Raw genomic sequence first — 272,167 nt, 5'->3', positions numbered from 1 at the left:
GGATTGCTCGCTTAGCCAAAATGGCCAACCGAATGGCCCTAACGAAAGGTGCAGGTGTGCTGGCCAAAAAAGAGATTTCCACCAAAATGTTTTTCTCTCTTCGGGGTGTTGATTTGCCAAAGATTAGGGGCGGTCGGTCGACCGCTCGCCTAATCCCCAAAAAGGAGACTCCAGTCCGGAATCCTCGCTCCCCAGAAAAAAAAATAAATCTATATAAGAAGGAAAAAAACACACTCAGGCCCAGGATCAACTGACGAATGGTTGACGACGGTGCGGTGAGGGGTGCTTAAAAGTTCAGCTGGAAAGTAGGCAATATATTTTTTATATATATTTTTTGAACAAAAGCTGCAATAGCCAGCCGGCCCGGAACAATGTTTATGGCTCTATGGCTATATAAACACCTACAGCAGTCATATAATTTACCGCTTTTTGCCGAGTTAATAAAGCTACGTTTCATGGCCAAAGAGCTTGGGATTTTGGAATGGTGATTTGGCCAAGAGTACGCAACAAAATTTTAATTATCAAATGGACAAGAAAGTGAAAGAGTTTTTTTCAGAGGTTTATTTGCCTTTTTCTTTTTAGAATTTGAAACAAAACAATTGGTTTTCTTGGAAAGTTGATTTCAGCCCTAAGTACTTGACAGATTAGAAAGACTTCTTAGCTGTTAAGGTTTTTTTAATATAAGGGGAAAATATAATTTATCAAAGAAAGAGTTCTTTTACAGAGAAATTGTAAACAATTTTATCTTATCAATCTTACTCCTTTTTTCATGAAAGTCCATGAGAACCAGTTTATCCTTTATACATATTTTATTAATTTTGCAAAGCTTTCAAAGCTGCACTATAATATCTCTTATGACAAACCCTTATAAATAAAGATCATAATATTTTTGTAAACACTAAACCAAACATTATAGCTATACCCCAAAATAGGTAGTTTATTATTCCTTGAAGAAATATTTGCATCAACAAAAAAGGCTTCAAACTAAGAAAGGATAAGCACCCACCAGTTTTGCCGAAACTTCCACTTATTATTAACCCCACAAAGCCGCAACACAGCAGCAGTGGCAGTGTTTTTCTGCCTTGAAGGCAAAATGCCACTTGCTTATCTCATTTCATGCAAATCCCAAGCCCAAAAAGCTACGAACTTTCGGCGCAAATAAATTTACATTAGCGACAATCGAGTTTCGCCCGAAACAGGAGACGGGGGCCTAGAAAACGGTTAGCGTTTTTCGCCAAAATATATAAAGTTGCAGAGTCAAAAGTGAACGTCGCATCGTCAACGGGAACGCACTTGCTGGGGATTAGCGCAAGGATTGACTTTAAGACGTCAGTCCCCCGGATACTTGAGCACTTGGGCCGGCAATAAAGAAACAAAAAAAAAAGAGACGAAGGAACCACCACCGTTGAGCAGAAAGAGCTAGCTTAGTCCTGGCAAAAAATCAGCAAAGGATCGGATTGGGGGGAGGAGGGACAGGATGTCTACTACTGCTGCTGCGTCTGTGCCGACGAAATGGCATAAATTTCAAAGTTTATTGCATAAATTGTCGTATTTTGAAAATCTTATTGCCTTTATAATGCCCCGGCCAGGCACTGGGCCCACCTGTCTGCCCTGCGCGAGTCCTGCATCCTGGCTGGCAGTCAGGATTCCGACTAGGGCGTATCATTTACTTGTTTGCGGCAAAGGCAAAGGCAAAGGCAAAGGCACAGCGCCTAGGCGCCTGTTGGCTGAAGCTTCCGAGTTTTTATTGCGATAATAATCATAAAACATGCACTTAACAAGCAGCTTGAAATATGAGACCCAGCCGTATAGCTCTGGCAACTTAAATTTCTGCACATTCTATTGGGTCTGATTTATTTACCCGCGCCCAGGGACTGAGAGAGAGTTGTAGAATCACAAAGTCTTCCTTCGAATTAAGACTGCAAGTTGGGAATCAGCAGCGACTTAATTGACGCCAAGCTGGGGATGTTGGCTAATTCGTTTGTAGGCACAAACAAATTTGTTAACAAATTTGCGTTAATGCCATAAGAAATATTTACACAGTTTTGCCCTTGCCCCCAAAATGTACATGTGCTGCCATAAATTCAATTGCGGGGAGTGTATCTGGGAGTAAGCCTTTCGACCTTCAATGAGGCATGTGCCGGCAGCAACTCATTAAGCCATTGGATACGATGGCAGCACCATGTCCTGCGGGTAGGGGGAAAAATACCAGACCAAGGCAAGCCGAGCCAAGCCAAGGGTTGGGTTGGGTTGGTTGGAAGCCTTGCTGCTGCTGCTTCTGCTGCTGCGGTTTATTTTCGGCTGTTATTATTTGTTTAATGAAATAAACGCACGACTTTCATCTTCATAAAACGGCATTATGGCATTAGCGCCGCAAATTTATGAGGTTCACCCCGCTCCCCCAACTTCACACCCTTCCGGCCACGCTCTCGTCACGCAGGAATCGGAGAAAACAGATGGGAAGAGCTAAAGGAGGGAAGGAGAATAGTAAATACTCTTTATTACTAAATCTATATAGTACTTCATATTCATATATTTAATTGAAAATATATTTAATGCTTGGTTATTGGTGAAAATAAAATATTTTGTTGTTTATTTTTTAGCTATTCCTTAAGTAAGCTTTAAGGATTTTTTAATATTCTTTAAGAAGATTAAATGTATGTATTAATTCTCTGCCTAATGTATAGTTTAGTTTTCTTTCCCTGATTCTATACAAATAATTTTTAAATATATATATCAAGCACTGTTTCTTAACGTTCGATAAATATGTAAGAATTATTTTTAGTAGAGTGTTTTATCAGAAATCCATAGATTTGATAGATATCTTTATAAAACACCTACTTAATTTATTAATATCTTCCTCAAGTCCCACCTAAAATCATTACTTTCTAAGTGTTTAATTCAACTACCATTTTTAATATTATTTACTTAGTTACTCCTTACTTTGTTTAAGCATTTGTTCACTAATTACTCAAATAATCATACCCAAAAAAGAGGAAATGTGGCATTTAAACCCCCCTCCCCTGTGTAATTACTCGGCATGAGTTGGTGTTCATGCCTCATGAGGAGTGCATAATTCTCGTTTATTCCATTTAGTTGTGTTTTCGGGTTTGGGTTGATTTTTATGAACTGCGCTGAGCTTTAAACTTTCTGTGGCACACTTTCCGGCGTGCGTGGGGTCACAAGCGCTACGTGGGGTCAGGGAATCGTTATGGTGCGAGTGCGATAACCGAGTGTGGGATGCTAAATGTGTCACTGCTGCTACTCCAGATGCTTAGTGTTACACAAGCAAAAATATTATTTAATAAATATATAAATTAGTTTACTATATCTAGTATAAGTAACAATTTCAGGAGCAGTGACATTAAACGCTTCTTACAACCTTAAATGATATTGTTTTCCTAGTAACCCCTTTAAATCAAGTAAAGAGAATATAAAGCATGTATTTTCCAATTTGACCTTATATATTTCCTTATAAGAAAATATTACCAGATTTCATCTCCCTCGAAGAAAACTCCATTTTATTTCCTCTCTCAAATATATCCTGTAGCCTGACGCCAAAAAGTAGGCAACGCTTTCTGCAGACTCCCAGTCGGATACGTTTCCGGTTTGTTTGGATTCTTTTTATTTTTTCCCGATTTTCTCTGTGCATTTTTTTGCCCAACTGCAACTGCTAACCCAATTCCCGAGGGAAATGTCATGGCCAAAACGCTCCGTCATGCTGGCCCGTTTGCGCAATCATTGGGCGCAATCAGCGCACACGCTTTGCATGCACCATTTGCAGGGCTCATTTGCCCCGAAAGCAGCCACAAACCATAGGGTCCCCACCCCACCCTTTTCCGGCACTCCGACGCCTCTGACCCTCCCTCTTCTCCCTCCACCCAACCCCCCTTGGGTAACATATAGAAAATGTAATTTTCATATTTCTTGCCAAAAGTTCTGGCAAGCCAACGACAGTGGCGGAAAGAAAGTTTGCCCGTGATGCATGGCTGGCCTCTTACCAAGTTCACAAGGCGCTGAAATGTCTACTATAAAGAATGGAGTAGCACTTCTCCTTCGTGGATGGAAAAAACCGGAATGCCAGAGCAGATACATCCACATGGCATTAACAATTGATCAGCATGGGCTAAAAAAACCAAAAGCAACGAAGAAAAAAGTGTTATCAAGTATATGGTACAAGTAGACAACAACGGAAAATTGAAAAGAAATAATAGCAGGTGCCGAATTACATGAAAAATCACTTAGGAAAATTAAATTTCACATATTTTTCACTTCAACACCGAGACACGCGGCCATGTCTTTGAAGTGTAACCTTGCTCTCACCCGCTTTTCCATCGCTTTTCCTGCCAGCTGTGTGTGTGTGTGTTTTTCTTCTTTACTTTTTTGTGCCACCACAAAACATGAGTAATGCGTTGTTCGCTGCTGCTAGAAAACCAGGTGCTCACTCGGCTCAAAATTCCACTTAATGCATTGTCTCAAAATAGAAAAGTTTTGCGCAAAAATTCATTTAAAGTCATCTAAATCAATTACATTATTCAGCACTCTGCTGTCAAAGGCAAAACTCTATTCTGATAAGAGAAGAACTGGGTAAAAACTACCAAAAAGCTAAACAAATCAAAATGTAAATCCAAGAGAAGTGGAAACAGATGTACGGGGGCCAGGAAACAGGGGACAGACTCCTCAACCGAAATGCTTCCAGAATTGCACAAATAAAATATAAATACGCACACAGACCATAGAATTTGAAAATCGTTTTTGTCGTTGTGCAGATTAGCAAATAATGCAGGGGAGACGCAGACAGAAACAGAAATAGAAAATACGAATCGGGACACTCAGCCTGGGATATATACGCACACAATCCTTGCGGCTGCAAGAGCTTCTCCCATCAACTTGATCCTTTTTTAGATTTTACAGATGGAGAAATCAATGCAAAATGTACTACTTTTACTTTTTTAATCAATTTCAATCAAGGAAATACAAAAAAAATAAGTAAATATAGTAACTTAAGAACCTTAATATAAACTTTAAGTGCTTTTTCTTTGATATTTTCTTACAGTGCTCCTCTCTCTCCATATCCATCTGCTGGATGTGGCCAATGATGCTTGACGTTTGGCACTGCCAAGTCTTCCTCGACGTCGTCATCTTTGGCATCCCTCGGCACCTACACACTGAATGGTTGGGGGCAGCCAGCCAGCCAGCCAAGACAAAGACGAAAAACAAACAAACAGACAAATAAAAACACTCAAATCCGTTGGCCAAAGCCAAACAGGAGTCATCGTTGTCGGGCTCGTTGAGAGTTTCCACTCGACTGCGTTTGAAACGCATTTTCCGTAGCCGAAATCTTGTAGGGAAATTTTTGTTGAGAACGCGGGATGGACTTAAGCTTCAGCCACACGCACATCAATCAATCTGCCGCCCACCCAGGAAGCGCCAAGGAAACCCCAAGAAAACACCCCAAAACCGGGGGGGAGGAGGCCCAACTTAATTTCTCATGTTACCTGCCCACAAAACTTAAGCAACATTTGATTGAAATCATTTTCAACAAGTCAAGTGATTGATGGGCCACCAACATGTCGGGGGATTAGAATAATGACGATGGGAATCGACATTTGATTCGCCTTGGCCGCAAATATTTGCTTAACTTCTAATTGTTGTCCATGAATCTTGGCATAAATATATTATTATTTCCCCTAACTCTTGTTACTTTTCACTTGAATTAATCTTTTTGTGGCAAGTTGCAACTTCATTTTCCGCGTCTGAATCGCAATGGTAGAGCCAGCAGAAAAAAACCGGAGCTTTGCAGCTTTATTCCATAAATTTCTTTTGCGAAAAAGTTTTTTTTCGTAGCAGCAGCAACTTCTGGGCCAAGTTTTATGAGTGCTGTAAAAGTTTATTAAAAAACGGCTGCAAACAAAATATTATTCCTTAAAATGTTAAATAAGTAAAGTACTTTTGACGCAGGAGAAACAGTTTCAATAATCTGTGTGGGCTGCTGACCTTTTGAACTGTTGTTAGCTCTTTAGTATTTAGTTTAATATTTCAAGGTCGCAAAACACATTGTTTTATATATATTCCATATATATGTTGATGTAACGCAATCTGTTACGGGCTTCAATTAAACGAGACACACACAAACACAGGCCAGAGTGAAAATTGAATTTTAATGAATCAACGTTTGCACAGAGGAAAACGAGAGGCCATCGCACATGTCAACAAATGGCGGCCATTTATTTTGCAAAAAAAGAAATAAAATTGAAAAATAATTTTATACAAAAAAAAGGAAAGAAAATACGGATTGTCTGTCCTCCATTTTTAACGCCAGAGATTTGCCAATCGACATTGATTGATGAAAATTGATAAATTGTGAGCCTTGCGGCGACCACGCGGCGTGTGAGCAACGAAACTAATTGTTCGCGTATTGCGTATACGCCATGTGTACACTTTACTTAAAGTTGAGACATTTCTCTAGCAAAGCAACAACAAAATGTCAACCAGAGTTTTTGGCACATAAATCTAGAGTTTTATTTTTTTTCGTGTGTGTCAACACAACACACCTGTTCCTTTGCCCGGGTTTTTCTGTGCAGTTTCACAAAATGCGTGACGCATTTTTACGAGCATTTTTTGTGTATTTCTTCCCTTTTTTTGGTGGGTCAACATGAAAAGCAAACATTTTGCACAGCATACCGCCTTAAAGCATCCACAATGTCTGGCCAAATAACTTTTTGATATCAAAATACAAAATACTTACAGCTATACAGCCAAGTTTTTTTTTTTGTTGCCAAGAGTTCCGAATAAAAGTTGAAGTTGAGTTTTGAAAGGTGATGTTGAATTTGATGGAGAATTTAATACCTCACTCCACAAAATGGTTGCAATAATTTCTTATTAAATTTTTGAACGGAAAACGGCCCGGGGGCTCGATTGGAAATTCATGAAACTTTGCCAAGAAAATGTTGTTTTTTTTATGTTGAATTTTGTGTGCCGCCCGCTCCTCCTATTTTCCTTTGTCCAGGAGTAATTTGCACGGCAAGGAAAACAAGCAGAAGGCCAAAACAAACAATTTGAGATCGTGAAATATTTTTGATTGATTTCAGGTAATTGGACAGCTCTGCCTGCTGCTGCTGCTGCTCTTGTTAGCCCAAAAAATGCAAATGCAAAAACGAGCTGCAGCGCTTAAGTGGCCAGACCGACGGCCAGCCGTCCAACCATCCAATTTCATATTATAAGTCAGCTGCGTTTTTGCTTTATTATTATGCAAATTTCTCTCGCAGCCACCGAACTAACAATGTCATTTCCGCATAAAAACGCCATGAACGCGCCACATTTCCGTCGCAATTGCCGCCATTTATAAAGCCGTCCGTAATTTGGACAACAACACCGGGGACCAAGGACCGAGGACTGAGAACGGCAGGCTTTCGGCATGAGCCAGCAAATTGTTTGCGTTAGTTTTTCGCAATTGACAATGGTCCCCGAATGAAGCTGCCCGCCACCTAATTGACCACCTAAGTAATGGACGTGCGACAAATTACAGCCATGGCGAAAGTAGAGTGAATTATAAGGGAAGAAAGTCAAAGGAGAGTAGAGTAGTGTTCCTTTGATTGGATCTATTTATTAGCAAACAAATCGATAAATATAGGTAATAGGAAAATATGTAAAAGAAATAGAGATATTCTGTATGTATTTAACTTCAGTGTACTCTTTGAACTCCATGTACTTCATGTACTCTATGTACTCTATGTACTCTATGTACTCTATGTATTCTATGTACTCTATGTCCTCTATGTACTCTATGTACTCTATGTACTCTATGCACTCTGTGTACTCTATGTACTCTATGTACTCTATGTACTCTATGTACTCTATGTACTCTATGTACTCTATGTACTCTATGTACTCTATGTACTCTATGTACTCTATGTACTCTATGTACTCTATGTACTCTATGTACTCTATGTACTCTATGTACTCTATGTACTCTATGTACTCTATGTACTCTATGTACTCTATGTACTCTATGTACTCTATGCACTCTGTGTACTCTATGTACTCTATGTACTCTATGTACTCTATGTACTCTATGTACTCTATGTACTCTATGTACTCTATGTACTCTATGTACTCTATGTACTCTATGTACTCTATGTACTCTATGTACTCTATGTACTCTATGTACTCTATGTACTCTATGTACTCTATGTACTCTATGTACTCTATGTACTCTATGTACTCTATGTACTATATGTACTCTATGTACTCTATGTACTCTATGTACTCTATGTACTCTATGTACTCTATGTACTCTATGTACTCTATGTACTCTATGTACTCTATGTACTCTATGTACTCTATGTACTCTATGTACTCTATGTACTCTATGTACTCTATGTACTCTGTGTACTCTATGTACTCTATGTACTCTATGTACTCTATGTACTCTATGTACTCTATGTACTCTATGAACTCTATGTACTCTATGTACTATATGTACTCTATGTACTCTGTGTACTCTATGTACTCTATGTATTCTATGTACTCTATGTACTCTATGTACTCTATGTACTCTATATAATCTTTATAATCTATATCATATTTATAAACCACAATCATTATAAAAAGACTGGCATTGTAGACTTAAAACATACCTTAAAACTACTATTGTATAACTACAACTTTACCATAAGTCTTCCATATCTTTGCCTCTTGTTTCTTGTTCCAAAGAAACCATTATAATTAATTCGGTATTTTTTTCTTTCCCATACACTAACCAGACAAATGAGAGCAACAGCAAAAAGAACAATTTTTTGACAAATTCGACAAACGATCGTAAATCATTGGCACCTTTTCGGGCACTCTGACCACCGGCCACTGACTGGCATTCCATTTCCCACGAGGACGACTTCGCCGGGATTGAAGTGGGGCTTTTGAAGGGGGGAGCCTTTGTTGCCGCCCTTTTCCCAAATGCCAGTCGTCGATGTTGCCGTCGTTTTTGGCTGCTACTCTTGTTGCCGGATTGCAGCCGTGCTAATTGTTACGCTTGACAGGTGCGTTTGACAGTTGAATTTGACAAGTTTATACACACAGCAAACCAGCGAAGCCTGGTGAAAACCAGCCAAAAACTCTTGGGGCTTAGGAGCTAGAGAAAGGGAAAATCACGAACACGCAGACTGGGTAAAATTCTGCAGAAGGAAAACCAAAAAAAAAAATAACAGGGAAAAATTATGCCAACAACTTTTGCAAAGATTTTGGCATGTACACGTAGGCAAGTTATGGCAAAGGGAAAAAAAGAAAAATCAAGGGGATTAGAAAGAGGTTTTAAAACCCTAAAGATGTTTAAAAATTCTGGAATTCCTTGGATGTAAAATATTTTAAAAAATAATAAGAATTAGTAATAAGAATGATATCTCAAATATGAAGTCCAATTCAGAGTCATTTTTAGAATATAGCTTGAAATATCATCAAATTTCAAACTTCAAATTTCAAAATGGGACACAGAAACCTAACAAAATAAAGTCTTTATAACTCAAAACAAAATGTCAAAGAATCCTGTGGTTTTATACTTAAGAATCATATATACAATAGAAATGATTTTATAAAATTTGATCAAGCTTAGAGGCTTTTACAAGTACTTTTCAAAGATTTACAAAAATTCAAATTTTTAGTTACTTAAAATAGGAAACTTCTTTTAAAATGTATATTAAACATTGATACAATAACCACTCATTAAACCCATTCTTTCAACACAAAGTATTCAACTATTTTCTGCACAATAATAGCCTTTTATTATTTTTGGCTTACCGCACTAAATGTTTGCATTTTAAAAATGGCCAAATTAGCTAAGTGCCTGCAATATAAACTCATTCATAATCAATAGAGCAAATGCTCAGCCTGAAATAAATCCCTCAATATCTGACGGCAACTGCACATATTTCGATTGATTCCCCATTTTTGGGGGGAGCTGGTGGTATGCAATCCTGGTATGCAATCCTCTCCAGAGTGCAGTCAATGAATTCCCTAAAACCGAACCCTCTCCGAGCGGAATACAAAATTTCACTAATTAGAGCTGGAAATTCGCTTTTGTGCAGCGGGTGCGATAATTAAATTGAAAGCAACGCCGCAAGTATGCAGCGTTTAATTATAATTTTGGGTAGGTTTCCGCCCTTCTTGGCATCGTGGGAAATATCGTAGGGAAATCAGGAAAATGGCAATCAAATACTCAGGCCTGAATTGAGGCACACAGTCACACCAAAAATCGCAGCACAACAATAGTCCACATGATCAGCATCAGACTCACGTTTGCATCGCGTAAATTTTGGTTACTATTATTATTCTTTTTTTGTGTTGTGCCTTTAGAGGGTTGAAAGAGTGGGTGAGATTTTCCGGCAACTTGTTTATGCAAATTCCGTGACTCTCTCTGACTCTCTCTCTCTGTTCACTTTGGGGAATCCCAGTTTTCATTTCCATTCCCCGTCTGTGGCAGCCATAAAAATTATACAACATTTTTGGGGACGCTTGCTTCCCTAAATGAAATGTAAGTTTACCATTAATATCAGTTAGCATTTATTAGAGCCCGATTAAAGTTGGCCCAAGTATGCTTTTGCGGGGGAGGGTGGGGTGTTGTGTTTTGGCTGCAAACTTTATCAAATTGTTTGCATGTTTGCCCCACCCCGTCGCTCTATCTCTCGTTTATCAGCAAACAAACACCCCCAAACAGAGTGACACCCCACAGGACATTCACTCTATCAGTCTCTCTTTCTCTAGCCGCAGCAGAGTGATAAAAATGTAAGCCACAAAAGCGTGGCCCACACACACTCTCACACACATTTTGGCCCTCTGAGTTTTTTTCTTTTTTTTTTGGCTCGTTTGACTAACAAGCAAAAGACAGTGACAAATTAGTTTTGGTGAGCTGCTTATGTGAATTTTCATGCAATTTGCATAATGAGCACTGGCCCCTGCATGTGTGCTTATTAGTGATGCCAGTTAAATGTGTTTTTATATTCGAGATAATGATAAGTTTTTATATACTAAGCATGCTGTTTTAGAACTTTTTTTCTTTGAAATTGTTGTGAAAAATTAATTATTTTAGCTTATATTCGAATAAATGGTTTATTTCTATGTAAAATACTATTAAAATATTATAAGGAATTCACCTCAAACATTTAATATTCTTAAAGAGTAGCGGCACATCAGTTTACTATGTTTATATTTTTACTTACTATAATTCCATTTTATTATAATTAATATCTATATATTTATAACTTTTAAATTTCGAAACAATGCAGTGTTTTACAATGCAGAAACTCCTTTAAACATTGTTCAATTTCAAATTCTAGTTTGAAATTCATAAACTAATTCCATACCTTTTATATATAAATTTATATTTATACATCAATAATTTAAGTTTTCAGTAATATTTGGTTTTATTTTAAGATCTAACCTGCACGTTTATTTTCTTTAATATGAAATATAATAATTGTCTCTAATATTCTAATAGATAACGTTTTTATAATACCTTTGAAAGAAATCCTTCTTCTCTTTGTAAATTTCAACCCTTTTCAAACTATATTTTTAATAGTTTTATATCGTTTAGCATCACTGCAGTTGTTTCTATACGTTTTTGGTGACATAAAAATGGAATAAAATTAAATCATTGCTGACACATTTTGAGTAGTGCCCGCCACTCTGGCATATATATGTTTATAGGTAGGTAGGTTGCAGTGGTGAGGCCCAAGGCTGGGGCCTCCAATTAGAGCTTAGCTCCTTTTTGATCCACACCCTCTGTTTCTTTTTTGTTGTAATACACTATCAGTACCATCCAGAGTCAGCAAGGAAACCTAGGATTGCCGAAACTTTCAGCTTTCCTATGTTTCTCAGTGACTCCATCTGGTAGGCACCGAAGTGGCGAAATCTGATGTGGTTTAGCTCTGGGCAGAAGCATAGCAGATGTTCCGGAGTCTCTTGCTCTGTAGGTTGCTTACAGCTTCTACAGATTGCGTTGTATGGCAGTCCCAGCTTCATTGCGTGCGAACCGATCGCCCAATGTCCCGTGGTGAGTGCCGTGAACCTACTGATATCCCGCTTGCTGTTGGATAGCAGTTCCCTGGTTCGTTTTTCGTCGTACCTCGGCCAGCATTCCCTTGACCTTCTGTGATCACTCTTGCTTTGCCATTCTTTATTGGCTATCTGCCTAAAGTGGTCATGGATCCTCGTCTGGATCGCGTTTAGGGAGATCGGTAATTCGAAGTCAGAACTTAGCCCTGCCGAGCCTGCACGGGCTAGTTCGTCCGCCTTCTCATTTCCTGGGATCTCGTTGTGTCCCGGTACCCAAGTTACTTGTACCTTATTTTTGTCGGCAAGTCTATTAAGGGCCTTCTTGCATTCTGCCACAAGTCGTGAATTCGTTTTCACGGCAGATAGGGATTTTATAGCCGCTTGGCTATCCGAGTAGATTCGAACTCTATTGCCCCTGAGGTCCTGCCTTAAGGAAAGTTCGACTGCTTCCCTTATGGCTAGTAACTCAGCCTGAAAGACCGTCGCTGAGTTAGAGAGATTGAAGGCCTGTTCAATTCTCCAATTTTCAGCGAAGATCCCAGCCCCTACGCCGCAGCTCATTTTTGAGCCATCGGTGTAGAGGGACACCTCGTTCTCCTCTACCACTCTGCCCCTACTCCAGTCTTCCCTTGATGGGTATGATGTCGAGAATGCATTCCCGAATTTCATTTCCGCGATCATGTAGTCGGTCTTAACGTCTGTGTTAATGCCACTGTTTGCAAGGATCTTGCCGTGCCCGGCGCCGTAGTCCCTCCAGCAATTGCTCGCCTTTAGTCTTACTGCGCTCTGTGCCGCAGTGTCCTTCACGAACAGCTCTATCGGCATTATATGCAGGATGGCGTTGAGAGCAGCCGCGGGGCATGAGCGCATTGCACCCACTGCCCCCGCACTCGCTGCCCGTTGCATCCGTGTCAGCTTCGTTCTGTTGTAAGCCCTAGTTAGTGCCGGCCACCATACTAGGGCTCCGTATGTAAGAATTGGTCTTACCACTGCAGTGTAGAGCCATAAAATTATCTTTGGGTGCAGTCCCCATTTATTTCCAAACATTTTCCTGCAGGAGTAGAATGCGATGCTTGCTTTCCTTACTCTTTCTGCAATGTTATCTTTCCATAAGAGCTTTTTATCCAGGATAACTCCTAGATACTTCGCTCGCTCCGATAGTTTCAGCTCCATGCCATTAATACTGGGCATGTTGAAGGGTGGTATCTTAGTTCTTCGCGTGAAGAGCATAAGTTCCGTTTTAGTGGGGTTGATACCTAGTCCGCAGGTTTTTGCCCATTTGTTTAGTCGACCTAGCGCACCCGTCATTATTTCGCTAATAACGTCAGGGTATGGTCCTGAAACGAGCAGTACTACGTCGTCCGCGTAGGCAACTGCTTTGACTCCACCCGTATTGAGGTCTGTCAATATGGCGTTCATATTTGTGAGCCAGAGTAGGGGCGATAGTACCCCGCCCTGAGGTGTGCCTCTCTTCACAGTCCGTGTGAGGTGAGTGCCACTCAGTTCGGCTGTGATCGTCCTGCTCTTTAGCATGACTCCGATCCACTCTCTGATGCCTCTCTCAATACCTAGCAAGTTGAGGGAGTCCAGGATAGAGTCGGGGTTCACGTTATTGAACGCGCCTTCTATGTCTAGGAAGGCTGCCATCGTATATTGTTTGTGTTGTAATGTCTTCTCGACATGATGTACAACTACGTGTAGCGCTGTTTCCGTTGATTTTCCTCTGCGGTACGCATGCTGCGCGTCCGAGAGTTGATGTCCTTCTAGAGATTCTCGGATGTGGACGTCCAGCAGTCTCTCTAGTGTCTTCAGGGCGAAGGAGGTGAGACTTATCGGTCTATAATCCTTTGCTAGGATATGCCCCCTTCTGCCCGGTTTGGGTATGAAAATGACTTTAGCCTCTCTCCACAACAGTGGGATGTGCGTCAGTCTTAAACATGCTTCGTAAATGGCTTTTAGCCATTTGCAGATGCTATCCTTGGCTGATTGTAGCATTGCCGGTATTAAGCCGTCTGGGCCCGGGCTTTTAAATTTATCGAAAGAATCTATTGCCCACTGAATTCGCTCCGTGGTAATGATGTCTTTCGTAGGTGTATCCATTTGAGAGTTCGTTCCCCCCTCGGGTTCCGAGATCACTCTTAGGTTTCCTGGGAAGTGGGTGTCAACTAGTAGCTCTAGTGACTCCTCAATTGTCGACGTAGCAGAGCCGTCTGCTCTGTTGATCAAGGTAGGGCTTATGTGCCCCTTGGCGAGGATTTTGCTTACTCTCGCCGTGTCCTTTATGCCTTCCAGTGACTCGCAGTATTTCTGCCAGGACTCTTTCTTGGCCTTGTATACTGCCTTCTTGTAAATTTTTTGTGCTTCTTTGTATGTTCCCCAGTCCCGGGTTACATAGCTGTGGTTAAAGGCCTTTCTCGCGCTCTTCCTGAGCTCGCTTAATTCCTTTGTCCACCACGGTGGGTATTGCCTCTTCGAGAATGTTAGCTTACAAGTCTCTTTGAAGGCGTTGTTCAGAATGTTAGTTAGGCCCTCGACTTCCTTGTCGAGTGCCTTTGCAGTGGATATGGTCTTGATCCTTCTGCCGTTAACTTTAGATCGGACAATCTCGCTGAAATTGTTCCAATCCGTCTTATGGGGGTTCCTTCTTGGCACCTGTTTCTTAACTGGTGTCGTTAATTCAAAGAAAATATACCTATGGTCTGAGAAGGAGTGTTCTGTCGATACCCTCCAGTTCTCGACCCTGTAATTGTCCTGCTCTATATGTAATGTGAGGTCTAACACCTCTTCCCAACCTTGAAAATTTTCCGTACTCGGAAAGATGAAGGTCGGCGTATTGCCCTTATTACATATTGTTACGTCTCTACAGATAATATTGTCAAAGAGTGACTCACCTCTTTCGTTAGTCTCCGAACTCCCCCAGAGCGTGTGTCTTGCGTTCGCATCACACCCGAGCACCAGGGTCGTCTTCGTCACTTCCGCCCATTGCAGCAGCTTGACTACCGGCTCAGGCGGGGCCGGCTCGTCATGGGCCATGTACGCCGATGTTACGATGACTCCGCTCCCATCCGCCGCCACGAATCTGGCCACTGCTAGGTCAGGTGTGCTGAGGTTGGGACAGAGAAAAGCATTAAAGTGATTCTTAATTACAATGCAAGCTCTCGACCTACCATTCGAGTTTGCGCACAGTAGTGTGTATCCTTGGATTCTCAGTCCAGCGACTTGCCCGTCCCTGGTCCAAGGCTCCTGTATCAGACCGATGTCGATATCCTTCTCCCTTAGAAGGATCGTGAGATTAGCTGAAGCGTGCGAGCTGCGCTTCAGGTTAATCTGCACGATTCTCGACATCGATGTTGGTGGGGGTGGCGTCGGGAGATTTGTCGTCGATGACCATGTCGTCCAACAATTTGTTGGTGTCATCGACCTCCTCCAGAATCTCGTCCGGCTCGGCCAAGAAGACCTTGATCTTGGCCTTCCTGATGCCGTACCTGACCTTGTGGTCCATTGCCTCCAGCTGGGGCAGACAGCGTTGGTTGATCAGCAGGAGGAAAGGCTGACTCGCCTTCATCTCCTGCTCTGCTCTGAGGATGGTCCAGTCCTCTGTATGGATATCTGGGTTCTGGGCCTTCAGACAGGCGATCACCCTTGCATGGTCAGTTTGGCCCTTAGGTAACCAGATGCGAGCTCTGGGTCTCCTTGGGATCTCCCTGGCGTGGACTAGCCTAATCTTAAGGCCAGCCCATGTGTCGCTAATCTTTGCCACACACTCCGCCAGGAAGCTTCGGGAGAACCCGTCGTCGCACCTGATGACCCGGTGCCCTCTGACCACGTCTGAGGAGTCGAAGGAGGGGATGGGGCCGGTCGGCATGCTGACCAACCTGTCGGTCACCATGTCGGCCAACTTGGCCTCAATCTCCTCCCACTTCTCCGACAGCAGGCGACCGTCGTCATGAAGCTCGTCCACCAGTGCCATAGCCAGACTGTCTCTGGCCACCTCGCTGAACTTCTTTGCCTGGCTGACAAAGTTCGTCGCACGCGGCTTGCCCTGTGGGTCCTTCGCTCTCTTAGGCGCGCTTTCGCTCACTTCCTGTGAGCGAATTCGCTTCGCCTTCGAGGGCTGGAACGCCGCCGGGTTTGCCGCTTTGTAGTTCTCGTATTCCGCGATCTCCGCAAGGAATTTGGCTTTGTCCTCGGCATCCCGAGGGTCGGTTTTGCCCTCAGCCTCGTTCTTGGCTATCTTGCCGAGAACGAAGCGGGCTCTGTTAACCCTCGCTCGTCTCTGATGGTGAGACAATTTCGTAATCTCTGAGGTGGTGCTCAGCTGAGCCCCACCTGTGTGTTTCGGTTGGGGAGTGCTACTCGCTCTCCCCTCGGATTGCGACGCTTCTTCGTCGGTCTCCGATACAATGTGAGATGCAGCGACCAGTCTCGGCCTCTGCATCTCCTTCTCGTCCTTCGTTGACAGTTTTTGGGGTTTATCCTCTCCCAGGAGTTCCGAAGCTCGGTTTGTAGAAGTCATAGCATGTCATGATCGCCCGCTTTGCTCGACCTGGCAAGCGCAGCGGGCCAGAGGGGGTTTGGGGCTTTGAAAAGAGGTCGACCGCAGCTTCGCCCCAAAACTGCGGCAAGGCCACTTACGACCCAGGGTTGCCTGGCCCTGAGAAGGCTCCGTGCAGACACAGCTTGGAATTACCCCTCAGCTGCGAACCTGGAAGTCAGTGTGCACGGGTCGCATCACACACCTGACTTGAGGGGAGGCTTGATTAAAGACTGCCTAAGTCCGCCCGACTACAATTGGTCAGCATCCCCGGTCGAGCCTCGACTGGGGACCTGCTTCCAGCCGCCCTCGCTTGGAGAGTATAGTCGCACTACCGATGGTGTACACAGTTACGGCAGATGACACAGTCATCCGTTGATCCCCCTGTGCACCCTATCGGCTGACGGCCATATATATGTTTATATAGTATATATATATATATATATAAGAACCCAACTTGAGGTTGCCTTATTTTTATTTTCTTGGCAACTTGATGAATTACTGGTTGGCTGGATAGAAGCGAGTGCCTAAGCAGCCATGAAATTCCCACCCGAACTCGATTATTTATTACTTTGACGGCGGACAGAGTTCCTTTCGGATGGTAAGGTGAAATCAAGCCGGCAGATAATGATTTGAGGAACTGGGGCTCGTTTAATAGGTCCCATCGTTTGTTGCTGTTGCTTTCGGGCTGCTAATTTAAATTTTATTTCTGGCAATTTGCCAAATTTGTTGCCATTTGTGATGACACGCTCGTTTTATGACAATGATACGGCCGGAATGCCATTGCCCTCCGGCGGAATGCGATGTCCTGGCGGAATGGAATGGATGAATGACATCGGGCTGCGGGGAAAACTGTTCGGTTTTGTTCGTTCATTCGACTGACATTCATTGAAATTCATGTCGCGTGGCCGTTCAATAATAAAACGCAAATACATAAATAAAAAATAAAGGTAAATAAACGCAAAAGGGTTTGCTAATGGCCAGCCAGCCGAAGAAGACAAAAAAAAAATGGGGCACAGACATCCTTCAGGAATGAGGTCGTAAAATGCTGTCTTGATGGTTGTGATGTGCTTGTTGCACTGGAAAAAAATTAAATCAAAAATTATAATGTGGATTTTCTTAAAGTTGAAAAAGTCAAACAGTTGAGTCAAACAAAATACAGGAAATATGATTTATAATGAAACTTGCATAGGTCTAATAAATGTGCATTACGCATGTTATAAGTTCTATATTTCTTACTAAAATTAATTAAAACACAATATTATTAAGAGACTCGAAATAATTAAAATTATATTACAATTCATGCGATTATTTTTAAAGCGTTTTGTAAAACTATTTAAATAAAAAAGTATTATCAAGAGATTTTAAATAAAGTTAAACATGATATTTATGTTATATTCCAGTACATTTTTTCAAAAATGCTATAAAATATACAAACTAAATCCCTTTAAAAATAGTATCCCTTATCGAACCAATATTTATCAGTGTATCGAAACATTAAAGATAGGCCTTAAAGCAGAAGTCAAACGGGGCATAGGTACAGATTCCTCGGCTACGTCCTCCCGCCTGCATGCATTTCAATTAGACGAGGCAGCCGGCAAAATGTGCAACAAAATTAAAATGCGCATTTATGCAGATTTGCACATTGAAACTGTCACGGCAACGAACTGCCAGTGGCAGGCCAGGAGCAGTGTTTGTGAGCAGGAACGGGAACAGGAGCCGGAGCAGGAGCAGGAGCAGGAGCAGGAGCAGGAGCTGGAGCAACGCCGTAGTAGCTGGTAAACAATACCCCGGACTCGCCTTTTCCCCGCACCGAATTTTCACCCCGACCCTAGCCCCTTTTGTGTCCCAGAGTCCTGGGCACAATGCGTGCCCACCTGGCAGGCTCTAATTATTTTTCTGCCGCTGCTGCAGCGACTCACCTGGATCTGGCTCTGCACCCCTTCTGCTCGAACTCCTGGCTCCTGTTCCGTGCCCCTCATATCCTGGCGCTTTGTGCTCCTGTCTGCCTTCTGCCAGTGCACAATAAACAGGCAAAACTGAGAGAGCGGCATAAAGCAGGATCCAGCCGCCAGGATCCACCAACGAACCAAGTTTCATGTTGCATTTGCATAATGAACTGTTTGCTTATGTTTCGCATCATGGACAGGGGACACGGGACACAGGACACGATGCCTGGGCCTAACATTTTAACCAAATTGTGTGCGCTCTATTATGCAATCCCAGAGCTCCATTCCAGGCGAACTAATTTTAAAATGATTCGCCAAAGCCATTGGCATGTAAGTGAGCTCAATTCGCACTTGAATCGAATGGTTGCGAATTGGGGAGAGAATTTTGAAAGGATTTCAATAGAATCGAACAAAAAGGTATTCAAAAGAGGTCGAATTTTTGGGAGAGAAGAAAATGTACTCTAATATATATCAAGAATATCAGGAAGTAATATATGTAAAAATGTTATAGATTCAAAAGAAAAGTAGATCTATTTATGTTAGAAATAAAGTTCTGAAAGCGTTTTCAGCAAACTCAGGACACCACCCACCTCGAAGGACCAAAGAAGAGAACTCCAATTTTCAAATAAAGTACTCAAAATGTAATGATGTTATGAATGATTCATAAATCACTTTATTTCCCAAAAAATTACGTGTTTTTTGTGAATAAATACATGTTTGGTAATCGAAATTTTCATATTCATTTTCTTGCAATAATTTTTCTCAAAAAACAACCTTAATTGACGACAGGTGTAATTGAAAGCGAAGAAGAATAAAAAGTCATCAAATCATGCATAATGGATATGTCTTTCCATTTCACGAGATTCTCCACTCAGGCACACGTAATATATTAAAATATCGCGCTGACATGCGAACCCAACTCATTTGCAACTTTTGCACTCTCGCAGAGCCAAAACTAACAGCCTGACAATAATATAGGAAAACTATATAGATGGATATTATGAAGGAGAGCGCGAGATCAAGCTGCCATTGCGTGCAATTCCCATTTGCCATTTTCAATATTTATTCTCGCCATTACAACAAAAGAAAGAAAAGCAGCAACGAAGTTTGTAAAAAATCATTGGTAATGGGAGCGAGAAGTTTATGAACTATAGAGTACCTAAGGATAACTTTAAGATATGTTTTGAGATTACTAAAAATTGTATATACTTTAAACTAAAAGAAAGAATAAACTGTATGGTAAGTAATACAACATGATGACAGAATATTAAGCAAAGGCATATACTTGTAATATTAATTTCAAAACTAATATCCTTACCTTTACTACACCCCACAGATAGTAACTGATCCTTTTTAGAAATACATACTTATCCCAATCATTTGTGAATCGTATATACCCTTTGGCTACTAATGGACCAAGTGTGCTCTGGCAACGCAGATGAGAAAGACACAGCAAGGCAGCTACAACATATAATAAAAGTAATATGCTCGGCACCAATGCATTTGCTGCCAAGAATATCAATTTCAATAAAATACAAGAGACTTTCCCACACACACACACACACACACCGGCAGGAGTCTCCTGTTTTTCCAGCAATTTCGAAAGTGCCGCTCATATCGTTTTCCTTTTCCTTTGCTTTACACTCTCGACATCCTTCTGTGCCATTCCTCTCTCCAACATTCTTTTTTTTTGCCATAGTTTTTTGTCGAAACTGTCAATGGTGCCAAGGGACCTCAAGGAAGAGAAAGAGACAGAGAAATAGCCAGAGAAAGAGATGGAGTTGCATCCCGCTGCGCTTTTGGGACTCATCGTCTTGTGCAATATTTGCTTTGTATTTTTAAGAAATTATAAAAACGATTCCCAGGCAAGAACATCCCAATCGCAATCAGGACGAAGAGGAAACCAATGCAAAACCAAAGCAATCCAAACCTAAGCCCAATCGATGATTTCAATTCGAATCGCTTTTGGTAATGATATCCTAGTGAGTTTCCCGCCGAAGGAGAAATAGAACCATCCCTCCCCCAATAGTGGGCGTGGCTGGGTCCATAGTGCAACTCAAGTGTCGCCGGCACACAGCCTTCAATCTGTTGAAGCAAACAGAATTTTCGGACAGAGTCCAACTTCCTTGCAATATTGGAAAAGGCAAGAAGGAGAAGAAGTCGAATCCTTAATACTCTCGCTGTAGCCAAAAAAATAAAGTAATTTTTAACATACTTTAAAATCTTCATCAATAAATTTATAAGAATTCTTCCATATATCCTTTTATCCAAATAAATCATTTATTTAAACTCTTTGAAATTGATAGAGAAAATTCATAGTTGTCCTGCAAAAATAGGAAGGCATCCCGAAGGAGGGAATATTTAATAGAGAATCCTAGAGATTGTTTGTCGCCAGCATCGTTTGTCTTTTCCAGGAACTGCAGTTGTCCTGTAGATATTCCTTTTTAGGTTCCTCCCTGCCCTATTCTCAATCCCATCGCCTGCTGCGTTTTATTGCAAATAGAAATTGAATTTCCATTGCTGTTCCCTTACTTTTTCGTCAGGTGCACTGCTTAGCAGGCGGCATAATGGCAAGGATGCGGCCATCGAAGGACTGTTGATTGCATTTGATTTATGTGGCACAGGGACATGCCGCAAATCATAAACGCATTCCCAGGATCTCCGCAAAAGCACCTGCCGTCGCCGTATTTGTTATAAATGTAAGCTGCGGCCGGCCAAACGAGCAGGTGAAAATTGCCAACATGAGTTGACAACAACATACGAGACACGACAGGACAGCCCCAAAGGGCCAGTCGAGGGGGGATCAGAGGTCAGAGGATCAGAAAATGAGCAGCCAGGACAGGAGCAGGTATAAAAACTATTTTCTCTGTCATCCTGCCAGCCAGAGCAAGGCACTTGTGAGTCCTGACCGCGTCTGCATTTTTTCCTTCCCAGAGTCACGTCCTGTGGCAACAACAATATGTTTTATACAGACACTGAAGGAAATATAAAGGTATTTTTAAGTAAAATTTAATAAGAGGTAAAGCTTATGCAAAAATAAAAAGAAAGACATTCTTAAAAATACATTTATTAATATGAATATCGAACTTATTCAATCGAAATCAAATTAATAAAGTATATGGTCAAACTCCGGAGCATGAATTTATATAATTTACACAATTTAAAAATATTTCTTTAGTCATTTAAACTATTTTTACTGTGTCCTTTTCTAATATTTCCTATAAAATACTTCTAGATTTCTTTTACTTAAATTGGATATATAAAAACATATAACACTTTTTGCCACAGACTTTCTTTCACTGCTTTGCTCTACCTTCGCTATAGAATTTATATATAGAATTTATTTTCGTGTGTTTCGGCATGATAGCCTCAAATATGACAACTAAAAACGGACAACAACGGGGCGTGCCAAGTGGGTTTGAGCCACTTTATTATTATTATGGCCAAAATCGAGTGCTAAAGCTTGTGGTTGAAAATTATGCCGCCCACATTAGCATTCCTGTGTGCAAAGAAAGCAATTTGTCATGTCATGATACATATTTTTCGGTTTCGCCCGGTGAACAGAATTATATATTCGATTGGGGCAAGCGATAAACTTAATTAGCGTTAATTAACTCTTTATAATACCCCATAAAGTGGCACCCACACGAGCACCCTCGCGCGCTCTTCGCTGGAATTTAAATACGATACAATGGTAATTAATCAAGCGAACGCCTAAAGTCAATTTCGACAAATTGATTCAAATTTGTTGGGCAAACGCGTAGCTTAAACGGCCCAAAGAGTCAAACAGTCAGCAGGACGTTGTGTAAGCCTGCTATTTGAGTTTGGCAACACGCAAAAGGCTGCCGCAGTTGGCAACACGTACACTCGCACACACACACACACACACACATACATACATACAAGCATACACATACACCTGTACGGCACACACGGTCGCATACGAGGGCAAACATTTATTGCATCAATTAAGTTGGACATGTTAATTGCGTTAAGTTGAAACATCACGCACAGGCAACGCTACCTGTACCAGGTAGCTATACACTTGAAAAAATTATATTTTTTAATGCCTTTATTAAAGCAGAAAAAGCCGGCTGGGATAAAGAGATATCTTATCTTTATTGATAAGACAGTTTACATTAAACTAGACATATTAACAATCATATCATAAATTTGATAATATAGTTCCTGGTCAAGTTTTCCCCCAGTGCTTTCCCGACCAGGTGTTTTCCCGGCTATACCGGCTTCCTGCTGGGCATGTGAGTGTGTTACATTGACAATGGAGGCGGATTCCAAAGCTTTTGGCCAAAAGCGTAAGCGTCAAAGGCACCAAAGCTATTTACGCATTGCGTGCTAATTAGAAATTTGGTTTGGGTCCCCGGTTCCAGGCCCCTTTAGGCCTGGGGCATTGGCACTGGCACTACAGCTGCGTGCATTTGAAATGTGACTTAAATTCAATTAAATTGCTAATTATAGCCAAGGCAAAGCGGAAAAAATGAGAGCAGGCAAAACTTTGATTAATTACCAAGTGCGAACGGCGAACTGCGAATGCGAATGCGAATGCTATTGAATGGCTGCCCTGAAAAGTATGCTATTAAATGGCGAAGCCCAGTTGGAAATGCAAATGCCATTACTCAGGGAGGAAACCAAAGGACTGCATCTAGGACCAGGGAATGCATGCATCAACAGTTGTCGGCAAACTGCCTTAACCCATCGCAACTTTGGCCACCTTATTATAAACTCACTGTTCCGCTTTTCCACAGGTCCTGGCTATCCACTTGGAGTTACATAAATCACCCGCGGAAAACCGAAACGTGAAAAACTTTCTTGCTCAAAATGTCTGCGCCAAATGTTACATTTTCGTTAAACAGCAAAACGACGAAAATTTATGGCAACCTTTGGCCAACCTGAAAAAAATACAGAAAAAGAAGAGTAAATACAGCCGCACAACACGAAGAAAAAGTGCAAATTAAAGCGAGACTTTACAGAGTTTTTTTTTTTCTTAAGAGTTAAAAATAAAGCAAATTTTATTGAACTTTTAATCCGTATATTTTTGAAAGCAGTTCAAATTTAAGCAACACTTTATGCCGCTTTTAATCTAAAATAATTAGCAAAGAGTTATAATTTAAGCGACAGTTTATGAGGTTTTATTTTTAGAGTTTTGACCAAAAATATCGATGCATTCTAAATTGCCATAATTTTTGCCGCACAATTGAGTCCATGAATATTGTCTCGATATCCGCAAATTAATTCGTTGACAGTGAATAAAATAAAACAAGCATAAATTCGGCAACAATGAGGACAATTATACATATACATTTTTTAACTAAAACAAATATGCAATTCGCGTCAAAGGCACCACAAAATTGCATTGGCTTTTTCGAAAGATATTAATTAATTTGCAATGAGCACTGAAACTTGGATAATATTCATCATTATTATAATCATAATCAACCGAATGCGACCCGTTGGCATTTTTAGTTGGCGCATTTATTTGCACCTGTTCGCCAGAGAATGGGAAAGTGTGTTTTTCTACACCGTGTTTATCTGTAATCATACATAACATAGTATAAACATATATATATATCATATATGCGGTTATTTATGGCCGATTTGTTGAATTTGATGTTGTTCTTGTTGATTGTTATTGCTGACCCCGGGCAATGGTTAAATGAAATTTTGATAAACACAAATGTTTGACATGACTTTGAGACTGCAAACAAAAAAGCATTTCCTTTTTTTCCAGCCACTGGACTTAATTAAATTGAATTAATACAAGTATGTGTGTGTGTTTTTGCAAATAGTTATTTAAATTATAGAAATTACATTATGCTTAATTGTCAATTAAATAGAGCAAAAATGAGTGAACTGCAGAGTGACATTGCCCACGTGCCACAGGTTGCACCGCCCGGTTACACCTGGCCGATTGTGCCGCCTCATCAATCACCTGGCGCGACTCGCTGCCACGCCCTCGAAAAAGGGCTGCTAATGATTTATGATCTCCGGTACAGAGGGAGAGTAGGTGGTAAAAGGAGGAGCACAAGGCTAAATGCGAAAATTCAATCATTTAATTAGGGCAACAACACAACAAAAGAAAATTAATTAAACTTTGAACTCGGCGACGGTGAACTTCGATGTGAATTTAATTCAATTTTGGTCACGCCCTAAAGGGGGTTCACCTTTGGGTACCTGTAACGGGATTTAAGGCGGTATTAATGGTGTTATATGGACTAAAAAAACAATCAGTGCTGACTACAATTTTCTCAAAAAAAAGGTCAGAATCAAAGAAATAAAGAAAAAGTGCATAAAAAAGCATACACTTTTTTCAGGGAAATTATGAATTAATTTGTGTTTTTTTAATATAAAATGTGTAATTTTATGTCAATTATTGATCTCAGCTTAGTATAATTATTTTTTCTTATTACAGAAATGATTGCTTTAACTAAAAAACAAACCTTTAGATGGGATTACCTTAAAACATATTTATTGTATGAACAAATATAATAAATAAATATACTTAAAAAGTAAAAATTAAGCTTAATATATTTTTAACAATTTATGGCGTTTTAAAAACCCATTTAAGCTAAACATTTGAACCCAACTGAGACCGCTTAGAGAAATATATATCGCCAGCACTGCTTGGGGATTATTTAAAAGGGAATTTGGATGGATGGGGGTATGGTTTTTTAAGGAGGTAAAGGAGCCATAAGACAACTGCCCTCGCTTGACATTTGCATTATAAATTGTCCCCAGCTCGATTTCCATGCACGCTGACATTTCGTGATGGGAACACGTAAAAAATTGCACATCCAGCGACTTTGTCAGCGGAGTACATGAAAATTCATGACCCTCCGCCAGCTGCCTGACACTTGGAGCATTAGATGGGCGTTGCCGTGGGCGGTGGGTGGTGGAGGGGGTTGGGTCAGGACATGAACTCCCCCTCTCTCATATCCTCCATCCCATATCCTGTATCCCATAACCACCTCCTTCGTCAGCTGAATTTTCGTGTGCTTCTCTCTCTCTCTCTCCGGCTAACGGGAAAAATCTGCGTTGCGGCATTTTAAAGCCAAATTTGATTTACATTTCAATGCGCGAAAGTGAATTTTTGGCGTTCCAGTTAGACGACCAGACGCCATTTTGTTTTTGTCACCGAAACTTTGAGCGTATGTGTATGTGTGTGTGTCAATTTGAATTTTTATATATTTCGGTTGACTTTTGCATAACTGCACTAAATTAAATTACTCAGCAAGAAACTAAATACAAAGTTGGGTTGAACAAACGAAGATAAAATGCTCTTACTTTTTAGAGAATAAATATAATACTTTCTCAAAAAACGTTAAAAAAAAAATTAAAGTAATTATTTAAGGAAAATGTGACAAAACAAATGGAATTATAACTTTCTTTGTCTAAAATTTAATATTTCCATAGCAACATTTAAGCAAACAACCTTTTAACCAAGGAATTATAAAGTTTATAGACTTTCTACTAAAGAATTAAAATGGTTTACAATCTTAAAATGATATTTTTATCTTAATTATAATATAAAGAATTATAATAATATACAAATAAATCTAAAATAGAACCGAACAAGCGCAGAGGAAATGCCATATTGTTAAGTAAAAAATAAGGTTGTCTTTACAAAAACCCTTTTTAAATATCAAAAGATCTATTAAAATGAGTGTTTTAGGATAATGTAAAAAAAAACAATTCAAACGTTATAATCATTACCTTAAAACTAATATTTCAATGACAACATTAAAGTAAATAAACTCTTCCACAAAATATTTAAAAGTTCAAGACCCTTCTTCCACTATTAGATGTATTAAATGTATTTTTGTTTCCTATCTTTCATTTATTTAATGACCATAAGCAAATAAAAGTCAACATAAATAATCATATTTACCAAGAACCACATACAAATTCTCTTTAAAAATAATATTCCTCAAAAGCAACTTCCACCCATTCCCCTTGAAGCCTCACTTTCATTCAACCAAAATAGAGTACAAACTTTGTCCCATAAAGAAAGCTGCTTCAAAACGCTCACAATTTGTCATAACTTTCACAAAACTGTCGCAGCAAACATTGGCCAAAAACAACAATAAAAATAATAATAATAATAACAACAACCCATAACTGACTCGCAATGCAGAAAGTAAAAAATATGTATATTTACTAAAAACGAAAACGAAAATGAAAACTGCCAAAAATTGCAACCAACTGCACCGAGTGAGGAAAGAGCGAGTACAAAATAAAAAATTTGCATTTTTATTGAATTGCAAAAGTTTTTTTTCGGTCACTGCTGTCACTGCTGACTGCCAGAGATCCCAGAAAATAAAGAAAAAAAATGATAAAAATAATAAAAGAAAATACAGCCGAAAGTCCGAGAGTTCGAATTGAAACCGGAACAGCATTCGCGGCATGCGAGCAAGTGGAAAATTGCAATAATATTGAATTTGGCTATTAAGTCGTTATGGCCTGATTGTTGTGAGAGACGAGAAGTCATAAACTTGGCCTGAAATATCCTACGACACCTCCAATAAATCCAATAAACAGACTATAAACATATTCTTGAGGAAACTATGCGATAAACCTTTTATTATGACGGCCATTGATTACCAAAAACGTGACTTAAGTTTGGGCCAACAAAAAGTATGAGTAGACTAGACCAGGCTAAGTGAGCGTAAAAATTAAGAGGTCCATGGACTACCCACTCTTCTTTATCACAAACTTTTAAGCCATTTAACCGATTTAACCGATTTGCCGACACTAAAACAAGCGACGACACATTACCATTAAATTGATTCATAAAAAAGTGGTCCCAACAAAATAAATTCGATATGTGATGCGATTGCCATTGTTTGGTTTTTAAGTGAATTTTAAAAGCCTTTTTACCAGTTTTTCGCTTCATTTGCTGTTTTATGTTAGCCAAGCCGCCCCAGACAAAGTCTCTCTGGGAAACAGGGGAAGGCCTCAAACATACAGGATGCAGAGGTCGCCGTCTAGTAAATGGTTTTATTTATTGACACATGTTTACTTATCAGCCAGCCTGGCTGGATAGATGGATGCCTGGGATGGGGGAGAAGAAGCTGAAGATGCTGGGGTGTGGGGATAAAGGTTGTCATGCTTCATTTAATGCAATCGAAAATCCCCCAGCTCCACGTCAAAGACAGCAGCACGTGCCCGTCTCATTACGTCTTCGATGTGCAAAAGAATACACTTTGAGAAATTAATTTAGATGCTTCTGAAAGCTTCAAGATTTATTTTACAAGGAGTTCACAAGGTCTAGATGGTAATTGATAAATATAGTAATATATATTTAAGTAAATTGTGAAGGATATTCAAATTATTTAGGTTGGAAATTCATTTGGCACTTTTTAAGTAGTTTAATGATGAACTCTATGAAATCCCCTAAATCAAAATACTTTCCATAAAGTTAAATGTTATATATTACTATAGAGTGAATCAAGGTTTGCTAAGTAATTTTTAAAAACATAAAAATATATGTGTTGAAGTAATAAGTAAATTTAAGATATTTGGAAACAATTTGCAGTGGATTATACTTAAGTCTTAGTTTAGAAAGTTTCCTTAAAAATTTTAATCTTTTCTCTTTCCTTAAGAGCTTAAGTTAATATTTAACAAGAAGTTCTTAAGGCGTGTTTAGTATTAATTAAATATTTAATGATTAATTTATATATTATTTACTAAACAGTAAACTATATCCTCATTACTTACCTAAAGAACTCAATTTAATTACTTTTTCATTAACTTATAAACTTATTCCTTAGTTCAAAGACGTTTCTTACTTATATTAACTCAATTTCTTCCAAATGTTATATCATAAACATTTTCCCCTGTGTATGTAATTGTATCTGGAGCTGTGTATCTGAAAGATTTGCTGATAGATGCGCTCATTCTGCAGCTTAAATGTGGTAATTTTTAATGCATGAGCTTGCTAGCAGCTCGTCAAAAACAAATGTAATGATTAATTGTGCGAGTCGGCAGGCTGGAATGGATTGCCATCGTTGTTTCAGGATATATGTATAAAATATTAAATGAAAGGCATCTCTTATAGACTTCTTCGAGGTCTTCTTCCATATACTATAATTCCTGGTTAATATTCTGAAATTATAAATGAGCAATGCGAATGTAGTTGCAGTCAAATGTGAGCTTAAATCTGGCATTACCCACGGCGGAATGCCCAAATACTTAATTACTGTTATGGAGCTTTGCCAACTTGTATCGCTGCACATGCATACATACATATGTACATAGTTTGGGCCAGAAATAGCCGACCTAAATGCACATTATGCCGGCATATTAATGATAATATCTCTGCACATGAGTATTACGCATACATACATATACATACATACATATATGCATTTAACCAGGTGAGCTATTTAATAAACGTATGCAGCAGGCCAAGTAGCAAGTCCAGTCCAGTAACGGAAATAGCTGAGGAGGGGAGCTACCTGAGAGCCTGCAAACTTGGCCAAACAAACTTCAGTTTCAATCACAGGGGCTCGGGGCTCTGACATGTTAATTGAACGGTTCCGGGAAAAGGTCAAAGGTCCCCTCAATACACACACACACATCCATATAGTAATCGTAGAAAGTTTCTTCATCTACTTTTAATTAAACACATATAAGTTTCGCTTAGATTTCCATCCTCTTGCCTCCTCGAGTTTTAACTTTCAAATTAAAGACACATTTAGCTCGCAAATCACAGTCAGTTTTGGATGGGGGAAAACCAGCAGAAAAAGGAGAAGAAAAGATGGGGAAAAGCAAACGGAAAACAGAGGAAAACCGTTCTGCACCATTAATTCTAATGTTAATACCAAGTCCGAGTCCGAGTCCGAGAACCTCGAGGACCAATGTCACAACAAAGACGCATCATCGATTTTATTCGACCTTCGATGGGCCGCCAAGCGAAATAATGACGGGTCTCCTTGGCCCAAACTTCAACCCGAGGCAGTGTAAAAAAACAGAGCACTAAAAAAAAAGTATATAGTATTATTTACAAAAAAAAATCTAGGTTAAAATAAGTCACATAAAAGGGATCTTAAGAGGATTTAATTTATGTATTGTTGTATTGTATTGTATTGCCTTATCAAGTATTGCATTTATTTATGCGATTTTATTTATTTATTTATGTGATTTGTAAATCATTATATAGATATAATAAATAAGTTAAGTATGAACTTCAATCTTCCTTAAACTCTTAAGTTTAATCATTTTAAAAGCTGTAGCTTAGCTATTATTGGACTTTAACTATCTACAGAACTTCAGAAAGTTAAATAAGGATATCATAATGAAATATATATATATATATGATAGATGACAAATGTAACATCCAAATTTCATCTCAGCTTCAAGTAAAAATGAGAAATTATTTTCAGTGTGATTTCAAAACACTGGACAAAAGGCCACCGACATAGACATGAGTTCTCCAGAGTCCGGACACATGTCAATTAAATTTGGGCCACGGCTCGCTGGCTTTCTCGCTCCTTCGCTCGCCGCGACAAGGTCAAAGGGGCGTGGCCAGGACAGTGGAAATGCGGTGTCAGCATTTTTGCAACATTAAGAGCATTTTAAATGGCGCATAATTATATTGGACTGGCACATTTAGCGGTCACCCCGAGGCGAAAAACACACACTGCATTCTGTCTAATAAACTGCACAAAAGCCGGCAACAAATGGCGCTGTGCAAAAACAATGACAGCAAGCGGCTGTGGAGAAGGGGAGTCTGGGTGTTCTGGACCTGGACCTGGTCCTGGGAACAGGTCCTCGCCACCAGGAGAAGGAGAGCGAAAAGCAAACGAACTTTGGCCGCAGGACATGTAAATGCAATTAAAACGCTGCTCGCCTCACAAAGGCTGTTGACTGATGCAGTCAACGTTGCAATCGCAATTGCATCGATTGCGGCCAGTGTACTAATTAACTTAATGGTTATTTTTAGCCCCGTCAGCCGCCGGCGAAAGATAATAATTTTCCTGAAATTTTCGCTAATGTTTTCCTTGTATTTTTTTGTTCTATTCTATATATATAATTTTTGGGCCCTTCTAAATAGTTGTGGAACTCAGGGCACTTGATTTTTATGGCCATTTTCGTTGCCTAATTGAGTTTTCTGTCGGCACTTTGGGCAACGTGGCAACGCTAATAAAGTCAACACTAAAAGCCTCGTTCAATATTCAATTAGACACATACACACACACCCCACGCACACCCACTAAACTCCCAGACACACACACACAGGCATAGACAAAGGCACGCACATTGTGTTTTCACCGACATTGTCACCATTTTTGAGCTGCCATTGACATTTCCGTTTCCGTCGCGCGCTCTGATTCAATTAGCAGAAACCTGCGTTGCTCGCCCCTCCATTTTTTGGTGCTGAAGTCGGGGGAGGCCATTGTCGTGGGGTTTGCATGTGGGCCCCGCTAATAGGCGACTCATATGTACATATGTGTATAGTGTAGTTAAGGGGGGATCTCTCTCTCTCAGTCCCTAACTTCAGGTAAACTTCCTGCAAAGTGACACGTGTTTAAGCCGCAACGTCTGCTGGATTTTGCAGCGCCAACAACTTCAAATTAAACAATTATTATTTCACAGAATATGACACAATTTTGGCATTAGAAAGTTATTAAGTTTGAGAGGCTCATGGGATTTGTGGGTTCTAAACTTTTTAAATTTAATTATCAATTGTTGAAGAAGTTTAAGCTTAAAAAATACATAAAATATTAAAGCTTTAAAAAGATATATTAACATGTATTTCATCAATAAATTTTAGGTCAAATCAAAATAACATTTATTCATATATAGATAAAAATGCATATAGCTTTCTCTTTTTTTATATCTGATACAAAATTTAAGCAATCTATGTTAAGAAAATGAGTTGTATAAACAATTTAAACCTTTGAAATGGGCGTATTTTAATTACGAAATGCATTTAAACTCTATTTATTTCTAATTTATAATAAGTTTACAATCAAAGCGTAATTTTAGTTGCTTTTAATCATATTTTGTAAATGTATTAAACATTGCTGTTTTAAATGATTAATGCATAGCTTGTATTACAAACAAATAAAGAAGTTTTCAGCAATTAGTCATTAATTTGAATAACAACAAGGCTTACCATTTCCCAAAATAAAAACAATTGATGCATTTTCTATTATTATTAATAAAGTTAATCAGTTTATGCACTTAAAAGTTCATATTTACATTTCGTTAATGTTATATTTCTCCTTTTAACTTTATGCTTTTGTGGCAAAACAAACTCCCCACATATAAAGGGATTTGAACTTCAAATTAAACAATTAATATTTCATAGACCATTTAATAATTTCCGCATTATACAGTCATTATATTTGCAAGTTGCCTATAGAAACTTTAGTTTTAGTTGCACATATCACGGAACCGCCACGCGTCCAAGTCGTAAAACAATTCGTGCCCAATATAGTTGGTTGGGTGATATATATATCTACTATATGTTTATATGGTTCAGTATAGTATGTGATGGTAGGGGGACCCCTTTGGGGCTGGTCATTTGACAAGTGCCAAAGTTGCCACTCGTAAAGTTGGCGCAATAAAAGGCAACAAAGGCACTCGCTGAGGCGCCAATGCCTGGCCTATCTTCCAGGATAGAAAACGGGCCTAAGGACCTGGCCCCTGGTCATAAATATTATGTCCATTGTGGTCATAAAACCCGAAAGACATTCGGCAGGCGAAAACAAACCCACGAAATAAAACAGGAGGAAAATACCAAGTAAAAGAAAGAGACAAGCAGAGCAGGCAACAAATTTAATTTATGTAAATTAAACTGGCAAATAATTGGCCCACAGGCCGGGCCTTAAGGACAGAGGAAGCGGAAGGGAAGGCCCTGCAATGGCAATTACTTAGACGATAAGACGAAACGAAGATGCTGCCTTCAGTAAAGTAAAAATGTTGAATGTACGCTAGAATTTCCCTAAGAAATCGCTGCAATCAATCAACGTGCAATGGCAACAAGCAAAATCAATTGAAATTGAAAGATGATTTCCCTGCCCTGGTCTCATGGCCTCTCGCCGGCAGTCGTCCAAGATCGGGCGGAAGGAGCCACGGGTTGTCTTCAGTTAAACTCGGTTTGGGGTTGGGTTTGGGTTTGAGATTGGGGAGCGGAAAAGCCCGGGAAACGAGCGCCCGCAAGAAAAATCACTTACATTAATGAGTTCAAGTTGTTTTTGCCTTGCGGCTGCTTCTTGCTGCTTGGTAATTTATAATGTCAGCAGCCAAAGGAACCTAACCGAACCGAATCCAACCGGCTCCTATGCACCTGAAGAAAATCTATAAAAAGTACTATACAAAGTGCTGAAATTGTTAAACTTCATTTTTAATTGTTGTATGAACTTTTATCTATAAACTACAATATATATGATAAGAATTAGTTTTTAAATCATTTGAGATGGTTCTTTACATCCCGGAAAATGTTGTATTCTAACTCTGAAAAAGTAACATTAATTCTGTGCTGATTTAAGAAAAATAACAATGCTTTAGACATATTTTTCAAAGGTTTAAACTCTGTAAATTAATGAATTTAGTTATGAAATAAAAATAATAATACGTAAGCAACATAATAACTAATGATATATACAAATTCTTTGAAATACCATGATTTACTTTAAAAAATTCCTGATAATCAAGGGTTAAATTGTGCTTAGAACAAAGTTTAATCATTATTAAACCCTTGATTCTCTGGTATTCTTATTATTCATTTATTTTCTTTTCATATTTGATATCTTTATATTGATATATTCAATATATTGATATATTCAATATAATTGATCCTTTTAAGCCTAACTAGTTTTCCAAAACCCGAGTCTTACAAAACCCTTTAAATTGTGTTCAAAGCTAAGCAGTAATGTATTTCATTCCCCAAATTTAATGCTACATTTTTCACAGTTTACAGTTAGGCACAAATTTAATTGATTTCAAATCACACAGAGTTCCAAAACACCCCGGAAAACCAATAAAAAGCAGAAAAAAAAAGTTCAGCGCGTGTCGTTTTTTTTTTTTGACACAAACAAGGGAAAGTCCTATTTTCCCATCACTTTTTTGTTCGGTGTGCAGTTTCCCGAAGCAGAAGTTACATTTCCATGCACAATTTACACCAATCCGCAAGATACAACTACACACACACTCACACACGAAGGACGAGAGGGAAAAATATATCGAGGAAAGCAAAGCAAAGCTTGCGGCTGAGCTAATCAATCTCGTGGCATGTCAGCCAGTCAATTTGTGAGCATGTGTGAGTGCATCACTGCGGCGTGTGTGTGTGTGTGTGTCTCCTATTGTAGCGCTTGTAAGAAGTTAGTCTAATTAAATAAATAAGTGCATGTGATTTATTTGCCAGACGCACAAAAACGAACTGAAAGGCCAAAAATAACAGATAGAAGACGGGAGCTTATTGATGTTTACATTTTTGCCAGAAGAACCCACTCCTCCCTAAGGAATGCCCATAAATCTGTCTCTGTCCCTTGCCTAATTGAATGATAGGCTAAAGCCAGATGAAAATGTCATGACAACCCAATTGAAATAGGTTACCATGACGAAATATATGTATATATATGTATGCTTGGGTTCTCTGCGAAAATAATTAGCGAGAGGCATAAGTTATGGTCGTGTTTTGCGATTGAATGCCACTAATTACGAATTGTTGAATCTGTTTTACAGTACCAATCAATCTAACCATCTGTCACAACAATATATTTTTGTTGCATTCCTCGATGAGTATTCTGTTTGCGTTTTCATTTCAAATGATTTATTTTTTTCCGCTCTCTTTTTTTTTAAATATATAAATAATGATTTATTTTGTGTGCCACTTTAGCCAATTAATACTTATCACTTTACAAATTTCAATTAACACAATTAATGTCATTTAATAAAAGCCCTGCTTTTGTTTGTAAATTCCTCAAGTGCATTAGAGCCGAATAGAGTTTATCGCATCACTTATTCCTGCAGATTGTATGCATTTCTTATACAAATCGCATTAAATACTTTGTATTCTTGAGTTGGAGTAAATACCTTTATTTTGAGCCGATTAGGATTAAGTTTTGAGTTAAATTTCAGCCAAACAATAATTCAATTAACCTAGGTAATTGGATATTCATTGGAATACTGAGACGTCAAACTTGGAGGTAATTTTCGTGTATTGTATTTTCTTTCTGAGCTTAATTTACTTGTCATTTTGTGTACTATTTAATGAGCTGATTTTAAGAATATATTACAAATTAATCAATTTTAAATGAACTTCTTTGACACTATTAAATCTCATTAAAAACTATGAAATGCTGCAGGATTATTAAATACCAAGGCTGCTTTAATAATTTAACTCATCTTACAACTAATTCCTTTTGACTTAAACTTATGTAATCTTCATAATTTTCAGCACTTTAACTCAAACGTTTAAGCCAACAAATGGCTTAGCTATTTAAACATGTTTAAATACCTTTCAATTTAATTAAAAGCCTCCTGATAAACCGAAAATCGAAAGTTAAGTTCGACAATGTTAATCCAATTTAAAAATCGTATAACTTTATCGTTGCTGCAGCATTTTGTGCCCTTGGTCTCGGATTAAATTTCTTAAACCGAACTGTAATATTAAGGCCAGCAAATGGCTATATTACTTTGCCACTTGCCACCCCTACCCTCTTTTGGCCACTTTGGACTGGGGCATTTAATTTGCCAACCGTGCCACACCCCCGAGCAAAAAAGAACAAAAACAAAAATATATAAAGGACGGCCGGCCACAGGACAGACGGGAGACCAACCCACATGCTGCACAAAGGATTTAATGAATTTTGTAAATTTATTAAAGCCGCACGCATTGCAACCATGGGCAACGGCAACGTTTTCGCTGCTTTTCGCCTTCCAGTCCTTGCGACAGACGGGCGAAAAATTTAATTAATTGCAGTCAGGCAGCAGGAAAATGGCAGTAGCAGCAGCAGCAACAGCATCAGCAGAAGGAGCAGCAGTAGCAACATCAGGAACCAGATCCTGGCGGATCCTGGTAGCTACTGGCATTCCATCGCAACCTCTTGCCCTCTCGGCAATCAGTGGGTCTGGGGCCAAATCGGCATGGCCTAATGATTTTCCTGTTATCCCAGCTAGAGCCAAAGAAAACATAATGAAGCCCCACCAGACAGTGTTCGGTGCTGAGAGGAGCTGCACAAAATCGGAGAACAAGGATAACGACAGCGACAAGGACTTCATTACCAAATTGAGCGGCGACTGGCGATGCTGCTAGTGCTGTGCTGTAGACTCCGTCGTTTCCGTTTCCGGCTGCACTGACTGACCAAGGATGAACATCGAAGAAGCTGCAGGAGCCGGGCTTCCTTATCCTGCCGATATATAAAGATATATAAACGTGGCCGAAGCAATCAAGCGTCGATGGCGACGATTTCCTTTGGATTTTTCCCTCATCCTGCTTTCCTCTTTGCAGCCTCGAGGCCAAAATATCGCGTGGAAAAAAATCCATCAAAATCTTTTGCCGACTTTTGAGGCCATAAACTTGTGATTGATACCGAATTTAATCAACTCGAGCGCATTTCGCTTGGCTTTCGACTGACTCCCATTCTCATTTTCGGTGTTTGGTATTCCTTCCTGCTTTTTTTTAAGGTTCTTGGGTACTACGCTTTCCTGCCGGCCGTTTCTTATATTTTTAATTTACGCCTCGCAGCACGATTCTGCATGGCTTATCACAGAGATTGGCAAACGGTTCTGCTTCAGTGCACTTCAATTAGTTGGTCTTGGCCAAGAATACGACATGGATCATCCGGCCATGGCGTCCATTTTTTGGGGCCATTTCCACAGACATGGTACATATTTATTTCTATGATTACTTGGTTTTACACAAGGAAAAATTTGGATATATTTTATTTAATATTATAATACATAATAACTTTACTACTTTATAGTTTTGTTGAAAACATTAAAGACGCTGATAGTTCCCTTTAAAAAATATTATCCAAGGAGAGTAGAAAGATTTACAATGGCTCTAAAAATACATAATAATAGTAATAGTACATATATTTATTCCCTGTGCACTCCATGTCCTTTTCACTCACTGCCCTTGTTGTGGCTTTCATTTTCAATATGTACAGAAAAAAGGCGCCGAGAATTCCGGATGTTCATCAGCCAAATGAGGGGCCAAGCTGGCCAAGGAGAAGACCCAGAATGCCAGTGCGGAAAATGCTTTCACTACCATCTCCCGTCCGCTGCGGTGGACGTACGGGGTTTCCAGGGTTCAGGGCTGTGCTTACAAATTTCAATTTGACTAAAATTGGTTGACACACATTGCTGCAACTGCTGCAGTGCACTCACATCCTGTTGTTGTTTTTGTTGCACCTTTTTTTTATTTTTTTGCTTTCTCCGAATGTGCGCCCCGCCAAAATATTCATGCAAATGCACTTAAAACATTTTAAAAGCGTTTCTGCGGTTCAATTTGCATAATTCCAGCCACACTCACACTGTAAAAATGCACAACATTTTACCACTAATGGTGCATGCACACACACACAACACGCACACACACTGAGAGAGGGATGAGTGTGTTTCTGTGGCACACACATGTGCATGCATTTAATTATCGAAATGGCAAGCATCGTCCTTGCAACATCGCTTCCCATCAGTTGCCTCGACTTGGGCCACATTTCAGTGAAATTGACCAGAAGCAGACATTAAATTGCACGTGGCCAGTAAGCGGAGCAGGCGCCTTCATGTCCTGGTGTCCTAGTTGCCAGGCTTTGCGACAAAGGACGTCGCATCCTGATGATGGAATCAGGCAACTTGTTTACAGTTTATGCGAAATTCAATTAGGCATATCACAAAATTATCAAACATTACCCCAAAATGTAAAATCAAATTGAATTAGTTGTCCCGGCAATCGGGCTGGAAATGTTCAATGGGATGCGGCAAAGGATTAATAAAATGATCCCACAGAATCCTTAGAGTTCCTTGGAAAATTACAGACTTTAACATTGTTACAGAAATTGCTTACTGTCTTTTTGCAAAATAACATTTCTGTTATTTTACGTTACTAACATTGCTGTAAAATTAATAGGGTCCAGCCCACCTTTTCTTACATTATGAATTTAAATACAACTGTAAATTTATGTAAGGTGTTACATATTCTTTGTAAGCATAACAGCAGAGTAGGCCTTTAGGATGTCTGTTACAAATCATTACATTGCCATTAACCACCACTCTGTATATGTGGGGCAAAAGATATCTCAACAGAAATTCATACCAGTTCCAGTTATGTTAAGCATCAAATAATTTTGTAAGCATGGCATTTGAGAAACCTATAGGAATGTCTGTAAAAAATCATAACATTGGCTATAGGCTGCCATAAACCACCCCTAAGTACTTGTGGATCGAATGATATAACATAATATCTCACAGGAAATCAAAACATAACAGAACAATTCAATCCTTGTAACTGCAAAATTTAAACATAACCATAAACTACCCCTGCTAACTTTGTGGATGATAAGTATTTAACATATCAGTACATTACAAACCCTCGTCTGTAACTCCAATAATCCTTATAACATCTATGCTTAAAGGACCTTTACCTACCCTTACTCTGCTCTATTCTGTGAATGTTATAACAGAACATATCAACCTCTAGCCAATTACATTACTGTTACTGTATCATTCCTTATCATTTTTATGTTTAAGCAACCATAAACCTACCCCTACTTTATACTGTAAATGAACCTAACAGAAATGTTGAACTCCCATCTATTAACATCAATGTTACTGTATCAATCCTCTTTACTGCTTCTGTTCAACACAACCCTCTTACTTTGTGGATGGAAAGTACTTAACATAACAGAACATTTCTACCCCTAGTTATTAACATAATAGTTTTAGTAACATTTCCATAAATTTAACACTCTTACTGCAGATGTGGAACGCATGCGTAGCTTAAACTGTTCTCACTGTTAACGTAGGGGTTGAAACCGCTTTTATTAACATGCAGATGTTAATGCATACTACAAATAATTAAGCAAAATCCAGAATATGTAAACATATAAATATATTTACATTTACATTAAAGCATTTAAAAATGTGTATATATATTATTAACGTGACTCTTAGTTAGGAATTAAGCTTCTTTATCTGTTTAAAAGTCTCGGAAGTATTTCTATAATATAAAACCTTGGGAAACTTCTTACGAATTGGTTAAGAATCAGGAATTAAAAGTTCTCTTCTAAAATCATTGAAAGTCATTAAAGAATATAAGCATCTAGCTAACCAAAAGTCACGCACTCAGTCGGCAAGTGCTTGCGATAATTGTAAGAAGGGCTTGGCTTGCTTTACAGTAGAATTTTACTTCGACACGGAGTGCATTTGGAAAACATTTGCTTAAATGCCGCAAACCAAAACTCAGATAGTTGAAGAATGAAATACGCACACACTATTCCCTCGCTCTCGTCTCTCCCTGGAGTGTGTGTGTGAGTGCAGCTGGGTTCAGTGCAAGGATATGCCACGTATATGTGTGTGTGTGTGTGGAACACCCAATGCCACCCACTGGCGCGCTTGAACTCAATGGTGCACCACAAAACGCGCAGCCAATACGCCCGCGGGTCCTTGGCAACTCGGAATTGTCGAGGGTGTTGGGCTGTTGGGATATGGGAATTGTTACCGGTATCGGCAAGGATACAGAGGAAAAATAGGACTAAGTATTCCTATAAGAAAGTAAAAACTAAATTTACTGGTACATAATATACTTATTTATCATTTTATAAAGCAATTCCACAGAGAAAGAGTTTTCTGTACTTCTAGTAAAGCATATTAAATCATAATCTGATTTATCTGTGTTAACATTTATTTATTTCATAAAATTCAAGAAAATCCAAACCCAACCTTGAATTTTCCTCGTTTTTTTCTTGACTTCTGCTAGATTTTTCTTTATAGAAAAGAGAATCTAAGGCTCAGCTAGTAGAATTTCTATTCATTAAATAATTTTCTACGTACAATTTTAATTAATAAAATTAGTAATCAAACCTAGAGCTAACCTTAACCTCTACTAAACCTTTATCATAATTTTTCGCAGTGTTTTCCCCCGTATTGATACTAGAATGGCTGCCAACTAGCACGCGAGATATTGATGTGCACAAAATATGCCAAATATCAGCGAGGAGGCGGCCGGTCCATACATAATACATATGTATGTACATTCACTGTGTATAGTTTGTACATTGCCATGGAGTGTGAGCTGCCAAATCAAGCGCAAGCCCAAAAGTAGCAACAAATAAAATTTTATGCGCTGTGCGAAAAGTTTTTCCTTTTGCATAACGCCCAGCAAATCCAGCAATAGCAACAACACCAATACCAATTTACATGTACAATGCAAAAGTTTCGATTTTATTGTATGGGTTGGGTTTTTCGCTCCGGTTCGTTTCGGTACGGTGATGGGGCGGCGTTGGTTGAGATGTCTGATTCTGTTTGTTTTCCCTCTGACAGCCATAGGAGATCGAAATGTTCCCCGCTCAACGTTTCACGATAAACACAAAGGGCAGCAGCAGCAGCAGCAGCAACAATAGCAACAGCAGCAGCAGCAACATCAGACACAGCAGCAACATCAAGCGATTGCCGCTAGCGGCGATGGCCAAAAAGTCAAAAATAGTTTCGAAACGCCATTTGTTGTACTTATTTTGGGGAATGCCAGTTAAGTGGCAGGACGACTTCATTTGCCATTACATGCTGAGCGAACTTTTCGGTTTCAGTTTTAAATTGGTTACCCAATTTAAACCAATTTTCGGTGAAACAATTTCACCAAATTGCCAGCCATTTTAAGCTATTTTATTTCATTAATTTATGGCCAGCAGTTGGGCAGCTAAATGTATACCTTAAAAACAATTGTTTGCTCATTTATTCATAAAGATTTATATTAATTTCAATAAATAGAATAAATATTTACTATTAATATTTATTTATGCATTTCTGTTAGATTATAAGCCTGAAGCTGATGCATGTCCTTGAAGGTCTTTACTATTTTGAAATGGAACGCACTGCCATCAACTTGTGCACATTCACTCAAGCTGAACAATGGCCGAGATGGATGTACATTGCCCATTCCATTTATATGCTATATGTGTGCTCTATGATGCAGTTTATACCCACAATTTAACATTGCCTGCAGCGGCAGTTGCAGTTGCATCGGAGTGAATGGCCATAACTAATTTGCATATTGTCTGGCTTCAATTCCATTACAGCCGCTGCATTCCGGGTCAACCTTAATCAATCGGATTGCAGTGGTTACATCAAGACAATATCAAGGGTAGTCAATATGGGAGTATAATCTTTGCTTCTTTATTAATTAAAATTCGAAAAATCAAAAGTTTCCAGGACTATGTAATAAATTAAAGTTACTCCAAAACTGTTCCAACTATAAAAGGACCCACTGGGCTTTATAATCCCTATGGAAATGCAGTTTTCCAACTGCAAGATTTCAAATAGTTATAGCACCTGATTAGCCATTCTAATTAAAATAACGAAAGAGTGTCACAGGGCCTCCAATGTATTAAGCAGACCCGTGACAGTTTAAAATTCCACCGAGCTATTATCCTTTTTTCTTCACATTTTTATTTTCGTCCAGCTTTTTTGTTGCATATTTCAGGGCGCCGCGGCCAGGAAACACAACGAACTGCCAAATGGCTGGCGCAAAGCGGAAGAAAAACTAAAACAAATGTCAGCCGTAGTTGACGCGTTGCCACCGACCACCACCGACCAACACCACCAGAGAGCGGTTCCATGGTCCACATCCCCTCCGGATCCCCTCCGCTGAGCGCAGAGTAAAGCAGCGAAATGCAAATGTCATTTGCAGTTGACACTTGACTCAGCACTTCGCACTGTCCTAGGGCACTTTGGGGTTTTCACCTGCGCGCGAAGACGCCCGCTTTCCCTGCTAAACCGCCACCCCATTTGCTGCATTTGGTGGCACAATGGCTGCAGAGACACTCGCACTCACACCTCGCACACAGACACCGGCAAATAAAAGAAAGTAAAATAAAACAAAAGTTCTTGGGCCAGCTAAAAAAAAGCAGTATAAAAAAATATAGAGGTTGAGTTAGAGGGTTAGAGAGAGAGATGAGGAGGGGCTACGACTAATGCCAACTGAACATGAATAAAGTCGTGGCCCTCGGGAAGCTGGTGAAGCTGCCATGTCGTCGTCGTCGCCGTCGCCGTCGTCGTTATTCTCGTGGTCGTCATTAGGAGGGCAGACGTCAAAGTATGCGCTTTGTTTTTGCTGCGTGCCATGCAGCGTGTTAATAGCCAGCCACCAGGCAGCAGAGCACCAGCTTATACACTATACAAAAATATATATCACCAAGAGATTGAAAAGAGAATATACATGAAACTTTACAATGCCAAAAAGAACATTTATAATGACCAGAAACTGCTTACAAGCTAAATATAATTTTACTTAATTATCATTTAATTATATAGAGCTATCTCTGAGTGTAATTTCCATAGACTTACACTCAATTTCTCTCTCTGCTGGAGCCATGAGCCATGTAACCACTCACCCCGCTTAAAAGCCAGGAGCCCAAGCTGACACAGTCTGAGGGATGGGCAATCCACGTGGACCAGGAGTCAAGTGCTGCAGTTGCCGTCGTGTGGCGAAAGTGAAGCTTGCACAGCGTTCAGCGGGTGGCTGACATCTCGTGTGGCTGCTGGATGGGCGGTGAGCACATTAAATTGATGCCCCCGAAGCGGATAGCAAAGGATAAGGTGGCTTCAAAATGAGCAAGTAACTGAAAATAAGACGAAAATAATCAGAATTGAAGGAAAAATTACTTGCAGTCATTTTAAATTAATTATTTTAATTAATTTTACCTTATATTAATCGCAAATTATAGTTCTTTATGCATTTAATTAAAAATAATATACAAATTGGCAGCCAATGGTGCGTATGCGTAATATACGTATGAGTAATATGCGCCACCAGGCAACAGCGGCTGTTTTGAGAACTTTTCCAAAAAGCTTTCTACGGAAATTAACCTGTCACACCTAACACTAGATGACGCCACTTGCTGATTTCAATATTTTAAATAAGGAACATTAATTTTTTAATGCCTTACTTCAATAAAAATCTAAAATCGTTAAAGTCATTTTTCTTATAAGCTACAAAGTTATTCCATAAATATTCCTCTCCATCTAAAGTTCTATGCAAATTAGGCTAGTCATAGTCGCGTAATTAAATATCGAAAACTGCATGATTAACGAAATAAATTTCCCCGCTTCAACTGATCTTCGCAGGCCCAAAACAATAACAATACAAGCTAGAGAGAGAGCAGATTTAAAATTGATATCCACTGCACCGAGAGGAGAGGACTCGCACTCCGAATGCGTTTTTTTATTTTTATTTTTCAGCTTCATCCACTCCAGCGAGACTGCAACTCAAAGCAGTCGTCGTTCGGTTGTGGCACGCGAAGCCTCGCACTCCGGAAACAGTCTGGGGTTTTTTCGAACTCGATCACTTTAGCACTGAAAAAAAAAAGACGAGAAAATTGGTTGGAGCTTCCCCAGAAAATTTCAAATTTATTGGTAATTTTTAAATATTTTTTAGTGGATAGTTAAAAAGTTGCATAATTTAAATAGAACTAAGAAACCAATGTTATATATGGTTGAAAGATCTTTTATCGATTCATTTCAAAATAAAAGATTTTATTTTCATTGCAAATAGTTAACAAAAATTAAAATCTTCAAATTTATTTCTGTTTTTCTGTGTGTATTTTGATAGTAATAGTACAAAAAAATAAACGTAACTTATTCAAATTCAAAGCACATAACTCTTAATGTTTATATTTTTGTTGTATTTGTAAGATACACTTCCTTGAGTTATCTTTAATATTTACTTGGATATTATCTTAATTTCCCCCCAATTTTTTTAATGTAAATATTTGTACAATACATTTATTATAAATTTCTCTTAATTTAGTCTCTTTAAGAGTCCGCAATGACCGAGGAAAATGATCATCCCACAGCAAATAATGCCTTGTGGTCCCTACAGGGCCGGGAAAGGCCTAGTCCAGCCCAGCGACTGCACAATCTCACCTCGGCTGGGGCTGCTACCACCACCTCCTCCACATCTTCTTCAATTTTTACCAATCCCGCCGTTCCACCATCCAGCGTGATCAACCTGTCGCACTCCACCGATGTGGTCATTGGTCCTATGACCCAATATCAGGGACCGGTATCTATATACTATATGGACTATATGGAGGCACACGCCATGCAAACGGCGGCAGGTGAGTCCCCCGATCCTAACTACTGTGGAAAACTATGAATGCAATGGAAAATCAGGTAAAGAGAGTTTCCATTCTGGTTTATTTTGCACCTTAACCTGTTAGGTTTTGAGAACTTTCGAGAAAACTGAACAAAGTTCGAACTTAAAGCTGCGAACGCCTTTATTTACGTTTCTTTTCTTCAAAATAATAATAATAATAATAATAATAATATAATATAATTTAAGCTTAGATAATAATTTGCTACAATGCAACAATTTAATAATATAGCAGGAGTGTTTTGCTTTTAAAATTAAAAACAGTGCTGGAATTCGTGAGACGAAATACCCTAACTTCTCTTTAGTCAGTTGTTTCAGTTTTATTTTGAATTATAAAAATAGATCTAGTATTATTAATGTTATCTACAAATAATTATTAAAAATGGGATGATTATTTTCAAATAATGTTGTCATTCTTTTAAAACTCATATAAAAGTTAGACTACAAAATCAATGATTGAAATGGTAATTAAATTTCCAAAGCGCTCGAGAATTGTGTTATATGTATAATATTATTATTAACTTTTTCAATGTTTTAAATTTAATACCGACAATCTATAGGGATCACTATAGCCCTTTTTTATAAATAATAAATGTAATAATTGGTGTTGTAATTATTTAAACAAATTGATTGTAAACTTTAGATAAAACATGAGCTTAAGGGGAAAAACTGATCAGCAACTAATCCGAGATAATTCCAACTCAAATAGTGCAGTGGGATTCCTAGAAACCCATCTGAGCATATTTATATTTATATATACATATATACGATATAAGCTCAAAGCAAACGCTTGCTTCGGTGCACTCACAGATACGTTTATCGTGTGTTTGTGGATCAGTCTTTTAAAGCATTGCGATGCAAGGCACGGCACACATTGCTCATACGTCACGTAGTACCCAAGAGAGAGAGAGGGAGAGAAAGAGCGACACAGAGGGAGGTAGATGGGGTGAGAAGGAGAGAGAGAGCGATCGGGAAACGCGAGAAATAAGAGACCAAAGCGAGAGTGTGTAAAATATGATATGCCAAAACACCAACAAAGGCCGGCACCCGCACACACCCTCCATAACACCTCTTTAACCCTACAAATGTGAGATGCAAGTCGATAAGAGAAATCGTGACATAATATATCGGTGTAAATATTATCAAAAATATTTATGAATATTTTTTAAAGAAATTTTATAAAAATTTTATTTTTAAAAGAACTATTTGTAGATCTTTATTGCTTAAAAATATCGATAAAGCTTTAAACCCATTACAAAATGATAGAATTAAATACTTAATGATCATGATTTATGAATTATTCGAAACGTGTGAGCTAAATTGATTAAATATATCGAATTCAATTCAATTTCGTTATGATATTAAGCAAAATCGATCACTTTTACCATCCCTAACTTGAACACAAAACATGTCAACCAAGGGCAGAGCGAGATGGCTGCTTTCAACGATTGCCTTTTGCTTCCAGCTTTTGCTTTTGGTTGCCTTTTGATTTTTGCTTTGTGCGATTTCTGTTGCTGTTTCTCTTTCTGTTTTCTGTTATGCCGACAGCTGCACAGCGTTTCAGTTGTTTAAGTGACGGGTTCAGGTGCGGTGGCGGTACTGGTATCGGTCAAAGCAATTACACATTTCATTTAAAATTGTTGTTAAATATATCGAGCCTGCCTTCTGTTCGTTGCGTATTTATTATTATGATAATTTCGATGATTCAGCGGGGCAATTACTCATAAAGGCTGTAGCCTATAATGCCCCGTCGCGTTGCGAGTGCCTAAGAGTTGTGATAAGCGAGGGGAGTGATTGCCACCGTGATACGGCAGTGCCATGAAATTGCTGCTGAAAGTTCACTCGGAACGCACGGCACGAAGGAGAAGGACTCCGGAGCCAAGTTTAGCCCCATCCAGGGATTCCTCAAGTATATATAAAACTAACATATATACATATATTGCTTTTATTTCCTGTTAAATTACGAGGAAATGATAGCGATAAGATCAATGGATTGATATATAACCAGAAGGGGTGCCAGACCCTTTGCTATTGATCAAGATTTGTGTTCCCAATAATATGACGTAGATACTTAACCAAATTTGATAGGTTTTCTAAATATAATTTTATTAGTCATTAACTTTTACAAAATTTGGTTAAAAGGTAATTCATACCTTAAACAAAATAAAACTAAAGTGTCTGTAGGATAGATATTAATTCCTTTTTTATTCTTATTATTATTTATAAGACTTGAATATTAGACTTCCCATGCATAAAGTAACTTCTTAATTAGAACAAGTTAAAATTAGAATATTAAATGTTATATACAATAAACCTATTTTCTTTTTAAAATTAAATTTTTATTATATGAGCAGATAGATTTCATAAACCCTTAAAGATCTTAGTCTTCAGCTAACAACCCTTACCATATTTTTAATTAATTAAAACAAAGTCTTGAAACTTAATGCTTAACTTTATGCCTACAAATTGTATAAGCAATTAAATATGTTAATTTAGCTATTACAAATTATATATATACATTATCATAATAAACTTTCCCTAATTTAGGAATCAACAGCAACCATGGAAATGGTAGTGGCAGCGCAAATCGTGGACGCGAAAAGTCATCATCAGAGCTTATGACCCGGAATACCATCCTACTGATCACACTGATCCTGCTGGTTTTGGCCACCGGAGTGGTGGTGCTCTACGTGGAGCTCAATCGTTCGCAGCAGCTCAGCTTACGGCCCAGCAACAAGGCAATATTCTTTGGCAATAACTACGATCACGATACGTGTAAGTGAACCAACCCGAGAGTGTTCTTATAGCCAATTCACCAATTCCACAGTTCCGAATCTAGGAAACGGACACCTGGTCATCGATCGGGAGCAGTGGGGAGCGGCCAAGACCACTCCAGCTTTAATTATACCTCTCCAAAGGCCCATTCCCTATGTGGTAATCACGCATGTCGGTGTCCAATCCCTGCCCTGTGAGAATATCTACAAGTGTTCCATTAAGATGCGCACCATTCAGGACTCGGCCATTGCGGAGAAGGGTCTGCCGGATATTCAGTCTAATTTTTATGTGAGTAAAGCTTGAAAAATCATTTTCCAGATATTAAAAGTAAAGGATAAATGTGTAACTTTAACCTTATTAAACTCTCTACAGTTACCATTGAATATAACATTTTCTTCAGTGTATTTTTTAAAAGAAATCCCTTCTGTAAATTTGTCTTCCCTGCACGTTTACCTGCCATTTCGGGCATTTCGCTTTCCGCTTACGCAAATTGATAAATTTTCGAATTTCCGAATTTGTATTGACCAGGTCTCTGACGAGGGCAACATCTATGTGGGCCGCGGCTGGGACTGGGCCAACACGTATGCGAATCAGACACTGGCTGTTACATTTATGGGAGATTACGGACGCTTTAGGCCCTCTGTCAAGCAACTGGAAGGTGTCCAATTTCTGTTGGCCCATGCAGTGGCCAACAACTATCTAGAGGTGGACTACAAGCTGGTGGGGCAAAATCAGGTGCGTAAAACTATATACTATAGATTGAGAGTATCTTATAAATGTTGAAAATGTTGTACATAATTCTATTTATACTTCCTGTAATTTTTTAAATAGTATTCTTGTCCTTAAAAAATATTTATATTACTATAATTCGATTTCTTCCTCTAGTCTATAAATCATTTTCACCTTCTTGTATTTTCCAGACCAAGACAACAAAAAGTCCAGGTGTTAATGTCTACCGGGAGATCCGTAAGTGGCCGCACTTTTACGGCTGCGGTTTGGACGACGAGGCCCCGGCGTGTGGCATCGAGCTGGGAATGAAACCGGAATCGTGGATGGGCAAACAGTAGAGCCAACAGCGTCACAGACTTTTTACCACCTAAGTTAAGCCAAGCACAAATTATATATTTAATACGTATACTAAGGCGAAACGGGCTTTCTTTTAATCGGTTATGCTGGGACACTGGGGGATTGGGTTTGGAACCCAGAAAACAGGTTGAGAGCGGGCGGTTTTTTATTTATTTATAGAGCAGAGCAAGCCGCGCTCTCTGACTGTCTCTGAGAGTTGTTTTTTTTATATCAACTGTCGCTCAAAAAAGCTGGAAATTCCCAAGCCACTCATGGCAGAGCTATCAGTACCAGTACAGCCATATAGACTGGATTTAACACTCATCATAAAAACAGCAGAGGTGGAAATAATAGTATTTTTACAAGCCTAAATAACTACCTATAATGTAAAAAAGAATTTTAATATGTTTATATGATTTTCATGGTCAGAAATTTATATTTTTCAATACTATTTTCTTGACCCTTACTGTCTGTATATCAATCTGTGAGCAAGTACAACATCATTATAGATGGATTCACTTCACTTGTATTGTCGAGCGTCTGCCTTTGTCATTTATCTGGTTTTCAAGTAAATTAATATACAATATACATTAATGAAAATATATATAGTTTGAAAGTTAAGTACTTTCCATCACAGAGATTTGCTAGAAATTGTTCTCAGATGTATGTTTAGTAACATGATATCATATCAAATAGCTATTGCTTGGACCTTTCCCAAGATAAATAAACAATTGTAAAGGTCGTTGGTAAATCCCCTCTTAAAATGGAATAAAAACAAAACAAAAAACCTTTTTAAATTAGTACTCTCATTCATTAATTAAAGAAAGAATAAATAATACTTACTCTGCGGAACGAACTTGGCCAAAAACTCAGGCACGTGTAACAAACAAATGCGAATTGAAGGAGGAACCAGGCAAGGTCAAATAATTAATAATAATTAAAGAAAGAAGGAAAATGTGTGTAAAGGTATGTAGCATAAAAATAAACTTAATGATTGTATTTTGTTGCTTATGCAAAGATATTTCGTCGAAAATGATTTGCCACAATTAGTAGAGTATTTTCTGCATTAAAAAATAGGTCAACAATGAATTTATTGCCAGGTTAGGATCATTAAAAGACACTTAAGCTTGAACTTGAGCTTTGGTCAAATAATTTATGGCATTTTAAATAATGCTGCTTATCAGAAGTAAATAATGCTTCAAAGAACATCTGTTTAGAACTTATAAAATTGGTAAATGATAAGGGAAAAGCATATAAAATTTAAATTAATTAAATTAAATTATTTCAAACTTTCGTTTTATATTTCCCGATTAGAAAAATCTTTCTTTGTAAGCATATATGGAATTCGTTCCGCTAATTTATTGCTCGTTATAATACTCCATCCAGTAAGGTTTCCCGGGCGTTTTTTTGTATCTTTTTCGGTAGACTATCACCGATCGTCGAACTATAATAATTACATTAAATATTTGTTGTAACCCAACTACAATGGGTCAAACCAAAGTTTGGCCGAAGCTCGGATAATGAAAAAGCGTGTGTACAACAATGTGAAATGGCCAAAAACCGATTTCTGGCCACAAACAAAACAATTCTCGGAAATGGTAGCGCAATTTAAAATGTTCAACAATTTTTGCCCACACTGCCAGAGCCTGTACCGGTAGAGAGAGAGCCAGAGATTTTTGTGTTGTTTATTGGTTGAACAAATAAAAAAAATAATAACTAAATATATATGTATGTATATACAACTATGTGTCTGTCGGTGTCGGACGACTAAACAAAAACAAACAGTCATCGTCAGGTGGTCCGGAGGCGGTCGACGAGAACTTGAAGCACCTGAGAGAGAGAAAGATATCTCCAGACGCGGGGTGTGTTAGCTAGAAAGATCATTATTAATTTGACTAATATCTGGAAGATATATATATATAAATAAAAAACCCGAATTTGAGAACAGGTTCGTAAGGTTAGTGACGCACGGAAAAACCGAAAGGCGGGCTCACCAAATTAATGCAGGTCTGAAAATGCAGGAATCTTTAATGGAATACTTCGATATTCTTGGTATCAGAGTCACCGTTACAAACCGGTTCAAAGTAAAGGAAAAGTTGTTCTTTTTAACAAGAAATAAAAGCTTGTGATTAAGGCTTAATTTTCAGAAATGTCTAAAACAGTTTACTTTGCAATATTTTGCTTGTTATTTATACTATTTAATAGGTTTAGCTTTTTGTATTTTTTAACAATGTGAATAACATATGTATCTTTGCTTCTAAACTAAAAGCTAACTTATTAATACAATATTAATTTTATTAGTATTAAAACCAAATTTTATGTTTATTTGTAACTTTGATTAATTTATAGAAACATAAACTCATCTTTCATGATTCTGTGACTTTGTATTTAGCACCTGTTTTATTGCCCTTCCTTATAAAACACATGATCACATGATAAATACAAAAATTCTGGGGATTAAAAAAAATATAAGTTTTAAACGTTTAATAACAAAATTAGAATTTTTATTACAAGTTTTGATTTATCATGTAAAAATTTATCATATGAAAATGTATAGCTATTCGGGATTGTCTAGTTTTTTAATAAACTATTTTCTGGGAGGTAAATGATTACTTACAATTGTGATTTTTATATTTTCTTGTATATTTTGTTATTAAAAATATGGTTTTAAAAAATTATAAGAGTTTTTTCTGGTAAATTTTCTAAAAAATTATGTTTTTTAACCACATTTTGGTCAAATAATTTGTTATGACTGCCAGTAACGGTTACTTTATTTTTCTAAGCAATTAGTATTTACATATATTAACAAATAATACAATATATATTCTAAACGACTAAAAATTAATTTTTAAAAATTAAAAAAGTCACGTTCTTGATTTTTAAAACTATGAAATCATAGTTATTATTAACATGTATTACTATAAATCTTTCTTAGGCTTATAAATCTATATTAAAATTGATAAGAATGTGATTGTTTCACCTGATTTTCGTATCAGATTTGAGGGCAAGGTTTTCCAGCCGCATGATGAAAATCATTTAATGTTAAAATGCAAATCTAAAACAAGTTCGACTGCACTAGGATCGATCGGACTCGAATCGGGCAGCTTTGGTTAAATACATAGTAATAAAAAACAAACCGCTCGCTAAATGCTCTCCGTTCTCCACTCTCTTCGATCTCCAATCTCTGTCTCTCGAGAGAGCTCCCACGCTGCCATCGCTTTGGGGACGCTCCGGGTTTTCGGACCGCTTCGATCTGATCGCCGCTCAGTTGATCAGAGACACTCGAACGCGCCGCTGCTCAGCGATTTCGAATTGGCGCGAAAGCAAGCAATAAAAAAAATATACACAATACAAATTTGCAAGTTTCTCACATATAGTATACGGGCTCAAATATTTACGTGCTGCAACGGGTTCGTCGGCAAATGGAAGTGCGTAAAAAATAAAGAGCAATTAAGCAAAGTAACCATAAAATGCAACACACCTTAAAATATCATTGTGATTTATAAACTAACAATTTAAACAGTGCCCAATTAATCTTTACAAATTGCTGTTTAAGCTGTGGAATGTTAATTGAGAGTGTTACCAATTTTAAAACCCGTTAAGTGTGAAAAATTCCCTAATGGAAATGAAACGAAAATCGCAAACAATATTTCCTGGAAACAAAATCAAGAGCAATCGAAACACACTCGGAAATCAATTAATTTGCACATAGGCACATCTCATATTAAATGATAATTTTGAAAACACGTAAAACACAAGACCTGGTAATAATTATCTCTCGCGAAGCTCTGTTAACAAAGACTCGCGCTCCCATCTCTGCATCTGTGTCTTTATGTGTGTTTGTATGTGTGTGGGGATGACAATGGCCGCCCTGTTTGAGCATGTATTGGTGCGCTCAGCGAACTCCGAGTGCCATTCAAGTGGGTTCCGTACCTCATTTGTAGCCATTGTCGTTGTTCTGTGCTCGGACTGTGTGTGTGTGTTATCTCAGAGCGACAGAGCGAGAGCGCTCAGTGCCAACTCCAGCACATCGATATAGTACTAAATATATACTATATAGAAAGTCAGAACCTCGTACCCCTTTGATATTGTTTTGGGTACACACAACTGGGTTTTATCAGGGTTCTGCGAATTCCATGAAAGAGAGTTACTGTCTTTGGCAACTTTGGAAACTTTAAACAAGAAGTCATACTTGAAAAAATCATAATGGAAAAGTTTTTAATATCTAATAATGACTTGAAAGAAGTAAAGAACATAATAGTTAAATTAGTCAAGTCAAGTCAATAACATATGCTAGATGTTTATACGCTAGAGGTTTTTGAGAGAAAATAATTTAAAGACTATAAAAAAGGAAGCATTTCAAATTGGAATGTTTAAATCTGACGGACAAATAAGCCCAGTTTTTTAGGGAATAAAATATAGAGGTCATATTATAATTTACAAATAATTTATAACATAGTAATTTAGCTATAAATAATTTTCTGATACTAAAATTTAAAAAACCTTGAAATTGTAAAATAGTAAACTTTAGTAGTTTATCTCTGAATAATGTTCCTTAACGTTTAAGTTACCGTGCTATCATGTAAATATATATTTTTGAGATTATAGGATCAAAACATGACAAGTGATAAGATATTTCATATAATTCAACTTTTTTTACCTTCAATTAAAAAACTTAAATCACAATTAAATTAATAAAATAACAATTTCAATCCAAACATCATACTATTTGTATACGTCAAAGTTATCAAGTTTACCAAAAGAGAATTCCAAAAGAAAAAGCCCTAACCAAATATGTTTTGAACTTTCAACTACATAATCGAAAACCAAATAAATAAATAAATACCCTACAACTAGTGGCAAGTGTGTGTATTGTGTTTCTCGGAATCCACTTAAGGCAATTTACTACGTCAATGATTGTGGCTAATTTGCATAAGCCTCGCTTTCGTGAGAGTCTCGCCGCTTATTGACCAACTTTATGAATCGAATTGAGGGGTATACAAAATGTGGTGTTCAAAACTCGTATAGCTTAATTATACGAACGACAGTAGCTCTTGATACGCTTTTGAAAACTAAAAAACTGAACTCTATAGACGGGCCCTCCCTTAGGCAATCGAGAGCTAGCTTATCAAGCATCATGTATACATGAACTAAAAGCGTTGATTATACGTATAAATCACAATGAGACTGGCAACTCTAATGGACTGCGAGAGCAATAAAAAGATTATGAACAACATTTGTAATTAGTGAGGTGATAAAGCAAGTGATATATAATATAGAAACTTGGATTGGTTTATCTCCCAAGTAAAATCAGTGATAAAAAGACTTCTGTTCGTCAAACATGTACAATACTTAAAAAGAAATCATATATACTTGGAGAAAGACTCAGTCTTCTTTATCAAGAATTTAATTATCAAAACGGTATTTGCAGATGTGCACATGATGTGATATTTGCCAGAGCTGCGCCCAGTGAGCCGATCTGCCATAAATAGTGCTTATCCCGGCGAAAATGTTATATCCAACCTGCTAAGTGGGAAGGCCAACACAAAAGTTATCTAAAATAATCATAGGAAGATCCAGAGATCGGGCTTACGTGACGGATTCAACAATGCATTTGATCGGCAATGAAAAGGAAATGAATGAATGTCCCAGCAGTAGAACCATCGATCTGTCCGCCTCCAAAAATTGCAGCACCTCGTCCACGGACTCTGGGGTTATACTAATTGATAATGTGGCATCATTCCGACCCGATAAGAAGACCAAAGAGGCGGCTGAGCCACACAGCCAATCAAAGGCGGAAGAGAAGACGGATGCGGCGGATACGACGGATTCCAAGCGTATCAGCATCGAACATACTGTGAATATAACCAAGGCAGGAGGAAAGTCATCGTCCTCGCCGACGGTCTCCATACGGAGCACCACCATATCGGTGGTATCCATCGATGAGAATGCCATCGATTCCAGTTGTATTGACAGTGATTCGGAGGCCGATCCGGAGGACTTTACGGTCCAGAAGCTGGGTCACCAGGTCACCTACCCGCCCCACAGTTCCCACCTGCGCGACCTCAATCAGGGTCTCACGGTGCTAAGTCGCCAGGTGACGACGCCCAGTCAGTCGGAGGTGCCACCTCCCAAGCCCTTGGAGGCCGGCGTGGTGGCCAAACAGATCCTCAATGGTAATTTGGCCCTGCCCACGCCCACAACACCGGGCGGAGGAGGAGCCACCCAAGGAATTGGTAGCATCGCATTGACCAACTCCACGGATGTGACCTTTGGTGATAAACATTTCTACGAGGGACCCGTCACGATACAGCAGTTTCTCATCGATAACCGGGAAAAGTGGAAATCGGGAGAGGGTCCAGGAGGTGGCCAGGATAATCCCGCCTTCAACGGAGAACCGACAGCCAATGGCAATGCACCGGGTAAGTGGAACTATTTTGTATACCTTATTAAATAAAAGGGGATGGAATATCAAAAACTATTGTTAAACTATTGTTAATGCAAGAAAATAAGGAAATCCCTGAGAACTAATATCAAAAACGGGGTTATACTTTATAGTGTTTTGATTCTTATAATCAATTTATGGATTTATGGATATATAAAGTCGATTTTGAAGAACCTTTGTTTAAGGTAAAACCCTGTTAAGTTGCAATTTCTGAGCAACAACAAACCAAAGAGAAATAACTTAAGCTAAATCTCTAAATAAAATTAAAAAGCTAAACAATAATTAAAACTTGTTTTTATTTCAAAACAACATTTTTTCATATTTTAGAGAGTATATTTTAAAACAATCAAGAAAACAATAGTTTATGACATTCTTAAATAGGTAAATGATGTGTTACCCATCCAACATCAAATCTTATCGCAGTCCGGTCGTTGTGTAATCTTTATATTTATTTAATATATCTTCCCTTACAAAGTTCATAAAATGAATTATAAATATGATCGGATAACCTTTGTTTAAAGTATATATAAAATCATAGTTCTGAGAAATAAATGATACATACATACATATGATATGATATTCTCTATAACTCTCCTAGTTTATATTATATTAGTACCAAGTACTTACTTGTTATATATATTGTTTCGCTGATATTTCCTGCTGCCTTAGCTTTGTTAATCTCTTGTTTACATTCCTGCACCGTCTTTACCTTGGCTCCATTTTGTTTGCTTTATTGGGCGATTCTGAGCGTGTGTGTCGATTTGTTTACCCAACCCGATCAGGCAGTTTCAGTCCCAACAGTTGGCCGCTTCTAACGACCGTGCTGTGAATGTTGGATAAGCAGATGGCCCCAGAGCTCTTAAATCTATGAGATACGCATAGAACAAATACGTATCTAATACAAAAATGTGTTGGAATAATAAAACAAAATGCATTGCAGGGAGGAGGCAAGCCCATCCGAAAACTCCTTGAAATACAATTTTGATATATAAAACCGAACTAAAATAATAGATAATAGCTTAATAAGAAAATGTTGGATTAATTAAATCAAGCTAAAAGCCAGAAACCTCCAAATAATTGTGATATAAAAAAATTATTAGGTAATTAACTGGAAGATTATACAAAACTATGAATTTTATATGTCTTATTTATATAAATTGCATGCTAGCTTCTAAATGAACTAAATAATCAAAGAAACAAATAGTTATTCTCTTTGGCTTGATATTTATTTTATATTTATTTAGATATTTCAGAAAAATAATCCATAAAAAAAAGAATTAAGTACATTAGCATTTGGGGAACCCCCACAGTATTTACGTGATATTTACTTCCGTGATTAACATAAATAGGTCGACATATTCGTAAGGGGAGCTCTAGCTCCAAAATTATGGGGGATTTTTTTCAGTTTAATGTCATTTTTATTGCACAAATGATAAAATCGACAGCAGTTCAACCAGTTCTTTTATGTTAAAGCCATACGATTTATTACGATCTATATTCCCAACAAGAGAATTTTCATTCACGAATAAGAAAATTTGTTCAAGGTTTCTCTGATCGTAAATCAAACTGGTGAAAACTTTGGGTAAATACTAGAAAACAAAAAAAAAGAAAACAGCAGCAGCTGCCTCCGCATGCAATTGTTTACTTGAATTATTTTCACAATTACCATAATTAATCTGCCGACTAGCGAAATGCGAATCCAATTGTAGTTTAACTAAGTGTAAATTTAGTTACTCGCTGTAGTTAGTCGCTGTTATTACATAAACCTCTACCTTAAACAAGGTGCTTCCCCGAGAACCGAAAAAAATATATTCCGCTAGCTACACACTGGGTGGGGGATTTTTTTTTCTTTGTGTAGTAAATTACTTGCTAAATGGAAACGTTAAACAGGAACGTATATTGATGTACATATATAAAGTACGCACTGGTAGGAAAAAGTACCCAATTCACGTATCGCCGATTGGCTTCAGTTGTTCATATAGAGCGTTCGCGAAATGTCGATGATCGCGCTTGAATTCTGCCTAAAATGTCACGATTTAATCGTGGACACCTCGTCCCGAATCGAGTGTGATAGTGGGCTATGCCGTCGTGTTTGCCATCGAAAATGCACGGATTTAAATGAAGATCACCTTAAAATCTTGGATACAGTGCCAAATTTGAGATGGAAATGTGACATTTGTCTGGGAAAGTGCAAAGATGTCGCGAAAGCGAGCCACTGGCTGGAGAAGTGTTTGCGTGAGCACGAAAAGCGTTTGGAGGTCCTTGAACAGGGTTTTCAGAACCGTAAGAGAAAATACTATAATATAAAGATATTAAGGTATTAAAGTCTGTTATATAATTAATATTGTTCACGAACTCTCCTTAGAAAAAGCTATCAATATTAAAATCTTCCCAAATATACAATTTATTATAACGCATAAATATAATTAATTCTCTTTACTTTAAAGATATTTTTTAAACAAAAGGTTTTCGATCATAAGTTAGTTTTAAAGCTATTCATTCTTTTGTATAAAAAATAAAAAACAGAAATAAATAAAGCTAAATCTCCATATATTCCAGCCGAAAGTAAAAATCAAAACCGGACCCAAGGAATAATTAAAACTTATTGTTATAGGATTAAATAAATTTTAAGCCAGATTTTGTTGAATATATATTTAGCATAATACATTAAAGTTTCCATTAATTAGTGTCATTTACTTACCCCAAATTTTTCACATCCAATTTTTCAGGCTCAAAGCATGATGATCCTGCACAGACGCCACCCTTCTGCCCGTTCCTGCCCAACACTGTTGGGCGCAAGGCCTTCACAATAGCGGTGGCATTCGTGTTGCTGACCACACTTCTGGTCATTGTGCTGGGCACCACCACAAACCTCTTCGGCAAAACGTTGAACCAAAGTAAGCTCAGCGATGTCGACGATTCCAGACAAAATATTCCAATCAATTCAACAATAGGTACAGTTTTGTCCCCCACTTAGTAGTGTGCGAAAATGCTTCCGACTAACCATAAATCGAATTGGCGATCGTGCTATAACCCATCCTTCTCATCTCCTCGCCAATACTGCATGTATGTTATATATAACCCATTTATAATCTCATCCTGTATATAACCAAACATTTATTTGTATTTTGTGTGTCGGTACATTAATCATCTGCTCGAATTACGCGTTTCTGATCACTGTCGTTCAGTGTTGTGAAGTGAAACATGAAACAAAAGTGTGGCCTAAAGTTCAATTGAATGGAATATGCGTTTAAAATAATGGTAGTGTTAAAATATTTAGACAACAAATTCCGTTACAGTTTTTTAAATACTCTTAAGAATTTGTAATACCCCTTTTTGTGCTCTTTGCGTCTCAGTATAATTTAAATTCTGCATTAAGTTCCTTACGTGGAAATCATATACAATCCATAATACATATATTTAAACAGTTCTTTGTAAACAATACACTATATAAACAGGAACAGCCTTAATTTTATAGTCTTTCTTTATTCGTTAATTAAATATTAATTAGAGTATTATCCAATTCTGTAGAAATTACTTTCTTTAAAAACGTACGTAAACTTTATTATCTTATTTTTGACACTACCATTGTTTTGTGAGCTTTTGCGCTATGCTAACCCAAAAACTCTTCATGTAGACGAGGATGTCATCAATAATGGCTCCCTGGTTATCGTTAAGGTCGCCGAGTGGGGCGGCAGACCGCCAAAGAAAAAGCTCGATCCGCTGGAGCTGCCAGCACATCGAGTGATTATCTCCCACACCGTTGCCTATGGCTGCGATTCATTGGTGAGTATGGAACTTCTTCACTCTCACACAGTACATTCATTGGGTTCACTAAGTGAACAAGAAAACATTGGTTCACCTTGTGAACCCCTACTTTCCCTCAGAGAACAAATGAACATGAACGAAATACAGTTTCTCTCTCAGTGAACCCTTTCACCAATGAACATGTAATCATCTTGTTGATCACTCCTTTATGATTCTTGGTAATTACAATAATCAATCTCCCTTCCCCATCAAAAGAAAATATGTTCGGATCGGGCTCAGGTGGTCCAATCCTTTCACATGGACAGCTGGGGCTGGGATCACGTAGGCTACAACTTCATGGTGGGCGGAGATGGGCGTGTGTACGAGGGTCGTGGCTGGGACTACATTGGAGCCCACACCAAGGGCTACAATCACGGCAGCATAGGAATCTCCTTCATTGGAACCTTCACTAAGGAGAAACCTGAGGACCGGCAGCTAAAAGCATGTCAACTACTGATGGAGGAGGGTGTCCGTCTCAAGAAGTTGGATCCCAACTACAAACTCTTCGGACATCGGCAACTGAGTGCCACCGAGAGTCCCGGGGAGATGCTCTACAAGATAATCCAGACTTGGCCTCACTGGTCCAATGAGATTAATTAAGTCATTTGTATTATATTATATATATATTATAATCTAGTAAAGAGAGTCTGTAGAATAATGATCAAGAAATGCAATTTATTCGATTTCATTACACTCACTTTTTCCCATATCATACCCGTGGCTTTCAGTTTTCAAAAAGAAGCAAGAAAGTGTTCCAGGTTGTTCCTAAGTTGAGTTGAATGGAATATCGAGCTAAAACGCAAAAGTATGTATGAACAAAAAATATCTCTTGAAAAGGGAATGCAAAAACGAATATATAATTTTAAAGAATATTAATTTCAGAAATGGTTTGCATTCTTTCTCTTATAAAGTTATTCATGTTTTTAGTAACTCACTGAGCTCTTCTTAATCTAGCTGATGACTCCGATGTCCGTGTCGATGGAAAGCTGGTGATAATTGGGATAAAAAGCTGGGGTGGGATGCCCACCAGAGGGACTCTAACTCCCCTGAATCTACCAGTTTCCAGGGTAATCATCTCCGATACTCCGCCGGATGTTTGTGAGACGAGGGTGAGTCCTTATATTATATACTTCCGAGGACCCCCCAAGAATCCTACGTTCCAATTGCCCAGGCATCCTGTTCATATTGGGCCAGAGTAACCCAGAGCCGGCACATGGACACCTTCAACTGGCCTCAGATGGGTTACAATTTCCTGGTGGGCGGCGATGGACGGATTTACGAGGGTCGGGGATGGAACATCGAGGGCGCCCACACGCGGGACAATAATAATAACAGTATCGGTATTAGCTTTATGGGTAACTTCCGCCGGATTGTGCCATCGCCGAAATCCCTGGAGGCTTGTCAACTCCTCATTGAGCAGGGAGTGCGCCTAAAGAAATTAAGCCCGGATTATCAGCTCCTTGGGCATCGTCAGCTGACGGGAACTTTAATGCCAGGCGAGGAGCTATACCGGAGCATACAGACATGGCCGCACTGGTACAACTTTACCAGGACAGGACCTAGACTTCATATGACACAATAAATATTTATGAAATAATTAATTTAAGATTGAATAAAGGTGCCAAAAGTTAAAGACAATAAAACAAATTATTGTAGTTTAAATACATAGTATAAGCTTACACTTAACTAACAAAGTAGTTCCATATTCAAAGTTAAAAAAACGGAAAGCATTAACGTTAACTATATTTCATATTTGTTAAAAAATCTTAGTACAAGAAAACTGGTTAACAAAATATATGTTTGTAGTTTTGCATGCTTAAAATATAATATATTCTTATTTTAAAACTCAATTAACTTTTCAACCCATTATACTAAACCTATGCCGCCTAAACCCAGACCCATGTTAATACGATTTAATACTTTTAGATCATTTTTACAACTAAAAATCCTCTTTAACAATCCACAGATCGGGACAACATAGGCGGTGGCTTGGTCCTGCGCTTCGTGGACCGCCAGGCGTGGCTTGCCCAGCCGCCGCAGAAGAAGATTCCGGATCTGGAGCAACCCGTGGGATTGGTGATTGTGATGCCCACCAATTCGGATAATTGCACCACGCAGGCGGCATGCGTTTTCCGGGTGCGTCTCCGCCAGAGTTATGACATTGAGTCGGTGCAGGAGGACGACATCGTGTTCAACTTCCTCATTGGCGGCGATGGCAACGTCTATGTGGGACGGGGTTGGGATCAGGTGGGGGCCCACATGGCCGGCTACAATTCGCGGAGCCTGAGTCTGGCCTTTATTGGATCCTTTCAAACACGAAAGCCATCCCCCAAGCAGCTCAGCGTGACCCGTCTCCTGCTGGAGAAGGGCGTGGCTCTGGGCAAGATTTCCCCTAGTTACCGGCTAACGGCGGCCAGCACCCTGGAGCCCACTCTCACCACGTACAAGGCGGATGCCCTCTACCAAAGCTTTGGCAACTGGACTCATTGGTCGTGAATAGTTTGTAAGATCTGAATCGATGAGATCGACTTGATATTTTAGCTTAGCTTCTTATTCTCCTTCCCTTTTAATGTGTGGCATATTCAATTTAGCTAGAATTACGATTTGTTTGAAAAAAATGTGATATTAAATAAATCAAAATGATGAACTTGATGGATTTCAATCGTGTCAGGGGGTCAAAATCTAGCTGATAGCTGTAAACGGGGATTTCTTTTCAGTTTCAGCTGCTTGGAAACCGGAAAAGAAGACTTACGTACCCACAAATCTTCATTTGTAACAGAATGTGCTAAGAAGATTTTGTGCTCTTCATTTCTTCTTTGTGAATTCAGGGGAAGTCCCACTTCACAAGTTCTACAGTTTTGTAAACAACAATTAAAAAAAATATCGGTTATCTCGGCACCGGCTTAATGAACAAATAAGTAAACACATTTTAAATGCCTGCGTTTTAATCTTTGAAAAGCAAATTAATAAAAACCAAACTTAGTCACAAAAAATATTGTTGTGGGACTTAAAGATGCTTAAAATTATTATTATGGATATTCATAATATTTTTTTAATGTAAACACATTTATCACATACTTAGGAAGCCCGTTTCATTTCTTTTAAATTAAAATTATTATTTTCTTTAATTTTAAGATATTTCTGAGAAACAATTCTGCAATACTGTGACTTATAAATCAATTTCAATAATACTTCCAGTGTCTCAACTTTTGTAAGCTTTGTATTCCTTTGCATAACCCCAAAATCTCCATGTAAATTTAAAATAGAACTTATTTTTATGGGATAAAATACATATTAAGTTATGTATATAGCAATTTACAATAACCAGGTTTTACATCCTCTTATCGAAAAATTTTAACACTCCATTTTTGGTCCTTAAAACTTAATGATCCTGCTCAAAGCCTTTACAATAACGGTGGTATTCGTGATGCTGGTCCTTCTTATCATCGTGCTGCTCACCACCACAAACTTCTTCGGCAAAAAGTTGAACCCAAGTAAGATCAGTCAAATAGACGATTTCACACAAAATATTAGAATCAATTCAACAATGTTGTTTTATTTTAGGTGCTTAATATAGTTTTGTAGATAATGTAAGAAATGTAAAGAATGTGTGATCTAAAGTTCAATCTGAATGGAATTTGCCAGTAAATAATAATAGTGTCAATATAGTTAAAATAAAAAATACATACAATTTGTCAGAATTTAAAAAATAATTCTAGTCATGTACTTATCGAGTATGATCTACTTCTTTGGAATTGATTTCCTTGACAAACGTTATCATATCATAGTCATTATATCAATACTACCACTGTTTTGTGTGCTTTTGTGCTATGCTAATTCCAAAAATCTCTAATATATTTAGACGACGTTTTATTCAAAAACTTCCTTGCCATCGTCAAAGTCTCCCAGTGGGGCGGCAGACCACCCAAGATAGAGCTCGATCCTCTAGAACTCCCGGCACATCGAGTAATCATATCCCACACAGCCACCGATGGCTGCGATTCACTGGTGAGTATTGCACTGTTTCACATTTATACATCATACAGACATTGGGTTTACTCTTTGAACATCCTACTCTCTCGAATAGAATATATGATCCCTTGTTTTGTTGATCTACCTCTAATCAAATGAAATATTCTTTCAATTCAGTCAACCTCTTTACAAATGAACATGTAATCACTTCTAATCCTTGGTAATTACAACATTTAATTTCCCTTCCCCATTAAGGAAATCTGTTCAGAACGGGCGAGGGAGATCCAGACATTCCACATGGGCAGCTTTGGCTGGGACCAAGTTGGTTACAACTTCATGGTGGGCGGAGATGGGCGTGTGTACGAAGGTCGTGGCTGGGACTGCATTGGAGCCCACACCAAGGGCTACAATCACTATAGCATAGGAATCTCCTTCATTGGAACCTTCAATAAGGAGAAACCGGAGGGTCTGCAGTTAAAAGCATGTCAACTACTGATGGAGGAGGGTGTCCATCTCAAGAAGTTGGATCCCAACTACAAACTCTTCGGACATCGGCAACTGAGCGACACCAAGAGTCCCGGTGAGATGCTCTACAAGATAATCCAGAAATGGCCCCACTGGTCGACTGATATTTCAGGTAGGTAGGTTAATTAATTAGTTAGCTTAAAACTAAAAATTCTTTTGAATAACCACAGGCCAAGAGAATATTGGCAACGGTTTGATCCTGCGCATTGTGGACCGTCAGGTGTGGCTTGCCCAGCCACCGGAGAAAAAGATTCCACATCTGAAGGTACCTGTGAGTTTGGTAATTGTGATGCCCACCGATTCGGATAGCTGCAGCACGCAGGCGACATGCGCCTTCCGGGTGAGACACCGGCAGACCTACGACATTGAGTCGGTGCACGAGGTCGACATCGTGTTCAACTTCCTCATTGGCGGCGATGGCAACGTCTATGTGGGACGGGGTTGGGATCAGGTGGGTGCCCATATGTCCAGCTACAACTCGCGAAGCCTGAGCCTGGCCTTCATAGGATCCTTTCACACGGAAAAGCCATCGTCCAAGCAGCTCAGTGTGACCCGTCTCCTGCTGGAGAGGGGCGTGGCTCTGGGAAAGATCGCCCCCAACTACCGGCTGACGGGGGCCAGCATCCTGGATCCCACTGTCACTGCATACCAGGCTGATGCTCTCTACAAAAGCTTTAGTAACTGGCCTAATTGGTCAAATTAGTATAGGACCTGAATGGATCCATCTTTCAATAAATGGAATATTGAGGGAAAAAAAGGAGAGAGTGAGATTATACAAAAGGAATTATACGACAAATAACTGCACAGTTAGCAAGGTTAACTTCTAAAATCTCTATTCCACTATAACGGACAATGGTTATAATTTTGAATGTTGAATAATTTCTTTTGTATAATTTTATTCTCTTCTCTTTTTTCATTCATTTACTATAATAACTGGTTAATTTGTTTCACATTATTTAAAAAAAATATGCATAGGAATTTATAAAGATAGTTTTATTAGTAGTTCTTTAGTAGTTATTTCTTGTTATTATTTAAAACGAATCATGAAACAAATTAAATTCCTTGCAATATTTTGTTGAAATTAAATCATCTAAGCCATACAAAAAGCTTTTTAGTGGCAGAATAAAAGTACATAATCTAATTAAACATACAAAAATGGAATATTTATTATTCCATACACCCATAGAAATTTCACATACAAATTATAAATGCGATAACAATTTAAATAAATAGCCTAGAATTAAATATATTAATTTTATATTATGTTCAAGAGCTCCCAACAGTCAGAATTCAGCAGTCGTTCCGAGTAGTTTGGATTTCAAATGGAATATCAGGAGATAAGGGACCCTACGGAAAATCCAGGAAATAAAAATAAAAAATGGCTCTACTGTTGGCTAGTAGTGCTTATAATATGGGTTATACTGCCACTCGGATATTCCATATATAAGTCGTACAAATACGTGTATCTGGACAACTCAGAAGCATAAAAATTAATAGATTTTTGCTTTTGAAAACCAAAGCAATCGGCTTAAAGTTGAAGCATATTTTTTAAATCTTGAGCCTTTCTTTTTACGTCAAACAGTAATCTCTATTTGTAAGGAAAATTATATTATTCAAAAACAAATCATATATTTTATTTTGTATTTTCTGGGAAAAACGAATATAAAATGATAACGCTAGACCCTCAAAGCCTTCAGTGCTCATTCAGCTGTATTGTTGACAAAGCTGCAATAATTAAATACCACAAAATGCCCATCGACGAGGTGCAAGTGCTTGAAAGTGATCAATATAAGAAGGCTTCAAGAAAATGGCTTTATTGTCTGGTTATTCTAGAGATCTTATTGCTCCTGACAGCAGGTTACCTTATATGTGAGTTTTGTGCTAATTAAATATAACAAACACTTATTATGTTTTATTGAAGATAATTCAACCAAGTTTCGCATGATCAACCGCAAAGAGTGGGGAGCTTTGGAGCCCGTTTACAGTCGTCTTCTTGTTTTGCCAGTCCAAAAAGTATTTATTGATGAGAATCCCTTTGAATGCAACACAACGGTATATATATTTAAACAATTTATTTTGTATTACATTTATTTATTTATTTTATCACAGGAAACCTGCATTTTTTATATGAAAGAACTACAGCGTTATCGTATTGAATCCAAAATATTTGCCGACACCGACAGTAATTTTTTTATTGGTGGCGATGGTTTGATCTATGAAGGAACTGGCTGGCATATAAATCCTATGCCAATGGGTGTTGTTTACCATAACGTTTCCTATTTATCTATTTGTGTTTTGGGTAAATTAAACAAAATGGAGAAGGTACAAGGACAATGGAATGCCATTCAGCGCCTGCTGGGCGAAGGAGTGCGTCTGGAATACGTTAAACCCGATTATAATCTATATAGCCGTCATCAGATTGTTAAATATGGAAATTCTGGCACAATGTTATACGACCTAGTACAGAAGTCGAAACATTATTCAACTGATATCAGTTGGCTCTACCCAAAATTTGAGAACATCAAGTTTTAAAGTTTAACAAATTCTCTGATTAAAAATGAAAGCGATATAAAACATAAAATTTAAAATAAATCAGAGAACGTATTCCCTAATTGAAACATATGTTGGAATTATAAGAGCTTACTAAAATTGTGCTCTATAAAAAAGAGTTTAATACAAGACATCCAAAAGGAAACCCGCTTTAAAACCTCGTAATTCATTTAATAGTATCTTTGGTAAATTTATAACAAATCTTATTGATTTCCAAGTACTGCTTTCTATTTTTCTCTAATTGTTAAAGGCAAAACCATCTATTAGTTGGCCAAAAAAATTGTTTCTGGTTAAAAGAGCTGAACAATAATACTGTTGATGAGTTTCATTTCTTATGCCAATGGGATCCAACAGTAATTGGAGATTTCTTTTTATTGTAAGGCCGTCGGAGTTCTGTATATTAAAACCAAAACAACCTCCTGACTTGGATCCATCCATCGACTAACAACTCTGAACTCTACGCTGCGCTGCTCTAGTATAACAAGTATACGCCCCCTTGGCCAGCCAGGGGGTTCCCATTTCTAAGGCTCAAACGATGACGTAGGCAGTGGGGCGGCGTTTGAAGATCGTACACCCAGCTGCCAAAAAAAAGGTAAGACACTATATAAGACAAGCTTTTAAAGCTCTTACATATATCTGTTTATAGGTATGACTATATGTCTTATCGCAAAAGCTCGTCGGAACTGCGCTGCCACTGCGCAGTTTAGAGATCGGGGGATTTTTTCGAAGCGCCAACGGAAATAAACAACCGTCAAGTTACGTTGCTAATGGGACCGGCTCAGCGCTCAGTTGGTATTGGGCTTTCGTCTGGAGAGGGTTGGCTCATCCATAACACACATCCCAAGATGCAGAAACCCGTGCCAAGGGCTCTCCCAGAAGAGCAGGAAACCAATGTGAAACGTTTACCTCGCGAACTCATCTATCTGTGTTCTACTCTCCTCATGCTGGTCGCTCTCGTGGCGGGCTATTCCCTGTGGATGATGTGTGAGTTAACACCCGGATCCGGAATTATTTGAAAGTTAATTCTTAATTGTTAACCTGGTTTTTTAGCCCACTCTGCGGGTGCGTTTAACAAAGGCCTGCACATACTCGATCGCAGCGAATGGCAGGGGGAACCACCGAGCGGAAAGTACCCGCACCTTCAATTGCCTGTCTCCAATGTGATTATCCACCATACAGCCACCGAGGGTTGTGACCGGGAGGTGAGTTCCACCCGAAAGGGGTTTTAAGTGATTCCAAATTCCAGTTAAAACAAGTTAGAAGCTTCTTTAGAACTTCGTATTTATCTAATATCCAAATAACTTATTAAACTATTTAATTTCCTTTCAGGACGTATGCATCTATCGAATGCAAATTATTCAAACCTTTCACATGAAATCCCTGGGCTGGCCCGACATTGGTTACAATTTCCTTGTGGGCGGTGATGGTCAGATCTATGTGGGTCGAGGATGGCATATCCAGGGTCAGCATGTCAAGGGCTATGGTGCCATATCCATTAGTATAGCCTTTATAGGCACCTTTGTCAATATGGAGCCGCCAGCTCGCCAAGTTGAAGCTGCCAGGAGATTGATGGAGGAGGGAGTGCGACTGCACAAACTTCATCCGGATTATCACATCTATGCTCATCGACAGGTCAGTCCCACTGAGAGTCCTGGCCAGAAACTATTTGAAATGATGCAGCGGTGGCCGCGCTATACACCAGATATAACTTCGTGTAAGAACAAGCCAGAACATTGAAGGAAAAAAAACTTAAATTAATAATTTTCATCTTCCTCTAGTCCGCCGCCTTAGCAATGCCACGCTTAAGTTTGTGACTCGACCTTATTGGCTCGCCCAGCCTCCAAGTCATCCTCTGGATCCTTTAAGGCCACCTGTGCAGGCGGTAAAATTCGAGAGAACCAACATCCCAGCTTGTACCACCCAAGCCGAGTGTACCTTCCGCGTGAGGATGCTGCAAACGCTTCACATAGAGGCCTCTGGATATACAGATATTAACTTTAACTTCGTGGTGGCCGGCGATGGCAATATCTATGAGGGCAGGGGCTGGGATCATAGCTGTCAGTCCTTTGCAAGTGAGGGTCCACTCTCCAATGATCTAATAATAGGCTTTGTCGGTTACTCACCCAGCAATAAGAAGCTGGCCTTGGAACTACTACAACAGGGCATAAAACTGGGACACATAAGCAATAATTATACTCTAATAGATCAGGAATCAGACTCCCACTTGGAGAAGTCGTAGAAGGAGGGGAGTGCCAACGCAAGTGCCATCTCTTTAAGTGATACTAGCCTTAAGGATAACCATAAGATATCGAATTTCTCATCTAAATTTTAACTAGGAATGTATATATAGAGGAAACGTTTTATATCATTTAGCCACTCATTATTAAATTTTAAATATTCTTTTACATTTCGAATTTTGAGTCAAATTTCATTTAAGTATTGATTGTTTGCCCCTTCTTTGAACACTCTGCCGTATTTATAGAAATAAACATGCCTTTATTAAGTTTTAACAACTTGTTGCTCTTTTTTTTTTTTATATCTCAATCGAACGAGGACTACTGCTAATATATTTTTGAAAAACAGATTGCAATGTACGGTGTTTTGATTTCAACTTAACGATATATACAGACTACAGACACACTTTGTGCTTACAACAATTGACTAAATGAAATTAGTAAGTTGGAGATTTTGGAACGCGACTACATAAAACTTAGAAAATTAGGCTACGGTTAGTGAGACAATCCTGCAGTTAAAAACGACACAGGATTAGTGATCCAAGATGCGCATATTGCCGGAAACAATCTTGTTCTCCAGAATGGCACCGGCGGGTATATCAATACGATCGCCATGGTTGGCAATGATAATCACAGTGCCCTGAAAAATATTAATACATTTTTATATTAAAACCATAAGACACTAGCATTTAATAAACAAAACTTACGCGTAGGGAAACGCCACGTCCAAAGGTCACATCACCACTCACGGTCAAGTGATCCAGCTCAATGATATCCGGGATGTTTGCGAATCGTCCCAGGAACTCCTTCACCTTGGAGAAGTGATTCTCGCCCAGCTTAACCAGCGGCGTAGTGGGGAACATACGCTGTGGCGACATCACCAGGCTGCCATTCTTCAACGTGTACAGATTTGACATGACCAGCAGCAAATCCGACGACTTCTTTACGGGCAAGAAACGGGAACGGGGCACATTGATGCCGATGGCGCCATCGAAGCACTTCATGGCGGCACCCACGGCAGTCTCCAGCTGAATGACACGAGTTCCATTCTCCAGCGTTTTGTTATTCACAATGATCTCCATGTTCAAGGTGCGCTCACGCAAAACGCGATCAATGGCTAAGAAAAAACAAATCAGCATTTTAGAACTCTGCTTGAAATAATTGATTTTAAAGTAAGTTATGTACCTGCCAGATTGGCCCAGATATTGTTGGTGTTGAAGAACTTGAAGGTTTTCACAGACTTGAAGTCATCCACATGCTCTGGCGGCACCTGAGCGATTTCCAGCAGTCGCAGCTTGTTCTCCATTTGGATGAGGGTGCCACCCTGCAAGATGAAGAGGAAAACAATTAATTTTTAAAGAAGAAAAAATAAGATAATCAAAAAAATTATTCTGTATTTTATATCAATTTAAATGGTGCCTTAAAGTAAGATACAGAATGTTAAAACTTGAAGAATATCAACATTTTCTACGAATTTCAAACATATAAGCTTGAATTCTTTGTACATCATTTTAAATTCCAGCGATAAAGGTTATTTATTGTTTACATTACTTTACCTTAACGTCAGCACGGGTCTTATCAGTGACCTCCATAACAAACTCCACGGGAGTGGTGGCCCGCTCCTCTCCCACCAGCTTGTTAAGTATGTTCAGATCAACGGTGGCGCCCAGGTTATCGATGTTGGACAAGAAGCAATACTCGCGGCCCTCCTCGATGAACTTCTTCAGCAGGCCAGAGTTGCGGAAAGTGTCGTAGAAGTCACCGTGACCAGGGGGATACCAACTGAAAGCAATAAATATATTAGAGCTAATTACCCCAAGGCTCTCTATAATCAAATTTACGCTTCCATATCCTTTTCGACATCACAGTCCTTGGCCACCGGCAGAAAGTGTTCGCGACTAATGCGAGGGAAGCAGCTCTGGTTGAAGGTATGGATCTGCACCCGGAAGCCCTTGTATTTACGCACAATCTTCTCGGTGTCCTCGTCGGTGTTGAAGGAGTTCATCAGGACCAGCGGCACATTGGCATCGTACGTCTTGTTCAAATGCTCAATCTGCTGCACCGTCAAATCGAGGAAAGTCAAATCCGATCGGACGGGTATAACGCTCTTGGGACCATGGCAACCCATCGAGGTGCCGAGACCACCGTTCAGCTTGATGACCACCAACTTGTCCAGCATGTTCCGGATCTGAATGCAAACCAAATAAATTACTAACAGCTCTAGACATATCAATATCATTAGGATTTAAGGTGTTAGAGAGCAGCAGAGGAGTTGGTTGTTTGAGCTGCAGTTAGGATTTTTAGTACTACAGCAGAGTATTTTAAAAACTTAAGCCAAAACTAAAACAACAATACTACGTTCCAAACAATCTAAACAAGAAGCGTCCAAAGCCCAATTTAGTTTAGATTTCTCCAGAGGATAGAGCGACAGTTTAATAGTTTAAAGCGGTGATAAGAGATCCGCGAAGCATAGAAGTTTTTAGGTAAGGGAAAAACGCTTTACCTCATTCTAGGTGCGATACACACACGATTATGTATATATAGTATTTATATAGGCAGACATATAGCCATTATTCAGTGTATTCAAATCAAAGAACATGAAAATATGCAAAGTTTGTAAAAAAAAAAATAAACAAAATTAAGATAGTTTAAATATATATCATCAGGTGGGGAAGGGGATTTGGTATCGGTGTTGGATTCGAGATGTTTCTGTGGCAGGATGAAGATATTAATGGCTGATGGACAAGCCCTGTCTGCATTACCTGCTCATTTTTGGGCGACTTGAGATTCGAGTAGTTCATCACAGCATTCTCGGGCAGTTTCTGGATTTTGTTCCAATCCAATGCGGGACCCTCTGTAAAAAAAGGATATACGTATGTTAATTAACTCAATGAATTATTCAAAAAATTTAAGCTTAAGCTTACCCTCCTGCAAGAAGCGTCCAAAGAGATCCGCAAAGCGTCCCATCTCCGCCTTGAGCGCCGGCTGGCGTGCCGTCTCCGCGGTCTGCAGCAGACGATCCACATCGTTCTCCAGCAGACGCAGGGCATCCCGCTTGGTCACCTCATGGAACTCCTTTGAATCGGACGGGGCTCGCTGATGGCCGCGTACCTGCAATGAAATAAACATAAAAATATCATTAAATCAGTGCCATGAGTTACACTTGGCGAAACTTTCAAGCCAGATCGATTAGCGTGGCTAGCAAAGCGCATCTGCGAATGCACTCAAGTGACAAAATTAGTGGAGGAAACGCTGACAAAATTGTTGTTATTGCTGGGAGCTAGAGCTGGAGCAGTTGCTGTCGTAAGCCCAATTACAGGCTTGGCTTGCCACTTAGACGAGGGCGTTGCCAAAGACTCGGGAACGGCGACAGTTTTCTTTCAAGCCTGGTAATGACAAGTCGCTGGCTGCTACTGACGTTGCTCCTCTATTTGGGCGCCCAAGAGGCCTCCTCGGGTGTAATGGATAACTTTGGCGATGGCCTCAAGATGGCCGGTCAAATGTTTGGCATTAACACAGTCTCCGATGTGGCTAATCTGGTGGCCAAAGCCTTTTCGGGTAATTCCCCAGTGCCCGTGGCCAGCCTAATGGGTTTCCTGCAGAATGGCTTCCAACCGCCGCAGAAAAACAATGCTGATGGGGAATCAGAGAGGGCGGAGGAGGATCAATCGGAGCAGCAATCGGACACGGAAAATGCCCAAGAGGAACCGCCAACGGAAAACAGCACGCGTAGACCACCGTCGCCTCTGCCTGGTTTCGATTCCGGACAAATTTTCACAAATATGCTAAGGATGGTGGGTTTCGATACCCGGAAATTGGGAGCTCTAGCCTTGAATGCCATCATTATGATTGCTCAGGCGGTAAGATTACTCTTCTATGGTTAGAATTTTCTTTAAAAGAAGTTTTCTCTTTCAGATTGGCAGCACCCTGATGCAGGTCACCCGTGGAGGTGGCGGCACCTCAATTGATGCCCCGGACGCTCTGTTCGAGCCCAACGAACATCGCCCACGATCTTTGTCCATGGGTTCACCCATCGATTGGTTCCTCCAGAGACCCGACCGGTATAGCAAGCGATTGCTTAAGGACATCATGGATCGGGATCTACCAGAGCACATCGTGGATATGATTGAGGCAAAGGAAGAAAAGGGAAATGGCCAGAAGGCTGGCTGCCTGAAGCTTTTGATGTGCAAAAGCCAACCCATTATCTGGGGCATGCAGGATTCACTAAAGAAAAGGCTGGCTGGAGAGGCCGAGGAGGACGAGGATACTGATAGTTACTTCAACAAGCAAATCTTCTTCAAGTATCTGCCCAAAATTGAGGATTTCAGAGAGCACGGTGCCAGCTGTGAGAAGAAATACCACGAGGAGTGTCCCAAGAATGCAACAAATGGGGAGTTTTTATAGGTTTTCTAAGGAGGTTAAGTTTTAATTATTTAGTTTTTGATTAATGTTTAAATTGTAATTTAGTTTCTCAGCAAATTTTACAAAATTTTATATAAATGTAGATTTATATGGTTAAACCACTAAATATTTGTATTTTTAATGAAACCATCATTAGCTAAAGATATCATTCATAAATTTTGAAATAAACCTTTTAAATACTAACTAACCTTTAGAACTTGTAATTTTGTAATAAACCATTTGGCTTTACAGTTCCTGTATCGATCATTTTATGGATCTAATTAGAAAGATACAGAACCAAACAATGTGCCATAAAGTAAACACCATTGATATAAACTTTTTTAATTTGTTTAGCAATTTTTAAAAGCTTATCAAACCACTTAACTCGTAAATATTATGGCTAATTAAAGAACATAATTTAAAATATAAATTCCTTTAGCTAGATTTCCTTGCAAAAATCCACAATATGTTGCAAAAGCATTTACGTAAATACAAAAAAGAACTGAACGTAAACAAATTGGCAATTATTATAATCTAAGCAACCAGCAAAGCCTGAATTTTTAACTGTTTAATGATGAGTTCGACATTTCGATCTAGTCAAGGATGATTGCAGAGATAAGTGACAACCATCCGGGATTATAATCCCAGCCTAATGTACCATGAAACGACCTCTAAAACTGTGCAACCAAAGGGGGAGAATTGTGTAATAATAATATGCAAGGTCGCGGCTTTTTGTCAACTACATTCGCCATTATCGCCGGGGTGATAGCTAATCTCTCGGGAGCATTATAAAATTTAATACGTAGTAACTTTACTGTTTCACCCCTCAGATCTAATCGCCTAATCTAGGCGTTCCTCCGGTCATGCAGAGTCGGTACTTCGACGTCACGTTTAAATATCTCGAAATCGTGGTCAAATAATCAAATTTAACATTGAAATTAAAAAATATGAAATCGAATTTCGCAATGACAAAACATAATCTAATAATGATAAGAACTACCTTATCATTGCCGGAATTTCGTGCTACGTTCTTGGACCTTTCATAATATTTGTATTTGGAGGCAATCCCCTCGGTTCTTATCGAGTTTAATAGCTTAGTAATAATGACTCGTGGCTCATACCATTATTAAACAGTTTTTAATTGTTCGGTAAATATTTACAATTTATCTTTGGATCGAATGGATCGCCATTGACATTGCTTCAAGGTTGTCAGCCAATAGCTTTTGAAGATGACAAACTTGGTTTTTTTGAACTGAAAACCAAACATATTGATGGACATAGGGACAACTCTTAGCAACAGTTGGCGCCTTTAAGCCTTGTCAATCAATGCAATGCGACGTCTTATGCAAAATAATTGCCGTAATCACTTTTAGTTTGCTGTTTACTTTTCGAAATCATTACGCAAAGGGGCGGCTTGTCACGCCCACGGCGCCCACAGACGATTGCATGCGAGTTATTTATAAATTTATAATTTTTGCTTTTTTTTTGTAAGGCAACCGCACTTACTGCCTGACGCCGCCGCCACAGCCGATGAGCAATCTGAGCGATAAGCCAAAGTCAGAGGGCAGGTGTTTGAACTTCAGCAAGGTCAGCAGCATGCTCAAGATAATTTGCCAACTTTACTGCTTCATTGATGGCTTCATCTTTGGTGGCATTTATAAATTTTATTTTATATCTTTGGGCTTATGCATTCCATCATCACGCTAAAGACAGATGTTGGGAATGCGAATAACAGTTAATAATTAATTTAATGAGACAAGAACTGAAAGATTCAATGTTTTTTATACGTTTCATACACTTAAACTCTATATTTACAAACATATTATCTGTTCAAAGAAGGCTTTATGATTAATTTAAATGCATATATTTTATGCTTTATGCTAAAGCACAAAACGATTGATAAAATATATAAAAATGCATATATTCCCATTCCTTGACGACATTTTTAAATATTTTTATATGACAACTTTTTCAACAATTCAAATTTTAAATAACTTATAACTTAGCAAAAGAAAAAACATTAATTTTAATTCGGAAAGCTTTGCTATATTAGTTTTTATTGGGTGAAAATCTGCTTTGTCAATCTGCTTTAACAATGAAAAATATAATTTTGCAAATTTTTGTCAAATTTGATGATGTAACCCCTTATAAATTTCTGACAAAATTTCGCAAATTTGTTTTCCTGCGAAAATACCTAGATCGACTCGGCTGTTGATGCTGATCAAGAATTTATATGAATTATAGGGTCGGAAATAACTCCCACTTCTGAATTAAATTAAAATTCATTGCAAGGGTATACAAAATTTTTGCATTTTGCACTCTCAAGATATATATGGTATACCTAAACTGAACAAAGAGAAATGTCTAACAAACATAGATATTTTATCTTATCGCGCTCAAAACTAGAGAATTTTTTTGCTCTATAGAGATACATGTTTTTGAAGAAAGGTCTATCAAACATTTATCTATTTTTGTGCTACAAAAATTTATACTTCTCTGTGCCACGCGCCACATTACATGATTTTAACTTCTGTTTTAGTACTTTTTTTTTAGATAAGATACCAAATGAGGAAGTTATTTGCCGGTTACATTTATAAAACATTTTCTAAGAAAACCGATTCAATTTAAATGGAAATTCTGTATAAAACGAAGCTCCAAAAGGGGTTTTAGGTTTATAATTTTAAAAATATTTATATTTCTTATACTTAATTTCTGTTTCAAATTATTTTAGGTCACTCGAACGTGAAATTACGATTTGACTTTGACTAAAACTGATAACATATGAATATATACGCTTTATATTATTTTGGTGATAAGACATTATTATTGAAAGAGGTGTGTGTGTCTCGTAGTGTTTGCGTTTCTTTTATATTGCCAATCAAAATATTTAACAATTCAAAATTAGCTTTTAGGTGGTTTTAAAGCAACTGTATAATCATTAAATATCAAGGAAGTGTATTTAAATTACCTATCCAAAACCTTTTTTTTTAACTTTAAAATCATTAAAAAATCACACTTATACGGCAAGCTAATTGATATAAACATTTTCCATAGGTTTCACCCACATTTGCCCGATTTTGTTTATGGTTTTCAGAAGGTAACACCTCCCGAACTTGGCCCAAATATCGTATTACGAAGGTTTTAAGTTATTTATTTATTTCTTTTATTTAACTTACGCCGGCGCGCTGCAGCAGTACATCTATGGGTCTTATGCCGGAAGTCATTTTATGAAGCTACGAAACACTAAAGTATCTCAAAGCGAGAATCTCAACTTTTAGTTGTAAGTTTTTGGTGTTGTTTTTGCTTTTCCTTTGCACTCGCGTGGCTGAGCAAGAGGGCAGATCGCCGAGAAGAAAACAGAACGAGAACGAAGACGAAAACGGAACGGAGGAGGCAAGCGAGGCGATGAGAAGTTCGCTGGTCGAGTGTGCAATTGAAAATAAAGCTAAGTTCCGAACGAAATTTGAATTTCAATACGAAATTTTTCCAACACGCGGCGCGACGTCGAAGTCGACGCCGGCAGCGATGACAAGTGAAGCCAGCAACAAGTGATAGCGCAAAAAAAACGGTGCATGTGTGCGGTATGTGTAAGTGTTGAGCAAAACAAAAGGAAGAAGTGGAAAACAACAAGCCGGCACTTGAAGAGCGTAAGGGTGATGGATAGATTCCAGTAGGTTAAGGGGCAGAGTAATAGGGAGAGAGAGTGAGAGCGAGGGAGAATGGAGCTGCAGGAAAGAAGCAAAATAGCCGCTGGCGCTCTTATCAGCAAGAGAAAAAAAGCAATCACTACAAATAACAGCTCATCGTTATTTGGCTTCGTTACCAATTTTTGGGGGCACGCACCCACTGATAAGAAATACATGTCTTTAACCGATATTATTCTGTGATTTAATAATCGCGACAAATACAAAGAAGACATTTGCCCCCCCCCCCAAAAAAACAGACACACGCACACCCCCTCCCTCACATACACACATAAACTCACAGCACTGAAGGCGACACATGCCAGTACTTGGAGGTCACTTGAAGGTTAGCGCTATACAATTGCACGCCATACACATGTATATAAAAACTAAAGGAAAAACCAGTCAAGTCAATAGGGCAATTATAACAGCAGAAATGGGCCCATAACTGCAGGCCAACTGGAACCGGCAAAATTGCATGCACTGGAATATGCAAGCTGCACTCACACACACACACAGAAAGAGAGACTTGGAGCGGGAGAGAGAGAGAAGAACTGGAAACTTCCCTAGCAATTTAACTGTAAATTACCTTGGCTTCATGGGGAATATCCAACATTTTGTCGATTTGTTTTTTATTAATTAATCACTTGAACTCAACTAATTAAGTTGCTTCTGCAGAGCAGCACACACAAACACTCACGACGAAAAGAAAATAAAGAGCGCGAAGCGGCACGTAAATGTTTGAGATTAAAATGTTTTTTTTTTTTGTTGCAAAATTTGTTGGGCTCTGCTGAGCGGTTCAAAGATACCAACAACAAGAACTGGCGCTACGATATTAAATTAATTGGGGAATTTCGAAAGATCTCTTGGCGTTCTCGGCTGCTTCTTCTTCGTCTTCAGCACAGCTGTTGCGCGCAACAGCACGGATGGCCAGCTTAACGGCACGCTGTGAAGCTTAACAGCAGCAACAGCTGTCAAAGCAAAACAAAGGGTGAAAGAGAGACGAAAACTTGCAATACTTTTAAGAAAAGAAAAGAAGCCTTATTTTTGTTTTGAGGAAAAGTAAAAGTTCATTAGACTTGGTCAACATGGGCGCCTGTTTTTCCTGCTGCGGCCAGAGCGCCGAGGAGACAAATCTGATGCCCTCGCCTGTGAGTCGGAAGAGATGTGATGACAAAGCCATCTAAAAACATATGTTAAACTATGGCTACTTTCTAGGAGGAGCGCCGGCAGCAGCAACTGGACGCAGCGGAGAAGCGTCGCCAGGAGAACGAGCAGCGAGGCATCAAGAATCCGGATAGCGTGCGTCGCCAGCAACAGAGAGCAGAGGAGCTGCAACGGCGGGAAGAGGAAGCCGCCCGTCAGGGTCAGGGACAGGCCAACCTAAGGGTGATTCACCTATCTTTATTTGCTCAAAAATTTGCCCCAATTAACCCCTCTTCTCTTTCCAGTGGCAAACGAGCTAAGATCCAAGGAACTAAGCCAAGCAGCCTTAAACTCCTCCGTTTTTTGTACTTGACTCCAACCTGTTTCCGGCTCTTTTTGTACTTGTAACTTGTCTTTGTAACGGTCATCCTTGATGCACGGTCTCAGGATTTTTTAGCCAGCGACCAAAAACGTTCAACCAAAAATAAAAACACACCAAATTGTTATCAGTGAATAATGATTCGTGACGGGATTAGTCCAACTAATTCCGAGAATCTAAAATCTACATATCTCGGTATTCGTTAATTACTTGTAATTCCCGTTATTAATTAAAAATTCTTTTGTGCTGTACATAGCAATTACTTTGGATAATAAAGACCGTCTTTAAATCTAAAATTAAATAACAATTAACATTGATTATATTGAATTTAGAATATAATCGGTTTCATTAAATTCTACTTATTAATAACTGTAATCTCAGAACTGCCATTCTATTATCCCTATCTATGCTTGTGGTAGGATCACCTCCAATATTTAAATTATTTTAAATAATTTTGAAATCAAAGTTAAACTTTCAAAAAACCCTCCTAGTGTGCTTTCGCTTTATTTTGTCTTGGCTTTCGTCGCGCCACCTGGCCACACTGTTCCGTGGGGGCGGGTGATGCTAAAAGGGGGGTGGTAACTGTTGATTGCATTTAATGGCTGTTCAAGGTTTTCAGATTATTAAAACTCACAAATTTCCCGACAGTCTCTTATACGTAAACAACGGCTTATAAATCCTCAATCCGCGCACTGTTTACACCCGCATTATCAACCGTTATCAGCTGTTATTCCCGGTCCCGTCGTCTCTGATAACATGGTTATCTCTCCGTGTTGCTCGTCGTAGGCCCAGCAGGCAGCTTCGTTCACTCATTGATTTGCGGTCATTCGTCGCGGTTACTTCAGTTCCTCCTCCCACACGAAAACGCAGAGAAGATGTCCAGTTCAGGTTCCAATGTGAAGCGGGTTCTGTCCATCCAGAGCCATGTGGTCCATGGCTATGTGGGCAACAAGGTGGCCACCTATCCCCTGCAGGTATGATGTTTATCTCACATTGAGTTCCAAATTACACCTTTGCGTGTCTTATTTTACATCCATTAGCTGCTGGGCTTCGATGTGGACCCTCTGAACTCGGTGCAGTTTTCCAATCACACCGGCTACAAGACCTTCAAGGGACCCGTTTCCAACGAGAAGGAATTGGGTAAGGTCCAACAAGTACCTGATAAATGTTATCAATAATCATTATTTATAGTATAGCCTAAATACTAGAACTTTTCACCCATTGCAGCCACAATTTTCGAGGGCCTGGAAGAGAACGAGCTGCTGCCCCAGTACTCGCACCTTCTGACTGGTTACATCGGAAATCCTCTGTTCCTACGCCAGGTAGGCGTCATTTTGAAGAAGTTGCGCCAGGCTAATCCCAAACTGGTCTATGTCTGCGATCCCGTGATGGGCGACAACGGTCAGCTGTACGTACCGAAAGAGCTGCTGCCCGTGTATCGTGACGAAATTATTCCCCTGGCGGACATCATCACGCCGAACCAGTACGAGGTGGAGCTACTCACCGAGAAGGAAGTTCGCAGCGAGGCAGCCGTTTGGGAGGCAATGGATTGGTTCCACAAGCGCGGCATCAAGACGGTTGTTATCTCTAGCAGTGATCTCGGCCAGCCGGGCGTTCTGCGCGCCTTCCTCAGTCAGTTGAACGGTCCCCGTCTCGCCATCGACATACCCAAGCAGGGCGGCAAGGATCTGGTCTTTACCGGCACCGGTGATCTGTTCGCATCGCTCTTCCTGGCCCACAGTCATGAAAGCAGCGATGTGGCTGCCGTCTTTGAGAAGACCATTGCCAGTCTCCAAGCAGTGATTAAACGCACAGTGGCAGCTCTGCCCAATGGAGGAAATGGTCCAGTGAAGGCCTCCGAAAGGGAACTGAAGCTAGTGCAGTCCAAGACGGAGATTGAACAGCCCCAAGTGGTGCTCAAGGCGCAGCGACTTAACTAGGAAGGAAGAGCATATGCCCAGGTCAACGGTTACCTTAATTATAGTACATATTATACTTGTTCACGGACAATAATCTTTTGATACCTTGAGATCAGCATTGTTATAGGAAAATATATTACCATTATAAATCAACAAATCAAATGTAAACATATATATGATCAGACAAGCTTGATACCTTAAGTTCAACATTTTATACGCATTATTATAACAATTACTTATACAAATATACACACAAATAAATAAATATGGCAAATCAAAGTGTCAGCCATTAATTTTGAGTACATTTCCCCCGTTTGGAAATCCACACAACGACAGCAGCCTGTTGACAACTCAAAAGAGGCACTCATCGTCGACACGGTTCTTGCCCTTGGCAGCCACCAACCCGGCAGGTGCGTCTGCCTATAAAAAGACTCCCAACAAACCCCAGAAATAGCAAACAGTTAAGATACTACTATGTGGCTGCTTGAGGTTATCTTTATTGCCTGTCTGGTGGCCTCCGTGAGTGGATCCGCGGGGGAAGTTAAGCTGCCCGTGGAGCAGGCATTTGTTCCTCGCTATACCCTCGAAAGCAAACGTCAGGATCTGGACTTACCCGCTCCAGAGCAGAATCAGGAAGAACAGCAGCATCAGCAGCAGAGACTCCCTGCTACCAGCGACAAGAAGCCCTGGCGGCGACGCGTGGACTTTGGCTACGATGGTGTTTCTACGGCTGCCTGGTCTGCTGCTCCCTCACCACCGGCCGCCATCCTGTCCATCCTAAATCCCCTGCTAGCTCCTGGACTTCTCCTGCTTGGCGTTAACTTGGGCGCTCTGCTCTACATGCTGCTGGGACTACTGGGACTAGCTCCGCATCGGAGTAGCAGCAGGGCTGGCAGCATTTCACAGGCCTGGCCAACGCACGACGAGATCCTCTACAGACACAATCTGGGTGAGGGGGGCAAGGAAACGGCTGTATATTTTTAAATAAAGAGCGTAAAACGCTCAAATTTTTCTTTGAACTTATCAGAAAAAGAACTTCAGGAAAAACATACAAAAATAAAATCAAATGATAAGGTTTCGGGTCAAAAATGAACGAAAAGAGAGAACTGGTGCATGGTTCGGTTGGGGCTAGTGTACTATCTATCTTAGTCTATATGGTTATAGCTATGGTTAATTTAATCTGATTCATCTGCCTGACTGGATCGATCTATTTCTTCAGCCGAAACGAGGCTGCACGATTGAATTTCACCAATGGCGCCTCCTTACTCGCCGATCCCAGGGGTTTTCGTGTCAGCTTGGCGGTGCCAGCAACAGCTGTGTATAAAAATCGGAATTATAATTGGGTATTTAAGAACTCTGTTTATAGATCTCACCCTTGGCTACAAGCACTCGCGGACTTTTGCGCACATGATTAGCGTTATATTTAACGTTCTCCTTCGCTAGCGAAGCCGCCGCCAGTGTTCGCTTCAGGCCCTGGGCGGTGAAGTGATTAGAGTTGAGGAGAACTGCAAAAAAATAATAAATTCAATAACAATTCTTAATATAATTTTCTGCTACAAAATCCTACCCTTTTTAATCTTTTCGCTGTCGCCGCGAACGTTTTGATCTGTCATCATTTCGCAGAAGGTTAGCTGGTGGGCATTTCTTGGCTTGGTGACCGTCGACGTTAGAGGCTTCTTGGTGACTGTGCTGACGGGGGCTATGACCTGTGTTTCATTGAGATTGCGCGGCCTCTTAAATGTCGTATGCAGATCTTCGTTCTCCGATTCCATTATCTGACTATCGAATTCCTCCATGCTCAGGTGGAGATCATCATCATCGCTCTGGACAGGCTGGCGCAGTCGCTTCCTGGCGCTCGACGTTAAGCTGCAGGAGGTGGCTGCCTCTTCCTCCTCTTCCTTCACCGCTAGGCCGCTATGCAGCCGTTCGTTCACCGCCAGGGAGTCCATCTCTGCCATCTTGGCGTTGGCCTCGAATTCAGCAAAGCGCATCTTACGTTGCAGTCGATCGTATACCGCCTGAATATCCGGTGTTAGCTTACTGCCATCCTCCAGGCGGTCATACATCTGGTTGATCACCTCGCAGGCGGCACGGAAGGATTTGCGCAGAAGGTCAGAGTTCTCCACCAGCTCTTGGTTAATAGCACTGACGTGGCTGTTGAACTGATTCTGCTTGGCCAGCTGGAGCTCGAGATCCTTGTACTTAACGTACACGATGAGGACCTGGTAGGCCTTTGACTTGTTTACCTCACGTTTCAAGCTCTCGAGATCCTGATAGGCGCTCTCCATCTTGGAACGCCAGACAGGCAGCTCCTCCTTGTATTTGTCGTTCTGGCTGGTAAGGAGGCTCATGTAGTTTGCAAAGCGACGGAAGTCCTGGAAAATAATTTTATTTATTATTAAAACTTGAAAATCTTATTCGCTTTGTTATGATAAATTTTCAAAAAGTCCGCCCAAAAAAGCACTTTTGTCATTTTGTTTCTGCAACGAGTTGGCAGCTCCTTTCGTTAACAGCTGAAGCGCTGCCCAACTCAGCCGCATTTAATAAACAAAATAATTTAAAATAGAATAAATCGTGCATAATGCTACGAAATACGTTGCATTTAGCCTCCCTGGGAGTGCGTCAAGCCAAAGTGGCCAATTCCCTGCCAGGATTAACCCAGTTACTCCAGCAGGACCCACAAAAGGCCGTAAGCCAACAAATAGCGCGCGATTATGCAAAAAGCAAGGACAAAAAAAAGGAAAAGGGAGGCAAAGGCGGTGGAGGAAAGACCGCCAAGGTGGAAATTAACGAGCAGCAGCTCCGCGAGATCCTCAACTTTGATGGCCTCAACTCCCAGATGCAGAAGAATGTGCTGCAAATGAAGGAGGACTTTGTGAAGCACCTGTCCCTGCGCTCCACCAGCGGCGCCATCGATACGCTGCGCATCAAGGTCGATGGCCAGGAGCATGAGCTCCAGGAACTCGCACAGATTTCACGAAAAAATCCCAAAACCATCATTGTGAACATGATCGGCTTCCCGCAGACCATACCCGATGTCCTCAAGGCCATCGAGAAGAGCGGCATGAACCTAAATCCGCAACAGGACGGCACCACACTGTTCATACCCATCCCTAAGGTGACGAAGGAGCATCGTGAGAACCTGTCCAAGAACGCCAAGGCTCTGTTTGTCAAGTACCGCGACGCAATTCGTGGGGTTCAGAACGAGCATATCCGCAAGCTAAAAAACAAGCCAGAGCTGGGCAAGGACGATGCTTTCGCCGCCCAGGCTCAGGTCACTGCCATTGCTGATCGCTTCATTTCGGAGGCGGACAAACTGCTGGCCAGCAAGCAGAAGGAGCTGCTGGGCGACTAGAACTAAAACTGAGACTGATACCGAAAGCTGCACCCTAAATCTTCCTCCAAATCTTTTTAAATTGTTAATAAATCATGAGATATCTTTTCCCAAAAGTAAAATATTGAATAGGGATCACTCACCTCTTGGCACACTCGCTGATCGAGGGACATTAGCTTCCTCAACTCCTCCAGTTCCTTTTTGAGCGTCTGCCGGTAATTAATGTTCTTGATCTTGCTGCGCATGGCAAGGACATGCTCTTGCAGCTGGCGGGCTGTCGCATATACAGCATCTATCCTTCTGTACCACGACTTGAGCTCCTGCGGATCGAATCCACTGTTACCAGCACGCTCCAGCTGGGTGGCCTTGGTTTCCAACGCCTTGTTGCGCTCCTTCAGACGCTCATTCTCGGCCACCACCTCGTCGATCTTCTTCACATAGAACTCTGTGGGCATCTTTGACTTCAGCACGTTCTGCTTGAGCGTGGTGCGGATCTTCTTGGCCCGACTCGCGTACTTTAACGTGTTGTAGGTGTCCTCGTAGGTGAGCGAGCTCATCGAGACATTGGCCACCATTAGAGTGCGGCAGTTTCCTCCAAGCGAGTCTTTCAGGATGCGTGTCAGGTTCGAGTCGCGGTAAGGTATGTGCTTAAGGCCATCGGCCAGCTTGTTAATGCAATTGCCCAGCGAAAGGAGGCTCTTGTTGATGCTGGCGCCCTCCTTGAATCGCACCCCAATGCCCTTGGTGCTGGCCGCTCGCTCGCTGCCTGCCAGATCGATCATAGATAGCTTTACGGTCCGTTTGGTGTCCGTCTTGCGCTCCGTGATCCGTATGTGCACCTGGAAGATGGCATGCGAGCGGGAGCTCTCCGCATTTGCGTCAGTGGGATGCTGGGTGCGATGTGAGTTTCCCAGCGCCAGCATACGCAGCAGCTCCTCGGCACTGTAGATGGGTGTAAGGCAAAGGCCGCTGACCACCACGCCGTTGGTGTCCTCGCGCAGCTTGAGAGGCCCGGACTTGGTCAACAGGTTCATCACCTGCTCGTTGTATACCTCCAAGTAGGAGACGCCCACATCGAACTTTCGCACATCGCTCTGCGTCTGGATTTTCTCGAAGAGATCGCGCATGGTGAGAAAGGTCAACCCCGGATGCTCCTCGCTGCCCAGCATGGTGAAGGTCTTGCCGGCGCCAGTGGCTCCATAAACAAACACCGAGCAGTTGTAGCTGTGAATTAAGATTAAGAATCGGTTAATGGACTCTCAATATAGAATTGATTGCCTTGCTTACCCAGCCAGCACCGCGTCGACCAGCGGCGCCGTGCACTCCTCGAAGAGATCCTGATTGGTGTTGTCAATGTCAAAGACACGATCAAACTCCATGGTCAGCTTCTTGTTCATCCGCTTGGTTATGTCGCGGTACTGCTGCTTGGCGCCCTGGAAGAAGAACTCGTCATCCTCCTCGTCCGGATCGAAGAGGAGCGCCGACCTGTCCATCACCTTGACAATGCTCCTTTGCTTCTGCTCCAACTCCCGGGCATTGTACGGCCGGACGCGTACCGCCACTTTTATGTTTGTATGCTGTTCCACCGGCATTTCCACTGCTTCACTTCACTCGGTCTCCTTAATTTTTCCCCTTCTATTTGGATTCTTTTCGTTTTTTTCCTTTGCGAAATAGATCGTCGCTTTCGCGGCACATATAATTTTTTCGTACAGCCTGAAGTGAACGTTGTTGTTTGAATCGAGGCTATCGGCGCGTTCGCTTTGGGGGCATCTTTATCCAATTCGCTTTTGTGCGCTGGTTCCAAACTGTATTTTCAGGGCTGCTACGGGTGATCGATAGTTTGTCCAGGGGTGCAAATACAAGTTGTAAAAAGTAACGGACATATGAGATTTGTTTCTATGTTTCTCAAACAAATTATGAATAGAAATTGTCATTTTCCTTTAGATTTTAAAATCAAATGTATTTTTCTTGACTGTAATTTACAAAGTACACAAATGAATTGGTCGTTTAATACACAAACTAGGAAAAGCGCGGTCATCGCCAATCTTTGTCTTCAACCATTAATCGATACACTTTCGATCTGGCACCGATAGTAAACTTTTAAAAATTACCCCTTTATTTTACAAATTTTGAACTTACAATTTAAATGTATTCATATATACATATATTATTATACTGGTGCACATTGTGGTATATAAATATTATTGACTTAAACATATAACATGTTCATATCCATTTACGTATAGCATTACGTTTTTGATCACAATCGATTTCGCTATTGCTTAGCAAAGTTTTCAACCCCGCGGCAATTTGACAAAGTAGCCTTTTCCAGATTTCTCTTTTGCACTTTTGGTGTTTTCTTGCAATCTCCACGGTCACTCTCAAAAGAACCATTTTATTTAAAGTTTTTTTGTAAGGACCAGCACAAAAGCCAACAAAACGCGACACACAAATAACAGACCACAGAATGAGTGCTAAAGTATTATTCGCCTGCTCCAAGTGTTTCTCGCGCCATCCGTACGAGGAGCTCTCCTCCGGTCAGCAGCTATGCAAGGTGAAAAGGCAGCAGCAAAAAATGCGAAAGCGAAAAAACCACTTGAAACGATAAAAGAACGCCGACAAACAAAACTCAATATCTCTGCTCGTTGGCTGGCTGTTTGTGTGTGTTTGTTTGTTTGTACAATTCCCTGACGAACGAAATACATATCTAAATGACGCGGCGCTGCTGCTGTGCGAAAAACTTGCTGCGCAAATCGGGTGAAAATGCACGGTTGCAAGAAGAAGAAGCAGGGCAGTGGCGGCAGCCGTCGCGTCGCGTCTTTTGGAACCTTTAAACAAAAACAAACGCACAGCAAACAAGCTAGAAGAAATAAACAAGAACAGAAGATCTAACCATGATTAATTTCCCCAGCTCTGCCGTGGATCTACCTCAGTTGTTAAATGTACTTACTGCCGCTCGGAGTTCCAACCCGCCACGTAAGTAAAAGCCGAACATATAGCCTCTATATATATATGAACTATACCGTGTTCCACAGCAACAGCAACAGCAACAAATCACAGAGTGCCTGCAAGAAGTGCGAACACTATCTGGGGAAGTACGGCAAGCCCAGTCCCTGCGAGTGCTGCAAGATTGTGGCCGCCTTTGGCAGCTCCAAGTGCATGCGGTAAGTTCAAACCAAGAGCAAGACCATGACCAATACCAAGATCTCGTTTAGTAGAGCGTGTAACTTGAATGCACAATATGCGCAGGAGCTTCTAAGGAACCTATGTATATGTATTACCTTTATATTACCCGTAATTGTGCCTTCAAAGTACTTGGCCCCCTTTAAGTCCTTGCTCCCTCCCCCAAAAAAAAACCTAACCATTTTCCAGGAAATCAACAACAACGTCTCTTATGAACGCAAAACATTTTTCTTCTTCTCTTTTTTTGTGCCTGGCAAAACCAAAACCCCGAAAACCGATTACGAATACCCCACAAAACTCGCACTGTGTCTTACTTGCCGATCCGTATGTAGATGCGCCAGCTACGAGGCGAAGTATGGACCGCCGGTGCAGTGCGATGAATGCAAGCTGCGATCGGCCTTTGACAGGCGGGATGAGAACAAAAAGGTCAGCTTCAAAAGTATACACGCAAAGAGCAGCCGCCGAAGGAAGCGCACAACCAGCATGCCAGCCACCCTTAATGTTAAATAGCTTGAAAGAAAAAACCCTAAAATTAAGTCGAATAAATGTAGAAACTTGTTGTGGGTTGGTCAACTGTACCCCTGCAGATACACCCTACGATATAGATCGCGTGAGATTCCCAGAATCATGTACTTGCGTTCATAAGAGACCAGATTACCACCTAAGCCTTTTTCTGTGTAACCCAAACTAACCATACAATGTATTTTCTACCTTCTTTTCTCTCCTGAAGGTCAATGGCAAACTGCTTTGCTGGCTGTGTACCTGCGCCTACAAGCGTGCCCTGCTGAAGGCCCAACAGGATGGCCGAATACCGATGTCGAAAAAGCGACCGCACGAGAAAACCTCATCCTCGCACAGAGACAACAGCTCAGCGGCCAAGAAGCCGTCGCGCAGCGAGCTGGGCAAGAGCGGCAGCGGCAACAGTGGCTCCGGTGTGAATGCAGTTAGCGGTGCCGGCTTGGATTTGCCCGACAAGATATCACGCGGTAATGGTGGAAATGGTACCATCGCAGCACCCGCTGCCATCACCGTGGACACCAATTCGTCGGATCATGTGGTGGCAATCACATACCTAAAGGAACGCATTGCCAGTCTGGAGAAGCGTTTGAATCAAAAAGACAAGGAACTGCTGGAGAAGGACAAGCAGGTGGGTGACCATAAACATGTTCAATCATGTTGGCAATTGTTTAATCTAACTCTTCTTCCAGCTAACCGAATTGAAGGGGAAGAACTTTGAGAAGGAGAACGATATGCGCAACCGCCTGAAGGAGGTGGAGCGTCTACATGACATGAAGGTGGATAACCTGAACCGAAAGATCTCCAGTCTGCTCAAGGACCTAGCCACGCTGAAGAAGAGCAGCAAAGGCAAGGGCAGCGGCAGCACAGGGCTCAGCAAGGCGGAGAAGGAGGCCATCAAGCGGGAGAATCTTTCACCCAAGGAGGAGTTACTGGCGGCGGTACCAGTACCGGCAGAGAAGCAGCAGATCAAGCAGTCACCTTCGGAGCCGGCCGACCTGGATAAGGATGAGAAGAGTCGCGATCGCGACGAGGAGCGCAGTGAGCCAGAGGATCGGGCCAGTGTACGTTCGCGTTCCGCCTCCAGCAGCCCCACGCCGTCGTCCAACTGAGAGGGGCTGTTTCTGCTCCGCCTAGTTTTTCGCTACACAAATTTATATTTTTGTACTTTTGCTTTAACTGTAATATAGTTTATAATATTGTTTCATATCACTCTTTATGTCACTCCCTCCTCCTCCTTCCTTTATCCTTCTTCCAAATGTCATCAGTTTAGAAAATGTAATTTGATAGGCTCAACTTAACGAATTCTTCTTTAGTTTAATTCAACGATGGAGAACAACATAGAAACCAAGAACAAGCATTGTTTACATCTTAAGAAATATATAAGAGTTGGGAAAGATAAAAATCAAACTGTAGTTGGTATTTCAACAGTCGTATATATTTACTACTACTAAGGGTGTAACAATAATGACTTGCGAGCTCAGCTAGTGCGGCTTGGGCTTGTGCCCGTCCACGTAAAAGTTCCTGGTGGCCTTGGGCAGCTCCAGTTCCATGCCCTCCATGCTCTTGTCGAGCAGTATCTGGCAGCCGAGGCGGGAGTTTTCGCGCAGGAACGGTGCCATGTCCAGCAGATCGTCTTCCTTCTCCTCGGCCTCGTTCAGCTTTTGCAGGAAGTCATGATGCACATACACATGGCAGGTGGTGCAGGCCAATGAGGCCTCGCAGGCGCCCTCCATCTCGATACCGTGGCGATGGGCCAAGTACAAGACATTGTCGCCCACCTTGCCCTGGACCTTGGTGCGTTTTCCGTCCTTGTCCACATAAGTGATGTTTACACTGGGTTTTAGGGGATTCTTTAGTTACTTGTTGAGTATTTTGGTGGCTCTTAGGTAACTCACATTTCCTCGGGAGACTTGGGATCCTGCCACTCGTACTCGCCATGCCGCCGCGCTGTGAATTTCATAATATCAATGGGTATTTTCCGCTTAGAACAATAATCACCAGTGATTCCACTATTCCGCCGGCTCATCCCATCCCATACTCACGTATGCTGGTATGCAGCAGGTGTGCATTGATAGCAGGTGTGTTTAACGCGGGCTTGGCAATCTGTTTACTAATTAATTTGCAGGAATTAAGAAATCCGGACCGCCGTAGAAGTAAACAAATCATGTTTTTGAGGTTACAGAGTGTCTTTATAGAGATGGAACATATGGGTCACGAGTTATCACTGATTACAGTCAAATTATAAATTATAAAGCAGGAAAAAGTTTAAATTATCTATTGCCATTAAATTATAGTTTCGTTTTTATTGTTTTTTTATGTTATTTTATTCATTCAAAAGTTTAACTTTGTTGTGTTTTTTTGGAGACAGTGACTGAAAGCTATCGATATCAAAATTCTTCAGGTGCAATATCCCAGCCCTTAAAAAAGCTATCGAAAGCTATGCTTCTGGCGGGCTTTCATTTAAATTTCAAAAAGTTGGTTTTTTTCCTCTGAGAAAAGGCTAAAGCTAAGCTCTCCTAAGTATGATTGACATCTGGGGACCTTTTAAATATGCAAAGCTTGGGATGCCCGGATAATTGAATACAGGGAAGCAACAGTATTAAACATATGTCATGTACCATTTTAGAAAGAAATTTTAACATTTTAGACTGAAATTTGTGATGTTATCTAACGTATTAGGAAAGTGTATAAATGAAATCATTTTAGTTAAACAAAACATAATAGTTTAATCCTTCAAATAGCCATTAAATCTTCCCCTTAATTAAATCATATACCCTTAAACTTACTGAGACATTCATATTCCTTTATTAATACTTGATTTCGATAAGTCTTAAAATTGAATTGGACATTTAAAATTTTAATTAATTAGGCTAATAAATAAATGAATAAATATATTGTACGATGTTGTGCGTAATTTCGTGACTTTTTTTAGTGCAACGATAAACGAGAGTCTTGGGGAATCACTGGGCTGCAAATTCTGCATATTTGGGATGTCTAGGATACTTTTTAATTTAAGATTCACTTGGCCTCCGAAGCGGCAGCTGATGCTGAAGCGGAAGCTGGTGAAGCTCCTGACTCCTTGTGCCCGTTGCCGTTCTGGAAGAGATCCGAAGGACCCACATGCTTAATGGGAATCAGCCGCTCCTTTGGCTCCTCCTTGGCGGCCAGTGGAGGCACCGTTATATTGAGCACTCCATCATCCGTCAAGGTGGAGGCAATGGCATCCGCATCAAACTCCTTGGGCAGCGGATACCGACGGATAAAGTGTCGAGACACATGACCATGCTCATCCTCCCGCTCCTCATGCTTGCCCTCGACCACGATGAAATCGTTGACCAGCTTAACGGTTAGCTCTTCCGGCTGGAACAAACCCACATCCAGGTGGACCTCAAAGTTGCCCTGCTTGTCCCGGGCACCACTCCCGCCCAGAGTGGCTAGCTCCCCGCTCCGTTTCTTGGCGACCAAATGATGGGCATGGGCACCCATCCGGGCAATCAGTCCCAGCGTGTGCAGATCCAGGTCATGATGCTGCCGCGAATGGAGCCGCCGGTACAGACGATTGGGGAACATGTCGTGCCCATAGTACATGGAGTCCGGGGAGTCCAGGTTCAAGACGAACGGAATATCTGGCATTTTTCCCGAGCCTTCTTTCTGTATTCTGTATCTGGCGGAAGTTCGATGAACCGACGACCTGCTTTCCTTTTCAAAAAAACCTTAGTCCAGGGGTTGATTTGCCAGCGAGGAGGATGGAGGAGGTTTCACTGTCTTAACTGCACTTTCACCTTGACTTTTCCAAACTCGAATGTGGAGTTCCACTGACTGGCTTCACCCTTTTATAGACCACTGACTCCGTTCTGAGAGAGCTTTCCCCCACGAAGTAAGCTTTTCTGGAGCAGCAAAGTGGAATGGGGACAACTGGGTTGGATGGATGATTCTGGGGCGACATTTGGGAACCTTCTGGTGGCGAAGCTTTGGAAGATGTGCGCCGCTGGTTAAACCGCAGACAACATTCGAATTTGATCTGTTTTGCGAAGACAGTGGAGAGTCTTATATATAAAACTTAATTGTTATTTGTAAACTGGAAAAATATATGTCTTTCTTATTTACAAAACATTTTAATCGATTATTTTATAAGTTATATAGTTATATATTAAATATTGAACCGTATAGAAATCTTTTCGTTTTAGATGCTTAGAAGTATATTTTAATTTACATATTTTAAATGGTTTTTAAAACATTTGTACATAGGTTTATTAAAAAGGCTTCGTTCCAAAAATGTATTTAAATCGTAAAACAAGAAGATTAGGTTTTTTTAAATTAAATAAATAAGTTAGATCTTGAAGTATTTTAAACTCATGTTAGGATTGCCCACCTGTGGAGCATATAGCAAGCTTTGTCTGGCAATTCTTATTTAAAATTCAAAGTGAAATCTGATCGGAGGGCTCCTCTCTCCCGCCTCAACCTGGCGCCTCATCCAGCGGACAATTAGCGGATTCTCCAGCGCCGGCGTCGAGGAAACTGACAGAGCAAACAAGGCGACACCACAAAAATCAGAATGCGATAAGCCGCCGGAGGTGGAGGAGCAAACAAACCCGAAAACCCGAGCCACATAAATGTATCTGCTGGAACCGGCCGGCAAGTCAGTTGTGATTTGGCTTTCGAATCAGGTTAACGTCGTTTTATAACATATCGACATCCACAATGGCCACCTACGAGCAGGTTAAGGATGTGCCCAACCATCCTGAAGTCTATCTGATCGATGTCCGGCGACCGGATGAGCTGAGGCAGACGGGCCAGATTCCAGCCAGCATTAATATACCCCGTAAATACCCATTTATTTATATTCAATAAATTAATTTAGTAACATTTCGTTTTCTTTTTTTTTAAGTGGATGAACTGGAGAAGGCTTTGAACTTGGATGGAGCTGCCTTCAAGAGTAAATATGGAAGAACTAAGCCCGAAAAAGGATCAAAGATCATATTCTCCTGTAAGTCGGGAAATCGTGTCTTGGAGGCAGAGAAAATTGCCAAGGGTCAGGGATTTTCCAAGTGAGTTTTTCACTAAATATTATGATTGATATTATAAATTAAATTAATTATTAATAATTAATAGCGTGGTGATCTACAAGGGCTCTTGGAACGAATGGGCCCAAAAGCAGGGTCTATAAAAGTTCAATTTGGAATTATAATATGATCATCAATAATCAAATACGAAATGTGTAATGGAAAAAATAAATACTTTTAAACTTACTTTAAAGCTTTCTTCATTTATTTTCTATTTAAACCCCTTAAGTACGCCTCTGGTTAACAATACAGAGACATTAACACACACACACTTATCGCAGCCAGACACTCTCCCCACTAGCTCTAGCTTTCTCGCTTCCCCTCACAAGCTTTCTTATCTAAAGCGCTCTCTTCGTCGCCATAAAAAATACTGACCTGCCCGAAGGTGCTAAAGAGAAAGAGAAAACGTAACTGAACAAGCAAACAAAAAATGTAAATAAAACAAACTGAGAGTGCGCGAAAGTTCTACCAATTTCTATACATATTCTATAAAAGCCAGATATAGTTATACCCGCAACCCCAAGATAAATGCCATTGCCCGATTTCAGACGAAGTGGAAAATTGCATCAGCTAAGGGCAAAGAAAGTTCGAGAGAGAGCCAGTTGCTTCTCTCTCTGTACGGAACGGTATAAATAGCGGGCAACCAAGCGCCGCTCTCTCAATTCAAAAAATTCAAAACAGCAGACAAGTCGCTAAAAGCAAACCAATTAAGCTACAATTTCATCAATCTAATACAAAATTTTAAAGAATAAAAATATTAAATATTGCAACAGAAAAACAGAATATTGCAAAGTCAAACTAAACCTAAGAAAAAAGGGAAAAAGGTTAAATATATATTAAAAACTAAAAGGTAAGTCAAAATAACTATTTCTTTTCAGTTTAAATCAGACTTTTAATATTATAATATATGTATTTTATCCAACAGGTATATATAACTAAAATCACCATGCGTTCCCTGCCAATGCTTTTCCGCATGGCCGAGGAGATGTCCCGGATGCCCCGCCTCACCTCGCCCTTCCATGCCTTCTTCCACGAGCCGCCCGTATGGAGCGTGGCCCTGCCTCGAAACTGGCAGCAAATCGCCCGCTGGCAGGAGCAGGAGTTTGCTCCGCCGGCCACTGTCACCAAGGATGGGTACAAAGTCACCCTGGACGTCAAGGATTACGGCGAACTGAACGTCAAGGTGCTGGACGAGAGCGTGGTTCTGGTGGAGGGCAAGTCGGAGCAGCAAGAGGGCGAACATGGAGGCTACAGTTCCAGGCACTTCCTCCGACGCTTCGTTCTCCCGGAGGGTTACGAGGCCGACAAGGTTACGTCCAGCTTGAGCAGCGATGGAGTCCTAACCATCAATGTGCCCAATCCGCCGGCGGTGCAGGAGGCACTCAAGGAGCGTGTGGTCCCCATTGAGAAGACTGGAGAACCGGCCCAGACAAACACTGGAAAAGCCGAAGAGGCCATTGAGAAGTGAGCTGGAGCTGGAGGTTGTGTTTTGACTGACTTGTAACCATTGCTAGTGAACCCTATTGTGCTAATTTATTCCAAATTCATCGAAGATATACGAATAGATTTAAAATTAAAATTCTAAGTACTACAAAAAGATTTGCAAAGTATCTATTTTTAAATGTATCCTTAAAGACAGCTTAATTTTGGGTAGCTCAAAAATTGTTTTGAAAATATTTAGCTTGTTTTGTGTAATCCCTGATACAATGAACTCAAGTTAAATAATTATTTTATTTTAAAATATATTTTCTTTTAAAACAAATTGATCTTTTTAGAACAGTTAACTCTTATTATGTAGTTTATAAATAGAAACAATAAATTATTATATAATAACTATTCCTGAACAGAATATTTGGATTAATTACTGAACTCGGGAAACCGTAAAATCCTTATCCTACCCAAAAATCCTATCCTAATAAAATAAAAAATATTGAGGTCTCGATAAAGTGTTCTACCAATATCTCTAAAAAAGACTATAAATTAAATTGTGTACAAAATACAATTACCAAAAATATGAGAAAGTAAAGCGAACAGCAGGTTTTTCAACCTGGGAAAATACTCATAATAAAAACAAATTAAATATGCACTTTCGTTTTTATGCATTTTCAAATGGCACCTTGGCCCCAGCTGCTACCTCTTCCGCTTCCTTCCTTGGACGCCGTGACGTAGCCACTTGACGCGAGTCCAACTACCCATACAATATCGTCGTTGGCCTCGCCTTTGCCACTGCACTTGACCGATCCGTTGATTCGTTTCGATTCCGCCCCGATGCACCTCGTCCGGATGAGTCATCCTCGTCGTCTGTGCCATCCGCATCGCCGCCGTCCGAGGGCAGTTGGTCATCTATAAAAGAGCTGACAGCGGCGGCGACAAATTTTATAAGAATTTCGGACTCGCTAGCAAACGAATCGCAGCCTTAATCCCGGCCAGAAATGTCACTAGTGCCCACCACATATCGCGATCTATCGCGCGAATTAGACCGTCCCCGTCCACTCTATCAGCCACCATACGACTTCCAGCTGTATCCCTATCTGTGGGACGATCCACGGGTCTGGTGGCCAGCCAGTCACAGCAGCCGGAGTGACCTGCTCCGGCCCCTGGATGAGCTAGTGTCGCGGCGGGTGCGCAACCAGTTGATCCAGTCGACGCCCTACGAGTGGTCCTATCCCATGCGGTGGGACAATTACTACTCCGGTGAGCGAGTGCATGTGGACGAGAAGGGTTTCCGGATTGACATCGATGTGCGGCAGTTCCATCCCCACGAAATCGTGGTGAAGACCAACGATGACTACATCATTGTCCAGGGCAATCACAATCGAAGGAACGAAGGCTCCAATGGTATGGTGGAGCGGCACTTTGTGCGCAAGTATCTCCTGCCACGCGGCTACAATGCCAATGAGGTGATCTCGGACATATCCAGTGATGGAATCCTTACCATTAAGGCACCGCCACCACCACCGGCCAAGTACTATTCCCCCGGGGAACGCCTGGTCCGTGTCCATGAGACCGGTAAGCTGGCCCTGCCCTGGAAGTAGATCGTTGGATCGATCCCCGCAAGAAACGGCGTCCCAAGGTTAACTATTTTCGGACAGCAGCCGAACATTTGAATTGGATTCAAACATAAATAAAAATACAAAATGTACAAGTACGAGTGTAGGTAAAATATAGTATAAAATGCGCAATAAATATTTGGTATAAACAGGGAGGATCGGCCCGTTGGGTTCCTATGTGAATATATCTCGTCGCGCCCAAATGCAGGCGTCAATGTTATAAGTGGGAAAAATATTTACATATCTCCTCATTAGATAAATTATAATTAATGGAACGAAATGGGGCATATCGTTATTTATGGTTCATCAAAGTAAATCTGCTAGAAACTATAAATGGATTGAATCAACATTACCTTTAATACAAGGTTAACATTGAATTTAAACAAGAAACAATTCAAGATTAAAGTACGTTTACAAAAGTTCATAAATATATCAATTTACTCCTGAAGTCTTTAAAAATAATAAAGAAAATTAAATTAATATAAAGAAAGAAATAACTCCCTACTTATCAACAAGACAACATAATAGGAACCTCTACTTTTTTGGGCTAAACTCCCTTAATTTTAAAGATTAAAAACACAACTATCAATTTACATTTGCCACGCCAGGTGAACAATATATTTAAATAAATTAATTCTCAAGTCTTTAGCTCATTAGGGCATGCCAGGCAATAAATTAGGAACAGATACAGTTTGATGGGGAATGATGGGGGTAACTTCTGCTGGGAATCAAATATTTGTGATGGTGTCAACAATGATCTCCTTTACTTGGCGTTGCCATTGGCTGAGCCGTTCTCCTTGCCCTTCTCCTCGGTGGTGTTAGCCTTGATGTTAAGATGAGCCGGTCCCACCTGCTGGATCTGGATGACACGCTCCTTGGTCTTATCCTCGATGGCCTGCGGCTTGGGGATGCTGACGGTGAGGACGCCATCCGAAGAGAGCTGCGACACGACCTGCTCCGGCTTATAGCCCTCGGGCACCTTGTAGCGGCGCACAAAGTGGCGCATGATGTGGCCATGGTCATCCTGGCGCTCCTCGTGCTTGCCCTCGACCAGAATGGAGTTGTCCACGACCTTGACGTTGAGCTCACTGGGCTTGAACTGGGCCACGTCCATGCACACCTGGAAGCCGTCCTTGCCCACCTGAGGGGCGGCCGGCCACTGGATGTCGTTGCCCTTGGCCATCTCGCGGCGCAGAGCCATCACCTGGCCGGCGGGCGAAGCGGGACATATGGGCGAGGCACAGGGACAGCCGTTGATCATGCGGCGATTAGGAGTCACGCTTGAGAATGGCTGGAGGAGGCGAGAGTGCGGGTTCATGCCCACGCCAAATTCGTAGATGGGGATGCGTGGCTCCTGGAGTTCATCCACCAGCGAAAGAAGTGTCGAAAGCGCCATTTTCTTCTCTAGTTTTCTTCTTTTTAGGTTAGGTTGAAGTGAGTTTTTATTCTTCTTTGGTTTTCCCTTTCCTTTTTTCTGAGGTTAGGTTGATTGAACTTTGTTGGCTTGCTGTTTCACTTCCTGAATGTTTTTTAAATTGGAAGCTGGCTAAGTTGCCTCGTTGCTTGTAAACGTTTGGAGTTGATAACGCTTTGGTTTTCGAAAATTGAATACGTGCTCTTCGAAGCTTGCGGCTGCCTTTTATACCCGCTGGCCCATGATACAATTATACAAGGTAGTCTCGTCGGCTGCCTAACCGTTCGGCTTATTTTCAGTGCGTTCGTGTTTGTCAAACAGAAAGGTTGTGTGCGGACGATTTTTTTTGTTACTTTTAACCCTTGTGTGCGATGTCGTTCTGCTAAGAACATAAACATTAATTTAGATATAAAAAAATTTTACTTTAAGATTCGGATATATTTTAAAATTAAGAATTTAAACAAAAAAATAGCTTTACAAAAACAAAAACAAAGATTAATGTCAAATTCCAAACTATTAAAAATTAAGTTATAAAACACTTCAACTCTTTTTACTATGTATGAACAATTTAACCCCCATGGACCATCTAAGGGCTAAACTAAAAGCTCTTTTGTCGTTTCACTCGCACTTACTACGCAGACTCCTCTCACTCGCACTTGTTGTGAGTAATGAATAGGGGAGTGCTTTTGCCGACGAGACTACCTTGTATAATTGTATCATGCGCTGGCCGGTCTTCTAGAAGCTTCCAGCAAGTGCCAAAGTGTGCGTCTGAAAGAGAAGTCATATCTAGAAAGAGAAGGTGCGAGAGAGCCAAAAAGCGTATGTGTGTGAGAAGAGCGGAATCAAGAGAGCGAGAGCGACCAAAGAGAGGGAGAGCAAAACCTCAAATTGAAAAGTCTGTGTGTGTGTGAGCAAGAGAGCGCTTGCCGGCAAAACAAAAACAACACAAGTTTTCTTTATTTTATCCTCTTTATTGTTAAGTACATGTATTTTCTGTTTCTGTCATTAGATTTTACTGGAATACTTGTAGTTGTTGTCACATATGTTTTTAGGAAATCATACTTTTTCGTCTTCTCAAGATCAATTACTAATTGAGTTCCTCTTTACCGTTATTTCTAGTCTGCTTCGTGTGTGTGTGTGAAAATAAAAAACATGAAACATTTATGGAGTAAAACGCACGCATACTCGTGCAGGTTATTATTTTCTTATATCATTATTTTCGTTTTCTTTTTTATTTATTTCAGTCTTCACTTGGCCAATTCCTCGGCTTTGGCTGCAGTGGCTCCGTTCTCGCCCTGGTTCTTCGCCTGCAGGATGGCAGCATCCACGGCGGCCAGTTCCTCGCCACCGACGAGGGCTACCTTAGCGGTGGTCTTCTCCTCCTTGTCCGTCTTCTCCTCGTCAACTGGTGCTTCCGGCGGCATCTCTACGTCTTCGGCGGTATCTGCAACGGGTGCTGCTCCATTGCCGTTATTTGAGGCCACGGCCACATCGTTGGCATTAGCGTCCTCGGCCTTGGTTGGCTCTTCGCCGCCCCCGCCGCTGCTGCTCACCACGGGAGCGGGGGTAGGAGTGGGTGCCGGTATCGGTTCCTCCTCTTTGACGGCCTCTTCCTCCTCCTTCTTGCCGGCCACTTCCATGGCCTCCGGTTCGTCAACGCCATTGTTGCCAGTGGAATCAGTACTGGAATTAGAAGTGCTTTCCACTGCAGCGACGGTAGCAGCAGCCTCAGAAGAGAGCGAGGGAGAGGGAGCTGCAGTTGCCTCCGCCGACTCTGTCTCCGTCTCTGTCTCCTCCGGACCGTTGCCGTTGCTCTCGGCGAGAGAGACCGAGAGCGAGGGAGTGGGTGTGGGAGCTGGAGCACTAGCTGCTCCTGCTGCCTGCACTTGCTGCTGCTGCGCATCCCTCGGCTGCTGCTGATGGGAAATCTGCTGGATGTCGACCATGCGCTCTAGCCGTTCCACGCCCGGCCTGGGGACGGGTGGCGGTGGCGGAGGCGCCTTTACCGTTAGTATGCCATCCGTGGACAGCGTGGAGTGGACCTCGGCGGGATCGTAGCCCCGTGGCAGCATGTACTTGCGGATGAAGTGGCGCGAGATCACGCCGTGTCCATCCTCCTTCTCGTCGTGCTGGCCCTCCACCACGATGCAGTCATTGATGGTTTTCACGGTCAGCTCACGAGCGGTGAACTGCTTGACGTTCATGCTCACCTGGAAGCCATTACGGTTCAGCACGGAGTAGGCGGAGTTGGTCGGCTTCGGCTGCATGCCGATTCCAACATTCATTCCAGCACCGCTTCCAGTTCCAGTTCCGACGTTCATTCCAGCCCCAGCGCTCTTCTCCGCGAGTTCCTTTTCCAGGTCCAGCAGGGACCGATTGCAGCAGATGGTCTTGGCACCGGCCACCCGGTACGGATGGTGGCGCTGCGTCGCCGCCTGATGCTGCTGTTGCGTCGGCTGCTGCTGGTGCTGCTGCTGGCCCTTGACGGGCACCCACATCATGGCCCCACCCGTAATGCCGCCGACGGCCCCGCCTCGTCGGCTAATATGTGGATGCGGCTGCATGTGTGCCGCCGGCGAAGCGTCCATTGGATACACTCCGAAGCCCTCGTCCACGTCCATGGACATGCTGCGATTGAAGTCGTGCAGCTCCTCGGCCAAATCGAGTATAAAAGGTATTAGAGACATGATTTTTTTTTTTTTTGCACAGTCTTTTCACTTTTTTCACTTGTGTTTTTTTCTATTTTTTCAGCTGGAACTACAGGGGATTGCGATTAGTAGTGGTTGTGTATCTGACAACCGGCGGACGATCCGTTCTGGCCTCCAACTGGACGTCGTTTGAGCCCTTATGGCTGAATGCCAACGCTTTTAAGCTGCTGTGCAGCGCTGAATGGAAATCGGACGTCGGCTGGAAGTCGCAGTTTCGCCACCTTCCAGGCCAGCGGCGACAGCAGCTCCCAGACGAAGCTCACAGCCTGCAAAAATAATATAAAACCTTGGAAACTCCTCACCGAAGGAGTCTGAGGAGTATACTCCCGGATGCGAAAAGTGCCTCCTCCCAGGTAAGTACTACTTGCTCCTGCTTTTCTTTTATCGGAGACTCGCTTAGAACAAAGAAAGTACTCGTTTTCGTACTCTTATTCCAGAAAACCAGACAAACTTCAGGGTAAACCGGCTTGGAACCGGAGGATATACATATGTATGTACATATGCATGTACGAAAAAAAGACCCCAATCCCCTCCCTAACCGGCAAAGATGGCATCTCCCAGCCCAGTATATATAGATATATGTATATACATATATGCAACATGGAGTGCCGTATGTAAAGTGGTCGTGTTGCAGCTGAATTCCCATTGCCGGCGAGCGAACAGCTGAGAGTCTCGTGCCGGTTGCCGAGTCGCCGGCGCGTAGCAACTACAACAACAGCTGGCTGGAAGCTATCACCCGATAACTGGAGCCCCATCGAGACACCACCACACACACATACACACACACTGCCGGCGTCGCGTAAACATGCGCAGTGTCAGCGTCTGGGCTGGGAGGCAGAGGCAGAGCAGGCACAAATACATGGCTGGGATGATGGTTATACATGGGAGCACTTACATAGCCCCCGCTGCAGCTGATGGCTGCAGGCAGAGACGAAGTAACCGGCTGAAAAGCTCAACAACATCCAGACGAGGGCCAGACAGTGGTGTGGAGTGGCATGGAGACTGGATTTAATGGGAGCAGCAGCAGCAGCACCAGCAGAAGACCCCCCTCCAGCTCGCTCCTTGCTGCAGTTGCTCAGCTTTTTGTGGGATAGAGACCCAAGACCAAAAGAGATGGCTGCGTATATATATGTGCAATTCCTCACAGTGGCAAAGCATGTAGCGATACCTAAGAGGGAGAGATCCCATCGAGCAGTCCCCGTCCATATTATGTGTCCACCTTTCTGAATAGACAACTTCCATTGCGTTGGCGTTGAATTGTGTAAACTTTGGGGTACTTTCATACATGGACTGGCTAAGCAGGGGAGGGAAGACGAAAAAAATAGGGCCATAAATAAAAAGTTTGATTATATAATGGCCACGAATCGAGTTCTATAAACAATATACTGTCATTCGAGCTCTTTGATGGGAAAATTCCTATTCATCTGTTTATAGGAATATCATTGAAAATGTTATAAACAAGATTTTCGTTTATTTCTTACTGCTATGATAGGAGAAGGAGTAACAGGATAATTATTGATTTAGTTAATATTTAAACTTGCATTTCTTTTCTTTTAAGAATGAAAGTATTTAATACTAATTGTGATCATTATCATTATTTTTGTTTAAATACTTGTATTCCCTAAGCCTCCCAATTTTTAGGATCGTAGTTCGTTTATTCTTAGCATCTAAATTACAAATACTTTTTATTATTTATCAGAATTGTTTAAATATGCTAATTTGTTCCAAGAACTGTTATTTATTTCACTTTATATTAGTATTTTCCAGGAAATACATGATTTTTTCTTTTTATACCCTTTCAATATATTAAAATTTTAGTAAACTATGATATATTTTACATTCAGTAGGAGTATACACTATTTGCCACCTAAATAAGATTTTAAAAGAATCAATTTTTTGAAATTTTGGTTTTATTTCTAATTTTTTATTTTCTTTAATGTCTTTAGTAAACTAAGATTCATTTACAAGTGTGTATAAATCAAAATACATATTAAAAAGTATTTATTTTAACAAAATATAGGCAAAACTTTCTTAAACTCTCTGAGAAAATGCCAGAAAGTTATAGAATTTCTATATTTGCTTTAACTTTAATGAAAGAAGCAGATCCTTAAAATTTTGGTTTTATTTATTATTTTGTTCTGTCTTTAAGCAAGAAGCTGTGCTCTAAAAAGTGTTATAAATCTAACAAACTATTAAATAGTTATTTTAAAACAAAAATTAGACTTAAACTCGCTAAGAAAATGCCAGAAAATTCTAGATTTTCTCTATTTGCTTTGACTTTAATTATAGCTTAATCCATCTTTAGTACTTTCCCCTCATTAATTTCGTAGATCTTAATTAAAGTTGATTGCATTGAATGTCAGACCGTAAAAATAGCAATATAATCATTTCTCCCAATGCCCGAAGCTTCGCGAATGTTCTCCATCCGCCAGTGTCAGTTTCCTTTCAGATAACTCCCTATTTGTGGTATATAAACATCATGTTTATCACTCCACCAGCCTACGTTGCTTCATCAGCCCAATCCCCTAAAGATTCTACCCATTTCCCGCAAGCGATACTCTCGCTTTCAATGGCAGATAATGCGTAATTCCTGCAAATTCGAGAACTTTTCACAAAATATACACTTTTCAGCCACCGAGAAGTTTCGCGACCCTTCTTGTAGATACACAGATACCCCGCTCGCAGCTCACACAGATACACACACAGAGGCAGGGTGTCGCACACAGCAACAGCTGGCGGTGGTATAAATAGATGGCGCTCCCGTTCAGCCGGCATCAGTTGAATTCAAAAACTCAAAGCGATAACAGCTAGCAAGAGCGAGGAGAAAGTAACCAACCAAACAAAAGATTACCAGCAATAATCTTTAAAGAGAAAAATTAAACAATTTTAAAGAGTATTAAAGTAGAAAGAGCCTTACAAGATAATTCTGCAAGACAAACTTGAACGAGTTTCAAAGAAAACTTGAGCTACAAACCCACAGATACCTACCAAAGGAGCATTGCCAGATAATCTTCAAAGCCAGAAACGTAAAAAAACTATCTGAGATGGCCAACATTCCACTGCTATTGAGCCTTGCCGACGATCTGGGTCGCATGTCGATGGTGCCCTTCTATGAGCCCTACTACTGCCAGCGCCAGAGGAGTCCCTACTTCAGTCTGGTCGGTCCCATGGAACAGCAGCTGCGCCAGCTGGAGAAACAGGTGGCCTCGTCGTCGGGCGCTCAGGGAGCCGTGTCCAAGATAGGCAAGGATGGATTCCAGGTCTGCATGGATGTGTCGCACTTCAAGCCCAGCGAACTGGTCGTCAAGGTGCAGGATAACTCCGTTTTGGTCGAGGGCAAGCACGAGGAGCGTGAGGATGACCATGGCCACATTACCAGGCACTTTGTGCGCCGCTATGCTTTGCCTGAGGGCTATGATGCCGACAAGGTGGCCTCCACTCTGTCCTCGGATGGAGTGCTCACCGTGAGCGTTCCCAAGCCACCGGCCATCGAGGACAAGGGAACGGAGCGCGTCGTCCAGATCCAGCAGGTGGGTCCAGCTCACCTCAACGTCAAGACCAATCCCAAGGAGCAGGTGGAGCAGGACAATGGCAACGAGAAGTAATCTCTATCATTACTGCATTTAAACATTGTCAAAGTCAAAGTCATTAATCTGTTTTATAAGCTATAGTTACGGGACACTCCAACTCACTCATTAGCCATTGGGGAGTGTCCCAGCGTAATCTTAACCTTTCGGACTATATAATACCGTAATTGGATTCTAGAATCTAGAATATCAACAATACCAATAAATTATAAATACATATTTATGTATCTTACAAATATATATTCCGTGGTGTTTTTATTTATTGGTGGGTAATCGGTTAAAGATAACTTTCGCAACTCTTTTAAAATGTTGTCTAACTTTAGGAATGACTAGGATTTTACAATCTCTAAACTAAAAACCTTGTTAAATATTTTAAAAAAATTTTAATTAGGGAAATATGTATGTACATACATATGTACACATTTATTTTTTAGGAAGGTTTTTATCCTTTAAAATGCTTATTTTTATAAATTAAAATTTAACCTTATTTTTATTATTAGGTGCTTTCAATATTCCTAATAACTCTCGATAAAAATCAGTTATAATCACATTATAACAAAAACATTAGTGATATTAAAACATATTTTAAATTTTATTGAAGATATTTAGAAAATGTTATAAACAAATTTAGAGTTAAAAAACAGTGTATACAAGAGATTTTTGAAAAAGTACTGAAAAAAATTATAGGACTAAATAATGACATTAATATTTATTAATTTTCTGAATAAGATTTAGTTATTTATCTTGGACAATTATATATGTATTTCTTCTTTCGGAAGTTCTTAAACTTTTTCTATAATTTTTTGTAACAAAAAACTCTTCTTAGGAGTAATAGAATTTTATAGAAACTTCTAGATCGAAGACAAAAACTCTTTTATGGAGTTATAGAATTTTAAATAGAAAATTCTATATGAAAAAAATCTTTTTGTGCTATGGAACTTTATAGAAAATTCTAGACCAAAAACAAAAACTCTTTTTTTGAGGTTAGACTTTTATAGAAAATTCGGGAGGGTTTTATTTGTACATATTAAGATTAAAATGTTTTTTGTGTAAAGAAAATAAAGCTAGCTGCGACCGACTGCAAATATACATATGTATGTGTATGTACATAGATACATACATATGTATATTTCGCCAAACCTTGACTCCACGAAGCAGCCGCAAAGGAAAACGCAAAAATGTTTGCAGCAAACAAAAGAAGGGCACACATGAGGGGGCAAGTCGACGGGAAAGTTCAATGCACCTTTTCTTGTCCCATGAAAATATCAGTGACTGCTGCAGGCTTCGTTGCACTCTGAACAGACAACAATTAAACAATTCGATAAGAGAGAAACTCGCTTTAAATAAATATTATGTACTAGGGCATTTACTGTTCCTTATTTATTTATTATATTTTTTGCAAAAGAGAAAATGCCAGAAAATGCAAGAACTTTCCTCTCTCTTTCGCAAAGCGACGCCGGCTGTGCCAGAAAGAGCCAGAAGCAACCAGAGAGCGTGAGAGAGGACAAAAAGCTGAATCCCTTTGTGTTAGTGAGCGACAACTCCAAACATGGGCGTAGCAAAGGGGTGTCTAAGCGCTCTCAATATTTAGTATATTTGAAATAAGTTTATAACTATTTTATTTTATTTAAATAGGGAATTTAGTTCTAATTGTTTTAATGCAAGGAATTAACTTTTTTGTTCAACTCTAAGTTTAATTTCACTGATAAAAAGAGTTATCACATATCAAAGCTCATTACCTCTTTAAACCCCTTTGAAAAGTAATTGAACTGCGCCTCTGTGCCACGGCGTCAGTATAAAAGGCCGGCGTCGAAGCCGACCGCTCGCATTCGCAAAAAAAATTTAAGCTCTCGCCGAAGGAAACTTTAAAAGAGGAAAGAAAAAAAGAGAAAAAGTCTTTATTGTCTAGACAGAAGAATACATTAAGAAAATCAAGGAAAAATGTCGATTCTTCCACTGCTGAACTTGGCTGCTCGCGAATTGGAGCACGAGTACCGCACCGACTGGGAGCACTTGCTGGAGGATGACTTCGGGTTCGGCGTCCACGCCCACGATCTCTTCCACCGCCCGCGTCTGCAGCATCAGCTGCACGGCTCCCTGGGCCGCCGCCGCTTCTTGCCGTACGAGAAAATGCTCCATGGTCATGGCCACCACGGCCTGGGCCAGAACCACCAGTTGGTGCCACGTCGCCGGCTGTCCCAGGGCGGCGGACCGAACGCTTTGCTGCCCGCGGTGGGCAAAGATGGCTTCCAGGTGTGCATGGATGTGTCGCAGTTCAAGCCCAACGAGCTGTCCGTCAAGGTGGTCGACAAGACGGTGGTGGTCGAGGGCAGGCACGAGGAGCGCGAGGATGGGCATGGCCTGATCCAGCGTCACTTTGTGCGTAAATATACGCTGCCCAAGGACTTTGACCCCAACGATGTGGTGTCCACCGTCTCGTCCGATGGCGTGCTCACCCTTAAGGCCCCACCGCCGCCCAGCAAGGAGCAGTCCAAGCCCGAGCGCATCGTCCAGATCCAGCAGACAGGTCCGGCCCATCTCAGTGTCAAGGCTCCGGAGGTGGCCGCTCCAGCTGATGGAAAAGCGGCCGATGGAAAAACTGAAAATGGCGCCGGCGAAAAGATGGAGACAGGCAAATAAGAGAAAAAAGAAGATGGAGACTCGGAATTTCGCTGGCGAAGAGGAGGAGGAGGAGAAACTCGGAGGAGTGTTGCTGCGCTGCTCGGAGAGTGCAAGACTAAAAACATAATATTAATAATATTACACACATCAATTCATCACATTTGTAGTAGTAAGCGATTTTTAAACATCAATTATCATAAACGAATCTAAAAACAACACATTAGTCTGTACAATTAGGCTAACGGGAAAATTCAATTTTCCACATTCATAACTATCAATTCTTTTGTTTGTTTGTAACAAGAACAGGCACAACACTCGGGAGAATTTTGCATTTCATTTTTTGTAACCGAATAAAATAAAAAACGATCAAGAAAAAGTCAGCTGTGTGTTGTCTTTTGTTCGGATTCTTCCCCTTTTTAGCAGTCTTCGCACATCTGCATCTGCATTGCAGACAAAACCGGTCTTCAATCTGGGTTTTATTCAAGTTTCTGGAAGTATTTCCAGCTGTAGGATTCGATTCAAGTTTATTACGATTTATTAAAAAATAAAAGATTTTTGTTTCTTTCAAAAATACTAAGAAACTAATATTTCAGAATAATCCCCTTTTATAATAAACCTATATTTTCAAATGAAATTAAATTATAAACTGGAAAAAACAGCGCAAATATGGTAATGTAGTTTGATTTCTTATGCATTAATTTAAACCTAATACTCAAATGCATGGGCATAAATAAAAAAATTAATGTATATTAATGTATTAATATAATATATTAGTAGCTTTGGAATTATAAGGATTAAGAAAATTACATATATTTTACGCAATTTCCGCCTAAAAGATGCCCCATTATTTAGACTATCTTGACTTTTTAATTGCATACTTTTAGGGTGTAGTAAATATTGGAGATTAATTCCTCCAACTGCTGCCTTCTCTGCGCCTGGTGTTTGAATAGGAGCAGTTGAGCATTTTAAATAAAACTATAAAACCCTGAAAAGCCATTTGAATTAAAACATTTTTTTAATTTAGTTTTGCACATATTTATTTAAATATTTAGTACATATTAAAAAATTTAGTTGTCCTTTTTTTGAATTTTGTTTCTCATTTGGTTTTTATTTTTATGCTCGTAACTCTGGTAGCGATCATAAGTATTTACTGTTTTTATGCTATGTGTCTATGTCTAAAAAACGGCTTCCATTCATATATATTTTTTCAGCTAGAGATTTTTTTAAAGAATTAAATCCCTATTTCTCAGCTCCCAGGGGAGCGAAAAGCTTTTAGTGGTTGTCATGTTGCTGTTGTTGGTTTCTTCTTCATATCTATATTGTTATTTAAGTAAAAATTGTTTGTTTCTTTACTACTGCTGCGGCTGACTGTCAATATATATGTATATGTTAATGCTTGCATTTTTATGTTGTATGTATGTTATGTATGTTTATTCAATGACGCTTAATCACAGATCAATTTTTTAAAATTTCATTTGACTTAGAAGTTAAGAAAACAAAACATACACACATCCCGTACGCGGACTAAATAATTACTGTCTCTGGTTAATTTTTGTAGGCTTTCTTTTGGCTTGGACAACAACTCAGGTGTGTGGACACATATGGGAGGATTGGACATCGGAGGCTAGATGATGATGCGATTAGCAGATAAATTATACATCAGTTGGTTTAGCGCCTAAATCTAGAGATACACACACTGCTTGCTTGCTTGCTTACTTGATTTTAAACGATACAATAATCAATACTCCACTCTGTCAAGTGTTTTGCTTTGTTTTTCCCTTCCTTTTTTTTAATCATTGCAGTCTCAAAAATTGTTTATGGGCTCTTTGCTATATGAAAACGTTAAACACAACGAGAAGAACTTAGAGGATTGGGCTGGCCGCTGGTCACGCGATCTGTCTGGCTTTTAAAGCCCCATTGGTGTGTGTGCGGTATAAAAAATAGTATTTCCTTTGGATGATCTCGGGGATCTGTCCGTCGACCAGCGGTGAATACTTGAGAGCAGAGGGTTACAGGGGGGGAGAGAGCACAGGATGAGCCGGATCCACATTTGACAATCACTTTTGGATGAGACTCTCGCAGCTGCTGCTGAGATTTGGCAACGACTTGAAACTGAGCCGCGATCGATCCATCTGGGCAGTGTCCGAGGGGCAGTGTCCCTGCCGGCTCCTGTTCACGCCCCTGTCAAAGGAGGAGGAGATGATGAGCGGCGGCGCCAGCGGCCGCTTCTGCTGGTTGCTGCTGGCATAGGCGGCAGGTGGCGATAGCGGCGATGTAGGCAAGTCAATATCCAGCACGGTATCTGCATCGCTGGGCTTCAGTTTTGGATCCGAGTAGCGACGAAGCTCCGCCTTCCTGGTCTGCATTGGGTGGCCATCCATGCAGTCGGCAGTGCAACAGCCCGAGTGCCCGATGCCCGAATGACGATAGTCGATCTTTGGCGGCGTACAGTAATCGTATGGCGGATGCACTGCCGTGTCCGGACCAACGCTGGTCTGGTCGCTTAGCACATCGCGGTTCTCCAGGAAAATGGACGAGTTGGAGTAGCGCTTAGTCTGGTGCGGCTTGTACACAAAACCACCGAGTCCATTGGCCACCGCATGCGACACTCCCGAGCTGATCGAGGGCGCTTTGTGCTCGCCACTGCCTGCAAGACGGAATGATGTGGGTTAGTATTCATCTTTAGTAGAAGTAATGTTGCTTACCACTAAAGCTGCTTAGCTGGAGGGCATGCTCGCGGCCCGTGTCCGTGGATATGCCGCTGGCACTGAGATCTTGCCGGGAACCGGCACAGAGATCCGTGGCTGAGCCGCGACTAGAACCCTCCGAATGCTCCAGCACATTGTGAATGGAGTCGTGGAAGGGCGTCATGCTGCCCGAACCCTGCGGACAGGGTCGGAATGAGGAGATCTGTGAGACGACGTCGTCGAGCGCCCAGTCGCGGTCATAGTTGTGCTGCGACTGTGAACACTCAATGTTAGCGGCCACCGCCACCTGGCCCAGTTGCTGCTGTCCGTCCTGTTGCATCTGCATTTGCATATGGTGCCGCTGATGGTTATGTCCTCCGTCTTCCGTCTGTGTGCAGGCGCTGCTGCTGCTGTGCGGCACCTCTAGTTCCGCGGCCAGCTGGAGCATGTGATGTGGCGAGGAGTTGAGCAGTCGCTGCTGTTGCATTTGTTGCTGATGCAGGCCTAGTCCTCCGCCAACGCCGTTCTCCAGAGTCGCCCCACAATTACCATCGTGGGCAGCCGCACCGCTGGCATTAATCTCTACTGCTCCGCCACTGGTTGAACCCGCATGAGCCAGCGGCTCACTAAAGTGATGGTGATGGGCGGCCACCGGCGAAGGCGGAGCCAATGGATGGATCTTCTCTGGGGCGTTTTGAATTAGAAGGATTCTGTGGGAAAAAGCAGAAAGTTTGTTGTAAATTTTGTTTAAGCAAATAAATAATACAATAAATAAATCATATAAGTCATATAACTCAATCTAATCAGTAAATCTGCCTTATAAGTGCGGTTTACCTAAGCATTTAAAATATCTACTGTATTAAACAATTTGAATAATTTAACTCAACCATAACCTAACCTACTAATGAACTATTAAAATAATTAAACCCATGACAACATCAACTTGTATTTATAAATGACACAATGTTTATTCAAATGACTAACAAGTAAATGTAGGAAAAATCAATTAATTATTATAAACTCTTCTGATAAATTCAACATCTTATGACTTACTTGTCACATAATAAACCCGTATCAAATGTGTCATTAATTATTTAAATTTTCTTTTTTCTATAATCGCAAAGTGCTTTGAGACAAGATTGATTTACAACTTTGGCGAATGACAGTATAAATTAAATGTTTAGAAGGCTAATCTAAATAAACAGTGGATTAAATAAATAAGGCAAGCTTAATGGGTTATGGGATTGCAATTAAGCCTTCAGAGGCTTCAGTCTTATAGGGTCTCTAAAGTAATGTATAAACAAGGTAATAGAGTTCAAAACGAATCCCACTTTTAGCTTACAGCTTGTGAGCAATTAAATGTAAAAACCTTAACAAACGAAACTTTTGAAACAATGGGCTTTAATTCGATAGATAATTTCAGATAATAAAATACTGATCTATGATTGTGTGTCTTCCCGTTGAGTAGAAATGGGATTTTTCTTTATTTTTTTTACAGATAATACACTACCTCCGTATGTATGGGATAGTTCTGACTCTAACAATAGGTTATTATTGTGATTTGAATTGATATTGATTAAGAGAGATGCTTATACCATATACAAGGTGTTAAATGCCTAGTAAACCTTCTATTTTCTTTCAAGTTATATAGTTTTTTAGTTGATGATTAAACCTTAATTTACAATCAAACTCTAGCATACATCTACTTATATTTTGCCTTATAACTATTCACAAACTATCCTTAATCACTATCTAATAATATATAGTATATCCCCTCACCTATTGCGTGCCTTCCAGCGATGGCAGAGATGCAAATAGGCCTTGCACTGGATGTACATAAAGACAATGCCGCCGGTGAGACCCACGGTGACAACCGCCAGCTTCGTCCAAAAGGGCCAGTCTAGAAAATGGCAAGAGAACAGGTTGGTTTGGTAATTAGAATCCGTTAAGAGCGAACACCGAACAGAGTACAATAATGACAGCAACAGTCCCCCAGTTCAGGAAGGTCAGGTAATTACACAATTACGGATATTTCGCTGTGCAGTTAGTCGACCTGGCCGAACCGTAGGACCGGGTCTCGCACCTATTAGGCCACGTTGGACATCATCGGCGGCCCGCTCGATGAGCACACACAGCGACCAGATGACGCACAAAGCGGCGGCACAGTGGAACAGTACGGAGCAGCACAATCGCCGTCTCTCAATGCCGGAGATGTCAAGGCTGCGCCACTGCAATTCCAACAACGCAATCCATTCAATCGATTCCAATTCCGATTCCGCAGAAGCCGCACAATGTAAAGAAGACAAGATACAATAAATTAGATTGCTTTCGCCAAATGGGGAACCCAGAGCGACTTACCTCGTTGAAGGGTTTGATCTTGGTGTGCATGATGAAGGGGAACTTGCAGAGCTCGCAGGAGTTGGTCTCGGAGGCGGTGAGCCATTGCTGCAGGCATGCCTGGTGCACATACTTCAGGCTTCCGGAGCAGTAGCAGGGCGTCAGGAGTGGATTCTGCGGATCGCTCTCACAGTGGCAGATGCGGCAAATGTCGCCGCTGTTCTGCGAGGCTTGGCTGCTGCCGGAACCGAATCTGGAAGAGATTAGAATTAGAGATTAGATTTTAATTTGATTAGTAACTATTTTAGGTTCAATTGATTAAAGTTAAAGTTCAAGTTAAGTTAATATCAGTTTGAATTCCCCTCGGATTGTTTATAAAATTAACTAGGTTCACCCATAAGTCTGTTTCTAATTACCAAGGGGCAACAAATAATAAAGATAGCTATTTTTCCTGGAAAACGTCATTGGAAATGTAGGTCATTGGGTTTTTCGCCCCTTTCAGACAACTTTAAGTGAAATATGAGACATTTTAAAGCGATTTATTTTCAGCATTTGAGTATAAATGCAAATCTTTCATATTTTTCTATAATATAATTCATTTTGTTGTTATGAATCGCTTTCAAAGTGAAATTAGAATTATTATTTGCAAACACAAAGCATGTTTATGCTTTCCCTTATCGAAAAAGTTGTAAAGCCATGGGAAAATATATCGAAATATATAATTTTCTAAGCTTGTTCTAAGACAATCAATAACTGGAGAGATCAGATCTAACAAGCGTACTCAATGAATATTTATTAGATTTCGCGTCGTATGAGCAATGCAATCATTTAAAGTATGCCCGGTGTAATTAAAACTTCAATTAAAATATATAATCAAATTAAGCAAGTGATTAAATGTGTGTTAATAGTGTAATTAAATGGGAATTGCATAGATTAGCTTACGACACTTTTCAGTATTTGTATTCGTCATATCTTATGATGATGTTTATTTCTCATTTATTATGGAGCATAATAATAAATTTAAATTAATGATGAAGCCCTGGCATAAAATTGATAAGAAGTCGATGACCCTTGTCCGGATGGTACGAATGGGAAATGTCAAGCGTGAATGGGTGGGATCTGTGAATGATTCACACAACAATGGTTGTTATCATCATTCTCACAGAATCATTCACCGTCACGTTCGCATATAGTATATAGTTTTTTTAATTATACTACATGTATTTGCATTTAAACGAATTGTTGACAGAGGCGATAGAACCCCCTAATAAATAATAATAAGAAGTAATAAAGATCAAATTGGGTATTCTATATTTTAATGCTACTGACAGTACGTCGAATTTCCTTAAGTATCATTATTTAAAAGAAACTTTAAAGAATATAAATCTAAAATAACGCGGACATGGCTATTGCATTTGATTTATAGGTTTGCAGCGGATGTTTCATCCATTTTGAGCATTCCCTGAACTTGTTTTCTATTCATTCCATATATTAAGATTTTGAAAACTTGACCTAAAACATTTAAATTTTGAATTAAACCGACACTTCCCTGGAAATGGAAATATAGGATCACTAATATGACATCAACGTGAAGTCTAATTAATGAGAAATGTTATATTCCAATGAAATATGAATTGTATTAGAAATCGTACGGCTTTGGATTGAAAAAATCTGCGATAGATAGATTAAGGGAAAACTGATTGTATTTGTATGCGATTTGGTTATTTTTCATATATATCCAAATATAAGCAAATGCATTTTTGTAATGAATTACTTGCGATGAGTGATTAGCCTGAAAGCCCGTTCGAGCACAAGGGAGCACTCACATTTGCACCCCTTCCCCAGAGAGGACTCGACTAGCACAGATGTGTGTACATATTAGATAGGTTCCGAGTGGATGTGCTTCCCTTATGGACTATAGCAATCTGGTGCTGGTTTATGGCCATAGCAATTAGCTCTGTTGGCCGCCCTATCATTATGGCCAGCAAAACGCCCACTCAGCACCTGCGAAGAGGAACTCGGGGACTAGGTGCGGGTACAGAGCAGTTCGCTCTAGAGGCTAGGGATCCGGTTTGGGGTACAGGGGGAGTCGACGAGTGCTATATCTAATCTAACTAACGGCCAGAGCAACTTTTACTTTCTACTACACAGAGGGAAAAGATAGATGTTTTCTAATAAACTTAAAATACACTTAAAAGAAATTGTTAAAGATGTTAAAAGAGCAAACAACAGTTGACTATAACTGCTCTGTTCAAAGCTATGTAAAAGTTCTTTCCCATATTTACTTTTCAGTGTAACTTTTCCACATATATCAAGTACAACCGCTGCTACGTGTGTCTGTATCCTTTTTCAGAGTTCAGGCGGCCAGTGCGTGATTGAGGCGAAGGACAGGACAGGACAGGCAAGGGAAAGGCTCTGCCAGCGCATATTGGTCATGGACATGGGAAGTGGAGCTGGACACGACGATGTCCTTTAGTGCTCATACCCCTGCCAGAAGTTTGTCCTTGGATCGATGGAACGTAGCAGAGTAAGCGGTTCCTAAAGTACCGCCCAACCAAACCGCAACTACCACCCATGTTTGTCGCTCCACAGAATGGAATAGTTATCCTTTCGGGCTACCTCCTTCTTAAGTTGGAGGTTAAGGACATGCGTAAGTCGCAAGTTTTACGACTTCATCAGACGAATCGACTTGAGGAGGCTTTTGGGGCTCCAGACAGTCGCAATGACAAGACAAGACACACCAAAAAAAACCCCTCTTTGGAGCCACTCAACTGAAGCAGCCTCATGACTTGGCATCTATTGGTCTTTTTTTGGGGGAAAAGGTAAAGGGAACGAAACGGGGTGGCGATTCAAATTGTCTGTTCGACATTGAAACAGAAAAAATTTCAACTCAATTAGAACGGAAATGTCGATTCAAATCCGTAAACACATACTAATGGTACACATGTACGTATGTACATTTGTAAATTCCTGTCGATCATACGAAACCAGAAATATACTAATCGACAAAAATCAATACAACAAAAAAATAATATTAAAAGAGCACTTCTCGGAAAGATTTCTCACATTATTGACCGCCGGTTTTTATATTGTTTTTATTTGGTTTGCTTGCGTTTCTTTTTTTTTGCCTCTCACAATTTGATTAAGCGATATCAAAGGGTACACATACACCTGCAAAGTGCTATCGCATTACCAGGTAAAAAACAACAGCGAAAGAGAGACACAGGTGCTTTAAGAAAAAAAATATATATATAAACTTTTTGCTCACGGGCTTAGGGTTTCAATTGCACCTGCAATTGATCTTTTTCCGTGCAAAATATTTAATGCCCTTGACAAAATGTTTAGGTTGAATGTGTATTCGTAAATATTTAAAATTTATTTAATATATAATTATATTTTTAGAAAAAAAATACTGTTTGAAATGTGGCAAATCCTTATCTCAGTAACTTGAAATCCATTCACTTGGTTCATTGAAAAATCCCTAATCAAAACAGACCTTAATCTTTCAAAAGAAAAGAGTTTATAACGAGGCAGTTTAACGCTATAATGTGTGGAAAAAATAAACAAGATACAGTTTGAGATTTAAACTATATTTAAACATTTAAATATGTTAATTCATTGTTTTATTAAATGCATTAAATAAGCCGTTGTCAAGATACATGCCAAAAATATAGTAATTAGGCGACAGCTTGTATAACAAAGGGTATTTTCGTGACTTTTCCTAATTATAAGGTAAAAATAAATTATTTTTAAAGATCGTGTCATATCTTGTTTTGCTAGCTCTAGCAAAATATAATTTAAATATATATTATATTATTTTTGTAATCGAATTAAAATCCACAGATATAATATTCCTTAACTCCTTAATTATCAACAATGCAATTTTTTGCTGTGTTTGAACTTAATCAAGCTGTTGCTTTCTCAAATAAGTTAATAAATGTAAAACAAAGATTATTACACATTGTAAAAGCTAAAGTTATTATACAACTCGTGTTCCTTTTTAAGGGCTAATTAATATTGAAATAAGTTGGGATTCGCTACTGATGATGATTCAGAACTATGATTTTTTTTTTGACCCGTAAAGCTTTTTGACATTCTATTTATTTAAGGGGTCGGTCGCTGAATCCGATCTAAAAAGTTTTATTTCAGGGGTTTCCATGTTTTTCTTTTTTATTTATCGAGAGTCAAAAGACTCGCCATGCTTACGTTTTTAATTACAACGAAATTAGCGCATTTTATAAAATTCCACACCAGGGCACGCCCTCCTCCAGTGGACCACCAGATAAAACCAGTGTAATCTTCACATGGCGCAAAAGCAGGATGGGATCGAGTCCACTTCAAACTGTATTTTGCTTTGTTTTCCACTGCTCCACTGCTTTGTTTCAAGAGCTTTGATATTTTGCGCGTTATTTTTTGTGTGCCGCGTAAACTTATTTTTAAGTCCCAACTGGTTTAAGTTCGAGGCAAGGGCGGCGGCTGCGGGCCAAGTCAGGGCAATTAATGCAAAAGTTATACCCATGCGGGGCGACGCCAAAATAAAACAATTTACATATTTCGTCTTTGTATTTAGTTATAAATCGAGCAACTCCCACTGCGGGCTGTAATGGTTGGCGGAAAAGCCGGTTCTTATCAGTAATTGAGTTCGTTCCATTTTACATTTTCATCATACTTGGTAAATATTTGATCGTAATTGCCCAGGCCAGGTCTCTCGTCTCTCGCATAAACACCAACAATTGCCAATGTTTATTCAACAGCGACGACACCTGAGACAATAACAACAACAACAACACCAACAAGTGAAACCACAACACCATGATAATATATATACCTTTACACACCCCAACGACAGATTAGATTTGCAATTGTCTGGTGATAAGCCACAACCCCGACGACATTCGAGAGGGTGTTGCTCCGTTTTCCTATTAATAAATTAAAAACTCACTCGGGGAGCAGGAATATTTATGAACTGAACTAAAGATATCATAGATAACTTGGATATATTTCATGGGAAATAATTCTTTTTATAAACAGATGATATATATAAATATAGTAAAATAAACAAACGTAGGGTTCTTCTGAGATATTCAAAGTTATTGGAAAGGTGTCAGAAAATTAAGTTGTATTCAAAATCAATAGAGTGAATTTATCGTTTAAGTTGGTTTTGGAGAAGTAGAATTTATTGTAAATTTTGATATATTGATATTCATAGATTTAAACTCAACTTTCCAAGCATAAAATCTTAACTTAAAACAATAGAACATTAATGATAAGCTAACCAGGAGCTAACTATATTTAGCATTAACCCTTAACATCTGTTAAATTAATAATTAACACATGTTATTTCAAATTATTCACCCCAACCTTTTTCAATACTGAAACTCAAAACATAAAGGCTTTGTTTAATCTACAGTCCAGAGGTTATAATTAATTAATTAATGTTTTTTGTTTATTTAACGATCACACACACACACACCACACATTATCTGTAAATTTCGTGGGAATCAAGTACAAACAAGAAAGGAAGCTAACTTCGGCACGCCGAAGTTTATATACCCTTGCAGATAAAACTTCTATGAATAGGAATCCATACAATATAAATTATATATATTTGTGTTAAAAAACAATGAAGTAATACCTGCTTTCATTTCATTCACCTATACATATTATATTTGCAGTTTTACATTCACAGATTTTCATTTTTCCTCTACATCAAACGATCGTTTGTATGGCACCTATATGATATAGTCGTCCGATTTTTACGGAATTTGCCACAAAATTTAAGACTTATATAAAATGGCTATACCTCAAATTTGATGAAAATCAGCTGAAAACTAAAAAAGTTATAAATTTAATTGTATTAATTTCTCGATCGTTCCTATGGGAGCTATATGATATAGTAGTCCGATTTTCATAAAATTTTACACAAAATTTTAGAATAATATGAAATGGCTATATTTCAAATTTGATTAAATTCTGTTGAAAACTAAAAATGTTATCGCCACCGCGATTGTCAGTCTTCCGACAACAGCCACCGCCATTCTCATTCCTCTCAAATTTCTCGATCGTTCCTATGGGAGCTATATGATATATTAGTCCGATTTTCATAAAATTTTACACAAAATTGTAGAATAATATGAAACGGCTATATCTCAAATTTGATGAAAATCTGTTGAAAACTGAAACTGTTATACTTATAAATTGAATTAATTTCTCGATCGTTCCTATGGGAGCTATATGATATAGTCGTCCGATTTTCATAAAATTTTACACAAAATTGTAGAATAATATGAAATGGCTATATCTCAAATTTGATCAAATTCTGTTGAAAACTAAAAATTTTATAATTTTTTTTGTAAAACTTTTCCGATCATTCCTATGACAGCTATATGATATAGTCGTCCGATCCGGCCCGTTCCGACATATATACGAGTGAGAGTATATAGAAGACTAACTGCAAAGTTTCATTCAGATAGCTTCAAAACTGAGAGACTAGTTTGCGTAGAAACGGACAGACGGACAGACGGACAGACGGACAGACGGACAGACGGACAGACGGACATGGCTAGATCGACTCGGCTGTTGATCCTGATCAAGAATATATATACTTTATATAGTCGGAGGTGCCTCCTTCACTGCGTTGCAAACTTCTGACTGAAATTATAATACCCTGCAAGGGTATAAAAATCAAAGCCATTGCCCCGCCACACGAGCATTTTAATTCTATGTTTTTATTATAGAATCTCGGGTCAATTAGTTCATTTGTCGACAGATTGCTTTGGCGCCTCGTGTCAAGTACCATTTTCACCTCTTCCCAGCATCGGTAATCCGCCGATTGATTTGCATTTCAATCGAACCGCTTGGAGCAGGTATGGTAAGTGTGTGCGGATTAATCTTAAACAATGTTATTACGCTAGCTGTCCGGTTGTCCAATGATTGTCATTGACCGGCGCTAACTATAGATTAGAGTGATAAAGATTCCTATTGCATACAATTTGCAATTTAAACCAACCCAAGCCCAGTTACCTGGGAAAAGTGATATCATCTTTGGGCCAGAAAGATGAATCATTTTCTGCTTAAATGTGGCTCACTTTGGATTTCATTTAGGGGGTTTGTCTTGTCTGCTTTTCAATTTATTTAATTTCACCGCAGAGTGTTACGATCAGCCTGGTATATTGACAGCTGGAACTTGGTGAACACATTTCAAATTTAGCATTTGTAATTGCATGTCAGGGAAATAAACTCAATTATTTCGATTCCCCCAAAGAGCGGACAATCAAAATCAAACATTTAAATCATGTCCGTTTCCTGGCTATAAATAAACAATGGACAATGCCAAGAAGAAATGTCACCCGTGGCCGCAAAGTCCCCTGTCGTCTACCCACGATTTCACTTGCGTGCTTGCACTTATTTTTTCCTTTTTATTTTATTTTCTTTGCAATGTTGTACTTGAATGTTTTATACGCAGAATAATTTACAGTGAGCGGTCGAAAGAAAGCGAATACTCTGGCTTAAAGTTTCATAAGGTTTAAATAAGTTGAACTGGCACGAAAAGGCCAGCAGAATTTGAAACTCTATCGCCAGGTGCCCGTTTTTGGCAGAATGTAAGTTTTGTTTTTGTGCTTCTGAAAGCATGGTTTTTCCCAAGTATGTCTTGTTAAAACGTGTATTTAATTAGCATTATAATTACGATCCCTTCCATTGATTTGTTCCCCATATCCACCTGGCTCCTTCACTACTTTTTTCGACCCGTGTCAAGGGCACGCAACGGGGAGAGGGGGAAAAGGAGAGTGCCAAACTCACCTGACATTTGCATAGTGCTGGCCGGAGTTCCAGTCCACATGCTCAATATCCGACGAGGTTTTGGCGTTGTCGCAAGGCATTATGTTTGACTTTTAGATCCCGGGGTATTGCATAGTCGGTATTCCTGCTCTCCTGGTCCAACCCCAAAAAAGAGGGGACTCGCACAACCCCCCGCAGCCTCGACGCCTTTGTCTTTGTCTTTTACGCTGCTGCTGGTGCTCCTCTTTGTTATGATTCTGCTGCGCTGGGGTTATTTTTATTGCTATTTGTTTATACTCAACGTCGAAACGGAACCTGTCGTCGCACTGGCAGGCTACTTCGATTTTTTGCACAATCCCAAAACCGTATCTATTGCACTTTTGTTTTCTTTATTTCACTTTCTTGCCCGTTTTCTCGCTTGCGCCGCCCGTGTCTTTGTTTGTGTTGGTTGGTCTATTATTATATATTTTTGTCTTATTTAATTATATTTATTATTTTTTTCTTGCGCGAAGAAACGAACTGGCCACTGTTTTTTTGTTTTTGTTTTATTTTTTGTCGAAAATATCAAAATAATATCGAGAAGTTCAGATTTTTTTTAGCGATTTTTTGATGTTTTGTTTTGGTCACTCTGAAATCAAAAGCTGTTAACATTTTACATTTCACACGTCTTCAACGTAATTTTACACGTTGACAGATACATGGGGTAGTTCTAATGTACGATGTTAAAATCATAATCTGATTTTTTTGCTTTTTTTTCCAAGTTACAATCATTGCGGAAAAGTGTACCACCAGTGTACCAGTGTACCAAGCTAGATCCAGCATTGCATGTATAAAAGCTTATAGGCTTACAAATAGCTTCTTTTAACATTCATTTTACATTTTCTTGCAATTATTGCCAGTGTTAAGTGTTTATCCTTTTTTTTATATCTGGCACGAATTTAAAATAATAATGAAAATAATTTTAGGTCAAGACTTTAATTTTCTTAAGTTTTTTGCAATATTTTTAACTTTTATTTAGTAGATTTTCACATTAAATAATAATAAATATCCCCGTGTTTACATTGTATAAGTTAACATTTTCTTTTTTACAAATTGTGCTGGATTTGGTGCGAATCTGTTTAATGATAACTTTTTAAAAATTGTAAATTTTGAGGTGTTAACTTTATCTTGTTTTATTAATTTAAATTTGTTTTAATTTTAGCCTATTTAAGTTTAGTTTTGCTCAGAATCTAGCTCGGACAAACACAGCACGGAAACGGGGTGTGTTTAACACAGGAAAACATACATATAAAAAACGTAACGAAAGAGGAAGAGAAATGGTTTAATATTTTATAATGAAATATTCAGTCTACATTATTGCGTTAACTTTAATATCCACAGAGCTCTTTAAAAATATGTTATTCCCGCCATAAATTGTGCCCAACTGGGCGCACTGGACTGGACAGTCCGGCAATGCTGGTGGCTCGAGACCGAGAAGTCTGGCAACGGCGGTAGCTCGAAATTCAAAAATCTGGCAGCATCACCTTTGTTTGCAAGACTTCAATATCTACATATTGATACTTTATTATTAAATTATTATTATTAAATAAAAACTAGAGCCTGATCATCAACCTTAATGCAGATTAAAATATATTATAGCATATACATAATATTGTCTATAACGGTAAATCAAAATTTTAAACGATTAATCCATGAAAGTATCTGCAAAAATAAATGAATCCGTCAAATCTATTTTTTGGAATCCATACGGTTTATCCGCAGAAACCGCATTTAGAAGATATTATTAAAACAAGATACTTTTTTAACTCATATTCACGTATTCAAAAGTCTTTTGATATCCGGTCTTGGTGAACTTTTCTTTTATTATAATTATGATTATTATTATTATATTCCGTTTAATCCATTATCGAAAGTGACTACAAAAAAGCGGATCCATTTTTATAATTGCCGAAATTTTTTTTATAACAAATGGTCTCATTTTGGGCTCGGGTTCGGGTTCGGGTTCGGGAAGCGGGTCTTAGACACGAGTGCTGTTGTTTATAACCATATATAGAGGCAAAAACACAAAACTAACTAAACTCAGCAGGATCGGTTGGCGGGCGTGGCCCGTCAGCCTACAAAGTGTAAATTGATTTGACATTGGAGCCCTGCTTGACCATCGTGTCCTTGTGCAGCTGATACTGCAGTGAGTTCTGCCGTCCCAGACGTAGGGCATCGCGCAGCTTGTGGCCAATCTCCAAGGCGGCCTCCTCGTTGTTTCCGTTGGCAGTCCAGATGGCTGAATAAACAAAATTCACATTAATCAAATTGCAACGGCAGCAATTGAGCGCGAGTGTTTACTTACAAATCTTGTTGCTCTTGGCGCGAATATTGACAACAGCTCCGCAAATCTGATCCGAGTGATCGAAGGCCTCGCCAATTAGGCAAAGCAGCTGCAAGACAATAGTCAGATGGATTTCAGTCAAGTCGAATTTTCATTAGAAAAGAAAGATATGCAACATATACAAATTGAGTCATAGGAATGCGGCTATTAATATACAAACAATTTTGAAATCATTAGAGTAATAACTCCTACAGATACATCCGAAACTATGCGATTGATTACACAACTCTACTCTACTCACCACATCTAGCCAGAGGTTATCCAAATCGCTCTTGGAGCTCTTGTTAAGGGTGATCACCCAGCGACCACCCTGCTTGTTGGCAGCATCCTCCCACATGGGACTGTAAGCCAAGAGAATCATTTAGATTACATACAAAAACCAATCCAAGATGGACACCCACCGAATTCCCTTCTTGAAGAGCGAGTAGTCACTGCCTAATTTGATCTCTGATGGTGGCTTGATGTGGTTGTATAGACTCCAAAAGTCCTCGACGGTGTCAAAGCTGGTGATTTCGTTTTGCATGTCCTCCCATGACTTGGTCCGATCGTTCTCAAGATACCACAGGGTCCATGTGTTCTGAAGCGGGTGTTTGAACAGATGCTCGGTGCGCACAACCTCATCGCCGCCAGCGGTGGTAGCAGCTGGGGCAGAGCCATCGGTTGCAGCCGTGGCCGTGGCCTTGGCCTGTTCCTGGTCCTTCTCCTTGGCGGGAGCAGCAGCGGGTGCCTGAGCAGTTGGCGGTGTGGGGTCTGGGCGACCGGGGGCCACCGTGTTGGCCGTCTGCTCGCTGCTGGCGGCAGTCGTCTGTGTGAAAAGGGATAGATAGAAGGAACATATTAAAATGGGCGAATCTCGGCGGAGAACAGCGATCGAGTGTTTACTTTGAACATAGACTTGGGATTGGCAAAGTTCTTCATTCTGTGAAAGTCGCTCTGCATGTTGGAGGCCGTGTTTGTAGGATGCGATTTGATGGTTTTTCCGGAGAGATCTTGCTCGATCGTCGCTGATTCACTTGACGCGCTCTCGGGTTCTCTCTGTGTGTGAGTGTGTGTGTGAGAGAGTTGGGTTGAGTTGAGTTGAGTGGGTGAGCGTGTGTGTGTGTGCGTGTGTGCGATACGAGAGCGAAGCTTTTGATTTCGGTTCGTGTGTGCGAGTATGCGGATTACTTCTTGATTTCTCACTGCAGTCTCCTTTTCACTTTGAGTATTATTAACCAAAAAATAGTAAAAACGTTAAACTGGTTGTGGGTGAGTGTTAAACTATTACTTTAGACGGATATGACTAGATTAAATACATTTATAGGTTTAAAGCAACTGTTTCTGACCAACTCCGAATCGAAAGTAGCAATGAATTACAGCACACACAGACACACACACGCGCACGTATTTGACATAAAAACACAGATTGCCTGTTGAGAGAATTGAGGTTTTATTGAATTAAAGAATTTTCACTTTTGCTTCCAACTGGAACAAAGAATTGTGGCTGAAATTCGCGACCCGACAACTGGGTGGGTGTGCGAGTTCAAGGCAGTGGTGAACTGAAAAGTACAAAACGTACATACAAGAAGAAAAAAGGAGTGCAGAGAGCAGGTGAGCAAAGGAAAACTAACGGTTCACTTGGGTCTATGCAAGTCGCTGCGGCCAAAAATATAAATCTTAACTGTAGTTCGTCGCGACTGCTTATTGCAGTAATTTACTCTTTCTTTTTGTCTCTCTGCTTCGCCTATTTATGCTGTATATAAATCCGCACACACCAGCACGCGGGCGTATAAAACACACATGCACTCACACACTCGCGTGCGACTTCATAAAAAAAATTATTCCAGCAACAACGAGAGAGCAGCGGTGAAAAACGTGTGGGTATGCAAATGCGAGAGCGGTTGGCCGCGAAAGAGAGATATAGTAGTAGAGACAGAGAGAGAGAACAATGACGTAGACAACGGCGTGCAAATAACAAGTAACAATTAGCGGTGAATATGGTTAATTGTGCGCGAAATTACAAATCTTCGATTGCGGGTGCTGAGCAATGAGAGATGATGCCACGCCACTGTACTGCTGCTGCTTCTGAATCGACGACCTCCCCCTCTTGTGCAACAACCCTGTTCTGTTTTGCCTCTGCTGCCACGGCTCAACCTCGGCCGACGGAATTGAGAGACCGAATCGGAAACCATGCGGCGTAGCCTTTTTTCCTCACCTTTTCCGTCTCCGACACTACCATGGTTGTCGCGATGTCGCGCTGTGTGGGCTAAGGACTTGGTTACGCACTGGCACTACGCAAGAGGGCCACAATTAATTTAGAGTTATTAAATCTTTGAATAATTTTTTAGTTTTTTGACGAACACACTGAGTGTGACCGAAGCCAAGACGATAGTGTGTACCAAAATAAGCCGAAACTGGTGGTGGTAGTTTGTGAAGAGGTATCGCATGTATCGGTGATGCAGCCCTGATCGGGTGATGCAGCCCTGATCGGGCTAGAGTTGCCGTTCACTGGCTGACAGCTACGAAACTTCGTTGGGCGTTAAATTTAAATTTTGTCGTATTAAGAGAGGAGAAATATGTTTTTTTTAAAGTATTTTCAAGTAATTTACTTATTATAAATGGTATTAAGACAAACTTACAGTTGATATTCAATATACATATGAAATAGCATCATTTTGGTTAAATAATTCATTAATATCTATGAGGTGAATCAGTAACCAGAAACCAAGACGCTCAAAGTGCTTTTTGTTTAGTGATATTTTATTCATTTGAAAATAATGAGGAAGTGGCTTTTGGCAATTATGAAGCGTTTTGGAAGTAAGTAGCACCTTCAATCTCATTGTTCGCACTTGATCCGTGTTTACGTGGGAACTCTTTGAATAATTTATTTAAAAAACTCGAGGAAGTCAAACCTAGCAAAATTGAAATCTTAGAACGTTTATCAAAAATAAACATTCATGCAAATTTAATTGACATTTCATCTGTTTCCCACAGCAGCAGCACGACGTATCGTTCGGCATCAAAAACAAGAAAACAACGTCAGCGTATTCATTTATCATACGAAATTATTTTATATAATAAAGGCAATATATTATAAATAATTATCAACAGCCGAAAATTTAAGACGGAGAGGCCCAGAAAACCAGCTTTTTGCTGGAAATTAGGTCTTCGTTTTTATTTAGACATTGGCATCATCCATCGGAATTCGATAACAAAATAACGACATTTAAGAATGAATCAATGAGTTTTCCATATAATAATACGATTCTACTCGTAGTTTGTTTATTCATTTATATAGCGGATTCCCAAAATTGCCAGAATAACAAAAAAATAACTCTGAATGTATCTGAATGGGACGTCAGGAGGTTAGGCCATGTTGTTGTCACATAAATGCGAGTCCAACCTGTTGGTGAATCATAAATTAACCCAGAACCTTAGTTGTTACCAAAGTTGTTGTTTTTAGTTATTTGAAACCAACTTAATTCTATGGCTTAGAACATCGAAAGTCTCGGACTCGGCTCGCCTTTGTCTGCCAGCTTGAAACAAATAATAATAATAATGTGTTTAAAAATAGATAAAAGACCCCAAAAAACAGTGGGAAACACTCGGCAACCGTAGATGCTGATGAGGATGATGATACCTACTTGGGAGCAGGATGATGATGTGGCGCTTTGGCTACGCTTGACTTTCAAAATAGACGACGACGACGACTACGACTGCAACTGTAGAATCGGAATTCGAATCGATGATTGAAGAAGAACGTGAAGCGTGTTTATTATTTAAATAGTTAAGTCATTTTGTGTAATCGAACAACTGCGCAGTTTTGCCCTTTGTAAGCAGCGCCTAATAAGCGCCTTTCAAGAGTTTGCACGATATCGAAACCCGAGACCCGAAACCCTTCTCCAAGCCGGAGGTCCATTGAGCTCTAATTACACTTGAGCTTCGAGGCTTTTTGAACTGACATTTAAAACCCGGCATCTAATTATGCAGCCATCTCCAAGCGGACTTCAAGTGCTTGGCAGCGCATGTCTAAACACAAAAAACTTCCGCCGATCGGACAGGAAACCCGGGGAGTCATAGTCAAAGCCCCACCAATCTATAAAGCAGTAAAACTTTGCATTAATTAAAAGTAAAAAGTGATTGAGAAGCTTAAAAAAGGCTTAATTGTAAATAAATCATATAGCAAGCTGTTAAGTGAAAAATATGGTTTTCATAAGAATCATGCGACTAGGAAATACCTTTTTATGGGATTATAGCTGATAAAAGAAAGGTTTTGGAAATAGTTCTAATCATGTAATCGATTATAAATCGATTTTAAATCGATGTTTTTCTATAATATGCAGATTACTAGTTACCCAACTAGATAGAAACCACCTTTGCCATCAAGATAAGCTAAATCCAAACCAGATTTTAGGCATACCCGAAATACCTCTAAAGAAACCACATGAATCTCGAGTGGCATACAAAAAAGTATCTATAAGCTACTCGAACACTCGACAGGCAATGTGAGCTCGAAATGCCACTTGAAGCTAGCTCGAAAAGGGTTCTGAAAAGAAGCAACAATTTATGATGGGTAAGACCCACAGAGCTATTAGATAACTAATTGAGCATTGCGGCAAACATACAACTAATGATGTCTCCGCATATATTCTCCCCTGTATCGCAGAGAAGTGCGAATTTGAGCGACGCGTCGATAATGAACTTTATATTGCCGCCACTGGCTGTACGATTCTGAAGCTGAGTAAGAAACCGGACAGGTGAATCCGAGCACGAAGCGCACATCTTCATTCAGTTCGTAGTTCGCTGAGAGATGTTTATGCAAAAACGTAAAAAAGCCGAGCCAAGAGTTAGTATATAAGCCAGGGAGTCTGAGATATTCATTTATTAGTAGCGCGCCAACGGAACAGAAGAGTAAAAACTTTGTGATACATCTGGATATACAAATATAAACCACAATGAAGTGCTTCATATTGGCTGCCACCTTGTTGCTGGTAAAATCAGAGACTACTTTGCATAATTAAGCTCAAATTTACGATCACTGAAGATCACTGTGAATAGAGATCTTATTCAATTAAAATCCGGGTTGTGACTCCATAAAATGTCAACTGTGATGCTGATTAGTGCAAATATACAAAAGTTATACAATGTGAACAAATATTAAGCAAACCTCAGCTGGGCATTACATGCGAGATGCGAGACTTAATCAATAACTAAAAATGACATCATCTCTCTTATTTTGCGTGTGTGATCATTAGAATTGTGTGCCATATTTTTGAGGCTTGTCTTACCTTTTGGGATTGTTAATAATTTGGCTAATCCATTTCACGCTTCGCTTCCATTTACAGGCCACCCTAGCCAGCGGCGAGAACATCTTCAAGATCAACATCACACCCGAGGAGGCCCAGCAGTTCCTCAATAGCGCCCAGTTGCGTGGCATTGGTGACATCGAGTATGCCCCGAAAACTGGTGAGAATCCGCTGCCCGAGGCCCGGAATGAGAAGGGAGAGTTTGTGTACATGGGCCGTGTGATTGAGCATCCGGAGGATTATGTGGAGGAGCATTACGACGCCCACCAGTACCATGGTCAGGATGGACTCGGTCAGTTCGCCTATGGCTACAGGGACTGGAATCAGGGCAAGAACGAGAAACGTGACGAGACCGGCAAGGTAACCGGATCGTACAAGTATGTGCAGCCACATGGCCGTGACTTTGTGGCCAACTATTATGCCGATAAGACCGGTTTCCATGTGGAGGACAACCGTCCCGCTCATCTGAAGCTGCCAGCCACCAAGACGCCGGCCGTGCTCAAGGCCGAGGAGGAGCACTTCAAGCTGTGGGGCGAGCTGGCCGCCGCTGCCGGTCACAATCCGGATCCCTATGCCGCCGAATACCAGACTGCCGAGGGTCGCTACCAGCCCACCGAGCAGGAGCAGCAGCCCTATGTCCACGAGGAGCCTCCGTATGTTCCCGGACCCGAGGAGACCGGTGAGCCCAAGGGCTTCTTCTATGCCTTCGATTACAATGTGCCGCTGTTGCGCAACAAGGAGGAGCGCGCCGAACTGGAGCGTCTGCGTGCCGTCAACAACCATGACGAATGAGGGGACTCAGGGATCCCTACAGATCCTGGTGATCTATTGTATAGGTTGTTCTGTAGAAAGTAGCACACACAAACACACATCCCAGTAATCCACATATTTATTAAATCCTTATTCGCAAAATAAATAGATGATTTTAATCAAGTTCTATCAAGTGTGATGTTTTAATTATCCTGGAAATCGGTTGTATAGTATTATATTAATATATATATATAATATTATTAGGCTTATAAAAGGAGATCCTTTAAGATCCTTCTTTCTCACAATAAATCCTTGGATCTATATTCTTCTATTTATGAAGTTCTACAGCTTTGCAACTTCTACTTGAGTTTTCTTTTATTACTTACTGATCCTCACAGATCCTGCAGATTTATTTAGTTTTATAAGTATAAAACATTGAATTCTTAAATAAAACACCACTGTACACTTTTGTCAAATACGTTCTTTTTATTATTACATACATATACAATATAAAAATGTGAGTTCTTGTGTGTTGGGTTTCCTCCCTTGCTAGTGTTTGTTGTGTAGAATTCTTCTGGGCTGTTCTCCAAATCTCTAGATCTCTTTTTTTAATGTTTCATGCTGTTGATCTTACAAAACCTCATTCCACTGGCAAATTTTTAATTTATAGTTAAAGGTTAAGTGAATTTAGGTAAATATTCAACTTCCTTTCAACAGATGTTTGATTTCAAGTTAATATTAAACAAGTGTGGTTTATCTATTATAGCTCTTTAAAAACTTATATGACACCTTTATAAGAAAAGAATTTAACTCAAAAATACTAAACAAAAAGTATACAAAAAGTGTCAAAATGTAGTGTCATAACTTCTTAAAAAAAGATACTTCAAAATTTAGAATTTGTAGCAAAAATATATTTAAAAAAACAAACAATTTTACATTTTTGTGGTGAATAAATTGTTGTTTAGTCTAACTAATTTATACAAAAAATAAGACATCGTTGGCTAAAAGTGTAACTTGCCAATGAAATCAGGTCAGCCGTAAACCAAAGTCACTACCAAATCTCTTTATTCATTATTTGCAAAACATGTTTTTGTAATTAGTTTTAAAGAAATTCCCAGAGATTTTGAAAAACAGCCCACACTTTACTATTCGGCACGCATTTCATTATAATTTCCTTGCCTCGCCTTTTTCTTTTCAAGTAAAATTATTGCTTTTTTCTGCTCTTCGCTTAGAAGACTTGAATCTTAAACTAGCTTTTAATTTGTAATTATATAGTGTGATTCTGTTGATGTTTCATGATGTTTTTGTTGTGTTTTTGTTGGGTTGGTGGTGCTATAATTTAATACTAATTTTACACGAGCATTTCTCTCATTTACAACCAGTTAAAAACTAGCATATACTTTAGGGTTCTTCTCATACATCGCCCACGATCCGTGGATCCTTCAACGATTCGGGGACTCGTTCCAACTCACAAATAAGGAAATTTTGATTAATTCTCATACATCTTTACTTGTATGGCACCTAAACGAGAAAACTAATAATGAAACCGAAAACAAAAAATAACACAAAAACCAAAAAGGAAAAAGTGTTTTGGTGTTGCGTGTTTTTTTGGAGCCTAATTGGTGTTTTTGTTTTGTTTTGTTTTGCCTAGCAAACAAAATTATATTTTATACGATATTCTGTATACGTAGTGTATGTGTTTTGTGTAGTTTTGGTTTCTTCCAAAAAGTGTTTTCGATGTGGAAACAAAATTAGATTTTCGAATTGAATCACAATTGAAATTTCGTTCATTTATGGAAATTGCAATATATTTGCATATAGATGTTAATTCTATATATATTTTTTATATGGCAGCATTGTTCAGTCCGATATTGCAGTTGAAACTGTTTTTAGTATTATTTTTTTGTTTCTGTTTTTTTGTTTTCCCCATTTTAAGTTGGGTTCCCCAATTTTGTATTATTCGAATTCTTGTGGTTTACTCTCTCTACACTCTATCTATGTTTATGATTCGTGAATGGTTTCGTTTGAAGTTGAGGGTTCTCGGGTATTAGCACAAAACAATAAATACATTGTAAAGGGGGCTCAGGTTGAGGACATTCCATCAATAGTTTCAATTACAACACAGTAAACACGCACGGCAAATAAATATAAATACGGGGAAACACACTCATTGGGAAGGGGTACAAGTTAAAAGTTAAACTTTAAACACAAATAAAACATAATAATAGCGACATGGCGGATCTGTGTATACGAGTTCTCGTGTCGGCATCCTGGTATACTTTTAGGTACATAAGTTAGTTGTTGCTACACATTTTATAGAGCCGTCTCTAAAACCGCGCCCATTCTACAGCCCTCAACTTCAAAGCGTGGAGATCAATCGATCGAGGAGGAGGAGAAGGAGTAGGAGTAGGGATCTGCGAGGATTATTCGTAATACTTTTGTGTGGTCATGGATGTGAAATCAGGAATGGAGCTAGCTGCTAGCTCAAGATGTGTTGATGAGTGGTGAGTTCTGTGTGTGCTTGGGACGTTTGGCGCATGAGTTTCTTGATTACAACTTGATTATTGTTAAATATACTTGAATTCTGGCTCTTCTTGCTGCTAGGTTCTTGGGTCGCTCTCTCTCTCTCTCTTTTTTTAGGGTCTTGTTGTATATAAGGCAAACTCTGTGTATGCGAATCTCATACATTTGTATGTATGTATGTATATTGAACTATGTAAATACGTTAATCATTTTGTCAGTTATGTAAATGCCGGGGGAAGATCCTTGGGAGAAGCGCTGTCTATATGAGCTGGTGAGCATGGCACAACTGTCTCTGATCTCTGTTCTGTGGCTATCCAAAAAATGCGTGTGTGATTGAGTGAGTGTGTTGTGTTGTGTTCTGTATATTGTATATATAAATCTTGTATATGCTACACGACTCCCTCTCTAGCTCTCTCTCTATTCACGACTCTAAGCCCTAAGGGACGCTCGGCAGATCCTTGCACTGGCGAGTTCCTAGCTCTCCCACTTACCTACGAGATTTGTGTTCAGGATTCAGGGTCCCACTACTTTGCCGCCGCTGCCGCTGCTGTGGCATTGGACGCCGGCGACACTTTCAGCTTGATAAACATACTATTGTTATCGCCATTGCTGCCGCTGTTCAGGTCCAGCTTCTGCACCTCACACTCCAGATTATTGATGCAGTTCTTCTCGTACTGCGTGGTGGTGCCATTGTCCGAGGCGACGGCAGCCTTCTCCACCGGCGGCTGCTCGCTGGGCGCCACCTTCTTCTCCTTGCTGCTCTTCTTGAGGGCGTTCAGCAGGGTCTTCTCTTTGCTCTTGCCTTCCTTGTGACTGCTGTCCTTGTCCTTGTGCTTGTTGTTCTTGAAGCGCGGGAAGATGCAGCCATTGGGCAAGAAGCCCCCGAGCTTTTCCTTCTTGACGGGAGCAGCGGCAGCAGCTGGTGGTGGTGTTGGTGTAACAACTGGAGCAGGAGCAGGTGCTGGCACTGGAACTGGAGCTGAAGCTGGTGCCGGATTGGGTGTGACTGTTTGCGAGGGCGTACTGCCACCATTTGCGGTAACTGGAGCAGCCGCCTTTACTTCTGTTTCGGTCTCCACACTTGGTTGATTGTCCAGCACTGTAGTTGCTCCATTCAGCGAGTTGCCCGCATCCGTTTGATCCACACAAGCCTCCTCCAATAGTGCCGATTGTTGTTGTTCCTGCTGTTGCTGCTCTGCCTGCTCACTGGCCACTTTGTTGTCCAGCTGTTGGGCAAAAACTGCCAATGTGATGCCATTGCCATTACCGTTGCCATTGCCATTGCCGTGCTCTGCCAGCAGCGACTCTGGATGAGCCGGTGGCGAGCCGGCCTCGTTGTTCATCGCACTGGCACCAGCACTGGCCGCACGCGCTGCATCTGGTGATTTGGGAAACATTTGTTGCGTGGTGATGTTCTGGTAGTGCTGCTGCTGGCGTTGCTGCATCATTTGCTCCTCCCGTTCGCGATCTCGCTGCGCCTGCACTGCATTCCACACGTCCTTCAGTTCGCCCGAGATGTCGCGATCCTTAAGTATTACGGCGTTTCTAAGGGGGAAATGATTTTTGATTAGTTTTTTAGGTAATCTTCTTTATTGGGCTAGTTATTACCTGACTAATTTCACGCCTGGATTCATAGCCTCCACAAAGTCGCACATTAGCTCCACCATGGCACGTCGCTCTTCGGGGTCTTTGCTATGGCGTCCAGAGTCCTTGAGCACCTCTGGGTTTGCCATGACGGCAAAGACGATGGGAGGACTGCGTGGACTGCCAGGTGGTACCTAAAAGGATATGATTGTTGAGCTTATTATATTGCATTTTGGTAACTTTCAAAGATTGTAATATTTATTTCTTAATAAAAAACTTACACGCATGCCACCGTAAAGAGGAATGGGATCACTGGGCTCCTGCGGTATCACAATGCGTGTCCAGCTGAGGACATTGATGAAGAGCTCTTCGCCGGCTTCCGTTGTGGTGCGGATGCACATGTGCGGTTGCGGCGGATTCTTGAAGTGGCGATAGGCCCGCGAGTGCCGGTAGCTGTGCGGCGGCGGGGAGGAGTTCATCAGGCCAATTCCCAGACCCGGAATTCCGCCGTTGTTGCTATTACCCTCCAGCTGCATCTGGTTGTGATCCAAGGTGGTCATCTGCAGATGTGTCTCCATGTCGATGTTGTTGTTGAAGCTGTTGTTGGATGTCGCGGATGAATTTTCATCGATGGCAGTAGTGTTGTTGGTTTCCTCGCTGGGCGGCGGTTGCTGTTGTTGTGGCTGCTGCTCTTGGGCGGCAGCTTCCGCCTCAAGTTCCGCCGCAGACATGGCTCTTGGATTGTATATCTTGGCAGTCTTTAGTTTAATTAGTTTCAATAGAAATCCGTAGAATCCTTGTTTTCCTTTAGTTTTTTTTTTTTTTTTTATTTTGGTACAAAACACCAATTCGTCGTGCGGCGAATTCGCGGCCAGCCGTGTTTTTCGTCCTCTTTGTTCTACCACGCACTCACACCTGCACAGTAGCTCGCCCTCTCTCTCGCTCCCTCCTTCTTTCTCTATAGCTCGCTCTCTCCCTCGCTGCCTCCTTACAACATTATTATTGCGGGGCTCCTTGGGTCCTAACTTTTGACCTTTCGCGTAATTAATGAACGTGCCTGCATATTAGGGGCGCTGGCGAACGAACTATTCCCTCCGGTTGACACCAAATATCCTTCCGGAACAGAAACTTGAAGCGTAGAGTCTTTATCTGGCACGCACACCACTGCAAACACAAACACCCCTGCTTCACTGCGCACCCCGCACACGTACAAGTGGGAGTTGGTTGCCGTCGTCTGCTGGTGCGCCAAAGGCAGGCGAGCGGGAGATGAAAGGATGAGGTGAAAACACGTAAATGCGAAAGTTCACAGCCTTTTCGGTGGCACACTTACACATTTCTCAGCTTTTCATTTATAATAATCACTTTTCCATTGCACCGTGCACAAACACAAACACAACCGCTAACGCATACGCAGGCACGGGCGCAGTTACATATTTATGTACACACACAAGATGCGTTTTCCATTCCGTCTCTCCGCATTCACATATTTCCCGTGTTCCGAACGTAAGTTTGGCCGCGCGCTGCGCTGATTTTTATATTTAGCTTTTTAGCAGCTTTTCATGGCACAGCGGACGCACGGGAAAACAGCCGATTTTTCCGACGACGTCCCAACATAAACAAAAAACCAATGGAGCGGTGGTGCCAGATAGCGGGCGAATGAAACGCAAAGCGCTGCCAGATGTCCCAGGCGGCCAAAGTGTGGCAGCGCCAATGTTCTAAATAAATTAAGGTGTGACCAGAGACCAGAGAGTTCTGTTAATTAACATCCACCCGACAGCACCCGAGAAAGAAGAGAGAGGATATGTTAATGCATTTTACATGAGAATTCGACACCAAAAGTGAGAATTCGACCTCATGCATCTGTAAACGTGTAGAACGGCTTTTTAGACGCGTAGGATGTAAAATGTTAAACAACAGCTCCTGATTTCAGAGTGACCAAAGCAAAAAAATCAACAAATAAAAAAAACCCGAAAAATCGCCGGCGTGAAATTTTTTTTGCAATATTGCTGGAAAGAAAAACTCTAAGAAATCGCCTGAAGTTAATGCTAAACTATCAAAAGCCTTTGTAAATATAAGCCAAAGCTAGTCCAGAAGCGGGGAGAGTTGTCTCCAGTTCCAAACTTGAAGAGCAGTTTTCATACGCGGACCCGGACCGGACTCGCGGTGTGTGTATAACAAAATGGCGTCCTCGCAAGTCTCAAACAAATCGGGCTCCGGCTGGCCGCGCCGCGGAAGCCAAGGCCAGGCGGACGCCGTCAACAGCAACAACAATGGCACGCAAAAGTATGCCAACCAGGCGCTGACCATCAATCGCACCATCAACCTGTGAGTTACATCGGGAATCCTGAAATGAGCCCCCTTTGATAATAATGCATCATTTGGCAGATACCCGCTGACCAACTACACATTCGGAACCAAGGAGCCGCTCTTCGAGAAGGATCCGTCGGTGCCATCGCGCTTTCAGCGGATGCGAGAAGAGTTCGATAGAATTGGGATGCGCCGGTCCGTGGAGGGAGTACTGCTGGTCCACGAGCACGGGCTGCCCCATGTCCTGCTCCTGCAACTGGGCACCACATTCTTCAAGCTGCCGGGCGGCGAGCTTAATGCCGGAGAGGACGAGGTCGAGGGTCTGAAGCGATTGCTGTCCGAGGTGAGCTGTGAACACATGAATATAATGAATATCATGAATGTCACGAATGTTAGCAGTATCAGAATAATAAATACTAAATTCAGGGACTTGATCTTTTTCTGCTCTTCTTTAAAATATGCTATTTTTTGCAGACGCTGGGTCGTCAGGATGGCGTTAAGCAGGAATGGATAGTCGAGGACACCATTGGCAATTGGTGGCGGCCTAACTTTGAGCCACCGCAATATCCATACATTCCGCCGCACATCACCAAGCCGAAGGAGCACAAGCGGCTCTTCCTCGTCCAGCTCCATGAAAAGGGTAAATATCTGCCGACATCTCGCTCGATACGCCCGTACGCGTAGGCATATCCGAGCAACGTATATCAAAGATATCCATTTCTCCATGTTCTTCTTATATATAACCTATAGCTGTTCTTTTGTTTGCCAAAACCGAATACGCTAACAAACCTCATGTCATATCTTTTCAATGCTGTTTAGATACGGACGGGAACGCCAGTTACGATGTACCCTGAGCTGTTCCATTAGCGCCGTGTGTGTCGTATCTACCCAACTCAACTCTCAAGAGTGCAATGCCGTAGCACATCATATTCGAGCAAACAGAAAAGTCTAAGAAACAGAAAGAAACAAACAGATCGATCGCAAGACGGGCGGAACTCTTAGTTAGTTTGATTCTATCGAATTGTAACTTGCAAAGTGTCTCAAATCAAAATTCAAATTGTACTTTTTTGCTCAGAACTGAACTGCGTGTTGGCATATTTTGTTCTTTTTCCGTCCAAACTCAATGATTGTTCTTGTTATTTAATTTTGTAAATATGTCGACATGTCTTGTGAGACTGAGCGCAGCCATGTTATAATCCCCCTACTTACTTACATTATCTCCTAGCTTCTACTCTTACATTTGTCAAGTGATGTTGTGTTGTTCAATCTTAAGATTGTGTATCCACCGGGCAGGCAGTCGAGAGAGCATTGTAACGTTGCTGGCTGCTCTGGTCATGTGCCCAAATCTCGCGTGTTGTGCAGATTTGTGTGCATGCTGCGCCACAGCCAGGTCGCCGATTCCAGTCGCTCCTTAATATAAGCACTCCGTCAATGTAAACACAAAGCAAAATACTCTGTTTATACTCGCCTCTCGCCCATACGTACTTACTTGCTAAATGAACCGCCCACACCATGTATAAGGTTGCTCTTAATGGAAATTATGTTCATAACTGAAACTTATAGCGGGCTTCGCTGGGCCAGCAAAATGACAGATTTGCAGTTTGCGAGTCGCAACGAAGCCCAGTGTAATTAGTCTAACGAATCCAACTATGAATGTAAAACATATAATGCATACAATTTTTTTATATATCATACGGCAGCGAGAGTATTCTGTAAATGTAAATTGTACCAACCGATTGTAATACCCCCTAGATTATACCTTCCGTGACTCTCTATGCTCCATGCTCTCTCAACATACATCAATTCTGTCTCTATCGTTTTCCGTAATCTAGCACTTTTTGCTGTGCCCAAAAATTATAAGCTTGTTGCTGCGCCGCTGTTCGAGCTATACGACAACTCGCAAGGCTATGGACCGATCATCTCATCGCTGCCGCAGGCCCTCTGCAGGTGAGTTGTGACCAAGATATTCCCGAGAATATCAAGCTTATTTTTTATTTTTCTCTCAGGTTCAACTTCATCTACATGTAAACCCAGCCGGAGGGATTGAGATTTCACAGCTGACAATAGTTTTGCAGCACCACCAACGAGATAGCTCCTCTACCCTCTAAAAGATTTCAGTGCACCTCACCAGCTCTCAGCTCTCAGTTCCGTTGATTTCCATTTCATGTGTATGTGTGTGTAAACGTACATAGTTGTATTTGCAGATTAAAAAAGAATGAAAGAGCCAGTAGAATCGACAAAAAAATGATGTTTGTGCTTTAATTCGTATTTATTTTCATCTTTAATGCTATGTTCTATGCATTGCGAGTAGGGTACGTTCTATGGAGGAATGTTGAGTATTGGCTACGAAGATGGATCTGTGCCTATAGCATGTAATCGCTATAGATTTGCTCGAAATATTCGCGTTTGCTGTAATTGGAAGATACACACAGGGGTTTGGATTACATTAAGGATTAAGGGACTGTTCTTGACATTAAATGGCACAAAGCAAAACAATTGGTTTATTAAGTAAATTAGAATATTCAATCAAATTATCTCTGATTAGATTAATTAACTAGTAATTAGTCTACACAAACATTTGCATTGCGCTATTGTTTAGATTAAGGATCGAATCTGGTGAGGCTCTAAAGTTTACGGAGTTGTGCGTGGCTTGGTAACAAATGAACGAATCAACAACAGAAGGTCAGAAGAAGCTCACAACAAAAAAGTTCATAGAGGAACCGTTGTTGGTTTAGGTGTCTTTTGATTAATAAATACGTATTCTTAGTTCCTAGATTAATTAAGTTCATGTTAATTATGCGTACAAAAGATTCGCGAGATTCGCAATTGTTGTGTTATTATTTTTGTGTTGATTTTGTTGTCTTCCCTTTACCACAACTTATTGTGATAAAACTTGAGATCATAGTAGCCCTGATCGGTGAGGCCGCCTCCGCCACCGGAGGACACGGTGGACATGGCATCCGTATTGTCGTGACCCGGCGAGGTGACTGCATCATGGCCCGGCGGACGATTGATCTTGACAACACCGAAATCCTCGCGCTCCATTTGATCGAACTCCATCTTGCTGCTGGGCATGACGGCACCGCCGACACCAAACGAACGATTCTTCATGCCCGTGTGCTGCTTGCTCAGCTGGAAGGCCGGCGGCTTGCGGTTCTCCCCAATGATGCTCTCGGCCACCTCCGGCGAACGCACTGACGGCGGAGTCGGAGTGTGGCTCTTGGGCGGCGGCGATGCGGGCGTGATCACCTCCGGCTCTGGCTCGGGTTCGGGTTCAGTTTCTGCCTCCGGCTCCGGTTCCATTTCAGGCTCTGGGATGTAGCTATTGGCCTCGATCTCGGCCAAGGTCTGCTGCTGCAGTTGGGCGGTAATCTCTGCAAGGTCATGGTTACCCATTCCGCTGTTTGGAAGATTGTTTTAGATTCTTTTGTAAAACTAGTCTTTAAATCGAATAATGACACGCATTTTAAAGTAGAGCTCGGAAATAAGTAATCATAATTATTATATTAATTAAAAGAGTGTCAAACCGATCCTTTGGTTGAATATAAGCAAAGGACACAATGATCTACTAATATTTACAAGCTCTACTTGATGGACTTTGAATTAATCGATTTGTTTTGATTTTATTGCTCGGTAAAAAAAACGAAAATAAGTTACGACAAATAATTAATGTTTGTTAAATGTTAAATGATACATAAAGTATGTTGTAATCACAATTTGTCAGGTATTTTTGTTTTGTTTATTCTTATTTTTTGTGTCTGTGGGATTCCGATTTTTGTGGTGCTTTTCTTGGGGTATTGGTGTTTTTTTTTTGTGGTGTATTGGTGGCATGCGGCAAGTGCAGGTTCTTCTGCTTGTACTTCGTACTGGTACGTGTAAATTCATCGATTGTTTACAATATATAAATTAACTAGGCGAAACAAAATATAAATAAATTGGCTAAAATCAAGACTTTGTACACTGGGTTGTTATTTAAGTTTTGATGCTTTTGATTTCTATCTTCTATCTTTTGTATGTGAGATGCAGGGCCGTGTGTTATTTTCTATTTGATTCTGAAAGATAAAACGAAATAAAAGAAGGAAACGAATGAAACCCAAAATGAAGACGATACACACAGAAATGAAAATAATGTTTAAGGAAATTGGAACACCTGAGGGTGCTGGCCATTTACCTGTTCGATTCTGCACTATTACCGCCGCCGCCTTTGCCACCTTTCGAGGTGCCAGCATGAATTATCTGAAATAGAGCAATTTATTAGGTCATAAAGCAATCTAGAGATAGGATCTTAGCCTATTAGCTTACATATTAATAGCCTTTCTTTCCCCCGTAGGGCCATACAATTCAATGAATTTCTCTATTAATTGCCCAGTTCTTAATATATATATAATATATAAATCCGGGTTACAAAACGCAAGCCATGTTTTTTATGTCACCCTCCCCGAATTGACCAAAAACAGGCACTTGGCACGCAGCCAATACCCTGGTACACTTCTGGGGGGTGGTTAACCTCACCGAGGGTTGGTTGAAAGTAAAAGCCACACATAGCTACTTTTTTATTTACATTTATTTACACCAGAATTGCTACCACTAAATATGTTCGTTCATAAGAAATTTAGGGGTTTAGACATAATTTTTGCCCTCGTTCATTTCGGCCAGGACACATCAAGGATTATAGTTTTAACCCTTGATGTTTGTGTACTTCTGTGTTTCACTTTGTGTAAACCCGTGGGCCGTAAAGATTGTCACCTTCTTAAAAGAATTTGGATCTTGTTGCACTTGAAATTTGTTATAGTCTCACTCGCCACCCGTCAGATCGGTCGTCTGGTCATTACACATCTTCATTTACATTTCATTGTAGGGTCGAGCCGCATCACCGTGCCCCAGCTCCGGGGAGCGCACCAAGTATATGGTGGTCTGGCAGTTGGGGCATGTGGTGCACATCTCGGCATCTTGCGGTGGAGCATTATTACCGGCTGCACCTCCTGTGGGTGCTGCTCCGGCGCCTCCAGGTGCAGCTGCAGCTCCTCCGGATGATGTCGCTGGCGGTGGTGCAGCACCTGCTGCCGGTGATGGCTGTGTGTTCTGTGGGTCGTAGGTATTTTTTTTTTTGGTTAAAGCGTTTGGGGCAGGATCCTCTTATGAAGCTTACATATCCTTGCTGGGGTTGTGGTTGTGTTGGGTATTTATTCGTTATTTGGGCATCTGGTAAGGTTGTCACTGGTTGTTGTTGTTGCTCATAGGCCGGCTGCTGTGGCTGCTGCTGCTGCTGCTGCTGTTGCTGTTGTGGCATCTGCTGCTGATGCTGATGCATGTGCTGATGCTGATGCTGATGGGCATGAGCTCGACCAGTGGGGGTTGGCTCATGGCGCGTTGGCTGACCGGCGGCCGGCTGTTGAGCGTATTGTTGCATCAAATGTTGAGATGAGGGCACGGCGGCCACTGGTGGCACCTGCTGTTGCTGTTCGCCACCAGCTGGAGTCATCTGTTGGTACTGCTGTGGCTGCTGCTGCTGTTGCTGCTGCTGCTGCTGCACTGGCTCTTGGCCAGCGGGTATGCGACCGGGATTCACAGCTGGAACAATGCTTGGCATTGAATCCCTCTCCAAGCCAGAGTTACGCACCCTAGGCGGGCGAGCAAAAGCATTAGCGGCCAGAAAGGAATCATCTACGTCCTGCAAGCCTGAACGACGCTGGAAGGGATTCAGGTTGCGTAAAGAGGGGCCAGTGCGGCTCAAAGCATCCAAAGGACTTCTGAGAGGCTGTGACGAGATGTGGGATCAACATGGAATACCAAAAGCATGTCTGGCAGACAGCTCACGTTATCCTGATTCCGGGATTGACTGGGCGTAATGCTGACCTCGCTGGCCTTGCGTCCTCCTACGGCTGGTCCGCCGGCGCCACCCGCGTGGCGTGACTACAAACCAAGTTGGTCAAAATCTGGAGAAAACTTTTTTTATATTCGACACTACTTACCGCCATGCTCGTCTTGGAAGCATGATAGCCAGCAGCGGCACCAGCGGCTTGTCCGTGGCGTGCCCCGGAGGCATTACCGCGTTTGGGATCCATAAATTAAAATCACTCGAAATTAGTAATCCGCACGACAAAAAGCAAAAGAATCGAAACGAAGGAAAATCTTTTGAACACTCAAAACGTAACGAAACGCGGTCAAGTTATAAAACTATATAAAAGTAAATGTATTTTTTTTGTACACTGGAATGTGGAAATATTTGTTCCGACTGCTATCGAGTATAAATTTGAACTGAGCTCTACACAGGTAGCTACTTGGCGATCTTGACGTTTTGAACTTAAGGCCAACTCTGATTGAGACTGAGTTTCATTTTAAATATGAACTTTTGATATAGTTTTGGTCGTTCGTTGTGCCATAAATTATAATACCACACAAAGGATTTGGGAGAAAGAAACCACAAACCTATAAACCCTTTTAACTATTGTATGTAAGAATACTATTCATTATAATTAACCTACCATAATTTTTCATAAAGTTTAAAGCTAATGAATCGATGAAACCCAAAACCCAGTTAATTCTTCAATTAAGTTAGACGCATTACCTCAGCCATGCTGCAGGTGGGACGCCTGGCCCCATATCGTCCTTGCGGTGAGATTTGTGTTACTTGCTGGAGCAGATTGGGCCCAGCCTGTGCCTGCTGCTGGGAGCCACGTCGCCGATTATCCTCACCCAAGTAGGTAGCCCCAAATAGCTGGGTGTTAGGACTGTTTCATATTGATTGATGGTTGTGTTATCGTTGGTTATCATATCATGGGGTTAGCGCAACATGTGGAGAAAGAGTTATGCATTTAGTTATACTTTGGGATAAGAAAAGCTGATTATAATTAGTATATTATTTAAATGTCCTTAAAAGTAATTTAAATTTAAGCAGAAGGTAATGGTTGGTTATTTTCTAGAAAATATTCAATTTTAAGCATTTATTTGTTTCAGTTTAAAGAAAATATACTTCTTTTAGAAGGAAAAATATGAGATAAATATGGGGATGCCTTAGAAAATTTGCTTATATATTATAAATATCATAGTTTTTAATGCAATTTCAAATGTTTTTAAACCTAACCTATGTCCATGTCCTATTTAATATGTTTATGGTTCTTATGAACTTTTACTCTATATACAATATTTTCACGCTAAAATTTACACAAAAAGGAAAAGAAATTCCTTTGAAACTTAGTAATTTAATAGATCCAGTTAATGTTATATAAAAAGATATTTACCATAAATGTAAGCAATGGTTAAAAAGCAAGTTAACAATCAAAGCAAGCAACAGGCCACCATTAAGCCAAGAAAGTTAATAATAAACGTGGACCGAGTTTTATCGATCAGCGGGCTTCCTTCGGCAAACAAACAAACAAACAAACAAAGTAACAAATCTACAGTCTGGATTCCGATTTGCATACGATATGCAAATGGGGCCCGAAAAGAAATGACCAACTGAGGCCGAAAGTGAAATGTTTCCTGCAGCGCCAACGAAAGCAACAACGCCTTAATTGCCGCGGACTGCGCCAGGTCAGGAAGCCAGGAGGCCAACTGGCAACGCCTCCTTAGCTCCACTTTCCATGCCACTCACTCACCTGTTTGTGATGTGCAGACCATTCCGGTTGTGCTGCGGTGACTGCCCGTTTCCATGGCCATTTGCTGATGGCGCATCGTCAAAGAATCCCTCGAAGAGCACAAAGTTATTGGCCTGCGGTATGGAACGCGTTAGACCATAATGTTTGCCAAGGAAGGCTAGCAGCTTGTCCGAAGGTCTGTCCACCGAGCACTTGATCGGTGTCCATTGCTCCTCGCTGAGCATTGTCTGGAAAAGACGCTTTCCCAGACCAGAGCGCTGGCGGGACTCGTGAACATAAAAGTCCAGAATGGACGGCGCCTGCTGCACTTTCCTAGTCTGTCCAGTTTCATCGAAAAGATAGAGATCTTTTGTTCCAACCTTGAGGAGACCAACTACCGAACCACTGCAATAGGTTTGTTATTAGATTTCTTTACAAGACACTTAAGAATTCCTCCTGTGAGCACAACTTACTTGGGACCCGCCTCACTATCTGCCAGCAGATAGACGGTCTGATTCTCTGACATCCTCAAGCGCTGTCCGGTGGTCACCGGCTTGCTAAGACCCTGCGATGTGGCCGAGAGCTGGCCCAGGCGATCAATGATCTCCGTCATCTTGGAGGTGGCGTCCCTGCACGCAAGTGGATGAGGGGGGTATGTGGATGAGTGATTGGTGTCGGAATTCGTGTGGGTGAGTGTGGAAAGCGTATCGGTTAGGCGAACCGATCCCGGGGGATGCCACTCCGCGTACAGTTTCAATACTCACAAACACTGACGCCGGTCGCCGCGGAAGGTGTGCGGCAGTAGGTTGGACGTAACCTTGATTATCGCCTGCGGGAACAGGGGCCTGATATCGAACCGGAAGTCCACCATTATTAAGCTGCTGCTCCTCCTCGGATATACAATGCGTGCCTGCAATTTCGAATTGAGAAATGCGAATTTAATGGAGCGTTGCGCAAACAATTTCGATTATCTGATTGATGCCAAGAGCTCAGGCATTCAAAGCTTTAGCTTTTGTTTTATTTCTATTTGAATTGTTGTTGTCTATTTTTCTGTGGGAATCACTGCACATGCAATGCGGAGCCAATCACTGTCGTTGCTCAGTCTACGCCTTCGGCAATGATTCAGCAGATGCACATTGCAAAACCCACACGTGTACACTCAAAGAAATTAGATTTAAGATTTAAATATTAAATATTTAATATTATTTTTCTTTGGTTTAATTATTAAACTGTTGGTAGTTATTTTATTTCACTTGAGGAAATAAACAGAGCGTACAACAGAGAGCTGGTTCTTCAGTTATCACATTAGTATTCAAATATATTTCTTAACAAATTAAAGTGGCATCTAAAGAGCCTTCCTATAGAACTATTGTTCTAATACATGAAAGTATAATACATTCTCGAAATATATAAATGATGAGCAGTCTACAAGTACAATAAAGTCTCGGGCTTTAACATTTAAGCGTAATCACAGATCATGCCAAAGAGTGCACCTAAAATTCTCAAGTATGAATTCTGTGACACTTAAATGTTGAAATGTAACGAGATCCTTGGGGATTATATACTATAGGCTGAAGTTCCGAATGTGCTCAGCCCTAATAGTTGAATCTCGATTTTTGTGGAATAAATAAGTCCACTAGAATTTGATTAAGCAAAAACAGTAGCTTAGATAAACTATATATTTAAGAATGTCTTATTAAATGCATGGAATAAGATCCGAGTATCTAAACAATACCACAAACATTCAGACAATTTTTTCCGAGTGTACCTTATTTGGGGGCAAAGCCTCGACTGAATGCATGCATTCGTTTTGCGTTTGTTGCCCCGCGACTCTACCCGGCATTTGACCCAAATCACCGCATTAGACTCGGATTACAATCGAAACTGTTGCGTTCGGAAAAGGGGAATCCCTTTCGACGTATACAGGATATCCCTTCCGTTTTCGGGGGCGTGGCTGTCAGGACGACATGCCAACATAACACTGCTATTGTTCATTTGCCAGAGAGAGAGAGCAACGAACTCAAAGAACTCGAACTTTGAGTCAAAAATAAAAAAAGGCAACGATAAATAAAGGCTTTTGTAATTACATTTGAAGAGGCGGCGCCGGTGGACGGACTGTAAAACTTTTCCCATTGTTGCCCGTTTTGTCAGAGCAAAAGTTAAACAAGTCTCTGGCCAAAGCTATAGCAACAGGAAAGCAATCGTCGGCAAATGACGTGTTTTCATTTCATTTTTACATATCAACAACGTTTACAGATGCGGTCGAAAGAATGATTTTATATCACAATTTAAGAACAAAAAAATAATTTTTTAAGATGGAATTACATTTAAAAAAGGATACTTTAAAAGGTTATTTACATTCTTTTAGTCATTTTTCTCAATAAGAAATCAATGGGGATCCTAAAGCCATTACAGTATGTTACAAGGTGCGGAATAGTTATTATATATATATAATATATTATATATTATTTTATTAGTGTTTTAATGTTCTAACCAAATCTTTGTATATTTTAATTTAAAATGAGTCCAAAATTGGTATGAACCATCAAATAGCAACTCAATTTCCCACTTAAGTCCCTCTTTAATAATTCCTCTATAGTAATTTATCAACTAAATCAAAAAAAATACAAATTTTGACAAGTAAAAGTAGAGATTTCTAGAGAATAATCTTAAATATTCAATCTTAACTATCCTTTATCAATAAAGTTGATAGAAAAACCCCTTTAAACCCACAAAAAATCCCTGCATGTCAACATTTTAAAGCTGTCATGGCTGTCATAAATGTCAAGAATCAGTTAGAGAGTACCTATAATGTCGACCGCGACTGTTAGCACATGCAGGCATGGCCCCCAGCAAAGCGGACATCTACCTTGGTGTTGTTGCTGTTATTGTTATTGCTGCTTATTTTTCCCGTGCACAACCGTTGACGTTGCCATACACAATCAGCCCACTTTGTAACTGTTTATGAACCAACAGCAAGCGATGCAAAACAAAAACACAAGACGACAAAATAACAAAATAAAAAAAAATAAAAAGGAGAACAACAAAGAAAACCACGCACCGCAAAACGGGGGGCAGAGAGAGAGAGAGAGACAGAGTGAGAGCAAAACTGCATGCACTTCTTGGGTGCTCCCCTTTTCTGCTCCCCACTCGTAAATGTGTCAAGTGAGCTTGTGTCTCCCTCTCCCCACACACGTACACTTACATCTCACGTATGAGTGAGCATGTGGAAGAGCGTGAGAGAGTTAATCAGCGGAATTAAAATCGCGTGCAGCCGTAAACAACACCGGGTGATAGAAATGAAAGGGGGATCGTCCATATACCATTTAACGGTTAATCAGCAGAAGCGGCAACAAATAAAAAAGGTTCCTTGGAAACAACTGCTGCTGAGAGCTGGGGAAAAACAAATCAATCGAGAATCGAGAGCTGCAGACTAATGAAAATATTGTCTAATATAGTCTGGCCTGGTGATGAAAATTAATACAGCAATTACGCGGCCTTCAGTCTGGTGCTATGCTATTAAGCCGTGCCTATCAAGTATCAACTATCAGCTGCCTGCTGGCACAAACAATCCCACAAAGTGTCGCGTCATTATGCAAGCTTTTTATATGGAAAGTGGGAGGCAAATAGTTGTGGGCGTGACCCAAAGGGGGCTCAATTACCAGGCCCGGCAGCTGTCAACTGCCTCACTAAATTTCATGTTGATATAAATGGAAATACAGTGGTAGTTCTACAGAAATGGCAATGGATTTGAATTAACCAAAATAAGGTCACCGAAAATGTGCAAAAATAAGTATCATTTATTTTCCAAAAATTTTCAAAATATTTCAAATTAAATCAATGATAAATTTTGATAAATTCCTTTTAATTCATAAATCTGGGCTCGGGTAATATTTTCCCACGAATTGTTGTCTTTAAATTGTACACTTTATTTGTAAATCATAAAAATAGTATTTTACTACAATTTTATTTAGTGAATTTTTGCTGTTCAAAAAATGTTCTTGTTGTAAATTGGAAACCATTATTGCGCCGGCCTTTCAATGGGCATAATAAATAAGCTAGCTTAGGTACTTAGCCATGCGTTTTGGATCAGGTGACGAGCCTACCTCTACACTTTGTGTGTCCTCGGAAAATGAACAAAATGGAAACGGACTTCGTAGGAAATGTATGCAGCAACAAGGTCAATCGATAAATGCAAACCCGAAAGGAACACATCACAACACCCAAAACCCCAAGACGAGTTGCCAAGGCAAGGGAAAACTCAAACTGAAAACGACAGGTGCCGCAGCGGTTGACAGGCGGCGCTGAGGCACAGGTAAAAGGTACCAAATACAGGTGTGGTCGGTCGCGACCGCCATTTCCCTTGCGATGGGCCTCTCCGACTTTTTGGTCGCTCAAGGCAACGACAATTAAAAATAATCAACTGTTTACGGCTTTTGTTTAGTGGAAGTCGTTGGCCGAGGCGCGCTTTAAATATGCATGAGAGAACGTGTTCATGCATGCACATACACGCACCGCTCCGCACGCAATGAATTGTTTATCGTTATCGATAACGCTGGCAATGAAATACTTTTGCGGTCTAGCCGCTGCCTGCTATTTGTTTTCCCCTGTTTACCACAAAACGAACGATCGCGAACGGTCAAAACAACTTGTTATTCTACAACTGCAAAAAAATAACAATAATAAAAAATTGCCATAGCAACTATAGCAACAATAGAGACCGCAAAAAGTGGAATTGCATTCGTGGCTGTAATTGTTGTTTTTGTCGCTTGCATTGCACGCGCCTCATTTTTCTTTAGTATCTAATTTATGGAGAATAAAGAAAACAAACAACTTGAAAAGAGAACAGAAACAGAGAGAGAGGGAGAGAGAGCACCGCTCAGTTCTTCCGAAGATTCTCGCTTTACGTTATAACGTAAGGCGCTGTAACACTAGCATGAAATTGCATCAGAATAGCATCATGACAGTTTAAATTTAAATTCCCGAGTTTTAAAAATACATAGAGCTTACGACAGCACTAATCAGATTCGATTTCGGTTATTTTCCACATGAATGATTAATCAGTAATAATGCAAAAAAGAAAGTATTGAAAATCAAGCAGGGAATCAACCAAACACAAAAAGTACGCTGCGGTACTCAGCTGATAGAAGGAATTTCAAATACAGTTGAGCTTCGAGACAAATTTGAAAATTAAAAAAAAAACAACAAAACATTTACTGTCTTTAGAATTTTAAAAAATTGAGTACATTTTCTTTAATGAATTTTTTCCAATTTTTTTAATAAAAACCAAAAATATGTGCATTACAAGAATATTAAATCAAATTTATGATATATATATACATATATATTTACATATATGCATAAAAAATCCATATTAAGAAGCTTTACTGTAATTCGAATTAAACCAGTCTGATTCCTAGTACCGGGGTCATACAAACAGCACACTTGTTATTTTTTCGGTGATACTGTTTTGGGGTAGTCTTCCGATGTCTGGCCACAAACACCCCGCCCGTAGTTCCCCCTGATTATCGGTCAGTGTTAAATGGTGCCACAACTGATAAGGACGCGGTTGCCTGCCGCTGGAAATTCCAGTTCCAGGCGGTTCTAGTGTCGCGGGTTTAATGACAGCTAAATCATAATTATTCTCATTGTTTATACATATGTATGTTTGTACACTGTGTGATAAGCAGACATTGTGGCATGAAGGCGGCACATGTGGTGGGTGCAAAGGTTCACGTTCTCTCTTTCTCTCCTCAATTGAAACTGATTAAGCCTGAATGAAGAGTAATTTGTGGATAAAAAGCCGCACGGTAGGTGAGTAGCACGGTCGGTGTGACCGACTCTGCATCGATAAGAGGCATGAGAAACCGTTGTAAATGTGCAGGCAGACGGATATCTCACTCTCGCACGCTTGTAATCAACCGATCACAGCTGGTCAGTGTGAGCAAAGTAGCTGTGTGAGAGAGCGAGAGAAAGAGAGACCGAAGCAAGTGCCTTTGTGTGCGTCGCACGTAGTTTTCTTAAAAGGGCGATCGAGCGTTTTCGAGGCACTTGTGAAAAGTTGCTCAACGCGAGCAGTTCGGAAAGCTTAACTAACCAGCTGGAGCTTGCTAAGAAAACCCGTTGTCACCTTATCAGACAGAGACGAAAACAAAAACAAAAAACAGCTGAGCAGCAAGACGCGAAGCGCGTGTGCAAAAAGACGGCAAGAAAAAAGCACAAGAGATACACACACCGAAAAAAGAAGCGTTATTTCGGCAGCGGAAAATTTTGAGGTCCCCCCTGCCGAACACGAAGCGTAAAAGCTTTTACGTCAAACAAACAAAGGTCAAAGTCACCTCCTTCGCAGCCACACACAACGTGTTTGCCGGTCAAGATGAGTGGTTCAGTTCTGAGCATGTCGCGTCCTGCAGCAGCCGCCGCTGGCCATAATCTGCTTACCAAGCAGCTAAATTGCAATGGCAACGGTACCTCGAACGGCGGTGGAGTGGCGGCCAAAACCACCGTGGCCTCGGCCATAATACCGCCTAAACAGCCCCAATTGGCGGCCAAGGTCATCCAACAGTCAAAGATCGTGTGCTTCGATGTGGACTCAACAGTGATTTGCGAGGAAGGCATCGACGAATTGGCCGAGTTCTGCGGCAAGGGAACCGAGGTGGCACGTGTAACAAAAGAGGCGATGGGCGGTGCCATGACCTTCCAGGATGCCCTCAAAATCAGGCTGAACATCATCCGGCCGACGCAGCAGCAAGTTAAGGACTTTATCGAGGAGCGCCCCAGCACACTGAGCAAAAATGTCAAGCGCTTCGTCTCACACCTCAAGGCGGAGGGCAAGCAGGTGTATTTGATCTCCGGTGGCTTTGATTGCCTTATAGCGCCCGTGGCCACCGAACTGGGTATTCCCCTAAACCGCGTCTATGCCAACAAGATGCTGTTTGATTATTTGGGCGCCTACGATAGCTTCGACATTACGCAGCCCACGTCGCGTTCCGGTGGCAAGGCGGAGGCCATTGCCTTGATCAGGCAACAGCATCCGGAGGATTCCCTCATCACCATGATCGGCGATGGAGCCACCGATCTGGAGGCTGTGCCGCCGGCCAATTACTTTATTGGTTTCGGTGGGAATGTGGTGCGACCAGAGGTCTACCGACGGGCCCAGTATTACGTAACGGACTTTGAACAGCTGATGGGGCAGTAATACACACACACACACACACATGCCATGCCATGCCATATACAAAAGGTCAGGAGAGTGGGTGAATTTAGTATTTGAAATCAACGTGTTATAGCTCGTAGTGATGTCCGAAACTGTGCGTGTATGTACTTTAGTATGTAACTAAAATAACAATAAAAAGCGATAGTAAAATTATGGAAAACGTGAACGAAAGCGAACAACAAAGTGGAAATCGCATGAGTCGGCGACTTTTGCGAGAATGTTGTTGTAGGAAATGTTAACAGCTCTGTTAACAGATACAGGGTGTATCCTAAGCAAATGTTACAGTTACAATATCAAGTGTTGAATAATATGCCAATTAAAGTTACATTTAGGTTTAAAATTCCAGTTATGAACAAATAGTTTGGTGGTGAATAGAATAATACACCAAACAAAGTTATATATTTAGAATGTGAAAAATTCCATTTATAAATAAACATTTAAGTGGTAAATAAAATGCAAATATAAAGATCAATTTAAAGTGTTTTTGTGGCTGTAGGAGTTTTTTAAAGCTTTTTGGTGAAATAAAAAAGTTTATAAGATTAAAAGCTTGTTAAAATAAATTTAAAATCAAATATTAACAAAGTGTAAAGCATTCTTTAATAAAAGAAAATATAAAATGTTAGAAAAATGAATAATTTATAATAACTAGCCTGAATATTTAACGTTTTAAGCACTGTTATATTGTTTTTAGAGTCCAAATTTAAAGCAAGGCCACCATTTTTTTAATGGTACATTCATATTTTATAGTCTTAGAAAGGTATCTAGTTTTCAAGCTATTAAGTCTAAACATAGAATGGCTTTACCTCAAACTACTGAAGTCTTTTGAAATCAAAGTAAGCCTATTACGCCTCATAAAACCCACAATTACACGCCCTTTCAAAGCAATTAGACAATTTTGAATAATGGTAAAAGTTGAACGGTTAGCGGGAAAACACAAAGGCCAGGGAAAGTATTCTCATACTTATAGGGGTCATTGAAACCCAGAGAAATGGTTTGGTAGATAAAAATACACCGTAATGCTTTGCGGTAAATTATTTTTTAATTTATAAAAACTAGAACAAGGGTGACAGCACTTATTATATGAGCACGTAAAAGTTTGAGCAGTAATTTTCGGGCTTAATAGAGGAGACATTTAGTGAGCAAGCTAAGAAATCAATGAAACCTTGACAAAACTTGAAGATTAAAAATTCACCATTGACCAAATTCCAAAGACAATAAAATATTTCATTGTTTCTGTCTGGTTGAACATAACCAGCTTGGTTTCCGATTGAAGAGCACAACCATTTAATTGGTGTGGATTTCCTTTCGATTTTAGCACGAAGGTGCCACCAATTGGCGTTTATACCAGATAAACGCCTTCTGTGGCGATTATCAATTGGAGTTAACAGTTGGCCAGCAACAAAAACAAAGCCAAGGCCGTGCGGCGTGGGCGCTATCGTTTTACGGAGCGTTTTATAATCTATGAATGGAACCAGAGCGAGAGGGTACTGGTAGGAGGTACTGCCACCGCGAGGGTCAACGTCATCGTGTTTAATTGGCGGCGGGAAATGCTTTGAGCCAGCTTTTAGGTGGACCATATTAGGCGTGATCCGACTGCCGTTTAAACGGCACATGGGCGTGAATTAAGGCCAGGTTGCAGTCGGACGCAGAATGGGAAGAAGGCGGCAGCCGCCGATGAGATCACCTGGCTAATGAGCGAGGCTTCATATTTGGGATCTCTGAGCCCTGCTGGTCCTAATGATGAGTTTTTAAGAAGTACAGTGGGAATACTTTAATCTACAGGGCTTTGAAATCATAAAATAACGTATAAGACATACCCAAGAAGCTTGTTTTTTAAATAAGATTACGTTTTCTTAGGCCCTACTTCCTTTTCTTATAATTTTCTTATAATAATACTTATTTCTTTATCTTGGTTCCACTGGTAATACCAAACTAATGAGGCATTGATTGAGTCACGAATTCATAGCCATATATTAATGGCCGCTGTTGTGGGTGTAATAAATCACACACTGGCAAAGGCATAAATATGATTATTATTCCTTTTATAACGCCAGGTTCAGCGAACTTTACTTTAGACTTTGTAATTGTGGAATTGTCATGCAAACTTTATAACTTTTTCGTGATATAGTGGTTCTTTAGTAATATAATCTATTCTGAAATCCCTTAGAAACCCATAAACAATCTTGTTACAATGGTTTCTTGCAGAAGTTCTACTGTAAATGCTATCCAAATGACGCATTGACGGGGGAACTGGTTTTAAGCCTAATTGGCATGGCTTGTGATGTCTGTAGGAAACGTTTTTTGGAACCTCTCAAGATAATGATTATTTCTTTGAACATTGTATGCTTAATAGAAATTTTATTCTATCGAATGTGACTTCTCAACTGAATTGTCACTGTAGAAGGCTGAAAAAACACTGATTCGGTCACGATTTTAAAGTCATATCTCTATGACCGCTGCTGTCAGCATTGGTAATGACTTCAGAGCCGTCGTCGCATGACGTAAAGATGTTTCCATACATAAGTATGCATGTATGTATGTCTATATTTATGTGCCCACTGGGCCGCACTTTATAAGCACGAATGCGAAAGCGGTGGGCAGCGGAATGGAAATGGAAATGGCATAAACGTAAACACAGAAAGCCTGACGAGCGCCAAGCATAGACACAAACTTACCGCAACAATAAGGTAACAGCGGAGGGATTCCTGACTTAGCTTGGTGAAAATCTGTCTCACGGATACAATGCGTTCGTTCCAGTTTCCACACAGTTTCCAGATGCACACACTGACTGCTCCTCCGGCTTTTCCTCGCCGCTGTTTTCTGGGTTGCACTTCGCTGACGGATGCTGCGCGTTGCGATGCGGGCGTATCTCGCTCTCTCACTCACTTAAACTCACGTGAATATTGATTTTAGGCAGAAATGTAGTTTCGTCCGGCAAAAAATTAGCTTGTTCGTCTCCTGTGTCTAAATTTCCGTATTTGTTTTGCTCTAACACATAATTCCACGGCTGAATGTATCGCCGCCGCGCTGGGTGTGTATGTATGTATACGCGCGAAAGTCGGGGGGAAATAGACGGATTAAGTCACCGGAGAGCCGTGGCGGCGTGGATATTGCACGAAAGTCGGTTAAAAACTGAGCGGCGGTTGCGGCATCGAGCACAGATTTGCTTTATTTTTGGGGGTTGGACAAGACTTGGGGCCGGACGCGAAGCTTTGGCTTGCCACACATAGCGGTGGCAAATTGTTGATTGCTCTGACAGCGTCATCGATAGGTTAGTGGTGGCACGTGAGTCGCGCGATAGTTACTATCTCGCGCGCTTTATTTTTAAATAAATACATATTAAAAACATTACCTACCATGGTTTGTTAAGGAGATTTTAAACAAAATACTATCACTTGCCAACATACCGCTTTTTCAGCTTCCACATTGTTTATCTCTTCAAACCCCTTTTTTCAAAACAACAGTTCCACCCCTGTGCAGCTATCGATAGACCCTCCGTGTGTGGTCACACTCTCGACAATGCGGTCACACCTTGAGTAATCCGAAATTATACCAATAACAAAGAGGCGCTTGGGGGAAAAAAGGATACCAGCGCGAGAGGACGCCCACTGCTGCCAAACTCACACAGGAACAGAGCACAAATGCCGAAGAATGGTGATGCCGGCAACCGGAGCGGGTCCGGGGCCACCAACGATGGTTGCATCTATCCGGACGACGTCATAATGGGCGTGGGTGTTGCATTCAACGTGCGGTATACTGGCTGCGTTGAAGTAAAAACCTCTATGAAATCGCTGGACTTTGAAACGCGGACGCAGCTGGCGCGGTGAGTAACCATCGTGAGTGAATCCACGACAAGATAATCATGGGCTTCCAACAAAACAGGGAGTGCATCAATCGGGTTTGCGAGGCTGCGGGCCTCAAGTCGGCTGGCAAACGGCGGCTTTGCAGCTTCATATCGGACCGGCCCAGCATGCAGCATGCCGGCACAAACATCATCATTAACGTGTCCAGCCGTGCCCTGTCGCTGTGCAATGTGGAGACTGGCGAGGTGATAGCCAATCACAATATGCCGCGTATTTCGTTCGCATCCGGCGGCGATAACGACACTTTGGACTTTCTGGCTTACATAGCCAAGAACGAGGACGAGTGGCGGGCCTGCTACGTGCTCGAGTGTGCCGGTGGTCAGAGCGAGGATCTGATCGTGACCATTGGCAAGGCCTTTGCATTGAGATTCAACGCTTTGAGCAGACTAAACGATCCTGCTGCCGCCGCCGGGGACTGCAACATCAACCAGAGCTGCAAGGAGAACGTGAAGGAGTACTACAACGACTTGCCCAACAAGTTGCCACCGGATCTGCCGGAGCAACAGCCACAGCAGCAGCTTCCGCTGCATCCTCATGCGCCGCGTGTGGCGCAACTGAATCTTAAAAAGCCGCGCGATCGCCTCAGCAGCAATCTCATCGACCTCAACTCCCCGCCACCCGATCAGACGACCAATAAGTTGGCCCTGGGTCACTTCGATCCCCTCCAGCAGGCCCCAACCCCGCCGAGCTCCACGGTTGCCACAGCAGCCATTTCAGTGCGCGATGTGTTCGACGGACCGCAGTGTCCGCTGACGGCGGAAGTGTGGTTCCATGCGGCCATCTCACGACCCATTGCAGAGCGCCTGTTGCTGCAGGATGGTGACTTTTTGGTACGCGAATCGCAGGGAAAGCGCGGCCAGTATGTGCTGACAGGGCTGGAGGGCAAGACGCCCAAGCATTTGCTGCTCATCGATCCGGAGGGTGTGGTTCGCACCAAGGATCGCATCTTTGACAGCATTAGCCATTTGATCAACTACCATTGGGCGCACGCCCTGCCCATCATTTCGGAGGATTCTGAGCTGGTGTTGCGCAATCCGGTGCGCAGACCTCAAGCGGATCCCGCTTCATCCTGATTACAATGAGCTCTGAGCTCATGAAAGGGCACAATCAATCGTATACCTACACCAACCTTCATATACATAACATATACCATCAGGGAGGTCAAAGGAGTCGATATGGACTTTAAATCTCTCGAAATTCGGTCCAAAAGTATGCTACAAAATGTTACAAAGCCAAAAATGAATCCTTGAATCTATCATTTAATACTTTTTAGAGCCTTTTTAAATAAGTTGCATAACGACTTCTGTGGCACTCCTGTCTATATACTTGTAATCTGTGTACACGCTTAGATTTACATATTATATTGTGCACTCTGTAGAGAATATCTTTTATACATATATATATATCGATCTGTATAGGAAACGAAACACCCATTTATTTATGGAATGAATATATTAAATACATATTTACGTGTATGTATGTGCATTGTCTACCAGTATTTTCCATTCGAATGCGAATAAATAAAAAAAACACATTAAATTGAGAGATTTCAGGGTTTAAGTAAGGGATAATGCAACTGAATGATAAATTTTATGCGGCTTAGTTGAATTTAATGATTAACATTCCAACTAATGGTTTTCTTAAAGATAATTTACCATAGACTGGACATTCAACCTTGAAAAGCTATTTTATCCTTACTTAACTCTCCTTTCTTTTCTTTTCTCTCATCTTCTCAATGAATTGATTAATTTTCTTTAAAAACAATTAATTTCCAATTTAAATACACAATTCCAATTGCACTTCACACAAAAAAGTTGTAATTTATTGTGATTTCATGCAAATCCAGAACATCATCTACGCGCTACGATAGAAAAAACTTAGTTGCGACGACCAAAGTTGTTGGTGTTGGGCTGGGTGAGCTGCAGACCACGAATGTTGTGGAAATCGAGCAGCTTCAACATCTCCTTGGTATCGGCATCAACCTCGATGATGTCCTGCTCCAGAGCGGAGACAGCCGGGACGTAGTTGTCGCGACGCTCACGCTCCTCCTCCTGCAGTTTGATGGAGATGCCACGCACCTGGGAGTGACGCAGACGGCCCATCAAATGGGTGACATAGCTGAAAAGGAGGTAATTATTCTATTAGTTTTCTTTGTTTGAAATATTGGGAGGTATTTTCTATTAATAAATAAAATATAGACATGAGCTAGTGAAAACATTTATAAAGCACCTTGTACCCTATACAAAAGAGGGATTTAGTAAATATTTAACTAAGAATGTATACGGTTTAAGGAAGATAGAAACAAAATTAAGATTTTAAATACATTTTAAGGAGGCAATTTAATAGAATTTCAAAGAACCGACTGGCTTTCTGCGTTACATAAATTGAATTTCGAAGCTCGTACATGGGATTAACTACATTAAAGCAATAATTTAATACTGTCACTTATGCTTTGCAGATGATTTTATCTATTACTCCTACAAAAATGTATAATTCTTGCTATTTCCTATTGAAAACCAACATAAACTCACCCGGCAATCTTGTTGCGCAGGGGCTTGGTGGGGATGATGGCCACCTCCTCGCAGATGCGCTTGTTGGTGTGGAAGTCCAACGTCAGGCGAGTGTAGTACTTCTCAATGATGACCTTAGCGGCCTTCTTCACCGTCTTGGTTCGCACGCGACCCTATATTTGCGATAAATAAACAAATTGGTTAATCACTGATCAGGCTTTCATTTGGCGGGTCTTTAACCGCCCTCAACAATTTCAATTTCACTATTTTCACGTAGTATATTGTCAGGCTGACAATATTTCCGAGTATTTTTTAAGATTGCAAAGAATTTTCACAAATTTTTTAGGTTTAAACCGGCAACAACAGCTGCACTGAGAATAAATTCCCAAACCTTTACTTGTTTTCAAAGTTTTTGTTTAGCAAACAAGTGTTTCTTTTCAGTTAAATCCGTTTATCTTGTAGGTTTTTATAGGAAGCACAGCTGAGGTTGCCGCACATAAATAATTTTTTTCGGGCGTCACATATCTCTTCGCACGTGGGGTGCGCTAATTTTTCAGTCGTTTTTCAGGTTATTTTCCCGTTTTCGGAGAGATTTTCACACATATTTTGTTGGAACCCACCATTCTGTAGCTTGATGAATATGTTTACACAGCTAAAATGAGAAATTGGCAATTATTTTAGGGCTAAAACGTGGGGAACAAAAATTTGTGCACGTACCTCGCCGGAAACACGAAAAGGAAAAGGTGTGACCAGAGTGGGTTTTTCGAAAATATATCAAATAATCGATATATCGATATGCAAATAGTGAAATTTTTTATCGTGTTATTTATCTAGCTCATAGATAAATGATTGATTGAATGATACATTGAATACCATTAACCGTACATCTTGCAATGTATAAAGCCTAATTATCAATTCAATCATATTTCCATAGCAGTGCACTAAACTAGTTATCGATACATCGATATCTGGTATCAAATTTAATGTTTTCAAATAAGAATATGTAATCGATATTTAAAAATGATTTGACAGCCCTAATCAATGCTGCCATTTAAAACCCGATAGCCTTTCAATAACACAACATTTTTGTATCGTTTCCGTTACGTCCACTTTTTCCACCACTAGATGCATTTGTTTTTGTAGTTGCATTGTGTTGTTATGAGCAACCGAGAAATCAATCAATAATGTCCAATTCCCATCGATTTGTGCCGCGGAAAGGATGCAAAAATCGGGCTCCGAAGAGGCAGGCGCCGCTGGCCAGCCAGAGGAGCCACCACCAGCCGCCAGTCAAGCAGCGACAACGCAGAAATCGATTGAGTCAGGCGGCGGCGGCAGTGGCGCCGAGTTTCAAATCAGTTTGAACGAGTTTCTGGAGTTTCTAAAGCTCTCCTGTCATGTCAACGATATGATAGCAAAGGCTGACATGGGAAAGCCACAACACACCAGGGAGCCAGTGCCGCCGATGGAGGGCGGTGCTGGTGCTGGGGCCACAGCCAAGCGAAATTCCAAAAAAGAAGACTTCGACTTTGATCTGTTGGCGGACTACCCGCTGGTCAACGCGCTGCTGGGACTGCGACGCCCGTCCCGCCGCTCCAGCAGTCGCACAGACGACACTCGCTCCTCCGCTACTGCCGCCGCCGCCGCCTCCCTGCTGCCGGAGTCGAAAACCAGCTTGTTGCGTTCGGGGCACAGCCATACCAATTCGCGCTCTCGTCCGGAGTCCACGTACCGCGGCCTGCATCCCAAGCTGGGCGAGCAACTGGATTCGGTGATCAACGAGGGCGTCCTGGACTCTGTTCTATCCTTTATATGTCCTGTTCCCATACCACCGCCACTCCAGAGTGGCAAGAATAAGCCGAACAAGGCGCCGGCACAGCAGCTCCTGCCTGGGCCCACTCCCATGCCCACATCATCTGCTCCCATTCAGCCGGCTGCTCCTGGCAACTCGAAGTCCATGATGGAGCTAGGCCATTCGCATGGAGGACTGCCAGCACCTTCAGCTTCGGTTCCTTGCCTGCACCAGGCTCAGGGCGCAGGCGGAGACTCGGTGCACCAGGATCAGATTACCAATAGCATGGTGCGTGCTATGGTCAAGGAACCGATACCCAAACCGGGGGCCACAAATGGCGGCAGAAGGAAGTCCCTGTTGCTGGTGAAGGACAGCAAGCATGCCAGGCAGGAGAAAAAGGAGTAAGTACATGCATCTGGGAGTCCTAAAACTAGGATCTATCTCTCTTATTCCTATATATTTTATATTTAACAGACCCGAGGTGGTTATCCACGTCTGCGACGAGGTGAAGAACACCTCCAAAGACTTCACCTGTCCGCAGCATTTGCTGGTAACCAAAATGGGTTACTTTGCGGACGTGACAGCTGGCCAGAGGCTGGAGGAGATGGATATATCCGTGCACTGTGACATTCTCATCTTCGACTGGCTTATGAAGTGGATCAAACACAGTGCCCAGAGCCAAGATCTGCCAGTGTCCGGCCAGAGCAGCGGTCCCCAGTTGGATGGCAATAATGTGGTGCCCATCTTGGTATCGGCCAGTTTCCTGCAGATGGAGCCATTGCTGCTCGAGTGTCTGGCCTTCTGTCATGCCCATCTCAGCGAAGTGGTGCGCACCTCGACGAATCTATCGTGTTTGAACGATGCCCTGGTCACCCGGCTGGCGGCCATGTTCACCAATCTGGAACTGGAGATGGTAAGGGACAAAAAGGAGCGGGTGACACCGCGCCTATGGACGAAACTAATACAATCGCTCTGCGAACCGGATCCGGAGGCACTGCGTGGACATTTCTATAGCATGTCCGGCTTGTTTCGATGCTCGCGTTGCTTCAACTGTGTGACCAACACGATGAAGTCCTACGTAAGCTGTGTGCCCAGCAACATTCGGCTCAACCGTTGGGGCCAGCTAATGAGTTACCATGTACGGGACACCAATTGGGATCTCAATGCCTACATTGTGCAGCTCTTCAAGGAGCTCAAGTCATGGCGGAAGGTGTACTGGAAGCTCTGGGGTCACTGCCATTATCTCTACTGCTGCACTTGCGAGGCCCACTTTCCGGTTTATCAGATGCACTGGTGCCGCTTCCATCCGGAGTCGCCGAACTTCCTGGGTCCCGTTGGCGCTGCCGGACCAGCTGGACGTTATTCCTGCTGCGGCCAGCAAGCCTTTCGCTATGAAACCCTGCCAGGGCCAAATGTTTGTATTAAATGAGGATTTGTTTTAATTCTCTTTTAGTTTCAAATGCTTTTTTCCTCCATTTTCAAGGGCTGCCAGTTCCGGGAGCACAGTGTCCTTGTGGAGACCGATCGTGAGCGTGCCATTTTGGCCATTGCCCAGTTGGTGGGCGAGAACTATGCCCTGTGTGAGCTGCCGCCGCTTAGGATCCAGGAGCTGGCAGCTGCTGGTGAGATCAGTCCCAGCTGGCAGGGCATTTCCCTGACGCCGCAGAGGTGCCGCCAAGGCCTCCTGCCGCAACTCTGCATGGACAGTGTCCTAAAACGAGGTAAGTGTAAGTCCAACCATGAGAATTTTGTATTTAATCTGCTCCCAAGTGACCAATCATCGGGTGAGCCGTCGGATGAGGGGATCGCGCTATCAATTGGACACCAGCACCGACTCTGAGACGACATCCACCAGCGAGGAGGATGCCCGATGCCAGCGTCCACGAATGCGCAATGTACGCGATGACGATGAGGATTATAGCTCCAGCAGCGATGGGTGCGAGTCGGAGCACCGTGCGCCGCCACCGCGGAAGACGCGTGGCAAGAAGTCACGAAAGCGGTAAGGTCGGGAAATTCAAAACTAAAGATTCCTTCTATATCCTTCTATCCTAGTCCCACCGATGTATCGGGTCGCTTTTGGTCCGGTGAGCTCTCGGCCCGCAGCAATCAGGATCATCAGCGCGACTTTGAGGAGAAGATCATGAAACAGGTGGCCAGTTATGTGACCAAAAAGACCGGTACGGATCAGTGTTTGGTGCAGAATGCCCAGCCACTGGGCGGTGTCTATGTGCGCCTGGAGTCCGAGTGGAAGGAGATGCTTAAGCAGCGCCACAATAGTCATCACAACATTGGCGGGTCTAGTGCCGTTGCCGGGATGGGCTCAATGCCCCAAAACAGCAGCACCTGCTTGGGCCCATCGGCCATTACAGCGGGTGGATCTACCGTTTCGGTCATGTCCAAGCAAAAGCACAAGTAGAAATTTATGTAGACCAGATATTTAGTGAAATTTTTAGCGCAAATTATAAAATAACAGAAAATATACAACATCAAAATGTCTAGCAAAAATATATAAAAATTATAATCCAATTTAAAAATTAGCAAAATATAAAAAAATATATATAGTCATCCCTTAAATAAAAATGTAGTTGTTAACTTTGAAAAATCGATATTTTAAAATTCGATACATTAAAGAACTACGATATTTTCGATATGATATTAAACTCTGTATGATTTTCGATGTTGATCTTTAAATGAAATTATTCTTTATAAAAATTTTAATTTTCTTGTTTGTTTTATAAAACAAATTACATATAATGTTGATTTAATGTTTTAATAGAAATTTCTTTCTATGTTCCGCTAATAAATGTAAATAACTTTTCTTAATATTCGTTTATTTATTTATTTTTTAACTTAACGCAATTTACAGAGACTTTAATTTGTTTGTTAGACATTTCACACATTTTCACAATTAATTTTTTGTTTTTTATTTTAATCATTTTAGTTTTGTGGCATTCATAAAAATTTGGTAGAGAATAATAAATGTACCATCATTTAAAAAAGATGGAGCAGCTTGATGCAAGTAAATGCGACTGAAACGGAACCCTGGGTCCAATTGCATGGCGCATGTTTGAAGTAGTGGCGCGTTTGCCTTAGGCTCAACCTCTGGCAAAGTGCGGACAATGTAAGAAATAAAATAATAATAATTAAATAAGGAACGGAAACTAGGAGTACGTAAATTACAAGAGCCAAGTGCAATTTCGTAAACCAAAACAACAATTTACAATTATGATTTTGTTTTCAGGAGTTGGTGTTATGTAGGGGTGTTTGGACTTAGCCTTACTCTTAGACTACCGCGTGTTAGGCATTATGCAAAAATTTAAATGACAGATTTAGCTGATTGTAGTGATTGCTTGTTTGCTGTAACAGTCGCCGCCGCCACCGCTGCCGCTGGATGTACAAGAATTTAGTGGAGGGGAATCGCCGATCTGAAGAGTTGTCGTCGTTGAAGTTACTGGTGTTGATGGTGGTACTGGTGCCAGGCGAGGCTGGGAGCAAGCAAGCTAACTAAACAGGCACTCTGTTGCTTTCTCTAGATTCCAGTTCTCCTTCGAAAGGACAGCGCGCGCATCGTGCTCATCGATGCCCATGTCCTTGAGGCGTTGAATCTTTGAATCACAATCGGGAAAGGTGTGCGGACCGCCTGCATATGCGTTCGTCCAATGCTTGGCGGTCAGTAGGAAAAGATCATACTTGTCCTTGAACTGATACGCCACCACGGCATCCTGCGGATCATCGGGCTCGGCGGCGGCCAACAGTGCCTGCAGGGACAATAGCACCGTGCGCAGTGTCATCGCTGCAGCCCAATTGTCCTTAAGAATGTCTAGGCAAATAGCGCCCGTAACCGATGAAATATTCGGATGCCAGATGCGTGTTATAAATCGGACCTGTAAAGTTTAAAATAATTGTAGTTAATTAATGTAAAAACAAAAAATAGTACCACCGAAGCGATATGCAATAATACCTTTTTTTGAAGTGTTTAGTATTATTAAAAGTATTCTTAACTTATTTTCAATCTATAAAGCTTAAACCTGAGTTTAACCAGAAATTCAAACTATTTTTTAAGAGATTAACTTGATTTGGACCCAAAAACTCATAACAATCGGGTTACGAAAGCTTATTTATCTGATTTTAAGAATAAGTTTCAAGTTTAAAACTTATTTTAATTTTTAATTTTATTTTTAAAGCGAAAATATCTTATCCCGGCTAATATTTAAGGAGCAAGATCTCTCACCTTTGGCGGATTGAAGGGATATGTCTCGGGCACTTTGATCTCTAAGATAAACTTGCCGCCCTCGTAGGGTGTGTCCGGTGGACCGGCAATCTCGCCGCGCAGCTCCGTCCAACTATCATTGACCAGTTCGATTTTGATGGAACACTGGACGATCTGTCAACAGGGAAAACGAGGAAATAAATAAAACACAGTTGTAACAAACAAGTCATTGTTCCCCAGCCCATTCCCCTGTTCACACAACCACGACCAAAAGCACGGATCGAGAAGCGCGCCAAAAATGGATGCAAAGTCCGTGGACCCCGAGAAGGCAGCTGCTGGCGATGTTTGCGATGCGGGTAAGTCTGGGCAGAGGTAGGAGGGGGGTGCGGGCTGGTGCCCGCACGGGGTGTCCTCCAAATACTCACCTCCTCGCTGCGCATCACCTCCTTGAACTCCCGCTTGATTCGCGACACTGCCATATTCGCCATGATGCTTCTGTTGGTCTTTTCGCGTTTATGTGTCTCCCTCTTCTATTCGCTGCCGTTCTCCTTTCTCTCCGCCGTTCTCGGTTCTCCCTTTCTCCCAGTTCTGTTCTTGGTTCTCCTCTCTGCCTGCCACTCTTCACTCCACCGCCAGTGTTTTTGTTGTTGCTGTTGTGTGCAATATCGCGAATTTTGTGTGGCTCTCGTTGCGTAAATTACGCCCGGCTAGTGGCCTCCAAGGTCGAGTCCTCCGCTGGAGATCGGCTTGGGGTTAACGGATCGAATCAACGAACTCGATCAGAACACAACATAAATACAAAAGCGAAGCGCCTCAATATTCCTAGTTTATTTGCTTTTATTATTTAAGCTAGAGCTGTAAAAACAACGATGTCACTATCGATATTCAAAAACCGATATATCGATGTTGTCAAAACTTGTCGAAGTCTCCAATTCTCCAATTTGCGGTTAGTTGTTGGCTAATTGATGCTTTATTACAAGTAGATACCGCATCGCCATGGGTTCTTTGTTTTCCATAAACTTTGTAAAGGCACGAAAAGGTTTATTCTTTTGAAATGCGACCGCTTTTAAAGCGACGTAACAAAATAAAAACAAAAATCAGCTGTTCTATAATTTGAAACAGCAGCTATCGATAATGATATCGAAAGCATATAAACTTTAGTTGCCCGTTAGCTTTATCTTAGACTCAAACCATATTTAAACGAATATTTTTGTATTGATTTGGAAAACATTCATTCACATTCACATTTATTCAACAATTAAATCCATTAACAAGAATACAAAATGATCTTATTTTTGATTAAAACGGAGTACATCCACAATCGCGTTTCACTTACAAAAAGCATAAAAAATACAGGCCTCGCTGCATAAACAAATATCACATTAAAAAACTGTTCTAACTATTAAAAATGTATTACATGGCGTCGCAAATGGATTTGCATATGCATTCGCCACAGGCAAGCACACCATCTCTTGAATTTTCATAAAACATAAAATCAATGAGAAATGTGGCGCCTAATAAAATCGCCTTAAGGCGCACATCCAAGTCCAGGGGAAAGCTAATCCCAAAATTATCTGCCTTCGTATAAACTTCACGTGCCAATCCCGACCACTGTTTGCTGATTTTTCCAATATTTTCGCCGGTTAGAGACACAACCTGGTCAACAAAAATTATAAAGTTATTTTTAAAATCAGTAAAAATTGTAAAATTTACTTGAAACTCGATATTTCCGCAAACTGAGCAAGTCCAAAAGGGTCCTTCAATACGCAAGGCAAGGTCACCGTTTTGGTCAAGGATACGGAACGATGGCTTCCAAATTGTGCACCTTTCCTTAATGCTGCCAATTACATTGCCCTGCGGATCAGAGATCTCTATCCTGTCCAGGCAGCAGCAGAAGAGACAACAAGAGCAGGCTACAGGTCGTTGCAATTGAAACACCTCTTCCTTGCTATGGGCCTCGTACAACTTCATTTTGAAGGGTCGATCGGCTCCGAAACAGTTACGGGTACAGCAACTGGTGTCCTCCACAGCGAGAAACACCTTCTGACCCAGTGCATTCTTCACGGAGTACCTGTTGTTGCCCTCCAGTCCGGTGAAGGCCTCTATCAGCTCGACTTTCTGCTTGACCAGCAGCTGGTCAACAGCCGTTAGGTACTCCAGTCCCCGTGGACAGTTCGGTATTCCGGAGGGTATACTCTTCCAGTCTCCCTCGATTCCGCCCACTGAAGTTCCCACTCCGGGTTGGGTAATGATCGGTAGCTTCGGCGGTACGAGGTTTGGTGGTGCCATTAAGGGGTATCCCATCCCAGATATTTGGGGCTGAGGCACTTGAACCACCTGAGGGGAAGGGGATTGTCCAGCTCCAACACTTATCGGATGAGCTAAGTTAAAACCCAAAGGGATCGTAGAGTGGGCGGGATTCATCGCACTTTGACTTGATAATGATTAAATAATTAATGGGATGCCTGAAATAATTAATGGTTTATACAGAACCCTTATTATTTCCAATTAAAATTGACAGTTATATTGATAAAATCAATATACATCCCAAATAAAATTCAAATAAATTGTATAATTCCCTCTAAGAATCCTTTAAAATAAAATAACAATGAAGCTGTAAATCTTGATGGCCTAAAAACCTAGTCAAATCATTCATTATGATACAAACTTGTTTTAAAATGAGAGCAATAGAACCCATATACCATCGCTATCTTGGCCGCAGCTTTTCATTGGCGCAAAGCTAAGGTTATTTTCCACTGCGTCTCTGATCTTGAGCACAAAATCGAAGCTATTTTTGACCTCAGTAATATGGTTCTATTACGCACTCACCTGCCTTGTTTGCGGTCGGAAATTCGAAACTAGTTTCGTAATCCAAAATAGAAAAAAAAACAAGAAGTTTATTTCTTCTAAGGCGTGTTTTAGGCCTCTCTTGGCAACAGCAGTCCGCCAAATAATGGAAAACCATTAATTATGCGGCATAGGCGATCTCGTGTTTATAATGGGCAATGACGGAATCTAGGGTATATCCGGGGGTGTAACAAGCATAAAGGATTTTTTTATATCCGATTCTTAAATTCCCCTGTAACTTCCTTGATAAACAAAAAGCTTTGTATTAAAACTCGATTTATTATTAAAATATTTGACCAGTTAATAAATTATAAAATATTATAATAATTATAATAAAATATTATATTATATATATATTTAAATATTATAAAATATTTAACCTGTTAATAAGATTTCAAATAAAATACAATACTTAACAACATTCATAGATTTATTGTGCAGCTCAAAAATCGAATTGTATATATTAAAATTCAATATTAAAATACAAATACAAATATAAATTCAAATCACAGGGCATCTCCATGTCCATATGATCTTCGATCATTAAGCCCATTCTCTTTTAGTGCCCAAATTCACGTTTCGCACAGCATAAATGGCGCTCGGCAAACGCAAAAAAACGTGTCTGCAAAAGCGTGTGGAAGTTTCTGAGCCAACACAACAACAATTTTTGGATAACGAAAAGTAAACCCAGCAAACAGTTGAAGCGTATTTTGAAGTATACCGCTTAAGCAAATAATGGCTCTCTTTTGTTTATTGGGCACACGTGTTTGTGTTTTCCTTTTGCGGCACTCTTTCGCCCCAGCACGAGTGACCGATACAACAACAAAATGCTGCCGGATGCTCTCACTCGCCGCTCACTCAAGCTCTTTTTTCTCTTCGTTCTATCGGATGCCGTTCTCCCATCGCTCTCTTTCCCAAGCTTACTTCACAACTTCACAAACAGTCTGATTCATTCAACTTTTGCATTTTCGGACTAGCGGCTGCATAGAAATACAACTGTCAGTGTTTTAATCCAAAAACGTGTTCAAAGTACCTTCCTTTTGTTGTTAAACATTTAACTAAAATTGCGACACAGTTCTACTGCACATGTTTCAAGTAAGTAGAGTGTGTTTTTGTGTGTTAGTGGCTTTGTTTTTGCCTCGTTCGCACGCGGCACGTGGTTTCCGCGACACTCCCCCCTCTTCCGTCTTCCAACGCCACGCTTCCATTATATTTATATGCAACGCCATTTGCGTCAGTTTTAGGGATAAAACACGGAGAAGAGCACGTCAGCATTTAGCTTTAGTTCATTTATATTTAGACTAGAAAAACAATTTAACAAATCGCAGTGCTTTGGCATTTCTCCGGTGTTATTCTGCCTTGGCTTTTTATTTTGTATTTTTGCCCCCGTTCAGCATCCCATAGGTACAGTTGTACAAGTACAAAACGAAAACAAAGCAGCGCCGGCAAGAAAACAAAAAAACAAGGCGAGCCCCCATTTGAGGTAAAGTACAGTTCTTTCTACGCATTAAGAAAAATACAATATTTTTAAAGATCAATGCAAACATTGCTATTTTTAAAACCCTGAAGGGCAACAATGAAATACAAACGCTAAAATCAAAAGGCAAAAATACACCGGAAAAAATGTCACTTTTGTTCATTTTGAAATAAAAAGGGGAAATGGAAAGTTTTATAAACAAAATGACAAAACTAGGGTAAATAGTGTATCTAGCTACTCTAAAAATAAATTTATATCATATATGTATGTATGTATCTTTGAATTTTAATATCCAAGTGTATTTATTATCTTTAATAAATACAAGATAAAGCACCCTACAGATGTTTACACTACAGATACAACCTTGACCAATTTTGTAGACAAGGAAAAAAGATACATCTTTTTTGTCCATTTCATAATTCCCAGAATTTTTTTTTTATGGTGTAATTATTGGGTTTTCAAAATAAATAAAAAATGACAATGATGAATACAAATTATCGGTTCACGTATACTCGCATTGCAATGAACAGCTGATTGAGAGCGAAAGAGAAGGTACTGTTGCTGTGGCATCCCGAAAGCTTTTCTTTGGCAGCAGAACTGCGCATCATCCTGCTACGTTCGCTCACTCTCTTTTTCTCTCAAGACAGAGTAAGAGTATGTGTGCTCACAGTGCGTATGTGTGATGGACGCATACGCCATGTTGTACGGCGCTCAGTTCCATTAGCTCGCTCAATTTCGCCAGATGCGGCGCTCTGCTAAATCCGCTAATCAGCTAAAATTGTTGCTAAAAACAGTGCACTTTTTTAGTCCAAAGTCAGACAAAACAGCTGTGAGGGAGTGTGTTGTTCGAACGCTGCTTTTTGAGTCGCTAAAAAGAAACGATCTCGGTACTTGTGGGACATTTTAAATAATGCCCGATAAGAACTGCTCCGAAAACTCCGAGCAGAATGGTGCGTACCTGTGTCCTTGAGACCCTTTTAATTTCCTTTTTTGAGTCCGTCATGTGTGTGTGTGTTTTCATGGTCAACTTGGGGAAATCTGTAGGAACAGCTGTTTGACAAGCGGAAAAAAAGCTTTCACTTAGCGCGCGCCTGTTGGCATGCCAGCATATTTTTTATGCTCAAAATTAGCTAAATCTGTTGGAAATCTTCTTCAAATCTCACACCAAGACTTTTCGTAAATAGGATTAGACTGATTAGAACTAACAAATTTTAGTAAAAGGTTAGAGCCGAAACATGTATTATTTTACCTTTATTTTTTCATAAATATAAGACCATTTGAAGTTTTTTGTATGGTGTTACAATTTGAAGTATACCTTAGGACGCCTGTTAAAATGATTTTAATTTGATTCAAAAAAATTGTATAGCTGTGATAATTTTTAGGCGTACTCTAGAAAAACTAAATACTTTTGCTATTTTATTTTATATTCCTTTATAAATTAACGGAAAAACACCCTTTTGAACACTTTTTAGTGCGTTTTAAAAATATATATAATTTATGTTACCTATCGAACCGATTCAAATAACAGCAATCGACATCGATAATTTTTCCAGTTCTATAGGGAATCGAAGAGAGCGAGAAGACGCCGAAAATCACATGGCTATGGGGGTGGCTTTGGGAAAGAGAGAGCGCTGAAAAAGGGACCCACACTCACACATCCTAAACCAGCGCGAAGCTTTCGCTCTGCCGACGCAGGCGTTTGTATGAATGAATGCCGAACGCTACAAAGAGCACGCAAATAAGCTGTAAGAGAGCTACATCCCATACAAATGCGCGCTCTCTCTCTCCGGCGCCCAGCACACCGATAAGGCGGCGACGTCGCTGCCCGCGTTTTGCACAAAAAAAGTTTATAATAAAAACTTCTACTCGTAGATTGTGTGATGCCAGTTCGCTCTGCTAATCCGATACGCGCTAGAAGTTTGATCCGAGACAATTTGGAGAAACAGGCTGGTTGTCTAAATTTAATCCACTCCAGAATGCCGAACATCAAAGTGTTTTCGGGCACCTCGCATCCGGATCTCGCCCAGCGGATTGTCGATCGCCTGGGAATCGATCTCGGCAAGGTGGTGACCAAGAAGTTTAGCAATTTGGAGACCTGGTAAGTAGTGTGGAAAATCACTGAAAAAACTAAAGCCAAAAAAGAACATCAACAAGTGTTACAAGTGAAAAATCCCTCGTGTGTGTGTGGAAAGTTTCGAAAACATTTAATTTTTTGGGAGCCAAACACATGTGCCAAAGGTCCTTGACATTCGCTGAAGGTTGTACTTCTCGGTGTCCCCAATTAAGCGCGCCAAGTGTGAACTAATTTCAAATTCAACTATAAGGGAAACCAAGTGATTTTCCCAAAAATTTGTGGCTGCCGTTTTTGCTTGATTTCTTTTTATTTTTATTGATTTAACAAGTGGACTGTACACCGTCTTTGTCGTTGTCGCTGTTGCCGTGTGTGTGTATGTGTGCGTTTCAGCTGCTGGTATATGTGTGCCTCTCACACACCGCAGACACACACATACACACACACACTAAGCTCTGGCAACATTGCCAATGTCGCGTGCAATTTTCGCCAAATTTAAATAAAAAACTAAATCTAAAAGGGTAGCGACAAATAGGGAAAAATACGTAAATTATTTTCATTTTATATTTTTAATTAAATTAGCAGCTGTGTACGAAGCAATTGTGTTGATGTGTGTGTGTATGTCTAGACTTGCGGCTTGCACGCTTTTTGCTTCCCTCTCTCTTTCGCTATCTCTCTCGCCCTTACACGCACACATACGCGCAAGCTCCGCCAGTCAGCTGCTGATGCAACAACAACAAATAATAAATAAAGGCGCCTCGCTTTTTCCAGTTTTCTGCCTTATCTCCTAGGGGATATTTTTTGTAAAATAAAAATTAAACAAAAACCAGAATAGCAAACAGTTAGAAGCGAGAAAATGGAAAAGAAATGAGGCAAATGGAGGAAACCGAAACGAAAATAGAGGTTATAATACGCGCTAAGCTTTTTGACATGATACGCGCTGCGGCGGTGTGAGTGCGTGTTTTTGTTATGCTCGCACTCACTCGCACGAACACCAAGGTACGGCACACCGGAAAGAACAAGAGGTCTTTGGCATAGGTGCTGATAGGAGCTTGAGATACCCTGCAAATTTCTTATAATCTTGTGCTAGGGGAAGTACAATTACATTTTGAGTTTGATAAAGGAATAATATTAATTAAATTATTGAATACTTCTACCGAAATGACACGGTTTGACAAGACATCATTTAATCTTACATATTACGCTAATAAGTAATCTATAAATCGGTGATCTTCTAAAATTATGTTCAAGAAAACAAGCAGCGTGTCCACTTATTACAGGGTATTAACTGTCTGCGAGTAGAGAACCACAACACGACTCTGTCACGTTTTTCGTTTGCTGACTGAGAGTGGACATGCTCTCTTTTGGTGTCAAGTCAAGAGTCGGCAGACGTTGCTACGCCGACTGCGACTGCGACGTCGACGTCGACGCCCCCGCATATGTATTGTTGTGTATAGGTGCTCTCTTTGGATACTGCTCTCTCTCACTCTGTCAGACCCCCACGTGTGCATAGTGGTTGTTGCTTCTCTGTTGATGTTGTTGCTGCAATTGTGCTTTTCGCACTTGTCGGCTTTGTTTTTGTTGTCTCTCGGACATGCTCTCGAAAACATCATATTGACAGTTAAGTCAGTGCGCTCTTTTTGTTCCAATTTACTGTAGGTGTTTGTTGTTGTTACGGTTGTTATTGTTGTTTTTTGTATTGCTGGTGTAACGGTTCAACCTTTTGCTTTTATTTCCCCCTCACACCCCACCCCCCACTTTGTCTTCTTGATTGCATTCGTTGATAATAGCATCGCGACGCCAGCAATGATAATGATATTGTTCTTGTTATTGCTCGTTTTGCGTCTAGGGCTAGAGATCAAGTTCTAAAGTTGTCGAGATTATTAGTCAATTGAAGGGCGCCCGAGATGATGACTTCATTAAATTTAAGCGAATAAACGCCGCCTTGATATTAAGACTGACACCCAAATTTGTTTTTTGCACTGGAATGATAATGGAAGATAAGAGCATAACAAAGAAGAGAGAATGAGAGAATCGAATTGAAAGAAATTATAGTATTAGTATAAATTATTTGGGTCAAACGTGAGGGTGTTGAGTTGAACATATAATATTTTTATTTTACATTTTTTGTTTGAAATATTTATTCATTTAGTGCAGTGTTGATATATATGTAAGTCACTTTAAAATGGAATAGTCACTAAAAATAGAAATAAAACACTTTAAAACAGGTCTTGTAATTTCCCTAAAATACTGAACTCATTTAATATTTAGGCTTTAAAACCACTTGTAAAAAAGCAACCTTAATATTATTATTTTTTGTCCTTATCTTTTTTTTTAATATTAATGTGATTATTATCTCTTAAACCAGGCATTTATCAATTAGATCATAAATGTAACTATCTCTTACAACTTTTCGCGTGATCCAATGAGTATAAAGGTCATAAAAAGGTGTATCAACCCCCAAGAAAAGCCACAGAACAACCTTTTGGCCAAGGTCCAATTCGAAATTCAATGGCAATGTGGCATCATAATTTCAATAAACCCAAAGTGGTTTTCCAATTCGAAGGTTTTTCCACACGCAATTCTAAACTGTTTTCCGCACCCCCCACAAACCACCCACTATTATTCACAAATGTCAATTACAAAGCAATTTTTCCTTTGCGCGCGACTTGACTCTAAAGTTTGATCGATAAGAAATTTGCGTGTTTGTCTTGTGAGGTCGTTGGGTATCAGCGAGTTTTGGGAGTGATAAGGGGAGGCATAAATCAACAAGAAACCAGGCAAAACTAAGCGAAAGCGATTTAGATTCCGCCAGACGGAGATAAGTCTACTAAAGGGAGACAGCAAGACAGAAATAGGCGTTTGGCAACAGCCTATAGTTTTCATATTTCCACAATTTTAATTGCTTTAAAATCCCTACAAAGTAGTTTTTACTGATAAAAAATATCAGTTTAAAGTGTATATTCGATGAATGGGCAATTATTTAGGTTTTCTTAAGAAAATTGTGAAGAAAATAGTTTGAAATAATGCTACTCCTAAACTTTATTTATTGATTAAACACTTTAAATCTTAAAAAAATCGAAATAACTACATTTTAGATACACAATCGGAAATCAATTTATGGGGCCTAAAAAAAATGTAAACAAATTTTATAAATTGATTTTAGATAAATATAGAGCGAACTGACAGCTTTTATGTATCATTGCATACTTTTGAGTTCATTTGGTTTAAGGTTTAAATCTTTTCTTCATAAAGAAAGTGTAAAGACACACTTCCTTTCTTTTAAAATAAAATCAAAAGCTATATAAAAATCATAACAAATCTTAAGGTTCCTTTGTAATCTAAAACCCAACATATAACATGAATTAGAACTAATCTTTAATCTCTTTTGATTAACCCAGTAATAACCGCTTATTAGATATTATTCAAGTCGTAGTATTCTACAATCATAACAGAAATATAAAAGTGTAAAAAGAATGTTCTGATCAAACACCGAAACACACTCAAAAAATGTGTGAAACTGGTGATTTCAATTAGAGAAGTTCGACTGTATTATTTTTTTGTGTAGTTTACATTATCACATGAGCAGACAGAACTCAGACCGTGTGGAAAGAGATAAAAATACGTATAAAAAAAGAGAAACAATAGAAAACGAAATGAATTTAAGCACAAAAATTCTATTTGACGGTCGGCCAAAGAAACAGCTGCTGAGGAGATTTGGTGCCGTGTTCTGTTCCTCCTTACCGGTGTGCTTTTTGTTGTTACTCAGTTTGCCAGCAGTGGCTTCTGGTGGATTTTTGGACAATTGCCAACTGTCGCAAGTCTGCCGTACACACGCCCCTCATACTACCTACCTATGTATGTATGAATGTATGCCCATTTTCCCTGCTGCCCGTCATTTCCCTTTTGCATTTCCCCCCTACAAAAATATTTCCCGGCATGCTAACAATGCCATGGCTGCGGTGAACGGTGAAAGTGTTTTTGAGCAGCCTCAGCAATCTGTTAAGAATTTTTCGAATTTAATGGTAAAATGCATCCGGCCAAGGCTGATGAAACCGCTGCATTTGGCAGTCGGTCACTGAAACATCTCCTGATCCTCCACGGGGATCTTAGATAAGAAATGAGGCATTGAGGAACTGCTTATATTGATAAACTTGGAATAAAAAAACATCTCTTTTTTGAAGTAAGAAAGGATCAATAACCATATTAAACTTGAGACATTAACGAAGATATTTCTTTTATAAAGGTTTTTATACCTTGCAGGGTATTCTAATTTTAATTTGTCGAAAAAATTGTCATTAAAAATATCTCTAAATATTAATTTAAAAAATGCTTCAATTTTAAACTTACTTATAATCTATTAACGACTTTATCCTATAATTTAATTGCAAACTGCAAATGTGTACAAGCTTCGGCTTCGGAAGTTAGTTTAATTTCTTTTTAGACTTGAATATTAAAAGTTAGATAATTAATCTTACCTATGTTAGTAAATATAGCCTATAAAAATAACGTTTTTAAGGGAAATAACTACCCAAGAGCAACTCAAAAATGAGATATTAGTTATTAAGAAAAATACTTTCTAGGTTGAACAGTTTGGTAGCTCACAATATAATTTTATTTATTTTGTATTAATAATATTGCTAATATTTTTTGGGTCATAATATTATATATTAAACCATTCTGAAATTAATTTAAAACTTAACTAAGTAAACAAACATTTTCAACATCGTTTAAGTTTGTTCTTTCTTTCTGTGTATCAAAAGTCTCCCTGACCGAACCCTAGATAAGTAATATGCCTACGTAAAAAAAAGAAACTTTAGCAATCAATACCCCCTCAATTAGGTGGTCAACAGAATTTTGGCATTTTATTTGTATTTGTTGTTGTACTTCTTCACTTTTTCATTTTGATAAGCGTGTGCAGAATTAGGTTATACTATAACTCTACTACAGAAACGTGTCACGCGATTGGGGACAGGCGTCAAAAGGCATTACCTCCATGAATTTGTTTGTGACAGAGATAACTCTGGTATATTGGACAAATTAATTACTGGGCATGATCTGCGTAGGCCACACAGGTCGCTCGTTCAATCGATAGCCGTCGAGGGTTGTGGCATGTAATTGAATTAACCTTCATCGGTGGAAAAAACAAAAAGCCAATATAACCATGAGAATGAAAACAATAACAAAAATAAATGAATACTAAGTGGGAAGTTGTTCTTTTTGGGCAATTATTCTTTTTGTTTTATTGAGTGAAAATTTTGTTTGCTTTTATGGTGTGTAATTTTTTTTTAACAGCTTTTACTGCAGATTTTTATTGGGTTAATTCTTTTGATAAGATAGGTAAGACTTTGTTAAGCGATTATATTGCTTAAAGAGGGTTAGTTAGGGTAGAAACTCGTTTCTATTAATACTTAATTGTATCAAAAACAAAGCTCACTCTACTTGGACTCTGTTTATGGATTGTATTCTTGTAAATTTCCATCTTCCATTTGTTGATTAAACTAGGTATTTTACGTTTCCATTTCAAGGGTATCAAATACCCATAGATTCAAGCTTCGAGACAGAGCTGAAACCAAAACAAAATAAAATGTAAACAAAATAATAACCGTGGCAACGTCGGCGTCAGTTGTTAGTGCAAATATAGCTCATACGCCATGTGGGCCATGTGTATATACATCATATATATACATATATATGTACATACATATGTGCTAGAGAATTAGCAAAGCTTCGATTAGATTGCGTTGCCTTGCAGTTTCTTTTGGGCGTCGTCGTAGTCGCCAAAGGTCAACAATTGTGGGCGTCGTCTCCTCTTTCGTTTATAAATAATAATTCAAGGGGGGATATTTGAGAGACGAAAAAGGATAAGCCTGAGACTGAGGCTCTAGTGAACTTGAGAAGTGTTTACAAGACATGCGATACATGTGGGGCAGAGCTAAACAATGGAAATTTCCAAACCCTGACACTGAGTACACCAAAGCCTGTTTAGGGAGATAATATTTCTAGGTTTTCTTAAACAATCTCAATCTCAATAATCAATTTCAGCGTCTTGCAGTTGATAAACATGTATTTTGATTAAAAGTTGGTTCAAAATCAAAATAGAGTTCTGTTGAAGCTCTACTGCTTCCACACATATCCACACCATAATAAAATTTTTTTTTGGCATTCTTGGCCAGATTTTGAACTGTTGTATATATCTCTGTCTTTGCAGTGTGGAAATTGGGGAATCGGTGCGCGGCGAGGATGTGTACATCGTGCAGTCCGGCTCCGGCGAGATCAACGATAACTTGATGGAGCTGCTGATCATGATCAATGCGTGCAAAATCGCCTCAGCCTCTCGTGTTACAGCTGTGATTCCTTGCTTTCCATATGCCCGCCAAGACAAAAAAGATAAGGTAGGTTTGCCTCAACACTCTCGATCGTCCTTGCGGTCGTCCTTTTCTCGTGCAAAGAAAAGCAAAATGTAAAAAGAAAAACAAAGAAAATAATACAAATAATTCTAAATCCGATCTTATTCCAACATAAGAGTCCACAATACAACAACACACCAACACTATTGTTCTTCTAATTTTGGGGAAAAAGTGCGAGACAAGAAAAGCGCGTAAACTTTTCCCACGAATGATTTTTCCCCCAAAAAATGTTAAGCTCGATTGTTAATTGCCGTATAACCAAATAATAATAATAATACTATTTATCCTCTTTTTCTATATATACATAAATATATATGTGTGTCTGTGTTCCTAATGCATTTTGTTTACGAGTTTTACAATTTGTTTTCTAAATTTGTATTCGAAATTTGATTTTTTTATAAATTGTTTGCAACGAAGCTAAAGCAAAGCGAAGCTGCAGAAAAAAAATATGTATAGCACGGAAAATCGGAAAATGTGGAAAATTCTGAGCAATGTTATTTCTTTTTATTTTAATTAATTAATCCTTGCTTTTAAGTATTTAAGAGAACTTAACTTAATTTTTTATTCCTATGCCATGCTCGCTGTCTCTCTCCCTCCTGCTGCTATCTCGCTCGCTCTCTCTCTATCTCCGTTCCCCGCCGTGTGTGTGTATATTTCTCTCTGTCTCTCTTCATCTCTCTCTCTCTCGGCGTCTCTGTATCGATCTTTTTCTCTCTACCGGCTTGAAGTTGGCGGGCAGTGATGATAATGAGGAAGCTAAGAAGTTAGCCAAGAAAAACTACGATTGGAAATTTAGGGTATTTACCTTCTTCTACTACTTCTTCTTTTAACCACTAAAAACAACAACAACAGCATAAACTCACAAACTTTATATGTTTCCATAAATCTCTAACGTGGTATAAACTCTCTTATTAATTTTCTTTCAACCAACCAAAAAATATATATATCGAAACACTATGAATAAATCTGGAACGGGGGACTTAATTATAATATCAAGAATCAAACAAAAATGGCAAATAAAATCTCATCCTCAGAAATCTCATAAACTCACGACAAGGAATTTTTAGCGGCGTCTCTTTGGCTTAACAAGTTTCTCTAGAGAAAAATCGCTTTTTGTCTATCCTTTTTTGCATGTCCTTGTACCTAAAATCCCTTTATAACTATTCCCATATCCTTTCCCTAAACTCTAAATTAAACCCCTGGTTAAATCTGTGAAAATATCCCCAAATGATTGGCAAAATTAATAACAAATATTAAAATTTTCCACATTTTGTTGTTTTGGCTTTTGTTTCGTGTGCAAACAAAAAAAGGTTACATGTCAGGGGTGCAGAAAAATTGCTAAGGATTTTAAAACAATTAAAATTGGGGCTCAAATATGCTATACAATCTTCTTATAAATATTTTAAATTCATTAGCAATTTCTGGCAGAACACCTGATGTGTATAGTTTAAATAATTAAACTATATATTTATTTAATAATTGACCTCTAATAAATATATTATTGTTTGTGTTGTCTCGACTGCCGTTTGTTTGTTTCGTTTTCATTTCCTTCTATTTATTGTCTTGTATAGATTGTTGTGATCTTGCACTTTTTGTTACGTTTCGTCTTATCGGTCCCTGACAACACACCAGCCTCCTCGAAATATGTTTTTCTCTTGGGTTGATTAAGTTTTCCTTGGGTAGATAATCCATTTTTTGACGTCAGACGATCGTCGAATGGGATCGGATCGCGTCAGTCAATGTATGTTGATTGGGGGTAGACGATGAACCCTGGAGGTTAAGCACAAAAATGCACAAATATTTTTCATTTCTGTAACTGATAGACTATACTATGTACGAGTTAATCTGAACTGCAAATGAGTTTCTTGACATTCAAGCCAATCAATCGAATGAAAATTAATATATATTTATGAATACACAAATACCTTTTGAATTGGCACTGCAACCTTATTTGATTTTTTTAAATACGGATTAAGTCTCTTTGTTAATTAAATGTAATCCCTCTTGTACACCCACCCCTTTTTCCCCACTTGATTTAATTTTAATTTTAAATTTAAACTATTTTCGTTACACACACAAATCTCAATTATTCTGAACTTTTTGTGTTTTCTTCTTTTTCTTTTTATACTATTTGTCTCTCTATCGCATCAAAATACAAACAAACGAAAAATACCCAAAAAATAAAATAAAATTTGAATTCTGTTGAACTTAGGAGTTTTCAGCCAAACAATATACTGTGAGTAGTCGTCCGTTAGTTTCTACTATATCCCAGGCATTATCTTTAATGCTGTTGCGGGATAGAAAAAAAAACAAGAATTTTTGCTTTAGATTATTTTTGTCTTAAGCCTTTTGCTTTGTTGCGTTTGTTAATGTGTTTTTTTTTTCCTTACTTTTGAGTTGAAACAACAGATGATGATATTTTCCTTTCCTTTCCTTACCTATACACAAACATACAATATATTCCACTGATGTTTTGCATGCCCTGTTCCCAGTTCAGATCAAAAACCCTAAAAAAAATCCAAACCAAACCAAGAAAATATTAAAAAAGAAAAAAAGGAAAATAATATTGCAAAATTGTTACATTTTCTTTGCACTTGTTTGCGTATTAATCGATCAATATATCTGTTATATATCTTTAACTGGCGTGTGTTACTGCACCTTCATCGTCATCACCATCATCTTGGGTAAATTTCATCTCATTTTCTTTCGGGGTTCTGCACCAACCATCATTATTGTCTTTTTGTGTTGTCGCCACTGAATCTCTTTCTGTGTCTGTCCTGGATTTACTTATCTCTCTTCATATGCAATCTTCTATATTGGAACGTTAAACCTATTTGTTGATTTTTCTGTCTCTATACATATTGTGTGTGTCCATGTTCGATTTTGGTTTCCATGGTTTATACTCCTCATAATAATGCTTAGCTCTAAGAATTATAGATAGAGAAAAATAAACTACTAGTTGCGCTAATGTTAACTTTTCCTTGCCTCTCTTTCTACGCTGGCCAATGCACAGAGTCGTGCGCCCATCTCGGCCAAATTGGTGGCCAACATGCTGTCCGTGGCTGGAGCCGATCACATCATAACCATGGATCTGCATGCCTCACAGATTCAGGTAAGTGTTTACTCTATAAATTTATAATGTATTTACTTGAATTAATGCGGGAAGAAGGGAATTGTATAGAGTTACGGGGTCTATTTAAGAGCAGAGAATTAAAGATGAGGCTTTTGGGTAAATATATTATTTGAAGCAACTTTAAAAAGGTTACAAAAGGCAACTTGAGCAAGAATTTATCCCTTTCTCATTTCCTCTTCCACGCATTTCCTGCAATGTGCAATCAAGGCGCGAACAGAAAGAGCTGAAGCCTGTTTTAATTAAGCTGCTGGTCCTTAAATACTTTTTGTATATGCAAAAAAGATTGGTTTCTCTTTTACGCATTGCCTGCAATATGCAAGCAAAGCAGAAACAACAGAAAAAACACTTTTTAAAAAAGTCACTGATTGAATTCTAGTATCAAAACACATCCAATTTTCTGTAATAAAACCATTGGCTCTTGGAAAATACCTTTTACGCATCGCTTTAGGCATTGCCTGCAATGTGCAAGCAAAGCACGAACAGCAACAAACTGCTTCTGTTATTTGCTTTTAAAAATAGTAAAATGCAGAGATAGAATTCCAAAATAAAAACACATTGTACAGAAATAAAAACTCATTACTCAAATGAAGAAACCCCCAGTAAAACCTTTTGCACAATTATCTATGCCGCAAAAGCCTTTCAATGCGCTTTTCATACCACATTGCGTGAATTGATTTATCATCAGCGACTCATTTGCGATAAAGAAAAGTCAGCTTTTCTTGTATTTGTCGGATAAGGCCAAAAGGAACACACAAAATATACTTTTTAGAGATATCCAATAACAAGTGGTCGTCAGGTGGAAATATGTTGGGGTATGAAGAATCGAAGAACGTGAGCCCGGCGCAGATCCTGCCTTGGGACTAAACATTTTAGGCTGCGATCTGTCGCCAGATCCTGTTGAAATGAACGGGGACGTAACCTTCTTCTCCACGGCTAGGCATTGTCGTCCTTAAAATGTTAGATGGGTATTTGTACTGATCCTATCATTATCATCGTCATCGTTAATGCAGAGATTGGCAGAACGGGAGGCAAGAATGCTCACCGACAATTTGGCCAGCTGTTCCATAAGGTCCGATATGCGCTCATCCTTCACGGCAATCAAGCTTTGCAGATAGTCGACCTTCTGATGAATCATTTTAATGTAGTTATCCTTCTCGATGCTGGCCCGAACAGTTTCCTGGTAGTCCTCATAGGCCACCAGTTTCTTGGCCACCTTCTCCATTTTACCATCTACCATGGTGTCCACATCCAGCTTAAGAACTTCGGCGGGCAGATCATCTCCAATTGGCAAGGGACAACTAATCTGGGATCGAATGACGGTGCGGCTCCGGCAGAGCCGCGGTTTGTTCCTGCCAGATCTCATATATCCAGAATCATTGTGAAGCATGGGACTGGGCATGGGACCGCGGCGACCCTTGGTCACAGGGATCAGTTCGTAGAATAGAGTCTCGATGGCTCCGGCCTCGGCCTGGGCCAGCTTCTCGAGAAGGGCATGCGGGACGAAGATATTCAGCTTCTTAAGAACCTTGCTTTCGAAAATCTCCCAGTTCTTGAGCTTCAACTGAATACTGCTCTTGGGCGCATAGTTGTGCAGGTCGACCATCCGGGGATAGGATAGCTTAACGATCTTGGCCACTGGCAGCACATCGGAGAAGAAACGCCTTGTGCGCAAATTTAGTTCAATGCGCTGCTCCTTGAGCCACTGAGCCAGGGTCTGCTCCTCCTCCGAGTTGAATGTGCGCGTATGGTATTGGGGCATGATGATCTCTCTTTTTAGTTTTTGGGATTTTACCTTCTCTGGTTTACTTTTGGAAAATTAAATTTATTTTAAGGTCTAAACTGTATAGGTCAAGATTCAGATGAATAATAAAACTCTGACATGTGCGCTTTGTGACATTTAGCTTGGAATTAACCCTTAATTGACATTTATTTCCAGGGCTTCTTCGATATACCAGTTGATAATCTCTATGCGGAGCCAGCGGTACTCAAGTGGATCAAGGAGAACATTCCCGAGTGGAAGAACTCGATCATTGTGTCGCCCGATGCTGGCGGTGCCAAGCGGTAAGTTTGCATCACTGGGTCCTTCATGTCCATGTATTAATCTTTAACTTTCTTTCAGTGTCACCTCGATTGCCGATCGCCTGAATGTGGAGTTCGCCCTGATACACAAGGAGCGCAAGAAGGCCAATGAGGTTGCATCCATGGTTCTGGTGGGTGATGTCAAGGATAAGATTGCCATTCTGGTCGATGATATGGCCGATACATGCGGCACCATTGTTCATGCTGCCGATCGCCTTGTGGAGGCTGGTGCCACCAAGGTTGGTTTTCTTTATACTTGGTTTTATTTTCCATATATTTAATTTGTTTATCTTTGTTTGTTTAGGTGTATGCCATTCTGACGCATGGCATTTTCTCGGGTCCCGCGATTTCGCGGATTAATAATGCTTGTTTCGAGGCTGTGGTGGTGACCAATACCATACCACAGGATGGGCATATGCGGGATTGCCCCAAGATTCAGGTGAGATATTATTAGGAGTTAGTAAAACTAGGAGATTAATATAGAAATGTGAATTTTGTTTGGTACTTTGCACGATTTGGAGGCTGCTTAGTGCCGATTCTTTCCCCAATTGTTTTATAAGCTCTCTAAATCAACAATAATCCAACAATCTTTAAATAATTTTTGAATCTTTGCAATAAAATATTACCAATCTCTACACAATCGTTCAACAAAATGTATACGAGATTGAAATAGTTGCTTAAAAATCGTTACAAAATACTTGTACAATTGTTTAGTTCTGTAAAAGTTCACCAACTTTACTACAATGTTTCAACAATCTTTCTACAACGAATTCTCTTTCTATTCTCAGTGCATTGATGTCTCCATGATGTTTGCCGAGGCTGTCAGGCGGACACACAACGGCGAGAGTGTCTCGTATCTCTTCTCAAATGTTCCATATTAAATCGGCAAATGTTAAACAAAACAACAATAACCAGAACACCGATTAGCAAGCGACCGCAGCTGACGCAACTTTAACAGAGCAAATTTATAATGCAACAAAAAAGAAAAAAAACAAAAACCAACAACAAACAAACAACCAACAATTTGAAAACATATATTTTGCCATCATTATCATCGTTATATATTTTTTATGGATTAACCTATTGTAATTGTAATTAAAAAGCAAACGCAAAACTCAGTAAATGGGAGAAATCGTCATAATTGTAATTATAATAAATAGGAATCTAAAGATTTACACTAAACAACACACTCAACATAACAAAAGTACACTAATGCAATTGCCTTTTCTTTGTATAGTAAAGCTGCTTCGTTTAAGCAAATTATATATATTTCCCTTTTTTATTTTTTTGAAATTTTAAAAGTTAACACAAAACGAACGATAATTCCCAGTTGATCATTGGTGTAAACATTGGCCTGCTCTTAGAGAGAAATTTTAGATTTATAGATTAACAACACACCGTAGAAGATATACACCTACACCATACACACTCACACACATACACACACAATTGAAAATATTGTAATTTTACACACTGTGCAACAACTTTTTGATGATTCTTTTATGTGTAAGTTCATGATGAAAAAATAAAAGAAAAGAAACGCAAAATACTTGCAAGTTCAAAATAAAATCTAGTAAAATTAAGGTAAACAAACAAAAAAATACAATTGAAAACAACATAGCGAATAGGCGTTAAAAAATAAACAACAAACAAAACATAAAAACAACTAAAGAAAAATATACAAAAAAAAATATTACAGAAAACTGATTTAAATGGATTTTAATATTGGTGAAATTGGGATTACTTTTATTTTTTCATTTGGATATATAAATATTTATATTTCGACCTAATATCTTCTGGAAAAGTCTTAATTCTTGGTTAAAGTTACTGGTTTATAATGAAATTTGTTAAACAGGGTTGGGCATTAAATGAGTATATTGGAGCCACGCTAGAAAAATATTCTTAATCCCCAATCAAAGTCTGTTTCTTTTATAGATTTGTTGATTTATTTACATATTTTTAATGGAATATTGATGTGACTGGTGGACAAATGGACTGGTGGAACTGCAATCTAATTTCAATATTCATCAAATTCCTCTTCGTTGCCCTCCTCGGCATTGTCCAGGCCCACCTCCTCGAAGTCACGCTCCAGAACTGCAATATTCTCCCGCGCCTCGGTGAACTCGCCCTCCTCCATGCCCTCGCCGACATACCAGTGGACGAAGGCCCGCTTCTTGAACATCAGATCGAACTTGTAGGACAGATTGGAGAAGGCCACCGAAATGGCCGTGGTGTTGGACAGCATACAGCAGGCGCGTGATGTCTTGGCCAGATCCCCATCCGGGACAAAGGCCGGCCTCTCGTAGTTGATGCCAATCTTGAAGCCAGTGGGACACCAGTCCACGAATTGGATATGCCTTTTCGATTTGATGGCCGACACAGCAGCATTCACATCCTTGGGCACCACATCGCCCCGATAGAGCATGCAGCAGGCCATGAACTTGCCCTGTCTTGGATCACACTTGACCATCATGTTGGAGGACTCGAAACAGGCATTGGTCAGCGTGGTGATGGCGTGCTGCTCATGCGCAGCCTTGGCTGCAGACACCAGCGGTGCGTAGGCCACCAGCGGGAAGTGGATGCGCGGAAAGGGGACCAGATTTGTTTGGAATTCGTTGAGATCCACGTTCATGGAGCCACTAAACCGTAGCGAGGCTGTGGTGGAGCTAACTATTTGGGCAATGAGTCGATTCAGATTCCTATACGCCGGCCTGTCCACGCCCAAGCTATTGTTGCATATGTCGTAGATGGCCTCGTTGTCCACCATGAACACGCAGTCCGAGTGCTCCAAGGTGGAGTGCGTGGTGAGCAGGGCGTTGTAGGGCTCCACCACCGCAGTGGAGACCTTCGGTGAGGGATAAACGGCAAAGTCCAGCTTGCACTTCTTGCTGTAATCGGCAGACAGTCGCTCCATGAGGAGCGAGGTGAACCCGGAACCGGTGCCACCGCCCAGTGAATGGAAGATAAGGAATCCCTGCAAGCTGTCGCACTGCTCGGCGATCTTCTGCAGCCGCGTGGTCACCTTATCGATGACCTCCTTGCCTATGGAGTAGCGACCGCGGGCATAATTATTCGCTGCATCCTCCTTGCCCGAGATGAGCTGCTCCGGATGGTAGAGGTCCCGCATCTCACCATTCCTCACATCATCGATAACCGAGGGCTCCAGATCCACGAATATCGTTCGAGGCACCTGCTTCCCGTTCCCAGTCTCCGTGAAGAAGGTGCGGGCATCGTTGGCGGAGGTGTCGTGACCGATACTGGCACTGCTGCCACTGGCCACCAGCTCCTCCTTGCTCTTCAGGCTGCCATCCAAGTTGATGCCGTGCTCCAGCAGGTACAGCTCCCAGCAGGCGTTGCCGATCTGGATGCCGCACTGGCCAATCTGGATGGAGATCACTTCGCGCTGCCGATGGGAGGTTCGAAAATAGATAAATATATAGAGTAAAGTATTAAATGGATCGACGCCATTGTTTTAGTTCTAGGTTAGGTTTAGATTACACTTGAAAATATGTTGTGCTATTTCAAAAATATGTATTAGATTAAAGAATATATATTTTTGAAAATAATATAAATACTTGCAAGTCTTACGGTTTCAAAAATCGATCAAGGAAAGTTATTTACATTAATTTACTATTAATTTCAAAATATATTGTGTTTTCTATTCGACGTCAAGCTTTTCTACTGGAAATAAACTGTTTCCCTTACATTTCAAAGCACTTTAACTGAAAATAAAGCTTGTCTTTTACTTGTATTTGACACTTTTACTTCTAATAAACTTTTTCCATAACTTTTTTTAAGCACTGTTATTGAATACACTCTTTCCCTTTAGATTTATTCAAGGAAAGTGTTTAAATTAATTTTGACTGGTTAAGCTTTTTTAACCCATGTTTCCACTTTTAAATTTTTAAATTAAGAAACACCACAATATTGTTCTCACCATTTTATTTTATGTGCTTTTCTTTGGAAAGCTAAAATCGAAAAATACAATTTAAAATCTTCTACGGGACAAGGGAACTATCTTCCTTTTCTTTTTGCCTATTTTTCGCCACGCGAAAATTTGCAGCCTCAGGGTAGATTGGTTGGGGAGTCACTGGAATAGCGCCGTTACGCCCGCCGCCAAAGAGAAATGTCAAATTACGATAACAGAGTTGCATTGTCCATGGACGATCGTCGTTCCATGATTATTCCAGATTTCTTCCATTATTGGCGGCTAATCGATTGAAGATTTAAATAAATTCTACTTAAACTTAAGGATTTGAGGTAACTTCAGGGCATCTACATATTATTTAAAACATTTGTAGAAAGATATAAACCTTGAGGAGGAATACAATTAAATTATAATGAAACCTGAATTTATGACACTGAATCTGGAGGTTTTTTACATTTCTTAAAGATTTCTTACTAAACTTAGTTTTCACCTTAAAGATCCCGAAACACACTTTCTTACTTATAAATATAGATTTATAAACCAACTAAAACTTAAAACAAATTGTACAAACTTTTCGGGAAAAGGGTAAATTCATTGAACCTGCAACAAAATGTGAATAAATATCAAAATTAAGAGTCTTCGCCGAGTCTAATCCTTGCGAACTCCTGGCGGCAACGTCACATCGAATACGATGGGCGCATTGTTGGGTAAATAATTGATGTCACAAGTGGAGGCATTTACAAAGATGATCCTTCCGTCGCTGGTGATGCCATAGCCCTCGTGTACATGGCCAAAGACATGGTATTTGGGTCGCACTCGCTGCTGCACCGTGCTCAGGAGCTCCACGCATCCCGCTCGAACGCCGGAGCAGCAGAGATCTCCATGACCCACGGGTGGTGTGTGCGTTATCAAGATGTCAATGCCCTCGGGCACTTGGTTCCACTTTGCCAGACACGGAGCACCTCTAGGGACGTTGAAGGCCCAGCGACAGAACTCGGGCTGCCATGGTGAACCATAAATCCGTATGCCCCAAATCTCCAGCAACTCATCCTCGATATACCGGCAATTCGTAAGCACTTGACGCACATTTTGTGTCTGCACCGCACTCTCTAGACTCTCCTTGGCATTGCCCAGTGTGGGCAAATCGTCCAGGATAGACATGCCGGTGTGCTTGCTGCTCGAGGCATGACCTTTGCCGCTTCCCTGTCCGGCGCCACCCTTTTGGAACGGATGGGTGAAGGTGCTGTCGAAGCTCAGCTCATGATTGCCGGCAATCACAATCTTGTGGCGATGCGGGAGACCGCCAATCCAATTGTTGAACTCCTCCACTTCCTCCAGCTGGCCGCATTTGGTGAAATCGCCTGCGTGGATAAATATGTCGCCATCGGGTATGTCGAACTTGATGTAGGGCGTCAGGGAGTGGGTGTCGGACATGCACACCACCCGGGCCTTGTTGGGAGCCACCGTCGTCGTCGGCGGCTTCATTGTGACCTTGATTACGCGCTGCGACTTGCTAATATCCCGCCAGGCAGCCGTGGGATCCTGGCTCAGTGGATGAACAGGCACTTCCTCCATTTTTGTGGAAATCTGTAAATGGTTTCTTGTCAGTTTTATGATTCTTTTATATATTTTTTATATACATATGTACATATATAATTTAAATGGAGAGTATCAAATTGATTCGTAATAATCTGAAAACAGCGCAACTAATCAGCAGGAGTACTTTTTTTTGTGGTTATTAGATAAAGAAATCTGTGTTTGTTAATAATTTATAGATTTCATCAATAAAACCAGGCATAAAAATCACTATAGGAACTAGTAAAACAGATTTATCTTGGGTTTTTTAAGAATCTTAAAGAAAACATAATATAAATCTCTTTGCAGTAAAACATATAAAGTAAATTATAGTACAAATGATTAAAAAACCAATAATATATCAAAATATCCCTAAGGAATTGAGGTCCCCAGAATTTGGCCCGGTTTACTCACAGGTTTTGCAAATTGGTCACAGAACTTCTTTACTCCTCGTCGATTTCTGCGTCTTTTGTCATTGTGCTAGGCCTCTCAACCACTCAATGCAATTGCCAGCAACACCGTCGAGCCCTGATTAGCGGGCATTTATTTATGTTTAGTCAAGAATTTGCCGATAAATGTGATAATACCAATAAAAATATACAAAAAAGGTGACACAGCCACGCGTGACGTCACTGTCGCCGAAAAAACAGCTGAGCGCGCCGATAACCAAAGCACGGAAGGTACTAACGTAACGTAAGCTAAACCGACTATCGATAGGCACTGCTTGTGTATCCCTGCATCACGTCGCAAACAAAACAAAAATCAGCTGTTCGGTCCGCCTGCTGATTTCTCTGCTTCTTTCAACTACGCGTATTTCGTAAAATTTTCGTTTCAACATATTTGCACACAAAAGACCTTTAAAATTGTGAAAACTATATACGAAATTGTGAATACTCCCAATCGGAAGTGTTTTATATTGAGAAGAGCGTGTTTTCCCTCTGTTTTAAGGCCCCGGAAGGGGTTTTCTGGCTAATTACAAGAACTCGGTGGGGAAGTAAAAAAAATGGCCGCAGCTGCAACTTTCCCAGACGTGTGTTGTTTTTTGGCAAAGAATTAAGGTAAAGCCTACCAATCGGAACCTACATCGCTTCAAATGGATCAATTGGAGCTGCAGGAGGATTTGTTTGCCTTGGATACAGGTGCTGTTGCAGGTGAGTCTCACGGTTTAAGGGGTGTGTTTTATTCTTTTTTTCTTTTGGGGCTTCGCATTCTCTTCTCGGTTTGCAGCCTGCCAATGTTGCTATTTTCGGAGGAGCAAACGGCAGCTCTTTGGTTTATTTTCGATTTATTTACTGGGTGCAGCCGCCGCCGCTCACAATTAGCTGCACTACTGTTGTTTTTTATTATCGCTAATTGTTTACGCCTACCTACGGAGGTTGTAGTGGTGTGCGTGTCTTGCGTGCGTGTGTATTATCGCACTTCTCTGTCTCTCGCGCCCCTTTTTTGGCCCCCTTGCACCGCCCCACATTTAGCTGTCTGCGTCGGCGCTTTTGCATCTGTTTATCCGTTATCCGTTTGTTTGTTTGCTCTGTCTTCCTCATTTCTTAAGTGATGATTCACTTTGATTGCCGGCCATGCACACGCACACTGACACACAAGCTCTCGCTCGTACTCATACTTTTGTATGTGCATGTGTAAGAGCAACCCAATCAAAGCCCACAATTTATGGTTTTGATTCACTGTACTTACAGTGGAGCAAGTGTAAGTGGTAGCGGAAGGGGTTTGTTTACTCAAAGGGAAAGCCTTTACTGGAGAGTTGTAGATTGTAGTAGATTGTTGTTGTTTCAGCTTCCGTCAAGTTTATAGAAACATTTTCTCTGTTCTTTCAAACTTGCATTTTTGTATAACTTATTTATTTATTTTTGTAGATACACTGTTTTATAATTAAATGATATTAAAAGTAATTTAGCAATGTTTTATGTTTTAAAAATAAGTTAAAGGTCAGAGTTTAAGTAAGTTAGTTCAGAACTTTTAGGATATCATATTGAACAAAAATGTCAAAAACGTAATATTTTGACTTAAATAATTGGATTTCCATCCAAATTAAAAGTAAAGTAAAAAGTATGTTTTTAAATAATAATTTTTTTTTTACATTTTTCATTGCCAAAGTCTTAAGTCTTAAGCCTTCTAATTCAACTTTTAAATGATAAATAAAGACAAAAAATTAAGGACAGATACAAAATCCGAACAAAATATGAAGTGAACAAATAATTTCCTTAATTTTCTTGTAAAAATCCGACTTTTGTACCACAGTAGACATAATGCAGTTCCCATCGCGTCTCTTTGTCTTGTTTAATTTATTGACTTGACTTTTTTCCTTTACATATTCTCCTTTTTTACGTTTGGCGCACAGCAATTTTTCATGATGCGCTCCAAATTGATTTACCGCTATGTTAAGCCCAGACGCAAACCGAGGGGCGCGTGCCACGGCGCGGGGCACCTCGCACCCACCCACTCGTTTTGACGTCTGAATTTCATTCACAAGACAACGATAATAATAATAAAAAAAGGCGGGAAAAAGAGTGCCAAATAAACCTTGATAATGACATTCAGAAATGGCACAGGAAAAACTAAAAGCAAACAAAACAAAACAAAGCGAAACAGCGAAACGTGGTGGCGTCAATGGGTTGTTTTTGCTATTCGGTACGGGCGGGCACCTGGCAGTTATCCAACGGATTTTAGTAGCGCACTGTGGCAAAATTAGAAAAAGAAAATTCCGACAGCCAGTGGCAAAGTCAAATGTCGAGTCGTCGTCGCTTTACCATCACCTGTGCGAAATTGCATAAGTTTCGAGCTCCAAACGCTCGTACATCAGCCCATGCCCATGCTCATTTTCATTTTCATTCTCATTCTTGTTCCGAGTCCCATTCTCATTTGTTTGTCGACCGTCGCCGGGGGGAAAATAAATTCGCAAAAAAAAAATAAACTAGGAAAATCAGCAGGAAAATACTATGGAAAATCGCTACTAAAAATCAAGTGCGTTCTCCCAAGTGCTTTCCCTCGATGGCGTATAAAGTGCGTTCCGGTCGCGTGTGACCCTCCTTGAATCGCGTGTTCGTCCATCATTCATTCCTTTCGCCGCCGTCGAGTTATGAAGCTAAGACGGGGGCGGCGGTGGGGCTCGTGGGCGTGATGTAATTTGCAATAAAAGCAGTTAACTAATGCCACAAACCAATATTGTGTTGCGTTGGAAAGTGCTCCAAGCCCCAAAGTGCTAATTTCTTGTACATGCATTCGCACATATAGTAAAATAGTAAACAATCTGGTCGCGTTCATAATCAATTCAGCTGTTTGTTGTTACAAAATGGCCCGGTGCTTTGATTTTTTTGTTTATTTTATTTGTTTATGGTTTGGTTTTTTTATTATCACTATTTTGTTGGTGAAACCAATTGGCACAAAGTTTGCCTAGACATTTGCCAATTCAGCTGGTCATTTTCTATAATGGAAAATGGACAAGGGTCGAGTTTTTGAGGGTATAATTTCACTGTGGAACGGAGAACCTAAAGAAAAATGGGATCTAGCTTATGAGATTTGGTTTTTTGGTAATTTTGGAGAAACTATAAAACGGTTTCGTAATTTATCAGAAAAGTTAAACAATTTCCTTAAGAAATTATAAACATTTTCTAAAATTTACAAAAAGTGTTCAAGAAAATTAAGAAAATTTGTATATAAGTTACACGATCTATTGGATTTATTTATTTAAAGTATAAACATCCTAGTTTACCAGGAACTAAAATTTCATAAACCATTTCTTTTACTATAAAATACACGAATTTTTCCACATTTTACCTAAAGTGATGAAAAGCCTACATAAAATTGGGATAGGATTTGGTAGATATGTTTGGTTTTGTTATGTTTTTTGTCATTGTAAGGAATATATAAGTTTTTAGAATTTAAAAGCAACAATAAACTTCTAAAACATTAAACAAATTCATTACCTGAATAGTTATCCTCAAGAGAAAATATATTTGAAATTTTCTCTAAAAAGCTAGTACGAATTAAACTTTAGTTTCCGGAAAACGTTTTAAAACCCCTTTGAAAGCTGGTATTCTTAATTAAGAACTGAAAATTGTAATTAAACTTTCCATTTCCCTAAAATCACATCAAATATACCCTGGATATCTTCATAGTTAACCAGTATCCAACTATTCCATACAGGCAATTACTTTTGTGTGATTTTTCGAGTCCCTTAAATCTAATCCCTCTTGGAAAATGGCAAGCACTTGCCTTGAATTGGTTTTCCTAGGTGTTCTAAGTACACGGCATTGGGGTTAAGGACGCTGAAGTCGACGCCAACGCCGACGCTGCCCCTTTGAAGTGTTCGGACTCACCGCAAGCTTAACTCTAGCCTTGGCTGGTGGCGGCTCTGCGGGATTTTCACAGCGTGGGCGGAAAGTTTTCCACTTAGCAGGGAGCTTCCCATATTTAGTACGCTAAGGTAGTCCGTAAATTGAAGCTAATGCGACAGATATGAATGTGAAGCACTCTGACAGTGTGCTAATCAGTTAGAATCCGGCAGAAAGAGCAGAGATAAATAAACAAACAAATAGCCTAATCATCTATAGTTTCGTTTTGCCTTGTACAACGCGGCGTATGGGTGATGTCTCAGCTGATTTCCCATTTCGCCGCAGCCAGGTAACAGCTGTTTCCATTCTCTCTCTCGCTGATACTCTCTCTCTATGGCTCTCTCTCTCTCTCTGGTCATTGTTAATCATAATTTTAAATAGACAATAATCGTTTGTTTTGATTTCGAGCTTCCAATTTGCGAGCGTGCGCGAGTTGCTCACTTTTTCCCTTTTTATTTGATTTTTTTTCTGCTGCCATTGACGTCGTTTTTTTGTTTTGTTTTTGCTCTCTGGCCTGTCGGTTTTTTTCGGCTCGTTTTCGCCGCAGTCGAAATTCGTCGCCGTCGCGTTTGCCTCGCATTTTGCACTTTTTTTTCGGTCCGCTCGAAATTTTTATTTTGGATTTAACGTGCGCGACACCAGCGTCTATATATACAAGCTATATATAATATATATACATATGTGTGCGGCCATATCGAAATCGGGTCTATCAGTTCTATCAAATAATTGTATTGAAATTACCTACCGACCAGACCCAACAAAACAACCAAAAACAAAAAACCCATAAATAAACAAATAAATAGTAAACAAGCGTTTCCAAAACGCTGAGCTCATTACTTCTGGCTCATTACCATAATAAAAAATGACTGAAGAAATTATAAAAAAGAATATGTTGTTTCTACCAATTAACAAATAAATATTCTTTTTCGGTCTTATCGTTTAAAATAAAAGCAAACTTAAGAGTGACCCAGTGACACAATTTAGGCCGCATTATCAGCAGCAGCAACATTATTATCCCCCCACCAGTTTAATCCAATCTAAAACAATCTCTCACAGAGAGTAAATAACAAATTGCAATTACAATTAATAAATGTAATTTCTCTGCCTCCTTTTTTCACCAATCACGTGCCTTTAATTGCAAACAGTTTACCGAGCAAAACAGTTCCGTGTTAATTAGTGTTAAACACTCTGTCGCAATCAGTTAGTTGTGTGTGTGTGTGTGTGTTTTAGCTACTGCCGGGCAGAACAACAATTGTAAATCTGCCCGAATATCACTTTCCCAGCTGTGATTCCCTTACAAATTTATGCTCCACTTTCATGTTATGGAATTTTCAATGGACACCAAAAAAACTAAAAGGTTTGTTTTAGCACGATCACCTTCACTCACTCAGTCAAAAATATATTTATTTATATGTTTACATACTCAGCAAGAAAGATAAAGAAAATCAAGTGGTGGCGACAAAACCAATGTATCCAGGAAATGTTTGGTTTAAAGACGATAACGAAAATAAATTGTGATAAACATTTCGAAGGTTTTGCTGAAGTTCAAGTTTGTGTACAGGGAATCGGAGACACGGAGAGAAGCTTACAACTGGGTTTCGCCACAGAAAAGATATCTTATCGGTTTGATTTTGAAATTTTTATAAATATAATTATTTCGCTGTCAATTGCGCTGTGAAGATAATCGAAATGAAAATGGCATGAAAATAATATGAACCTGCCAATGAGTTCAAGGCCGATCTTTGATGGATTAATGATTGCTTAGATAAGATAATGATTTGTTATTCTATAGCAGACTGATTTATGCTTGTAATTATTTATTGTAGCGAACAGGGGGATATTCTGGAAAGTTCTTTTGTTTATTTTCCAAACTAAGTATTCATGGAAGTTTAGAAAAAGCTATTTTTTTTTTTGTAGAAAGTGGTAACAAGATGTGGTAACAATTTAAGTTTGATTTAAATTTATTGGAAAAACAAAGAGTTATATGGTTATAAAGTTATATTCTACTAGCCATCTCGCTCACTCTAGCTTAAGGTGGTTAGTCGCGGATAAATCCATGGTTCTAAACTAGGCTGGCCGCAAAAAATACAACCTCTAGGCTTTGTGTACCGGGTATTTCATAGTCGAGTTTTAATACATTAACTATTGACTTATTTTATTAGATTATCATCCTTAACTTATCGGTTTTATAATCTTTTTGCCAAGATTCTTTGTTTTGATTTATTGGTCTTAACTCTTCCTATTCACCTGCATCGTAATATATGGGTTAATTTCACATCGATAAACTATTAATCGATAGATCAATAATCCTTTTGTACCCTTGTTTAATAAATATCACCACTTTTACTTTATTGGGCCCTTAAACTTTATATATTTTTCCCATAAATAACAAGAACCTAACAAGAACATTCTTCAAAGTGGGGGTAGAAACGCTAAGATGTGAAAATCTATGGCACACTCGAATTTTTCAACAACGACATAAAAAAAGCACCTAAAAATATTTTCCATAGATAAAATGTTTTCCACAGAATTCCGATTTGTTGAAAGAATAAAAGAAATAGGAAAACAAATACATCTATTCGTTTGTATATTTTCCCATACACGATATTGAGGTAGTGCTAAGGGTATATTGGATTTAAGTGGATATAGAAGATTAAATTGATTAAGATTAATTAATTAATAGTAAATAATACTTTCTAATAAATTTTCAACATTTTTAAAAGTTTAAATAATAATATTCTCTGTTTTATTGAAATAAAATTATATATAAAATGTTATAAAGAGATTTTAAATGCATCTAATTTAATCCTTTGGTAATTTCGCTAAGTGATAATTTAAATATAATATAATAATCATATAGACTTTCAATATTGAATTAAAAGAGGTTGAAAATTAGTTAAAAAGCAGAATCCAATAGTTTTCAAATTAACGATTGATTCATAGTGTTTCAAATACAATTTCTCATACAAAATTAATTTATATTTAAATCTTTACATTACCTAACCTTGATGATTAATGGATATCTTCCACGTCGAGATCTGCTAAATCCGTTTGATCGTTTTATTTTTCTGCCAGTGATGCAGTTTTCGGTCAAAACTGATGTGTGTTTTTTTTTCTCCCCTCATATTATTTTGGATTTGACTTGGCCCAGTGCGATGGATAAATCGGAGAAACATTTGTTCGGGTTCGTCGCACGTCTTATAAGTGGCGGGAGAATAATAATATCGTGAGTTTGCGTATATGACACATCCGAAAGAGCTTTCAAAAGACGAAACATTTTCGGTTGGCAGACGATTTGGGCGAGCGTGTTAATACAGTATTAATAATACTAACGTATATCTATGTATATATCCACGTACATGTGTTTTCGCATTTCATTTCGAGAGATTGTGTTGATTCTGTTCCTAGATATTTTCGATTTTCCTTCGCACACATGTGTTTAGTGAAATGTCAAACATTTTCCAGCTTTATTTATTCCTCCTCTGATTGCACACAACACATGTAGTGTAATTTTGTTTGGACTTTGCTATCTGTTTCAAAACTTTCCTCAGGAAGAGATTTCATGGCATTTGCTGTCCCCGTGAGCCTCCGAAAGAAATTGCCTTGTACTTTAACTTTATCAATTATTCACAACGGCGGAACAACCTTTACCCTGAACTTTTGTTTGGGGACAGAGGAGACTGAGACCAAGACCAAGACCGAGACCTTCGCCGGAGCCATGGACGGATGGATAGATGCATGACACATGCCACATCGTTTGGTTTACGTTTGGCACCAACATCCATTATTCACTACCGGGCACCACCATATACATACATAGATATATACATATATAATACTTGCACTTGACTCGGCCGTAAAGGACACTTGCTATCATGTCCTGTCTCTGCCCCATATTGATTGAATTCGATTTTAAAGGAATTTTGGTTCTGGTGTGTGTGTGTCAGTGTCCAGGAATAAGTCACTATAATTGTAATAAATAATATATTAAGGACTTTCGAGTCTGGGGTAACCTTTAATTGAACGACATGCAATGGTTATGTTTAACTTAAACAGGAAATTGGGTATTCTATGGAAAAAAGGGGAAGTTCTATTTGTTTTCTTTGTAATATTTAATGTCAGCTGACTATTTGTTTATATTTTTGTATTGGTATTTAATTTGCTTTTGAGAGAAAGGTATTCAAATTCCCTTAAATGTGTATCCCTTATACAACATCAGCAGCCGAATCTATTTAGACACTTCTGCCTTTTGTCATTAGTTTCTCAGTCCTAAAGCTGTTGGGTAATATAATGTCTTCTCTGGCTTCATAAATAGAATCTGAAGACTGTGTCTTTTAACTAACGGAAATATTATTATAAAATAAATAAAACCTTTTGTGTTCTTTGAAAAATATCATCGTTACTTTGAAATATTTTAAATCCTTACGTTCTCGGGCTTATAAAATTAGATATAAAAAATTTGATGCTGTTTTATTAAACTTTTGAAGTAAGACCATAAATATATTTATGTATCTTGATCCATAATTATTTTTTAGGTTTTTAAAATAACATTTTTAATATTATCAAAATTTATTTACTTAAACTTGAAGCTTTAAAAAGATTCAAACTGCAAGGCTATAAAAACTTTTCCAAACGGAAGTTTGTTCTCTTTCCTTTTATTTACACAATTTGTTATTCATTTTTTCTTGTAAAAAGGGTAACTATTTATAATCGAAATATAAATTCGTAGAAATTTAATTTCATCGTGACATTTTGTTCTTATCGCTATTTGGAAGTGGTGTCGATAAAAAGATATAGAACGTTGCCGGAATAAAAACAGAATCATCAATTGTAAATATTTATTATTATTACTTTTTTTTTTTGTTGTGCATATTGGAAACTGTCGTGTATGTTTGTGGGTGTGCGTTGGACAGATGGTTTGACGGAATGCCATCCATCAGGCCATATGGCGTTAATGATTTTACAGTTATATTCCTTGGCAATTAAGATATAAAAGCGAGTTATTATCGAATGATAACTCGACACGATTCACGCAGTCTGCGAAAGTCTAGAATTGGCACCACAAACATACATATGTAAAGGGAGTTCGTTTTGAGTTAATATATATATTTTTTTTGGGGCGTGTTCTCCTGCCACACCCCCACACTTGATGATGATTAAATTGCTGATGGCTGCTGATGATAATTTCTATTTACAGATTTCGCTTTATAGGCGTGTCCTAGAACCAAGGTTGGGTAAACAAATGAAACAGACCACAAATCAAATATTCATACAGTATATGTATATCGCTAATATATGCAAATGTTGACAGATCAAAATATAGCTAAAATATATATTTCTATTTATATATATAGATTCATATCTCATTCATTAATATGTCTAAACAATTTGTCAGTTTTCATAGTTATGGGATATCGTTTTATAAAAAATAAAAATAATAAAAAGTAAATAGGAAATAAAATATATTACTGAACATTATAGCTTAGTAAGTTTATGGTTCATTTTAGTAGCAAGAAAACAAAATATATAAATAAAAAAGAAAAAGAACAGTAATTAATGCCACATTGATGAGTTATCATTGCCTTGGGTGTGCCACAACATTTTTGTAGCAACATTTTCTAATGTTATGTGTCATGTTAAGTTTTGTTTTAATAAATGATAGTTAACCTAAAGAGAAAACACAAACAGAAATTCTAACAGCTTCCAGTTGAAACAAATTAATTATTTCAAAAAGAAAATTAAGGGAACCTATGCAACATTGGCATGTTGCTAACTTCCTTTGGTATTACTCAACATGTTTCTAGCAACATTCTGTTGTGTATTCAGACATGTTATATTTAAATTTTGTTCAAAACGAAGAGAAAGGAAAAGAAAACGGAAATAAAATGAATAATTATGAGAAAAAAAATTAAACAAAATTTTTTTAAATAATAATAATAAAACTTATTATCCTTTTTTTTATTCTTAAAACTGATCGATTTATCATATACTCAATTCATAGTGTGATTCCCCTTATTTCACCCTATTGCAAAATTTTTGCGTAGGTAGAATGAATCATTTTTGGGACTTTGACTTTGGCTATCTGAGCATGTAATTCCATACCGACATATAAATAACTGATAAGTGTAATCCGTATAATCGTAAACCGATACTGATAATGCGTTCTGTTTATTTACGTATTTCTTTTTGAACCAGGCACAAATCAAAACCCAAATGAGCAGCACCTGAACACAGAACCGGCTGGCTCACCCTCCAGCGCCAGCCCCAACAGCTCCACCGCAGCAGCAGCGGCGGCGTCGGCGGTGGGAGCAGGTGGTGCCGGAGTGGTGGGTGTGGGCACAGTGACACCCACCAAGAGCCCCCAACGCCATGCTTTCCAGGAAGATGCTTATCAGGCGGGCACAGGTGGTGGTGGCGATAGTGTCGATAACGCTGAGGCGACACAACAACTGGATGGCAATCCGAGCGGCGGATCGCCCAACCAACGTCACTCGATAAACTCGGCGGAGTATACGTCCACCCCAAAGACCAGTCACCGGAATGGTCCTAGTAGCAATGCCGCCAGTGGGACAACCTCGCCGATTAACTATCAGTTGCCCGGCGATGACTATCCATATGGCATCGAGTATGAGTCACAGCAACTGCAATACCAACAGCAGCAACAGCAACAGCAGCAACAACAGCAGCAGCAACAGTTGGCAGTAAACAGTGGAGCAGTGGAGCAGCAGTCGTTGGCGATCACTTATCAGAGTTTGCCGGCCAGTCGCCAGAGCTACGCTTCGCCACCGGCACTGGTTATACCTCAGCGGCAATCGCTGTTACCGTGGGGTGCCCATTCGAGGAGCTCCATTATTAACGTCCTGCCCAGCTACACGCAAGCCGAGATGCATGCTGCCTTGGCGGCCACTGTGGCCAGTGTGGAGATCTCCTCGGCTCCGCGGCCGGGTGAGATTGTGATGAGGAATCTGTTCAGCGACTTCACCGTTCAGGCGGAGAAGAAAATAGAGCTGGTAATGCTGGAGAGTGCGGATAAGAATCTGTCGAAGCTGCTGCAGCGTGGCGAGGATCAGCAATTCGATCAGTTGCTCTCTGCCCTGGGCTCCGTGGCGGAGCACTGCTTGCCTTCGCTGCTGCACACTCTGCTCGCCTGGCATCGCCGTCAGCTTTCAGACATGGAGATAAAGAACGATCTCAAGAAACCAGCTGCTCCCGGCGGTAGCAGCAGCAGCAATTCCCAGGCGTCCAACAGCAACAAGCCATCCGTGGACTTGGACTTTCAGTTACAGCGACGCGAAGCGGCTGTGGAGTTTATTTTCTGTTTGGCGCTAATTGAGATACTCAAGCAGCTGCCCTTCCATCCGGGCCACGAGGATCTGGTGCGCAGCATTGAGAATCTGGCCTTCAAGCACTTTAAGTACAAGGATGGGTTGCAGAACAATCCGAATGCCATTAACATACACATGATTGCCGATCTGTATGCGGAAGTCATTGGTGTGCTGGCCCAGAGTCGGTTTGGATCTGTGCGCAAGCGCTTTATGAGCGAGCTGAAGGAGCTGCGCGGCAAGGAGGTGTCGCCCACGACCACTCAGAGCATCATTAGCCTGCTGATGGGAATGAAGTTCTTCCGCGTTAAAATGGTGCCCATCGAGGAGTTCGAGGCCTCATTTCAGTTCATGCACGAGTGCGGTCAGTACTTTATGGAGGTCAAGGACAAGGACATAAAGCATGCTCTTGCCGGACTCTTTGTGGAGATCCTGGTGCCTGTGGCAGCTGTAAGTAAGCATTGGAGTGTTATCTTACAGCTTAATTAAAGAATATATATATTTTCAGGCCGTTAAAAACGAAGTGAATGTCCCCTGCGTGAAGAACTTTGTTGAGCTGCTGTACGTACAGACTTTGGATGCTTCCACAAAGTCTAAACATCGATTGGCCCTCTTCCCGCTGGTCACCTGTCTGCTCTGCGTCTCGCAGAAGACCTTCTTCCTCACCAATTGGCACTACTTCCTGGCCATGTGTCTGAGCAATCTGAAGAATCGCGATGCCAAGATGAGTCGCGTGGCTTTAGAGTCTCTGTACCGCCTGCTCTGGGTCTATATGATTCGCATCAAATGCGAGTCCAACTCGGCCACACACTCCCGCCTCCAAAGCATTGTGAACTCTCTGTTTCCCAAGTGAGTTTTTACTTTAATACCTTCAAAAATACCTTTTTAACTCACCTTATTCGTTACAGAGGCTCCAAGGGAGTGGTGCCGCGTGACACACCGCTGAACATCTTCGTAAAGATCATTCAGTTCATTGCCCAAGAGCGTCTAGACTTTGCCATGCGAGAGATTGTCTATGATTTGCTATGCGTAGGCCGCTCCATCAAACTGATTCTCAATCCGGAGCGCATGAGCATCGGCCTGCGAGCCTTCCTAGTCGTCGCCGACTCACTGCAGCAGAAGGCGGGTGAGCCGCCGATGCCCAGGACAGTGCCGGCTCTTCCCTCAGGGAATACGCTGCGCGTCAAGAAGACATACATCAATAAGATGCTAACAGACGACACGGCCCGTAGCATTGGTATGTCCACCTACTTTCCGCATGTGCGCCGGGTCTTTGTGGATATCCTAAGGGCTTTGGATGTACACTACGGTCGTCCTTTGATGATGACGAATACGCAGAATCAGAACAAGGAGCCGGATGAGATGCTGTCAGGCGAAAGGAAGCCGCGCATTGATCTCTTCCGAACTTGTGTGGCTGCTGTGCCCCGTTTAATTCCAGACACAATGACCGCTCATGAGCTGGTGGATCTGCTCTCCCGACTGACGGTCCACATGGACGAGGAGCTGCGCATCTTAACCCATCAGTCGTTGACAACGCTGGTCATAGACTTTCCGGATTGGCGTCAGGATGTCGTGCACGGTTACACTCAGTTTCTGGTGCGCGACGTCACCGACACCTATCCGCAGCTGTTGGAGAACTGCACGCGCATTCTGTTCAATTTCCTAAACATCTGGCGGTGTGCTATTAATGTGAATGGCAATAGCACCACCGCCACCACCAGTGCTGGTCCAAGCATGGCAACCAATGTGGCTAATACGGTGCAATCCAAAGTGGTCGCCACGGGAACAGTACCTCAGGGCACTCTTGTCCAAGGAACAGTGGGAACAGCCGCCCCTGCCAAGGACACCGCCAGTAGCCAGCAGTTATCCAAGCAGCAACATTCTCTGAATACCGCCAGCAGTGCCGCCTCCAGCATCACCACATCTTCCAGCGGCATGTCGAGCATTACCCAGCACACGGTGCTCAATATGGCCAGCAGCGATGTGGCGAAGAAGAACGAAATACCGCTGGCCACCACGCTGCATTTCGTTGAGGGCTTTGCCCTGGTCCTACTCTGCAACTATCGACCGTATCTGCGCAAGCTGGCCGCCATGATCCTCAAAGAGGTCAAGAATCTAATGCGTGCCCTAGGCATACCGGAAACGGAACCGCCCCTTATCGATGTCATGGATCGTTGTGTGCCCCCCATTGTGGAGAAATGCCTGTTGCCATTGTTGCCACAAACGGAGAAGACAGCTATTCTGAATGCCAATTGCATTGACCTGCAGTGGATAGCTGAGAGAACCAGTGGCGTTTGGCTAGCGGGATTGACAGATGGTAAGGGAAAGCTTTTGCTCAATCTTGCATAGATTTAAACCTTTATTCCTTTCCCGCAGACAACTCAAAGTCCTCGACATCGACGCTGAATCTCTCGCAGTCCAGCTCAACGGCAGCTGCTGCAGCAGCAGCGGCCAGTTCTCCACAGCCTCCATTTGATCCCTGGGCTACCTGTCTCTTTGGTTTGCTAGAGCGTCAGCGTATCCTGCAACAGTGTCCATCTGCGGTTGCTCAGGCCTGGCCTATATGCTTCACGCGCTTAAATGCGCTTTTCAGTGTCATTGATCCCACGTAAGCTAAATAAAGTTATTTTCCTAATTAAATATTAATTAGTTCTCCTTTAACTAAAGCCCCGTGAGCGATAATCGAGCTTCATTGCTGCGCAGTTCGGCACCCACCAAGAAAGTGCCCACCGAGAGCCAAAAGGATTCATATTTGCGTCTCTGGAGGAATCAGGTGGCATGTGCCATGCGTCTGGTACCCCAAATTCCCAGCGTGGCTGTGCGTTGTGCCTCTCCAGATTTGAGTTTGAGGTAAGTGAGTGTGGCAAACCATCGAAATCATCATTTTCACACAGAAATAAAAAAAGAAATATCAGTGTTTCTTATTGTCTATAAGACTATTTCATATTTTATTTTGTGTATAAAATTATAATTCAAATTTCATTAGTTTCTTCTTCAAAGATTTATCAAGATCTTTTAAAGTATTTAAGAATACTAAATCATTATTGAAAGATTGTTTATTTTGAATTATAAACTTTATAAATTTATAATGTCATGTCAATTTTCAATTATTTTTCTTAATGTTTATATGATATTTCTATATACATTTTTTTCTCTGTGCAAGTATTTTGTACTTCCATCAGCCTTTCACCCTTAAATCAAACCAAACAACACACTTCATTATAATTGTTTGACTAACATTTCCCATTCAATTACATTTGGAACGAATTCTCGTATGTGTTGTCTGTGTGTGTTTTTAATCTCTAGTTGACCGGTGCTTTGTTGTTGTTGTTGTTATTATTATTGTTGTTATTTTGTGTTGTGGGTCTTAAACGGCAAAATTAACATGCCACAGAAATAGCTTTAGATTTCAAATTCATTGAAATGGTTTACAAATGTGTGCTATAAGAGTGTTCCTTAGCACAAATTGCTAACTTAAATATTTCAGTTAATTGAATTCGTATCAAAGAACATTTTATTGCATAATTTAAGACACATTTGAAACCGGATTTTAATAGCTTCTTGCCCTTTAATATTTGTTGGCTTATTTTCAAAAAGTTTTCTATTAAATATCCACCTATAAATTGACTTGAATACATCGATATTTGTACCTAACAAATATTTTGCTCACTCTTAAGAACCATTTTTAAATGAATTTCAATTGATTTTTTATAAAAATTGAATTCTTTGTCACCCTATGTGTTTTTTTGGATTATCTTCTCCCTATTATTTGTCCTCTAGCCACACAATTGCAATGCATTTGGTGAGATTTTGTTTGCCTGGCAACGCATAATTACATATCCCGGCACGTGCACATCGCCCAGAGATATAACAATTTAACTGGTTTTAGTTTTTTTTTCGACTGATATTGAAATTTTGTACCTTTATTTAACTTTGTCTCACCTTTATTTCGCATTTGCATATTAATGGTTACTGGATATTGGCCATAATATATGTCATTATCTGTGATTGCCTCATTTGCGTTACTCATACGTCGCGTTTGTTGTGTGCTTAGCTAGATTGTTTTACATGCACATCCACTCAATTGTCAACTGATTTCCATACAGAAAATAATGTCGCTAACAAAAACAGTGTAGGGTCCGGATCCAATCATAAATATTTACATTCGCATCTAGGCGCGTTTATTGGTTTGTTTACTTATTGTTTTATTGGTGTGAGTTCAATTTAAATTATTGATAAATTTGATTGAAAGCTGTGGGAAATAGGTACTTGATTTAATGAGAAAACTAGGACCTCCGTAGTATTTAAAATTTCATTTAATTTGTATTATGAAAGAGGTTGAATAAATTTAAATAAAAAGGCTAAATAAACTTTTTCATTGTAATTTAGTTATTGAAAAGCTCTGTAACAAAGTTTAAAGAAATAAACCCAATGTAATACCTAAATTAGCAATGATGCTTTCAAGCTTTTAAAAATATTTTCGAATTAAATATGTTTTCAGACAATTTAATTAATTGGTTTCTGTCTGTTTTTTAATGCTGTTTATTTTGCCAACGGAAAATGGTTGAAAGCCAAACTTGTTTAAGAGTTTGCACTGTTATAAAATTGAGAACTACATTTTTAACAAATGTTGTATGCCACAGAAATTGTTATGGATTTAGGGTACAACGACTTTTATTATATCATTGCACATTATTAAGCACATTTCTAAATGATTTTTAAATACTTTTTTTTTTTTATGTTTCTAAGAAATGGGGTTAGATACAACTTTTAAGTTGAGATAATTTTTAAAATTTTGCAAGTTTTTCCTTTTTTAGTTAATTTTTAAACATAGAAATTATAACTTTAGTGCACTTACCTATCACAACTAGTAGTAAATCACTGTAAATCCATTTTAGTGGTCTGTACTTTTCAATTTTAACTAGACTTAACTGAATTATAATGCAAAATGCCGAAACCCACAGCACACACATGCAAAAATCCACCCACTCGAAAGCATTTTCATCGCATCAGTGTGTGCAAATAATGTTGGCCGACGGAAATGTCAATAAAAGTGGGGATTTCACATAAAAGGAAAAAAAAAAACGTCCACACAAACACCACCCATATTCTCGTGAAGGTTACAGTCCATGTCCATGTCCATGTCCACACCCACCAAATCCCATGGGACTTTATATGGCCAACTATTTGTCAAGATGGAATCTCGCTGGGCGTTTGCGTACATAAAATATTGATCACGAAAATCGAATCTCAACTCATCCACCAGTCAGTCAGCCAGTCAGTCAGTCAGTTACATTGCTCTCTGTTTACAAAAAATATCTCTCTCTATATATGGATTGTAATTTATAGTTTGCAAGATCAGGCGGACTCGCGTTCGCTGTCCGATTCCTTGGACAATATACCATCCAATGTGTTTGGGCCCGAGGGAATCGTCACGCGGTTCACGCTGCCACTCTCCTACGGACGCAAAGAGGCGCGCCAAAAGCGACTTGGGTAAAGCAAAATAAAACAAAAACAAAAACAAATTAAAAACAAACAAAAAAACACAACACAAAAATATAGCAAACCAACTAAACAATACAAAAAAAAACCCTAAAAACCTATTGCAAAACTAAACCTTAAACTAAACATTAATAGAAATCTTTGGCTTTAAAATCTATAGCAAAGGTGTCTAAAAGTATGCAATGATATTTTGTAAATGCAAAACTCTGCGCTTTAAAGTTACCATTTATCGTTGCCTACTTTTGGTCACCACTTAAATTTATTTTAAATCGAAAGCTGTTTCCGTGACAGCACTGAATAATTCAATATACCTTCCTTGTTGTTATTTAAATTTCTAGAATATTATTCTGTACAAAAAATAGTATGCTTTGTAGAATATTTGTTTTCTGTTGCCTTGACTCTCTGTTTTCATGTGTGTAGCTTTGGCATGTAATTAAAAATTGTTGTGATGTAGTTCCACAAAGTTTAGAGCCTTGCCTATCAATTTGCATTCTTGATTTTGTAAGAGTACCGCTTTTCATTTTGATTCTGCTTCTCAGCTCATATTTATATTAAGATGTGTATTTGATTTATTCAGTTTACTTAGAGTTTGTTAAATAAATTGTTTGACCCCCGTAGAATGCTTTGCTTAAGCTTTTGCTTAAAAATAATAAAAAAAATAAGAAGCTTACGTTTTATATAAGATTATTTCAATTTACTTCTCTTTTGAATGTTAGCTAATTTTATTTTGTGTTTTATTTATTTTTTGCCATCATATCCAATCAATCAAACAAACAGTATATAAACAGAATTCTCTTTATACTCTGCAAATTATTTTTTGGAAAAATACATATTTTCATTTCTATTTGCTTCTTAAATTTAATTTTATCTTTGACTTTGTTGTTTTCCAAGATTTTTCCTAGTATTTTCCCATTGATTTGCATTGAATCGGTGCCGTATATTTTGGCAAACAATTTGATTCACATTCCCCTGGCTTCTGTGCATTGGCCACGCCCCCGTTGCTGTTCTGGAAAATAATTTAAAGACAAGTTTGTTTATTTTTCATGTAGCGCATGTCCAGTCCCCAAAAACCTCAAAAACCCTCAACACCCTCGAAAAATAAAATAAAATAAAAAACCCGCAACAGCAAAAGCTTGATTTCCCAGCAGCAGGAAAAAGTATAAAAGAAAAATTGTTGTTTGCCTGTGCGCGCTGTCATTTATTATTATTATTTCCCTCCTCCCTCCGCTTGTTGCGACTGTGTAAATTCGAAAGGGACTGGAAAAAATGGGTTTTAATTGAAAAGAGATTTCGAATTTAAAATTCATAATGTTTATCGTTGTTATGTTGCCACTGCACAAGCGGGTCGAAACTGTACCTCGATAATCACAGAATGTTTTTAAAAATTCACGTACTGTCTGGCCTTTAGCCGTTTCGTTAAGCGAATTGAAGGGAGAAGCTTAAATCGCAGTAAACTTTATGGACTCCTCGCTAAATAATGACCTTGCCAAGGCGACAGAAAGACAGAGAGACAGAGAGACACCCAACGAACCGAAACAGAAATTACTGCCCTACGGACTGCTCTTGTCGCTGTTTGACACTAAAATCCACGGCCGTAAATTTATTTTACAGCTCATCGCCGGACTCCCTGAACGCCGATCGGAGTGACAAGTCAGCTATGGGCAGTGCCTCGCCGCATGCCCTCTACAAGCTGGTGGTGCCCCTGCTCCGGTGCGAGGTTGTCGATGTGCGAGATGCCGCCGTTAATGCTCTGGGCCTGATAAACCACGATGCGCTCAAGTAAGTCACATTTGACATCTTGATATGTCCCCCCTGACCGACCCGAGTGTGTGCTGCTTGCTTTGCAGGGATCTCATGGAGGAGCTGGTGGTGTACATACGTGAGGCGGTGGATCGCAAACAGGAGAACATGAGGCGGCGACGAAGGCGCGATGCCCTGCGCTTGCAGGTGGTGCGGGTGCTGGAAAAGATTGCGGAAAACGGGACCTTCGGTGTGAGGTAATCCTAGCTAATACTAGTATTTAAAAATTACTTAACTGAAATGCTTTCCATTTTCACTTTAGCACTTGTGTCCTGGAGCGCGACACCATGTCACTGCATCCCACCTTTGTGGAGTATATTGAAGGAGCCATGGCCTACCTAATGGCAGAAACGGACAAGGATAACCTCAGTATTCGCGAGGTGAAGGCCCACTTTTGCAATTTCATACGCAAAATGATAAAGAACTTCTCACGTAAGTCCTCAAAGCAGGAAAGAAGACCTCACAGAAACAAAAAGAGCTGTCAGCGGCTCTCAGCCATTCATCTACCATCTGCGAAAACTGATTGCCTGTTCATTTCTCTTAGTCGAATCCTGTGCCACACTGCTGTCCCGGGATCTGAAGCGTAATCTATTCAATTTGTTTGCCACATGGTGCGGCAGCTTCTCCAAGCCGCTGAGCATACCCTCACAGATTGGACAGACCCTCGAGGAGGAGAAGTTGCAATTCAGTGCTTTGCAGGCAAGTAAAAAGAAGGCTTTAATATGATTTTATTGCATCGGTTTAATATTTTCCGGAATGAATTAAATTGACTATTTAACCCATCATTACTCTACTTACAGGCCATGTCCGCCCTTCTCTGTTGCGGTCACATATTCTACGCTCCTCATTTGCAAGATGATGGCATCATTTACAAGTGGCTGGATCTGCTGCTGACCTCCAAGGACGAAAAGGTAAGCCCTTAACCACTTATCTCCATTCATTGTTCGCAGAATTCTTAAAGCGGAATCATCCTCTTTCTCAGATTTACCAACTGGCACGAGACACGGTGGTGCTGCTACTCGAGTCCAATCCGGATATGGGACAGCTCCTTGAGTGGGTCATCGATCGGTGTTACACGTCGACGCCTCGCGAGGCAGACGCTTGTTTCCTGGCCCTCGCCTCGATCTTCAGTGCCAAGTGAGTGGAAGAAATAATATGGGGATGGGGGTCATAAGAGTGGGTGTAATGCGTAATCGCCTTACGATTTTCCCTTTTAATTTGTTTCAACGCTTTCCCTCTCTCCCTCTGCACTTGTGGCCGTAATCCAGTCAGGGATTGGGATGGCAACCAGGGAGGGGTCCTTAAGTAGCATTTCATGTGTGTGTTACACACAAGAAGAACGTTTTAAATTTACGGACACACTTGTGAGCGTAAAAATGACATCCTATTTGTTAAGGCCAAGCACGTTTTTTATTTCCGCTTCCTGCCTGTGCTTTTTTTTTGTTAGGTTTTTACCCTCTCTCCATAATGGCGGCAAAACGGTAACATTTCGTGTATATTTCCTTGATAAACATTTGTTCAGGAGCTGGCAACATGCATGGCTCACTGCACTTAATGCAGCCGCAATTGCAGGAGACAAAAGTGGCAAATGCACTGTGAATTGTGGCAATTGAATAAATAAATAAAGCCTAAATTTCATTCAAAATGTTTAAGCAGCCTTAAGTAAATTACCTTCTGTGCTATTATTATAAATTCTCTAAGACTTTTCATGTTAATTTCTTAATTATATGCCGCAGCAGCTGTTCCGTCTGGGTGGCGTAGACAAGCCGCAGCAACATGTTGCCAAAAATATGTTTTCTTAATTTCCTTTGCACAGACTTCCTTAATGGAAACTAATTACCAGGGTCTGCAAAGTAAATCGTCTGCCTTCACCGCAGTTTAAGCTTTCCATTTGCAATTTGTCGACATTTATCGATGTCGCACGAGGTTCAACTAGTGGTAACCAGACACCACACACCCACTAGTTTGTGGTTCATTTCGAGAAGAGAATGTGATTTTGTGGTTTTTATCCCCAAAAACCCCTTAGCCAAAGCCACAATAAAAGCATTCACTTTCTACTTGAGACAACCAAGCGAAAGCAACATCTTTTGTCGGCTGGACAGCGTCTTTGGTGCAGAGTGTGTGTGTGTGGTTGTTGCTCTTTATTTTTAATACCCAGTATTCATAAAGAGGGTATACCCCCACACTAGGGTATTTCAAATAATTGAGAAAAGAATGAAGGATTTGGGAATTATGGTTGGTTAGATAAACGCTGTAATTATCAATCATACAGAACAGATATTAAGGAAATGTGTTGGTTAGGGACTTGTATTGAGAGGAAAAGTTTGCAAAGTGTTTATTTTTCTTTATAACTGATTACGAATTTAAATCATATATCGATGTATGATACTGTATTAATATTTCCTGATATTCTTTGCTTATAATTTAATTTTGAAATTTGAAATTGATGCTGCCAGCAGGCACTGTAAACGTACTTTGATGTGTTCGGGTGATTTTATTCCATACAAGTAAAACACTTTTTGAGGTTTTTCGACTTCATGCTAGTGAAAATAAACCCATTACTTTTTAAAATGAAACTGCATCGTTTCTATATAAAATGTTAGTTCGGTAGGGTTTTCAATCATTCAGCTTTGGCATTCTTTTTTGCATGTTCACAAGTCATTTCTTGGATTTTTTCTGTAAAAAAAATGTCACTATTTCAAAAAGTCTATCGTTTCCATATCGAATTTTATTTTTCATGTAATGCCCAGGACTTCTAGGATATCCCATTGTCCTTTGTACATTTCCTTTTATGTGCGAACCGCATGCACATCATATGTAGAGCCTGGCATTTTGAACTTTATTTTTAATTTTTCCGGTATTTTTTGTATGGCAGATGGCAAATTCATGAAACAGCTTGCATGTTGTTGGCACATCGAAACGGAAACATGTTTAATTTTAATGTGCCTTGCGGGAAATTTGCACTGAAAAGCAACTTTAAAATTGCTGACGTCGACTGGACTTAAGGATGCGGAAGAAGGAGCGAAGGAAAATGGCCAATGGCAACTGGGTCGAGAATTGATTGATTGTATCTAAACAGCATTTGGGTCCTGTTTGGCTTATCGAAGGCAATTTGCGCCCCGGCGATTCGCTTTATTTAAATAGCCGGCCATTTTGGCCATGAACTTTAAGCCGCCTACACCGAGCCCAGCCCAAGAATGGTTCTGTGAAATATGTTCCCCACACATTACGGGCATTAGTTTAGGCGCACCTTCTTTGTAGATCTTTTTTTTTGAAGAGAAAACCACAGAATACTTTGTGAAAATCGATTTGCGTGATGTATACAATTCAATGCAAGCTTGAATGTATATTCATACATATATCTTTGGTCCGAAAGTGGTTTAAAAATGGATGCATGTATGCAAACAAAACGAAGAAAGTGGGCAACGACATTTTAATGGATCTGCCAGACTTTCAATGGGCTGAGGCCTGCACTTGCAATAAAGTTGGCCCTAAAATGTGTAAAGGTTCAAGAGACCTAAAATACCTTATATGTATTTAAAATATTGTTTTTAATACCAAATACTATGTGTTGTTATGATGTTTGTTGACGTTTTCTTAATATTTGTGGTACTTTCTTAGGCATTCTCGAAAGCTGGACTTAAGTTTCTTTAATTAAACATAAAATCTAAGAGGTATTTCACAATACAGAACAAGCTTTCTTGCCTGATTTGTATGTAACAGAAATACCTTTACTTTAACTTTCTTTTGACTTCACCTCCAAATACTTTCCCCTTTTAAAAACTCGCATTAAAACTCGATCAAGTATAATTTGTGGAATCCTGGCTGGTAGGTAAATGGGTTTTCTGGCTTTTCCCTGGTTTTCTGTGAAGTTGGGGGCATCAACTGTTGATTGTTGGCACGTTGTCGTGCTCCATGTTGAACAATTTCCATTTTAAGTTTCATATGCGAACCGCAGGACCGCAAGCCAACAAACTCATTAGGTTACTTTGTAGGCTCTCGACTTTTCCCCACTCCACTTACCTTGTTTTGGGTATTAAAAGCTCGTATGCTAACATCCCTTTCGCCTTTAATTACAGGGAGTACCCGTGCGACCATTATACATCGGTGATAACAGTGACGCTCCTGATGACCGGCTGTCCCCGCGTGGAGGTCCATGCAACGGCTCTGCAGTTGCTGCAAATTCTGGACAAGCGATTCTTTGGCAGTGTGGTGGGCACTCTCCACAGCGACAACGAGAAAGGTATGAACATATTTTCCCCTGACGAGGTGGCAATAAAATAAAAATGAAGTGTCCACTTTTGAGGAGAACTATGGTGGGGAACAATATATAGGGGGGATAGGGTGGGTGGGTGTCTCCCTGCGAAAATTCAATTTTAAAATGTCAACTGGTGGTCAGGAATTCGAATTGAAAAGTTGTTATATTGCAATTTGTGTGTCCCCAAACTAATTGGTTTATGCAGTCAGAACCGAGATTGTAAAATAATATAAATCTTGATGGTTTTATATAGTAAATTAAAAAAAATAATCGGGTAGTAATTACCAATTTTTATTAAATTTAAAGGAGGGATGTACATAGATTTCGGCGCGCCGAAGTTTGTATACCCTTGCAGATTAAAAATCTGTCATTATATATTCGATATATTTATGCTAAAAAACAAAAAGTAATGCCTGCTTTTTTAACGATCGTTTGTATGACAGCTATATAATATAGTAGAACGATTTTCATAAAATTGTACACAACATTTAAGATGAATATATAATGGCTATATACCAAACTTGATGAATTTCTCTTCAAAAGTGGAATAGTTTTTTTCTTACAATTTTCCGATCGTTCCTATGGCAGCTATATATATGTATATATAGTCCACCGATTCGCCATGCTCCGACTTATAAACCAGTAAAATTATATAGAAGAATAACTGCATAGTTTCATTCAAAGAGCTTGCTCTTAAATTTGTTTCAAATTAAATCTCGCACATGTGCGCATATGATTCCCAACTGGTTCTAACATCCCCGGAACGAATTGACTTCTGCCGGCCAAGTATCAGAAATGTGTTGTGTTACAAAAGTTGCAAGTCATTGTTTATTAATGTGCAAAGTTAGTAACTGATATATACATACTAACTTACTGTTCAGAGTTACTTAGTGCTCATAGATACTTACTGTCCAGAGATACTTACTGCTCATAGATACTTACTGTCCAGAGTTACTTACTGCTCATAGTTCTATAAATCGTCCGATTGTTCAGCTATATTAATGTATATGTATGTATATAGTCCACCGATTCGGCATGCTCCGAGTTATATACTATTGGAATTATATAGACCAATAACTCCATAGTTTCATTCAAATAGCTTGCTCTTAAATTTGTCCCAAATCAAATGTCGCAAATCTGTGCATATGATTCCCAACTTGTTCTAACATCCCCGGAACGAAGTGAATGCTGCCGGCCAAGTCCCACAAATGTGTTGTGTTACAAAGTTGCAAGTCATTGTTTATTAGTATTCAAAGTTAGTAACTGATCCTACATACTCACTGGTTATAGATATTTACTGATCATAGATACTTAATGTTCAGAGTTACTTAGTGATCATAGTTAATTACTGATTATAGTTATTAAGTGATCTTAGTTACTTACTGGTCATATATACTTACTGATATAGATATATATAGATAATTACTGATCATAGTTACGGCAGACGGATAAGAATATTGATTTAACGCACATAACTTGCAAGCTATATCGATTTATTGGCTTTTATGTAAATGATCGATTATGTATCTATAAATGTATCCAATTCAAAAAGGTTGGGTATTATTAAAATATTATCACTTAATAATTTTTCTTAAAGAACTCATTGTTGAAATAACTACAAGGCTTTGTGAACTTGACATGAGTTTTCCAAGAAAAACGAGTTCAAACTGTTATTGCTAGTCAAGTCCTTGATATATGAAACCCACCGCCCAACACTTCTTCTATATCATTTCCTGTATACAGAATGCGTTGTTTTATTAGCTAACACTCACATCGAATAACCAGACACTTTCGAGAATTCCCGTAGAGCAAATTCACCAGAAATGAAATTGCTAATGCTCCCGGGAACACATTGTCCGCCACTCTGGCACTATGGATACATATAGAAGGATGAAACAAGGCTCATCACATAAAATTCGCTGGGGAGAAATGAAAATCCCTCTCTTTATTTATAGAAACGGAAATTCAAAGTAGTTTGGGTTGATTGTAACACCATTTTTCCTTTGCTTCATCGACTAAATTCGGGAGCAAGTGTTGTGTTTGTTCTTTATGTTTTCATTTCTGTTTGAATTTTGCATTTTAATTCCATATACACACGCATTACGTATACGCATGGATGTCCTGTGAAATTTTTATTGCCTTACATAAGAAGCTTTAACAGCTTTTTATTGATTGTGTGTCGAAGTTTGTTTACATTTCACGTTACAATTTTTGGGGCCATGTTTTGTGTATGTGTGTGTGTATTTTTTAATTCTCCTGGGCTTGGAGCTAATCTCCAAAGGTATTTTTCTACCCAAAATTGAACCTGGAAAATTGTTTTTTAACTTCCCAGAAGCGCAAGAAATCGCGTAGGAGTCCAATGTACTTTATAGGTATTTTTGTAATTAGCAAAAATCTTAAATGCTTGCACTTGAAGGATTTTAAGAAAGTTCTTCCAGGGAGGACTTTCAAGCTGTTTACCTGGCAGCCACTCTTGACCTTTTTTTTGTCTTCCCTGTTGATGCTGTTTTTGGCTTTAAGCCGATGAAGTTTTTCGGTGTGTTGCCTTTTTTTTTGTGGGTGTAGCGTTGTGTTGTGCTGCAACCTGAAAAGATAATAGTAAATCCCTGGGATTGGGCCAGTCCAGAGGACAGTGATGAGATGGAGGGCTTAGCTCTTCGCAATGTCCATTTCGAAATTCGAAAATTCAATTGCCTGTAAGTTGGCGAATTACCGAAAATGAGAGGCTTTATTGAGCCATTCAAAGTAGATTAAATGAAGGATTGCATAATCAGGTTTATTCAATTGGAAAATGATTTAAATGTTGCCACCGCTGCGGTCCTGCTATCCGGGGAAACCAATTAAAAGACTCCGGCCGCTGGTTTTCATTTAACGAAATTAACATTTATTACATTTATACATTCGATCGCTTGGTTTTTGGTTATCATTATTTAACTGGAATACATTTTAGTTCCGATTGATCCGTGGGGTTTTTCGTTTTACATTTCACGTTTGACGCTTTTGTATCTATGTATCTGCGGTTGGGATTTAATTAAAGTTGCTTGTGCAAATCAGCATGGAGTTGAATTGATTAGGTTTAGTGAGTGTAGCAGGTGTATTATTTAACAATTATTTTAGCTAGGCGTACATTTTTTAAAAGCGAAACGAAAATGGTTTTACTTAATTACTAGACTGGGTTAGTTAAACACTTAATTAAATTCAATGCGCTGTATACATTTCAATCTTAATTTGGTTTTCATCATTTTCCTTTGCCTTTTGGCCTTTGACAAAAAACATCATCACAAACATATTTTTACTTTTTCTTCGTCGTTTTTTATTTCATTTCGCTGAAAAAACTAATTTTTATTTGGGCATTTCCCCAACTCAATATTTGTTGCTTTTCCTTTTTCGCTGGCTGCCTCTCTTATATTATTATGTTTGCTGAAATCTAATTAAAAGCGAAAAATTCCTGCTTATCCGGCGGCTGTGTTACGCGATTTCTCTCATTCGCTCTTGAAGTGCCAACCCAAGTTTTCCTCTTTTCGTGGAAAGCTCTTTTTTTCCTCAATTCACTTGAGTGGATGCAACTCGTGCATTTCGTTCCAGCAATGCTGGGTCATCATCCTGCGCCTGGTGGAGGTGCCAGTATTACGACAGTATTCAGAAACTGAAAGAAGCCAGAGAAGGAAATTAGCATGTGTGAAAATGAATATGTCTTTGATGCAAGCACGTACATATGTATATATTAATTTCGTTTTAGATTCCATAGAATTCTAATTGCCATAGCAAAAATTCATTAATTGGCATTCAAACTGAAAGGCTCAAACGAAAGTCTAGATTGGCTTTCGATTCGCTGGTTAACATTTTCCTTTAACGGCAATCGAGGTGTAATGTGAAAGTTAAATAATGAAAAATAATCAGAAATTTCGCAGAAGCTGTAAAAGTAACTCCAATTACTGGAGTTAATCATGTAATTAATTCCCATATTTCTTATTAATTTCTATTTATAAATATAGTCTTGTTAGTGCTTCGGAAAATATAAAAATATAGAGATTAAACTTCCTCGTTTAACCTTTTTTTTTTTAGAGAGATCTAAAAATATCTCCGGTAAGCTGTAAATAAATTGGCTTACAAATCAAGGGATTTATGCATTTGTTTCCCTCCAAAAATCAAGAGGCAAAAAATTGGAGCATTAATCGTTTCACTACATCCGTATTTTGCGCATTTATTTTCAATCCCATTTCGAGGGTGTCCTTCCCCCCTTTTATTTACCTGAATGTGACAAAGCTGCGATTTACCGCTGGCAGTGGCATCAGCATCCCAAAAGTAGCCTGTAAATTCGGTACTTTGTGGGCTTTCAATGGGGTTCAACAGGACATATCCCTGGCTCCGTTTCCGGCGAATTTATTAGCCTCAAAAAAAAAAAAAAAAAATGGAAACTGCCAAAGAGAATGGGATTTAATCCGCTTTTAAACCGGAAACCCTAACGAATCGCAAGAGCATCATTCAATTCGATTTTTTGGCTAATTTAAAATAGGGGGAATACTGAGCTTTGCTTTGTTTTTTCCAAATATATTTATATATTTTTTGTGCGTGTGTGTGTTTTATGGCAATCTAAGCTAATCAATCATCCAGCCAGCTAACAACAAATGCCAATAAATTCAAGCCGTCAGCATTTTCCATTGAACACAATATTGTTTGTTTTGCATAAATGTTCATTTATGATCTTTGGAGTGAGTTTTTGGAGTGTAATTATGGTGGTTATTCCTCATCAAATCCATTTTAGACAATTGAGTATCTCCTGCAATTTTACCTTTTTGAATGAAATTCCCTTTTGACTTTGTTTCCCTTTAATTATTTCAAGTCAAAGGCGATAACAAAAGAGAAATATATAAATAGCATCTTTTGCCACTTCAACACAGCCTCCTCTCTTGAGTATTACTCCGAGCTTCCTTCCCCCTTGGGTATTTTTGCCTCAAAATTTTTGTTGATTGCCATGTGTGGTGATATTTGTGGCCTGGCAAAGATTAATGATGACGCTCACCGTCCTGTCCTTGACGCATGCTGGATGGATGTTTCTTTGGCTTTCCACTGAAGGCTTTTCATCCAGCCAACGGGGTGGCTTCCTCCCAGAAAATTATTAAATAAATTATATAGTCAAGCACAAAAGACCAGGCCTCTCGCGTCATTGTGGGTCTTCGTTTCGCGGAAGGAAAATGAAAGTCCTAAGTGAATTGTCATGTTATCTCTTGTGTTCTCAATGGAATGAACTTGTCTCACAAGTGGTCTGGATCTGGGTCTGGTTCTGGCTCTAAGTTTGGTTCTGGTTAGTCTTGGTCTTTGCCCGCGGTCGTTGGCTTTATTTCTATGTTTGATTTTGCCATAGAGCTGAGGCTGCATTTTGCTTCAAGCAATTGATATTCTCGGCCAGTACAATCATTTCCTGGCCAAAGTCATGCTTCATAGCAGATAAATCATTATAAATGAGTCCATTTAACACAACGGTTGCCATGGTGAGAGGTCAAGTGTAGAGCAAAAACATACTGTTCCTTTTTTTCTAGGAAACTTGTATATGTTTTTTGTGTGAGAAAAGGTGTGGGTGGTTTCTAGGAAAGTTTTTTATATCTGTTCGTATTTATTTGTTATGTTTAGTGTTTAATTTTTTTTAAATATTAGAGCAAAAAAGACTAGTACTTGTATCAAGAATTGTTACAGATTAAATTTAAACGGAAGAACCATTATTTCAATACATATTGGGTTTTTATACGTAATTTTTAATTGATAAAAATACCTTTAGTTTATACTTAAATCGGTGATAGTTAGATACTTCCAAACAAATTGTTCATCCTTGATCTCTCTATAAAAATATCTAACTTGATGTTATAAATAGTTGAGTATTTATTTTATGATTTAGGAATACTTATTTATAGTTTAATTAATTTATACCTGTTATTCGACCGTTTAAAACCCTCCTTTCTCCCTATAAAAATCTCCTTAAATTCATCTTTAAAATCGGTCTCTACCAAGATACCTGCTAGTCAATCAGCCGTGAGAGAAACATTTCTAGTTGCTACACTATATACTCCGCTTCCAAGTGGCAGTGTCACCTCCAGAGACGGGCACTGATTGACTTGGCAAGGAGGAAGCTCAGCCCGAAGGCAGGGATTTGCACTTTCCACGAGGCATCGTGCAAAAGAAGCAGTATCTAGAGCGTGACTGTGGATGTGTTGGCAATTTATGGGCAATAAGAGACACCGTAATGAGGGAGCAGGCGGGACTTCGCATGCTGGTCTTGGTCCTGGTCCTGCTCCTGCTCCTGCTCCTGGTCCCGTGAGGTTCGAAGGCAATCATTGCCGATGCATTCAGCGCACGTACCACGCGGCGTATGAGTAATGCGGCGCGAGTACAAAAAAAAAGAGGAAGCTAAAACCAAAAACCAAAAAAAGGAAGCTAAGCATACGAACTTGCCGCAGGCCGTGATTAGGCGAGGATTGGCGGGAAAATCAATCCATTCTGTGAACGCAACGCAACGCTTAGCTCATTAACTGCCTTTGGTTGATTTACGCATTATCCTGTCGTATTCGATTTCAACTTGAATTCTGAAATTGGTATTAGCGTTAATCGATTCTCATTGGGAGTGGAATATTTTTGCTGCGTTCCGTTTGCCAGATGATTGGTAAAGCCATTCGTTCGAGTTAGGAAATTCGTTTCAAAATTGAAGCAAGTTTGATTGAAAATGATTTTTCGGTTGGTTTTATAGCAGGTAAACTATCGCAAGAAGAACGTTCATTATTGTATCGAAAATATCGTTAAATTGCAGATATCAAGGTTTAATATTTATAAATTAGTTATACATTTTAAGCTATAATATTGTTTATGGGGCTTCGAAATACCTGGGAGGTTTACCTCTAATTGCAAACCAAGTAAGCACCGAAAATGTTTTGATATATCAATCAAAATATTTATATCTTGCATATATATTGTAAGGTTATAATATATACTTTTATATTCTGTGCCTTAAATATCGATAGGAGCATGTTTATAAGCAACAATTGAATTGCTACATTAAAGTACCTGGTTCTATATCGTCTTTTTCGGAAAACATAATTGCTGTCCTTAGTTGACTGCACAACATATTTATAGCAACTGTTTCCTAGAAACATTTTATTGTTGCATTCCGCTTTGTTAAATTTATGATTTCACACCCAATAGCTCATAAATTTATTAAATTACAAACGAAATTTTTAATTAAAACTAAGCCCATTCAGTCGCAATGGCAAAACAATAGAATAAATTTCAACCTAAGGCAATTTGTTACGGACAATTTTAAGAATTGTTTACAATATACAACCAAATTTTGGCTTGACATGCAATATTTTCAGGAAACTCACATAGCTGCAGGATATTATTGTCCTTAACAAAACCAGGAAATAAAGGAACTGTAAAGCACAAACAACAAACAGTCTTAATTTTAATAAATCTCTTGTCTCATGTAATTTCCTGTGCAGTGCAATTGTGCAAAGCCTTTGCCTCCACTTGTTTTCCACAAAATAATAAAACAAGCAAACAAAAACACCCGCACAGTAGTTACACACGGACACCTCGGTGTATTTGCATTTCGCCAATATTTGCATGGAATACAGGACTCCTTTTCCCTTTTGATCCTTTTGGCACTGCGAGGTGCCGGAAAGAAATCTCGACGCCGCCGGCTAAAGCTTTCACTTTCACTTTCGCTTTTCCATTCATTTTCATTCGCAGTATTCCCCCTCGCCCCCCACTTTGCTGGCATTTTCACTTTCATTTACATTTACATTTACATTTGAGTTTCGCCGTTTTACCTGGGCATTGTTCTTTGAGTCGTTACCAGGAGTTGATTCCAGTTACAGGACTACTGTCCTTTACTCAGCTCTTGCTTAACGAATCGGCAAACACTTTTAATTAACAAGTGGTGGAAACCAAGACACACTGAATATATATGCTGTGCTCTGCTGTTTACTACTGTACAAAATAAATATGCACCTTGACATTTTTATGGCTTCCAATATGCCACCAGAGGGACAAAACGAGGCAGAGGCCAAGAAAAATGGCCGTTCAAAAATGCTCTTGGCTTTAGTAAGAAATTAAAAATTGATGCGCTCCTTGGGGGTGTTGGAAAACGGCAGAGAAAATCGTAAAACTAAATTTTACGGCAGGTGAATGATGGCTATATAAAAAGGGGATCCACACAATCTTCTCTCCCCTTGCTCAGGGGATCTCTGGCAAAACCCGACAACCACTTAAGGTCATAAAAGAATGAATTTGAATTTATATTGAATCCATATTAAGTAACAACAAACTACATTGTGTGTGTTCATCAAAAATTAATACCCATTGAGAACTAATAATCTTAATATTTCGCAGACAAACTTTACTTGATTAAATTAAAGTTCGGGCTTTAATTTTATTTACTTCAGTTTTGTGGAAACTCTGCGTTGAAGCTGTTCTTGATCCAGGCTTTTGTGGAAATTCTGCAAGCATAATGGAAAAGCATTTATCGTTCGATTAGCATTTTGGCCCAGTTTATATACACTTGGCCTTTGGCTACCAGCTTCAAGACTCGAATTGCTTTTACATTGCATTGCAATTAAAGTGCGATTTGCTTTCATAAGTTTTTGAACAAGTTTTCGTTTACATTCATCAACGGAAATGGAAAATTGGCCAAAGATAAATACCAGGAAAAGTTTATGCCTTTGGCGTGAAGAATATTGCAATCTAGAACATTTAGTGAAAACAGTTTAAAACGATTAAAACGTCTTACTTATTGAATAGTAAATTTATCTTGGAAAATGTTAGGAAAATAATATCAAATTTAACAGAAATATTTTTCTTAAATTTAATCTTTCTATTTAAACCATTAATATGCAAATTTCTTTATAAAAAGGATATGAAAAAGTAAAAGATAAAGACCTTTAAACTTGTATATTGTTCTTTGTTTAACCAGCAAAAAAGGTCGGAGTTCCTTTTACTTTAATTAGGTATATTTTTTGGCATGTAGTCTGGTGTCGTATCTTTTTTTTGGTGCTTGGGTCCAAAAGGAAAATTTAGAGACCTTTTCCCCACCATCACCCTGAATAAGTACTGGCATTCGGTTCGCGTTTTCACTGGTCACTGGGTTTGCCATGCTTTTTCTCTGGCTTGGTTTTCCCCCAATGTCAACCGCTTTTCATTAACAGAAAACGCGGTAACAACGGATGCTGATTTGTTTGCCTCCCAGTGTCCGAGTCCTTCGTTTATAGGAAAAGTTCTTCCAAAGAGGCAGCAACAAAACAGTAATTAGTGTTCCGACTCCGGCTCCCAGTTCCCAGTTCTCAGCTTCCCTTCTCCAGCTGGAAAACTGCATTGGCATACAATGCCGCCAGCTGTGGATCGGATTTAATTCCGGAGTGAAGGAGAAAGTTGAGTGGTCGCTTTAATCCCTTTCAATCTCTGCCGTTGACATCTGTTTGTGTCGGGGTTGAGCCGAGTTTATCTGGTGTTTTACCAAGCCAGCAGGGACGTAGATGGAGCCACAGAGCCGGAGCCGGAGCCAGAGCCAGATTGCGGGGAAAAGTGTATGTAAAAGCGCAGCACAATGTGTTTACTTTGCATTTTGCCAAATGTCAGAGCTCTGCTCTAATCAGCAAGGCTTCAAATTTAATTGGGAACAATAACCCAAACTCTTCAACAGCCTTCCTTTCCAGTTTGTTTACAGTTTGTGTAAAATAACATATATACATATATAGAAAAACATCTGGAGCGTGTGAATCCCAGTAAATGCAGCTGTCAAGTGCAGCAGCAGGAGAATCAATGGAAGCCACAGATGCCCTGATGGCATTCTGTTCGGGACTTAACCCAAACTTTAACCAAGCGCCAACCAAGTTTAGTTAAGCTCTCGGAGTAAGGTTTTTCTTCGCATTTTCCATTGGCGTTTGTTTTCTATATATTTTTTCATCCTGTATTTTGTGCTTTTGCAGTTGCAAAGTTTCAGTCACAACCTCTTTGCAGTTAAGTCGCTTGACTTGGGGGCTTTTCGTTGGCAAATTTATCCGTAAACCTCAGGGAAAACAATACGGAATTATGCTGGAAAATTGGTTCTTTGTGGAGCATTGAAATGCAAAATGATAAATACATAACTTCTTGGCAACGTTAAGAAGTAATGGAAATTTGCTATAATTCATTTAGTTTTAAATTATGTTGGGAGTATAATTTTGGGAAGGTTTTGAGGTTGAATTGTGGAAATAAATTTGTGCCTTGTGGGTAATATTTATTGCTAAGGAATGGGGGTTAATTTAATAAGAGTATTCCATATTTTTCTACTTTAATTTCAGAGATTTAGCTAACTTGAGGTCTAAACGGGGAAGTGCAGTAGGGATTAAGATACAACTGTTGCTCTTCTTCAAATTTATAAACTAAATTAGATTGGTCTAAAGAACTGTTTATATTTATGTTAATTAAGGTTCTGGCGTGAATACTCTTTCAAAGTTCCTGTTTCCTGTTCTCCCTGATTTATCTTCATTTATTTAAAGTCTTCCCAGAGATTAAATTTGTGTTCTGTTTGTGAACCTCTTCGCTCAAAATGTATAATTTTTATAAGGTACTTAGACATCTGCCTGTGACATTTATTAGCTTACAACAAATTAAATTTTCAAGGTTACCTTACTCGGAGCACATAAAATCGTATTTGTCATATGAAATTTTTCTTCCCTGCATTATTACTGAAAGATGAAAAAAAAAAAATGTACTTGACTCACCTGTCACTTGAGTGTTGCCCGCCTCCCGCTGGGCGGAGGAGACTCGCCGGAAAATGCTCAATACGGCCTTGCTGGAAATGCAGGAAAAACAGCGACAGAAAGAGACAGTAAAAGTATATTTAAATGCTGATAAAAGCCAGTCACATATAAGGATACGTTATTGGAAGTAATTTGTGGCGGATTACTTACCGGAAATTCTGTCCGCTGACGCAGTAAAGCACGAAATTGATGCCAAAATTTGTGATGAAGAAAGCGTGAAAAATATATTGCAGGGCAATTGTGGAATTTTCATTCTTGGCCGATTCCGTCTGTCAAAAGATAGGGGAGAAAAAGAAAAGGGGAAATCGATTTATAATGCTGCTTGCTTGACTCGTGTGCCAATTAGGAATTTCCATGTTTGTTGTCCCGAGTTATTCCGGGGAATCACACAGCTTTTGTCATTTGAGCTCTCATAATAAGGATTTCGATACTACTGATTTGAAATTTTGCATAATAATTCCCTAATAGGTAAAGATTTCTTTGAACCATTAGTGACCTCTCTCAGTCTCTTTATAAACTCATGTGTAATGGGCACGTGGCCTTGATGACCCCTGACCAGGACCTGTTGAACTCGTCGGAAAACAATCTCCGGTCCTTGTTCGTCCTTCTGTCTGTCTATCTGTCTGCCGTCGAGCCTTTTCCACTCAATTAGTTTTGTGTCGCAATCAATGTCTGAGTTTGCCGCATTTTTAAGTTGGCATGTGAACTAGGGTGTAAAAAGCAATTTCAATTTCCTAAACAAAAAAAAATGTAAGAATGTGTGAAATTGTTTTCTATTTAACCAAAGCAGTTAAAAATTCGAATATTTGTGATTCAAATATAGGTGTTTTTTTTTTAATGAAGTATCTTATATTTATATTAAAGTGAAAGCTATGCAAGGATCATAATTTGTATTTTGTATCTGGTGTTGTCCTATTTTAATTACCTTGAAATATGCCCAATTTCGAACATGACTTCCATTATTTATTTTCTATTATACCAATATATATATATTGTTTTTAGGAAGAGAAAAACTGTATGCTTGTTATTCTCTCGGCGAAATCTATTAATTTAAGCAAATGTCTGCGCTGTCGATGTGTTTTGTATACGAAAAATGTGTCAATGCTTTGACAGCCAGATGGTGTGTATATGGAATTCACAGAATTTAAAATGGTTTATTTGTTGGGAATTTGCTTAGATTTTTTTTTAAGAAAGAAAAAAAAAGAATAAAAAGGGCAAAGCACAAAGAAAATAAAAGTGAAAAATGGAAAATGAAAGTGACATTGACACTTAGCAACTTTCCACAATAAAAAACCGGCTCAGCTAGATTTATATCAGAAACTTTTCTCACTTCATTAAAACGTATGTATAGTATATGTGGGTTAAGTAAATACTTGTTAGTAGCTCAACTAACTGGAATTTAATTAGATAAAATATGGTAGAATTATTGCTAATTTGTTTCTGTCAATTCTCTTAATGATTGAAATCACATAAAAACATGGCATATATGTATATGTATGTTTGTGCAGCCCCTGGGACATTAGTTAAACACGAAAGAGATTTTATTTTTACGATTTGCCTCCGAAGTGCACAAACTAATTAAAGCCTAATTAACACCTATGTATATGCTAGTCAGCATGGCAACCGGCAGAGTTCTCCTGCTCAGTTGCGAGTCTAAGGACATTAAAATGCCTTTTGCCTTCTGCCTTTTGATGTATGTAATTCCTGGATTAAACACGACAACGGCCCAGTTAACTGAGCGAAGGAAACGGAAGGATGGGATGTGTGTAGAGCGAGGGGTTACCAGGACATAAAGGACACCGCTCAAAGTAGTTGTGTGCGTGTGTGTGTTGTCATGACTCCTTCTGGCCAGTTGGGTTATGAGTTTGGTCCAGGAATCGAGCTCAAACTCCTGAATTTGTGGCCAGATAATTAGAAGTCGACAGCTGACGTACAAGTTATAAGGCCCACTTGTTCCTTATTGTTTTGGGAATTCGGCACTGAGAGGAAATCGTCAGCAAACTTAATAGTATAAGATATAATTTTCCTAGAATAGAAAAAAATACTTCCTTGACATTATATGACTTTTACCACCTTACAAATTACCGTATTTGATTTACAAATTTGTTTATTGAAGACTTAATTGTATAGTTTAAATACTTTTCTTCCTGTGCACAAACCACACAATATTTTCGAGAGGACAAACAACTAACTACAGCTAATCCAATTATTTGGGTCAAGCCAGGACTAAAGTTTCGTCATTGTCCTAGCATAACAATGACCTTATCCTTCAGATTGCCACAATATAATGGCAAGTGCTTTTCGGCTTGACTGATTGACTGAATGGAACCGAAAACTACATAATGCAAGTATCATGTTTGCATCACTTACCTCCCAATAGGCCTCGATTCTCAGCAGGCAACTGGGCAAATTGAGGCAGACAAAAACCGTTGAGACAATTAGCAGCATCTTGGTTACCTTCAGCTGCGATGAGTTCTGTACCTTGCGACGACCTATAAGGAGGAAAAATAAACATAAAGATAAACATTCGAGGGTGAGGATTAACAGGAGACAGCCTTCACACTGCCGCAGACTTCTTAATTAGTTGGAAAATTATGCAATAGTTGTTGGCAAATTGTTTGACAATTTGTCAGTGTCGCAAAACTTGTTCATGGCACAAAAAGATTTTCGCAGCTGTCGTGAAGTTCTGCGCGTACTGATATTTTTCCTGCTACTTTTCAGCATCCTTTGTTTTGTCATTTTTAATGTCAGACACTGCTGCTGGAAAATGGCTGCAAACAAATTCAACAAATTTCCCACGGAAAACTTAAATGGCTTAAGCAAAAGTTTTAGCCTTTTAGCCTGCACCAACTTTCTGGTAAATGTCAACTGTACTAGGAATTCCGTTGTGAATCCCTTATTTCAGTTTCCATTTCCCATTTTCCATTTTCCAACTGAAAAGTCAGTGGTCGCTCTGTCCTCACCTGGCTTCTGTGTAATTTCGCAATGGTGTTGACAATTGTTTATGTGATGCTGATGCTGATGCTGAGGATGCTGCTGCTGTTGCTGCTGGTGCTGCTGATCCTGCTCCTCCTGCTGCTGCCTGATGGCCACGTTGTGCTGTCCACTCGGATGCGTTCCTGTTGACTTTTGGCGCTTCAGCGAGGCGGTGGTGCGGTAGGAAGTCACTGCGGACAATCCACCGGATGAGTTCGATGAGTTCGAGGGCATGCTATTCGTTTGGGGTTTCCTGGATAAGAAAATAAAGAAGATTACTTCTTGTCAGGTTTCATAGAGGTTTTAGTGACTGTAATTTGAAGAATAATTGCTGTTTCCCAGTTTTGGTTGGGGTTTCTTGAACAAGAAGATGCAGGAGTTTATACAGTTTTGAAAAGTTATTAGAGTCTGAAAAGGCTTTTCTTCTACCTTATTTATATATATTTACTTTAAAGAATATATAGAAATTTCATTACGATTCCCCCTGTACCTATTTCTTGATGTTGAACCTGACTTGTGTTCAGAATTTCTAATTTAAACCCCGCTCCTAGTCTCTTGATGTACATTTCTCAAGGTCGAGTGTGTGGCAAATGCAAATCGCCTTAGGGCCCACTCTACACTCACTACACTCACATCAAGGGTCAATGAGGAAAATACTCATTATCCGTTGTTCGGTGGCATTAATCCGAAAAACTCAATCCTTTAACCCAAACCCATATATATATATATACTCACATCTTGTGCATGGTCAGCGTTCGGCGAACGGTGGCGAATTTCCACACAGTACAACCTGTACAGGTGTTGAGCACCGCGATGGTGGTGAAGGGCACCGCATAGACGACAATCGAGTCCCAGTAGTTGAAGAGGGCGAGTTGTTCCTGTAATGAAAGAGCAATTTTTCCCCCCTTCTTTATTATCATGGTGGGTTTGCAATTCGATTTGTTTTTGTGGTGGTGGCCAATGTGGCGTATACGCCATTACTGGTGTGTACACGCTGCGTATACGTAATATGGTTTTGCAGCGTCAACTGGCTTTAATCTAGTTTTGGACTCAATTGAATTTGGCTGCGTTTTTAACTGTGCTAGCGAGTCTTTTTTCCTAAAATTAATTAAATTGCTAAACAAAATGGGGGAGAGTAGAAGAGGAGTTGTCTTAATCCATTTTCGCCCCTCAACTGTCACCTAGTAGTTGCCGGTCACTGGGGAAATTAGCGCTCGACTTGACTTATTTTCCCTTCAACCCAAGACGGAAGTTAAAGTCAAGTGCAGGCTTAAAGCAGCATCGCAACTCATCTAGTTTACTTTACCTACGAAGGACTTTTGCATGCGGAAAAGTGAGAGAAAGGAAGATGGGTATTAATTTGCATAATCTACTTGGCGAGGCAATTTAATGGAATTATTTCAGGCAGAACCGATAAGTTTATGGGGCTTTCTCTCTCAAGAGAGAGAGATGGGGGAAGACCTGACCTGACCTTCTGGCCTGTTTCTTTAATCTCAACATATTCCTTGGCATTTGGCTGGTGGTAACCCTTCTCCCCCAGGGGTCTCTTTGATGGGGGAAAACTATTTTCACAGCATCTTGCGCATTTGTTTTCAGCTTTCACTTCGGTCTAAGAGCTCCTTCGGGCAGATAAATTCCTCGATGGTTGCCTACATATTTTCATGTCCGAAATGTTGAATCTGAAAATGCTCCATGGGCACTCGAATTAATCTCAACGAGAGAACAGATGTGGGAGGGCCATTTGGTCTCATTTTTTGGGGGGAAAAACACACACAATAACATTTGTTTCAATCACAATTAACACCCAAAAATGGCTAAACATAAGCGCATTATCATCCATTAGGGAAAGCCTGGACTGGCCAGAGAGTTCAGGCATTTAATGGGGACTGTAACACTTTAAAGGACAAGAGTGATGTAATTCCCAGTTTAAATACATAGATATGCAATCATCATCAGTGCGGGTTTTGTCCGGCTGCTCTCTCGTCTCAATTTACATAATTCCAAGTGTTCATCAAAATATATGCGGCGGCAACCATTGAAATTATGTTAATCACAAGCCCCGACAAAATCTGAATTGTTCAACAAGTAATTTAATGCCCAAACTACACAGCCTAAAAAATACTTTGATAAAAAAGCGAATTGGGCATGTATTTGGGTTAAATTTAAATACATCTTCGCCATTGGCAAAATAATTTCAATGAGGAAAAGCGAATTGGGTTTTATGATTATATTTTCCTTTGTCCCTTGTCCTTAGTCCCGGGTTCAAAACGCCAAAAGGGATGACCTTCCTCCCATAGAAAGGTGTAGAGTTGCCCCAATTTAATTGTTATATATTTTATACTATATATATGTATATATATGGGGAACATCCCTCCTAATCTATTGATGGGGCCTTTTTTCTGGACAGTAAACACCTCGGGAGTGCGTCCCCCGATGGCCTGTCATAAACGTAAAAGCCGTCCTGCTGCTTGACCAAAACCATTCAATTTATTTGCTTTTCTATTTACTTTCTTTTTTTTATGGTCATGCCCCTCCCAGAAATACAAAAAGAGAGAGTTTTTTGCGGTGTTGTCTGTTTCGAGTGGATCAAAATGTAATAGCTCGTAAATTTTCAATCAACTGGCTGACGATTGTTGTTGTTATATTATTGTATATATAACACGGAATGCTTATGAAAGTGTTTAACTAATGCCTGGAGTTGAAATTTAATTCATATTGCCTTTTTGTGGTCGTTTATCCTTTAAGACTCTTTGAAGAATTTTCCTATTATGCAGCCCAGTTTTCACAGCAATTTCATCTTCAAGGTTAAAGGATTCATAGCTTTTCCAAAGGATAGAAAATTATAGAACAATTTAAGAAGAGGAACTCGGAAATCTTTGCAAATGTTGCCTTTTTTGTGAGCCTCAAATTGTTATTCCCCTGAGAGACTTTGGATAAAAGCTGAAACCAGTTTTAATATATTAAAAGTTGAACATATTCAATTCGAAATCAAAGGAAATGTTGCATATTTAAAGTTTAGCCCATATCATATTCAGATCGAAGGCAAAGCAAAGCAACTTTTGTGGGTGTTGTTACCCCAGCCCCTGGGCCATTTTTCCGGTGAAATCTGTTTCCAATGCTCATGTGTTGTAGCCTGGTATTTGCACTTAACTATTTCTTGGACACTTCCTGTGGCCTCAGCTTAGTCCTTTTCAATTTGTCCTCCCAACTGCTACCCGGTCACATCAAAGGAGCCCCATCTCACATATATTGATGACCAAACGAGCAAGATTATGACTGCTGGCCATATTGCTCGACTTAATTAGATATCCAGAGAATGAAGAGACTGAGTGGCAGAGAGAAGCTTTTAATAGAATTTCACTTGCAAAGCGTTTTGTTGCTTAAACGATGCCCCCAAAAATTTGACTAGACTTTCATGGGGTTTCATTTCCACCGAATGCAGACATTTTTGAGCAGGCAATATTTTTGACTGGAGCAAGCCGTAATTGTCAATTCATTAGAAGCCCATCCGGGCAAAAACAGACTCTCCTCCTGCCAGTGAAAGACGTCTCCTTGCAGAGCTACCCAAGGAGCATCTGGTTGCGTCTTCAGCTGCTGGTCTGGGCTCCTCCTTCCCAGGATGGCTATTACCCAATGATTTGTTTCTTTCAATATGCCAACCGCCAAGTGCAAAGTGTCTATTTAGAGCACACACACAAAGAGAGCCAGAGGAGTCTGTTTCAAAATTTATGTTGTCTTCCCCCGCGAAAACGAGGGTAGCACGTTGCACCTTCTGTTCCTCTGTCTGTGTCTTTTCCTGCTTCTATTTCCAAGCCATTCACCCATTTCCCAACCCATAGATTGCCATTTAGATGTCCTCCTCCAGTTTGCCATCATAAAGCTTGCATAATTCCTCGGCCGCTTCACTAGTGCCATCTGTTGACTGGCATCCTCGTGGCGGTTGTGCCATCAGTCAAACGCAATTTTTGTCAAACAAAACTGTTGGCAATTTCAAGTACAGAGAAAAAAAAGTGAAAATATTCAAAAAATAGTTCAAAATATATTCAAAAAGAGAACTGAAAATAATTAAATTATTGAAGAAGGTTTACTATTTTCAGTCACTATAAGAACATAAGTATCATTTTTTGAGTTATTTCAATTATGGATTTATATTGATAGGAAAAATCTAATATGATACATTTTACGATTCAAAGATGTCGGAAAATATCACTGTATATATAAATAAATAAATTAATAGTTCGTAAATTTATATATAAAAAGTTGTAATTTCGAAAACTATTTCTATTCTTTAAGTTTATATCCTTTTTTATCAACTATATGTGGAATATATTTGAAACTACATTTTTAATAACTATATTCATTTCCAACAATCATAGCCTCAAACTAACTCTCTCTCTTCAGTCCGATATATCAAATAGAATATCGATTTCTGGCACATTGCTACAATAAAATATCGATCATCGGGATTCGCGTTTAATATTGATACTGTATCGATATACATGAAATTTCCTTTCATCTCTAAATGGAATATTCTTTACCCTTTGTAAATATGTCTATTCAATTCCAAGTTTTTTCTCGCAGTGCCCTCGCTGATTGAATGCGAATTTTTCCATCTGAATTTCGTTAGCTCCCTGCGCCCGTTCAACTCATCCATCATACCCTCAATCGAATCAGCGAAATACACGTAGGCGCGACACTTTACGCTTCATTGGGGCCAATTTGGCTAATAGGCCGGCTACCTGGCATCCACCTGTCTTGGCCCAACCTATAGTACACACCTGTCGCGGCCGTCGTGCGCCATTTCAGGTCTGTTTCTGTTTGCATTGCATTGCTCCTTCCACGGACAGTGCAAAATTAGCATTGAATTTCGGGCCTAAAAAGCGTCTAGGTAAACAGGTGAAAAGCGAGTGAAATATGAGATTTATCGGGAGCGGAGACGACTGGGAATCATCATCCTTGAGACAACCAAAAGGACCAAGAGCAGAACCAGGACCAGTACCAGGACACACCCAGTCAGGCACACGTGTCCGCTTGGCATTTCGTTCGTTCGTTCGGTGCTTTGTCTTGTCCTGTGTCCTACCCGCAGTGTATGTCGTCGTCCTGTCATGTCCTGTTTGTGCTGCGGGTCCAGGGAAAATATTTGCCTTGCCTTCCGAGGCGAGTGAGTCCCTGGCAATGTCCCTTTTGCTTTTTTAGTCATTTCTGTGTACAGAGCATTCGAAGAAGATACACGAATTCTGCCTTGACTTTTGCAACGCAATTTAAGGTTTATAGATTTGGGTCTTGGAAGGAAATATGATCAGGGAAATTACTTTAATTATGAAAATAATTTTAGTTACCTATAGTTAAGACTTACTTTTAAAGGTTTTTTCTGTTCGTTGGGTTAATATAATGAAAATAAAATAAACCCAAAACATAGTTATGAACTCCGGAGTGAATCATAAAAGCAGTCATAAAACTATGTTTTCACTGACATTTATGTTCCTGTTTAATTGGGTTGCATATTTGTCTGTAGCCAAAAGATATATTTTGTAAAATGTTCCCTGAAATCAGTCAAAGAAAAGAGCATTAAATGCTTCGTCTTTAATTCCTGTAACATGTTCTCTTCGCTTTTTTTTATCTGGTTAACCATTTGACCATTTTTGGCTTTGGGGCTTTGTTGTATCTTTTTGTGGTTTTTACTTTTTTCTCTGACTCTTTTTCTTGGCCAATTTGTGGCTGGTCCTTTTTTCCTGCGCAATAAATGCTTAATTTGGTCGCTTAACCCACACAGCGGTATATAGTCGAGACCTAATTAATTGACTAATTGCTCTAGTTCTCGACAAATTAGCAGCTCCTTCATCTTTGCGGTTGGCCGCTCCGTGATCCGCATATCTCGGCGGTATTTATTGCGCCTAATTTGCAGGAGTGTCAATGCCATTTCAAGCGGAAGTGACGAAGGATTCTTTGGGGGCAAACTCAAGTGACTCCGACTTGGGACTGACAACTGGATGTTTGGGGAACAGCTGTAAGTGAATGCCGGTGACAGATTCTTCTCCCGTTCTTTCTTCGACTTTTACGCACAAAAACAAAAAAAAAGCGTTGAATATTATATATTTATGAGATATTTGTCAACAATTTTGTTGGCCATTTGCCAAGGCAAACAACATACATACATACAACGAGCGCCATTCAAATTCCAATAACAATACTAATGGCAGACGAAAAATTCACAAATACCAGAACCTCCTACGTATGGTTTACCTTTTTCAAAAAACCCACAAAGCGAGAGTGTTTAGAGAGCGGGAAATATGAAAGAATATCGTTGTCACTGGCAATTCAAATGAAGAATTCGAGGCATCTTCTGGAATGCTGCGTTTGATGAAGCTTAGATTTTGATATGTGACAAAGGAGGCTCTTACTATATATTGTTTAAAGAATATTATTTAAAATATAAAGAGGATATTTGCTTGCAGCAACAAATATAAATGTACATTTCTAGATTCTCTCTTAAGTTCTTTGTTGTTTTCATTCTACTTAAGAGAGCTTTAAGGTTATTTCCCCATTGTCTGTTATTATTTATAAATTCACTTTGAAGCAATATGCTAATGGGTTTGTTGGCTCGCAAATTATTTCATTGAAAACATTTCAATTCACAATTAGCTTTCAATTCGTTTACGTTTTGATTCTTTTTTTTCACAGAATAATTTAAAGGTTTCCTCTGACCGAATTTTTGGGACGAGGCAATATACAAATCGAGAGCTTTTTAAAGTCAATTTGTGAAATAATTGAATCATTGAGAGCAGGGATATTGTGAAATTAAAAATTGTACTATTTTAACATAGCCAAACACACTTTCTAGACGTATTTCTGAAAGCTTTTCAGTACCTTTTACTTAAATTATATGATGTTAAATAATATTATAGAACGTAGCAACATATAAACTTGGGAATTAGGAATGAACCCATCGATTTTTACTATTAAGTCCCAAGTTCTTATTTAGATAATTTTTTTCAATATTATTTTGTTTAATTTGTATTATTTGTAAAAGTAATCATTGCATTTTCTGGATTCTTACCTTGTACTCCGAATTAAGATCGCAAATTGTGGTATTTAGCTTTGGCATAAAGACCGGCTTGGCGATCACAATGTAGGGCAAACAGTGGAGACATCCAACGAGGGTCAACCCGGAGAGAACGATCTTGGCCCGGCGCACTGTGCACATGGTCTGGCGCTTCAAGGGATAAATTACAGCGATGAAGCGCTCCACGGTGAAGGCCACCACAAACCATACGGAACAGAAGCTGGCCAGGTAGCTGAAGAAGGTGAAAAACTGGCAGAAGTAGTTCCTGTTGTAGATGTCCACATTGAGGAAGTTCAGCCACTGGGCAAAGAGGCCGGCCAGGAAGCAGGTGTCGCTGACGGCGAGGGCCGCCAGGTAAAAGCTGGACGAGAGTTTCCTCAACTTGGTCTTGAAGAAGACAAAGACGGAGAGAATGTTGCCAATGCTGCCGGTGCAACAAAGGATTGGGATATAGTACTGATGCACAAAGTCACCGATGAAGAAGGCTATCCTTAGCATCTCCTCGTCCTCGGAGGATGCCTCCTCCAGATCCATTTCGGTGACAAAGCCATTGGAGGAGGAGTTGCCATCCGTGGAATTGAAATCCAGCTGGGATGTTGTAAAGAATGTGGCTGCTGGTGTTGTGGTGCCTGTTTGATTTGAGTTGGAGCTACTACTGTCTCCTATATAATCCATATCTGCAAGCGTGGTCATATTTGATTTGATTCGAATATTCCGCTCTAAATTAAAATTGGATTCACTCTTCCATTGCTAAACCAATTGGGATGCAGTGGCCACAAATGGATTGCATGCGAAGTTGGGCAAATGTTTGCTTCGCGTTCACCAAAAAAAGTGGGAACTTTCTGTTCCAAGTTTTAGCGCGATGAAAAACTATTTCACTCACTTTTATTGACGCTGTTTTTTTATTATTTCTTTTTGGCACATTTGAGTGCCGCCTGTCAAGTCAACAATCCAAAGTTTCGATTGGTTTTTTTGCGTTATTTCCTTTTTTTCGCTTTTCGCCCAACTCGATCTTAATTAAGATTTTTATTTTCAACTTTTGTCTGTGAAAAGTTTCGCTTTGGAAAAACTTATGAACACTCTTAGTCCTCACCTAGGTGTCTTGAGTTCATTATCGTCCAAATATATTTTATCGCGTAACGATGTAAACAAAGAACAAGTAAAAAGGCCAGGTAAAAATTGTGAAAAACTTTTGCCACCACACACACAAAAAGTTCTTGTTGAAAACTTCTAAGGTTGCTCTTCTTGTTTTCACTCTTCTTGATTTCGCACCAAGCCGATTTGTTTGTGGTCAAGTATTATTTTTAAGTTCCTTTATTTTTATACAGAAAGTCAAGTGAAAAATTTGGGGGCCATATTTCCTCAATTAATTAGTTGATTCGCGGAATCGAAGAGTGTTTTGTTTGTTGTTTAACCGCCGAGGTGCTAGCTGCAATTGATTATGAGAGGAAAGAACTATCCCGCCGGTATTTTTGATCGAATCGAATGGTGGCGATGGACTCTGCCTGGTTTCGGCCAGTTCTTTTTGGACCAACCAACCAGCAGGACAATGAGCGCGCAACTAAGCCGAGACAATGGCGGCGGCAGTCTTTTAAACCAAACGGTTGCTTCCTCTATTGACTCCTGGAAGGCGCCGAGGGAGAGCTTTGGCGTTGGGAACGGACTGCGCAGGCGCCCGATTCATTCATGAAATCAACAGGTGACCCAAGGTCAGGGTCTGGCAGGGTGGATGGCAACCGCCACAAGTGGTTCCCCGTTGAGGGATTAGCCCAGGAGGAGGAGGAGGAGGAGGGGGAGTAGGACAATGGTGCCACTAAACGGCAATTGGCGCCAAGAACTCCACGTTTTGTGGCTCCAGATCCCATTGTCGCGGGGCGGAAATCAAAACAATAACAAACCGCAGTGCCGGCATATGCTTTTCCAGAAAAGCTTTGGAAGAGGCAAAGACCATGTGGGGAACATAACAGGCTTGGGCATCCCAGTTGCCTCTGGGACTTGCCCAAGAATGGACATGACCACGCTGAGTTGGGTTATTTGCCAATTGCGTAAATTTTTACGATCCATCTAAGTTACGTTTATTTCTTCTATTTTTTTGCAGAGGACGACAAGGTGGGCACTCTGGATGTCCTGCTGAGCAGTGCCTATTGCCGCTCCCAGCGGTTCCTCTCCAAGCAATTGGCGCAGCTCCGACCCGAGCTAACCATGTCCATCTTTTCGGGTGAGTAAACAAGGAGATATAATCTTAAATCCTAAGTGCAAGTAAAGATAAATCGAAAGCTGGAAAGCAGTTTGCAATAAATTATTGAGTATTTGGGGGTTTCCTTTGCAAAAATTAAATGGTTTACAAATTTACTAAAAGAAAAATTCAACATTTATAATCAATAACGTTTAAATCTTTTATTAACCCATTAAAAATACTTAAAAGTTTTCAGAAATGATTACATTTCTTTACAAATTAGGTTTTTTGTTATTGAATTCACTTTATTTAATTACAAAGGCCTTTTCAATGAAACCAAAAGTATATGAATACTCCAAAATATAATTGAAACTGTAAGTTGAATTCATTATAATTCTGTTCCCTTTAATTTCTTTGTTAATAAATTAAATTTATCATTCAAAGAAGACCTTTTATTTTACCCACAAATGTTTGAATATTGAAATATATAAATGAATGAATATTCTGCAGTTTTTAATTAAATTTCTCTTAAAATCTTTGTTCACAGAAATTACACATCGCTTCCAGAGCGCTAGGGAGGATGTACGGGCCTTGTTGCTGCAGTGCCTCCTACCCTGGCTCCAGAACATGGAACTGGTGGCCACAAGTGTGCCGCCGGCCACGCCCCTATCCTACATAATGGTGAGTGTACATTAGCTTCCGGATTTGAAACCTTCGTTTACGCTTTTTCTCCTTTCCCTTTCCGGCAGTATTTCCCGGACTCGGGAACACGGGGACGACGGGAGGGTACTGGTTCCACGGAAGCAACGGAAATGATTCTGAACAATCTGTTCTACATCACAGCCAAGGTAATGGAGGATTCCCCATTCTCTCTGAAGTCGCTTTAATCCGTAATCCTTAACTGTTTTACCGTACACTGCAGTTCTCGGACGCCCATCCACGCGACATCGAGGAGCTATGGGGCACGCTGTGCCAGTTCTGGCCCAACAACTTGAAGGTCATCCTGCGGTATCTGGTCATTATGAGCGGCATGGCGCCCACCGAGTTGCTGCCATACGTAAGTCTTGAGATTGATTGGATATCCAACGCAGAGTGGCAATAACGATTTTTGGCAATCTCCCTTAATCCAGGCTAAGCGCGTAGCACTCTATCTGGCCCGCAGCTGTCCGGATCGGTTGCTGGATGAGCTCATGGCCGAGCTGCAGACGGTGGAGACACTCAATTGTCTGATTGAGAGGACAGAGACGCCGCCGTTTTATCGATTGACCAGCATGCGGAAGGCCTCCAGTCACAGTGCCGATGGTGGGTCAAGATAAGCACAGCCAAAATCACTGAATAATATTGAATTTTGATATATTTTGCTGATAGGTCAAGCTGTGGGTGGCATTAATGACTCAAGGATTCAGGATTTAGCCGTGGAAAAGGGAACCATACACACCAAGCGACACAGCGGCGAGGATCCCATTAAAATCGGGCAAGTTCTCATAATATTTATATTAATATTATATTTATTAATGTATATATATTAAAACTAGGACCTGTAAATCGGACAGCGGCATTCGCGCCTATACTCAAGCAGCTGCTGCTGCCGCCGCTGCTGCAGTCACTCCCGGATCAAGTGGCAGCCGTCCTCCTCGCGGGGCAGACAAGATTCGTGCTGCCTCAGGTCCCTCCATATTGCCGCGACCGGAGGATATTCTAATCAATGATCCGGAGCTACGACAGGAGGAGAATGTGGAGCTGCGCGGTGCTTCAGATGCCCCGCCCAATGCCCATCCGCATCCATTGCCCATGCCCGAATATGGCGGCTACTTTGCTCCGCTCACCGAATTTCTGCCGGATGTTAGTTTGCCCATCAGCGGATTCCACAGGTGAGTTTTGATTTGAAGTTCTTGTGAGAGTGTTAAAGAGGGTAAATTTGAGATTTTATCCTGGTTCAATCTATATATTTGTTAAAGGAGAAAGGCTTGTATTCTTCTAAAGTCCTTGAAGTTTAACCAATTCAAAATAAGCACACAAAATAGTGCAGTTTATCGAATGATTTTATTAATGAAATAGTTTAGACCTTGCAGAAGGTTTCCTTTGCATAGCCAAGAACTATTCCTCAAATAATTTAGTAGGAGATGCCAGTGTGGTCGCGGATCCATCCCAGGTAGTCGGTGACACGGGTGTAACCAGAGGGACCGTTGTGGCAGCTCACGGAGGCGAAGGTGATCACTCCAACCAGACGGGCATTGTCGTGTGTAACCAGGGGGCCACCGGAGTCTCCTCCGCAGACAGAGCGACCGTCGCTATGGCGGGTGCACATATCAGTGCTGGCCACCGATCCGTAGGACCTCTCGCACTCGCTGTTGCTGATGATCTGGACATCGATGCACTGCAGCCAGTCGGCCAGGTTTCCGTTGTCCATGCCACCCCATCCGCAGGCAACGCACCAGGTGTCCTGGAAACGCTCGTTCTGCTCGTTGAAGCTGGGCAGGGCCACCTTGTTGACCAGGTTGTTGAAGTCCACGTGGGGAGTGCGGATCAGACCGATGTCACGGCCAGCCTGGTTGGGCCAGTCGGGGTGGCTGATGAAGTTGTCGCGGCGCACATTGTGGGAGAAGGCTCCGTTCCAGCCCCAGTTGGAGCCGTAGTGGATGTCCACGGAGTCGGTGGTCAGGCAGTGAGCAGCAGTCAGAACCCAGTTGTTGGCGATGATGGTACCAGCTCCGACGGCGGCTCCGTTGCTGCCATCGGTGCGGATCAGCAGACCGACAATGTAGGGAGCCTTGCCCTCGGGAGCAGGGTATCCCAGGACAATGCGACCCTCCGGAGTCTCAGAGATGGTCACCTGGGGCAGCAGGGAGGTACGGTTGGCCGGAGTGGCAGCCACCAGGGCGCAGGCCACGGAGAGAGTTAGCAGAAACAGTTTCATGACTGGGAAGAAACTTAACTTTCTGGTCAATGCCCGTCCGCTTTTATACGAATTCTGAGCCGATAAGGATTGATAAGGCATCGCTCTGTTTACTATCGCACCCATTCACAAGCCGCCTTTGGAAGCACTTGTTGTTGAATTAGCATCTCAGGGGGGATTTTGGCACTTCACTTCGGGAGCTATCGCTCCTAGTCGGAAATGCAAAATATACTGTAGGCGTAGAGACTCATAAATCTCTCGTACCCCTTAGGATTGGAGTGCCGATAAGGGAGAGGCAACTAACTAATCAATAAATTCGGTGCTGATATGACTAATGTCAGCTCACTGAAGTGATATGGTAAAAGTTGGCTAGCCAAGATGGTAGCAACCAAAACATATAAGAAAAACATGTCATATATTAAGATTAATTTTCTTTATTTTGATTAAATTCATCTGAGAAAGCAGACATTTATTACAATAAAGTTAAACCTAGCATGTGTGTGGTTTATGAGCGCTTTTAGTTGTCAGTTTTTAATTCTCTGTCTCTGAATTCTAAATTTCGATGTCCAACCAAGCTTTACTTTGAATTCAATTTAAGTAAATGTATAATAATATTGGGGTATAACAAAGTAAATACATTTTATATAATTCATTAATAACTAAAACGGTTACTTTAACCTTTTTATATAAATAATGGCAATATGCCAGTATATCTTTGCGGTTGGTTACAATTATCATTGTTTTGTTTACATTATCAACCACTTCAGGTCTAATACTTTATTTAATTAAATATGTATTTTTGCAAGCATTTCACAAAAAAATATAATGCTTACTTTCAAGAGCATGAAGGAAGAGAGATAAAGATATTAGAATTTTAGAATTAGAGCCTTGACATATATTTCTGATATCATAATACCCTTTCAGGGGATTATAATTTTAGTTAGTAGCTTCTAAAACTTGAAAGGAGTCATTTTCGACCCCATAAAGTATATATATTTTTGATTAGCATCAACAGCTGAATCTATCTGGCCAAATTCGGTCAAAAAATAAATTTTCAAATTTTTTTTTCAAAATTTTATAAGGGGTACATTTTCAACAATTGACAATAATTTTATTTATTTTTTTAACTTAATATTTAGTATGCAGATTTATTAACCTGATAAAAATTAACATACGGACGTTTTCTGAATTCAAATACATGTTTTATTTTTTTTTGCATAGTTAAGAGTTTGTTAAACTTTGATTTATAGGAAAATTTGTAATATAAATTATTTACTTTAAGCTTAAATATAATTGATTTCCGACTTGATTCTATTATTTATTAGCGAAGTTAGTTTTTATTCTTGTTTTTGTGTTATTGTCAATAACGTCAGTGGCTTTTCTACAGAAACTTAATAAGTGTTTATTTTTTAAAGCAACAAGTCCAAAGCAAATATAATTCTTTACGATTAATGAAGACAGCTGAGCTATTTAGCAGATTTACCCCCTATTCCATTGTTTTTAATATTATTTAATTATAATAAATTCTAGTTACGAATAATTTATATCTTAAAGAAACGAAACAGTTTTACACTAGTTATTTTGAAATGTACTAGTGTATTTTGATAAAACCTAAGGTGAATAATCTGTGTTTGGATATGTAGCGTTTCCTTCCTCATCCGGCATTTTAAACATATTTTTTTGTATGAAGAGGAAATTTAAAGACGAATATAGCAAAGAAATCATAAATAACATATAAGCATTTGTCCGGATTTCGGGTTGTAAATATCCTTACATTCACTGTTTATAACCATCAAACTTTCGTATTACTGAAGATGTAATTTAATAAATGTATGTTAATCTTTTGACTCTTAGGTATTCCTTTACAACAAAATCTTTAGGGCTGAAACCATATTTTAAAAAAGCTTTTAATGAAAGGAAAATTCTTATCCCTACCTCAACTTAACGTTATGTGATTCGGTTTTTTCCCCTTCATAAAACAAATATCATTTTGCCTTTTCAAAAGATTTTATTCATTACTCTATGACATTCCAAGAAGTCTTAGTAGGAGATGCCAGTATGGTCACGGATCCATCCCAAGAAGTCGGTGACGCGGGTGTATCCCGAGGGACCATTGTGGCAACCCACGGAACCGAAGGTGATCACTCCGACCAGACGGGCATTGTCGTGTGTAACCAGGGGGCCACCAGAATCTCCGCCGCAGGAGGACTTTCCATCGGACATGCGGGTGCACATGTCAGTGCTGGCCACAGATCCGTAGGACCTCTCGCACTCGCTGTTGCTTATAATCTGCACGTCCATGCACTGCAGCCAGTCGGCCAGGTCGCCGTTGTCCATGCCACCCCATCCGCAGGCAACGCACCAGGTGTCCTGGAAGCGCTCGTTCTGCTCGTTGAAGCTGGGCAGGGCCACCTTGTTGACCAGGTTGTTGAAGTCCACGTGGGGAGTGCGGATCAGACCGATGTCACGGCCAGCCTGGTTGGGCCAGTCGGGGTGGCTGATGAAGTTGTCGCGGCGCACATTGTGGGAGAAGGCTCCGTTCCAGCCCCAGTTGGAGCCGTAGTGGATGTCCACGGAGTCGGTGGTCAGGCAGTGAGCAGCAGTCAGAACCCAGTTGTTGGCGATGATGGTACCAGCTCCAACGGCGGCTCCATTGCTTCCATCGGTGCGGATCAGGAGACCGACAATGTAGGGAGCCTTGCCTTCGGGAGCAGGGTATCCCAGGACAATGCGACCCTCCGGGGTCTCAGAGATGGTCACCTGGGGCAGCAGGGAGGTACGGTTGGCCGGAGTGGCAGCCACCAGGGCGCAGGCCACGGAGAGAGTTAGCAGAAACAGTTTCATGTCTGGAAGGAAACTTAGCACTTCGAAAGTAGCTGACCCTCTTTTATATAGATGTCTACTCGATCGATAAGGTTTATCGCAGACACTTGAAACCAAGTATTAGTCTCCTTAGATTTAAAATGTTTTAAAAGTGGGCAAGAGCTTTCCTTGTCAAGCTCATTCAAATTTAGCTAAATATGGAAATCTTCAACAGTTATTTATATTTTAAATACCAATCATAAATAATGTGGGATCTCTCGGTACGTGCTCTTGATAAAGTCTTTTGTTTTATTATACTTTTTCACATCTTTACGGATGCATAGTTTTTAATTTTTATTGAATATTCCTTAAATCTTTACATTTCTCTTATTTTATCCCATGAAAACCCAAATATTTGCAGCTCATTTCAGAAATATATTTACACATGTGCATTAGAAATATGTGCAGATTAGATATATGTATATTGGGTTTCATATAGCCAAGGTCGTTTCATACAATTAGTAATAGGCGATACCGGACTTCTCCCGGATCCAGTCCAAGTGATCGGTGACTCGGGTATAGCCAGATGGTCCACTCTTGCAGCCCACGGAGGCAAAGGTGATTACTCCAATCTGCATGGGATTGTCGTGTGTGACCAGAGGGCCACCAGAGTCTCCACCGCACACGGACTTGCCGTCGGTTTGGCGGGTGCACATGTCGGTGCTGGCCACACTTCCGTAAGAGCGTGCACATTCATTGTTGCTAATCACCTGCACGTCCATGCACTGCAGCCAATTGGCCAGATTTCCATTGGACGTTCCTCCCCAACCACAGGCCACGCACCACCAGTTCTCGAAGCGCAGACTCTTCTGGTTAAACTTGGGCAGGGCCACCTTATTGACCAGGTTGTTGAAGTCCACGTGAGGAGTTCGGATCAGGCCAATATCGTGGCCTGCGGTGTTGGGGTATCCCGGATGTCGGAAGAAGTTTTCCTTCCTCACATTGTGCTTGTACTGGCCATCCCAAGCCCTGTTTGAGCCGTAGTTAATGTCCACGGAGTCGGTGGTCAGGCAATGGGCGGCGGTCAGGACCCAGGTGTTGGCGATGATGCTGCCACCACCGACAGCGGCTCCATTGCTGCCATCGGTGCGAAGCAGCAGGCCCACGATGTAGGGAGCCTTGCCCTCGTAGGCATTGTAACCGTTCACGATGATGTCCTTGAGAGCATCGTCCTTAGGAACACGAGTGCGATTCCTATTCCGATGGGCGCTGGCTGCGGCCAGAAACAGAACCAACAAAACCAGTTTCATGGTCGTGCTGAAACTTGGGTCTCCAACTCTCCGTCTTCCCAGTTTTATACCCAAAAAGGTTTCCCCATTAAGGCCCTATATTTCATCTGAACGTAATTAGTTTAAAAACTCCGGAAAACACCTAATGGGTTCCGTCATTAGTTAAGACATTTGTGCAGGGATTTGCAAGATAAATAATAAGAAGTAAGATATATTTAAAGCGTGGTGTACATTTTAATTTTATTTAAAAGTTTTCCATGATGTACAAAGCATTAGCAAAATCCCAAAGCTAATTTAACAAAAAGTGTCCTCTGGTCAGAAGCTGAGACTCAGTGAAATAACGTCGAACGAGAGCTCAATCGTCCCGGGAAATGGGACTTTAAACCTCCATCCCTCTAGAATTCAATTGTTTTCAAACTTTAGAGAGTTATTGGCGTCATTAGCTTAGACTTGTTTTCATTGATAAAATTCATGATTCATGAATATTAATACAAATATGTCCTTCTAGATGCAATGTGGCCGTGATGTTGCTCACCGATATTGTGGTGGATGGTATTCCGGGAATCGATTGGACTCTTCACCTACCACTGATGCTGCACATATTGTTCCTGGGACTGGACCACACCAGGATCATTGTGAGGGAGCACTGCAAGCAACTGTGCGTCAACCTACTGATAGTGCTGGCGGAGCACAACGATCACCTGACGGTGGCCCGCATCCTGCTGAACAGCGAGACCAGCAAACTGGACCTGGGACTGACTGTGCCAGCTCTACCGGTGATCGACAACAATTTCACGGAGCTGCACCAGCAGTTTGATAGCTATCTGCTCCATGTGAGTCCGCAGGCGGCAGCTTATGCCCTGCAGCACAATCTTTCCAGCTCCACGATCATAGCAGCCCACTCAGGAGTGGGTCCGGGTGCGGGCTCTAACCAGCAGAATTTGCCACAAACGCCACAGAACCAGCAGCAGGGAGCTACAGGTGCACAGAGTGGACAGAATACGACGACGCCACCAGGATTGACAGCAACGCCGGCAGCCCTGCAAATAAATCCAAATAACTCTGAGAACTCGGAAGTGCCGCTAATCCATCCCGATGAACATGCTCCTCCGCAGCCCGGTCCTAGTATGCCCATCGCTCATGTGATCAAGAGCCTGCTGAAGTTCCTCGCCCAGGACACGTGCCAACCGCTGTGGAACTACGAGGATATCACGGCGAAAGTGTGGGCGGTGAAGTCGGCGGAGCAGTTAAGCTGCTTCCTCAAGCACATGGTCAAGGTGTTTGCGGATAGCTATCCACAGGCTCGCATCGCCGAGCGCTGGGCCCAGACTGCCCTCCAGTTGGGGCTGTCATGCTCGTCGCGTCACTACGCCGGTCGCTGCCTGCAGATCTTCCGCGCCCTCAACGTGCCCATTAACTCGAGGATGCTGTCGGATATACTCTCGCGACTGGTGGAAACCGTGGCCGAGCAGGGCGAGGATATGCAGGGATATGTCACGGAGCTGCTGCTCACCTTGGAGGCTGCCGTTGACAGCTTGGACTCGGACTTCCGTCCCCTGGATGTGATGAAGGACATCTTTAAAAGCACGCCGAATTTAAACAACAAGGATGGCGGACCCAATTCCATTCTGCCTGGGAAGAAATCGCCATCCGGCATGACCCCACAATCGTCGAACTACTCCATTCCCAGTCATGGACGGAGCACCAGCTACTCGGTGTCATATTGTGGTAGGAAGGCGAACAACTCGCCCTGTGACAAACAGGTGGAACTGCGCAATCGATCCTCCGGTATCGATCTAGAGCGCAGTGTCGTCTGCAAGTTTGGTGTGGGTGGCGGTGGCGTTGGTGCCGGATCAGCACTGTCCCGTTCCCGCAGTGCCCAGAGCCTCAAGATGCTGGGCGACACGGCTACGCAGGACGACAAGATGACCATACTGGCACAGCTCTTCTGGCTTTCCGTCTCCCTGCTGGAATCGGACTACGAACACGAGTTTATGTTGGCACTGCGCCTGCTGACCAGGGTGCTGCACCGCTTGCCACTGGATCGACCGGATGCCAGGGACAAGGTGGAGAAGCTGCAGCAGCAGCTCAAGTGGACTGCATACCCAGGAGTGCATGCACTTCTCCTGAAGGTTGGTATTCCATCAATAAAAGTTTTGGTTAAGATTATAATCCTTTTTATATATATACAGGGCTGTACCCACAGTGCCACCTACGAGCCCACCATCACCCTGCTCTCCCAGTTCGCCCCGCTGCTGACTTTGCCCGTCTGTGATCCCACCCAGAGCTGTGCCTTCCCCATGAACGTCATTGCCCTGCTGCCCTACATGCTGCTGCACTATGAGGACGCCAATGAGATCTGCATTCGCAGTGCAGAGAATATTGCTCAGGTGTCCACCGAGCTGGGTGCGAAGCTGGAGAATTTGGGAACTGTAATGACTTTATACAGCCGAAAGACATTCTGCAAGGAGTCCTTCCAGTGGACAAAGTGTGTGGTCAAGTATCTCCATGACACCTACGCCCACATGGGTCTTCATATGGTGGCGTTCCTCATCGAGGTCTTGGAGAAGGGTCCGCAGCAGGTCCAGGTTCCTGTGTTGAATGTGATCCACTGCATGCTGCATTACGTGGATCTGTCGGCTCCACAGGCTCAGACCATCAATGCGGATTTGCTGAGGGCCATTGGAAAGTACTTGGATGTAAGTTGAACATATTTCCATATCCTATTATATTAGTTCCGATTTCTTGATCATAAATCTGTTAATCGAACTTTAAAAAACAATAATCTTTGGTTTATTGTGATAACTTCTTTGGCTTTAGTTAATTTGTGTTGTTAGATTGCAATCTAATCTGAGTGGCTCGTGTCCCCCTTTTTGATTATAATTATCAGTCATAAAAGAAATCTTTGAGGGGCTGAAATTAGTGCAAAGTTAGTGGTGACAGAAATGGGAAATGGGCGTCACGCATCTAATCATTTATATTTTCTTTCTCTGTGATTAGCTGTTTAATCCCTTTCCTCTCTTTCCCCTCTAGACTGTAAACTGGAAGGATTCTCTCAAGATCCTCAAGCTGATTGTGACGCGCAGCTCATCGCTGCAGGTGGTGCCGCCCAGCGATGGCGGTAGCGCCGGCTTATCGTTCTCCTTCTATGGCGCATATCCGGACTCGGATATGTTCTGTAAAAAGGAACTGGCCGGTCGCACCATGGAGTTCACTTTCGATGTCTCGCAAACACCTCTGATTGGTCGTCGCATCCTGCTGAAGACCGAGGAACCGGTGACCACCGGCGCCACCTCCACCACAGGCAGCTCCTCGCTGAACTCCACACTGACGAATGCAACCACGGTGACGGTGGCCCCCAGTAGCGTGGCTCAGCAGCAAGCGAATGCCCAGCTACAGCAGCAGCGGGCACACTCCAATGTGGCGGCCATTGCAGCCGCAGCTGCAGCTGCCCAGCACCAGCAGCAGCATGCCATCGGAGCCGGAAACAGTGTGGTGGGAACTCCGAATTCTCCACGAAGGAGTGCCAGTTTGTCGCCGGCGGACACGGTGCCGCTTAGCGGATGGAAGCGACCCTGGATGTCGCAGTGTCGTGTGCGTGAGTGCCTGGTGAATCTACTGACCACCTGCGGGCAGCGCGTTGGCCTGCCCAAATCGCCCTCGGTAAGTGATTCAGAGGAGGAGGATCCTTCACGCCGGCCGCTTGTACATAGCCAGGTGCATGCCTTAGGCTCCCCTAGAGCTCCTCCCCTCTTCTTCTCATGCATTTGCAATTATTTACCTCTAACTCTTTTTCTTTCATGTAAACAATACCAAAACCAAATACCAATATCAAATCCAATACCAAAACAAAAAAAACTAACACGCATTATCATCATTAACCAATCCGAATCCGAATCCGATACCAAAATCGAAACATATCTAGGACGATTTCATAAACTCAATTTGCTCCAAGGTAAAGGACACGTTTCTATGTGCCGCGTCTCTAGTTTTGCTTTTGTGTGATCTTAAGGTTCTCTCGCATGTCGTAGTAGCTTTTCCAAAAGAGATTTTTCCTCATTTTGAACTTGATTATAAAAGAAAAACACACCAAACGAATGTTTTCACAACATAATATTAACTATTGAGAAATACTATATATGATTAGTTTTTGTGTTAACATAAAGTTCTTTTTTTACGAAAGCATTTTTGATTTATTTTTCTGTTCTGTTTGTTTGTCCTGTGTTCCATTACATCCATTTTAGTCGCCATTTTGCTATCTAATTCCTTTGTTCCGTTTGCATTTTGCGCATGTGTTTTGTTACAACTGTACTTTTCTGTTTGTGTTTATACTCTTTATCCTTAAAACAAAAAAAAAACGAAAAACAAACACATTTAGTCGTTGAGCACGTCACTACTAACCGGATCGATTGCGACCAGACAAAGCGTAAGCTTTATCTCTATTACTCTTTCTCTATATTAATCATCTGAGTGTTATTGAAACTATTTAATGAATCGCTCACTAATGTGTATCCTGTGAACCTTTAGGTCATCTTCAGCCAGTCCTCGGACTTGATGGAGCGCCAATCGTCGGCCGCCTCTTCCACGGAAGAAACATCGGGTCCTCAGGGCGATCTGAGCAGCGGTTCGAGACGCGACGACGGGCAGCCTGACTTCACCGTCTTCAAGGACTTTGACTTCTTGGAATACGAAGACAGTATTGCCGGCGAGTCCACGGATAACTTCAATTGGGGCGTGCGTCGCCATCAGCTCTTCGAGGGCGATGAGGATCGTTTGAACTGCGGCAGTGGCATCGGTGGCTCCATCAAGGGTGGGCATTCGTCCGCTTTAGAGGACAGCTTCAGTGATAAGACGCCCATTTTGAGTAAGCGCAAACGACAGACTGCCGACGATTCCTCCGATGAGGAGGCGGAGTCTGAGTCACCCTTAGATGAGGACCATCGTCAGTCGTTCCTGAAGTCCGGCTACAGCGTGGTGCCACCCACTTCGCTGAGTTTGCGGGAACGACGGCGTCGCAACTCGGTCTCCAGGAGTGATACCAGTGGATCCAGTGCAGGTGACTTGGGCGACATTACACCGTGCAATGCGTCGCCGCATCTGCCCGGCATCATTCGCTTTGGTGCCGCCATCCGGGACGAGGCCGAGGAGAACTGGCGCCGTCAGCTGCAGGCCATGTTGGTCAACCAGCCCTCGGCTCACACCTCGGAGTTACTGCAGCAGCTGTACCGCCTGATTAGGGAGCTGACCTTTAAGACCATCAGCATTTCCAAGGAGGCGAAGAAGTTCTTTACCGGCATCGGGTCACAGCTTGGCAATCGGATCTCTCTCTTTACGGATCTCCTCAGCTCACGGGCGGATCCACCGCAGGTATGGTGCAGCGAGCTGCAAGCTACCACGCCCAAGCTTTTCGAGACGCTGCGCTTCAATGTGCTGGAGGTGCAGGAGCATTTGGAGACCTTCTTTGATCGCAAGGATCAAGTTTTGGATGTGAGTTGTAAAACTAGAGATTTTAGAAGTAGGTTAATTAATTTGCTGATTTTTCAGTGCTTGGACGCAGTAAAGACCAGCTGCAAGCTGTCACTCTTCAACGAGGCGGACGTGGCTGCCTCGGGCCTGGAGCTGCCCACCTCCTCGTCCAGCATTGCCTACATGCCTTTCGACCCAGCCTCCACCGAGGTGGTTCTCGACTTGGGTCGCTCTCTGTACAAGCTGATGTTCCAGCTGCTGCTGCTCATCGAGTCCAATCACAAGATATCCTCGAACGTGGTGAATCATTTCCGTATCAACGAAGACGTGAGTGAATGAGTTCCTCTTGGATTCCATATCCTAATCTCACTTTGTTGCAGATGAATGACATATCCAATCTCTATGCCCTGGTTCGCGATGCCTTGGTGCGTTACACCAGCGAGGCCGAACTGGATTGCCTGGAGTCCTCGACCTCGACGGAGGGTGAACACACGCCCACACCCTCGCCCGGCTTGCCCATGAGTCAGGAGGAATTCGAGGCAGCCCTGAATGAGCATATCGACCTGCAGCGATGGCCCAGCGCCATTGCTCATGTGCGTCAGTATAGACGGGTGTCGACACTGAATGCCGCGGGTGATCAGAATCTGACCATATTTAGCTACAGCAGCCTGGACAATCGCCATAAGTGGGACGAGATGACGGTGATACTCAATGCATATGCTCATGGAATCATGAAGGATCGCACAGGTGAGTCTTAGCATTCATAGGATGGCCTCCTGACTTGAAATTTCTCTATTTCTTCTTCTCCATCAGCAGAAGCCTTTATTGCTTCCAAATCGGACTCTGAGTTGTTTGAGATCTATGCCATTCTCTCGGAGAACCTATATCACGTGTCCAGCGCCCTGACCAACATGGAGATCAGCATGAAGAGCTATTCGGCGGGCAGCGCCACGGGTCACGTTCATCATCGCAGCGAACAGGATATTGTGACAAATCTATAGGATTTAAGTGCTTAGGCTAAGGCACCCTTTTATATGTAATCCGCTAGCAAGTAAGATGCTTAAATCCTAGACACTACCGTGTACGTAAGCGATCATTATTAACTATGTGTGTGCGAACAAATGTGAGTAATTATGCAAAAATATATATTTATCAATGAAAAATAGTAACCTAATTCGCTTTAAGAGACGTTTCCCTTTTGTAATCGAAAGAGTGGCACATTTATTTTATTTGTGGTGGCAAAAACCACTGACTGTTGGTTAAAAACAAAACATTTATTAATTATTAAGTATTTACATTTAAAACAAGCCATCCATCGGACCAGAGTTAAACTAAGAACGATTTAAACCGACCCACCAGCTACCAGAGCTAGGCGAATAGGTTCTTGAGCGCATTTCGTTGCTGACGATTGTACTGGGCCAGTAGCTGCTTGGTGCTGTTCAGTTCGTTGAGGATCTGCTTGTTCTCCGGCAGGAGGTTGTGCGCCTTCTTCAGATCGTTGATGGCCTCCTCGTAATTTCGCAGCGCTCGCTGTGCCTGACCGCGCCGATAGAACGCTTTGCTACAGTTGGGATCCAGGCGAATGGCCTCGGAGCAATCGTATTTGGCGCTCAAATAGTTGCCCAGCTTCAGGTCCACGGCCGCGGCGTTAATGTTGTTCACCACCGAGAAAGCATCGATCTTGAGCAGATCCTCGTCGACTAGGTGCTTTTTGAAGTGGTTCAGCTGCTGCCAGCCAAACTGTTTGCTCAGGTATTGATAGTAGCGGTTCGCCTTGCGGTACTTGGCACGGGCCTCATGATAGCGGCCGAGCTGATAGAAGTGATTGCCCGATTGGCGAATGCCCGTAAGCAGCTCCACTGCCGCATCCGACTGCAATGGAAGTAGGTCAATAACAAAGTCTACAATTACCCTGAAAATGTTCCTGACTCACAGTAAACTTGTCAAACTTTCGAGTCCAGTCTTGCGGGTAGGGTGGCAGCTTGTCTGCGGTCTCGTCACTGCACTCGAGACCCCAGTCCTCTCCTGGTACTAGTTCTCCGCAGTCTCGTATCACGATCTCCGCAGTGGGATCGCCGTCATCGTTGCAGTTTTGTTCCATTTCGGCTACGATTGCCAGGCCGCGCAGCACACGACCCACAACTACATTGATTCCATTCAGATTTTCACATCCCACGGCCGTGATAAAGAACTGTGAGTTATTGGAGTTGGGCTTGCCGTAGTTGGCCATGCTGACTGCGCCCTCCTCGTTGTGCTGTGCGGGATAAAGGTTTCTCTCACTGTTACATCACGGGTCTAATTTAATTAATAAATCATATGATTTCTACAAACCGTAAGCTCAAAATTCTCGTCCTCAAAAACTGGACCGTAAATGCTCTCGCCGCTGGTGCCATCGTTTCGGACAACATCCCCGCTCTGGACGGCGAACACCCGCTTGATTCTATGGAAGCGGTTGCCCTTGTAGTGAAGCGGCCGCCCCATCTGGCCCACGCCGCACTCGCCCGTGCACAGGGCGCGGAAATTTTCCGCTGTCTTCGGCACAACATCCTTGCGCAGTTCAATTATCATGCGTCCCGCTGTGAAGAGAGACGACAAAGATGGAAGTGACACCCAATCAGCAGTTGGTATAACGATGCTGAGTCTCCAGCCATAAGGCGGAGATTTAACCACTCACCGTCCTCCTTTCCAATGTCGATATCCAGGTAGACAATGGGATTTGTCGCCTTCACCGGGCTCAGCAGCTTGCGTTGATCCATTGTTGGCCTTGCCGGGCGGGCCTATGACTTTTCACTGCCCGCCAACTACAGTGAGTGGACGGAAACGTTCATTTTTTATTAGCCGTTTTATTTTTCCAAATCGGACCAGAATTTGTTTACCAATTGCCTTTATTTCTGCAGTATGACCGTTGGCGTAAGTGAGTAAAATCCCCAAGGTAACACTTCAGCCGTGATGTCGTTCCTGCCCATTAGTGCATCTAATTTAAATTTAAATCTATTAAATTGTTATTTTATTAAGTCTCTATATTGATATTTTTCAAAAGTTTTGCTTAATATAATTATAAATACAATCTTATTAGCTATTTTTGTTCTCTCAAAATTTAGATTTTTTCTAGCTAGAGCAATTTCAGTGCTCCGAAACTAGTTTAAAAAGTAAACACATGCCAATAGCGGCGCTAATGTGCAAATGTATGAATTTCTTACATTTTAAAATGGTAAATAACGGAAATAAGTTTGTTCACTTTTGTCCGAAGTTGAAGATGTAATTAATTTATTGTAGGATTAACTAAAATAACAAAGTTTTTTACATTTTTTTTGTATAATTATATAGATACATAAACAGTATTGAATCCGAATGGAATCATAAGAACGTTTTAAATAATTTTAATGTTTATCAGCGTCTGGCGTTGATTTAAAAATATATTTCTGCAATAAAATATTGAAAGTATAGGATGAAGTATACAAATTTTTAAAGTCTTTAACACTTTTTTTTCTGGCGTTAAACGTAATTTGTCTTTATAAAACATTAAAAAAGTTGTCTTATTTCAGAGTAAAGACAATGACCGCCTTTAATAATTCTAATTGGTTAATAAATGAACTTTTGTATGTCAAAAAAATTTGTAATTTTAGAAACTTGTTTATTATATTTATATGTGGATTAAAAAGTGTATAGAAGGCACCTAAGTTTCTTCCCCTAATTGAAATTGATTGAAAATTTTATTTAAAATAAAATGTAGACGTATATACGTTTTAAATCGATTACTTAGTATAAACCAAATCAAACTTACCAAAATTTGCATCGAGGTGGTTGTGTGTGGTCAAGTTTTCGGACTTGTATTAAAAGAGACATATTTTGCCTCAAATATAACATATTTGTAAATATATATTTTTAAATATATGTGTATATATAATGCCGTGTCTTTAATATTCTTGTGTTTGTCCCTACACTCTTTCCTATGAAGTTCGTCTTTAATTTAATGATTAGGAGGCTCCTTTAGGTCTTAGGCATTGTGCTCCTTCGATGAGCTCTAAATTTTTAATGGTTTAAAGACACGCCCCTCCAATTTCGATAATTATTTGTGTCCCTATTGAGTTGCACAATAACCACAACTTATAGCAAATTATTTCATGTTAACCGTATAATTTGGGAGCAACTAATTGAGACCCGAAAAGCCATTGCGAATGCCATAAAAGTGTGTGGACATCGGTGTCTCTACAAGCAGTATTAAAAACATCCTTAAGGAATGCAGGACCTACTAGATCAGGAGCTGGAACAGATCGACAAGCTGCCCAAATTGGGCCTTCAGTGGGTGGAATACAGTGCCTATGCGTTGGGGGTTAATATAGCGCCACGAAAGCGCAGCTCCAAATACTGCAAATTGTGAGATAGTTGTATTTATTCTTGGTCGGGTTTCTTGATTACTTTTATTTTTATATAGAACCCGTATTGTAGTGGTGATAGTCAACCTGAGCATCATCTACAGTCTCGTGGCTTTCATCATGGAGAATTACCACGTTTCCTTTGAGACCTATGTAGAGGTTTGTTTTGGTTTATTAATATTATTATAAATCATTATCCGTTTTCTCTCATTAGGCCGTGCTACTTACCTTTCAACTGAGCGTTGGTGTGGTCAAAATGTTTCACTTTCAGAGCTTTGTGGATTCCTGTTCCCAGTTGGTGTACTCCACGGAGGCAGGAGAAGTTTTAAAATCCCTGGGAATCTTTGATTTGGGTAAGGAATTTATTTTGTTATATTTCTCCTTCGGTTTTAATAGTTATTTATCTTAGATTTGCCGAAAAAACAGGATCTACTAAAGTCATTACGCCTTATATTGCTCAACAACTGGGTGATTATTGATCGGCAGGTGATGTTCTTTTTCAAGATCGTCACTATGCCTGTGCTTTACTACACCTTACGACCCTACTTTCAATATATCTTTGACTGCTATATTGTCAAGGATACCTGTGAAATGACTCTAAGTAAGTCCTTCAAGAAATAACATATAGTTTTACTTATTTTTAAAGGACTTAACTATTTAAAGCTTATCCTGCCATCGTTCCCTATGTTCAGCTGGGAAAGTATCAGTTTCCCTCTTATGTAATTCGCTTTTTTCTGTTACAATCGGGTCCACTTTGGTGCTTTTTTGGTATGTTCTTAAACCAATAAAATCTTTTCATTTTATACATGATTTTTCCTCTTAGCTGTCTTTGGTTTCAACAGCCTCTTTGTGGTTCTCACTAGGTATGAGTCAGGTCTTATTAAGGTTTTGCGTTTCCTGGTTCAGAATTCCACCTCGGATGTGTTGGTTCCTAGGGATCAAAGAGTTAAGTACCTTCGTTGCTGTGTGAGGTTATTTTCTCGTATAAAAAGGTATGTTTATGTAAGCTAAGGGAAAGATGTTTAATCTCTTCTCCTTCAGTCACCATAACCAAGTGGAAAATGTCTTCAAGTATATCATCCTGGTTCAGTGCTCTGTCAGTAGCATATTGATCTGCATGCTGCTCTACAAGATTAGCACAGTTTTGGTGGGTTTAGTTATTAATTCTTTAGTTTTAAGGATCTATGTATATTATATTTGAATTTTCAGGAAGTGGGCTGGGTATGGATGGGCATGATTATGGTTTACTTTGTGACCATTACTCTGGAGATCAGCTTGTACAATCTCAGTGCCCAAAAGGTGGAAACCCAGGTGAGTTGTTACCTCTTCTGATTGATTTTCCTTCTAAAGATTTTGGATATCCTCAGAGCGAACTACTTTTCCAAGACTGGTACAATTGTAATTGGTATAATGAGTCCAAGGAATTCAAGTTCATGATCAAAATGATGCTGCTCTTCACCCGCAAAACCTTTGTTCTCAGCGTTGGGGGTTTTACCAATCTCTCCCACAAATTCTTGGTTCAGGTAATGCATTTAAATAAATTTATATATATAATACCAGTAACTTTTCCCCTTTGTAATAATAGGTATTTCGGCTGAGCGCCAATTTCTTTTTGCTGCTGCGAAACATGAACAACAAATAGGTGGTTTTTACAAAATGACAACGTTGGAAAAGTTATATTTTGAAGGGAAACTCTTTAAGCGACTTACACACAAAGATACATGGTAATTGTAATTGGCACATTAAACGTAGATGACAAATATGTTAAAGTATAAAAGTATAGAATAGATTTCAGGTGGAGCTATGGCAGAGATAGATACAGAGATATGCGATTGGTTCATCGGATTACATTGGAGTACAAGGTGTCGTCGTGGCTCTTTAACATATAATACAGTCCATGGCTGGTGGCTTGAAAACTAACTGGAAAATCTCAGTTGGCAGTTGAATCTTTATAGTATCATTTATATGGCATTCTTCTGTAGGCGAACAATGATAACGTTGCTCGGGTTTTTAAGTTTTCTTTCTTTCGGGGGGAACCTTGTCTTGTCACTAAACAGAATATTTCGGCTAAGGCACTAAAATTACATAATTTCATTCAACGGCTACGTGCTATCATAAATCTGATTTGTTCGTCTCGTTCTCGTTCTCTTTCTCGTACTTAGTGTTAATTGAAGTAGTTGTTATTGGTAGTGGCTCTGCTTCCGCTTCCGCTTTCGCTTCGGGATCCCTAAGGTTCCAGGCGATTGCGACTGAAGCAATTGTCCGGCAGGGACTTGGAAATGATACCAATATTGTTTACCTCGTTGGAGAGCTCCTTCAGCTCTGCATCGTACTTGTCGATCAGGTTCTTCTGGATAGTACGCTGATCCCGGTACTTTTCGATGCGTCCCGTCAGATTGACGCGATTGATCTCACCCTCGACGGTGGCCAGACGGTTTTCTGGGAGATTAGTCATTAGTAAGAAACCGATGCTTAAAGATCAAGGCAACTCTTTGTAACCTACCCAACTTATCCAAATCTCCTGTGTTGATATCCTTCAGGTTCTCCAGCTCATCCTTGATGGCTGCCAACTCGTCATTGGCCTTCTCGATCTGTTTCTGTGCATCCTCTGTATCGGCTCGGGCCCTTCCAACCTTGCGCTTGGCATCGTCCACCAGGTTGTCGTCCTTGGTGGAGCTCTCCTCCAGCTTGAAGATGTCCATTTCTGTGAGCTTCACCCGGTGGTTGAGTTGATCGGCTTCATCACGCAGGTTTCTGGCCGCCACCTTGGTCTCGTTGGCCCTGCGGCGGATAAGCTCGGCATCCTATTCAGAAATAAGGTCTCTATAGGATTCAGAAACATCTTAAAGATATGAACTAGGAACCCACCTTTGAGGCCTGCTCGGCGTACTTCATCTGCGCCTCCTGGGCGTTCTTCTTGGCCTCGTTAGCATTCTTATTGGCTCCGGCCAGGGCATCCTCCGCCTGTCCGATCAGGCTCTCCGCATTCTGGATTTCCATCTCGATGTTGGGCACGGTCTGCAATGCCTGAGCGGCAGTTTCTGAGGAGCGCTGAACCTCGGACTGGAAACCGGCCAGCTTGTTGTAGGTATTGTTGGCCTCCTTGAGGGTATTGTCACCCTGCTCCACCGCCTTGGTGGCCTTGTCGTGGGCAGCCTTGGCTCTCTCCAGTAGCTCAATGTCCTCCCGTTGTTGTTGGTCGGCTCTGTTGGGGTAATAAATAAGTAAGCTAGACTTTTAAAGGATTAATCCAGGGAAAACTCACCTCTTAAGCAGCGTTTCCGTGAGTTCGCGCTCGGTTTCGAATTCGGCAAAGATCTCGCCATTATTGTTGGAGAGCTCGTTGATCTGCTTGAGCAGCTCGTCGGCCCGCTCGTTAGCCTGCGCGGCTTCCCTCTTCAACTGGTTAATGTCAATGTCCGGTTGCGTCTGGCGGTTCACGTCGTTCAGCAGGGTCAGGGCGTTGTCGTACACCTCGTTGGCCTTGCGCAGCGCCTCCTTGGAGGTCTGGGCCACAATGCCCACCTGCTGCTTCACCTGGCTCAGCTCCAGACCGACTTCGGAGCGCAGCTCAACAGCTATCTTCTGCTGCAGATCGATGGCACTCTTGGCCAGCTGATGGGCCTTCTCCACCGCATCCTTGGCATCCTTGGCGTTCTTCAGATCGAACTGAGCCTCCGACTCCAGCTTGTCGGCCAGGGCACGCGCCTCGCGGGAAATATCAGAGATTTGCTCCGACTGCTGGCCAAACTCCACGGACTTCTCCTTGGCACGAGCCAGGGCCTGAGCTCCCTCGTCGTTGAGCAGATCGAGGGCATCCTGCAGCTCCTTCTTGGCGTTCTCAGTGATCTGGTTGAGAATGGTGTAGTTTTGGCGCGCCTTTTCGATCTCGGCATTGGCCTCATCCTGCAGCTTGTCCGCACTCTGCAGGTGCTCCCGGACGCTGTCCAGCTTCTTTTGCAGGTCGTGGATCACCTCGGCATAGGTCTGGCCACCTTCTCCTGAATTATCACTTGCGTCCTGGGCCAGCACGGCCACCTTCTCCTGGACAGCCTTGAGCTTGGCCTCGAACTCCTCGTCGTTGGTCACCGGTGTGCGGGCGATCTCGTCGAGGGTCTGGCTCAGATTGGCCAGCTTGGCGCGATGCAGATCAGCGGCTTCCTGCACGAGGTTGTAGCAGTCGGGGCAGTCGATGCAACCACGATGACGATCATACTTGTTCTCCTTGCAACGGTCGCAGCGGCGTCCCTCGACGTTGTCGTTGCACGGACACTGACCGTTCTGGTCGCACTGGAAGCCCTTGGAGCCGCTCTCATCGCACTCACAAGGCTGGCAGCCTTCGGCGGAGAAGCCGTAGAAATAGTTGGCGCACTGGTCACAACGCTGGCCCACAACGCCGGGACGGCAATGGCACTGGCCAGTGTAGCGGTCACAGGTAGCGTTGTAGCTACCCACCGGATCGCACAGGCAGTTCTCACATCCGTTTCCGGACCGGATGTTGAAGTACCCCGGCTGGCACTCACCGCAATCCCTGCCGATCACATTGGGTTTGCACTGGCATTGGCCTGTAACCTGGTCGCAACGTGTGATACTCTGCTCGTCCTGCTCCGTGCCAGCCTCGTAGCAGCTGCAGCGATCGCAACGTCCATGGGGCAGGGCCAGAGGATCTCCAAAGTGTCCGGGCAGACACTGGTCGCAGTGCTCGCCGGCCGTGTTGTGGATACACTTGAGGCATTCGCCCGTCGTCCGGTTGCAGTTGCCAACGGCATTGGGATCCACGTTACCATTACAGTCGCAGCTCGTGCAGGTCTGCACGGAGCCCAGGAGTCCAGTGGGATCGCCGAAGAAGCCATCGCTGCACTGCTCGCACCGGGAACCAAAGTAACCTACCGGGCACTCGGTGCAGATGACAGTGTCGCCGTTGATCTGCAGGCAGGCGCCATCGTTGGGACAGGGACAGCGCTTGCAGTCGTTGGGAGTTCCTCCCAGGGCATTGCCGTAGAAGCCCTTGGCGCACTGGTCGCAGTTGTCTCCGTGGGTGTTGTGGTGGCAGATGCATCTGCCCGTCTCCGAGTCACAGATGTCCGCGTGACCGTGGCAGTCGCAGGGGATGCAGGGCATGAAGGGACCGCCGAGGGCGGGACTATGCCTGTAGCCGGGGGCACAGGACTCGCAGAACTGGCCCAGGTAGCCCTCCGGACAGGTGCACTGCTCAATCCAGGTGGCCGGATGACCGGCAGCACCGCGATGCGCCGTCTGCAGTTCCACATCGTCGAGAATGGCCTCACCCTGCACCGAGTAGGTGGCCCGGATCTTAATGGCCGTCAGATTGGACAGGATCGAGAGGAAGCCTCGAGCCGACTGGCTGGGCTGCCAATGGTAGTCATGGTGCTCGTGCAGCCGGAACGTGTACTCCTTGACGCCCTGATCCGGAATACTGTTGCCCTGCGCAAAGATCGGCAGCGAAATGCGGCTGCCGGCGCCCTCCAGGATCACATCGCTGGCACTGGTGCTGGCCACCTGGCCCACCAACTGCAGCTTGAACTTCAGATCCCGATTGTAGGAGGCCCTCTGATCCCCAAGGAAGCGATCCGGGGCCAGGAAGTACACGTGCTCGTTGCCCTGGGCCGTGGTGCCAATGCTGCGGCTGTACTGGTTGTACTTGATGTCCACCTCGCGCTGGTTCAGATCGATGGCCGTCCAGCGCTCCTTGAACTTGTTGAAGTTGGAGGCAACCGAGACGATGGAGTACCCGGGCGCCGTTTGGCACTCGGAGGTGTGGCCATAGCAGAAGCAGGGAGTGCAGCCAAAGCGATTGATCTTGTCCAGGTTGAAGAAGCCAGGCTTGCATCTAGTTGGAGAAAGATTAAAGGTTAGAGAAGGTTCGATGGAGTGATCCTGGATAGATAGATATCTTACTCATTGCAACGCCTGCCCTCGACGTTCTCCTTGCAGTAACAGATGCCGCTCTCAGCATCGCAGGCGGGTGTGTTCTCGTGGGATCCACGGCCATCGCAGCCACATGGCTGGCATCCATGGGGTCCAAATTGGTAGTAGTTGTTGTCGCAGCGATCGCACTTGTCGCCGGTGACACCGGGCTTGCACTGGCACTTGCCGTGGCTGTTGCACTGCAGCGACCGGGAGCCCACAGGATCGCAGCCACAGTTGATGCAATAGCCGTCGTCGCGCATGTAGAAGTTCTCCTTGCAGCGCTCACAGTTGGGTCCATCTCGGTTCTCCCGGCAGTCCAGGCAGTGACCGCCATGTCCCGTCAGATTGAAGAGATGGGCATCGAAGAAGCACTTGTCCGCCAGGCCATTGCAGTTGCAAGCTTTATAAGAGGGTTAGTATTTAATTAGAATATCCTTAGGATGTCATAAGGCTTAATGTACAATTAACGAGGTACCATAGTGGCACTCCTGGCCCTATGAGATTGGTTTCGAGGCTGTAGTCACTGGACCAGGCCTGGACACAGGCCAAAGGCAATGCCACAAAGAAGACCGCGGGCATGAAAAGCACAAACATGACTGATTCGATGGTCATCTTCCGCTCAACTAATGCTGGCTAACGGCAAAGTGGTCTGTCCTTATAAGGAAACTCCACACAAGGACGGGAGTACAGTGGACACCAATGAGTACGAATCGGTTTAGATCATTGTACTTATAAAGTGATTATTATCCCAACTAAATAAAGTACCACTGTGGCAACCTGTTTTCCCGCAGATGATGGATGTTGCATTGCTCCTACCTTTACACTCGTTGACTTCCGTTGAGGTGGCCCTCTTCCACTTGACGTCGTTGTAGAGGGGCAGGCAGCGATCGCAGTCGGGTCCATCGGTGTTGTGACGGCACTCGCAGACCAGGGTCCGCTCTCCGTGCATTCCCGTGCTGGCGACGCACTTGCTCGCATGACCGTTGCACTTGCAGCGCGCTCCCACGGCTATGTCGGAGATGGCATAGAAGTAGGACTTGAGCACCTGGGCATCGCCGAAGAGCTCGTCACCGAAGGTATTCAGGCGGTCCAGGGTGATGCGGATATCGGTGGCCGTGACCCAGTCCTGCAGCTCCAAGCTGCGCTCGAAATTGATGCCACTGGGACGACCCTCAAGCGTGGAGAAGGCAATCTCGCCGTCCCTCAGCGGGGAGATGTCACTGTACTCGCTGGTACACAGAGCATGGGCCTCGCCCTCGCCCTTGCGAATGGCCCGGGAGTCGGGCAGGAAGTAGGTGTCCCGACAAGTGGCACTGTAGAACTGGTACGGTATCCAGGGTCCGTTCTCCGAGGTCCTCTTGTAGATCGTAAAGGACTCGGGACGTGGTGAGCGGAACAATATCCTCACGTAGGTGATATCGTAGGATTTTCCTTGCGTTTAAAATGGAATTTTTTGATATTAACTAATTGCTTATACTTGATAGTCAAATTTACTCACTTAGGTGAATGGTCAGATTCACATAATTCGGATGCTGAATGCCCTCGAACATGGTCTCTGACTGCCACCAGGTTGGGTTCTGGGGATCGTGCAAGTCCGTCAGGAAAGAGGGATTGTGATCCTGGTATCTGAAAAGTGCAAATTATGTTTTGGAAAGGGATTTCATTAGTTTAAATTCGATCTACTTACTTGCAGAACTCGCAGTTTTTGTGATTCTGATTCATGGTTTGTATGCAGAAATGATTATCCTGCTGCTCTCCACAGGTATTTGTAGACTCAATTTGCAGTTGATAGGCAGCATTAATGAACTCGGGCAGACATTTCTATAGGAAGGGTAATTTGTTAAGATTTTGATTCAGAGAGTACAGTATTAAACTAAAATGCATTCCCAAAATTATATAAATATAAGTTTCGATAACATTTCAAAGGATTTTCTATATAAGATACTAGGATTCTTTTCTACTATCTTTAAATAGAATCCTAAAACATATTTATTCAAATGTTTTTCTGGACAAGAATTCAAACTAATAATGTAAATTTAACAGAGAGCTGTAGTTGGTCATCAAATAACACTCATCTTAAAAAGACCGACAAAACCATATAGTATATAATGTTTATTTATCTTCAACACTTATTTGCTTATTTATTTTGCTGACAAAATGTAATGGGCAAGCACTCAAGCCGTAAATGAATGGTTCTCACAACTCCAGCTAATTTTTTCCTATTCCCCGAACTGTAGCTTTATTGCTCAATTAGTTTGTATCTGCCTCTTGAATTGAACGAAGCTGAAGCTAATTTAAATTCGTCTCAATTGGTTTGTGGACAAACAATCGGAGTGATGAGTGGTTCCGGCAATGCTCCGCCTTCTCCTTCTTACCTGCGGTCTGCCATACGGGTCGTAGCATTCCAGGGCCGGCATAAAGGTGGTGCCGCGCAGCTCGTGGCCTCCGGCGGAGTTAATGGGCTGCCTCTGGGCGCCTTGGACAGGGGTGGACCAGGTGCAGCTGGCGATCAGGACGCCGGCGAGCAGCAGGTGCGCCGTGGAGGAGCCACTGGGGCTCCACCGGCTGCGTTTCATGGTTACGGCTTTGGTTGATTGGAGTCCGCTGAACACGGTCTTACTGGCTACAGGTGAATGGCACTGGGATGCGGAACTGTGCTCCGAGTGGTGGTTGGTCTTCTAGGTGGGTTGTTGTCGTTGTTGTCGTCCGGACTTGGTTCAAATCATTACGGATATTCTTACCTATTGGTGGTGCCTGAGCGACTTCATATGCTGAAAGAACCGGTAAGTTTATAACCATCAGATGAGGTAGATTCTATATTATATGCTGAAAGATGATTGAATGGTCAATCCTGATACCAGAATGATCAACCAAATATGTAAAAGAAGAGCCTTCAATTATAATTGTACATTTTTAACCTATTTTGTTAACTTCTTTAAAGGAGCGTATGTTTCTTATTCAGGTAGATTTGTGGCTAAACTGAAAAGACTTTGAACCTAAGAAGACATTTATTGAAATTATAGATAAAGAATAATAAACCCTAAAGTGTAACCACATTTTACACTATATTAGTTTGCTTTTCTTTTGTGAATCAGAAACAGATTAGAATCACATCCATGAGTCTGAAAGCAATGCCCGAGAACATGTGTGCCACACATTGTGGGCGATGGAGAGGAAGAGCAATTTTTAATTAGTTCGCCGGGCAAATGCCTCAAAAAATAAACTTTAGTGGCCCCGGTCAGCTCAAGCAATGAGTACATTCGGTTTTTATTTTTTTGGGGTAAACAAAACGAAAACTCGCAGGCAAAAACTGCAAATGAAAATTTCAAACAACCAGTAGAGAGACATAAATAAAGTCTCGCTGGAAATGAGCTCCGCCAGAAAGTGTATAATGTGTATAATGTGTATGTACATACATACAATGTGTATTCGGGAACTTGAAGTAATTCCATGCGATGATTTCATCTACTCCGCTATGCTAGTTCTCATTTTTCTCTTGCTGCAATTATTACTATTAATAATGAGGCTTGGGAAGTCCTAGTATATGAACATAGCTGCATTTTCACTTGCTGCAGTGAGATCTAGCCAAGGTTGGATTCATTTAGGATGTGACTAGTCTTAAGATCTGAAATCTCGTTCTTTTTTTAGGAATTTAGCTGAGCTGAGAGACACTAATTAGTAAATATTTGCAAGAGCAGTAGCTGGAAGATGATATCACTTCTTAAGTAAGGAATGCCTTTTGAAAATAGCTAATAACGGACGGTTTTCAGTGCTATGTTTAGAGATAAGTCTTAAGGAATGCATTATAAATCTCGACAAAGTATAGAGCTATCAGAAATTTTTGTAAAACAATTTTGAGTTAGCTGTCACTTGATATTTCCATCTCGTCAGCTGAAAAACATCCTCGGGAAACCATACGAAACTGGCTTCCCTCTCCAGATAATTCCAGTTTTCGTTGCTGCGGATCGGAGATAGAGTCTGAGAAGACAAACTCCTCTGGAATTCCATTCATTGAAGTCATACCCAAACTGAATTCAAATTTAAATTCGTGGAAATAAGGCTGCTGTTCTCGTTCTATTCCAAAAGCTATATCAGCTCGGCACGAAATCACAGTCCGGGATCGAGGTTTCGTAATATTTATATTCACTCACACGCAAGTTCTTATTATAAGCATGTTTTTATCAATGGATCTCATTTACTTCCTTTCCCGTTTTTCTTATTTCGGTTGCTTATCAGCGGAGGCTTTATTTTGGATTTGGATTCGGATCGGAGTCTAGAGATCGGGACCCGGCTCTGTTGTCAGGCTGAGCTGATTGGTGAACCCTTTGCGGAGAGAGTTCAGCGGAGGCCACACTGATACTACGGGCATACAGGCATATGTACATAAACACACACTATACACACATAACGAACATCCGCTCCATTCAGATTCGAGATTCTCGCGCTGGGTCTTGAGCCGTTCCGCGAGATACGCGCCTATGAACACGAACACGAGTTCCTTTGGCGATAAGAATTTGGGGCTACGAACTAGCGGGTCGCTTAGCCTGATATCAGACACAATACTCTACACACTATGCACTCTATATACACAGAGAGTCTTCTCTATGAACTGCGTTTTTGTTTGCACCTTTTTGGTTTGTATCTTTATTGCAGCGTTTGTTTTTATCCACTGCTTCTTCTCACTTCAGATACACTCACTGACACGGGCCGCAGCAGGTAGAACGGAAAACGGAGGAAAGCACTCGAAGTCGCACTCAAAGATACTCAGATACTCAGATACTGAGATACTTGGATAGGCAGATAGCCAGATACTTTTACGAACTCCGTTTTGTGCGAGTATCTCGCGGATGCACACAGGGCGCAGCAACTGCGTTATTTTCGTTTATTTATCGGCTATTTATATGGTAGATACATTTTCCGCTGCCACAACCTCCGCCAACACATGGTGCACTTTTCGGTCACTTTTCCAAAATTTATATATATATTTTCCACTAAATTTGTAGGACAACTTGCACGGTCTGTCTCCGGGTTCGCTGTTGCACCGCAGTGCACAAGTTTCAGTCAGTATTTTTATGCTGACTGCCTCGTTTTACCCGCTGCACTCTGTAATTGTATCGGGCTGGCGAAGGCGAAGGCGAAGAACCTCGCCAGTAAACACACGGGCCAGATACTTTTTATCTGCGGGGGTATTTTCTTCTTTGAAAGGAAAAAAAAGAGGTGACCCGAGACAACCGAGGCCCGAGACAACTTGAGACAACCGAGACTCCAGCAAACTGCACCACACTCGAGTGGCGGCCACTTACTTCGCCGCTCCGCAGACACAGGCAACCGCTAACGAGGACGTCCAATGCTCAACTGACTCTCGAGTCGAGACTCCGAGACTCTCGAGGAATTTGAAGCCAGCCGATCCGACGCGATCTGTTGGTTGCACAGTCAAGCAAAAGATACTTTTTGTGTTTCGAGAGAGTATTTTTTTATGATTTTGATTTAATAAGTTACGAATCCAAAAGATCTTTATCTATCCATTTATCTATCTTTCAATCTATCTATCTACCTATATATCTATCTATCTATCTATCTATCTATCTATCTATCTATCTATCTATCTATCTACATATCCATCAATATATCTATCTATCTAACTATCTATCATCAGCTATCTATCTATCTAAAAGATCTATAAAATATGTTCTCAAAGTAGGATATCTTTTGGTTCGCTATGGTCTGTAAAGTATAACATATATTTTTATCCATGCGCTTGATACTTTGTTTAAATAATAGAAAAATAATGCATAAGAAAAAAAAATTATTGAAATTCTAAGGAATTTGTTACATAAATACATCACTGATATATTTGTAACCTTCATCCAAAACCTAAATCTAAAGAAGGTTACTTTAATTTAAGTGGAGAATAATGTTTTAACTCGATTTTACTGCACGTTTTCTTGGTTAAAATAAAATAGAAAACCATAACAAATAATAATTGAAACCAATTCATTCTTAAGATATTTTAATTACTTTAAAAGATACAATTTTTACTCGATAAAAATATATTTGAAGCCACTGTGCGATGGCTGCGTCTCTGCTCCCAAAAACCCTCTCATTCTTTTTTGAGTGAAACTCAGCCGAATCTCCACTGGCGTATCTCTAGCTCGCCAGGGCTTTGTATCTGCCACTCTCTGATTCTGGTTGGGATACAAATATGTACTCTGGAGTTGGACCATAGACAGAGAACTCCAGCTAATACCCTCTAGAGTACGGCGGTTTAATTGACTCGCCAAATATCATAATAACTCATATTTCATTTGCCGCATTCCGTTTAATTGCTCATTTTTCGTCTGGCAAATATTTGATGAGCTCTTTTTTCGTAGCTCTTCCAAGATTCTGTCTAGATCTGCCTCGGAAGCTGCCTCTCTGCTCCACTTTCCGCCTTACTTTGTAGTTTTTGGAGTTAGCAGGTTATCGCTGCTTCCAGCTGATAACGAGGTTATTGGACGACAGTCGTCGCCGCACTTTCGGTTTCATTGAAAATATAATTCTATGCTCGTGGATTGCAGCCGGGAAATTATAATTTTTAGGATGCGACAGCAGGTTTTTAACCTTTGGATTATATTAGTTTTCTGTTTGGTAATTATTTTAATAACCATATGAACAGAACAGAGTGAACTTCTACCGTTGTTTTTCAGATAGATCTTCAGATTTATTGAAATTTTTTAGTTTTCCTGTGCGTCATATTTAATATATTTATTATTTTTCAACCTCTATTATTCTATTCAGCTCAGCTTTTCTCATTTTATGTAATATGAAAACAGAATGCAGTAGAGCGACGATAACTGATGCCTTGACACGATCAAGAGTTATTATTTAAACTTAATTTGTATTATTTGTTTTTCCGTAATACAACAATTAAACTAGTTTCGGGAAACCGAAGTTGATATACCCTTGATATACCCAAATACTCATAACTTAGAAAAAAATGAATTCATTTAAATTCGAAAAGCTTTCCTATATTAGTTTTTATGAGCTTAAATCTGCATACTGAGATTTAACATATAAGAAATTCTGTTTCTTTTTTATCAAATTTTACCGATTTTTACGATGTAACCCCTTATAAAATTTTTAAATTTTGAAAAATTTCTAAACAATTTTATTAAATAATCAGTGTTTTTTCATAATTACGCCAAAATTGCATTTATTCCCATTCGGAAAGCTGTTCTGTGTTCGTTTTTAAAGCGCTAACAAATCTGCATACTGCGTTTTTTGATGCTGTTAAAAGCTGCTGACTAAAATTATATGTTCCTGCAAAAAGGTATAAAAACAGGAAATTTTATTGAATAATCAGTGTTTTTCAAACTTCATAATTAAGCTAAAAAATAATTAATTTCAATTCGGAAAGCTGTTCTGTGTTCGTTTTTAAAGCGCTAACAAATCTGCATACTGCGATTGTTGATGCTGTTAAAAGATGCTGACTAAAATTATATGTCCCTGCAAATAGGTATAAAAACAGACAATTTTATTGAATAATCAGTGGTTTTCAAACTTCATAATTAAGCTAAAAAATAATTAATTTCAATTCGGAAAGCTGTTCTGTGTTCGTTTTTAAAGCGCTAACAAATCTGCATACTGCGATTGTTGATGCTGTTAAAAGCTGCTGACTAAAATTATATGTTCCTGCAAAAAGGTATAAAAACAGGACATTTTATTGAATAATCAGTGTTTTTCAAACTTCATAATTAAGCTAAAAAATAATTAATTTCAATTCGGAAAGCTGTTCTGTGTTCGTTTTTAAAGCGCTAACAAATCTGCTTACTGCGTTTGTTGACGCTGTTAAAAGCTGCTGACTAAAATTATATGTCGCTGCAAAAAGGTATAAAAACAGACAATTTTTTTGAATAATCAGTGTTTTTCTAACATCATAATAATGCCAAAATTGCATTTATTTCCATTCGGAAAGCGTTTCTGTGCTAGTTTTTATAGCGCTAACAAAACTGTATACTTAGTTTTGAAGTATAAGAAATTCAATTTTTGATCAAATTTTGACAATTTTAATGATGTAACCCCTTATAAAATTTTTAAATTTTGCAAAAATTTTAAAAATTAATTTTTCCACCAGACATAGCTAGATCGATTCAGCTGTTCATGCTGATCAAGAATATATATAATTTATAAGGTCGGAAACGGTTCCTTCATTGTGTTATAAGCTTCCGATAAATACTAATACTCTGCAAAAAGGTATAAAAACAGGAGATTTTTTGGTATAATCAGTGTTTTTCAAACATCATAATTAAACTAAAAAATAATTAATTTCAATTCGGAAAGCTGTTCTGTGTTCGTTTTTAAAGTGCTAACAAATCTGCATTCCTCGTTTTTTGATGCTGTTAAAAGCTGCTGACTAAAATTATATGTCCCTGCAAAAAGGTATAAAAACAGACAATTTTATTGAATAATCAGTGGTTTTCAAACTTCATAACTAAGCTAAAAAATAATTAATTTCAATTCGGAAAGCTTTTCTGTGATCGTTTTTAAAGCGCTAACAAATCTGCATACTGCGTTTGTTGATGCTGTTAAAAGCTGCTGACTAAAATTATATGTTCCTGCAAAAAGGTATAAAAACAGGCAATTTTATTGAATAATCAGTGTTTTTCAAACTTCATAATTAAGCTAAAAATAATTAATTTCAATTCGGAAAGCTGTTCTGTGTTCGTTTTTAAAGCGCTAACAAATCTGCATACTGCGATTGTTGATGCTGTAAAAAGATGCTGACTAAAATTATATGTCCCTGCAAATAGGTATAAAAACAGACAATTTTATTGAATAATCAGTGGTTTTCAAACTTCATAATTAAGCTAAAAAATAATTAATTTCAATTCGGAAAGCTGTTCTGTGTTCGTTTTTAAAGCGCTAACAAATCTGCATACTGCGTTTGTTGATGCTGTTAAAAGCTGCTGACTAAAATTATATGTTCCTGCAAAAAGGTATAAAAACAGGACATTTTATTGAATAATCAGTGTTTTTTGCAAACTTCATAATTAAGCTAAAAAATAATTAATTTCAATTCGGAAAGCTGTTCTGTGTTCGTTTTTAAAGCGCTAACAAATCTGCATACTGCGATTGTTGATGCTGTAAAAAGATGCTGACTAAAATTATATGTCCCTGCAAATAGGTATAAAAACAGACAATTTTATTGAATAATCAGTGGTTTTCAAACTTCATAATTAAGCTAAAAAATAATTAATTTCAATTCGGAAAGCTGTTCTGTGTTCGTTTTTAAAGCGCTAACAAATCTGCATACTGCGTTTGTTGATGCTGTTAAAAGCTGCTGACTAAAATTATATGTTCCTGCAAAAAGGTATAAAAACAGGACATTTTATTGAATAATCAGTGTTTTTCAAACTTCATAACTAAGCTAAGAAATAATTAATTTCAATTCGGTAAGCTGTTGTGTGTTCGTTTTTAAAGCGCTAACAAATCTACATACTGCGTTTGTTGATGCTGTTAAAAGCTGCTGACTAAAATTATATGTCCCTGCAAAAAGGTATAAAAACAGGCAATTTTATTGAATATTCAGTGTCTTTCAAACTTCATAACTAAGCTAAGAAATAATTAATTTCAATTCGGTAAGCTGTTGTGTGTTCGTTTTTAAAGCGCTAACAAATCTACATACTGCGTTTGTTGACGCTGTTAAAAGCTGCTGACTAAAATTATATGTCCCTGCAAAAAGGTATAAAAACAGGAAATTTTATTGAATAATCAGTGTTTTTCAAACTTCATAATTAAGCTTAAAAATAATTAATTTCAATTCGGAAAGCTGTTCTGTGTTCGTTTTTAAAGCGCTAACAAATCTGCATACTGCGTTTGTTGATGCTGTTAAAAGCTGCTGACTAAAATTATATGTTCCTGCAAAAAGGTATAAAAACAGGACATTTTATTGAATAATCAGTGTTTTTCAAACTTCATAATTAAGCTAAAAAATAATTAATTTCAATTCGGAAAGCTGTTCTGTGTTCGTTTTTAAAGCGCTAACAAATCTGCTTACTGCGTTTGTTGACGCTGTTAAAAGCTGCTGACTAAAATTATATGTCGCTGCAAAAAGGTATAAAAACAGACACTTTTTTTGAATAATGAGTGTTTTTCCAACATCATAATTACGCCAAAATTGCATTTATTTCCATTCGGAAAGCGTTTCTGTGCTAGTTTTTATAGCGCTAACAAAACTGTATACTTAGTTTTGAAGTATAAGAAATTCAATTTTTGATCAAATTTTGACAATTTTAACGATGTAACCCCTTATAAAATTTTTAAATTTTGCAAAAATTTTAAAAATTAATTTTTCCACCAAACATACCTAGATCGATTCAGCTGTTCATGCTGATCAAGAATATATATAATTTATAAGGTCGGATACGGTTCCTTCATTGTGTTATAAGCTTCCGATTAATACTAATACCCTGCAAAAAGGTATAAAAACAGGAGATTTTTTGGTATAATCAGTGTTTTTCAAACTTCATAATTAAGCTAAAAAATAATTAATTTCAATTCGGAAAGCTGTTCTGTGTTCGTTTTTAAAGCGCTAACAAATCTGCATTCCTCGTTTTTTTGATGCTGTTAAAAGCTGCTGACTAAAATTATATGTCCCTGCAAAAAGGTATAAAAACAGACAATTTTATTGAATAATCAGTGGTTTTCAAACTTCATAACTAAGCTATAAAATAATTAATTTCAATTCGGAATGCTTTTCTGTGATCGTTTTTAAAGCGCTAACAAATCTGCATACTGCGTTTGTTGACGCTGTTAAAAGCTGCTGACTAAAATTATATGTCCCTGCAAAAAGGTATAAAAACAGGCAATTGTATTGAATATTCAGTGTTTTTCAAACTTCATAACTAAGCTAAAAAATAATTAATTTCAATTTGGAAAGCTGTTGTGTGTTCGTTTTTAAAGCGCTAACAAATCTACATACTGCGTTTGTTGACGCTGTTAAAAGCTGCTGACTAAAATTATATGTCCCTGCAAAAAGGTATAAAAACAGGCAATTTTATTGAATAATCAGTGTTTTTCTAACATCATAATAACGCCAAAATTGCATTTATTTCAATTCGGAAAGCGTTTCTGTGCTAGTTTTTATAGCACTAACAAAACTGTATACTTAGTTTTGAAGTATAAGAAATTCAATTTTTGATCAAATTTTGACAATTTTAACGATGTAACCCCTTATAAAATTTTTAAATTTTGAAAAAATTTTAAAAATTCATTTTTCCACCAGACATACCTAGATCGATTCAGTTGTTCATGCTGATCAAGAATATATATAATTTCTAAGGTCGGATACGGTTCCTTCATTGTGTTATAAGCTTCCGATTAATACTAATACCCTGCAAGAAGGTATAAAAACAGGAGATTTTTTGGTATAATCAGTGTTTTTCAAACATCATAATTAAGCTTAAAAATACTTAATTTCAATTCGGAAAGCTGTTCTGTGTTTGTTTTTAAAGCGCTAACAAATCTGCATACTGCGTTTGTTGACGCTGTTAAAAGCTGCTGACTAAAATTATATGCCCCTTCAAAAAGGTATAAAAACAGGAAATTTTATTGAATAATCAGTGGTTTTCAAACTTCATAACTAAGCTAAGAAATAATTAATTTCAATTCGCTATGCTGTACTGTGTTCGTTTTTAAAGCGCTAACAAATCTACATACTGCGTTTGTTGACGCTGTTAAAAGCTGCTGACTAAAATTATATGCCCCTTCAAAAAGGTATAAAAACAGACAATTTTATTGAATAATCAGTGTTTTTCAAACTTCATAATTAAGCTAAAAAATACTTAATTTCAATTCGGAAAGCTGTTCTGTGTTTGTTTTTAAAGCGCTAACAAATCTGCATACTGCGTTTGTTGACGCTGTTAAAAGCTGCTGACTAAAATTATATGCCCCTTCAAAAAGGTATAAAAACAGACAATTTTTTTTGAATAATCAGTGTTTTTCCAACATCATAATTACGCCAAAATTGCATTTATTTCCATTCGGAAAGCGTTTCTGTGCTAGTTTTTATAGCGCTAACAAAACTGTATACTTAGTCTTGAAGTATAAGAAATTCAATTTTTGATCAAATTTTGACAATTTTAATGATGTAACCCTTTATAAAATTTTGAAATTTTGGAAAAATTTTAAAAATTTATTTTTCCACCAGACATAGCTAGATCGATTCAGCTGTTCATGCTGATCAAGAATATATATAATTTATAAGGTCGGAAACGGTTCCTTCATTGTGTTATAAGCTTCCGATAAATACTAATACTCTGCAAAAAGGTATAAAAACAGGAGATTTTTTGGTATAACCAGTGTTTTTCAAACATCATAATTAAGCTAAAAAATAATTTATTTCAATTCGGAAAGCTGTTCTGTGTTCGTTTTTAAAGCGCTAACAAATCTGCATACTGCGTTTTTTGACGCTGTTAAAAGCTGCTGACTAAAATTATATGTTCCTGCAAAAGGTATAAAAACAGGAAATTTTATTGAATAATCAGTGGTTTTCAAACTTCATAACTAAGCTAAGAAATAATTAATTTCAATTCGCTATGCTGTTCTGTGTTCGTTTTTAAAGCGCTAACAAATCTACATACTGCGTTTGTTGACGCTGTTAAAAGCTGCTGACTAAAATTATATGCCCCTTCAAAAAGGTATAAAAACAGACAATTTTATTGAATAATCAGTGTTTTTCAAACTTCATAATTAAGCTAAAAAATACTTAATTTCAATTCGGAAAGCTGTTCTGTGTTTGTTTTTAAAGCGCTAACAAATCTGCATACTGCGTTTGTTGACGCTGTTAAAAGCTGCTGACTAAAATTATATGCCCCTTCAAAAAGGTATAAAAACAGACAATTTTTTTTTGAATAATCAGTGTTTTTCCAACATCATAATTACGCCAAAATTGCATTTATTTCCATTCGGAAAGCGTTTCTGTGCTAGTTTTTATAGCGCTAACAAAACTGTATACTTAGTTTTGAAGTATAAGAAATTCAATTTTTGATCAAATTTTGACAATTTTAATGATGTAACCCCTTATAAAATTTTGAAATTTTGGAAAAATTTTAAAAATTTATTTTTCCACCAGACATAGCTAGATCGATTCAGCTGTTCATGCTGATCAAGAATATATATAATTTATAAGGTCGGAAACGGTTCCTTCATTGTGTTATAAGCTTCCGATAAATACTAATACTCTGCAGAAAGGTATAAAAACAGGAGATTTTTTGGTATAATCAGTGTTTTTCAAACATCATAATTAAGGTAAAAAATAATTTATTTCAATTCGGAAAGCTGTTCTGTGTTCGTTTTTAAAGCGCTAACAAATCTGCATACTGCGTTTTTTGACGCTGTTAAAAGCTGCTGACTAAAATTATATGTTCCTGCAAAAGGTATAAAAACAGGAAATTTTATTGAATAATCAGTGGTTTTCAAACTTCATAACTAAGCTAAGAAATAATTAATTTCAATTCGCTATGCTGTTCTGTGTTCGTTTTTAAAGCGCTAACAAATCTACATACTGCCTTTGTTGACGCTGTTAAAAGCTGCTGACTAAAATTATATGCCCCTTCAAAAAGGTATAAAAACAGACAATTTTATTGAATAATCAGTGTTTTTCAAACTTCATAATTAAGCTAAAAAATACTTAATTTCAATTCGGAAAGCTGTTCTGTGTTTGTTTTTAAAGCGCTAACAAATCTGCATACTGCGTTTGTTGACGCTGTTAAAAGCTGCTGACTAAAATTATATGCCCCTTCAAAAAGGTATAAAAACAGACAATTTTTTTTGAATAATCAGTGTTTTTCCAACATCATAATTACGCCAAAATTGCATTTATATCCATTCGGAAAGCGTTTCTGTGCTAGTTTTTATAGCGCTAACAAAACTGTATACTTAGTTTTGAAGTATAAGAAATTCAATTTTTGATCAAATTTTGACAATTTTAATGATGTAACCCCTTATAAAATTTTGAAATTTTGGAAAAATTTTAAAAATTTATTTTTCCACCAGACATAGCTAGATCGATTCAGCTGTTCATGCTGATCAAGAATATATATAATTTATAAGGTCGGAAACGGTTCCTTCATTGTGTTATAAGCTTCCGATAAATACTAATACTCTGCAAAAAGGTATAAAAACAGACAATTTTATTGAATAATCAGTGTTTTTCAAACTTCATAACTAAGCTAAAAATTAATTAATTTCAATTCGGAAAGCTGTTCTGTGTTCGTTTTTAAAGCGTTAACAAATCTGCATACTGAGTTTGTTGACGCTGTTAAAAGCTGCTGACTAAAATTATATGTTCCTGCAAAAGGTATAAAAACAGGAAATTTTATTGAATAATCAGTGGTTTTCAAACTTCATAACTAAGCTAAGAAATAATTAATTTCAATTCGGAAAGCTGTTCTGTGTTTGTTTTTAAAGCGCTAACAAATCTGCATACTGCGTTTGTTGACGCTGTTAAAATCTGCTGACTAAAATTATATGCCCCTTCAAAAAGGTATAAAAACAGACAATTTTATTGAATAATCAGTGTTTTTCAAACTTCATAATTAAGCTAAAAAATACTTAATTTCAATTCGGAAAGCTGTTCTGTGTTTGTTTTTAAAGCGCTAACAAATCTGCATACTGCGTTTGTTGACGCTGTTAAAAGCTGCTGACTAAAATTATATGCCCCTTCAAAAAGGTATAAAAACAGACAATTTTTTTTGAATAATCATTGTTTTTCCAACATCATAATTACGCCAAAATTGCATTTATATCCATTCGGAAAGCGTTTCTGTGCTAGTTTTTATAGCGCTAACAAAACTGTATACTTAGTCTTGAAGTATAAGAAATTCAATTTTTGATCAAATTTTGACAATTTTAATGATGTAACCCCTTATAAAATTTTGAAATTTTGGAAAAATTTTAAAAATTTATTTTTCCACCAGACATAGCTAGATCGATTCAGCTGTTCATGCTGATCAAGAATATATATAATTTATAAGGTCGGAAACGGTTCCTTCATTGTGTTATAAGCTTCCGATAAATACTAATACTCTGCAAAAAGGTATAAAAACAGGAGATTTTTTGGTATAATCAGTGTTTTTCAAACATCATAATTAAGCTAAAAAATAATTTATTTCAATTCGGAAAGCTGTTCTGTGTTCGTTTTTAAAGCGCTAACAAATCTGCATACTGCGTTTTTTGACGCTGTTAAAAGCTGCTGACTAAAATTATATGTTCCTGCAAAAGGTATAAAAACAGGAAATTTTATTGAATAATCAGTGGTTTTCAAACTTCATAACTAAGCTAAGAAATAATTAATTTCAATTCGCTATGCTGTTCTGTGTTCGTTTTTAAAGCGCTAACAAATCTACATACTGCGTTTGTTGACGCTGTTAAAAGCTGCTGACTAAAATTAAATGCCCCTTCAAAAAGGTATAAAAACAGACAATTTTATTGAATAAGCAGTGTTTTTCAAACTTCATAATTAAGCTAAAAAATACTTAATTTCAATTCGGAAAGCTGTTCTGTGTTTGTTTTTAAAGCGCTAACAAATCTGCATACTGCGTTTGTTGACGCTGTTAAAAGCTGCTGACTAAAATTATATGCCCCTTCAAAAAGGTATAAAAACAGACAATTTTTTTTTGAATAATCAGTGTTTTTCCAACATCATAATTACGCCAAAATTGCATTTATTTCCATTCGGAAAGCGTTTCTGTGCTAGTTTTTATAGCGCTAACAAAACTGTATACTTAGTTTTGAAGTATAAGAAATTCAATTTTTGATCAAATTTTGACAATTTTAACGACGTAACCCCTTATAAAATTTTGAAATTTTGCAAAAAATTTTAAAAATTTATTTTTCCACCAGACATAGCTAGATCGATTCAGCTGTTCATGCTGATCAAGAATATATATAATTTATAAGGTCGGAAACGGTTCCTTCATTGTGTTATAAGCTTCCGATAAATACTAATACCCTGCAAAAAGGTATAAAAACAGGAGATTTTTTGGTATAATCAGTGTTTTTCAAACATCATAATTAAGCTAAAAAATAATTTATTTCAATTCGGAAAGCTGTTCTGTGTTCGTTTTTAAAGCGCTAACAAATCTGCATACTGCGTTTGTTGACGCTGTTAAAAGCTGCTGACTAAAATTATATGTTCCTGCAAAAGGTATAAAAACAGGAAATTTTATTGAATAATCAGTGGTTTTCAAACTTCATAACTAAGCTAAGAAATAATTAATTTTAATCCGCTATGCTGTTCTGTGTTCGTTTTTAAAGCGCTAACAAATCTACATACTGCGTTTGTTGACGCTGTTAAAAGCTGCTGACTAAAATTATATGTTCCTGCAAAAAGGTATAAAAAAGGTAATTTTATTGAATAATCAGTGGTTTTCAAACTTCATAACTAAACTAAAAAATAATTAATTTCAATTCGAAAAGCTGTTGTGTGTTCGTTTTTAAAGCGCTAACAAATCTGCATACTGCGTTTGTTGACGCTGTTAAAAGCTGCTGACTAAAATTATATGCCCCTTCAAAAAGGTATAAAAACAGACAATTTTATTGAATAATCAGTGGTTTTCAAACTTCATAACTAAACTAAAAAATAATTAATTTCAATTCGAAAAGCTGTTGTGTGTTCGTTTTTAAAGCGCTAACAAATCTGCATACTGCGTTTGTTGACGCTGTTAAAAGCTGCTGACTAAAATTATATGCCCCTTTAAAAAGGTATAAAAACAGACAATTTTTTTGAATAATCAGTGTTTTTCCAACATCATAATTACGCCAAAATTGCATTTATTTCCATTCGGAAAGCGTTTCTGTGCTAGTTTTTTTAGCGCTAACAAAACTGTATACTTAGTCTTGAAGTATAAGAAATTCAATTTTTGATCAAATTTTGACAATTTTAATGATGTAACCCCTTATAAAATTTTGAAATTTTGGAAAAATTTTAAAAATTTATTTTTCCACCAGACATAGCTAGATCGATTCAGCTGTTCATGCTGATCAAGAATATATATAATTTATAAGGTCGGAAACGGTTCCTTCATTGTGTTATAAGCTTCCGATAAATACTAATACCCTGCAAAAAGGTATAAAAACAGGCAATTTTATTGAATTATCAGTGTTTTTCAAACATCATAATTAAGCTAAAAAATAATTTATTTCAATTCGGAAAGCTGTTCTGTGTTCGTTTTTAAAGCGCTAACAAATCTGCATACTGCGTTTTTTGACGCTGTTAAAAGCTGCTGACTAAAATTATATGTTCCTGCAAAAGGTATAAAAACAGACAATTTTTTTTGAATAATCAGTGTTTTTCCAACATCATAATTACGCCAAAATTGCATTTATTTCCATTCGGAAAGCGTTTCTGTGCTAGTTTTTAAAGCGCTAACAAAACTGTATACTTAGTCTTGAAGTATAAGAAATTCAATTTTTGATCAAATTTTGACAATTTTAATGATGTAACCCCTTATAAAATTTTGAAATTTTGGAAAAATTTTAAAAATTTATTTTTCCACCAGACATAGCTAGATCGATTCAGCTGTTCATGCTGATCAAGAATATATATAATTTATAAGGTCGGAAACGGTTCCTTCATTGTGTTATAAGCTTCCGATAAATACTAATACCCTGCAAAAAGGTATAAAAACAGGCAATTTTATTGAATTATCAGTGTTTTTCAAACTTCATAATTAAGCTAAAAAATACTTAATTTCAATTCGGAGAGCTGTTCTGTGTTTGTTTTTAAAGCGCTAACAAATCTGCATACTGCGTTTGTTGACGCTGTTAAAAGCTGCTGACTAAAATTATATGCCCCTTCAAAAAGGTATAAAAACAGACAATTTTTTTTGAATAATCAGTGTTTTTCCAACATCATAATTACGCCAAAATTGCATTTATTTCCATTCGGAAAGCGTTTCTGTGCTAGTTTTTAAAGCGCTAACAAAACTGTATACTTAGTTTTGAAGTATACGAAATTCAATTTTTGATCAAATTTTGACAATTTTAACGATGTAACCCTTTATAAAATTTTGAAATTATGGAAAAATTTTAAAAATTTATTTTTCCACCAGACATAGCTAGATCGATTCAGCTGTTCATGCTGATCAAGAATATAAATAATTTATAAGGTCGGAAACGGTTCCTTCATTGTGTTATAAGCTTCCGATAAATACTAATACCCTGCAAAAAGGTATAAAAACAGGAAATTTTATTGAATAATCAGTGTTTTTCAAACATCATAATTAAGCTAAAAAATAATTTATTTCAATTCGGAAAGCTGTTCTGTGTTCGTTTTTAAAGCGCTAACAAATCTGCATACTGCGTTTGTTGACGCTGTTAAAAGCTGCTGACTAAAATTATATGTTCCTGCAAAAGGTATAAAAACAGGAAATTTTATTGAATAATCAGTGGTTTTCAAACTTCATAACTAAGCTAAGAAATAATTAATTTTAATCCGCTATGCTGTTCTGTGTTCGTTTTTAAAGCGCTAACAAATCTGCATACTGCGTTTGTTGACGCTGTTAAAAGCTGCTGACTAAAATTATATGCCCCTTCAAAAAGGTATAAAAACAGACAATTTTTTTTGAATAATCAGTGTTTTTCCAACAGCATAATTACGCCAAAATTGCATTTATTTCCATTCGGAAAGCGTTTCTGTGCTAGTTTTTAAAGCGCTAACAAAACTGTATACTTAGTTTTGAAGTATACGAAATTCAATTTTTGATCAAATTTTGACAATTTTAACGATGTAACCCTTTATAAAATTTCGAAATTATGGAAAAATTTTAAAAATTTATTTTTCCACCAGACATAGCTAGATCGATTCAGCTGTTCATGCTGATCAAGAATATAAATAATTTATAAGGTCGGAAACGGTTCCTTCATTGTGTTATAAGCTTCCGATAAATACTAATACCCTGCAAAAAGGTATAAAAACAGGAAATTTTATTGAATAATCAGTGTTTTTCAAACATCATAATTAAGCTAAAAAATAATTTATTTCAATTCGGAAAGCTGTTCTGTGTTCGTTTTTAAAGCGCTAACAAATCTGCATACTGCGTTTGTTGACGCTGTTAAAAGCTGCTGACTAAAATTATATGTTCCTGCAAAAGGTATAAAAACAGGAAATTTTATTGAATAATCAGTGGTTTTCAAACTTCATAACTAAGCTAAGAAATAATTAATTTTAATCCGCTATGCTGTTCTGTGTTCGTTTTTAAAGCGCTAACAAATCTACATACTGCGTTTGTTGACGCTGTTAAAAGCTGCTGACTAAAATTATATGCCCCTTCAAAAAGGTATAAAAACAGACAATTTTATTGAATAATCAGTGTTTTTCAAACTTCATAACTAAGCTAAAAATTAATTAATTTCAATTCGGAAAGCTGTTCTGTGTTCGTTTTTAAAGCGCTAACAAATCTGCATACTGCGTTTGTTGACGCTGTTAAAAGCTGCTGACTAAAATTATATGTTCCTGCAAAAAAGTATAAAAAAGGTAATTTTATTGAATAATCAGTGGTTTTCAAACTTCATAACTAAACTAAAAAATAATTAATTTCAATTCGAAAAGCTGTTGTGTGTTCGTTTTTAAAGCGCTAACAAATCTGCATACTGCGTTTGTTGACGCTGTTAAAAGCTGCTGACAATAATTATATGCCCCTTCAAAAAGGTATAAAAACAGACAATTTTTTTGAATAATCAGTGTTTTTCCAACATCATAATTACGCCAAAATTGCATTTATTTCCATTCGTAAAGCGTTTCTGTGCTAGTTTTTATAGCGCTAACAAAACTGTATACTTAGTCTTGAAGTATAAGAAATTCAATTTTTGATCAAATTTTGACAATTTTAATGATGTAACCCCTTATAAAATTTTGAAATTTTGGAAAAATTTTAAAAATTTATTTTTCCACCAGACATAGCTAGATCGATTCAGCTGTTCATGCTGATTAAGAATATATATAATTTATAAGGTCGGAAACGGTTCCTTCATTGTGTTATAAGCTTCCGATAAATACTAATACCCTGCAAAAAGGTATAAAAACAGGCAATTTTATTGAATTATCAGTGTTTTTCAAACTTCATAATTAAGCTAAAAAATACTTAATTTCAATTCGGAAAGCTGTTCTGTGTTTGTTTTTAAAGCGCTAACAAATCTGCATACTGCGTTTGTTGACGCTGTTAAAAGCTGCTGACTAAAATTATATGCCCCTTCAAAAAGGTATAAAAACAGACAATTTTTTTTTGAATAATCAGTGTTTTTCCAACATCATAATTACGCCAAAATTGCATTTATTTCCATTCGGAAAGCGTTTCTGTGCTAGTTTTTATAGCGCTAACAAAACTGTATACTTAGTCTTGAAGTATAAGAAATTCAATTTTTGATCAAATTTTGACAATTTTAATGATGTAACCCCTTATAAAATTTTGAAATTTTGGAAAAATTTTAAAAATTTATTTTTCCACCAGACATAGCTAGATCGATTCAGCTGTTCATGCTGATCAAGAATATAAATAATTTATAAGGTCGGAAACGGTTCCTTCATTGTGTTATAAGCTTCCGATAAATACTAATACCCTGCAAAAAGGTATAAA

The 272,167-nt window shown here is 40.2% G+C and overlaps 45 protein-coding genes, 2 long non-coding RNA genes and 1 pseudogene across 103 annotated transcripts; 24 read left to right on the top strand and 24 right to left on the bottom strand.

The window, feature by feature from the left end:
• The first annotated feature begins 42,833 nt into the window (after positions 1–42,833).
• PGRP-LA (Peptidoglycan recognition protein LA) lies at positions 42,834–47,784 on the top strand. 2 transcript variants are annotated; one of them, XM_086833334.1, is made up of 6 exons: positions 42,834–43,122; positions 43,517–43,826; positions 46,409–46,636; positions 46,689–46,924; positions 47,165–47,371; positions 47,557–47,784. In XM_086833334.1, exons 2-6 carry the CDS (start codon positions 43,535–43,537, stop codon positions 47,701–47,703), a joined length of 1,110 nt encoding a protein of 369 aa, XP_086689460.1. In that variant the 5' UTR covers positions 42,834–43,122; positions 43,517–43,534; the 3' UTR covers positions 47,704–47,784. The 2 variants fall into 2 exon arrangements, with proteins under 2 accessions (XP_086689460.1, XP_020816770.1); XM_020961111.2 differs by lacking the exons at positions 42,834–43,122; positions 43,517–43,826 and adding an exon at positions 45,281–45,770.
• Positions 47,785–50,697: 2,913 nt separating this feature from the next.
• On the top strand, positions 50,698–60,600 carry LOC110190512 (Peptidoglycan recognition protein LC). Of its 11 annotated transcripts, none has more exons than XM_020961037.2 (5): positions 50,698–51,129; positions 53,133–54,123; positions 56,876–57,043; positions 58,908–59,062; positions 59,125–60,600. In XM_020961037.2, exons 2-5 carry the CDS (start codon positions 53,310–53,312, stop codon positions 59,533–59,535), a joined length of 1,548 nt encoding a protein of 515 aa, XP_020816696.2. In that variant the 5' UTR covers positions 50,698–51,129; positions 53,133–53,309; the 3' UTR covers positions 59,536–60,600. The 11 variants fall into 11 exon arrangements, with proteins under 11 accessions (XP_020816696.2, XP_020816697.2, XP_020816698.2 ...); XM_020961038.2 differs by lacking the exons at positions 58,908–59,062; positions 59,125–60,600 and adding exons at positions 57,784–57,932; positions 58,170–58,622; XM_086833330.1 differs by lacking the exons at positions 58,908–59,062; positions 59,125–60,600 and adding exons at positions 57,784–57,932; positions 58,170–58,622 and having other exon boundaries at positions 50,964–51,465.
• Positions 60,601–61,164: 564 nt separating this feature from the next.
• Positions 61,165–63,383, top strand: LOC110190513 (peptidoglycan-recognition protein LF-like). Of its 2 annotated transcripts, XM_086833329.1 has the most exons (5): positions 61,208–61,447; positions 61,816–61,961; positions 62,181–62,562; positions 62,621–62,901; positions 62,957–63,135. In XM_086833329.1, the coding sequence occupies exons 1-5, from the start codon at positions 61,339–61,341 to the stop codon at positions 62,999–63,001; spliced, it is 963 nt and encodes a 320-aa protein (XP_086689455.1). In that variant the 5' UTR covers positions 61,208–61,338; the 3' UTR covers positions 63,002–63,135. The 2 variants fall into 2 exon arrangements, with proteins under 2 accessions (XP_020816702.2, XP_086689455.1); XM_020961043.2 differs by having other exon boundaries at positions 61,165–61,447; positions 62,621–63,383.
• A 2,264-nt stretch (positions 63,384–65,647) lies between these two features.
• PGRP-LF (Peptidoglycan recognition protein LF) lies at positions 65,648–67,510 on the top strand. Its single transcript, XM_086833326.1, has 4 exons — positions 65,648–65,984; positions 66,051–66,202; positions 66,330–66,714; positions 66,779–67,510. The coding sequence occupies exons 1-4, from the start codon at positions 65,768–65,770 to the stop codon at positions 67,237–67,239; spliced, it is 1,215 nt and encodes a 404-aa protein (XP_086689452.1). The 5' UTR covers positions 65,648–65,767; the 3' UTR covers positions 67,240–67,510.
• Positions 67,476–76,289, bottom strand: UGP (UDP-glucose pyrophosphorylase). Of its 2 annotated transcripts, none has more exons than XM_020961475.2 (8): positions 75,908–76,289; positions 70,159–70,345; positions 69,997–70,088; positions 69,076–69,422; positions 68,791–69,016; positions 68,420–68,558; positions 67,942–68,351; positions 67,476–67,874 (listed from the first exon to the last, which is right to left on the bottom strand). In XM_020961475.2, the coding sequence occupies exons 1-8, from the start codon at positions 75,932–75,934 to the stop codon at positions 67,767–67,769; spliced, it is 1,536 nt and encodes a 511-aa protein (XP_020817134.1). In that variant the 5' UTR covers positions 75,935–76,289; the 3' UTR covers positions 67,476–67,766. The 2 variants fall into 2 exon arrangements, with proteins under 2 accessions (XP_020817134.1, XP_020817132.1); XM_020961473.2 differs by lacking the exon at positions 75,908–76,289 and adding an exon at positions 74,812–75,253.
• On the top strand, positions 70,394–71,971 carry LOC110190823 (uncharacterized). Its single transcript, XM_020961479.2, has 2 exons — positions 70,394–71,094; positions 71,150–71,971. The coding sequence occupies exons 1-2, from the start codon at positions 70,627–70,629 to the stop codon at positions 71,636–71,638; spliced, it is 957 nt and encodes a 318-aa protein (XP_020817138.2). The 5' UTR covers positions 70,394–70,626; the 3' UTR covers positions 71,639–71,971.
• Positions 76,237–77,139, top strand: Svip (small VCP interacting protein). The gene is made up of 3 exons (XM_020961478.2): positions 76,237–76,469; positions 76,537–76,707; positions 76,770–77,139. Exons 1-3 carry the CDS (start codon positions 76,407–76,409, stop codon positions 76,782–76,784), a joined length of 249 nt encoding a protein of 82 aa, XP_020817137.1. The 5' UTR covers positions 76,237–76,406; the 3' UTR covers positions 76,785–77,139.
• A 206-nt stretch (positions 77,140–77,345) lies between these two features.
• On the top strand, positions 77,346–79,041 carry Pdxk (pyridoxal kinase). Its single transcript, XM_020961184.2, has 3 exons — positions 77,346–77,817; positions 77,884–77,983; positions 78,071–79,041. Exons 1-3 carry the CDS (start codon positions 77,719–77,721, stop codon positions 78,781–78,783), a joined length of 912 nt encoding a protein of 303 aa, XP_020816843.2. The 5' UTR covers positions 77,346–77,718; the 3' UTR covers positions 78,784–79,041.
• A 46-nt stretch (positions 79,042–79,087) lies between these two features.
• On the top strand, positions 79,088–79,780 carry LOC110190720 (uncharacterized). Its single transcript, XM_020961342.2, has one exon. It carries the CDS (start codon positions 79,237–79,239, stop codon positions 79,744–79,746), a length of 510 nt encoding a protein of 169 aa, XP_020817001.2. The 5' UTR covers positions 79,088–79,236; the 3' UTR covers positions 79,747–79,780.
• Positions 79,709–84,019, bottom strand: Klp67A (Kinesin-like protein at 67A). Its single transcript, XM_020961256.2, has 5 exons — positions 83,384–84,019; positions 82,240–83,320; positions 80,330–81,137; positions 80,136–80,267; positions 79,709–80,076 (listed from the first exon to the last, which is right to left on the bottom strand). The coding sequence occupies exons 1-5, from the start codon at positions 83,686–83,688 to the stop codon at positions 79,970–79,972; spliced, it is 2,433 nt and encodes an 810-aa protein (XP_020816915.2). The 5' UTR covers positions 83,689–84,019; the 3' UTR covers positions 79,709–79,969.
• On the top strand, positions 81,240–82,212 carry mRRF1 (mitochondrial ribosome recycling factor 1). Its single transcript, XM_020961257.2, has one exon. It carries the CDS (start codon positions 81,344–81,346, stop codon positions 82,115–82,117), a length of 774 nt encoding a protein of 257 aa, XP_020816916.2. The 5' UTR covers positions 81,240–81,343; the 3' UTR covers positions 82,118–82,212.
• A 394-nt stretch (positions 84,020–84,413) lies between the features above and the next one.
• LOC110190494 (protein FAM76A) lies at positions 84,414–87,200 on the top strand. Of its 2 annotated transcripts, XM_086833327.1 has the most exons (6): positions 84,420–84,650; positions 85,008–85,072; positions 85,138–85,260; positions 85,612–85,705; positions 86,010–86,426; positions 86,488–87,200. In XM_086833327.1, exons 1-6 carry the CDS (start codon positions 84,564–84,566, stop codon positions 86,905–86,907), a joined length of 1,206 nt encoding a protein of 401 aa, XP_086689453.1. In that variant the 5' UTR covers positions 84,420–84,563; the 3' UTR covers positions 86,908–87,200. The 2 variants fall into 2 exon arrangements, with proteins under 2 accessions (XP_086689454.1, XP_086689453.1); XM_086833328.1 differs by lacking the exon at positions 85,612–85,705 and having other exon boundaries at positions 84,414–84,650.
• Positions 87,201–87,211: 11 nt separating this feature from the next.
• On the bottom strand, positions 87,212–88,581 carry Fdx1 (Adrenodoxin-like protein 1, mitochondrial Ferredoxin 1). Its single transcript, XM_020961010.2, has 3 exons — positions 87,841–88,581; positions 87,694–87,745; positions 87,212–87,631 (listed from the first exon to the last, which is right to left on the bottom strand). The coding sequence occupies exons 1-3, from the start codon at positions 87,962–87,964 to the stop codon at positions 87,280–87,282; spliced, it is 528 nt and encodes a 175-aa protein (XP_020816669.2). The 5' UTR covers positions 87,965–88,581; the 3' UTR covers positions 87,212–87,279.
• Positions 88,581–89,431, bottom strand: Hsp67Bc (Heat shock gene 67Bc). The gene has a single exon (XM_020961247.2). It carries the CDS (start codon positions 89,429–89,431, stop codon positions 88,817–88,819), a length of 615 nt encoding a protein of 204 aa, XP_020816906.2. The 3' UTR covers positions 88,581–88,816.
• A 1,027-nt stretch (positions 89,432–90,458) lies between these two features.
• Positions 90,459–91,044, top strand: LOC110190646 (rhodanese domain-containing protein CG4456). Its single transcript, XM_020961245.2, has 3 exons — positions 90,459–90,620; positions 90,687–90,846; positions 90,911–91,044. Exons 1-3 carry the CDS (start codon positions 90,500–90,502, stop codon positions 90,963–90,965), a joined length of 336 nt encoding a protein of 111 aa, XP_020816904.1. The 5' UTR covers positions 90,459–90,499; the 3' UTR covers positions 90,966–91,044.
• Positions 91,045–91,090: 46 nt separating this feature from the next.
• On the top strand, positions 91,091–92,710 carry Hsp22 (Heat shock protein 22). The gene is made up of 3 exons (XM_020961198.2): positions 91,091–91,293; positions 91,357–91,711; positions 91,787–92,710. Exon 3 carries the CDS (start codon positions 91,808–91,810, stop codon positions 92,327–92,329), a length of 522 nt encoding a protein of 173 aa, XP_020816857.1. The 5' UTR covers positions 91,091–91,293; positions 91,357–91,711; positions 91,787–91,807; the 3' UTR covers positions 92,330–92,710.
• Positions 92,711–93,152: 442 nt separating this feature from the next.
• On the top strand, positions 93,153–94,047 carry LOC110190596 (heat shock protein 27). The gene has a single exon (XM_020961189.2). It carries the CDS (start codon positions 93,294–93,296, stop codon positions 93,894–93,896), a length of 603 nt encoding a protein of 200 aa, XP_020816848.2. The 5' UTR covers positions 93,153–93,293; the 3' UTR covers positions 93,897–94,047.
• Positions 94,048–94,500: 453 nt separating this feature from the next.
• Hsp26 (Heat shock protein 26) lies at positions 94,501–95,523 on the bottom strand. The gene has a single exon (XM_020961188.2). The coding sequence runs from the start codon at positions 95,305–95,307 to the stop codon at positions 94,675–94,677; it is 633 nt and encodes a 210-aa protein (XP_020816847.1). The 5' UTR covers positions 95,308–95,523; the 3' UTR covers positions 94,501–94,674.
• A 752-nt stretch (positions 95,524–96,275) lies between these two features.
• Positions 96,276–98,164, bottom strand: Hsp67Ba (Heat shock gene 67Ba). The gene has a single exon (XM_020960992.2). It carries the CDS (start codon positions 98,010–98,012, stop codon positions 96,573–96,575), a length of 1,440 nt encoding a protein of 479 aa, XP_020816651.2. The 5' UTR covers positions 98,013–98,164; the 3' UTR covers positions 96,276–96,572.
• A 543-nt stretch (positions 98,165–98,707) lies between these two features.
• On the top strand, positions 98,708–101,860 carry Hsp23 (Heat shock protein 23). The gene has a single exon (XM_020961086.2). The coding sequence runs from the start codon at positions 101,078–101,080 to the stop codon at positions 101,636–101,638; it is 561 nt and encodes a 186-aa protein (XP_020816745.1). The 5' UTR covers positions 98,708–101,077; the 3' UTR covers positions 101,639–101,860.
• A 26-nt stretch (positions 101,861–101,886) lies between these two features.
• On the top strand, positions 101,887–104,618 carry Hsp27 (Heat shock protein 27). The gene has a single exon (XM_020961015.2). It carries the CDS (start codon positions 103,562–103,564, stop codon positions 104,258–104,260), a length of 699 nt encoding a protein of 232 aa, XP_020816674.1. The 5' UTR covers positions 101,887–103,561; the 3' UTR covers positions 104,261–104,618.
• Positions 104,619–105,252: 634 nt separating this feature from the next.
• On the bottom strand, positions 105,253–117,688 carry LOC110190661 (uncharacterized). Its single transcript, XM_020961262.2, has 6 exons — positions 117,067–117,688; positions 109,288–109,519; positions 109,013–109,157; positions 108,709–108,829; positions 106,948–107,639; positions 105,253–106,889 (listed from the first exon to the last, which is right to left on the bottom strand). Exons 1-6 carry the CDS (start codon positions 117,144–117,146, stop codon positions 106,300–106,302), a joined length of 1,860 nt encoding a protein of 619 aa, XP_020816921.2. The 5' UTR covers positions 117,147–117,688; the 3' UTR covers positions 105,253–106,299.
• LOC147643526 (uncharacterized) lies at positions 108,710–109,290 on the top strand. The gene is made up of 2 exons (XR_015271831.1): positions 108,710–108,851; positions 108,918–109,290. It is a non-coding gene; the product is annotated as an uncharacterized LOC147643526 (long non-coding RNA).
• Positions 117,689–118,882: 1,194 nt separating the features above from the next.
• On the bottom strand, positions 118,883–121,832 carry eIF4E1 (eukaryotic translation initiation factor 4E1). Of its 14 annotated transcripts, none has more exons than XM_086833322.1 (7): positions 121,429–121,566; positions 121,218–121,231; positions 120,311–120,463; positions 119,830–120,233; positions 119,670–119,769; positions 119,390–119,477; positions 118,883–119,323 (listed from the first exon to the last, which is right to left on the bottom strand). In XM_086833322.1, the coding sequence occupies exons 3-7, from the start codon at positions 120,365–120,367 to the stop codon at positions 119,160–119,162; spliced, it is 813 nt and encodes a 270-aa protein (XP_086689448.1). In that variant the 5' UTR covers positions 120,368–120,463; positions 121,218–121,231; positions 121,429–121,566; the 3' UTR covers positions 118,883–119,159. The 14 variants fall into 14 exon arrangements, with proteins under 14 accessions (XP_086689448.1, XP_086689442.1, XP_086689445.1 ...); XM_086833316.1 differs by having other exon boundaries at positions 121,039–121,231; positions 121,429–121,534; XM_086833319.1 differs by having other exon boundaries at positions 120,987–121,231; positions 121,429–121,496.
• On the top strand, positions 120,732–125,646 carry Cpr67B (Cuticular protein 67B). 3 transcript variants are annotated; one of them, XM_086833325.1, is made up of 2 exons: positions 120,732–121,018; positions 124,753–125,646. In XM_086833325.1, the coding sequence occupies exon 2, from the start codon at positions 124,924–124,926 to the stop codon at positions 125,503–125,505; it is 582 nt and encodes a 193-aa protein (XP_086689451.1). In that variant the 5' UTR covers positions 120,732–121,018; positions 124,753–124,923; the 3' UTR covers positions 125,506–125,646. The 3 variants fall into 3 exon arrangements, with proteins under 3 accessions (XP_086689451.1, XP_086689450.1, XP_020817111.1); XM_086833324.1 differs by lacking the exon at positions 120,732–121,018 and adding an exon at positions 124,149–124,253; XM_020961452.2 differs by lacking the exon at positions 120,732–121,018 and adding an exon at positions 124,304–124,398.
• On the bottom strand, positions 122,653–123,452 carry LOC110190805 (uncharacterized). Its single transcript, XR_002320012.2, has 3 exons — positions 123,052–123,452; positions 122,886–122,943; positions 122,653–122,810 (listed from the first exon to the last, which is right to left on the bottom strand). It is a non-coding gene; the product is annotated as an uncharacterized LOC110190805 (long non-coding RNA).
• A 280-nt stretch (positions 125,647–125,926) lies between the features above and the next one.
• On the bottom strand, positions 125,927–131,270 carry LOC110190799 (uncharacterized). 3 transcript variants are annotated; one of them, XM_020961443.2, is made up of 4 exons: positions 130,901–131,240; positions 129,852–130,804; positions 129,595–129,764; positions 125,927–129,531 (listed from the first exon to the last, which is right to left on the bottom strand). In XM_020961443.2, exons 2-4 carry the CDS (start codon positions 130,299–130,301, stop codon positions 128,511–128,513), a joined length of 1,641 nt encoding a protein of 546 aa, XP_020817102.2. In that variant the 5' UTR covers positions 130,302–130,804; positions 130,901–131,240; the 3' UTR covers positions 125,927–128,510. The 3 variants fall into 3 exon arrangements, with proteins under 3 accessions (XP_020817102.2, XP_020817103.2, XP_020817101.2); XM_020961444.2 differs by having other exon boundaries at positions 129,852–130,807; positions 130,901–131,233; XM_020961442.2 differs by having other exon boundaries at positions 129,852–131,270.
• A 116-nt stretch (positions 131,271–131,386) lies between these two features.
• Positions 131,387–134,703, top strand: Cpsf5 (cleavage and polyadenylation specificity factor subunit 5). Of its 2 annotated transcripts, XM_020961228.2 has the most exons (5): positions 131,387–131,895; positions 131,956–132,220; positions 132,352–132,517; positions 133,710–133,824; positions 133,884–134,703. In XM_020961228.2, the coding sequence occupies exons 1-5, from the start codon at positions 131,750–131,752 to the stop codon at positions 133,903–133,905; spliced, it is 714 nt and encodes a 237-aa protein (XP_020816887.1). In that variant the 5' UTR covers positions 131,387–131,749; the 3' UTR covers positions 133,906–134,703. The 2 variants fall into 2 exon arrangements, with proteins under 2 accessions (XP_020816887.1, XP_020816888.1); XM_020961229.2 differs by lacking the exon at positions 133,884–134,703 and having other exon boundaries at positions 131,393–131,895; positions 132,697–133,800.
• On the bottom strand, positions 134,128–149,925 carry Atat (alpha-tubulin acetylase). Of its 2 annotated transcripts, XM_020961222.2 has the most exons (7): positions 149,346–149,925; positions 140,219–140,364; positions 139,928–140,083; positions 139,476–139,859; positions 138,446–138,608; positions 136,049–136,113; positions 134,128–135,277 (listed from the first exon to the last, which is right to left on the bottom strand). In XM_020961222.2, the coding sequence occupies exons 2-7, from the start codon at positions 140,323–140,325 to the stop codon at positions 134,746–134,748; spliced, it is 1,407 nt and encodes a 468-aa protein (XP_020816881.2). In that variant the 5' UTR covers positions 140,326–140,364; positions 149,346–149,925; the 3' UTR covers positions 134,128–134,745. The 2 variants fall into 2 exon arrangements, 1 of the variants encoding a protein (XP_020816881.2); XR_015271829.1 differs by lacking the exons at positions 134,128–135,277; positions 136,049–136,113 and adding an exon at positions 138,239–138,315 and having other exon boundaries at positions 138,363–138,608.
• On the bottom strand, positions 135,481–138,198 carry LOC110190631 (uncharacterized). The gene is made up of 5 exons (XM_020961225.2): positions 137,850–138,198; positions 137,695–137,790; positions 137,027–137,635; positions 136,049–136,959; positions 135,481–135,929 (listed from the first exon to the last, which is right to left on the bottom strand). Exons 1-4 carry the CDS (start codon positions 137,940–137,942, stop codon positions 136,720–136,722), a joined length of 1,038 nt encoding a protein of 345 aa, XP_020816884.2. The 5' UTR covers positions 137,943–138,198; the 3' UTR covers positions 135,481–135,929; positions 136,049–136,719.
• aay (phosphoserine phosphatase) lies at positions 145,504–147,142 on the top strand. The gene has a single exon (XM_020961227.2). It carries the CDS (start codon positions 145,831–145,833, stop codon positions 146,650–146,652), a length of 822 nt encoding a protein of 273 aa, XP_020816886.2. The 5' UTR covers positions 145,504–145,830; the 3' UTR covers positions 146,653–147,142.
• On the top strand, positions 149,832–152,078 carry Shc (SHC-adaptor protein). Its single transcript, XM_020961224.2, has 3 exons — positions 149,832–149,941; positions 150,135–150,493; positions 150,553–152,078. Exons 2-3 carry the CDS (start codon positions 150,312–150,314, stop codon positions 151,604–151,606), a joined length of 1,236 nt encoding a protein of 411 aa, XP_020816883.1. The 5' UTR covers positions 149,832–149,941; positions 150,135–150,311; the 3' UTR covers positions 151,607–152,078.
• A 243-nt stretch (positions 152,079–152,321) lies between these two features.
• RpS17 (ribosomal protein S17) lies at positions 152,322–153,786 on the bottom strand. Its single transcript, XM_020961230.2, has 4 exons — positions 153,761–153,786; positions 153,664–153,695; positions 153,065–153,216; positions 152,322–152,651 (listed from the first exon to the last, which is right to left on the bottom strand). The coding sequence occupies exons 2-4, from the start codon at positions 153,664–153,666 to the stop codon at positions 152,411–152,413; spliced, it is 396 nt and encodes a 131-aa protein (XP_020816889.1). The 5' UTR covers positions 153,667–153,695; positions 153,761–153,786; the 3' UTR covers positions 152,322–152,410.
• A 317-nt stretch (positions 153,787–154,103) lies between these two features.
• LOC110190524 (uncharacterized) lies at positions 154,104–157,434 on the top strand. The gene is made up of 5 exons (XM_020961061.2): positions 154,104–155,233; positions 155,307–156,246; positions 156,316–156,553; positions 156,603–156,831; positions 156,885–157,434. The coding sequence occupies exons 1-5, from the start codon at positions 154,263–154,265 to the stop codon at positions 157,246–157,248; spliced, it is 2,742 nt and encodes a 913-aa protein (XP_020816720.2). The 5' UTR covers positions 154,104–154,262; the 3' UTR covers positions 157,249–157,434.
• Positions 157,435–157,646: 212 nt separating this feature from the next.
• Ubc4 (ubiquitin conjugating enzyme 4) lies at positions 157,647–159,950 on the bottom strand. The gene is made up of 3 exons (XM_020961418.2): positions 159,468–159,950; positions 159,064–159,216; positions 157,647–158,716 (listed from the first exon to the last, which is right to left on the bottom strand). Exons 1-3 carry the CDS (start codon positions 159,528–159,530, stop codon positions 158,333–158,335), a joined length of 600 nt encoding a protein of 199 aa, XP_020817077.1. The 5' UTR covers positions 159,531–159,950; the 3' UTR covers positions 157,647–158,332.
• Positions 159,212–178,766, top strand: Prps (phosphoribosyl pyrophosphate synthetase). 9 transcript variants are annotated; one of them, XM_020961408.2, is made up of 9 exons: positions 159,241–159,398; positions 165,239–165,464; positions 171,649–171,832; positions 172,576–172,644; positions 174,861–174,959; positions 176,917–177,041; positions 177,100–177,298; positions 177,364–177,498; positions 177,848–178,766. In XM_020961408.2, exons 1-9 carry the CDS (start codon positions 159,341–159,343, stop codon positions 177,938–177,940), a joined length of 1,188 nt encoding a protein of 395 aa, XP_020817067.1. In that variant the 5' UTR covers positions 159,241–159,340; the 3' UTR covers positions 177,941–178,766. The 9 variants fall into 9 exon arrangements, with proteins under 9 accessions (XP_020817072.1, XP_020817067.1, XP_086689435.1 ...); XM_020961412.2 differs by lacking the exon at positions 159,241–159,398 and adding an exon at positions 162,756–162,984; XM_086833310.1 differs by lacking the exon at positions 159,241–159,398 and adding an exon at positions 163,126–163,372.
• On the bottom strand, positions 160,273–161,941 carry LOC110190778 (phospholipid scramblase 1-like). Its single transcript, XM_020961416.2, has 3 exons — positions 161,872–161,941; positions 160,756–161,507; positions 160,273–160,698 (listed from the first exon to the last, which is right to left on the bottom strand). Exons 2-3 carry the CDS (start codon positions 161,464–161,466, stop codon positions 160,456–160,458), a joined length of 954 nt encoding a protein of 317 aa, XP_020817075.2. The 5' UTR covers positions 161,467–161,507; positions 161,872–161,941; the 3' UTR covers positions 160,273–160,455.
• On the bottom strand, positions 175,673–176,865 carry LOC110190779 (sperm flagella and cilia-associated protein 1). Its single transcript, XM_020961417.2, has 2 exons — positions 176,023–176,865; positions 175,673–175,960 (listed from the first exon to the last, which is right to left on the bottom strand). The coding sequence occupies exons 1-2, from the start codon at positions 176,737–176,739 to the stop codon at positions 175,850–175,852; spliced, it is 828 nt and encodes a 275-aa protein (XP_020817076.2). The 5' UTR covers positions 176,740–176,865; the 3' UTR covers positions 175,673–175,849.
• Positions 178,571–181,078, bottom strand: alphaTub67C (alpha-Tubulin at 67C). The gene is made up of 2 exons (XM_020961081.2): positions 180,997–181,078; positions 178,571–180,462 (listed from the first exon to the last, which is right to left on the bottom strand). Exons 1-2 carry the CDS (start codon positions 180,997–180,999, stop codon positions 179,077–179,079), a joined length of 1,389 nt encoding a protein of 462 aa, XP_020816740.1. The 5' UTR covers positions 181,000–181,078; the 3' UTR covers positions 178,571–179,076.
• On the bottom strand, positions 180,987–183,250 carry LOC110190535 (UPF0046 protein C25E10.12). The gene is made up of 2 exons (XM_020961082.2): positions 182,977–183,250; positions 180,987–182,574 (listed from the first exon to the last, which is right to left on the bottom strand). The coding sequence occupies exon 2, from the start codon at positions 182,560–182,562 to the stop codon at positions 181,636–181,638; it is 927 nt and encodes a 308-aa protein (XP_020816741.1). The 5' UTR covers positions 182,563–182,574; positions 182,977–183,250; the 3' UTR covers positions 180,987–181,635.
• Positions 183,251–183,288: 38 nt separating this feature from the next.
• Positions 183,289–242,414, top strand: fry (microtubule binding protein furry). 11 transcript variants are annotated; one of them, XM_086833307.1, is made up of 30 exons: positions 183,289–183,713; positions 193,104–194,680; positions 194,739–195,079; positions 195,139–196,547; positions 196,607–196,838; positions 196,898–197,080; positions 199,580–199,723; positions 201,344–201,511; positions 201,580–201,729; positions 201,795–201,964; positions 202,077–202,231; positions 202,333–202,443; positions 202,515–202,669; positions 205,612–205,775; positions 228,715–228,834; positions 229,340–229,473; positions 229,542–229,640; positions 229,715–229,849; positions 229,923–230,094; positions 230,161–230,266; positions 230,328–230,663; positions 236,288–237,911; positions 237,972–238,478; positions 238,813–239,442; positions 239,705–239,734; positions 240,158–240,205; positions 240,307–241,266; positions 241,324–241,572; positions 241,626–241,992; positions 242,059–242,414. In XM_086833307.1, exons 1-30 carry the CDS (start codon positions 183,656–183,658, stop codon positions 242,244–242,246), a joined length of 10,722 nt encoding a protein of 3,573 aa, XP_086689433.1. In that variant the 5' UTR covers positions 183,289–183,655; the 3' UTR covers positions 242,247–242,414. The 11 variants fall into 11 exon arrangements, with proteins under 11 accessions (XP_086689433.1, XP_020816808.2, XP_020816810.2 ...); XM_020961149.2 differs by lacking the exon at positions 239,705–239,734; XM_020961151.2 differs by lacking the exon at positions 240,158–240,205.
• On the bottom strand, positions 208,652–228,184 carry CNMaR (G-protein coupled receptor). 2 transcript variants are annotated; one of them, XM_020961022.2, is made up of 7 exons: positions 226,611–228,184; positions 220,289–220,431; positions 219,541–219,806; positions 218,948–219,069; positions 216,728–216,846; positions 216,539–216,609; positions 208,652–209,436 (listed from the first exon to the last, which is right to left on the bottom strand). In XM_020961022.2, exons 1-7 carry the CDS (start codon positions 227,307–227,309, stop codon positions 209,339–209,341), a joined length of 1,518 nt encoding a protein of 505 aa, XP_020816681.2. In that variant the 5' UTR covers positions 227,310–228,184; the 3' UTR covers positions 208,652–209,338. The 2 variants fall into 2 exon arrangements, with proteins under 2 accessions (XP_020816681.2, XP_086689434.1); XM_086833308.1 differs by lacking the exon at positions 226,611–228,184 and adding an exon at positions 226,212–226,283.
• Positions 230,817–232,177, bottom strand: LOC110190574 (serine protease 1 pseudogene; annotated as a pseudogene). The gene has a single exon (XR_015271830.1). The product of XR_015271830.1 is annotated as a serine protease 1 pseudogene (transcript).
• LOC110190575 (serine protease 1) lies at positions 233,677–234,532 on the bottom strand. The gene has a single exon (XM_020961163.2). The coding sequence runs from the start codon at positions 234,530–234,532 to the stop codon at positions 233,729–233,731; it is 804 nt and encodes a 267-aa protein (XP_020816822.1). The 3' UTR covers positions 233,677–233,728.
• LOC110190576 (serine protease 1) lies at positions 234,905–235,800 on the bottom strand. The gene has a single exon (XM_020961164.2). The coding sequence runs from the start codon at positions 235,798–235,800 to the stop codon at positions 235,009–235,011; it is 792 nt and encodes a 263-aa protein (XP_020816823.1). The 3' UTR covers positions 234,905–235,008.
• A 27-nt stretch (positions 242,415–242,441) lies between the features above and the next one.
• Positions 242,442–244,298, bottom strand: Cyp40 (Cyclophilin 40). Of its 2 annotated transcripts, XM_020961169.2 has the most exons (5): positions 244,122–244,298; positions 243,920–244,046; positions 243,577–243,821; positions 243,179–243,499; positions 242,442–243,117 (listed from the first exon to the last, which is right to left on the bottom strand). In XM_020961169.2, the coding sequence occupies exons 2-5, from the start codon at positions 243,999–244,001 to the stop codon at positions 242,614–242,616; spliced, it is 1,152 nt and encodes a 383-aa protein (XP_020816828.1). In that variant the 5' UTR covers positions 244,002–244,046; positions 244,122–244,298; the 3' UTR covers positions 242,442–242,613. The 2 variants fall into 2 exon arrangements, with proteins under 2 accessions (XP_020816828.1, XP_086689440.1); XM_086833314.1 differs by having other exon boundaries at positions 243,920–244,175.
• A 1,187-nt stretch (positions 244,299–245,485) lies between these two features.
• Or67b (Odorant receptor 67b) lies at positions 245,486–247,322 on the top strand. The gene is made up of 10 exons (XM_020961020.2): positions 245,486–245,622; positions 245,681–245,780; positions 245,836–245,974; positions 246,031–246,222; positions 246,285–246,389; positions 246,445–246,613; positions 246,663–246,768; positions 246,831–246,932; positions 246,989–247,144; positions 247,207–247,322. The coding sequence occupies exons 1-10, from the start codon at positions 245,486–245,488 to the stop codon at positions 247,261–247,263; spliced, it is 1,263 nt and encodes a 420-aa protein (XP_020816679.2). The 3' UTR covers positions 247,264–247,322.
• On the bottom strand, positions 247,268–256,929 carry LanB2 (laminin subunit gamma-1). Of its 3 annotated transcripts, none has more exons than XM_020961021.2 (10): positions 256,856–256,929; positions 253,928–254,323; positions 253,240–253,373; positions 253,051–253,178; positions 252,369–252,983; positions 251,541–251,952; positions 248,887–251,472; positions 248,490–248,826; positions 248,125–248,425; positions 247,268–248,060 (listed from the first exon to the last, which is right to left on the bottom strand). In XM_020961021.2, the coding sequence occupies exons 2-10, from the start codon at positions 254,126–254,128 to the stop codon at positions 247,849–247,851; spliced, it is 4,926 nt and encodes a 1,641-aa protein (XP_020816680.1). In that variant the 5' UTR covers positions 254,129–254,323; positions 256,856–256,929; the 3' UTR covers positions 247,268–247,848. The 3 variants fall into 3 exon arrangements, with proteins under 3 accessions (XP_020816680.1, XP_086689429.1, XP_086689430.1); XM_086833303.1 differs by lacking the exon at positions 256,856–256,929 and adding an exon at positions 256,180–256,765; XM_086833304.1 differs by lacking the exon at positions 256,856–256,929 and adding an exon at positions 254,973–255,390.
• Between the last annotated feature and the right edge of the window lie 15,238 nt (positions 256,930–272,167).

The sequence above is a fragment of the Drosophila serrata genome, unplaced genomic scaffold, assembly GCF_035046125.1.
Source record: "Drosophila serrata isolate PLE 108 unplaced genomic scaffold, ASM3504612v1 contig_272, whole genome shotgun sequence".
NCBI classification, from domain to species: domain Eukaryota; kingdom Metazoa; phylum Arthropoda; class Insecta; order Diptera; family Drosophilidae; genus Drosophila; species Drosophila serrata.
The sequence above is the reverse complement of the archived record's forward strand: the minus strand, read 5'-3'. Positions and strand labels throughout refer to the sequence as shown.

Excerpts from the sequence above, each read along its gene's own strand:
- LOC110190778 (XM_020961416.2), bottom strand. The coding sequence starts at position 161,466 with ATGAATCCCGCCCACTCTACGATCCCTTTGGGTTTTAACTTAGCTCAT. Across the intron at positions 160,699-160,755 it reads GCGGAAATATCGAGTTTCAA|GTTGTGTCTCTAACCGGCGA; the intron begins GTAAATTTTACA and ends TTTGTTGACCAG.
- LOC110190576 (XM_020961164.2), bottom strand. The coding sequence starts at position 235,800 with ATGAAACTGGTTTTGTTGGTTCTGTTTCTGGCCGCAGCCAGCGCCCAT.
- PGRP-LA (XM_086833334.1), top strand. The coding sequence starts at position 43,535 with ATGACCGAGGAAAATGATCATCCCACAGCAAATAATGCCTTGTGGTCC. Across the intron at positions 46,637-46,688 it reads TAACTACGATCACGATACGT|TTCCGAATCTAGGAAACGGA; the intron begins GTAAGTGAACCA and ends CCAATTCCACAG. Across the intron at positions 46,925-47,164 it reads ATATTCAGTCTAATTTTTAT|GTCTCTGACGAGGGCAACAT; the intron begins GTGAGTAAAGCT and ends TGTATTGACCAG.
- eIF4E1 (XM_020961450.2), bottom strand. The coding sequence starts at position 120,988 with ATGTACGTTTTGTACTTTTCAGTTCACCACTGCCTTGAACTCGCACAC. Across the intron at positions 120,464-120,880 it reads TGTTCCAGTTGGAAGCAAAA|AGAGAACCCGAGAGCGCGTC; the intron begins GTGAAAATTCTT and ends ACTCACACACAG. Across the intron at positions 119,770-119,829 it reads CTCTTCAAGAAGGGAATTCG|TCCCATGTGGGAGGATGCTG; the intron begins GTGGGTGTCCAT and ends CTTGGCTTACAG.
- LOC110190720 (XM_020961342.2), top strand. The coding sequence starts at position 79,237 with ATGTGGCTGCTTGAGGTTATCTTTATTGCCTGTCTGGTGGCCTCCGTG.
- Cpsf5 (XM_020961228.2), top strand. The coding sequence starts at position 131,750 with ATGGCGTCCTCGCAAGTCTCAAACAAATCGGGCTCCGGCTGGCCGCGC. Across the intron at positions 131,896-131,955 it reads ATCAATCGCACCATCAACCT|ATACCCGCTGACCAACTACA; the intron begins GTGAGTTACATC and ends ATCATTTGGCAG. Across the intron at positions 132,518-133,709 it reads CGTCCAGCTCCATGAAAAGG|CACTTTTTGCTGTGCCCAAA; the intron begins GTAAATATCTGC and ends TCCGTAATCTAG.
- Atat (XM_020961222.2), bottom strand. The coding sequence starts at position 140,325 with ATGGTGGACTTCCGGTTCGATATCAGGCCCCTGTTCCCGCAGGCGATA. Across the intron at positions 140,084-140,218 it reads GGCGACCGGCGTCAGTGTTT|GGACGCCACCTCCAAGATGA; the intron begins GTGAGTATTGAA and ends ACTTGCGTGCAG. Across the intron at positions 138,609-139,475 it reads GGTCTGCACATCACAAACAG|TCCTAACACCCAGCTATTTG; the intron begins GTGAGTGAGTGG and ends AATATGAAACAG.
- Or67b (XM_020961020.2), top strand. The coding sequence starts at position 245,486 with ATGCAGGACCTACTAGATCAGGAGCTGGAACAGATCGACAAGCTGCCC. Across the intron at positions 246,223-246,284 it reads TACCTGTGAAATGACTCTAA|CTTATCCTGCCATCGTTCCC; the intron begins GTAAGTCCTTCA and ends AACTATTTAAAG. Across the intron at positions 246,933-246,988 it reads CCCAAAAGGTGGAAACCCAG|AGCGAACTACTTTTCCAAGA; the intron begins GTGAGTTGTTAC and ends GGATATCCTCAG.
- Fdx1 (XM_020961010.2), bottom strand. The coding sequence starts at position 87,964 with ATGATTTGTTTACTTCTACGGCGGTCCGGATTTCTTAATTCCTGCAAA. Across the intron at positions 87,746-87,840 it reads CCTGCTGCATACCAGCATAC|CGCGGCGGCATGGCGAGTAC; the intron begins GTGAGTATGGGA and ends TGAAATTCACAG. Across the intron at positions 87,632-87,693 it reads CCCAAGTCTCCCGAGGAAAT|TGTAAACATCACTTATGTGG; the intron begins GTGAGTTACCTA and ends CCTAAAACCCAG.
- Hsp67Bc (XM_020961247.2), bottom strand. The coding sequence starts at position 89,431 with ATGCCAGATATTCCGTTCGTCTTGAACCTGGACTCCCCGGACTCCATG.
- LOC110190631 (XM_020961225.2), bottom strand. The coding sequence starts at position 137,942 with ATGGATCCCAAACGCGGTAATGCCTCCGGGGCACGCCACGGACAAGCC. Across the intron at positions 137,791-137,849 it reads CTTCCAAGACGAGCATGGCG|TCACGCCACGCGGGTGGCGC; the intron begins GTAAGTAGTGTC and ends CTTGGTTTGTAG. Across the intron at positions 136,960-137,026 it reads CACAACCCCAGCAAGGATAT|AACACACAGCCATCACCGGC; the intron begins GTAAGCTTCATA and ends TACGACCCACAG.
- Hsp27 (XM_020961015.2), top strand. The coding sequence starts at position 103,562 with ATGTCGATTCTTCCACTGCTGAACTTGGCTGCTCGCGAATTGGAGCAC.
- Klp67A (XM_020961256.2), bottom strand. The coding sequence starts at position 83,688 with ATGCCGGTGGAACAGCATACAAACATAAAAGTGGCGGTACGCGTCCGG. Across the intron at positions 83,321-83,383 it reads GTCGACGCGGTGCTGGCTGG|CTACAACTGCTCGGTGTTTG; the intron begins GTAAGCAAGGCA and ends CTTAATTCACAG. Across the intron at positions 80,077-80,135 it reads GCGAGTGCTTGTAGCCAAGG|CTGTTGCTGGCACCGCCAAG; the intron begins GTGAGATCTATA and ends TTTTATACACAG.
- Shc (XM_020961224.2), top strand. The coding sequence starts at position 150,312 with ATGCCGAAGAATGGTGATGCCGGCAACCGGAGCGGGTCCGGGGCCACC. Across the intron at positions 150,494-150,552 it reads ACGCGGACGCAGCTGGCGCG|GGAGTGCATCAATCGGGTTT; the intron begins GTGAGTAACCAT and ends CCAACAAAACAG.
- LOC110190535 (XM_020961082.2), bottom strand. The coding sequence starts at position 182,562 with ATGGAGGAAGTGCCTGTTCATCCACTGAGCCAGGATCCCACGGCTGCC.
- LOC110190596 (XM_020961189.2), top strand. The coding sequence starts at position 93,294 with ATGTCACTAGTGCCCACCACATATCGCGATCTATCGCGCGAATTAGAC.
- Hsp22 (XM_020961198.2), top strand. The coding sequence starts at position 91,808 with ATGCGTTCCCTGCCAATGCTTTTCCGCATGGCCGAGGAGATGTCCCGG.
- Pdxk (XM_020961184.2), top strand. The coding sequence starts at position 77,719 with ATGTCCAGTTCAGGTTCCAATGTGAAGCGGGTTCTGTCCATCCAGAGC. Across the intron at positions 77,818-77,883 it reads TGGCCACCTATCCCCTGCAG|CTGCTGGGCTTCGATGTGGA; the intron begins GTATGATGTTTA and ends TACATCCATTAG. Across the intron at positions 77,984-78,070 it reads TTCCAACGAGAAGGAATTGG|CCACAATTTTCGAGGGCCTG; the intron begins GTAAGGTCCAAC and ends CACCCATTGCAG.
- Prps (XM_020961408.2), top strand. The coding sequence starts at position 159,341 with ATGGATGCAAAGTCCGTGGACCCCGAGAAGGCAGCTGCTGGCGATGTT. Across the intron at positions 177,042-177,099 it reads GATGCTGGCGGTGCCAAGCG|TGTCACCTCGATTGCCGATC; the intron begins GTAAGTTTGCAT and ends ACTTTCTTTCAG. Across the intron at positions 177,299-177,363 it reads TGGAGGCTGGTGCCACCAAG|GTGTATGCCATTCTGACGCA; the intron begins GTTGGTTTTCTT and ends TTGTTTGTTTAG.
- PGRP-LF (XM_086833326.1), top strand. The coding sequence starts at position 65,768 with ATGGGACCGGCTCAGCGCTCAGTTGGTATTGGGCTTTCGTCTGGAGAG. Across the intron at positions 65,985-66,050 it reads CTATTCCCTGTGGATGATGT|CCCACTCTGCGGGTGCGTTT; the intron begins GTGAGTTAACAC and ends CTGGTTTTTTAG. Across the intron at positions 66,715-66,778 it reads TACACCAGATATAACTTCGT|TCCGCCGCCTTAGCAATGCC; the intron begins GTAAGAACAAGC and ends ATCTTCCTCTAG.
- Svip (XM_020961478.2), top strand. The coding sequence starts at position 76,407 with ATGGGCGCCTGTTTTTCCTGCTGCGGCCAGAGCGCCGAGGAGACAAAT. Across the intron at positions 76,470-76,536 it reads CAAATCTGATGCCCTCGCCT|GAGGAGCGCCGGCAGCAGCA; the intron begins GTGAGTCGGAAG and ends GCTACTTTCTAG.
- LOC110190512 (XM_020961035.2), top strand. The coding sequence starts at position 53,310 with ATGCATTTGATCGGCAATGAAAAGGAAATGAATGAATGTCCCAGCAGT. Across the intron at positions 54,124-56,875 it reads AGCCAATGGCAATGCACCGG|GCTCAAAGCATGATGATCCT; the intron begins GTAAGTGGAACT and ends CCAATTTTTCAG. Across the intron at positions 57,101-59,919 it reads TCCAATCAATTCAACAATAG|ATCGGGACAACATAGGCGGT; the intron begins GTACAGTTTTGT and ends AACAATCCACAG.
- CNMaR (XM_020961022.2), bottom strand. The coding sequence starts at position 227,309 with ATGACCACGCTTGCAGATATGGATTATATAGGAGACAGTAGTAGCTCC. Across the intron at positions 220,432-226,610 it reads ATCTTAATTCGGAGTACAAG|GAACAACTCGCCCTCTTCAA; the intron begins GTAAGAATCCAG and ends CTTTCATTACAG. Across the intron at positions 209,437-216,538 it reads GGGCAACACTCAAGTGACAG|TTTCTGAATACTGTCGTAAT; the intron begins GTGAGTCAAGTA and ends GGCTTCTTTCAG.
- LanB2 (XM_020961021.2), bottom strand. The coding sequence starts at position 254,128 with ATGAAACGCAGCCGGTGGAGCCCCAGTGGCTCCTCCACGGCGCACCTG. Across the intron at positions 253,374-253,927 it reads ACCCGTATGGCAGACCGCAG|AAATGTCTGCCCGAGTTCAT; the intron begins GTAAGAAGGAGA and ends CCCTTCCTATAG. Across the intron at positions 248,061-248,124 it reads AGGAGATTTGGATAAGTTGG|AAAACCGTCTGGCCACCGTC; the intron begins GTAGGTTACAAA and ends CTAATCTCCCAG.
- Hsp67Ba (XM_020960992.2), bottom strand. The coding sequence starts at position 98,012 with ATGTCTCTAATACCTTTTATACTCGATTTGGCCGAGGAGCTGCACGAC.
- mRRF1 (XM_020961257.2), top strand. The coding sequence starts at position 81,344 with ATGCTACGAAATACGTTGCATTTAGCCTCCCTGGGAGTGCGTCAAGCC.
- LOC110190779 (XM_020961417.2), bottom strand. The coding sequence starts at position 176,739 with ATGCCCCAATACCATACGCGCACATTCAACTCGGAGGAGGAGCAGACC. Across the intron at positions 175,961-176,022 it reads AACAGCTGGCCAAATTGTCG|GATCAGTACAAATACCCATC; the intron begins GTGAGCATTCTT and ends TGATAATGATAG.
- LOC110190799 (XM_020961442.2), bottom strand. The coding sequence starts at position 130,301 with ATGTCTGCGGCGGAACTTGAGGCGGAAGCTGCCGCCCAAGAGCAGCAG. Across the intron at positions 129,765-129,851 it reads CTCTTTACGGTGGCATGCGT|GTACCACCTGGCAGTCCACG; the intron begins GTAAGTTTTTTA and ends ATATCCTTTTAG. Across the intron at positions 129,532-129,594 it reads CCAGGCGTGAAATTAGTCAG|AAACGCCGTAATACTTAAGG; the intron begins GTAATAACTAGC and ends TTTCCCCCTTAG.
- UGP (XM_020961473.2), bottom strand. The coding sequence starts at position 74,859 with ATGACTTCCGGCATAAGACCCATAGATGTACTGCTGCAGCGCGCCGGC. Across the intron at positions 70,089-70,158 it reads TGGACGCTTCTTGCAGGAGG|AGGGTCCCGCATTGGATTGG; the intron begins GTAAGCTTAAGC and ends CTTTTTTTACAG. Across the intron at positions 68,559-68,790 it reads AGACCCGTGCTGACGTTAAG|GGTGGCACCCTCATCCAAAT; the intron begins GTAAAGTAATGT and ends TTCATCTTGCAG.
- LOC110190823 (XM_020961479.2), top strand. The coding sequence starts at position 70,627 with ATGACAAGTCGCTGGCTGCTACTGACGTTGCTCCTCTATTTGGGCGCC. Across the intron at positions 71,095-71,149 it reads TCATTATGATTGCTCAGGCG|ATTGGCAGCACCCTGATGCA; the intron begins GTAAGATTACTC and ends TTTCTCTTTCAG.
- Cyp40 (XM_020961169.2), bottom strand. The coding sequence starts at position 244,001 with ATGGATCAACGCAAGCTGCTGAGCCCGGTGAAGGCGACAAATCCCATT. Across the intron at positions 243,822-243,919 it reads CGACATTGGAAAGGAGGACG|CGGGACGCATGATAATTGAA; the intron begins GTGAGTGGTTAA and ends CTCTCTTCACAG. Across the intron at positions 243,500-243,576 it reads ACGAGAATTTTGAGCTTACG|CACAACGAGGAGGGCGCAGT; the intron begins GTTTGTAGAAAT and ends TATCCCGCACAG.
- LOC110190513 (XM_020961043.2), top strand. The coding sequence starts at position 61,339 with ATGATCCTGCTCAAAGCCTTTACAATAACGGTGGTATTCGTGATGCTG. Across the intron at positions 61,448-61,815 it reads CGGCAAAAAGTTGAACCCAA|ACGACGTTTTATTCAAAAAC; the intron begins GTAAGATCAGTC and ends TAATATATTTAG. Across the intron at positions 61,962-62,180 it reads CCGATGGCTGCGATTCACTG|GAAATCTGTTCAGAACGGGC; the intron begins GTGAGTATTGCA and ends TTCCCCATTAAG.
- LOC110190494 (XM_086833327.1), top strand. The coding sequence starts at position 84,564 with ATGAGTGCTAAAGTATTATTCGCCTGCTCCAAGTGTTTCTCGCGCCAT. Across the intron at positions 85,261-85,611 it reads GGCAGCTCCAAGTGCATGCG|ATGCGCCAGCTACGAGGCGA; the intron begins GTAAGTTCAAAC and ends ATCCGTATGTAG. Across the intron at positions 85,706-86,009 it reads GGCGGGATGAGAACAAAAAG|GTCAATGGCAAACTGCTTTG; the intron begins GTCAGCTTCAAA and ends TCTCTCCTGAAG.
- Cpr67B (XM_086833324.1), top strand. The coding sequence starts at position 124,218 with ATGTTTATGCAAAAACGTAAAAAAGCCGAGCCAAGA. Across the intron at positions 124,254-124,752 it reads GTAAAAAAGCCGAGCCAAGA|GCCACCCTAGCCAGCGGCGA; the intron begins GTTAGTATATAA and ends TTCCATTTACAG.
- fry (XM_086833307.1), top strand. The coding sequence starts at position 183,656 with ATGGATCAATTGGAGCTGCAGGAGGATTTGTTTGCCTTGGATACAGGT. Across the intron at positions 196,548-196,606 it reads GCTAGCGGGATTGACAGATG|ACAACTCAAAGTCCTCGACA; the intron begins GTAAGGGAAAGC and ends CCTTTCCCGCAG. Across the intron at positions 228,835-229,339 it reads AACCATGTCCATCTTTTCGG|AAATTACACATCGCTTCCAG; the intron begins GTGAGTAAACAA and ends CTTTGTTCACAG.
- RpS17 (XM_020961230.2), bottom strand. Across the intron at positions 152,652-153,064 it reads CTGCGCAACAAGATTGCCGG|CTATGTCACCCATTTGATGG; the intron begins GTGAGTTTATGT and ends CCTCCTTTTCAG.
- LOC110190661 (XM_020961262.2), bottom strand. The coding sequence starts at position 117,146 with ATGCCTTGCGACAACGCCAAAACCTCGTCGGATATTGAGCATGTGGAC. Across the intron at positions 109,158-109,287 it reads AGATCAAACCCTTCAACGAG|TGGCGCAGCCTTGACATCTC; the intron begins GTAAGTCGCTCT and ends TTGGAATTGCAG. Across the intron at positions 108,830-109,012 it reads TGTCCAACGTGGCCTAATAG|ACTGGCCCTTTTGGACGAAG; the intron begins GTGCGAGACCCG and ends GCCATTTTCTAG.
- LOC110190575 (XM_020961163.2), bottom strand. The coding sequence starts at position 234,532 with ATGAAACTGTTTCTGCTAACTCTCTCCGTGGCCTGCGCCCTGGTGGCT.
- LOC110190524 (XM_020961061.2), top strand. The coding sequence starts at position 154,263 with ATGCAAAAATCGGGCTCCGAAGAGGCAGGCGCCGCTGGCCAGCCAGAG. Across the intron at positions 156,554-156,602 it reads GGACAGTGTCCTAAAACGAG|TGACCAATCATCGGGTGAGC; the intron begins GTAAGTGTAAGT and ends TCTGCTCCCAAG. Across the intron at positions 156,832-156,884 it reads GGCAAGAAGTCACGAAAGCG|TCCCACCGATGTATCGGGTC; the intron begins GTAAGGTCGGGA and ends CTTCTATCCTAG.
- Hsp23 (XM_020961086.2), top strand. The coding sequence starts at position 101,078 with ATGGCCAACATTCCACTGCTATTGAGCCTTGCCGACGATCTGGGTCGC.
- Hsp26 (XM_020961188.2), bottom strand. The coding sequence starts at position 95,307 with ATGGCGCTTTCGACACTTCTTTCGCTGGTGGATGAACTCCAGGAGCCA.
- aay (XM_020961227.2), top strand. The coding sequence starts at position 145,831 with ATGAGTGGTTCAGTTCTGAGCATGTCGCGTCCTGCAGCAGCCGCCGCT.
- LOC110190646 (XM_020961245.2), top strand. The coding sequence starts at position 90,500 with ATGGCCACCTACGAGCAGGTTAAGGATGTGCCCAACCATCCTGAAGTC. Across the intron at positions 90,621-90,686 it reads AGCCAGCATTAATATACCCC|TGGATGAACTGGAGAAGGCT; the intron begins GTAAATACCCAT and ends TTTTTTTTTAAG. Across the intron at positions 90,847-90,910 it reads AAGGGTCAGGGATTTTCCAA|CGTGGTGATCTACAAGGGCT; the intron begins GTGAGTTTTTCA and ends AATAATTAATAG.
- Ubc4 (XM_020961418.2), bottom strand. The coding sequence starts at position 159,530 with ATGGCGAATATGGCAGTGTCGCGAATCAAGCGGGAGTTCAAGGAGGTG. Across the intron at positions 159,217-159,467 it reads AGGTGATGCGCAGCGAGGAG|ATCGTCCAGTGTTCCATCAA; the intron begins GTGAGTATTTGG and ends CCCTGTTGACAG. Across the intron at positions 158,717-159,063 it reads ATCCCTTCAATCCGCCAAAG|GTCCGATTTATAACACGCAT; the intron begins GTGAGAGATCTT and ends TAAACTTTACAG.